General features: G+C 43.0%; 1 protein-coding gene across 4 annotated transcripts; it reads left to right on the forward strand.

The window, feature by feature from the left end:
* Positions 1 to 44,246: 44,246 nt before the first annotated feature.
* RFX4 (regulatory factor X4) lies at positions 44,247 to 210,259 on the forward strand. Of its 4 annotated transcripts, none has more exons than XM_004269419.3 (18): positions 44,247 to 44,710; positions 70,661 to 70,747; positions 101,719 to 101,779; positions 116,779 to 116,902; positions 131,792 to 131,853; positions 135,921 to 136,134; positions 137,598 to 137,675; positions 144,036 to 144,199; positions 163,631 to 163,731; positions 165,746 to 165,804; positions 169,769 to 169,913; positions 174,430 to 174,524; positions 174,945 to 175,062; positions 187,045 to 187,164; positions 187,504 to 187,665; positions 198,309 to 198,471; positions 200,134 to 200,272; positions 208,664 to 210,259. In XM_004269419.3, exons 1-18 carry the CDS (start codon positions 44,668 to 44,670, stop codon positions 208,934 to 208,936), a joined length of 2,208 nt encoding a protein of 735 aa, XP_004269467.1. In that variant the 5' UTR covers positions 44,247 to 44,667; the 3' UTR covers positions 208,937 to 210,259. The 4 variants fall into 4 exon arrangements, with proteins under 4 accessions (XP_004269467.1, XP_033283451.1, XP_049550370.1 ...); XM_033427560.2 differs by having other exon boundaries at positions 187,507 to 187,665; XM_049694413.1 differs by lacking the exon at positions 44,247 to 44,710 and adding an exon at positions 48,066 to 48,095.
* The last annotated feature ends 7,986 nt before the right edge of the window (positions 210,260 to 218,245 follow it).

Here is a 218,245-nt window from a genome sequence, read left to right on the forward strand (position 1 = left end):
TGTTTTTGTCAAAGATGCATGCTGATTCTCATCTTTTACCCAATCAAACCTCAGCTTTGCATCTGCCTGCCATGTGGCAGGGACTGTTCAGCCCCCAGTCTACCCCAAAGCCAAAGACTGCCCTCCCTTTGAATAGTCCTGTGGGAGTAAATGGGGTCATAGCCCTCCTAGCAAGCCAGAGTACTGTCTGCACTTTAAGATGACAGCACTAGGGCTGGGACTCCAGAGCCGGAATCTCAGTAGCAGCAACTGTCTTTCTGAGTTACTGGAAAATTTCCTTCATCGTTACTCTCGGTCTTGCTTGTCCCAAGTAGGTCTACAATCTGTCAGGACCTGAAACATACCAACATCAGTCCAGAAAATGAAACAGGAAGTTGTTAGTGATTCGTTACCTGCTGTACCTGCAGGGAGAGTTACTCTAATTACCTTACTCAGTGTCAGATGTTACCAAAATCTAGGAGTAGATATTTGTAGAGACTGAGGCAGACATGGTTCTGATAGTACAGATGTTGTAGGACCTTTTTCTATTAAATAAAGTCAGGGATGCAAGTACCCATACATGTGCTTCTATTCTGTGTCTGGATCCCTTTGGCAGCTCTCTGATTAATCGTGGCAGTCTACCCTGCTAAACCTGAATTTGGCCTCAGACCCTTGAACACCAGGCTCAGTTAGCCATCACCCACCAGCTGGGAGGCCAGAGCATACCATGGTTGGGAGCTAGGACTCTGCAGTCAGGCTGCCTGCCTTCAAATCCTGGCTCCACCACTGACTAGCTATATAATCTTAGGCAAATTATTTTGCCTCAGTTTCCTCATCTGTAAAAATGGGGTAAGAATACTCAGTTCACGTGACCAACATAATGAGTGCTCAATAAATACAGCTCTCGTTATGATTGATTAGAAGTGACTTCCGTATGGAACCTATTTGCCTTTCCTCTATAATAGCATTTCTTCTCTTTCTGAATTAAGTTCAATTCAGCTGTGTGGTTTGTTACCTTCGCAGGGCAGCCTATCATGCTGATAAAGCGAAGGTTTGATTTTTTTTTTTACATATTTATTGGAGTATAATTGCTTTACAATGCTGTGTTAGTTTCTGCTGTATAACACAGTGAATCAGCTACGTGTATACATACATCCCCATATCCCCTCCCTCTTGTGTGTCCCTCCCACCCTCCTTATCCCACCCCTCTAGGTGGTCACAAAAGCACCAAGCTGATCTCCGTGTGCTATGCAGCTGCTTCCCACTAGCTATTTTACATTAGTATATTACATATATACACATTAGGTAGGGTATATATGTCGATGCTACTTTGTCCCCAGCCTACCCTTACCCCTCCCCGTGTCCTCAAGTGCATTCTCTAGTAGGTCTGCGTGTTCATTCCCGTCTTGCCCCTAGGTTCTTCATGACCATTTTTTTTTCAGATTCCATATATATATGTTAGCATATGGTATTTGTTTTTCTCTTTCTGACTTACTTCACTCTGTATGACAGACTCTAGGTCCATCCACCTCACTACAAATAACTCAATTTCATTTCTTTTTATGACTGAGTAATACTCCATTGTATATATGTGCCACATCTTCTTTATCCATTCATCTGTCGATGGACACTTAGGTTGCTTCCATGTCCTGGCTATTGTAAATAGAGCTTCAATGAACATTGTGGTACATAACTCTTTTGGAATTATGGTTTTCTTAGGGTATATGCCCAGTAGTGGGATTGCTGGGTCATCTGGTAGTTCTATTTTTAGTTTTTTAAGGAACCTCCATACTGTTCTCCATAGTGGCTGTATCAATTTACATTCCCACCAACAGTGTATGAGGGTTCCCTTTTCTCCACACCCTCTCCAGCATTTATTGTTTGTAGATTTTTTTGATGATGGCCATTCTGACCGGTGTGAGATGATATCGCATTGTAGTTTTGATTTGCATTTCTCTAATGATTAATGATGTTGGGCATTCTTTCATGTGTTTTTGGCAATCTGTATATCTTCTTTGGAGAAATGGCCATTTAGGTCTTCCTCCCATTTTTGGATTGGGTTGTTTGTTTTTTGTTTTTTTGATATTGAGCTGCATGAGCTGCTTGTAAATTTTGGAGATTAATCCTTTGTCAGTTGCTTCATTTGCAAATATTTCTCCCATTCTGAGTGTTGTCTTTTCATCTTGTTTATGGCTTCCTTTGCTGTGCAAAAGCTTTTAAGTTTCATTTGGTCCCACTTGTTTATTTTTGTTTTTATTTCCATTTCTCTAGGAGGTGGGTCAAAAAGTATCTTGCTGTGATTTATATCACAGAGTGTTCTGCCTATGTTTTCCTCTAAGAGTTTGATCGTTTCTGGCCTTACATTTAGGTGTTTAATCCATTTTGAGCTTATTTTTGTGTATGGTGTTAAGGAGTGTTCTAATTTCATTCTTTTACATTTAGCTGTCCAGTTTTCCCAGCACCACTTATTGAAGAAGCTGTCTTTTCTCCATTGTATATTCTTGCCTCCTTTATCAAAGATAAGGTGACCATATGTGCATGGGTTTATCTCTGGGCTTTCTATCCTGTTCCATTGATCTATATTTCTGTTTTTGTGCCAGTACCATACTGTCTTGATTACTGTAGCTTTGTAGTATAGTCTGACATCCGGGAGCCTGATTCCTCCAGCTCCGTTTTTCTTTCTCAAGATTGCTTTGGCTGTTTGGGGTCTTTTGTGTTTCCATACAAATTGTGAAATTTTTTGTTCTAGTTCTGTGAGAAATGACAGTGGTAGTTTGATAGAGATTGCATTGAATCTGTAGATTGCTTTGGGTAGTATAGTCATTTTCACAATGTTGATTCTTCCAATCCAGGAACATGTTATTTCTCTCCATCAGTTTGTATCATCTTTAATTTCTTCCATCAGTGTCTTATAATTTTCTGCATACAAGTCTTTTGTCTCCTTAGGTAGGTTTATTCCTAGGTATTTTATTCTTTTTGTTGCAGTGGTAAATGGGAGTGTTTTCTTAATTTCACTTTCAGATTTTTCATCATTAGTGTATAGGAATGCAAGAAGTTTCTGTGTATTAATGTTGTATATTGCTACTTTACCAAATTCATTGATTAGCTCTAGTAGTTTTCTGGTGGCATCTTTAAGATTCTCTATGTATAGTATCATGTCATTTGCAAACAGTGACAGGTTTACTGTTCTTTTCTGATTTGGATTCCTTTTATTTCTTTTTCTTCTCTGATTGCCGTGGCTAAAACTTCCAAAACTATGTTGAATAATAGTGGTGAGAGTGGGCAACCTTGTCTTGTTCCTGATCTTACTGGAAATGGTGTCAGTTTTTCACCATTGAGGATGATGTTGTCTGTGGGTTTGTCATATATGGCCTTTATTATGTTGAGGAAAGTTCCCTCTATGCCTACTTTCTGCAGGGATTTTATCATAAATGGGTGTTGAATTTTGTCGAAAGTTTCTCTGCATCTATTGAGATGATCATACGGTTTTTCTCCTTCAATTTGTTAATATGGTGTATCACATTGAGTGATTTGCGTATATTGAAGAATGCTTGCATTGCATTCCTGGGACAAACCCCACTTGATCATGGTGTATGATCCTTTTAATGTGCTGTTAGATTCTGTTTGCTAGTATTTTGTTGAGGATTTTTACATCTATGTTCATCAGTGATGTTGGCCTGTAGTTTTCTTTCTTTGTGACATCATTGTCTGGTTTTGGTATCAGGGTGATGGTGGCCTCATATATTGAGTTTAGGAGTGTTCCTCCCTCTGCTACATTTTGGAAGAGTTTGAGAAGGATAGATGTTAGCTCTTCTCTAAATGTTTGATAAAATTCGCCTGTGAAGCCATCTAGTCCTGGGCTTTTGTTTGGTGGAAGGTTTTTAATCACAGTTTCAATTTCAGTGCTTGTGGTGGGTCTGTTTATGTTTTCTATTTCTTCCTGGTTCAGTCTAGGAAGGTTGTGCTTTTCTAAGAATTTGTCAATTCCTTCCAGGTTGTCCATTTTATTGACATATAGTTGCTTGTAGTAATCGCTCATGATCCTTTGTATTTCTGCAGTGTCAGTTGTTACTTCTCCTTTTTCATTTCTAATTCTGTTGATTTGAGTCTTCTCCCTTTTTTTCTTGATGAGTCTGGCTAATGGTTTATCAGTTTTGTTTATCTTCTCAAAGAACCAGCTTTTACTTCTATTGATCTTTGCTATCGTTTCCTTCATTTATTTCTGATCTGATCTTTATGATTTCTTTCCTTCTGCTAACTTTGGGGTTTTTTTGTTCTTCTTTCTCTAATTGCTTTAGGTGTAAGGTTAGGTTTTTAATTGGAGACGTTTCTTGTTTCTTGAGGTAGAATTGTATTGCTATAAACTTCCCTCTTAGAACTGCTGCATCCCATAGGTTTTAGGTCATTGTGTTTTCATTGTCATTTATTTCTAGGTATTTTTTGATTTCCTCTTTGATTTCTTCAGTGATCTCTTGATTATTAAGTAGTGTGTATTGTTTAGCCTCCATGTGTTTGTATTTTTACCATTTTTTCCTGTAATTGATATCTAGTCTCATAGCGCTGTGGTCAGAAAAGATACTTGATACAATTTCAGTTTTCTTAAATTTGTCAAGGCTTGATCTGTGACCCAAGATATGGTGTATCCTGGAGAATGTTCCATGAGCACTTGAGAAGAATGTGTATTCTGTTGTTTTTGGATGGAATGTCCTATAAATATCAATTAAGTCGATCTTATTTAATGTGTCATTTAAAGCTTGTGTTTCCTTATTTATTTTCATTTTGGATGATCTGTCCATTGGTGAAAATGGGGTGATAAAGTCCCCTACTATTGTGTTACTGTTGATTTCCCCTTTTATGGCTGTTAGCATTTGCCTTATGTATTGAGGTGCTCCTATGTTAGGTGCATAAATATTTACAATTGTTATATCTTCTCCTTGGATTGCTTCCTTGATCATTGTGTAGTGTCCTTCTTTGTGTCTTGTAATAGTCTATTTTAACGTTTATTTTGTCTGATATGATAATTGCTACTCCAGCTTTCTTTTGATTTCCATTTGCATGGAATATCTTTTTCCATCCCCTCACTTTTCAGTCTGTATGTGTCTCTAGGTTTGAAGTGGGTCTCTTGTAGACAGCATATATATAGGTCTTATTTTTGTATCCACTCAGCCAGTCTTTGTCTTTTGGTTGGAGCATTTAATCCATTTACATTTAAGGTAATTATCAATATGTATGTTCCTATTACCATTTTCTTAATTGTTTTGGGTTTGTTATTGTAGGTCTTTTCCTTCTCTTGTGTTTCCTGCCTAGAGAAGTTCCTTTAGCATTTGTTGTACAGCTGGTTTGGAGGTGCTGAATTCTCTTAACTTTTGCTTGTCTGTAAAGGTTTTACTTTCTCCATCGAATCTGAATAAGATCCTTGCCGGGTAGAGTAATCGTGGTTGCAGGTTTTTTCCTTTCATCACTTTAAAAATGTCCTGCCACTCCCTTCTGGCTTGCAGAGTTTCTGCTGAAAGATCAACTGTTAACCTTATGGGGATTCCCTTGTAAGTTATTTGTTTCTTTTCCCTTGCTGCTTTTAATATTTTTTCTTTGTCTTTAATTTTTGATAGTTTGATTAATATGTGTCTTGGCGTGTTTCTCTTTGGATTTATCCTGTATGGGACTCTCTGTGCTTCCTGGACTTGATTGACTATTTCCTTTCCCATATTAAGGAAGTTTTCAACTATAATCTCTTCAGATATTTTCTCAGTCCTTTTCTTTTTCTCTTCTCCTTCTGGGACCCCTATAATATAATTCAAATGTTGGTGCGTTTAATGTTGTCCTTGAGGTCTCTGAGACTGTACTCAATTCTTTTCATTCTTTTTTCTTTATTCTGCTCTGCGGTAGTTATTTCCACTCTTTTATCTTCCAGGTCACTTATCTGTTCTGTTGCCTCAGTTATTCTGCTACTGATTCCTTCTAGAGAGTTTTTAATTTCATTTATTGTGTTGTTCATCATTGTTTCTTTGCTCTTTAGTTCTTTAGGTCCATGTTAAACGGTTATTGTATTTTCTTCATTCTATTTTCAAGACTTTGGATCACCTTTACTATCATTACTCTGCATTCTTTTTCAGGTAGACTGCCTATCTCCTCTTCATTTGTTTGGTCTGGTGGGTTTTTACTTTGCTTCTTCATCTGCTGCATATTTCTCTGCCTTCTCCTTTTGTTTAACTTACTGTGTTTGGGGTCTCCTTTTCTCAGGCTGCAGGTTCGTAGTTTCTGGTTTTTTTTGGTGTCTGCCCCCCGTGCGTGAGGTTGGTTCAGTGGGTTGTGTAGCCTTCCTGGTGGAAGGGACTGGTGCCTGTGTTTTGGTGGGTGGGCCTGGATCTTGTCTTTCTGATGGGCAGGGCCACATCCGGTGGTGTGTTTTGGGGTGTCTGTGAACTTAGTATGTTTTTAGGCAGCCTCTCTACTAATGGGTGGGGTTGTTTTCCTGTCTTGCTAGTTGTTTGGCATAGGGCATCTAGCACTGGAGTTTGCTGGCCGTTGGGTGGAGCTGGGTCTTAGCGTTGAGACAGAGATCTCTGGGAGAGCTCTCACCGATTGATATTACATGGGGCTGGGATGTCTCTGGTGGTCCAGTGTCCTGAACTCGGCTCTCCCACCTCAGAGGCTCAGGCCTGACACCAGGCCGCAGCACCAAGACCCTGTCAGCCACACAGCTCAGAAGAAAAGGGAGAAAAAAAGAAAGAAAAAAAAAAAAAGGAAAGAAAAAAAGGAAAAAAAAAATTAAAATAAAATAAATAAAGAAGAGAGCAACCAAACCAATAAACAAATCCACCAATGTTAATAAGCGCTGAACACTAAACTAAGATAAACATAAAAATCGGAAACAAATCAGTCACAGACAGTAAACCCCAAGTCTACATTTGCTCCCAAAGTCCACTGCCACAATTTGGGATGATTCGTTGTCTAGTCAGTTATTCCACAGATGCAGGGTACATCGAGTTGATTGTGGAGATTTAATCTGCTGCTCCGAGGCTGCTGGGAGAGATTTCCCTTTCTCTTCTTCGTTTGCGCAGCTCCTGGGGTTCAGCTTTGGATTTGCCCCCCCTCTGCATATAGGTTGCCTGAGGGCATCTGTTCCCTTTTGGGAGGTCTGAGGTCTTCTGCCAGCGTTCAGTAGGTGTTCTGTGAGAGTTGTTCCACATGTAGATGTATTTTTGATGTATTTGTGGGGAGGAAGGTGATCTCCACATCTTACTCCTCCGCCATCTTGACGGTCTCCCAAGGGTTTGATCTTGTTTGGAGCCATAAGTTTAAATGTGCCCCTCACTTTCATTCAGACACTCCCAAATGTGTGCCTTGGTTACAGTGGAGACTGGGTCAAAGTGTGTGGTTGACTGAAAGTGAAGTCATTTCCACTCTTGGAAAACAAACAGCTTCAAGTATTTGCCTAATACTTGGTTACGAGCACAGTCTTCGTGTGTTCAAGAAATTCAGGATGTGCACATGGCATTGTTGGCCTTCCCATCTGGCATCCTGACTCCCTCAGTTACCAGATTTTATATACTTATATTCATATATATATATTCATATTCAGCTGTGTGCATTGAACTCCGCACTAATGTCCCCCATGCAAGAATCTGATGACCTGCGTAAGAAAGAATTTGTGTCTGAAGGAATCTTTGGCTTATGTGCAAAGGAAAATGTCTCCCCTGGAAAAATGCAGGCCTTACACATTTAGCAGACCCTCGTGTCCACAGAAACAGTCATTGGCAATTAGGCGACCACCGAAAGATCAGAGACAGGAGCCTGCACATGAAATAGAGGCGTCGTGCGGAGATCGCCGCATTGTGTCTCTGAGTTATGGGCAGCTGAGGCTGCCTCCCCCCCCAGGCCCAGTCTACTCTGAGCTTTTCCTGCTGTGGACAGAGGCCCTGGGGACTTCGATGCACCCCAGTTTTCATGCAGCTCGCTGATCCCTTTTCACATGAATGAAAACCGCCTTTGATTTTGAATACTCACGTCTGTTTTGTGTAACACTTAGCCGATGTGCCAGAATCATTCTGTACCTTAAAGGGGGTCTCGCACTGGGTTATTAAAATCAGTCCTTCTGTGACGAGTCACTTTGCTCACTTAAAGGATAACCGCCCTGCCTGTCTTAATGATGCTCATCTCGTTAAACCTGGATTAGGGAAAAGAGGGGCAAGCAGACCAGCAGTTGGAACACAGCCAGAGCCTATCGATGGGTTGGTCCAGCTACAGGAGAGGCTTCAAAGCGCTATTACCTGCTGATCAGCTGATCTGGAGCTCCCTAAGCCTTTCAATCCTGTTCCTCTTTGGGAACCCTGCTTCAGAGCTTTAATTGCAGTTAGAATCCTGGGAAGGCAATAGAGACCTTGAACCAGTGGGTCTACTTCATTTGTTCAGATGACATAATGGGCTGTTTGATTATCAGTGGAATTCCCCATCTCTGGAGAGGTCCGAGGTGAAGTTAAACCATTAATCCATTCAACCAACATTCTCTGTTTCTTCTAAGTGGAGGGCTTTCTACTAAGTCCTGGGAAGGTAGCCATGAGTTAGATGCTCAAAATTGGGAGGGAAGACAGAAGCTACAACACAAGGAGGAGAGAGGCTGCCCTGTACACATGTAACTTTGGCAAATTCAACTATATGCTCAGCATTGGAAAAGAGAAGCAAGGGTAGTATTTAAACAAGGCAGACAACTCTGCTCTCATCTCCCCCTTGTCGAGTCTAGATTACATGAAACATGATCTGCTGTCTCCTCTTGGCTCTCACACTGTGAGAGTCTCTGCTCTGGTGTGAGTTTCTAGAATTAAAAAGATTGTGGGTGATTTTTTGTTTTTGTTTTGTACATTATGGGCCCTGAATTTAAGACACCGTCCCATTAGGTGATCAACAAAAGAAATGAGTTTATGTTGTCTTCTAGGGTAATTTTGACTTTATGGGTTTTTTCCTTTAAATGCTGACTGTAGAAGCTAATTCCCCAGTGAGAGCAGGTTCCTCCATCTGATGGCAGAAGGGGAAGCCAGCCTGTGATGTCACAGAGTGGAAGCTCCTGAGCAAGTTTCCCGGAAGAGGGGACTGCCGGAGCTGACTTTTTTTTTTTTTTTTTTGCGGTACGCGGGCCTCTCACTGCTGTGGCCTCTCCTGTTGCGGAGCACAGGCTCCGGACGGGCAGGCTCAGCAGCCATGGCTCACGGGCCCAGCCGCTCCGCGGCATGTGGGATCTTCCCGGACCGGGGCACGAACCCGCGTCCCCTGCATTGGCAGGCGGACTCCCAACCACTGCGCCACCAGGGAAGCCCCGGAGCTTTTGATGAATGAATAGACATTAGCCAACGGAAGGGTAGTCTGGGGTGGGACTGGAGGTGAGGAGGAGGACGGGTGGAGAGAGTAAGGACGTAGAATTGACAGGATGTTGTAGGAGGTGGGAGAGAGAGAAAGGAATCAAGGAGAAACTCGGGAGTAGTGGCTCAGAAAGGCAACTGGGTACTGAGCCACCAAGACGAGGAGCAGCTAGCGGAAAGCCGGTGGTGGGGGCCGCGGGTGATGAGATGTTTCATTGGGAACATACTCAGCTGGGTGCCTATGGGACACCTGAGTCAGCGGCCCTTCAGTGGGTGAGGGGCAGGGCTGCCAAGGCAGGTTTGGAAGTCACTGGGGATCGAGGTTTCCACTGACCATGTACAAAGTTAGGTTCATTTATTTCGTTTGATTTTGGCTTTTCAGAATTTTTAATTTAATTTTGTTTTATATTAAGTCCAACTTCTATCCCTGTCTTCTCCACCTTATTCACTTCCTTCTATAGGTAACCCTTTAAATGTTATGCTTATATTTGTATTTTTTTAAAAAACTACATACATATATCCTCCTCTTTGAAAAACAGAAACATACTGTGTATACTTCTCCACCTTGATTTTTTTCATCCAACATTATATTCATGAGACCCCCTCCGTGGTAGTATATAGAGTAAATGGGTCTCTGTCAGTGGGGTCAGATATTACATACTACTTTGTAGGCTGCCTTTTATCACCTAATACCCCAGATGCCATTTTTCCCTCTTCCCCTCCTGCTTTGGAAATACAATCAGATGCACACCAGCTTTGTGGGAGGGTCCCCATGACAATACATCTCAGGCTTTTGTTTCCATCCATCAGCTAAAGACTACATATATGTAGTCCATCAATTTTAGGTCAAATAATACGTAGAGTTTCAACACATTTGGTAGACAATAAAAACCAATATTTTAAATTATTTCCACTTGTTTTAAATCTGTGAAATGGATGATATTTGCCATTTTTTTACCCAGGTTTTATATGCAGCTTGGTGATGAATGGCTACAGACCTAGGCGAGGGTACCCATCAGTCTTTTCTTATTTTTTTCTCAACTATTAATTTTGACTCAATTAGAAAATCCTAACTCACAAGTCTTCAGTGGTTCTAGTAACTAGTTCTGGATGTTCATTGTGGAAAGTGTTTCTGTTGCTACCTTGAACCACCTCAAAACTTGGCAGCTTAAAACAGTGGTCTGTTTCTCATGATTCTGTGCATCAGGAACGTGTGCAGGGCTTAGCAGGAGGTTCTTCAGCTCCATGCCTTGTTAGCAGAGGTCTCTCAGCTTCATGCAACTGTGGCTGGGCTGAGCTGGGCTTGGGAAGGTCCAAGAAGGCCTCACTCACATGTCTGGGGCCTCAGCTGGCATGCCTGGAATGCCTGACAGTCTCTCTTGCTCGGTCTTCGTGTGGTTCCCCAGCAAGTGTCCAGACAGGTTTACAAAGGCAGCTGGGCTCCAAGGGCGAGCGTTCCAAAAGGACAGCCCCAGGCACTCATCAAGGACAGCTTACCATTTGCTAACGCCCTGTTGGTCAAAACAAGTCATGTAGCCAAGTCCAGAGTCAGTGTGGGAGGGACCACACAGGTGTGTGAACACCAGGAGGCATAACTGGGAGCCACTAAAGTAACAGTCTACACAGGAGACCTTGTTCAAGCCTCCTTTCAGCTCTGTGTTAGACTCTAGCTTCCAAATGTGTCTGCCCAACATTGACAAGAGTCAGTGTTTCAATTTGGGATGCAATGATAAATGCACCCCTTGAGGCAGTCTTAGAATATCACCCTGGAAAATATTTCCTCATTTCCATTGCAGCACTCGGATGTGGTTTTTTAAAAGGTGCCCTGATAATTGATTTATTCTGACAAGTAAAGGAAATAAAGGATTAGGAAAGACTCAAACTGAGCATTTAAATCAGCTGCACCAGTTTGTCCTTCTTAAAAGTCTTGTTACCTGCTCTTCCTAGAAAAACTCGTGGAATACTGGCCCTGAAGTGATAGCCTATGTCTACACAAAATACTTGCTATTTCAGTGAGTTGCTTCCCTTGAGCAAGGCACTTGCAATCGTCGAAATGGTCCTTACTGGCATCATCAACATCATGAAAAGTGTTTTATCTCATCACTTACTTTATTTTTTATTAATTAATTATTTATTTATTTTTAAAAACCACTAATTTTTATTTATTTATTTATTCTTGGCTGGGTTGGGTCTCCGTTGCTGCACACGAGCTCCCCCCAGCTGCGGCGAGTGTGGGCCACTCCCTGCCACGGCGCGTGGGCCTCTCATTGCAGTGGCCTCTCCCGTTGTAGAGCACGGGCCCCAGGCACGCAGGCTCTAGAGCATAAGCTCAGTAGTTGTGGTGCATGGGCTCTAGAGCGCAGGCTCAGTAGCTGTGGTGCACAGACTAAGTTGCTACGCGGCATGTGGGATCTTCCCAGACCAGGGCTCGAACCTGTGTCCCCTGTACTGTCAGATGGACTCCTAACCTCTGCTCCACCAGGGAAGTTCCTCATCCCTCACTTTAAAAACTTATGATAGGGCTTCCCTGGTGGCGCAGTGGTTGAGAGTCCGCCTGCCGATGCAGGGGACACGGGTTCGTGCCCCGGTCCGGGAAGATCCCACATGCCGCGGAGCGTCTGGGCCCTTGAGCCATGGCCACTGGGCCTGCGCGTCCGGAGCCTGTGCTCCGCAATGGGAGCGGCCACAACTGTGAGAGGCCCGCGTACCGCAAAAAAAAAAACAAACAAAAAAAAAACTTATGATAATAGTTACTTCCGGGGCAGGAGGTAGGATCAGGAATAGTTGTCAGGGGTCTTTAGCTTTATCTGTCCTGTTTGGTCCCCTATAATCAGAGTATTCTCAGGTACTATTTATACAATTAAAGATCAAATTAATAGAGAAGAGGCGATTTGCATGAACACTTTCACTTCCACAGCCAGCATACTTCACTGTGGAAAAGCCTGGTCTTAGGCCTATACTTCATTTGGGTCCTGAGATTGGGTGTTATTCACAGTTTTCACTGTTTCCCTCAATGCTGAGTCCATATCTGGAAGCTTATTGTTACCACTGACTGTTCTCTGTGATTCCAGTGCTGTGTGTTGGCTTTTATGGTCAACTCCTTGTTAGAGGGTATTTTTCTTATCTTTTCATCACCCCTAGTCCCAGCACACCTTATCCTGTCCGCGTCATCTCAAATAAGAACTAACCATTAATCAAGTAGGGAAAACGTCTTGTCTCCTGTGTCAGGGTTTTCACTAATAAGAAAACCCACTTTCAATAAGCAATACATGTTTGTCTCACCTGTGTACTGCGATACGCCGTGAGCAGGACCATGGTCTGTTATGTTAGAGGTTTTATCCAGCTGTGCACATGTCCACATGAGAGCAAGGGCTGGTCCACACTGATAATATCCACACCCAGCAGGTCATCGGACAAAGGAAATATGCCAGATGATCACGTCACTCTTTTTCAGAGCATAATCTTAATGGTGCGATTGGTTTCAGGTAGTGTGACTCATACGCTGAGGGCAGCTGTAGGGGAAGTTAGGAGTGAAGCTTCAGGAGGACCTGGGTTTGAAATGCAGCTCTGCCTCTTATTAGCTACATGCATGGACTATTGGATAGGTGACCAAGGTCAACCAGTTGGTAGACCACATTATGAGAACTACTGCCTAAAGCATGATTTAGTGTAAGAGTCCTTGGAACAGCTCATGCTGGTGAGGAGTGAGGCTGAGTCCCAACTTTCATATACTTCTCAAAGGTGTTTGTGACCGTGAAAAATTTTAAACTATTGATGTAATGAAAATATGCTTTCTTTAATCATTCTGACCTGGCTAGCAGGTAGAGAGCCTGAGAAAGCAGATACCAGAGATTATGATTTTTGGTGTAAACAGAAGTTAAAATTGGATATTTTTGGCCCCAAAGGCTGAGAACAATAGAGTGTCCCCATTTCCTACATCAAGGTGCTAGACCCCCGCTGCAGAGCATGATGAGAATATGAAACCAGTTCTGTCAGCATCAGGAATCATCCACCTCTAGCCTACAAAAGGATGGGGGTTGAAGAGGCCAGAGGAAGAGAATTTCTTTGGAGAGAGGAATTGGATTGTCCTGGCATTTTCCCTTCCCCTCACCTATGAAAGACAGCAGGATAGGGGGATTCTTCCCTCCCCTCAACCCAAAAGAGAGGGACTTCAAGGGGACCATTTGGAGGCTCAATAGGGGTGAAATCTGAAGCCTGACACATGCCTAAGAAAGCCAAGAATGAGAGACTGTGGCCATGGGGCTGAGGGAGCAGAGGAGAGGGACAGGCTCTACACTTTCACTGATGACAAGGACAAGGAAATGTGAGTTTTCCCGAAGGGCCGAGTGGACCCACAGGAGGAAGGCTGCCTCGTGATATTGTAACAGGGATGCCAGGGAAGAGGACTGTTTCAAGAGCTGATGCAGCTCCAAGGGAGAGTCAGAGTAGGATTGTATTAGGTAGGATTTGCTTTGCTGCAAGTGAGGAAGAATTAACAGCGGCAATGACTTAAATGAGAAAGAAGTTAATTTCTTTCAAGCAGATGTAAGCAGACCAGGGCTGATATGGTGGTTCCAAAACCATCAGGGGACCAGGATCCTTCTGTCTTGTTGCTCTGCTATACCCAATACATGGCTTGCACCAAAGGACCCAAGGATGGCTATGTTAGCTCCATCCATTACTTCTGCATTGCAGCCAGCTGGAAGGAAGGAGAAAAGCAGCCTTTCTGCATTTGAGGACATTCTCAGAAGTTGCACATATGACTTTCACTTCATTGGATAGAACATGGTTATAGGCCACATCCACCCAGCTACAAGGCAGACTGGAAAATGGCATTATTCCAAGTTGCCATGTGTTCAGTTAATTGGGGATCCTATTTCTGTGGAAGAAGGGTAAAATCAATATTGGGGAACAATTAGTAGTCTCTGTCACATTGGTAGACTGCCCATGATTGAGAATCGAGGTGTAAGAGTCTAGGCATATGAAAGGCATTACCCAAGTCAAAAAATTGCAGGAGGCTCCCATCAGAAGCATTGCCAAACACATTCCCAGAAGCACTCCATGAGAGAAAGGATCAGCACCGATGAGGATCCCAATTGACCTCACCATGTAAGGCTGTGCCTCCTTTTCATCTGCTTGTCTCTCCCCCAAGACCTTAAGTTGGAGGAGTCAGAAATTACGACCCATGAGTGGAAGACAAACCAGTAAAGATAATAAAAGCCCCCTTTGCCCCACTCCAAGCTTTGAGTCCAGCCCAAGGGAAGGACCTATAAATTAGATAAGAGCTTGAATTTTGAAAGTATTATTCTCCACCTGACTTTTAAACCACTAAAGTAAGTCTCTTTTTATACTGCCTTTTTTAAGTGCCTGGAAGACTTTAAGATTCTAAAAATGGCAGTTCTTTAAAAAGTTGAAGGTAGAGTTACCATAGAATACCCAGCGATTCTGCTTACTAGGTATATACCAAAAAGAAATTGCAAACATGACCACACCGAAACTTGTCCATGAATGTTTATAGCAGCATTACTAATAATAACTAAGAACTCTAAACAACACAAATGTGCATCAACTGATGAATGGATAAACAAAACTGGTATATCTATATGATGGAATATTATTCAGCCATAGAAGGAATGCATTTTACTGATATAACTTGGAAACCTTATGTTAAGTGAAAAAAGCCAGATACAGGGCTTCCCTGGTGGCGCAGTGGTTAAGAATCTGCCTGCCAGTGCAGGGGACATGGGTTCGAGCCCTGGTCCGGGAAGATCCCACATGCTGCGGAGCAACTAAGCCCGTGCGCCACAACTATTGAGCCTGCGCTCTAGAGCCCATGAGCCACAACTACTGAGCCCACGTGCCACAACTACTGAAGCCCGCACACCTAGAGCCCGTGCTCCACAACAAGAGAAGTCACCGCAGTGAGAAGCCCGCGCACCACAACGAAGAGTAGCCCCCGCTTGCCGCAACTAGAGAAAGCCCGTGCACATCAGCGAAGACCCAACACAGCCAAAAATAAATAAATAAATTTATTTTAAAAAAAAAAAAGCCAGATACAAAAGGCCGCATATTGTCTGATTCTGTTTACATAAAATGTCTAGAATAGGCAAATCCATAGAGATTGAATGTTAATTAGTGGTTGCCACAGACTAGGGGGAGAAGCTGGAGAGTGACTGCCACTGGCTATGGAGTTTCTTTTTGAAGTGATGAAAATGTTTTGGAATTGGTGGTGATCATTGTAAAACCTTGTGATTATACTAGAAACCATTGAATTGTACACTTTAAGAGGGTGAATCTTATGGCATTTGAATTTTTTTAATTTAATATAATACCGGACAGACAATTATTAATCCTGCTTGAGATTTCATCCAGAGCTGGGGAAAGATCTAGCCCACAGACATATCTAAGGGGACAGTGGGAGAAAAGAGTTGTTTTTTAATCGTACTCGGTAGAGCCCAGTCCCTTCAGTATAATGGTTACATTTGTGAGAGCTCATCTAGGATCCTTCATGTTAAACAGAAGTGATCAAAGTGTTAAAAAGGATTAGGAGACCTCAGGATCAGCTGTCACTTGTAAAGAACTTGGAATCTGTCATTCCCATTCTTACAAGAAAAAAAGGGAATAAACTGAAAATCAACCACTTTTCTCAGACCCAGTAGAGATATGAGTCTGTGGGTGTCTTGGTCCATTCAGGCTGCTGTAACAAAGTACCATAGACTGGGTGGCTTATAAACAACAGAAACTTTTTTCTCACAGTTCTCGAGGCTAGACATCAAGATCAGAGCCAGCATGGTTGGGTTCTGGTGAGAGTCCTTTTCTGGGTTGAAGACTGCTAACTTCTTGTTGTATCCTCACATGGTGGAATTGGGGTGAGGGAGCTCGCTGGGCTCTCTTCTATAAGGTCACTAATTCCATTCATGAGGGCTCCACCCTCATGACTTCATCACCTCCCGAAGGCCCCCACCTCCTAATATCATCACATCGGATGTTAGAATTTCAACATATAATTCTGAAGGTATACAAGCTCAGTCTGTAACAGTAGGGCAAGCTGCCACCCTCAAATCTTTAGAGAAAGGAAAATCCGAGACACATCTGAGATGTACTTACCTGGAGCAGAAGCTGATGGAGACGTAAACTGATAGGAAAATTTAAATAGTAATTTTGATGAATTTTGAGAGGTTAAGCATGGACTAGCCTGAGAGTGAGAAACATCTGAAGCCTTCAGATTTGTTTCGGGGTGGGGCATACATTTTTGTGGGCTCTACCTCCAGTAATCCCCGCAGGTGATCATTGTTAAGATGCCAGAAAAGTCCCCTCACGGCTGTGGCAGGGACAGGGGAAGAGTAATCATTATGAAATATACCCAAAGTGTTCTTCATAATAAGGACCTACTCTCCAGGGAGAAATGTATTCCAGAGCCTTATCCCACCTGGGGGAAGGGCATTCCTCCTGCTCAGTCCCCTCTAACTTACTGACTCACTTAGGGGAGAAATTGATGCCAGTAGAGAATCACTTGTGAAGGTCACAGGCCAGAGGTACAGCTCACCAGAACACTGAGATTTAATCATAAGGTTAGGGAATGCTCTCCCTCCACTCCAACAGGGCTCCAGTACAATAAGCTTGAAGACAGGTCTGTGGCCTGGGGGTTAGGGACCCCTGTTATATAGGATAGAGACTTGCATCCACATAAAGAAAGGAAGAACATTAGATAAGAAATGAAATCTTTTTATTTTTCTTAATTGATCTAAAAATAACTATTTAAGGTAATAATAATAATGATTTATTGGGTGATTATAGCATATGTATAAGTGAAATAAATGAAAGTAATGTCATTAGGGGATGAGTGAGAGGAAGTGGGAATACTCTATTATAATGGACCTGCACTACACATGAAGTAATATAGTGTTATTTGAAGGTGGACTTAGATAGTTAAAAATGTATTTTGGAAACTCTAGGGCAACCAGTAAAAAATGTTTAAGAAGAAACATAATTGATGTCCTAATGGAGGAGATAAAATGGAACCATATAAAATGCTCAATTAAAATCAAAGAAGGCAGAAGAAAAAGAAAGAGAAAAAGAACAACAAATTCAAGGAATAGAATAGAGTTACAAACATAGTAGATATTAATCTAACTATACCAATAGTCACTTTTAATGTGAATTATCTAAATATACCAATTGAAAGAGAGATTTAAAAAAAAAGATCTAACTATGATACTGTCACTGTCTACTCTGTGTTCTTACATACACCTGATATCCTTAAAATAAATTTCCTATTTTTTTATTAAACTATATCCAAGTTTACTTGTAACCCAAAGAGTCCAAACTAATACTCTACAGAAGACTGCAATCAGCATAGATAAGACAATATGTGCACATGCATTATAAAGACATTTAAAAACAATGAATGCATGCATATTGAGAAAGCCTTCCTCAGATTATTTGGGACACACATGGGAAATGTGGCAGAAGGAAGCATAAAAGTTGCCATGTTATAAGCACAGCATCCGGGGGAAAAATTAAAGGGATAGAAGAAGACGTACTACACTATAATACTATCCAGAAGAAATCTGTAGTAGCTATATTAATTTCAGACAAAGCAGACTTCAGAACAAGGAAAATTATCAGGAATAAAAAGAGACATTATATAATGATAAAGGGGTCAATTCTCCAAGAATACAAAATAACCCTTAATGTATACGCACCTAACAAGAAGACATCAAAATACATGAACCAAAAATGGATAGAATTGAATGGAAAAATAGACAAATCCACTGTTGTAGCTGGAGAGTTCAACACCCCTGTTTCAGTAACTGATAGACCAAGCAGACAATCAGTAAGGATATTGAACCTGAATAACACTGTCAGTCACCTCAATCAAATTGACATTTATAGAACACTCCATCCAACAAGAGCAGAATATGCATTCTTCTCAAGCTCACATGAACGTTCACCCAACAAAGACCACTTTCTGGGCCATAAAACGTACTTGAACAAAATAGGTATAGGATCTATATGAAGAAACTGCAATACTCTAATAAAAGAAATCACAGAATAGATATCAATAAATAGATATTCCATGTTCATGAATTGGAAACTCAGTATATTAAGATGTCAAATTTCCCAACTTGATGTATAGATTCAGCATGATCCAAACCCAATGTTATTTTGTGGATATCAACAAAAAGATTCTAACATTTGTATGGAAAGGCAAAAGATCTGGAATAAGCAAAATGGTCTTGAAAAAGAAGAACAAAATTGGTGGTTTCACCTACCCAATTTCAAGACTTACTGTAAACCTAAATAATCAAGACAGGGTGGTATTGGTGAAAGAACAGACATGTTGATTGATGGAACAGAATAGAGAACCCAGAAATAGACTTACACAAATATAGTCTACTTACCTTTGACAATGGAGAAATAATAGTCTTTTCAACAAATGATGCTGGAACAAATGGATGTCCATATGCAAAAAAAAAAAATGAACCTACACCCAGACCTTACATTTTTCACAAATTAACTCAAAATGGATCAGAGACCTAAATATAAAATTCAAAACAAAAACTTCTAGAAGAAAACATAGGAGAAAATCTAGATGACCTTGGGTTTGGTAATGAGGTTTTAGATACCACACTAAAATCATGAGCCATGAAAGAAAACTTGATGTTATTAGACTTTGTTAAAATTAAAAAGTCTGCTCTGTGGAAAACAAGCCACAGACTGGGAGAAAATATTTGCAAAACACATATCTGATTAAGCACTTGTGTTTAAAATATACAAAGAATTCATAAACTTCATTATAGGGAAACAAACAACTCAAAAATGGGCAAAAGATCTGAACAGACACCTCAACAAAGAAGATACACAGATTTCAAATAGCATGTGAAAAGATGCTCAACATCGTTTGTCATTAGGGATTTCAAATTAAAACAATGAGATGCCACCACATACCTATGGAATGGCAAAACTCCAAAAAACCTGACACTACAAATTGCTGATGAGGGTGTGAAGCAACAGGACTTCTCATTCATTGCTGATAGAAATGCAAAATGGACAGCCACTTTGGAAGACAGCTGGACAGTTTCTAACAAAACTAAACATTGTCTTACCATGCAATCTAGCAATCATGTTGCTAAGTATTTATCCAACTGATTGGAAAACTTATGCACACAGGAAAGTCTGCATAGGACTGTTCATAGCAGCTTTATTCATAATCTGCAAAAGAAGGGAAGCAACCAAGATATCCTTCAACAGGTGAATTGATAATCAAACTATGGTACATACATGCAGTGGAATATTATTAAACATTAAAAAAGAGCAATCAAGCCATTAAAATATGGTTGAATCTTAATTGTGTATTGCTAAGTGAAAGAGTCTGGAAAAGGCAAAACTTTTTGATAAAAAAGAGATGGTAAAAACATCAGTGATTGTCAGGTGTTTTGGGGCAATGCAGGAAGTAGAATAGGAGAAGAGGTGAAGCACAGGAGACTTTTTTAGGGTGGATAAATTATTGCATATGACACTGTAATGGTGAATACATAATACTACACATTTGTCAAAACCCATAGAACTTTACAGTACAAAGAGTGAACCTTAATGGATGTAAAGTTAAAGAAAATCATTTAGGAAGTTGGGGGATCCCAGGATGGGATGTAGAATGGGACAAAACAACTTGTGTTATACATGTATGAAGCAACTTCATTGATGGGAGTGGGAGGAAAATGCGCTGACGTAAGTAACCTTGGAAATTAGTAGTCTGTACGATCTAGGCCCTGTACTCTAGTTGATAAAGTTGTTTCCTGTGGGATATGGGTTAACAGTTTTGGTACCACTATACAATACTGGAATTGAACAATTAAGAAAATGATGTAGTAGGGTGAGAGCCAGGTTTCTCACTGTTGGAGAGGGAGGGGCAAGAGGAAACCAAGAGGACCCTAAGGAAACATGATTACTAAAAGTAATATGTATCTCGGATGGGATTCTGAAATAAGAAAAGGACATTTAGGTAAGCAGTATAGAAATCTGGATAAAGGGCCGACTTTAGTTAATCATGAATCAGTGTTGGTTCATTAGTTAGTAAGTATACTATACCAGTGTTAGATGTTAACAAGGGAAAATGGGTGTGGGGTTTATGTGAACTCTCTGTATGATCTTTGCAATTGCTCTGTAAATTTAAACTGTTCTAAAATAAAAAGTTTGGGAAGTTCCCTGGTGGCTTAGTGGTTAGGATTCTGAGCTTTCACTGCCATGGCCCATGTTCAGTCGCTAGTTGGGAAACTGAGATCCTGCAAGCTGCATGGCATGGCCAAAAATAAATAAATAAATAATTTGTTTAGAAAAAAGCATTATAGAAAAGTGAGAGCTCCTCAGAATTGCAATTAGAATGATCTAAACTGATATTTAATCTGTGTATGACAGTAAAAGAATAAATGAAACAATATTGAGTGCTAAAATTTTGAAGAAAGGATTAGAGAAAACCACAATGAGATACCAATAAACCCATTAGAATGAGTAAAATTTTTTAATTTGACAATATTGAGTGATGATGTCGGCAATGATGTGGAGATATTGGAACTCTCATACATTGCTGATGGGATTGTAACATGCTACAACCTCTTTGGAAAACTGTTTTTGACAGTTTTCTCATAAGTTAAAAATTCACTTACCCTATAACCCAACAATTTAATTTCTAGGTGTTTCCCCAAGAGATATAGAAGCATATGCACGCACAAAGACGTGTTCGTGAGTGTTCATACAAGTTTTACTCATACTTGCCCAAAGCTGGTAACCACCCAAACTGGTGACTCACTAAACAAATTTTGGTATTTTTATGTCATGGAATACTACTCAGAATTAAAAGAGAACAAACCTACTGCGAATGCAATGAAATGGATCAATATAAAAGACATTATACTGAGTGAAAGAAGCCAGACAGAAAAAGAGTATAGACCATGTGATTCTGTTTTGATGACGCTCGAGGAAAGACAAATCTAATCTATAGTGATAGCAGATCAATGGTTGCTTGAGGCTGAGCGTGGGAGGTGGAAATTGAGAAGGAACAAAAGGGAACTTTTTAGGATAATGAAAATATTAAATGTCGATTCTAGTGATGGTTATACCTATGTATATGTTTATCAACACTCATCTAACATTGTACACTTAAAATGTGTGCATTTTATTATAAATCATTTCACAATGAAGTTTATTTTTAAAAAAGGAGTAGAGGGGGAAATGACAGATTAGAAGGTGAAGGTGATTAAATTTATGCAAAATTGGCATCCTTGAAGAAGGATACCAAACAAATAGAACAACAGCAACAAAATCTTCAAAGTACAATTCAAGAAAAGTTTCTAGGAAAAAGAAAAGGCTCAAACTAAAGCTTGACAGATTCATCATATCCCAGGAATATTTGATACAGAAAAATCAACACTGAAATCAGAATATTTATTAGGTATCAAAGCAAAATAAAGAATATTTGGGGCTTCCATGTAAAAAATCAGGTTACTGCATATTGTAACAGAAAAAGACTAAAAAATACCAAATGTATCTGTTGCTATCAATAAATCCAAGTGGATAAACTAACTTATTAAAAGGAGAAATATTCTGGCTGGATCACAGTGCAAGACTCAGCTATTTGCAGTAATGAATAGACTCAAAACATGATAACCAAGAAAGTTTAAAATAGAGATATGGGGCAAAATCCTGGCCTATGTAAACAAAAGGAATGCAAAAATGATCACAGTAAAATTCAGGGCAAAAAGTATTAAATGGGGGTAAATAAAGGCAATTTATATTAAGGGGCAAACTGCACAATGAAGACCTTATATTTAAATTTATATACCAATTACAATATCATCCTAATTTATGAAGCAAAAATATAAGGAAATAAAAGAAGAGATAGAAATACAAGTAGGACACTTCATCTCTCTTAGCCTAAGAGATAAAGTTCAGTAAGCTGAGAGAAGACTTAAATAAAATACGTAAGACAAATTTAATGCACTGAACTTTACATAACCAAAACAAATAATCATTATCTTCTCAAGAACCATATAACATAACATACTCCAGTCCCAATGCAAGAAAACTAAAACTCAATGGCAAAACTAGAAGACAAAGAAAAGCAAAAAACCATCACCAACTGCTGAATCAAAGAGAAAATCAAAGCAAAAATTAGAGAATATTTAGAAAATAATGGTAATAAAAACATATTTAAACAGATGAGATATGACTAAAGTAGTCTAGAGAGAGAAAAATCATAGCAAAAGACATAACAGTTATAAATAATAAAAAAGAAAATTAATAATCTAACTCAAGAAATTAGAAAGAGAACAACGGAATAAAGACAAGGAAGCAGAAGGAAAACGAATATAAGAGTAGAACTTAATGCATTAGAAAGTAAAAAAAAGGTATAACTAATAAGTAAAAGGAGTTATTTAGAATAAAAACAAGAACCTAATCAAGAAAAAAGGAGAAAGTACAAAATGTAAAGAACAATGAAAATACTCTGAGAGTAAACTAAAATAATTATGTCTAATTTGTTCAGTTTCAAAATAAGATTTCCAGGGAAATATGAATATCTAATTTTAACCTTAGAAAAGACAGTAAAATCTAAACAGACCATTAGATAGAGAAAAGTTAAGTGTTAAAGATTTAGTAAGCTATCTTCCACCAAAGAAAAGCCCACATGGTTTCCCAGGGGAAATTGAACCAAAATTCTAAGGAACTGAAATGCTTTAAATTTTTTTTTCTTGAAAATTAAAGAATAACGTTCTGTAAGTCTATGCACTGAGGTACTCCCTTTTTCCCCAAAGATAGCAATAATGGACAAAATACTCAAACAGAAAATTAAACAAACATAGCCAGTTTCAAAAAACAAATTCAATATCTCTATGCACTGGGAAACAGGACAGTAACACGAAGTGCAAACCTCAGCTAAAGAACTGGCAAACTGGGTTCAGAACCTGCCATGGCAGCTTTTTCAGGGTCAACTCGGTCATCACCAGAAATCAGAGGCTGTACCAGGACTCCCCAATCTGTGAAAGGAGGCTGAAAAATCATTGCCAACTGCTGCCTTACAAGACTTGCATGAAGCTCTGGTCCTGGGGAGGCACAGTTTATGACCAGGAATTAAATCAAGCTGTCCACTGACAGCTTGGTAGCATATTTGCCATTGCTTCAATATCACCATAGGGCAGGAACCCTACACTGCCAAATAAGACCTGGTTCAGGACCAAGAGGATGGGGTAGAACCACTAGTCTGGCTGGTGGGAGAGTGAAGAAAGAGACATTTTCCAACATACAAAGACTAAAAGTGTTTATTACCCTTCAGCAAGAAGAAAAGAGGAAAGCTGTGGGATTCAAGAAACAGTGGTGAACACAGAAATTAATAAATGTGTGGATAAATTTAATTAGCTGTAGACTAAAAAAGCCATTAACTTTTTGTGTATAGAAAAGTGAAACACATGGAAATCAGTATTAGGTGGGGTTACAGCATGTTCAGATTCTTGTTTTATTTGTGACTTTAGCCTTTTTATAAGAAAATTAGCTACGTATATATGCTGAAAGTTCAAGGGCAACCCTTAGAAGAACAGAAATCCACTCAGCACAGAGGGAGGTAAAAGAATATAGAAAACCTTATTTGTTAAACCATAACAAATTACTGCAAGCTCGGTAACTTAAAACAACTGAAATTTATTCTCTCAGTGTTCTGGAGGCCAGAAGTCCAAAATCAAAGTGTCAGTAGGGCTGTGCTCCCTCTGAAGTGTCTAAGGGAGATCTTTCTCTGCGTCTTCCAGCTTCTGGTGGCTTCAGGAGTTCCTTTGGCTTGTGGCTACATAACTCCACCTCTGCCTCCTTTGCATGGCCTTCTCTTCTCTCTGTGTCTCTCCCCTGTGTGTCTCTTATAAGGACACGTGTCATCAGGTTTAGGGTGCATCTGAATAATCCTGGATGGTCTCATCTCAAGATTCTAAACTTATTTACATCTGCAAAGACCCTTTGTCCAAAAGAGGTTACATTCACAGGCTCTGAGGGTCAGGAAGTGGACATGTCTTTTGGGAGGGCACCATTCAACCCACTATAACGGTTAACTTACCTATTATAACAAGAAAGAGAGACTATCAAATTGGATTTTTATAATATATCTATACACCAATTACAAATGATATGCCTAAAAGTAAATTACATATAATGATTGAAAATCAAGGGAAAAGTATATCTACCAAGGAAGTGCTAATCAAAAAATTATAGCAATGTTAAAGCAGACAGCTTATAACTTGCTGTTGTAGCTTCTCCCGTTGCGGAGCACAGGCTCCGGATGTGCAGGCTCAGCGGCCATGGCTCATGGGCCCAGCCGCTCTGCGGCATGTGGGATCTTCCCAGACCGGGACATGAACCGGCATCCCCTGCATCGGCAGGTGGGCTCTCAACCACTGCGCCACCAGGGAAGCCCTATTTTCACTTTTTGAGTCTTAAGATCTTCTTATCTATCCCCAAATCAGAATAATATTCACCTATATTTTCTATTAAAACTTATAAAGTTTTGCTTTTGACATATAAGTTTGTGATCCACCTGAGTTAATTATTTGTATGGTGTGAGGTGTAGGGATCAATTCCACTTTTTTTCAATATGGATAACAGTTTTTATTTTCAGGTTCACTTACAGAATAATACCTCTTTTCAACACTCATCTGCCCTGACAGATAAGTGAGTCTGTTTCTGGGATCTCTATTCTATCAAGTGTTCAGAATGTTTATCCTATCCCTATACTGTGTTATCTTGGTTACTATAGCTTCATAATAAGTCCTAATAGCTGGTAGGACAAGTCTTTCCTCCCTACTTTTTTCTCTAGAAGGTATTGACTTCTTTGGACCTTTTATTCTTCTATAACAATTAAGAGACAGTAAAGATCTAAATAAAGAAATCTATTATGTTCATGAACAGGAAGATAACAATATAAAGATGCCAGTTCTCCCCAAAATGATCTATGAAATTCCAATCACAGTTTCAACAGGTTGTTCATGGAACTTGATAAGCTGCTTGTTCTCTTTGATCCAGCAATTCTATTTCTAGTAGTATACCCTACATATACTAGCACATATAGGCAAAGTGAATGTACAAAGAAATTCACTGCAGCATTATTGATACTAGAAAAAAGATTAGAAACAATATAATATCAACAAAGATGGAACTGATTAAATTATGGAACATCCATATGAAGAAATATCATAAAAAAATTTTAAAGACAAAGCCAACTCCATATACATGTACTATGTCGTGAACTCCAACATACATTGTTTAATGGAAAAGAAAGGAGCATAGTAATTTAAATTATACTTCTAAATTATTAATTTTGATTTTAATCGTTATCATTAATATCACTAATATTTACTGAGCATTTATTATGAGACAGACACTTTCCTAGGTGACAGAGCATGGCTGAGATGTTTTTACCCTAGTGGAGTTTTGAGAGGCGGCATTGCCAGTCATCTACCATTGCCAGAGAGAAGGGCGGTGCAGTGGAGGCAGCACACACTTATATTTAACTTGAGGATTCAGCCCTGTGTTGAGGAAGAGGGAGGCAAGCTGGAAGACACCGCATCTATCGTGTGGGCCGTCCTATCCACCATTCCACTCAGTGAGCACATGGACAGAGGAGAAGGACCCATAAGGGATATCAACATTGAAATAGTATTAAGACATTGACTGAGTGTCTCAAAGGAGAACTGGGGATGATAAAAGTCTATGACGTAAGAAATTATTTATGTGGGGCCTTTTGGTTTCAAGTAGCAGAAACCAAATTCAAACTGCCTTAAGCAAAAAGGTGAACCTATTGGCTCACATATCTGAAAAGTCCAAAAGAAGATTGAACGTCGGGCATCACTGGATCCACTCAAAAGGCATCACTGGGACTCTCTCTCCCTTCATTTCTTGGCTCAGCTTCCATCTAGGTGGGATTCAGTCTCAGGCAAACTCCCTTCTCAGGTGGCCTTCAGCAGATCCAGAATTTCATCCTTCCAGTTTAAACCCTTGTTTGCAAGAATTCTAACAAAAGCCCTGGCTATGTTTGGACCACATGCCCACATCCTGGCACTGGGAGAGGGGTCAATTCCATATAGTTCAACCACATAGACTGAAGCAGATGGTATCAAAGAAAAAACAGAGCTGTTTTCAATAGAATGAGTGTGAATAGATAGATGCTGAGCAGGCAGAACCTACAGTTGTCTACAACTGGGGCTTAACCTAGTTTGGAGACCCAGGAATGGCTATTTTGGGAATATGGAATTCAAGGTGGGGGTCTAGAAAACTCTAGCAAATATGAAAATGCTTACTGCTCTTCTGAATAAAGCTCCTTGGAGAAGGTGGCTTTTATTGCTTCTACCCTTATGTGATGGTATTTAAGGGTCCCCTAAATTGGGAGGTAATAGAGGAAGAGCCGTGATAGACTTGTCTTTTACTTTTGCCTTTATCTTGAGTCTCTCCCTGAGTTTAGGAGCAACGTCTTATTCATATTATATTCCTAGCACTTAGCCTGGTCTGTAGTGGGGAATAAATAAATATTTGACAATCAAAGGATAAACTAATGAATAAAATATAAGTTCTAAGAGTATCTTTAGTCATTAGATCTTCTAAACCATATTCTTGCAATGAACTGTTTTGCCTTCCCACTTCACCTGCCATTCTTTTTCCTGGTTTCCCTGGCTCTTCTGCCCCTTGATTTTGTATCCTGGTTCCTGATAACCACTTCAGGCTACTCGTGTTTTGATGACTCATTTCAACTCTCTGTTAGAGTCCTCATTCTTCCATAGAAGTTCAACCCTCAGTTTTTATATGGCTACATTGATGCTCAGTTTGAAAATGATAGTTTCAAGCCTCCCTTGTAGCTAAGAATGGTCATGTGACTTAGTTCTGGATGATAGGAGGTAAGCAGAGGCATATGACAACTTCCAGGAAACTTCCGTGGTCGTTAGCCTCCAGAGATGGCCCCCAACAATTCTTCCCCTCCTGTACACACCACTCTTCACATCAAGAGGTGGAGTGTGTCCACTATCACCCCTTCTTTGGGCTTGTCCTGTGACAGCTTTGACCACTAGAATGCAGAGGAAGGACATTCAGGGAAGTCCAAGCTTAGGCTTCAAGAGGATTGGGACTTTCACTTTCTTCCTCTTGGGACACCCATGCTTGGAATGATTTTTTGAATGCACTTCCATGCTATGAGGAGCCCAAGCAGCTGTGAGGAAAAATCCTCATGAAAGAGAACGGAGGCTTCAGGCAATGGCCCCAGCAAGCTCCTAGCTAATAGCCACTGCCAACTTTCCAGCCTTGTGGTTGAGGACATCTTGGACCTATCATTTGTCCCAGAATGCTGGCCAACACCAAGTGAAGCAGAAGAACTGTGCATTCTACTCACAGAATCATGATGTATAATAAATTATTACTGTGTTAAGCCACTAAGTTTTGGGGTGGCTTGTTATGCTTCAGTAGAAAATGAAAACACTTTCCTTAAAATATGGTTATCATACATTCTTCGCCTCTTCTTTTTCCCTTTCTCCTTCATGTATATAGGAATATATACATGATAAATAGAGCTGAAGCAATCATACTGGACTATGAGGTAATCTTAGGAATGTAGGTCATGCAAGAGAAAATAACTTGAAGTATCTCTACTTCATGTAAGAAATATAGCTTCTATCTTGAATAAGCCACTCTTATTTTGGGTCTCTGTTCAAGCTGAACCTAATTCTAACTGTATTGACTCATTCTCAGGCACCATTCAAATGATAACATCTGCACATCCCCTCAGTTTTTTCAGTTTGCTTGTTCTTCCATTTATTTTTTAATTAATTTTTGTTTTATCAAATATATGTGTATACAGTTTTAAAATCCACATAATTTTGGAGTTCCAGTTCCTGACAACATGAAGGGTCAGCTTAATCTCACTAATTCCTTCCTCCAAATCCTACTTCATAAATATCACAAAAGCCAGAAGGAAGTTGTGTGAAACTGACATAAATGCATGAGAAAACTCTGTGCAACAGGAGGTGTTTAGGTCCTGGTGTGGGGGAGAAGTAGAAGCCCAGAGCCAAACACGGCTGAGCCCCATGGATGAAAACCAGGTCAGGTGGGTTGCGGAGACTTTGAGATGTGCCTTTTGCTCTTTAACATTGTCCTGGGCAGACTTTGCTCATCTCCATGCCATGGTGAAGCAGAAAAAACAGCAGCCAGCCATGGACTGTCAGGACTACCGGTGTAACATCAGAGCAGGCACACTAGCCAAGTTGGGTTGTTAAGAGCTGGTTAATAATGGGTGCAAGCAGACTCGCCATCCCCTTAGCATTCCTTGCTTGCCCCACCCTGCGTTATGGTGACTGCTGCTTCACAGACAACGTTTGAAAAATAGCAGGTCCAGGATGGAAGTCTAAACCGTGAAGTCCTGAGGTGTGTTCTCATTCTCTCTCTGCAATCCCTATGTAAACTTACCAGGAAAGGTAGAAAGTAGGGCTTATGCTTTGGTCCTCCTCACCAGCTCAGATGTCAGTACTTCTAGGATTGGACTTCTCAGTCTTGGCTCTATTGAAATTTGGGGCAGATAAATTATTGTTGGTAGAGGACGTCCTGTACACTGTAGGGTTTTTAGGAGCATCCCTGACCTCTACCCACTAAAAGCCAGTAGCAATACTCTATTACTGCCCCTCGCCCAGATTGTGGCAACCCAAAATGTCTCCAGAAACTTCTAAATGTCTCCTGTTGGAGCAAAATCACCCCTGGTTGAGACCTCTATTTTAGGAGAATGGGTATAGGACCCCTGCATTGCAATGTGATAGCCCTGAGTATGAACTCATAGGAAAAAATAATTAGGCTTGTTGGGAGAGCCACTGGGATAAGAGAAAAACAACAAATGGAAAACTCAAGTATATTAAAGATATAAGAAAGGATACTGCTATAATGCCAAAGGCATAAAGGAGACCCAAGAATTTCTGGGTATGAAAAAAAAAAAACTGAAACCAGAAATTCAATAGGTTGACTATTGAATAGTAGATGGAATAGCAGAATAAATGTAGAATAAATAAATGAAGTGGAGGATTAGTTCCAGAAAACATCAGGATGGGTTATATAGTTGAAATATTAAAAGGAAAAGTGAAGGGACACAGTAAATAAAAATATAAGGATCAACATTCAAATAATAGAAGTCCCAGAAGAAGAGGAAAAATAGAGATAGTGGAACATTTAAAGATATAGTAACAGAAGATTTCTCAGGTTAGAGAAAGTTTTAAAACCTCAAAGTACAAATATAGGAACTTAGACAAATATGATCAATGAGGAAAAACATGCCTAGATATATTTTTATATCATTTACGTGCATTGAAGATGAAGGGAAAAGTCTAAGCAGTTCTAGATACAAAGCAAATTGCCTCCAAAGAACAAGAATCAGACCAACATCATATTTTTCAGAAGCAACATCTGCAAGGAGATCGCAGAGCAATACTTCAGGTGTTGAAGTAAAAAAACCTGGGACCTAAATTCCAAATCCAGCTAAACTACCATTTAAATATGATGTCAAAATAATTATTTTTACCATACGAAGACCCCCTTTGAAAACCTTCTGAGAAGAAGTGCTCTAGCAATAAGCAAAAAAACACCAAGGGGACGTGACCAAAACTGGAAAGGTAGATAAATAACTTGGTGAATTTCACTGTTGTAAAACTCAGCAATCATTACAATGAAATAAGCAAACAAAACTTTACATGCATGGCAATCAGTAACTAAAATTGATCAGCTAGACTGAAATTTCTTTTACTTAAAATTATACATTCAATTTTATTCTTCTGGTTGTTGCTCATAACTACTAAAATAAAACTTGGTTTAATTTTACACTTTGTAATGGCAAGTAACAAGGATGACAAAAACAAAAAGAAGATGTGATGAATAGAATACATGAGAAGAAGGCTGATATTATTTTTAAAGAAATTTAAATATAAGAGTAATTGCAATAAGTAGAAATAGATAAAACAGTATAAAATATAAAAACACAGAGAGGATTAATGTGTAATATTATTTACAAGAGAAACACTTAAAGCAAAAGGATACAAAAGGATTAAAAATATAGGGATGAAGAAAGACAAATTAGAGAACTATGAATTTTTTAATATAGCAATTTCATCATCAGAACCAAATGACAAAGAAGGATGCTATATATTTGTAAAACATATTTCAATGGACAGTGATCACATATATATTCACCTAAGAATTCTCTGAAATATATATATTCACCCAAGAATTCTCTGAAATATATATATTCACCTAAGAATCCTCTGAAATATATATACATATATATATATATTTAATGACCATTGAAAGAAATAACTAGGTCAACAAGTATAGTTGGTAGTGTGAGATACACAGGTGTAAGCATTTGTCATACTTATGGAACAGAAAACAAGGTCTGTGCATTTTACTGTATGTAAATTATTCCTTGTCTCAGCTCAGGTCCTCCAAGAAGCAGGAGCCAAAACACGATTAGACACGCAAGACATTTACTGGGGAGAAATGCCCGTAAAGAGTAAAGGGAACAGAATGGAAAAAAATGGGGAGAATCTTCACACTGCAGTGCACATCTGATCCCTGTGAAAGGAGAGGGGAAAGGCAGACTGGGCAGAAAGACTCCCAGACTTTGACATGGTTCTAGAATGTTTCAGCTAGGGGAAGAGGGAGACCTCAAGCCAAAGTCTGCATCCTGCAAAAACAAGCAGCCCTATTCCCCCTGCTGTGCCCAGTGACTGAAGTGTGGCCTCAGCAGGCAAGAAGGCGATGGTGGATTCAACCCTGTCCATCAGCCCTGCTCTCTGCAGCAGGTTCTCTTGAGGGAAATCCGGGTGGCTTATCTCCATGACTGTCACGTGCCTAAATAAGGTTATGAGAAAATAATCCAATAGTGTTCCTCCACACCAGCAATAACCACTTATGAAATGTAACAAACGAGATGTCACGCACAATAGCAAGTCAACCATAAAGTGTCCTGGAATAAATCAAACCAAGGCAAGGACTTTTACCAAGGCACTCAATTAAAGGGCACACAGATTTTTCGAATAAATGGAGAGATTATACTATATTCATATATGGAATGACTAACATGCTGATTCAACTCAAAATGATTTTAATTCAAGTCCAATTAAAATTCCTCAAGGATTTTTAATAAAGCTGACAAATTTATTCTAAAATATATACGGAAAAATTAGTTCATGAGTAGCTAAACCAATTTTGAAAAAGAAGAGAAGGGAGAACTTGCCTACCAGACATAAAGAAATGTTATAAAGCCATAGTAATTAAAATAGAGTAGCACCAGATCAGAAATAGGCAAAGAGATGAAAGGAAAAGACTAGAGAGTACCCGTACAGGAAACTAGAATATGATTGCAATGGTACCAAAAACCAGTGGGGAGAGTATGGATTAACAGTTGGTTGCCGTGGACTGAGTTGTATGCTCTGCACCCCCTACAAATTCATGTGTCATGGCTCTAACCCTCAATGTGACTGTATTTGCAGATAGGGCCTTTAGGAGGAAATTGACATTAAATGAGGTTTTAAGTGTGGGGCCCTAATCCTATAGGATTGGTGGCCTTATAAGAAGAGGAAGAGAGAAAGATCTCTCCATCTCTAGGCACGCACACCAAAGGCCACGTGAGGACACAGAGAGAAGGTGGCCGTCTGCAGGCCAGAAAGACAACTGTCCCATGAAATCAAATAGACCAGAACCTTGATCTTGGACTCATAGCCCCAGAACTGTGACAAAATAAAATTCTGTTGTTTAAACCACCCAGTCTGTGGTATTCTGTTATGGCAGCCTGAGCTGACTAAGACAATAGTTTGGTGGGAAAAAAATGGTTAACTATATTGAAAGAATATATATATATATATATATATATATATATATATATATATATATATATATGTAAAAAAGATGAACTGAAGTTGGATTAAATGTTTAGATGGAATGGTAAAAAGGTTAAAGTAATGAAAGAAAAATAGTAACTTTGTAATTTTGGAGAAAGGAAGCTTTCTTAAATAAGATCCTCAAAGCATAAACCATAGTGTGGAAAAAAAATTGGTAGTGATATCCCATCATTTTTGCCGAATTCTGTTCATTAGAAGTGAGTCAGTAGGTCCAGCTCACACTCAAAGAGAGAGAATTACATGAGTGTCTGAATACCAGAGGTGGGGATTTTAAAGGTTGCTTAACATAGGATAGAAATAAGCAATCCACAAAGGACAAAATGCTACAATCTAATAAAAACAAGAAAAGGTGCTGAACCTTACTAGTTAAAACAGCAATTATTCACCATTTTTACTCCACATTTGGCTAAAAGTTTTAAAAAATAATAACATTTAGCACAAGCAAGGGCACGCATGCACTTTCATATATTGCTGGTGGAAGTGTGAACTGTTAAACTTTTGAGGAAAGCAGTCCATCCATGTCATTCAAATATTAAATGACCCAGCATTCCCCTTCATGGCAATCCATTTGATAGAGATAAAAACACCAGTACTTAAGAACATATGTGCAAGGATGGTCTATTGTAACATTATTCATAATGGGAAAAAAATAACAAAAAAATACCCAGATCTGGAAGCTGCCCTTCCAGAAAACCTTCAATAAAGTAAACATTGGAGAAATTATGGTACAACTACACTGTGAAATATTCTCATCCAGTTAATTTGTTTATGTTTGAGCACGGAGAAAGATGTAGAACCACATACACTAAACTATTAATACATGTTACCACAATAGGATTATAGGGGGAAGGGAGCTTATTCATTTTTAATACATGCTCATATATAATTTGAGATTTTGTAGCAAACATATTACTTTTGTTATTTCGCAAAGGCAAAAATAATTTTTAAAAAGATAAATTTACATTTCCACATGAATTAAAATCACACTGGAATTTCTTTTGGAATTGCATTTGTGTGTAAATTATTTTCTCCCAGTCATTTAAGCATTTTTAAAGCTTCACATAGGGCTTCCCTGGTGGCGCAGTGGTTGAGAGTCTGCCTGCCGATGCAGGGGACATGGGTTCGTGCCCCGGTCAGGGAGGGAAGATCCCACATGCCGCGGAGCGGGCTCGCTGAGCCTATGCTCTGCAATGGGAGAGGTCACAACAGTGAGAGGCCCACGTACTGCAAAAATAAAAAATAAAAAAAAAGCTTCACATAGTCCCTGAGCATGATCTGTCTACTATATGTAGGAGCAGCAGCTACTAAGAGTCAAGCATTTCACTGTGGTTAATCAGTTCTCATGAACAACAACGGGAAGAGAGATTTTTGCAGGACTGGGGACATGGGTCTTCTCTGCACTTGTCAAACCAAACCAAGGAAGCGAGTTTTGAAGATTCCATCTCGAGGAATGGGTGGAGTGCAAAGCTTTGTGCCATTCTCCGTTAATATTTTTTCTCATGAGTGAACTGTTGATGGGAATCAAATGGGAGAGTGTTGGAGGTCATGTGCTCCAGCAAGGCAAGGACCTGGAGCGAAGGTATTCATGGACAAGATGTACGTTTTGTTAGTTGAGCAGAGGGCCCTTCCCACTACACAGCATGAAGTTATGCAAGGCTGATCTTCTTTTAAATGGTATGGCAAACACTACTGACTGCCTACCCATTCCTCTCCTTCTTCCTTGGTAACTGAACACAGATTTGGTTCAGATACCTGGTGTCTGTGTATTTCAGAGGAAGATGGACCCCTTTCCAGCCCCAGGGGAGAGTTTTGGTTCATCTTAGCCTATCATGGTATTTATTTGCCCTTTGTCTATTATTGGTAAACGAATGGACAGGCAAGTCAATTGTTCCATGGGACAGGAAGAAAAATCTTCAAAAAAGCATTTTAGAAAGTTTTCCTACTCTTAAGAAAGGACAAAAGAAGAGAGATATTCTCTTTTCTCCTTCCAGTCTTGGCAAGGGGTTATTTATCTTGTAATTCTCTTAATTGGCAGTTCATTCCTTTCTCCTTTCCTTTCCTTTCCTTTATTTCCTTTCCTCCCTCCTTCCTTCCTTCTTCATTCTGTCTTTCTTTCCCCTCTCTGAACTCCTTTTTGCAAATGCACATTTATTGACTCCCTCATAAGACATCTCCCTAAGACAGTGTTTCTTAAAATGGGTCCAAGAACCTTCTTCATCATATCATGTAGGGCATTAATTTTAAAATAACAATGATGGGACGATAAACAAAAAGTTTTAAAAAAAAGTTACTATAGAGGAAAGAGAATACAGAATAGATACGGATAGAATAGGAAATCTTTATTAATATACCTTGTTTTGCCGATTTGATCTGCATATTTGGCTTTGGAAACATGCAAATGACTTACATGTGTTTTTTAAAAGAAATCAAAGTGGAAAGAAAAATCTAAATGAAACAAATGAATAAACTTCCAGTTTCAGCTCTCATGTAAAGAGCTTGGAAGTCATCAGTCCCATCCTTACAACAAGTAAAGGCTGGACAAACAAAAGTAATGACTTTTTGGACCCATTAGAGAACTGAGGTTGCAGGGCAAAGTACCAGCCCAAACTATGGAGAGAGATGAGGATCTAGAGCATCATAATGAGATCTACTTACCTGGAGCAAAAGCCACTGGAGTCATGAACTGATTGGCATTTAAATGGTAATGTTCATGAATTGTTGGAGACTGAGTGTGGACTAGTATGAGTGACAGCCCCTGGGGATCTCAGTCTTAAGGGAACCCCCAAGCTTCATGGGCTTTATCTTCAATAACCACACCAGGGTCTCAGGATAAAGAGCTGAAAAAACCCTCATAGCTCTGGCAGGGGGAGGGAAAGAATAATAATTGTGAAATATGCCCAGAGTTTATTCCATAACAAATGCCTACTCTCCAGGGCAAAAGACTACCAGCACCTTGTTCCAGAGCCCTGGGAGAAGGGCATTGTTCCCACTCCAGCCCCCTCTAGCTTTCTTGTCTTGTCTAAGGGGAGGAGAGGTAAGAAAGTTATTATAGAAGAATAAACACTTGTGAAAATTACAGTCCAGAGACACAGGCCCACTAAAAGACTGAGATTTATTTGGAATATTAGGGAACGCTCCCCCTCCCTCACACCTTACTACCACAACAACAGGGGTCCAGGATAATAATGGATCCACTGAAAGAGCTGCAAGATGCAGACCATGCATGAGAAGGAGTAGTTAAGGGAATCCTGAAGTTGAAAGGGGGGACAAAAACAAGGACACTGAGGGAAACTGAAGCCTCTGACAACTACAGCTACAGGAAACATCAAATACAGCGCAAATCCTCACCAGATTAATATAAATCCTCACACTAAAGGCTCAGTTCCTATTACCCAATGCAATGTACCCAGTTTTCAACAAAAAATTACAGGACATGCCAAAAGGCAAGAAAAATCAGTCGGAAGAGATCCAGCAGACATCAGAACCAGACTTGGGTATGACGCAGACGTTGGAATTACCAGACATTTAGTTTAAAATAACTGATTAATATGTTAAAGGCTCTAGTGGAAAAGTAAACAACATTAAGAATAAGGTGGGTAATTTAAGCAGAGAGATGGAAATTCAAATAAAGGATCTAAAGGAAATGCTAGAAATCAAAAACAGTGTAATAGAAATGAAGGATACTTTTGATGGCTCATTAATAGACTTGACACAGTTGAGGAGAGAATCAGTGACCTTGAAGACAGGCCAATAGAAACTTCCCAAACTGAAATGCAAAGAGAAAAAAAAAATGAAAAAATGGAACAGAATGTCCAAGAACTGTTGGACAATTTCAAAATATGTAATATACATGTTGTTGGAATATCAGAAGAAGATAGAAGAAAGGAAAAGAAATATCTAAAGTAACAATGGCCAAGAACTTTCCAAAATTAATGACAGACCCAGGAAGCTCAGAAAACACCAAGCAGAATTCAAAACAGAACAAAACAAACAAACAAAATTACCCTACACCTAGGCATATCATACTCAAAATGCAGAAAACCAGAGACAAGGGCAAAGCCTTGAAAAAAGCCAAAGGGAAAAACGCCTTACCTAGAGAGGAACAAGGGTGAGAATTACAATGGACTTCTCATCAGATACCATGCAAATAAGAGAATAGAGTGATATATTTGAAGTTTTTTTCTTTTTTAAAGAACCCCAACTTGGAATTCTGTATCCAACAAAATTATCCTTCAAAGTGAAGAAGAGAGAAAGACATTGTCTAACAAACAAAAACTGAGGAAACATTGCCATCAGACCTTTCTTGCAATAAATGTTAAAGGAAGTTCTTCAGAGAAGGAAAAAAATCAGAAACTCAGGTCTGTGTAAGGAATGTAAGAGCATTGGAGGAGGAAGAAATAAAGGTAAAATAAAATCTTTTATTTTTCTTATTCTTAATTGATCCAATAAGATCAATAAAAAAATAAAAGCTTATTGTTATTTAAAGGAATAATAGTAACAACGTAATGGGTGATTATAGCATATGGATAAGCAAAATAAATGACAGCAATGTCATAAGGGACAGGCAGGAAGAATTGAGACTACTCTGTTGTAAGGTACCTGCACTACATGTGAAGCAGAATAGTGTCATTTGAAGGTGGATTTAGATTAGTTAGAAATGTATATTGAAAACTCTAGGGAAATTACTAAAAAAAAATTTTAAGTATAATTTACTAGGAGAGGAGATGAAGTGCTCAATTAAAACTTAAACCCAAGGAAGGCAGAAAAAGAAGTTTCTGGCAATGAAGAGAAAATGGTTACAAACATATTAATGTTTGGTTGACATTAACCCAAATATATCAATAATCACTTTAAATATGAATATTTAAATATACCAATTAAAAAACAGAGATTGTAACGGTAGATTAAAAACAAAAGACTCAACTATGTGTTGTCTACAAAAACACAATTTAAATATAAACGTTCTGATAGGTTAAAAGTAGAGGGATAGAGAAAGATATATGTCCTGTGCTAACACTAATCAAAAGAAAGCTGGAATAACTCTACTAATTTCAGACAAAGTGGAATTCAGAATTAGGGAAATTATCAGAGGGGCACGACATAATAATAAAAAGATAAATTGTCCAAGAAGCTATAACAAATGAATAAAGTTGATAACTTATCTACACAGATATTTTCCCCATGGGACTTTAAAACAATTATTTGTACGGTCCTTGGAAAATATACCCTAATGACAAAATGCACCAAAAGAAAGAGATCTTAAATGACTTTCAGTAATCACATTGTTAATAATAATATTGATATTCTGAAACTATAACACACACATGCACACAACTGTAAAGAGCTGGGTCCTATCCTTCAGGGACTTAGGGCCAAGTGCAAGAGACAGACATAAAAGCTATTAATTATGGCAACATGATAAGTAATATAATAGGGCTATGAACAAATGCTAGGGTAATAGCCAGGAGGAAACACTTAACTTTGCATAATACGGTCAGGAAAAGCTTCCTAGAGAAAGTAACAATTGAGCCGTTATTTTTCCTTAGGGATTGAAAAACTGTAATGTTTAATTGTCATTCCTTCTGCATATATTAGATGGAATTCTCAATTTAAAAAACTTCCATCAACTATTTTTGTTGCTGTGAGATAGAGTTCATATAGGAAAGGCAGGATAAATGTTTGACTTTCCCCCTTCACTTACTAGTTTTTAAGCTAATAATTCTGTTACCTAGATTCCTCCAAAGGTGAACCTCTTTGGGTATTTTATTGTAGTAGTATTATGACCTCATAGCATTAACACATTTGATGTGCTTCAACCCGTTAAGTTATTATTTCCAATTCTAAAATTGTCACATCTTGAAGCTCCCTTCAAGGGTCTTGAAGTTTTTCACAGCTTCCTTTCTTGTTGGCATGACCAAGTGATCCAGGCACATCTTTTACATTTCTTGCCCCAGGCGTGGAATCAGCCATTTCTCCAAAACTCTGACTCCTTCAATGGGAAATAGTATTTAGAGCATTTGGGAAGCTTTTTAAATGGTGGTCTCCTGTCTCTAGTTTCCCTCTCTTTAAAAACATTCTCTGCCTTTATGCCAGTGTCTGATGATCTTTCTCTAATGCAGATCTGATTATGTCCCTTACTTGATGATAATTGTCCATGCTGCATCATCCTCCACAGGTTCAAGTCTAAGCTCCTTAGATTGGCACACAGGACCCTTTTTTTGCCTACCTTTGTGGTTCACATTTCTATCTACCTTTCTAGCCTACTTTCCTGGGCACATACTGCCCTCCAACCATGTCAAAGCATTTTGTAGCTTTCCAACTGAGCCATGCATTTTGTCTTTATAATTACATGTTTGCGACCATTTTCTATTCATTGCCAGAAACTTCTTTTTCTGCCTTCTTTGGTTTTAACTGAGCATTTTCTGGATATCAGTGACAACTGTAGGCAGAAATCAATTCAGCCTTCGGGTGGTTCCAGAGTGAGCGGGGAGGGGGGGATCCCTTCCTGCCACAGCAGCTCCAGGCACCCTACTTGTACATTACTTATCCAGATGTTTTATAGTTCTTCCTGAGTCACCTTCACTGAAACAAGACAATGTAAGGTAAACACAGTCTTATTGGACGATTTATCCCCACACCTTGCAGAGGTGCATTGAAGGTGCTCCAGCAGAGTTTGTTGAAGTAAATAACTATGTAATTAACAAATGAGTCATTAACAAACATAAGGTTGGACTCATGTCTTTACTATAATAGAAGATCCATGAAGGCAGGAATATTGTTTAACATTTGTTTGTTTATCATCAGCCCTCCCAACAGCATGGAGACTCCAGGAGGTGGAAGGAAGGGAGGGGAGGAAGCTTGTCTATCCTGTTCACCTCTGAACCTCTGCCTAGAACAACACTGATTGTGTCTTCCTCAGCAGAGGTTTCTCTGCTGAAGGTGATCCAGGCCTAGACCCACACATAATGCAACTCTACAGTATAAACCCACAATTGGAGATTTTGATAGAGGACATATTGTCTTCCAGATTTCACTTTTAGAGTTAGTGGCACAGGGCTCTGACTTTCACTTAGAACCAGAGTGTTTCAGTGCTGTGCAAAGTGTGAAACTCGTGTCCGGTGACTTCACTGCATGAGGAAATCCATCATCTTGTGCTCTTGTGGGTCTGTGTCACTTGCTACCAGTCAGACCAGTGGATGGGCCATTCATAGCAGTCAATAAATACTGTCCAGAGACAGGTTGACAGCAGTGAGCAAGAGGGACAAAGTTCCAGCCCTCCTAAGGCTTGTGTTGTGGAGTGGAGAGGCATGCAATGAATAAGGAAACAAAACAGTTTTAGATGGTGGTAAGTTCTGTAGAGAAAATAGAACATCAGACAAGTAAATAATTACAGTAAGGTGAGTGTTAGGATTGGGAAGTACAAGGCACTATGGAGACAACAGCAGGGGTGGGGCAGAGCATTCCGGATGACCTGGGAGGGATTCATCCTGCACCCTCCTCTTCTATGCTGCTCCTTCATCCATTCCAAGGACTTCAGAAGCCACCAAGGTCTACACATCAGTGCCAACTCCATGCTTTCATGGGGCTGCCTTCCAGTCATTGCCACTGGGCTATTGGGAAGTTTTATAAGCACTTCAAGTCGCCTCTGCCTTGCTGCCAGATCTTCCCTCCTCCCCCCATCAGACAGTCTCTGTGAATGGTGTCAATAGCCCAAGTCAGAAACCTGTACATCACTCCACCCTGCCCCTCACTGGGCACATCCAGCTAACACCAAAGCTGATAGATGTGATCTCCTCAGTATCTCCTGAACCCAGTCACTTCTTCCTGCCCCCACTGACATGTCCCTATTTCAGGGAATCCATCAGGATTCCTCCCCCCGACTTCAGTGACCACCACCTCTAGCAACCAACCCCCATCCTGGTGTCACACTGTGGCCACACTGGTATCTCCAAAATACAAATGTAGTCCTGTATTCAAATCCCTTCCAGGATGGGATTAGCATGACCTGATCCTCACCTACCTCCCAAAGAAGTTGCTTGTTACTCCTCCCTCCCGTTCTATGTGCAGCCATGCCAGGCTCCGGACCCCAAACATACCACAGAGGCTCCTATGTCTGTAACACCCCTCAGCCCCCCTGCCTGCTGAATCCAGTTCCTGGGCCTCTTGGGCTCAGCTTCACGTCCCTGCTCTTGGTTCCCACAGTACTCACACTTTCTCCACCGCCCCCTGTGTATTTATTTTGGAGGATAGGAGCTGGGTCACTCACTGTTGTGTCCACAGTGCCTGTGAAGTGCAAGAGTGCTACACTGCACCCTAGTTGTCCTCCTCTCTCAAAGTGGGGACAACAATAATACATGTTAGCTGTATCATGAGGATCAAATGAGATAATGCGTGGAAAACACCTATCACAGTCAATACATAAAGAGTAAATGGTAGCTATTATTACTATATGATGTTGTTCATACTGAATCTAAACAAACATTTTATTGACGTTTGAAATACATTCAGGAAAATACATAAAATCATAAGCATACAGAGCTCAGTGGATTTTCACAAATGAATGCACCCTTGTCACTGACCCCCAGATAACACTGTTTTATTTTATTTTTCTTTATTGAAGTGTAGTTGATTTACAATGCTGTGTTAGTTTCAGGTGTACAGCAAAGTGATTCAGTTTATGTATATAAACATATTCTTTTTCAGATTCTTTTCCATTATATGTTATTACAAAATATTATAGTTCCCTGTGCTATACAGTAGGTCCTTTTTGTTTATCTATTTTATATATAGTAGTGTGTATCTGTTAATCCCAAACTCCTAATTTATCCCTCACCCCCTTTGCCCTTTGGTAACCATAAGTTTGTTTTCTATGTCTGTGAGTCTGTTTCTGTTTTTGATTGGTAAGTAAGTTCATTTGTATCATTTTTTTTAGATTCCACATATAAATGATATCATATGATATTTGTCTGACTTTATTTAGTGTGATAATCTCTAGGTCCATCCATGTTGCTGCAAATGGTATTATTTCATGTTTTTTTATGGCTGGGTAATATTCCACTATATATACGTACCACATTTTCTTTATCCATTCACCAGTCGATGGACATTTAGGTTGCTTCCATGTCTTGGCTATTGTAAATAGTGCTGCTCTAAACATTGGGATGCATGTATCTTTTCGAATTAGAGTTTTCGTCTTTTCTGGATATATGCCTAGGAGTGGGATTGCCGGATCATATGGTAACTCTATTTTTAGTTTTCTAAGGCACCTCCATACTGTTCTCCATAGTGGCTGCACCAATTTACATTCCCACCAACAGCAGATAGCACTATTTTAAAGCTCAGATGTTACCTTCTCAGAGAGGCCCTCCCTTCTGTCCCACCCCCTACATAGCACTCATCATCAGACATCCAAAATAACCTAATTATATATTTTACATATTATCTGTCTCACCTCACTCCAACATAAACTACAGGAGAGCATGATTTTTTTTAGTCTATTTTGTTCACTGCTGTATCCTCAGCTCCTAGAATAGCGCTAAGCACATAGTAGGTATGCAACAAAAATTTATACTAAAGAATGAATGAATAAGTGCTTATATTCATTTCTTTAAGCTCCTGGGTGCTGCAGCACTGTCATGTCTAAGAAACAGTGCCCTCCCAGGTTAGACAGCACAGGGCAGGGACCTAGCCTAGCCTGCGCCCTGAACTGTGCACGGCACGCATCTGCGCGGCCCACCTATGAGTTCTTTCTCCTCTCTCCTCCCTGGCGAGTCTGGCCCACCCCGCCCCAATTTTGCGTGCATAATAATTAAAATAAGAATAATAGCAACAGCCATAACAGTCTCGTCCGCCCTCTGGAGACAACCCGGCCCCTGGCATCCCTCAAGGATTTTCCCAGGGCCTGAAGCACGAGCTTCCCCGCAACCACCGGAAGGCACCTCGTCAAGCTCCCCGCCAAGTCTTCTACCTCCCAATGGGCCCGTGCAGCTGGCTGATGGAGGTTTTTATCATCCGCCCCATTTCGTCCAGGGAAAAACGGAGGCTGCGAAAGGAGAACCCGGCTTCTCTGATCTTCTGACTTGGAATCCCGCGGTCTTTGCCACCACGCACACTACGACCACGTGCGGTGATCACCACCGTCGCCTTTGGTTGGTTTCATACCCCCCTTCCCTTCACCAACCATCGCGGCTGGAAAGAATGTGCCTGGCGCTTCTCTGGGCTCTGAGCAAACGGCTGTGCACGGTGTTGCTGCAGGAACAAACGGGTTATGAACCAGGCACCGGCCGGGGCAAGAGGGGCGCCTCACACAGCGTGGTCAGGCGCACTCCGAGGAGGCGACGCTAGCTGAGATCAGGGTGATGGGAAAGAGCCGGTCACGCGGGCACATGTTGGGGAGAGGTAGATGGTAAGGAGAGTTCCAAGTAGAGAGAACAGCGAATACTCAGCCCCTTTTACATCCACTACCTCGTTTAATTTTACCCCACACTTTGAGAGGGGACACTTTGCCCCATTTTACAGACGAGGAAACTGAGGCCCATAAAGAGTAAGGCATTTACCGAATGGGATTCGAACCCAGCTCTCTGAAATACGCTAAGCCCGGACTCTCCAGCCCGCGTTCCGCGCCGCCTCTTTTCTTCCGCACCGTGACCTTAACTCGGCACGTGCTGGCCCCTCGCCCCCCATCCCAACATTGTCCCACTTAGGAGGGCAGACTGGGGGGCTTTCGGAGGGACCGCGGAAGTCGCGCCCTGCTTGGGGTCCGGGTTAGAGACTCCCTCGCCCTGAGTTAGGGACCCCTCCCGCGCGTCCCGCCCCTTCCGCGGCCGGGCCGGCGCTGCCTCTGTCCATGGTCAAAGCACCCGGGTAATCCGCCTTTCTCTTCCGCCCGCCGAGCCCCATTCATATTCTAATCACAGCGCGGCCGGCCCGCGAACGGCCACTTTATCGGGGCCCGCGGAGACGCAGCCGGCCCCCCCACTTCCACTTCCAGCCCCCCAGCTCCTCGCCCCCCTTTTTCTGCACTCTACACTCAGCCGAGGAGGGGGTCCCTGGGAAAACCGCGTTCCCACTCGCAGGCCCGGGCTTCTCGCAAACTTCGTGGCTGGCTGGGGGCGGGGGCTGGAGGAGGGAGGAAGGGACCGAGACACAGACAGACTGACAGACAGAGTTACGGGAAGAGGCGGGGGCTGCGGGGAGTGTCAGAGAGACCAAGGGGGATAGAGACAGAGAGGGGCAGAGTCCTAGGGAGAGACAAAGAGGTGAGGGGGCAGGGGCTGGACCGAAACGCACGCAGCCCAAACCGGAGACATAGAGGGACACAGAGGACGAGGGAAGGACAGAGGGAGACAGAGACAGGGAGGCAGGCGGAGAGAGAGAGGCAGATACACCCAGAAGATAGAGAAAGTTCTGGAGATGAGTCAGCGCCTCACACCCTCCCTGCCAAGCGGCCTTCTCGCCGCCCGGGGTGGGGGTGGGGTCTTAGGGCTGCAGTTCCCCTTCCCCTCCCCTTTCAGCGCTCTCCACTCCCCCACGCGTGTCCGCGGATCCGCGTGGAAGGGAGTCAAGGCTTACCTCATCCCCAGGGCTCCCACTCAAAATCTAACCCGGGACCAAACTTGGGGGGCCCAAGAGAAGCGGGAAAGGAGTGGGGCCCACTCGTGGCCGCGTAGGCGACTCACCAGGCTCCTCGGAGCCCCCTGCCCACCCCCCAAGCCTGCGCCGCGCCTGGCCGGATCGGGGGAGGGGGGCTGGGGGGAGGGGGCCACATCTAAGCCAATTTTGATTTCGCCTATAATGAGTGCCGGGCGAAGGCTGGAGAAGGCCTCTGGAACTTTAAATAAGAAAAACGTTGCTAATGCTATAATAGAAGGGGGAAGTCGGAGGGCTGGGATTGCGTCGCTCTGAGCCCCCCTTTTCGGAGGCGGCTTTTCTTATTCAAAACAGGCCCACAATGGGCTTCACAGTGCGCCTCGCCACGGCCCCATCTGACGAGCGGCCATTCATCAGGCCGGCTGGCCTATCAATGACATTGCTCCCATCGGGGCTCCTATAAAATGATGCTTTTTCCCATGAAACATCCGCAAACATTTTGACGGGTTTGGCTTTGCCCGGCTGGATTACTGAGTGTCCCCTTGCTCGCTCGCTCTTTCTCTCTCCCCCTTCTCCGAGCTCTCTCCCTTCTCTCTCTCTCTCCTCTTTTCTTCTTTCTCTGTTCGCCTTTCTCTTTCTGCCTTTTCCTTTTCTTCTTTATCCTTCCGTCCTTGCACTCTCTGCGTCTCTTTCTCCTTCTCCCCTCCTTCCTCCCTTCCTCCCTGGGCAGCTCTAGCACAGGGGACCCCCAAACATCAGGACTTTTGGGGGGCGCCTGTGCTGTCCATGGGAAGAGCATGCATTGTGGGTTACTGGAGGAACCCGACATGGATTCCACAGGTTAGTCCTACTGGTGGGGGTTGGGGGGAGACATTGGGAGGGAAAGAAGAGGTAGAAGGGGAACTTCAGCAAGAGTCGCAAAAAGTTCAGAAGGGTCAACTTGACAGCGGAACCCCAGGAAATAACGGAGCCTGCAGAAGTTTTCAATCCCATGCGATGTGCGATGTCTGTAAGCGGATGCGTGGAAGTGTGCGCGTGTGTAAGTGTGTGACTGTATGTGTAAATGTGTGTGTGTGCGCGCGGGCTGAGGAGCGCGCTCTTGCTAGCCGCGGACACAAAGTTATGTAAAGATTCGCTGGCTCGCGGCGAGCTCGAGGTGCCACTTGCAGAAACTTTGCGAGCCGACCGCCCCCTCCCGGGCCCGGCTCCTCCCCCGGTTTGGGGGCCCCGGAATAGCGGTGCGCTCTGGAGCTGGTGGCTAGGGCCAGGAAGCCGAGCGGAACGCCCCAGAGGCGGGGGAGGGCGACGGCTCCGCACAGCGCCTGGGAGGTGGGGACAGAGGCTCCGACTGGTAGAGATGCGCAGCTGGAGGGAGTGGCGGCGGCGAACCCGGTGGTCCTGGGGAATCCGCGCCCGGTCTGGAGGAGGGAGCCCCGGGCCGTCCGAGGCGGGGTGTAGCCTCCTTGCCCGGAAGGGGCACCCGACGATGCGCTCCGCTTGGGGATTGTAATTCTGCTGAAGGGAGGACAAGACGCTGAGCGGCTGGCGAGGCCTGGCGTCTGGGTCTGCAAACTGCTCGGCACTTTGGGGTCTGTTGGCTGTGGGCATCAGGTTTTGGGGTTGCGGCCGTCCGTAACAACAGAGAAAGCAAGCCAAGGAATCTCTTACAACGAAAAAGCCCAGCGTCTCGGTTCTTTCTCCAGTAGAGTCTTCGCCACCTCCCAGTTCTAGCGCCTTTGAAGAGCCGCCAAACTTCTAGATCAGAGTTATGCTCCCTGTGCCCCTTCCAGGTGAAAGAAATTCTCTGGAAGTTCACCTCCTCCCCCAGCCGCAGTCTTCCAACCAGTGCAGTCCTGTCCCGGCTTGGTTGCAGCCTTGGAGTTTCGTGGGGAGAGGCAGAAACAGGGCAGTGAGAGCAGCCTGGGCCGAGGCAGCAGCTTGACGCGATGCTTGAGGGGATGCCTACGAGCATCCGCTGCTGGACTTTGCAGCGCGGAGCAACAAGTGCCTTCCAGTCTCTGCCATCCCCTAACACACGCGCGACTCCTCCCTGAGCAAATAAACACCACAAGATTGTTTCCCCATCTCCACTCCGAAGCAGGCTGGAAATGGATGTGGGGTGGGAGTAGGGGTCATCTGGGCATTGCCCCAGATGGTCTTTCTTCCGTCCTTGCAGATAGATTTCCAGCCTCTCCTGGCTTCTGCTGGGGCCCTGGTGGACAAGACGCCCACCCCCTCTGGCCAGGGGTATATTTGATTTTCCAGGGTAATTGTCTATCTCTGATCTCAAGAGCTAAGTCCTTCTCCACTGCGCTCCCCCGCGTGGGTGTGGGTCCCCTGGGAGTGGGGAAAGGCTGAGCCCCGAAGAACTCCTTACTATGTGCAATGACTAATGAAGGTAAGGAGAGGCGTCGCCTGCCGCCCGCCCGGCTGCGGGTGCGCGGCCAGCCCTGCTGAATCCTCTCCGCTGGCGGTAAAGAGGGCGCCCAGAGAGGGAAAAGAGACCCTCCCTACATACTGCTATGCCAAGTGTTAGTGCCACTACGCACCTCCTGGGCACCCCAACTTTAGAGGTGAATATCCTTGAACAAAATTAAACCCATGTCTGCATGGTTTGTGACCAAGTATTTGCAAGGGGTTCACGTAGGGACTTGGGGTCTCCATGCCCCGCACCAGCCATGGCCCAGCTGGGGGTTTTAGCCACCCCTTCCACACGACTGGAGCTTCTCGGTGCGTTCTGGGGAGAGCTGTGGGGTTGTGGAAACGTTCTGTTTTCTGTCCTCTAGCTAGTGGTCGTGGAGACACCTGGTCATTACTTACAGCAGACACCCGCAACGGGTTCTGAAATCTTTTCTCCCATCCACTCCCCTCCCCTTTTCGAAAATCTGAGACATCCCTAGATCGCCATCCTGAACTCAAAAAGTTCTGGGAAACGGCAGCGTGAAGAAATGACACGAGGCGCACCAGGTGACATTTTCACTCGGGCTTGCAAAACCGACGACAAGGGAAGTGCGGCTCGGCGCGGTCCGGTCCAGGACCTTCCCTCACCTCGCTTCCAGAGAACTTAATCCAATTAGCTTTTCTTTGGAGTTTCCCTTTTTATGTAAAGGTCCTTTCTCCCCGTCTTGCTGAGACCTGCGCTCCTTGGAGCAGTTCGATTCTGCTCCTTTTACGGCAGATTGCGCGCAAATCTTACGGCAGAACCACGAATATTATCGTTATTATTATTTCATTCCGAAAGGGCTGGAACGATCGATTCGCAGCAAGTGCTGGGGCGATGTCCGGAGCGTCCGGGGTCGGAGCGGCCGGCGGGCCAGGCCTCCGTCCCTTCCTCTTAAAAGGAAAATCACCGCAACGTGCCTCGGGCCCGGGAGGACAGTTTTGCAGGGGCCGGGGCTCTAGTGGTCCGCCTGGGGGCCCCTTCAGCGTGGCCTGCGGAAACGCGCCCCTTTGTTCCGCGCACCGAGGCGGTAATATATTCCTCAAGTTTTCCCAAAATACTCAACAAGTGTGAGGGCTGAGACAATGCCCCGTCGGAGAAGGCCGGGGAGCCGGCGCGCGCCTCTGGGCCCTGGCCTAGCCCGCCGCGGAGTGCCACAAAGCAGAGCTCCTCTCACAGGAGGCCCGCAGCGCGACCGGGCTCGGGGAGGCGGCAGAGGCCGCAGGCGCACGCGTGGGGCGGTTGACGCGCCCTCCGCCCGGTGCGCGGTTTGCAGCTGCGTCGCTGCCGGCTCGCGCCTCAGCCCCGCGCCGCGCAGTCTGCGCCGAGCCCCGTGTGGCCCGCCGTCCCCACGCAGGCCGCCGCCGGCGCTTAACGTATTCGTGGCCTGTGGCTCCAATCCCGGCTGCCCCTCCCCGACGAGCGTTGCTCAGTTACTCAAGGTACCTGGAAATTCGAGAACGAGGGGCGGGGTGGGGGGAAAGTAGGTAGAGTTTTAGGCCACAGAGAACTTGTGCAAAGTGGGCCGGGGCCAGGTTGGTCGCCTGCGCAACAGTAAGGGTTGTTTCTTGTTAAACGGGACGGCGCCTTACGGAGGGGCAGTGACGAACCCGACCTGGAAACTTCTGCCTCTACCCGCTTTCCGCCGCGACCTCCAAAACCCAGAGCGGCCAAAGCACCCCTAGAGCCGGATTTGAGCTCCCTGGGCTACAACGGCGGGAAGACACTCTGGTCTACAGGCCTCCGGCTCAGCACAAGGCCCGACCTGGCTCCGAGGGCCCGCAGGTGGGGACCTTCAGTGGCTTTGGCGTGGGGCCGGCGGGGCATAGAGCGCCCGGGTGGGAGGAGGCCCCGGGCCTAGGAAAGCAGCCGTCTTCTCCAGCCCCGGGACTCGGACTGCGAGCTCGGGGAACAAGGGGTCGGAGCTGTGAACTTTGCCCCCGCGCCCAAATCAGACTGTCTCGCCCTCCCCGGCCGTGTGTGTGTGTGTGTGTGTGTGTGTGTGTGTGTGTGGCCGGTAAAGGGGGCATGCTCGCGCCACCCTCGCCACCTGCCAAGTGCCGACGTCTGGGTTTGGCATCAGGGTCAACTAAGAGCCGCGTGGTCCCCAGGTCCCCAGTCCGGGTGGCTGCAGCACTAGCCAGCGCGGACGCGGCGTGCAGGCCGGGCTCGGGGAGCCCCGCACGCGACTTGGTGCGGCGGCCCGGGACAGCGCGCTTTCCCACCCGGCCTGTAGGTCCTGGAGACCCGGAAAACTTTGCAGGGCCCGCCCGGCGACTAGGCCCTGGGATTTCCATAGCTGCGCCCGCCCCCCTCCCCAGCGCGTCGCCATGGAGACTGCTGGAAGTTGGTGGTGGAAAACAGACCCAGCGCAAAGCAAAATATTATGAGTGCAGTTGGGGTGACTTCAGGGGGGGCAGGGGACCGGAGGGCATGAGCGGGAGCCAGAGGCAGAGGCCGACAACAAAAGGCCGAGTACGAGGAGGAGAGAGGAGTTTGCACGGGGCCTCCCCGCCGCTGTGTGAGAGCTGGACCATCCTGCTTCCCAGAGGCGCCGAGGTCTCTAATTTCTCTCCAGCAGCTACACCTTTTCTCAGCCCGCCTGCGCGCCCTCTCTCCCACCCCTCCTCCTCCGGGTTCTCGTCCAGCCTCCCTCCCCATCCCGAAGTTAGGCGCCAGCTGGGCAGTGCGCCCGCCCCCCCCACCACGAGCCACAGGCTCACCAACGTGAAAGGTTCTGGCTTTTCTTCCCCACGACCCGTGGGTCGCCCCAGATGAATTTCTCATCGCCCCCCCCCCCCAAACTGGATCTGAAAGGGCAAGGGGTTAGGATAAGGCGGGAAAGAGAAGAGAAGGAGGTGCCTGGTCAGAAATCTTGGAGGGGTGGGGAGGGTACTGAAGAGAAGATCCTCCCAATTTTTTTCTCCTTTGTACAGTGGGGAAAGCTCGGGGTTATCATTCTGACTCAGCCACTTGTAATGATACTTTAGGTAAATCTTCTAGCCTTTACAAGACTAATTTTAATTGCCTGTAAAATGAAGGGTAAGACAGCTCGCAGATTGGGATTCTCTGACAAGTTAGACGTATCCGTCTTTACTATAGAACCCAGGTTACCACTATCTGAACTATGATCCACTGCGCAATTACTGACTCTCTCCCCAAACGAATAATATACTAAAATATTTTTACAAGTCATTTAGGATTTTAAGAGTCAAGAACCTTGAATAACCCCCTTTTAAGGACCTGTAATTGCCTTTCTCAGTTACATCTGAGGTGCTTTCCTTAAGGCGTTAGATTTTATGGAGCTGTACCCGGCGTCAACACTGAAATGCCTCTGGGTGGTGAAGTCAGCATCACAGACCCCCGCAAATGCTGGATAAGAAGCCACACTGGCCCATGTGGTGAGATGTTGCTATCAAGAGTACACCAGACTTTACCCTCTGTTGCTCAAGCTTTTAGGAAGAGGTGAGGCTCTTCTCACACCTGGCCACCCCTCCTAGTGATATGTTCAGCAGAGGAGTCCTTCCATTCTCCCCAGACTCTGTTGCCTCATCTGTAAATGAACGGATTGGATGTAAAGATTGCCACGGTCTGTCTGAAAGTTTATGACTAATTTACATGCCCGTGTCTGTGATACCTGCCTGGTACTACGTTTATAAAGTAGTTCATCACACATTGATCCTCACAAGTGCTCCACGAGAGAGGTATTATTGTGACCTGCATCAGGCACAGGGTTTCTCTTCTATTTCCAACACTGCAAAATCGTGATTCTAAGTCAAGTTGATGTGTGTGTTTGCCTTGGTGTCTGTGCAAAAAAAAGAAGGCTGGAAAGGTATGGAATGGTGACATCACAAGTTGGACGCCAGACAGTCAGGTCTCCACTTGCATAGACCCCTGAGAGCCTGCCCTGCCTGCTGTACAGGTTACTTGGGACACTCTTCAGCTGCCCTTCCAGGGATGCACTGTTCTGCAGGATGGAAAACGTGGTGGTGGGGGAGAATCTCTGACGTTGCTTCTCCCCACACCCACTCTATTTGAGATGTCTTTGCAATTTTATCAAGGTTAGGGGAGAGAATAACTCAAAGACAGATAATGTGGAGGTGTCAGGTAAAAGTTAAAAAAATTACTTTGGGTGAATTTATCGGAGGTTTTATTCAGTCTCGCTCACTGAGCACCTGTTGGGTGGCAGAGCCTGGGGATGAATAAGGCCACAGTCCCTACTGTCAAGGACTTTAAAACGTTTTGATGAGGGAAGGCATGGACATATTGAGAGTGGTGAGCGCTACAAGAGACAGAAAAATAGTGTCCCCTTGGGGCCTGGAGGAAAGGATGCTCTCTCCTGTTGAACACCCACCATGTGGCAGCCCCATTAACAGGCACTTTACCACACATTAGCCAGTTAAGCCTGACAGCAGTTCTGGGTTGTCCCTTTTTAGGATAAAAGAGGGTCTGGAACTTGCATAGGGTCACAACTTGTACGTAGCAGAGCTGGATCGGAGGCCAGACTGGGAAAGCCCGTTCCCTCGCCCCACCCTGCCTGCTTCAGCTGGACACTGGTAGAGCGCTAGCCTGGCAGGGCTTGGTGATGACGCTGGCCGCCAGGTGGATTTGAATCCCACTTGGTGAGAAGGGAAATGCATGGATGAAAGTGGAGGAGCAAGGAATGTTGTGTCTTTGAGCTCCAGAGAAAACGTCTCTGAAGTTGTCATATGATTCTGGTTTTGAAGAGGATTTTAAACGATGCAGTGGTAGGAGGCAGTGCATCATAAGGGTTGAGTAGAGTATAGACTTTGGGCAAATTATAGCTTGTTTCATCCATCCATTCATTCAAGAATTCTATGTGCCTTCTATGTGCCCTGCATTCTGCTAAATGCTGAGCTTTAAAATGCCATCTCTGCTCCTCTGGAGCATAAATTCTAGACAGAGAAACAGATAAACACAAATATAATCTCAGCTAGTGATACGTACTATGAAGAGAAAACACTATCTAGATTAACGAAGATAGAGTGTGGTGATGGGGAGGTTGCTACCTTTCACAGGGTGCCTTTCTGCCACATGAAGCTGTGTGTCTTTGGTCTGGAAGCTAGATATTGCTGAGCTTCAATTTTCTTACAGAATTGATAGAACCGTCTGATAGGGCTGTTGTGAGTCTGCAATGCGAAAGTGATAATAAATAACATATATTCAATACTTACTATATGTTTTCACTTTGCTAAGCATTTTAATTTAAATGCATTATCTAGGTAATGCTCACAACAACGCTATGAAGAAGGAACTCTTATCATTTGCAGTTTAAAGGAGGAAACCAACAGGCTCAAAACTGAAAAGTTTCTGAGCTCTAGAAGTTGGGCTGTGAGACATACCTTGACTGCATGGGAAGCAAGAGCGATCTTAATTGCGTGTGCCAAACTTTCCTGAGACAGAATGCAAGTAATAAATCTAGGTTTTTGTTTTCATTTTTAAAGCTAATGTTTGTCAAGTGCCTTTCACATGCCAGGCATGTACTAAGCACTTTAAATTCATTATTAGTTGTATTTTAAAATATATGTTAGGGGTACTGTTATTATCCATTCCATATTATGCAATGGGAAATGGAGGCAGATAAAGGATATCCTTGAAGGGGGTAAGTACCCTAACCTGCAGTGATCCACACTCTTAGTCACAAGGCTATACTGTCTTTCTTTTCTTTTTTGTTTTAGCGAGGGAGAGGGTTGTGTTGGAAAGGATGTCCAATGAAAGCGTATATTATTTTAGCAAAAGCATGCTATTTTCTTCCTGTAAGAAAGCATTAGGGTAGTCTTTTATACTGTGAAGACAAAATTGTAAATTATCGTTGGCAAAAATAGGGACATAAAGGGACACATCTTTACTACAGATGTGAAATGCACTGTAGTCTTCTCGGGGATTCATTTGAAGTTCAGTTACCATTCGCTTTGTGTCTGTGAATGTCTAGGCTTCATTCATGCTCACATACAAACATACCTCAGCCAGAATAAACTAATGAGGCAGAAGCCATTAAGTACTGTGATTATATATGTAGCCTTTTGGTAATTTAACAAACCATATATTAGAGCTAGAAGTCATTCACAGATATGTGTTCCCTATGGCCTCAGGTATATGTGGGTGTGCTTTAAGGAAAAGAACATGGGCTTTGCTATCGGATAGACCAAGATTTAAATCCCTGCTTGGTCACTTGCTAGCTGTGTGACCCGGGGCAAATGACCTAAGTGCTCAAGCCTCAACTTCCTTCTTTGTGAAAAATCCACTCTTTACCTTCTAGGGTTCTTAAGAGGATGTACTGGGGAGGAGGAGGTTGTTGGGTGAGATAAGTAGGGGATTAAGAAGTACAAGCTCCGGTTATAAAACAGATAAGTCACAGGGATGTACTGTAACAGCATAGGGAATATAGTCAATAATGCTGTAATAATTTTGTGTGGTGACAGATGGTTACTGGACTTGTCGTGGTGATTGTGTGGTAACGTATTTGTCGGATCACTGTGTTGTACACTTGAAACTAACGTAATATTGTATGTCGACTATACTTCAAGAAGAACAAAAAGAGGATATAGTGAGATTGTGCACTTTAAGTTAAGCCTGGCTCCTAGAAATTGCTCAGTAAATGGCAGACCTTACTATGATTGAAAATAATTATGTGGCCTCCTGTGCCAAATCCTAGGTGTCTAGTTGGGAAAAGGGGATAAGAATGCTGAAAAAATTTTAGATTGTTTCAGCATATCTAGATGTTTTCTGCACTACGTAGACATAGTCTCAATTCTCATGTCAAGATAAATCATTCTCTTCTAAAAGGTTTTAGGCTGAGGGATTCATGTCATATTCATTTCTCTACCTTTCCCATGAACAAGGCATTTTATGTGCTTCTGTTTGCCATGGTTTCACCCTTGCGTTTTCCAGTTTGTTAAAGGAAGTGGAAAATGTGTCTTTGTAGAGGCAACACCTGTTGACTGGGATTTGAATCCTGCAAGAAAGTTAGTTCCATGGAGCTCTCGGAGGAGACGTATGGTGCACACCTCTGATGAAGGCCCCTACACAACCCCTGACACCCTCCCAGTTCTAGAACGTGATGGCCCGCGTTCTTCATCCACTGCCCTCCCCCCACTGCCCAATACGTGTAGGCATCACTGTTTTATTAAAGACTGAACCATTTTACACTTGACTTCCAAGAAGGGGAAACCAGTTTCAAGTGAGTCTTTCTCTGAAACTTGTTTTAGCAGGAAACGCGTTTAGCTCTTTGGCCTTTCTTGCATCTTTTTCTAACGTGAGGAGAAAATGTCCATTTGTTCCGTTTCTGTCTTTATAACTTGATTTTATCTACATTGTGGTTTCTGGGTTTTTGAAATATTAACAGCTTTCTTTAAGAGAGAGAAAGATCATAAAAAGCAGAAAAGAAAGAATGATATTCAGCCCTTCTGTTTTCAGTTGAATAGGATCTGAATTTAGGCAACCAGGGCTGAATTACCTGTGCCAGTAGATTACGTGGTTTCTGTGCTCAGATCTGATCCTCAGAGCAGAATTTCTTTAAAATCGGTATATAGTCTCCACTTTTGTGGTTGGTTAATCCTCAATAAAATGTAAAAGCATAATCTGCCTATGAGCCATCAAGAATTATTAGTAGACAGGTGAACCTTGACGTGTTGGGTTTATATTGTTGTGATTGTTTTGCTTTAACTCAAGGGGATAATAAGAAAGCCTTTGAAAAGACTTCAACCCAGTGAAGGTTAGTCAGGGCTTAGTGCCCTGCGTGTTTTCCGACTACCCAATTGTGCTAAAGGTCAGCATTGTTTAGACGCAGCCTAAGTGAGATTGATGAATATAGCAGATTTTTATTTAACTGGAAGGGAGAATTACTACTTCATAAGCAGTGATCTCCTGAATCCATCATGTTGGAGAAAATGCAGTATCAGTGAACACGAGTGAACTACTCCTGAACTAGATTTTGAACTGTCATTTGAATAATCTAAAGGGTGATTAGTGATTGCTAATTATACCGCCAGCAACCAATTTTTGAGGCACGAACGCATTTCGTGGAGAAACGTATGTTAACATGTTTGTTTTGAATCTTGTGACGGCTCTGAAGTCATTTCAAGCTAATATTAGACTTTTGAAGAAGGAGGCGTTTCTTTGAATGTTACAATTACAGAATTTATAATTTTTTTAAAAAGCAGGGCTGATATTTGAGCTCCACATCATCTTTTTCTGAACGATGAGTCTAAATTTGGGGGTGTTGATACATGTGATGTATTTATAGTTTGTGAACCGGTTCTCAGAGCTCATGGGTAGGTGAAATTCCTCTTGAAGTTGTTGGGGTTTTATAAAGTTCTGGAATTGGGCCCATGGCATAAACGCAGATCTGTTTATGGTGGAATTGATTGATCACTTTAAATATTTCGCCGTGTTTTCTTTGTGGTGTTCAGTTCCACTGCTGATAAGAAATGTAGAGTGGGGGCAGGGGGAGAATTTGGGTGCCTCTATAAGTTCTTTGTTCTACCGAAAAGAAAATCAACTAATTTTGTATCATTCTTATATGGCTATGAAAAAAGCTAAAATTTCTGTTTCTAGGAGTTGTTTTTTTTTTACTTGATGGCTCCTTTTACAAAAACAAAATAGTTTCTCCACAAAGCATTATTAGACATCATAAAAAAAATAAATAACTTTGGCTGAGAAAGCCCTGGGAGTTTACAAGGAAGGAAGATCCCAGAGGGCTTCAGGCCCTCAGTTAAAATGTGAAAACTTTTAAGCATTGGAAAGAAGATTTCTAAAGCGTTGAGCTGTTGTTGTGAGAGGGCCGTTGGTCTCCATGAACTTTTATTTTCAACTCAGTGGGCAGAGTTTTTGAGGTTGCTGTGGTTTGGGTAGGGGACCTTTTCAGAAATGCCAGGCTTTTAGAAAAAAAAAACACAGCTTTTCTTCTAATCAAGGCTCCGTTTTAAAGTTTGAAAACTTTGCTGTGATTAGAAGAATGAATTATTTGCCTGCTTTGTTGGGGTTTCCTCCGGGTGCCCAGGCTGCAGGGCATTCTCCGCCTGGGCTACCTTGCAGGGCGCTGCTGAGGAGGCACTGGGAGCGGGGAGAGCTGCCTGCCTGGACCTGGTCTCACTGGCAACAGGCGTGAGCCTCACTCAGGCTGGTTGAGCCCCGAGCGTAGCAGGGAAAGCGTGCAGGGCAGAGAGGTCCAGAGGGGTCCAGAGAGATCCGAGAGATGAGGAACCTAAAAAAAGGATTCCCTGTGGGTCTGCGTTCTGTTCAGAGTTTTTCTTGGTATTGAGACATACGTAAAAAAGAAGAAGAAAGGAAAAAAACACCAAAGCCGTATGATTGTACATAGTACCTGGAGACTATATATTGATACATAGATTGTTTTTGAGAAGGAAAGAATGAAGGAAAAGGGAATGAAGAGAGACAGAAAGGAAAGAAGGAAGGAAGGAGACAAGGGAGGAAGGAAGGGACAGAGGGAGGATGGGAGAGAAGGAGGGAACTACACGAATTATTTTGGTAATTGACGGCAGGCTGCCTTAATGAATTATTTTCAAAATTATTAGTTGCTTTTTTTAATCAAGTGACTCCCTTTTTGAAATCGGGTAGCAGATTAATCACATTTATAATCTTTTCCAATCACTGTGCTAAATGCTTATGCACGTTAACTCATTTAATTCTCATACCCAACCGAAGGCATTATTTTCCCCATCTTACAGAAGAGGAAACCGAGGTGCAGAGAGCCTAGGTAACATGTCCAGGCCAAATGGCTAGTGTCAAATGAGGATTTGAGCACAGATTATTCTGATTTCAAAGCCAGGCTGCCTCCTTGCCTCCTAAGACCTGGAGTTAGAAGGAGGACCTCAGAGGTGTCCATCCTAGCTCACCTGCTCTACTATGTAACGAAGTTCAGGGTCAAGGTACCCCTGATCCTGGGGGAGATGGCCGCTCATGCTGCAGTTCTCTGGAGCACACTGTCACGGGTGTCGGTGGGCTTCTGGCTGTCAGGGGCACCTGGATGTGACTTTGGTAGCAGACTGCTGACTGAGGACACCCACGGGGGCCCCTTCCTGCGGGGGCACCTTCATGTCAGGTGTTCCTTTCATCTCTAATTGTTCTCAGGGCTTCTGAGTTCAACCTGGCACCACCACTGGGGAGGTATCCCCCGCCTGCCAGTTACTCTGGCAAATCTGACATCTTATATCATCAAAGGCTTCATACCTATTTACTTACAGACATAATTTTCCTTACAATAGGTTAAGCATAAAAACCTTGGGTGTTAAAGTAACAGCCCCTTCCATTGCATAGCATGTCACAGTTTGCAATCACTGTTACAATCATTTTTCAAAATATTTATTTATTCATTCATTTATTTATGGCTATGTTGGGTCTTTGTTGTTGCGCATGGGCTTTCTCTAGTTGCGGCATGCAGGGGCTACTCTTTGTTGCGGTGCGCAGGCTTCTCATTGTGGTGGCTTCTCTTGTTATGGAGCATGGGCTCTAGGTGCACGGGCTTCAGTAGTTGTGGCATGCGGGCTCAATAGTTGTGGCACACGGGCTTAGTTGCTCCGCGGCATGTGGGATCTTCCCAGACCAGGGCTCAAACCCGTGTCCCCTGCATTGGCAGGTGGATTCTTAACCACTGCGCCACCAGGGAAGTCCACTGATCCAATCATTAATAGCAGGGAGTTTGCAATCACTGATACAATCATTAACTGCTCTAGCTATAGAATCCCATAGACTTAGTGAGAACCGGCTTTGCCATGGGCTAGATGTATGAATTCAGCAAGTCACGTGACCTCTCTGAGCCTCAGTTTGCTTGTTAGTAAAGTGGGATCATGCAGAGTACCTATCTTAGAGGGTCTTGTGAGGATTAAATGAACTAATGCATATAAAGGGGTCCACACAGGGCCTTGGCATGTTGTAAAAGCTCAATAAACAGAAGGTGCTTCGAGCACTTGCTTCTCCTTGTGTACCCCTAGTAGCTACCAAGACCTGCCTTCTCCCCATTCCCCTTTCTGCCCCTTCCCCCAGGACTGCATAGAAGAAAACATTTTATACAACACTTCCACTGTGTTCAGTCTTTTCAATACATAACCTCATAAACCTGTGATCTGGGTAGGATCATTCCCATCTTATACTTAGTGAAACTGCCACTCTGTGGGATTCAGTCACTGTACGTGCATCGGTTCGTACAGCGAGAGTATCTGAACTGAGGTTGTTATGGCACCAAAGCTAGTCCTGCTTTCTTTTTAATTTTTTTTCTTTTTAATTTTTATTTGTGGTACGCGGGCCTCTCACTGCTGTGGCCTCTTCCGTTGCAGAGCACAGGCTCCGGACATGCAGGCTCAGTGGCCATGGCTCACCGGCCCAGCCACTCCGTGGCATGTGGGATCTTCCCGGACCGGGGCACGAACCCATGTCCCCTCAACCACTGCGCCACCAGGGAAGCCCGGTCCTGCTTTCTTAAACCAGGCCATCGCCATACCAATTAAAAACATGCAGTTGTAATGAAGGTGTTGGTGGTTTCCCTTCCACACAGAGCTCTGACTGTCTTAACTTTGCCTCACAGTGCTCTTATCCACGTGGGCCTGAAGTGCACATACTTCCAATCCTCGTTTTCATTGTTTACTTGATGCTTCTTCCTTTGTTTCTCAAGATTTCCACCTGTGTCATTATTCTCTGTGCTTAGCACAGTGCAAAGCATCTTCCAGAGTGTCTCACACAAGTCAGTGCTTGATGAGTATTTACTTAAGATATAAATCAATTCCTCCTTCATATTCTGAGGAATGCTGCATCTCTTCCCCTGCTTTCTAGGAAGCCTGGCTCAAGACTCCATGCAAGCAAGTACTTGATAGATTAACTGCAGATGAACTGACACTCTTGAGCCCCTGTGAGCCAGGCATGGTGCTGGTGCCTCATTCATTTCTTTCTTACCCTCTCTCCTCTCAGCCCTTCCTCTTCTCTCCTCATTGATCTGCTCTTCTGTGCCAGGCACCGTCCTAAGTGTGGGGAATAAGGTACAGTCAGCTCTTAAGGAGCTTATATTATTTTTCCTAATCCTCACAGTAACCTCATGGGGTAAGTATTTTTAATATAGGAAGAAAATTGAGGTCCATGAGGTTAAGTAATTTGCCCAGGGTTGCAGAATTTACTTGGTCCCTTGTAAGGGGAGGATTAGAATTAGTGTCCTGCCGGCTCCCAAGGCCATACACCAAGAGATCCAAGAATCAAACAGAAAGAATGATAACAGGAAGGAACTAAAGAGTAATTCCTGGGAGGTGGGCATGATATAAAACTTACAATAGCTAAGACTTATTTAGTGCTTACCATGTAAACATTCTCTGTGCCTTATTCACTTAATTCTCATACAAACCCCATGAGGTGCTATTATTACCACTCCCATTTTGCAGATTAAAAAAAATTGAGGCTCAAGGAGGTTGAGTTGCTCACCCAAGGTCATACTTAAAGGAAGTCAGACTTGAACCTGGCAGTTGAGCTCCACGGTCTGTGTCCTTAACGACTACATTGTTATTCAAACAAACCAAAAAAGTGCCTTAGTCATAAACAGGTGCCTGGGACTCACGGTGGTTCCATGTATTTAGAACGTGCTCTGTGCCAGGCACTGTGCTCTAAGTACTTTCCATGCATTTGTTCACTGCAATCACACCCCACTAAGATGAGGTAGGCACATCATTATTACTCACATTTTACACAAGGGGACACTCAGGTTTAGAGAAGTTGCCTAAAGTCATTTCACTAGTAAGTACTAAGGCTGTAATTCAGACCATTCGTCTGTAGCTAGTTACGAAGCCCACATGCTTACTTTTCCTTCTCCTAGGTGATTCTCAGGAAATGATCCAAATAAAAGAAAACATTACCTGCACCAAGTTGTCCATTAAAACATTGTAAAAAATAGGAACATTAGCTCAGTGGAACACTGGGCACGTATTAAACAATGATGAACGTGAGGACTGTAGCAACAGAGGGGAAATCTCCATGATAGAATGTTGAGAGGAAAAGGAAGAGAAATTGTACATTCCCTGAGATTACAGTTCACATATGTGCACAGGTGCGCATGAGGCTGGGGAGCAATGCAGAAAAAGGACAAGTAGTTCACACATTAGAGGGGTGGGATTGTGGGTCAATATGTTTCTCTTTTCAACATTAAAAAGTATAATTTATTCGATAGATTAACACAGGAAAGAAAAAAGCGCTTTGCTTAAGAGAAGGATATTTTGTTGATTTATCTCAAAAGTGCAGGCTAGTTTGAAGTTTCTTTGGGTCCGGCAGCCAGGAGTGCCTGACTCTTGAGTTTTCGGAGGGGGAATCCACATCCTCTAATACAGGGGGTGAGAAGAAATGCAGAAGAAGTAAACAAACAAAAACCTAGGAAAGACAGTGATGTCAAGAATCAAATAATACCAGATGATGTGCGCAGCGAGTAGCCTTGGCTCCAGTAATCTTTTTCAGATTTTCTGTGTTTTAATAATATTGTAATAATAGCAATAGAAACAAAGAAAAAGTCTGCCAACATTGGGTAAGGGTAGGTATGCCCCCCCCACCCCGAGAAGTGGAGGGGGAATGAAATTTTTACAACCTGGTTATGCAATTATGTACATTAACTCTGGTGTTCCCAGAGATATTTTCAGAGCAGAGATTTCCTTTCACATTGAATTTATATTCGACAGGAGATGGCACTGAACACCTTAGCTTTAATTTTCTCTAGTCTCTGGAGACTGTTGGTGAGTTCATGATCTGTGAAATATCAGCACTGGTGCACCTTCAGGGTTCCCTCGCTAATTCTTGTATATTGCAAACAATGACACCTTAATTAATCTCTTTGCCCACTTTAGAGCTTTCTATATCGAGTTTTCCTGAAGTAAGAAGGAGCAGTAACATTCCTGAGCACATATTGTGTGTTTGGTGTTATTTTAGACACAGCTTAGTGCTCACAATGAGACTTTAAGGCATGTGTAATTGTGGGTATTACAGTATAAGTTAATGGTTAGGTCAGAGTCAGATTCAAACCCTGGCTCAGCTGCTTACTGGCTGTGTGATCTCGGGCAAGTCATTGCTCCCATGATGATGTTGACGAGGATGATGGTACTTCATTGAGAGGCCACGTTCCAGGATATGTCATTAGTGGACTCACTTGCATCATGCAGTGATTGAGACCCCAGCTGATGAAGAAGAGACATGGGGGCACTGGTCCCATGGATCGGCCAGAGGAGTGGATACAGTTAGCTAGAAGGAGGGCAGAGTTCTTATCTTTTCTCATCTCACTCATCTGTTCTGGTTCAAGCATCGAAGACTTAGACTCTTGCAGTGGCCTCCTACTAGGGGGACATTAAGTCCCAGTTTGCCTGGGACAATCCTGGTTTACACATATGGTCCTGGCAAAATTATTACTAACACTGCTTTTCAGTCTCAGAAAGGTCCAGGTTTAAATGATAAATGATATGGTCTCCTGCTTCCCTTTCCCTCCCCACTAAAATTGTGTTTAGTAGCCCCGGATGGAGCTGCCCACAGAGCTGATTTGTTTATGCCACACTCTACCCAAAAACTTTCAGAGGTTCTCAACCATCTACTGAATAGAATCCAGACTCCTTAACCCAGCCCTGAGTACAGAGGCAGGGCTTTTACGTGCACATGCCCCTTAGCATGTTCCAGAGTGCTAGTTATGCAGGATAGTCTCAGTAAACACATGTTGAATTAACACCTGAATGAATGTGTCCATTCACGCTCAGGCTGCCTGTCAATTTCTTGGGTGTGTCATTCTTCTGCCAGCTTCAGGGACTTTGCATATGCCATTCCTTCTGCCAGGAACACTCCTCCCTCTTTTCCCTGGGGTAGTAGCACATGTCTTCTTACTCTTTAGCTGTCAGTTTAATGCTGCCTCCTCTGAGAAGCTTCCTTGACTCTCACAGATTAGGTCAGACCTTTCTTTTTTTTCCTCTCCCCTGGCTTTCTTGGTAATTATGTCTCTATTTGTGTGATTATTGAACAGCTGACTTCTGCACTAAACTCTGACCTTCCATGAAGACAGAAACTGTCTTGTTCCCTGCTATGTCCCTACTGTGTAGCTCAGTGCCTGCAACACGCTACCACATAAATAGTTGATAAACGGACAGTGGGATGAATGAATGTAAGTCCCCTCACAGGCTGCCCTTTCTGACCCAGTGCAGTTCATGTCACCTGGTTAAAGCCTTCCAATCGCGTCTTGGCACACTTGGAATAGATGTGAAGTTCTTACTCCAGCCAGCAAACTTCGGGCCCTTCCTAACTTTCTGACCTCAGTTCGCACTGCCCTCCCCCTTCCTTCCTCTCCTCCACCATACTGGTTTCCTGGCTCTTCCTCACACCCTCCAAGCCCACTCCCACCTTGGGCCTTTGCAGTTGCCTCAACATCACCTCCTCCGAGAGGCCCTCAGTGTCCCTGCCACCTAAAACAGCGCCCCAATCTCTATCCCATTCCAGGGCTTCGTTTCTTTGGAACACTCATCATGCTCTAAGTCATCTTGCTTATTTGTTTTTGTCTGTCTCCACCACAGAATATAAGCTCCCTGAGAGCAGGGACCTTGCCTGCCATGTTCATCACTAGATCCTCAGAGCCTGGCAAACAGTTGGCACTAAATCACGGTTTGGTGGGCGAGGGAAGGAATAAAAGCAGCGGCAGCGTAGGGCTGCCCCTTGGAGGCAGGGCAGGGACCCCTTCCTGGAACCCAGCAGCCCCTAGGGCGGGGCCTGTGGTGTCGCCATGGCAACCCACTGACCTGAGGTACCTCCTGGAGAGGCCACAGCTGCCCGCCTCCTGGGCCCACTTTCCACAGCATCCTGTGTGTCACCACCACGGGGAGTCCCGGGGAGAGAGGAGAAGCAGCATCCTGGTGCATGGGGGGACGGGAGCAGGCCCCAGTGGCGTGGTTCTCCTTATAATGACCAGGGCCTGGGGGAGGGGACACCGGGGTGTGCTCCGGCACCTCCGGAGGGACCTGGGGCCCCGTCCTCCCTTGGTAGCTGCGAGTGTGGCATGTCAGCTCTTTCATGTAGCATTTCTAAAGCTGCAGGTTCCTAAAATAGGCCTCAGCACAGCGCCCCAAAAGACTGTTGATGTAAAGAGGATGAATAACGCCTTCTATTAAAACCCAGTGACACTTTGTAAGTCAGGCGGCGTTTTCTTCAGGTATTGCGTAAGTCAGAACTCCCTGTTCTCATCCAGTTCCTCAGAAACAAAGCTCATCGTGTTACTCCCCCACTGCTTAAAAATCATGGCTGGCTCCCAGCTGCCTGCAGGCTTCTTGGCCTGGTGGGTGAGGCCTTTGCAATCTGCTCCTAATGGACTCTCCCACTTGTCTCCCACCACTCTTTGGGTCACGGGTCAGTGGGCTCTTCACCTTTCTCAGAACCCATTTTGTGCCTTTGTCTGCGACGGTGGCCCTCTTCCCCAGAATGCCCTTCTTTCCTCCTTGGTCTGGCAGATGCCGACTCCTTTAAGGACCAGCTGAAATGCCTCCCCCCCACCCTCTGTGAAGCAGCCAGGCCGAGCTGGAAGCACCTTACTGTAATCTAGACGTACTCCTGGTTACTTGCTGGCTTAGCAAGGCAGGGTGCCGTGGTGACAGCAAACGGCTTTGGGGTCAGACAGACCTGTGGTGGTGACATCACCTACCTTCTCTGAGACTTTCCTCTTCACAGATCAGAGTTGTTCAGGTCTCTGTTTCAGAGCTGCTGGAGGTGAGCAGAGGTGAAGCAGAGTGACCAGCATGGAGAGGACACTCAATAAATGCTAAATGTCACCATTGCCGTCTGTCCCCATCATGGCTGTGAGCACCTGCTGGAGAGAGACCATGCTTTCCTCATCTTCCCACAAAGCCAAGCATGCTAAGTGCCTCACCCGTATCATTTCAGTTAATCTTTGGAGAAACCTGGGAGGCAGGGCTTCAGGAAGGTTCCAGAACCATCTCAGTGTTACATAGCTAGTGAGTTGCAGGTCTGGGATTTGAAATCCAGTTGTCCTAACCCCAGGCCCCACATTCTTCCTGGCCTGTGTCTGTCTTCTCTTTCATCTTGTACTGTCTACCCCATGGCCACTCCACATCAGCCCCCGGGCCTTCTTCCAGTTCCTTAAATAGGTCACACATGACCCCACCTCAGAGCCTTTGCTTTTGTGGTCCCCGCTGTCAGAACTTTTGAAGGGCTTTTTTGCTCCCTCACCACCCTCGGTCTCTGCTCAAATGCTGTTTCTTCCCAGAGGCCTTCCTGGGTAGGATCCCCCGTCCACCATTCCCTGTTCCTTCATTCTGCTTCACTTCATCACAGCCATCACCGCCAGCTCTGTGCCCAACACTGCTCCAGGCTCTTGGGAACTAGGTGCTGAACAAGATACTCAAGGTTGTTAGAACTTACAGTTTTAAGAGTGGGTGAAATCAATAATAAAAAAAGAATACATGAGCAACCAAGATACTTTCAGGTCCTGAGACCCTGGTCCCTCAGAGATATCCTGCTGTACTATATTGGCTTCCTGTTAAATAGCTTTTGTCCATCTCTTCTGTTAGAACTTTGCACTGAAGACACTTGATAACTATATATTTGCAAAATGAATGGATAGAGGGATGAGAGAGAACAACTAGCCTGTGCCCAGTAGGATGCAGCAGGAAGAATAAGCATAGGCTTTGGAGACTGAAGATCTGGGTTTGAATTCTGACTTTAGCACCTTTGAACTGGGTGACCTTGGCCACACCACTGCCAACAAGCCACTGCCATGTTCAGTATCCTTATCTGTAAAGTGGTGTACATTTCTGTCTCATGAGGTAGACTGTGAAGCTCAGATCAGGTTCTCCGTGTCAGTGTGCTCTGTAAACTTCAAGGATTACCTGCCTTTTGACAACTAAGTTGTCTCCTCCTGCCAGGCCAATATATGTTCATGAAGCACTGCTCTGAGTCTTGGACTGCCTTGGATATGCCATGCCTCCGATACAGCTACTTCCTGGTTGTTTTTGCTGCTGGAAAGGGAACCAAGTCTCCTAGGAAACCCAACAACCATTTATGGCTCATTCTATGAACTTGAGAAAGTCACTTCAGATTGGGGTTTCCAAATCTCCGATACGAAGTGGGGAGGAGTGAAGATTTGCCTCTAAGGAATGTGGGTTAAACTCCTTATAAGATGAAAATCTATAAGGCATTATCTGCATCCTCCTTCCTGCCCATGATCCCAGATGAATCAGATGAGGGATGCCTCGCAGCCCAGGAGCCTATGCTCACAGCCGTCAGTAAATCCTGTTGGGCACTTAGAGCAAGCTTGGCCCTTACTAAAAGGTCAGATGGTTTTTATGGATCAAGAATGAGGCAGTTGGGGGGCTTCCCTGGTGGCGCAGTGGTTGGGAGTCCGCCTAACGATGCAGGGGACATGGGTTCGTGCCCCGGTCCGGGAAGATCCCACATGCCGCGGGGCAGCTGGGCCCGTGAGCCATGGCCGCTGAGCCTGCGCGTCCGGAGCCTGTGCTCCACAGTGGGAGAGGCCACAACAGTGAGAGGCCCGCGTACCGCAAAAAAAAAAAAAAAAGAATGAGGCAGTTGGGAGCAGGAAGTTATCCAAGTGTGAACTGAGCTCTCTTTCTCCCGTGTTCCAGAGCACAGCGCCAATACTGCCACACTGATCACAGTATTAGAACTTTTGCTTCAAGCCTCAGTTTTCATATCAGTAAATAGAGATATTAAGACATACCACATTATATTGTTCTGAGGTTTAATTCAGACTGCATGTGTGAAAACTTGCGTAGTATCTGGCACACAGTAGGAACTTACTGTTGTTTTTTGAAGAAAGTAATACATTCAACAAACATGTCTTTACTGCACAATATCTGTGGGGCTAGGCACAGTGCCAGACACTGGGGACAGATGAACAAAGATGACAGGGTGCCTGCACTCATGAGCTGACGGAGTAGCACCTGCCTTGCTTTCTTGACGGCAACTAGAGGGCAGAAACCAGTCTTACGTATGTTTGTATCAGACTCACTTTACTACAGCTTCTTGCATCTAGACAGTACAAAATAAATTTTTGTTCAATTTTCCTTTATTTGGAAAATTGCCTTCGATGTGTTGTCCTTTTTCATGCCTTAGGTGGTAAAAAAGAAAATGATTAGGAAATTCTGTAGATACGTGAATGTACCTCCTTACATGCTGTGCATTCTTTGATGTCATGCGTGTCAATAAAGTAACGTCCATTGAGGCCAGACTATAGGAGAAACTTCATACCAGGCACTAGTGGAGAGTCAAAAGAAATAGAATAAAATGGACAGCATTCTTAAGATGTTTATGTTCTGAACTGAAGAGCCTGTTATGTATAATGAAGCCTTGCAAAGAAATATGTAAGTGAATTTAGCAAAAATTGTAATATGTAAGTTGAGTTTTAGCAAAAATTGTAATGCAAGACAGACTGTGATCAGTGCTGCAGTATTGGCACCATGTTTTGGAGATCATGTGGGACACAGGATAAGGAGAGCTCAGGGTGCACTTGGAGGCAGCGTTGTGGTTATGACCCGAGACTGAATGCTTGTCCTAACCCTACCTCTTACTAGCTGGGTGACTTTGGACAAGTCACCTAATCTTTCTGAGCCTTAGTTTTCTCATCTCTAAAATGTGCATAGTAAAAGAACCTACCTTATAGGGCTGTTATGAGGATTAAGTATGATGGTGTATGGAATGCATTTGCATAATGCTTATAAGTGCTCAGTATATGGTGGGCTTTATTAAGTCACTTAATGTATGTAATGAGTAAGATAGATGAACACAGTGCTTTATTAAAAATTCAGTATACCTGTCATTCTGGTTGAGTAATTCTTGATCTTTGCAAGACAAAAATCCATTATTAGTAGTTTTAAAGTATATAAAGTTTACTTCAGGTGACCCAAATAGAGGCCTTCCAATCCTGTGGAGCAACCTAACTTATGGGACACGAGTTTCAGATGCCACTGTTGAGGGTCCCCCTAGGGAAGAAGACAAACGTCAAAGGGCTCCAAGGCCCATGGCCTGTAGAGATATTTCAGAGTGTTGCATCCATGCAGTCTGGAATGCAAGACCTTTGAATGCACTGGAAACCCCCATGTCCAGAGCAATAGATGTGATGGTTCTGCTGTATTTGGCACTGCTCAGACCCCATCTGAACCCTCAGAGCTCATCCTGAGTGCCACATGTTCAAACAGACATAGAAGACAGCCAGAAATAGATGAACAGGATGGCAAAGAAGTGGGAACAATTTCTCCCAAGAAAGAGCTGAAACAAATGGAGTACTTTGACTAGAAAAATGGAGACAGGGACTTCCCTGGCAGTCCAGTGGTTGGGACTTCGCCATCCGGTGCAGGGGTTGTGGGTTCGATCCCTGGTCGGGGAGCTAGGATCTCACATGCCTCGGGGCCAAGGGACCAAAACATAGAGCAGAAGCAGTGTTGTGACAAATTCAGTAAAGACTTTAAAAATGGTCCACATCAAGGGCTTCCCTGGTTGCACAGTGGTTAAGAATCCGCCTGGTAGTTCAGGGGACACGGGTTTGAGCCCTGGTCCAGGAAGATCCCACATGCCGCGGAGCAGCTAAGCCTGTGAGCCACAACTACTGAGCCTGCGCTCTAGAGCCCGTGAGCCACACCTACTGAGCCCTTGTGCCACAACTACTGAAGCCCGCGCGCCTAGAGCCGGTGCTCCGCCACAAGAGAAGCCACCGCCTGCGCACCGCAACAAAGAGTAGCTCCCGCTCGCCGCAACTAGAGAAAAGCCTGCGCACAGCAACAAAGACCCAACGCAGCCAAAAATAAATAAATTAAAAATAAATAAATAAATAAAAAGGAAAAAGAAAGAAAAATGGAGACATGGTGGCTTCTCCCTATATCTGCCGTCTGCAACAGAGACCAAACTTACTCTGTGTTGCTCCTGGGAGCAGAGCTGGGTAGCAGAGTGGCTACAGGCATAAGCCAGGAGTCAGAGAGCCCTATGTGGGGGCAGTGGGTGGGGGAAGGGAGTACTTGGTGAGATTTCTTCTCTCTACCCTCTTGCCCTTCTGTAACCTTGCTTTCACCTTTCTCCAGGGTTGAGACTGGGCAGTGTGGGGAGAGGTGCAGCCATCAGCAAAATTCTTTGACTTGAACTCTCGTGGGTGGGTGTTGCCTCTCTTGGCCTACATGGTGCTCAGAGCCAGCTCTTCTCTGGAATGTTGCCATGAGTTCTTCAGAGCGTGTGCCCCACCAATCGCTGGGAAGGAATTCTCACCTGCAACAGTAGGCCCTTCCAGGACTCCAGCGATGACAGGCCTGATCTTGGCACTGGCAGATGGGTGAGAGGGAGAGTGTTGCCCTAGTTCCCTGTTTCTGATGAAAGAGGGTGGTGGTGTATGTGTGAATGTTGTGTGCCTACATGCACGTGAGAGTGCGAACGTGTGCATACCTAGCTGGGAAGACCAGGGACTGGCCCAGAACAATAGACATTGCTTTCGGTGGTGTGCTTTGGTGGAGGGAGGCACCGCAGATTTCAGGGGACGCCATCCAAAATCAGCCATGGCTGTTGCCAGGGAAAATGTGCCAGGACTTGAAAGGGTTAGAAGATCTGAGTAGAGACATTCTAGAGAGTTCTGAAAAGAATCCCGGAGATTTGTATCCAGATGTGGTTTTGCATAAGATGTGATGAGAAACACCCATCCTGTGCCATCACAGCTTTGAAAACATTACAGGCCATTTGTTTCTATGTTGTGCATTTGAAATCTGGAAGGGGGTAGCGTTTTAATGTTTTGAATCTCTCTGCAGCTCAGTGTTTCCTTAGAAATACCAGATTTCCATATACTCTTTAACAATCTGGCTCCTGTTCCTCCCCTGATATTTCTCTCCTACTTATTTACAATTTTGGAAGCAGCTTTTAAAAGAGCAGTTTGTTGGGACATAAAATACAAACCAAAACCCTAACATTTCTCCTTGCTGTTGACGTTTGCTTTCCCCTCACTACACAGCTTACTCGCCAGCGTTAGCATGGCTTCCTTTTACAATATGTTACTAAGAGCCAAGGAAAAGTAATGATCTTTTCCTTGGCTCTTTGAATTACGAGGCGTCACATTACTCGATGAAGCTTCAGTTGCTCTCTAGGGAAACTGGAGATGAAAATCCTTACTTCAGAGAATTGTCCAAATTCAATGAGATAACATATGTAAAGGGCCTGGCGTGTTAAAATAGGGGTTCAGTAGATGCTAGCTCCCATATTATAAAGAAGGCAGGGGGAGACAGCACTGTTCAAAGCACACATCCATAGGTATAGTCAGTTCTGCTATAATACCACATATGCATTCCCCCAAATCACCATCATTCTACAAAATTGCGCAATAAAAAGTACAGAGATCACTGGAATAATAAGCTAGGGGCACAACACTCAAAAACTTTGTCAGTGACGCATGGGAAAAAAGATAGGAACCTAATAGAAAGGATAGCACAGTTTTACACATGTTAAATGGTTAAGAGGCGCATAAATACAATAAATATGACACTTCACCTTGGACTTGAAGTTGCTTTTGAAGCGCTACGAATCCTTAATAGTTTTTTTTATAATACGTTTTTTAAAATTTATTTAATTTATTTATTTTTGGCTGTGTTGGGTCTTTGTTGCTGCACGCGGGCTTTCTCTAGTTGCAGCGAGCGGGAGCTACACTTCGTTGCAGTGCACGGGCTTCTCACTGTGGTGGCTTCTCTTGTTGCGGAGCATGGGCTCTAGGTGCGTGGGCTTCAGTAGTTGTGGCTCGTGGGCTCCAGAGCTCAGGCTCAGTAGTTGTGGCTTGTGGGCTCTAGAGCGCAGGCTCAGTAGTTGTGGTGCACGGGCTTAGTTGCTCCGCAGCACGTGGGATCTTCCCGGACCAAGGCTCGAACCCGTGTCCCCTGCATTAGCAGGCGGATTCTTAACCATTCTGCCACTAGGGAAGCCCTGAAGTTTGCTTTTGGAAGTGGACTTCAGAAGGGCTGCAGCTTGTGTGTTATTGTGAAATGTTAGAACGTGGGTTATCTGGGCAGGTGTGGCTCACAACCCACACTGTAAACTCAAGTAGCTGGTAGATGTTTGAGGTGTGAACACGTGTGCATTTTTGCATATTCCTACAGGGCTCAGTTCAGCTATGTGCAGTTTTTCTGCATTCGTTTGATGTTTTTTAAGGAAGAAATCAAGCATAAGCAAACAGAAAGTTTGTGCTAGGCACAAATTGTTCCCTAATGTATCACTTGCATTGAACGCATTGGTGTTTTCAAAACAAGCATTATAGCAGAAATGATGTACTTAGCTGATGCTGTGGAATAAATGAATGAATAGTGGGTGGTCTAGATCAGTGATCCCCAGCCTTTTCGGCACCAGGGACCGGTTTCGTGGAAGACAGTTTTTCCACTGATGGGGGTGGCGGGGGGGTAAGGGCTGGTTTCGGGATGATTCAAGCGCATTACATTTACTGTGCACTTTATTTCTATTATTATTACATTGTAATATATAATGAAATAATTATACAACTCACCATAATGCTGACAGGAGGCAGAGCTCAGGCCGTAATGTGAGTGACGGGGAGCAGCTGTAAATACAGATGAAGCGTCGCTCGCTTGCCCGCCTCTCACCTCCTGCTGTGCAGCCCGGTTCCTAACAGGCCATGGACCGGTACTGGTCCTTCGGCCCAGGGGTTGGGGACCCCTGGTCTAGATGATAGAATAAGCATTATGCTACATTGTGGAAAGTACATTTGTAGCCTTTGGAACTGGATTTTAAAAAATCCATGGTCTTCTGGATTTCAAAAGTAATGGATAACTATTACAGAGCTTTTGATGCCTCCTCCTGCAGTGACCTTCAGTCTATGCTTGGAAGAGCCCCTTCAGGGGTCGCTGGCAAAGGGTGGGAAGCTGCAAGGTTCCCTGCCCTCCGCTTCTTCAACCGGGGCCCTCAGGGTTGTATCTGCTTTTCTTTTTTGTTTTCTTTTGAAGAAAGGGTTCTGCTGCTAGTTTACAAGTCTCCAAACCACCACTAGTGATTCAGTTGACCAAATTTTGTTTTACAAACTAGTTCTCAGGAATGTATCTTCTTTTGAAAAAACATAATCCTCAGTTGGTACTATGAATACTCCAGAATTAGTAGAATTTGACCAAGAAATACTCAAGTGGGGCTTCAAATTACCATTTTGCCTCCAAACTACTCAGCCAAGTCTCATCAGCAATGGTGCACGCGGGGCTTCCTGTCAAATCCAACGCCAGTCTGGGCAGATCTCAGATGAAAGTTGATGGGCATTTAAATCTAGCGCATTGATGATGTTCTCTTCTCTTCACAGACACCAACAACATGATTTTCTTTCTTTTCATTTTTAGAGAGCTGGATTGAAAGATGTCTCAATGAAAGTGAAAACAAACGTTATTCTAGCCACACATCTCTGGGGAATGTTTCTAATGATGAAAGTAAGTGCTTGAAACTCATTCTTCCATGGTGTCCTGGATGCGGACTGTGTCCTGATGAGGAATGGTGCTTCTAGAATGCTAGACTGGGGCAAGTTACCTGAAACAAGAGGCTCTCCAGCCATTTATGAAATACCCCAGGCCCTCCCTGTAATATCCTGCAGTAAGGAGTGCAATGCAGTCAGGTGAACGTGGAAACTGAGGCCACGGCAAAAACTTGCCGTTTACACATTTTTATTGTCTGAGTCCCTAAAGACCCCATCTCAGTGATGCTCCAGTGGGAAAATGTGGACCTTGAATGGGAAAGGCCATTCCACGTAGATGTGGGTTTAAAGCATGTCATGGAACTGTTATTTTAGAGTCACAAATGTCCTTGGTGTTTGAAAGTAACAATTTCTCCTGGATCTTGATCTAGAGAATTGGTATTAATGGAAAGATACAAACTGCTCTGTTTACACCTTTCCCTGTGTTATGTCAGACTGGGGCTGTGGGTGCCTTATATTAAGAGCAGAAGACTACTTGGGACTTGTAATTGCTCCTAAAGCACTGCAAAAAGGGGGCAGCTTATTATAAAAGTCATTTCCAGCAGGGACAGAGTGTTTCTCTTGGTTGGTAAAGGGCATCTCCTTAGTTCAATTTTCTCGAAGATTCAGGGAATCTTCGTGGAAGATTTAGCCATACTGTTGTATGTCACAGTAGTTTTTCTTTTTCATTGCTGTATAGTACTCCACGGTATGCATATATCACAGTATACATATCAGTATAAACGTTGATGGATATTTAAATTGTTTCGAGTTTTTGACTGTTTCTTAAGCATCTCTGAACATTCTTTTTTAAGTGTATTTTATTGTGGTGGAATATACCTAACATAAAATGTATCATTTTAACCATGTTAAGTATATAGTTCAGTGGCATTCAGTACATTCCCCTTGTTTTGCAACCATCACCACCATCCACCTCCAGAACATTTTACATCTCCCAAACTAAAATTCTGTACCCATTAAACAATAACTCTCCATTCCCCTTTCCCCCTAGTCCCTAGCAACTACTCTTCTACTTTCTGCCTCTATGAATTTGACTACTGTAAGAATCTCATATAAGTGGAATCACATAATATTTGTCCTTTTGTGACTGGCTAATTTTATTTAGCTTAATGTCTTCAGGGTTCATCCATGTTGTAGCATGTATCAGAATTTCCTTCCTTTTTAAGGTTGAATGACACACGCTTGTATGTATATACCACATTTTGTTTATCTGTTCATCCACTGATGGACATTTGGGCTGTTTCTACCTTTTGGCTATTGTGAATAATGCTGCTATAAACATGGGTATACAAATATCTGGTCGATTTCTGCTTTCAGTTCTTTTGGATATATAACCAGACATGGAATTGCTGGATCATGTGGTAATTCAATGTTTAATATTTTGAGGAACTGCCATATTTTCATGGTGGCTGCACCATTTTACATTCTCACCAGCAATGTGCTAGAGTTCCAGTTTCTCGACATCCTTGCCAATACTTGTTATTTTCTGTTTTTCTGGGTTTTTTTTGTAATAGTCATTCCAGTGTATAAAGTAGTATCTAATTGTGGTTTTGATTTGTATTTCCCTAATGATTAGTGATGTTGAGCATCTTTTCATGTGCTTATTGACCATTTGTATATACACTTTGGAGAAATGCCTATTCAAGTCTTTTGACCGTTTGTTAATCAGATTGTTTATTTTTGTTGTTGTTGAATTGTAGGTATTTCCCTAATGATTAGTGATGTTGAACATCTTTTCATGTGCTTATTGATTATTTGTATATATTCTTTTTAGAAATGTCTATTCAAGTCTTTTGACTGCTTTTAAATCAGATTGTTTACTTTTTTCTTGGTAAATTGTAGTTCTTTATGTATTTTGCATATTAACCCCTTATCAGATATATGTTGTGCATATATTTTTTTCTCATTCTGTGGGTTGCCTTTTACTCTGTTGATTGTGTTCTTTGATGCACAGAAGTTTTCAATTTTGATGTAGTCTAATTTATTTATTTTTTCTTTTGTTGCCTGTGCTTTGGTGTCATATCCAAGAAATCATTGACAAATCCAATGTCATGAAGGTTTTCCTCTATGTTTTTTTTCAAAAGTTTTATAGTTTTAGCTCTTATGTTTTGTGCTTTGGTGTCATATCCAAGAAATCATTGACAAATCCAATGTCATGAAGGTTTTCCTCTATGTTTTTTTCCAAAAGTTTTATAGTTTTAGCTGTTATGTTTAGTTCTTTGATCCATTTTGAGTTAATTTTTATACATGGTGTAAGGTAAGGATTCACATTCATTCTTTTGTTTCTGGATATCCATTTTTCCCAACACCGTTTGTTGAAAAGACTGTGCTTTCCCCATTGAATGTTGACACCCTTGTCAAAAGTCATTTGACCGTGTATATATCTGGAATCTCTATTCTGTTCATTGGTCTATACGTCTGTCTCTATGCCAGTACCACACTGTTTTAATTACTGTAGCTTTGTACTGAGTTTTGAAATCAGGAAATGTGAGATCTTTAATGTTGTTCTTTTTCAAGATTGTTTTGGCTATTCGGAGTCCCTTGAGATTCCATATGAATTTTAGGATGGATTTTTCTATTTCTGCAAAAAAGTGTTGTTAGGATTTTTATAGGGATTGCATCGAATCTATAGATCTCTTTGGATAGTATTGACATCTTAACAATATTAAGTCTTCCAGTCCATAAACACAGGATGTCTTCACATTTACTGATGTTTTCTTTAATTCTTTCAGCAATGTTTTATAGTTTCAGTGTACAAGCCTTTTGCTTCCTTGGTTAAGTTTATTTCTAAGTATTTTATTCCTTTTGGTGCTATTGTAAATAGAATTGTTTTCTTTCTTTTTTTAAATATTTATTTATTTGGCTGTGTCGGGTCTTTGTTGTGGCACGCAGGCTCTTTGTTGCAGTGCGCAGGCTTCTCTCTACTTGTGGAGTGCGGGTTTTCTCTTCTCTAGTTGTGGCATGGGCTCCAGAGCATGTAGGCTCTGTAGTTTGTGGCACATGGGCTCTCTAGTTGAGGCGCGCGAGCTCAATAGTTGTGGCACTCGGGCTTTGTTGTCCCCCGGCATGTGGGATCTTAGTTCCCCGACCAGGGATCGAACCTGTGTCCCCTGCATTGGAAGGCGGATTCTTTACCACTGGACCACGAGGGAAGTCCTTAGAGTTGTTTTCTTAATTTCCTTTTTGGATTGTTCATTGGTAGTGCAGAAAAATGCAGCAGCCTTTGTATGTTGATTCTGTATCTTGCAACTTTGCTCAATTCATTATTAGTTCTAGCAGTGTGTGTGTGTGTTTGTGTGTGTGTGTTCTTCTTCTGGCAGTATGTTGAATAGAAGTGGCAAAAGTGTTCCTCATCTTAGAGGAAAAGCTTGTAGTCTTTCCACCGAGTATGACATTTGCTGTGGGTTTTTCATATAGGCTTTACTCTGTTAAAATAGTTTTCTTCTCTGCCTATTTCGTTGAGTATTTTTATCATGAAAAGATTTTGAATTTTATCAAATGCTATTTCTGCATCAATTGAGATGATCATGTGGTTGTTCTGTAAATGTGGTTTATTATATGGATTGCTTTTTGTATGTTGAACTATCCTAGCATTCAAGTAATAATCCCACTTGGTCATAGTGTATAATCCTTTTAATACACTGTTGAATTATGTTAACTAGCATTTTCTTGGGGATTTTTGCATCACTGTACATAAAGGATATTGATCTGTAGTTTTCTTATAGTGTCTTCATCTGGTTTTGGTATCAGGGTAATGCTGGGCTTGTAGAATGAGTTTGGAAGTGTTCACTCCTCTTCCATCTTTTGAGTTTGAGGAGGATTGGTGCTCTGAATATTCTTGTGGACATCCTCTTTTGTGAACTACCTGTTCAGGATTTTACTTGTCAGGTTTTGTTGTTGTTGTTGGTTGTTGTTTTTTGATTGTGCTATTTGTCTTTCCCTTAATGATTTGTAAGAGTTGTTTTTATATTTTGAATAGGAGATATTTGTTAGATAAAAGTATTGAAGTTTGTGGCCTGCCTTTTCATTCTTTTAGTGGTATCTTTTGATGAACAGAAGTTCTTCTAATAAAACCCAGTTATCAGTGTTTTTCTTTTATAGTTAGTGCTTTTGTGTCATATTCAGAAAATGTTGCCTACCTAAGGTCATGAAGGTTTTCTTCATTTTATTATCTAGAATTTTTATTATTTTACTTTTTACTTTTCTATCAACAGACATCTGGAACTTTTGTAAATGGTGTGAGGGAGGAGTCAAAATTCTTTTTTTTATTTTTAATTTTGACTGATAGAGCACCGTTTTTTCTGAAAAGAATGCCCTTTACCCACTGGTCATAAATCAGGAGATCATATACATGTGGATCTATGTCTTGATCTTTATTCTGAATCATTGGTCTGATTGTTTTAGAGCCAGTACAATAATCTTTATTACTGTACCTTTTATGGTACATTGTAATACATGGTGGCATAAGACCTCTTTTTCAAGATGGTTTTGGTTAAGTTCTTAATATTTCTATATAGATTTTAGAATCAGCTTATCTATTTTCACATGCACAAAAAAAATCTGCTAGGATTTTGATTGGGATTACATTGTATCCACAGTTAATTTCAGAAGAATAACATCTTGCCGACATCAGATTTCTAATCTGTGTATGTGCTTTAAACCTCCATGTATTAGATGGCCTTTAGTTTCTCTCAACAGTATTTTGCAGATTTCAGTGTAGAGATTTTGCACATCTTTCATTAGATTTATTCCTAGGTAATTGATATTTTTCAGTACTATTGTAAGTAGTATTATTTTTAAATGCTTTCTAATTGTCAGTTGCTAGTATATGAAAATACAATTTATTTTTTAGATAATGACTGTAACCAGGCACTTTGCTAAATTTGCCTATTATTTATGAGTTTACTATGAACATAATCATGTCACCGGATAATGATAGTTTTGCATTTTCTTTTATAGTCTTTATATTTTTATTTCTTTTCTGTGCCTTAGTGCACCTGTTGGGACCTCTACTGCAACGTTGAGTTGAAGTGGTGATAGCAGACATTCTTGCCTTGTTCCTTACCTAGGGGAAAACATTTAATGTTTCACCACTAAGCATGATGGTTGTTATGAACTTCTTGTAGGTATCATTATTGAATCCCTGGTTTGCTGAGAGACTTTTCTTAAATGGGTGTTGAACTTTATCAGATGGTTTACTGAGCTGAACGTATGAGCTGATCATGTTTTTCTCCTTTATTCTGTTAATGTTGTGAATTACATTGATTAAATTTTTGAAGTTAAACCAATCTTGCATTCCTAGAAGACACTGCACTTGGTCAAAAGTTTGATTTTTTGTATTTTTCTAGGTTAGATTGACAACTATTTTGTTAAGAATTTTGACATCTCTTTATTAGATTTATTGACCAATGATTTTCCTTTTATCCTCGTCAGGTTTTGGCATCAAGATTATACAGTCCTTATAAAAAGATGTGGAAACTTTCTTTTTTTTTCTGTTCTTTTGAAAAGTTTGTGTAAGATTGGCTTCATTTATTTCTTAAATATTAGGAAAAACTTAACACTGAAGTCATCTGGGTTTGGAGTTTTCCTTGAGGGAAAGTTTTTAATGATGGATTCAGTTTTTAAAATAGCAATAGAATTATTCATATTTTTCTATTTCTTGTTTTGTTACTTTAAGCAAATTGTTATTTTTAAGGAATTCATTTCATCTAAATTTTCAAATTTATTTACATGATATTGTTTAAACGTTCCTTTTATTACTTTTTGTCGTGCTTTTAGCATCTACAATAATGTCCTCCTTTCATTTCTGATATGTTTTCTCTATTTTTCTTGATCAGTTTTGCCAGAGTTTATCAATTGTATTAGTCTTTTCAGGTATCCAACTTTTGGCTTTTTTTTTTTCCTCAATTTACATCTTTTAAAAATTTCATTTACTTTTGCTCTTTTCTCTAGTTTTTCCTTCCTTATGCTTTCTTTGAGTTTAATTTTTTATCTTTTTCTATTGTGAGATAGACACCTAGATCATTGATTTTCAACCTTTTCTAAGATAGGCATTTAAAGTTATAAAATTTCCTCTAAGTACTACTTAACTGTTTCACATAATTCTTCTGGTGTCATACTTTCATTACCATACAAACTTATTTTCTAATTCCTATTGTGATTTCTTATTTTACCTATGATTCATTTAGAAATCTATTGCTTAACTTCTAAAAAGTTGGGGATTTCCTAGTTGCCTTTCTGTTACTAATTTATATTATAATCCACTGTGGTCAGAGAACATATTCTGTATGACTTCAATATTTAAAATTAGTGAGACTTGTTTTTTTGTCCAAACATATGGTCTATTGGGCAAATGCTCATGTATGCTTGTAAAGAATGTGTATTCTGCTGTTTTTGGATGGAATGTTCTGTAACTATCAATTAGGTCAGGTTGGTTAATCATGTTATTCAGATGTGCCATATCCTTATGGATTTTGTTGTTGTCTATAAGGTACTGAAAGAGGTGTTATATTGTGGTTATCTATCTCTTCAGTTTTGTTAATTGCTGCTTTATGTGTTTTGAAGTGTTAATTTCTTAGAAATTTAGTATTGTTGTATCCTCTTGTTGAAATGATCCTTTTTATCATTATTAGATGTCCCTCCTTATTTCTAGTAATACTTTTTGCCTTCAAGTCTATTTTGTCTGATGTTAATATAACTACACCAGCTTTCTTTCTTTTTTTTTTCTTTTGCGGTACGTGGGCCTCTCACTGTTGTGGCCTCTCCCGCTGTGGAGCACAGGCTCCAGACGCGCAGGCTCAGCGGCCATGGCTCACGGTCCCAGCCGCTCCACGGCATGTGGGATCTTCCCGGACCGGGGCACGAACCCGTGTCCCCTGCATCGGCAGGCGGACTCTCAACCACTGCACCACCAGGGAAGCCCTAGCTTTCTTTTTTATTGGGGTTGTTACGGTGTATTTGTCTTTTAATTTTCAACCTTTCTGAATTCAATATTAAGATTTTTATATAGTTTTTAAAAGCTAGTCAAATAATCTTTACCTTTAATTGGAATATTTAGATCATTTAAATTTAATATAGTTACTTACATTGTTGGGCTTAAAGCAACAAACTTGGTACTGTATTTAGTTTTTATTTCTCCCATCTGACTTTATTTCCTTATTCCTCCCTTGTTCCTTTTTTGGGAAGGATTAATGCAATTAAATATTTTTCATGTTTTTCTCTGCTAGCTTTCCAATTAGATATTCTTTTAGAGTGTTTTCAGGGATTACACTATGTACCCTTCCTTTCACGTCTGCCTCACGTTAATCCTTCCCCCACTTCAAATACAGTGCACGAACGCTCTCATAGTTTAACCTCATTTACCACCTTCCCACCCTCTGTGCTATTGCTTTAATGTATTTTACATCTACGTATGTTATAAGCCCTATAAGACATTATTATTATTATTGTTTTAAATATTAGTCATTCACATATTTTACTATGTGAATATATGTATTCACATATTTGCCCTTTCCAGCGCTCATCATTCTTGTCAGCAAGTCCATGCTTCCATCTGGGATCATCATTTCTTTAACCCAAAGAAACTCCTTTACTATTTCTGGTAGTGCAGTATAGAGTAGTGTAGATCATGAAAAACAGTATTATTTCACCTACATTTTTGAAGGACGTTTTTGCTGGATATAGAATTCTAGTCTGGTAAGATTTTTTTCCTTTCAACCCTTTAAAATTTTTATTGCATTGTCTTCTGGCTTCTAGAAGTTAGTCATCAGACTTATTTTTTTATTTTTATTTTTTATTTTTGTGGTACGCGGGCCTCTCACTGTTGTGGCCTCTCCCGCTGCGGAGCACAGGCTCCGGATGCGCAGGCTCAGTGGCCATGGCTCACGGGCCCAGCCGCTCTGCGGCATGTGGGATCTTCCTGGACCGGGGCACGAACCCATGTCCCCTGCATCAGCAGGCGGACTCTCAACCACTGCGCCACCAGGGAAGCCCCATCAGACTTATTTTTACTCCTTGGAATACAATATCTTTTTGTCTCAGGCAAAAGATTTTTTTCTTTCTCTTTAGTTTACAGCAGTTTGACTGTGATGTACATAAATATGATTTTCTTATATTTTTCCTTCTTGGGGTTCACTGAGCTGCTAGCATCTGTGGGTTGTCATTCATGAAATTTGTAAAATTGTTCACCATTGTCTCTTCAGATATCTTTTCTGCCCCATTCTCCCTTATCTCCTGAATTCCAGTTACATGAATATTAGACATTTGACTGTACCCCATATGTTTCTTAACACTCTGCTCTGGTTTGTCCATTTTTCTCTCTTCATTCTTCAGTTTGGTGTTTCCTGTTGACATCATTTTCAGTTGTCAATTCCCATTTTCTGTCATTTCTAGAGTCTGCTATTAAGCCCATCCAAGTTACCTTTTTTTAATATAGTTTTGAGGTCTATTTTCATTTATTTATTCATTCATTCATTCATTTATTTATCTATTTATTTGGCTGCAATGGGTCTTAGTTGTGGCACACGGGGTCTTCGTTGTGGCATAAGGGATCTTTCTTTAGTTGCAGCGTGCAGGATCTTTTAGTTGCAGCATGAGGGATCTTTAGTTGTGGCATGTGAACTCTTAATTGTGGCACATGGTATCTAGTTCCCTGACCACAGATCAATCCCGGGCCCCCTGCATTAGGAGCTTGGAGTCCTAGCCACTGGACCACCAGGGAAGTCCCCTACCCAAGTTATCTTAATTTCAGATATTGTATTCTTTCTTTTATGGTAGATGCTCAGTTGATTCTTTTTTTTTTTTTCCAAATCTCAGTTGATATTCTACATTTTTTGTCTGTTTTGTCCATCACTTCATCTAGTTTGACTGTCCTTTCCTCTATCTCCTTAATCTTATTAGCCATAGTTATTTTAAAGTCCCTGTCTGATAACTCTAATATCTCAATCATCTCTGGGTCTATTTCTATTATCTGTTTTTTCCTTGGATTTCAGTGTTTTGGTCTTGTTTTTCAATGTACCTTATAGTTTTTGATTCAGTGCTCGACATTATGAATGCAAAGTTGGAGAGGTTTTGGGTGAATGATGTTAATAACATCCTCCACAGAGTGTTAAATTTTGTTCTAGCAGGCAGATAGAGAACCAGCAAGTCTCCTTGATCCTGTCAAGCCTTGGTTAAGTCCAGTCTATTTCAATTTTGTCCATACTACCAGAGTGTGGTCTTTACTCCTACGTCATAGCTTTTCTGGGTCCACAACTGAAAGCCCTGGGTATTTACCAAGTTCCTTCTACCTTGACCCAGCTTGAACTCCAACTTCTGACACCCTAGCTAATCAATGACCAGCTCTTTAGCCTCTAAGCTGATGTTTTCTCTTTGTTTTTTTTGGTTTCTCACTCTCTGCATGTGCAGCATAGGAATGGGCTAAAGACTTGAGGGGAGTTTGAATGCAGGCATGTCTGTCTTCTTCTCTTCTCTCTGGAATGTTGCTCCTTATATCTTAGCCACTCTGTCATCTACAAACTCTGACTTCAGTCTCATCAGCCCAATAGACTACACTCTTTGCTTAGGTTCCAGTGTAGCAATTTAGAAATATCCTCAGGAACAAATCTAGGGTTGATGTGGAGCTCATGTTGGTGCCAGTGCTAGATCTAAAACGTGGGCCACCTGACTTCTGTCAGTCCATATTTTGTTTTTGCTTTCAAAACGCAAAAATACTACATTAAAGAAATATACCCCCTGGCTATATGAGTCATGCATGTATATATTTGAAAAATATAGAGGAAAAGATATGAGGAAGAAAAATAATTGCCTCTATCCTGCTATCCAGAGGTAACCACTCTTGATGTTTTTGTATTTCTTTCTGGTTGTTCTTCTAAGCATATATTGTTAAACAAAGTTGTATATATGTATATATTTATAGTTAATATGTATATATGGCTATCATCTGTTAAGCAATGAGAAGTGCTTTAATTCCAATATCTCTCATTCAATTATCACAGTGGTCCTAGGAGGTAACTTATTCTTATGAGCTTCATTTTATACATAGGAAAACTGAGGCTCAAAGGTGTTATGTAATTTGCCCAAAGTTACACGGCTGGTAAGTGGTAGAGCTAGGATTTCAGCCCAGGTCTGTATGTCTGCCTTTGAACATTAGGCAGTTAGTCTTTGCACTGTTCTGCCTCTCAGAAGGTAATGCTTCAAAGACTTTTGAGGATTTCATACCTTGTCCATAGGGATACCAAGGCCAGAGCTAGGAAGGCCCACCACTCCCGCTCAGTGGCTTATTGGTATGTTAATACTTGTCTGTGCCTTGTCATCTTTCACCTCGACTGAAAGCCCCATGAGGGTGGGAATGTTGTGTGGTTCACTGTTGTAACCCCAGGTCTTGGCACATAGTGGGGGCCTTAGAATATGGCTGAAGTTTCAAAAATTAATTTTTCTCTTAATTTTAGTACTTTAAGAGTGTTTTGGATTGTAAAAGAGAGTAACCTGACAGTGGTTTAAACTGTGTAAATATTTACTATCTTATTTAGCCAAAAGACGAGCGGTAGAAAGTTCCTAGGTTTATTCAAGAGCTCAGCATCATCCGGGACCCAGGCTCTGTATGTATTTCTGCTAAGTCTTCCAAAGTTGTTGGCGTTTTGTCCTCATGTTGGCTTGTGACCTCATGGTCACAAGATTCCTGCTTCAGGTCCAGGATTCAGGTCCACATTTAAAACAGCTTGATGGGGCAAGAGAAGGCACCAGGTAGCTTACCTCTTATGTGTTTTCCTTTTATCAGAAAACAAGAACAGGGACTTCCCTGGTGGTCCAGTGGTTAAGACACTGCATTTCCATTGCAGGGGCATGGGTTCAATCCCTGGTCGGGGAACTGAGATCCCTCATGGAATGCAGAGCAGCCAAATAAACAAACAAACAAACAAATAAATAAATAAAAAGAAGAATAAAACAGCTTTCCCAGAAGCCCTCTGTAGACATTTTTCTTTTACTTTGTTTATGTCCAGAACTTTATCTAATCTGTAGCTGAGAGGGAAAATAGGAGAGTGAATATGTGTCAAAATAATAGAAAAGAGTAGAATTACGATGGTTGGATTGCCACCACTTCAAATCCAGCCTGTCTCTTGTTTTTATACAGCCCATGATCTTAAAATGTTCTTTTGTTTTGTTTTTTCTTTTTCTTTTCTTTTTTAAATTTTCTTTTATTTATTTATTTTTTTATACAGCAGGTTCTTATTAGTTATCCATTTTATACATATTAGTGTATACATGTTAATCCCGATCTCTCAATTCATCACACCACCCCTTCCCCCGCCACTTCCCCCCTTGGTGTCCATACGTTTGTTCTCTACATCTGTGTCTCAGTTTCTGCTCTGCAAACCAGTTCATCTGTACCATTTTTCTAGGTTCCACATACATGCGTTAATATACGATATTTGTTTTTCTGACTTACTTCACTCTGTATGACAGTCTCTAGATCCATCCACGTCTCTACAGATGACCCAATTTCATTCCTTTTTATGGCTGAGTAATATTCCATTGTATATATGTACCACATCTTCTTTATCCATTCATCTGTTGATGGGTATTTAGGTTGCTTCCATGACCTGGCTATTGTAAATAGTGCTGCAGTGAACACTGGGGTACATGTGACTTTTTGAATTATGGTTTTCTTTGGGTATATGCCCAGTAGTGGGATTGCAGGGTCATATGGTAATTCTATTCTTAGTTTTTTAAGGAACCTCCATACTGTTTTCCATAGTGGCTGTATCAATTTACAATCCCACCAACAGTGTAAGAGGGTTCCCTTTTCTCCACACCCTCTCCAGCATTTGTTGTTTATAGATTTCCTGATGATGCCCATTCTAACTGGTGTGAGGTGATAACTCACTGTAGTTTTGATTTGCATTTCTCTAATAATTAGTGATGTTGAGCAGTTTTTCATGTGCTTCTTGGCCATCTGTATGTCTTCTTTGGAGAAATGTCTATTTAGGTCCTCTGCCCATTTTTTGATTGGGTTGTTTGTTTTTTTAATATTGAGCTGCATGAGCTGTTTATATATTTTGGAGATTAATTCTTTCTCTGTTCATTCATTTGCAAATATATTCTCCCATTCTGAGGGTTATCTTTTCATCTTGTTTGTAGTTTCCTTTGCTGTGCAAAAGCTTTTAAGTTTCATTAGGTCCCATTTGTTTATTTTTGTTTTTATTTCCATTACTACAGGAGGTGGATCAAAGATCTTGCTGTGATTTATGTCAAAGAGTGTTCTTCCTATGTTTTCCTCTAAGAGTTTTTTAGTGTCCAGGCTTACATTTAGGTCTCTAGTCCATTTTAAGTTTATTTTTGTGTATGGTGTTAGGGAGTATTCTAAATTCATTCTTTTACATGCCTCTGTCCACCTTTTCCAGCACCACTTATTGAAGAGACTGTAGTTTCTCCATTGTATATCCTTGCCTCCTTCTTATAGATTAGTTGACCATAGGTGTGTGGGTTTATCTCTGTGATTTCTATCCTGTTCCATTGATCTGTATTTCTGTTTTTGTGTCAGTACCATACTGTCTTGATTATGGTAGCTTTGTAGTATAGTGTGAAGTCAGGGAGTCTTATTTCTCCAGCTCTGTTTCTTTCCCTCAAGACTGGTTTGGCTATTCAGGGTCTTTAGTGTCTTCATAAAAATTTTAGGATTTTTTGCTGTAGTTCTGTAAAAAAGGCCATTGGTAATTTGATAGGGATTGCACTGAATCTGTAGATTGCAGTGGGTAGTATAGTCATTTTCACAATGTTGATTCTTCCAATCCAAGAACATGGTATATCTCTCCATCTGTTGGTATCATCTTCAATTTCTTTCATCAGTGTCTTATGGTTTTCTGTATACAGGTCTTTTGTCTCCCTCAGTAGGTTTATTCTTAGGTATTTTATTCTTTTTGTTGCAATGGTAAATGGGAATGTTTCCTTAATATCTCTTGCAGATTTTTCATCATTAGTTTATAGGAATGCAAGAGATTTCTGTGCTTTAATTTTGTATCCTGCAACTTTACCAAATTCATTGATTAGCTCTAGTAGTTTTCTGCTGGCATCTTTAGGATTCTTTACGTATAGTGTCATGTCATCTGCAAACAGTGACAGTTTTGCTTCTTCTTTTCCAATTCGTATTCCATTTATTTCTTTTTCTTTTCTGATTGCCGTAGCTCAGACTTCCAAAACTATGTTGAATAACAGTGGTGAGAGTGGTCATCCTTGTCTTTTTCCTGATCTTAGAGGAAATGCTTTCAGGTTTTCACCATTGAGAATGATGTTTGCTGTGGGTTTGTCATATATGGCCTTTATTATGTTGAAGTAGGTTCCCTCTATGCCCACTTTCTGGAGAGTCGTTTTCATAAATGGGTGTTGAATTTTGTCAAAAGCTTTTTCTGCATCTATTGAGATGATCATATGGTTTTTCTCCTTCAATTTTTTAATATGGTGTATCACATTGATTGATTTGTGTATATTGAAGAATCCTTCCATCCCTGGGATAAATCCCACTTGATCATGGTGTATGATCCTTTTAATGTGTTGTTGGATTCGGTTTGTCAGTATTTTGTTGAGGATTTTTGCATCTATATTCATCAGTGATATTGGTCTGTAATTTTCTTTTTTTTGTAGTATCTTTGTCTGGTTTTGGTATCAGGGTGATGGTGGCCTCATAGAATGAGTTTTGGAGTGTTCCTTCCTCTGCAGTTTTTTGGAAGAGTTTGAGAATGATGGGTGTTAACTCTTCTCTAAATGTTGGATAGAATTCACCTGTGAAGCCATCTGGTCCTGGACTTTTGTTTGTTGGAAGATTTTTAATCACAGTTTCAGTTTCATGCCTTGTGATTGGTCTGTTCATATTTTCTATTTCTTCCTGGTTCAGTCTTGGAAGCTTATACCTTTTTAAGAATTTGTTCATTTCTTCCGGATTGTCCATTTTATTGGCATAGAGTTGCTTGTAGTAGTCTCTTAGGATGCTTTGTATTTCTGCGGTGTCTTTTGTAACTTCTCCTTTTTCATTTCTATTTTTATTGATTTGAATCCTCTCCCTCTTTTTCTTGATGAGTCTGGCCAATGGTTTATCAATTTTGTTTATCTTCTCAAAGAACCAGCTTTTACTTCTATTTATCTTTGCTATTGTTTTCTTTGTTTCTGTTTCATTTATTTCTGCTCTAATCTTTATGATTTCTCTCCTTCTGCTAACCTTGGGCTTTGTTTGTTCTTCTTTCTCCAGTTCATTTATGCGTAAGGTTAGAATGTTTATTTGAGAATTTTCTTGTTTCTTGAGGTAGGCTTGTATAGCTATAAACTTCCCTCTTAGAACTGCTTTTGCTGCATCCCATAGGTTTTTGTTTGTTTGTTTGTTTTGTGGTACGTGGGCCTCTCACTGCTGCAGCCTCTCTCATTGTGGAGCACAGGCTCCGGATGCGCAGCCCCAACGGCCATGGCTCACTGGCCCAGCCATTCTGCGGCATGTATGATCCTCCTGGACCGGGGCACGAACCCGTGTCCCCTGCAGCGGCAGGCGGACTCTCAACCACTGCGCCACCAGGGAAGCCCAATCCCATAGGTTTTGGATTGTCGTGTTTTCATTGTCATTTGTCTCCAGGTATTTTTTGATTTCCTCTTTGATTTCTTCAGTGATCTCTTGGTTATTTGGTAAAGTATTGTTTAGCCTCCATGTGTTTGTGTTTTTTACATTTTTTCCCTGTAATTGATTTCTAGTCTCATAGCATTGTGGTCAGAAAAGATGCTTGATATGATTTCAGTTTTCTTAAATTTACTGAGGCTTGATTTGTGACCCAAGATGTGATCTATCCTGGAGAATGTTCCGTGCACACTTGAGAAGAAAGTGTAATCTGCTATTTTTGAATGGAATGTCCTATAAATATCAATTAAATCTATCTGGTCTGTTGTGTCATTTAAAGTTTGTGTTTCATTATTAATTTTCTGTTTGGATGATCTGTCCATTGGTGTAAGTGAGGTGTTAAAGTCTCCCACTATTATTGTGTTGCTGTCGATGTCCTCTTTTATAGCTGTTAGCATTTGCCTTATGTATTCAGGTGCTCCTATTGTTGGGTGCATATATATTTATAATTGTTACATCTTCTTTTTGGATTGATCCCTTGATCATTATTTAGTGTCCTTCTTTGTCCCTTGTAACATTCTTTATTTTAAAGTCTAGTTTATATGTTATGAGTATTGCTACTCCACCTTTCTTTTGATTTCCATTTGCACAGAATATCTTTTTCCATCCCTTCACTTTCAGTCTGTATGTGTCCCTAGGTCTGAAGTGGGTCTCTTGTAGACAGCATATATATGGGTCTTGTTTTTGTATCCATTCAATGAGCCTTTGTCTTTTGGTTGGATCATTTAATGCATTCACATTTAAGGTAATTATCGATATGTATGTTCCTATTACCATTTTCTTACTTGTAATGGGTTTGTTTTTGTAGGTCCTTTTCTTCTCTTGTTTTTCCCACTTAGAAAAGTTCCTTTAGCATTTGTTGTAGTGCTGGTCTGGTGGTGCTGAATTCCCTTAGCTTTGCTTGTCTGTAAAGCTTTTGATTTCTCTATCAAATCTGAATGAGTTCCTTGCCGGGTAGCATAATCTTGGTTGTAGGTTCTTTCCTTTCATCACTTTATATATGTCATGCAACTCCCTTCTGGCTTGTAGAGTTTCTGCTGAGATATCAGCTCTTAACCTTATGGGAGTTCCCTTGTATGTTATTTGTTGTTTTTCCCTTGTTGCTTTCAATAATTTTTCTTTGTCTTTAATTTTTATCAATTTGATTACTATGTGCCTTGGCATGTTTCTCCTTGGGTTTATCATGCCTGGGACTCTCTGGGCTTCCTGGACTTGGGTGGCTATTTCCATTCCCATGTTTGGGAAGTTTTCGACTATAATCTCTTCAAATATTTTCTTGGGTCATTTCTCTCTCTATTCTCCTTCTGGGACCCCCTATAATGTGAATTTTGTTGCGTTTAATGTTGTCCCAGAGATCTCTTAGGCTGTCTTCATTTCTTTTCATTCTTTTTTCTTTATTCTGTTCTGCGGCAGTGAATTCCACCATTTTGTCTTACAGGTCACTTATCCATTCTTCTGCCTCAGTTATTCTGCTACTGATTCCTTCTGGTGTATTTTTCATTTCAGTTATTGTATTGTTCCTCTCTGTTTGTTTGTTCTTTAATTCTTCTAGGTCTTTGTTAAACATTTCTTGCATCTTCTTGATCTTTGCCTCCATTCTTTTTCCGAGGTCCTGGATCATCTTCACTATGATTATTCTGAATTCTTTTTCTGCAATGTTGCCTATCTCCACTTCATTTAGTTATTTTTCTGGGGTTTTATCTTTTTCCTTCATCTGGTACATAGCCCTCTGCCTTTTCATCTTGTCTATGTTTCTGTGAATGTGGTTTTTGTTCCACAGGCTGCAGGATTGTAGTTCTTCTTGCTTCTGCTGTCTGCCCTCTGGTGGATGAGGCTATCTAAGAGGCTTGTGCAACTTTCCTGATGGGAGGGACTGGTGGTCGGTAGAGCTGGGTGTTACTCTTGTGGGCAGAGCTCAGTAAAACTTTAATCCACTTGTCTGCTGATTGGTGGGACTGAGTTTCCTCCCTGTTGATTGTTTGGCCCGAGGTGACCCAACAGTGGAGCCTACCCAGGCTCTTTGGTGGGCTAATGGCAGACTGTGGGAGGGCTCACGCCAAGGAGTACTTCCCTGAACTTCTGCTGCCAGTGTCCTTGTCCTCATCATGAGCCACAGACACCCCCGCCTCTGTAGGAGACCCTCTAACACTAGTAAGTAGGTCTGGTTCAGTCTCCTGTGGGGTCACCGCTCCTTCCCCCGGGTCTCGATGCGTACACTTTGTCTGTGCCCTCCAAGAGTGGAGTCTCTGTTTCCCTAGTCCTGTCGAAGTCCTGCAATCAAATCCTGCTAGCCTTCAAAGTCTAATTCTCTGGGAATTCCTCCTCCCAATGCTGGACCCCAGGTTAGGAAGCCTGACGTGGGGCTCAGAACCTTCACTCCAGTGGGTGGACTTCTGTGGTATAAGTGTTCTCCAGTTTGTGAGTCACCCACCCTGCAGTTATGGGATTTGATTTTATTGTGATTGCGCTCCTCTTACTGTCTCACTGTGGCTTCTTCTTTGTCTTTGGATTTGGAGTATCTTTTCTGGTGAGTTCCAGTGTCTTCCTGTCAATGATTGTTCAGCAGTTAGTTGTGATTCCGGTGCTCTCGCAAGAGGGAGTGAGAGCACATCCTTCTACTCTGCCATCTTGCTCTCTCTTGTTTTTTATTATTTTTTATTTATTTATTTATTTATTTATTTATTTATTTATTTAGTGGTACGCGGGCCTCTCACTGTTGTGGCCTCTCCCGTTGTGGATCACAGGCTCCGGACGTGCAGGCTCAGCGGCCATGGCTCACGGGCCCAGCCGCTCTGCAGCATGTGGGATCTTCCCGGACCAGGGCATGAACCTGTGTCCCCTGCATCGGCAGGCGGACTCTCTACCACTGCGCCACCAGGGAAGCCCTCTTGTTTTTTAAAGAGTAGAGAAGAAAAGGAGAAGCATATGTGACAGTGACCATATGCCTGCAATATTTACTCTTTGGATCTTTACAGAACTTGTTTGCTGACCCCTGGAAGAGACGAATCATGAGTCCCTCTTAGGCTGTCACGTTAATACCTTGAATAAAACTGGTGTTTGATTAGCAAGCAGAAAAAATGGAATACTAGCTATTGAGTTGCAAGCTAAATGGTGTGCTGTAGAGTTTATCTCTGAGCCACGCCAAGCAGGTAAAAATGCCTTCGCAGGGTGATTTGAGAGAGGTCAAAATTCCAGCTGCTGAAAAATATTTCTTCCACTGGCCTGAGTAAGAGCTGAGCATTAGCACCAGGAGGGTGCTGGTTCTAATGAAGTCGAGTGGGAGGATAATCAGTTTATTAGCCTAGAAGAGACTGTGAGCCTTTATAGATCATGTTAGCCCACTCTCCAGTTTTATGGATGAGGAAACTGAGGCTCAGAGAAGGGAAGTATTTGTCTAAAATCATACTCTTGGATACTGCTAAAATCAAAATTGTAAACCCAGGTCTTCTGATTTCTATCTAATGGTCTTCCTGTTATGTCCCTTTTAGCAGCTCAGAAAAGATCAGTTTAATTGAGTAACTAGAGCTTCAGGGAGCATGAAAAAAATGGGACATGGGACATTTTGATGGAATACAGTTGGGAAGAAAACCTTGGACCAGTGAGGTCAAGCCCTGAATGCCTGATGAGTGGGAGTCTGAACAAGAGTGGATGGGTTATTTACCATAGTTAGGGTCAAATAAATTTTCATTCCCAACCTGAATAAGTTGCAGTTTATCCCTGGCAGATGTCAGCAGGTCTTTATGTTTAGAAACATATGGCATGCCTACCAACAAATAGGGAGACTGTGACTGTAAAATATTATCAGGTTCATGACTGGTTAGAGCATTCTGTCTAGAGAGGAAAGCTTAGCAGTGTGGATTGACAAGAATTGTACAGGTTGGAACAGAAGTTTCTGCAGAAATTGGGCCCAGAAGATTCCCTGCGCACTTACTGCATATAAGACTCTGTGGAAAGCCCAAAGTTATACATGCAAGGAAAGAGCAGGGAGCCAAAATTAAAATCTATTCAGCATCAGGCAGCGTGCTAGGCATAAGCACAGCCACTCTTTCCTCTAATACTCTGGGAGGAAGGGTTTTTTTAATCTCCATTTTACAGATGAGGAAACTGAGAATCAGAGGTTATATAACTTATAGCCTAGCAAGTAAGTGGTAAAGAGTCAAACTTAGAGCTGTCTGATTTTATAGCTGGTTCTCTGTCTACTGTATAAACTCTCTCTTCTGTGGGTCCCTGCTCTCAAAGAATTTTCATTCCAGAAGGGAAGCTAAGGCACATGCTTGAGTATTAATAATGCAAGATCGTATGTGATAAATTCAACTTGAATTATGCAAGGTGTTCTACCTTGCCATACCAGGTATGTTCCTGGACTCCAGCACGACCTCACTGGAACCTTGTTAGACATGCAGAATCTTGGGCCCACTGCAGACCCACTGAGGCACACTCTGCATTGAACAAACTCCCATGTGATCAGATTGCTTGCTAAAGTTTGGGAGCAGTCACAAGGTTGGAAGGTGACCAGGGAAGGCATCTCAGAGAAGGTGGCATTTGCATTGGGCCTCATAGGATCCATGTGGTTCCTTTAAGTAAAGGGCTGGGAGGCAAAAGGCCACAAGGCAGGTTTTGAGCTTGGAGAGTTTTCTACATTGTCTGGAGCAGAGATTGAAGAATCATGGGAAACAGGGCTGAGAAGGGGAGTTTGGGCCATATTGTTGAGGGATTTGGATTCCCACAAGTGGTTTGGAGTTTGATAGTTAAGGTGCCACTCAAGGAGTTGGGTGGAAGAGTGACAGGTCAAAGTGGAGTTTTCAGAAGGCTAGTGTGGAGGTTCTCTGCAGGTGGGTTAAAGCCATGAAGGCACTTAAGGGGCTTCCACCTGGTCCAGGTGAGGAGATGAGGCTGTAGACCAGCATGGTATCAGTGGGATGGAGAGAATTGGAGATACTGGGGTGATAGGATGGGTCCAAAGAGCAGGAACCCCGTGGGATTCCTTGGGATTCCTGTTTCCCTCCTTGGGAAACAGAACAAATTAAATGTAAGCCCAAGCCCGCTAGTCTTCAGGTCATCGTTTCCTTAATATCTAAATCAAATGACTTCAGCCTCTATCTTATATCCTAGGCAGGAGTCCAGAGTTTTCCCTTTATCGTCAAGAGTTATCAGGCTCCGTGTGTGTGTGTGTGTGTGTGTGTGTGTGTGTGTGTGTGTGTGTGTGAGAGAGAGAGAGAGAGAGAGAGAGAGAGAGAGAGAGAGAGAGTGAGTGACAGTCCATACTGAGTCCTGTTCCCTCTGTTCTTTGACAGCTCCTAACAACTGCCTGCCTGCCCCACTGGAATGTCCCTGCTTCCTTTATTGTCCCCAACCCTTCACCAGCTCATCGTGGCACTTACTGATAGACTGGTGGTGACAGAGGATATTTATAACACAGGGACAGGAAAAGTTGGAATTCATCAGCACGGTGGCATAGAACTGGGGTCACAGTGAGTCACAACCTAATGTGACTCATCATTAACATATTAAAATCTCATCACATTTCAGGGCGATATATGTGAAAGTCACATATCTCTCTCACTCCACTGAGCATGTCAGGTTATTATTCCAGTTTGGGATCTTATAACTCCATAAGAAGGGGTTCCAGAGAAATGTGGTTAAACTCATCCATAGTCCCATCAAGTTGTGGACAAAAGCCTCCATCCCCGCCAACAGCAGAAAGGTTCTCAGACAGCTCCTAGAGCAAGGGCAGTGCCTTAGAGTGGGAAGTCTGGGGTGGGGAAGTTCACAGAGAGTCCTCCCATGATGGCTTTTAAAAGCTGAATTGTCCTCGTGGGGCGAACGCTGCAGTTTTAGTCGTGGCTGGGAACTGAGGTAAAACAGTGCTGGAGAGCTCAGGAGGCCCAGTGGTTAGGTTATGATTTAAGACAACCCACCGACTCTTCCCCTTTCTCAGCCTCCATATCTATCACGGGCTGCCCTTCCTGCTCCCTGAGTATCTATCTGTCCCCTCCTTGAGGAGAATTAGGCTCCCTCCTCTGTGTGTGGAGCACACTGCCAGGGCCCTTCTGCACCTCCCCTCCCTCCCTCCACGGGCCCTCAATCCCTGAGGGGAAGGGAGCCTGTCTGATTGACTGTGTCTTGCCAGCACTTAATATGGAAGGCCTGGTACATAGTAGGTGCTCAGTGAGTGTTTATTAAGTAATGGATGTTAGCAAAGCAAAATACTATAAAGCCACGCTAGATTACAAGTAATAGTTGTAATTCACTTTCAGTTTTTGGCACTCCAGGACCATTTAACCATTTGAAGAGGTTCTTCCTTCTGACGTTCCCTCCTTAATAGAGTCTTTTAATTTGTTCAAAATTAGAGTATTTTTGAATGGATAATACGTTCATACAGTCCAAAAATCAAAATGCTGTAAAGGTACTCACTGAGAAGTCTTGCTCTGTCCTTGCCCTGTCGTCCCTCCTGAGCTCCCTAGTGGGAAGCATTTTTATTTGTTTTTTATGCATTCTTTGAGTATTTCCAATGTTTATTGTGTATTCTTCCAGCATTTGACTTTTTTATGCAAATAAAAATTCAAATATATGTTCTTTTTCTGCCACTTTCTTACACAAAAAAAGTAGCACCCTGTATGCATTTTGCTGGGACTTGTTTTTTTCACTTAATAATAAACCCTGGCGTGTTCCATATGAGTAAGAGCAGAGAGAGCATTCTCATGCTTTTCTTGCTTTTAATCTTCTTTTTTCACAGCTGTGTAGTATTCCACTGTGAGCATGTATTGTAATTTAGTTAACTAGCTGAGCGCTGGGCTGTTTCCAACACTTTTGCTGTTACAGCCAAGTTGCAGTGAATAACCTCGTGTGCGGTTGTTTCCCATGTTTCCGGGAGTAGCGGCAGGATCAGTTTGCAGACATGGGACTGCTGGATAAAGGGCATATAGGATTTCAGTAGATTCTGTGAAATGTCTTTCCATGTGGGGAGGCACCATTTTGCACTCCCCCTGCAAGACAGGAGGCACCTGTTTCCCTATGGCAGAAAACTTCAGGGCAGAGTTGTGTCGTTGTGGTTTGGATTTTTGCCAATCCGATACGTGAGAAATGGTATTGTAGTGTAGCTTTCATTTTCATTGATTGAGATTGTCTTTTCACATTTCAGGAACATTTGCATTTTTTCCACCAACTGTGTATCTTGGTCTTTTTCCTTGTGGTTTTATTGTAGCTGTTTCTACAGCGGGGAGGTGAGACCATTGTCTGTGGTTGCAGTTTTCCCAAGCGGGTCATTTTATTTGTACTTACAGTGTGTTTTTTTCCCCCACATAGAAGCTTTAGATTTTTTTATGTAGTAAAATTTCTCAATATTTTCTTGTATGGCTTTGGGTTTTGTATCAAAGTTAGAAAGGCCCCTTCCTACTCCAAGATTATGAAGGAATTCACCCAGAGGAGGTGAAAGGAAGCAGGTGTGGGCCCCCTCAGAGCAATGCTGCCAACATCACAGTTTTGTTTGGGACTTAGCCCTGTTCCCACGGAGAGAAGGGTTTGCTGCCAGGGGCTGATGCACACTGCCAAAGGCCTAGTCCAGGCACCCTGAGCATCAGCTGATGCTCTTTGCAGGGGCTGGAAAGGAGGTAGATAAGGGGAAATGAAATGTTTGGCAGCCCCGTGTTCCCAACAGGTGAGGTCTGGCCAGGTGCAGCCTTGATTAGGATAATTAAAGGAAATAGAATTAGAACTTTGAAGTGAAACTTGAGATTCACATAAATTTGAACCGTTCTTGGGATTTGAAAAGAAGTAATTAATTTAGAAATGTTCTCCGTCAATGTTAAACTCTGCCACATTGGCTCTAGGCAGGAAATATTCTAGAATAGGTTACCAAATATCACGAATTCAATCAGCATAGAGGCAGAAAATAAATGATTAGGTAGATAGTTCCCTAAAAATCTCTAGCTCAGTGCCACAGGTTTAAAGAGAGAATGAGGCTCGTAAGTGTTTGGATTCGGGGAGGTTGAGGTGTCAACTAGCCTGGGTCCCTTTCCTGGCTCCATTGCTAAACTGTGTGACCTCAGACAAATTGCTTTACTTCTCTGAGCCTCAGTTTCTTCCTCTATGAAAGGGGATAATACTCATAATTAAACCTAACATTGATTAAGCACTAAGTATATATCAAGCACCATATTTGATGTTTCACATGCATTAAATTATTCACTGTCTCAGGAAGCTATGAAAATTAAATGCAGTAATGTGAAGAGCTTTGCCCAGTGCCTAGCCACATTATAAGACCCCAATGAACGTTCCCTGATAGTATTGTTATTTTATATGCTTACTGCAATCAGATGGGTAGGCTCAGCATTTGACTGTGGTTTTATCTTAGCCATTCATTCATTCCACAAATACTTTCATGTGTGGGTGCTGGAGACACAATGGCAAATGTGGTCTATGCCCTACAGAGCTTACAAACCAGCAAGGCAGATGCACTGGTCAGCACATAGCGACCACACGCCGTGACGAGGGCTTCGCCAGGGACCAGCCAAGGTGCTGTGGGAGCACAGGAGAGGAGTGGATGACTCTGGCCCAGGTGCAGGACTTGACAAACCCAGGCCTACGGGCAGGACAGGGATCCAGGTACACGACCTCTCTGGAGGAATGATGACTGTTATTGTAGTCGCGAACACTTAGATAGCACATGCCTTGTACCAGGAGTGGTTTAGTTAACCCTCACGATTGGGGCTTGGTACTGTTATTACCCCTATTTTACAAATAAGTGAACTAAGGCACCAACAGTTTGTTTGAGGTCACACAGCCAGCAAGTGAAGGATCCAGGATTTGAGCCTGGAAATGTGGCCCCAAAGTTAATATTAGGAAACAGATCCAGGAAAGGGAGTAGAGATGCTCACCACTGGGAATTGGACCAGGATTCCCTGGGCGGGGGCGTATTAGGAATCATAATTGAAAAGTGGGAGGGAACAGAGCGTCAGGGAGAAGTCCAGGCACTGGGCAGCATCTCGGTGGGAGGAATTTTAAACAGATGCTGCTCTCCGGCTTTGGTAGGACGAGCAGGGTGGGCCTGGAGGATGGATGGCTCAGTGTGTGCCGTGAATGGCTCCAGGAGTCTTGTCAGCCTGGAATTCGGCCTTACAGGATGATTCTTGTTTGGTTTGAGGCATTTCCGCCTGTTAAAATGAAGAGGCATTTGGGAAGGCCAATTCCTAAAGTCTCTGTCAACCATGTCTATTTCCATCTTCCTAACACGTGCCCTCCTGTCCTCTTTGTCTAGCTGGCTTCTGCCTCTCCTTCACATCCCAAGCCTGGGCTCGCACCCCACACTTGGTGCTGCCATAGCATCTTGGGCCTGCCCTTCTCAGCTCTTGCCCAGGACTTGCATTTTATTTGCTGACAATTTGAGCTCAAGAGAGCAGAGACCATGTCTGCTTTTTCTCCCCTATTAGCCCCTGGCATAGGGCTGGAACATACTAGACACTCAATAAATATTTGATGAATGAGTGCATGAGTTACCAGCACTTCTGGTGAATTAGGATGGAGAGCCATCAGACAGGAGGGTCAGGTCTGGGTGTGACACACAGCCTCTTTGGGGAAAAAAGGCTGGGAATGAAGTCACCAGTGTCTGGAGGGAAAGGGGCCTGCAGAGGTGGGAGGCGCCTGTTTGATGACTCAGTGGAGGGTCCCTGTTGGCTCCGGGTAGACCAGTTCTTATCTAAATACTATCAGTAGCTGCCACATGTCCATCACTGAGTGAGGTCCAGCCTCCACACATGGGCCGCATGGCTTCCTGCAGATTTTTTAGCCTCACGCAAAGCTCGATTTCCTTACTTATAAAATAGGGATATAGGAGACTTCCCTGGTGGCTCAGTGGTTAAGAATCTGCCTGCCAATGCAGGGGACACGGGTTCGAGCCCTGGTCCGGGAAGATCCCACATGCTGCAGAGCAACTAAGCCCGTGCGCCACAGCTACTGAAGCCCACATGCCTAGAGCCCGTGCTTCGCAAGAGGAGCCACCACAATGAGAAGACCACGCACCACAACGAAGAGTAGCCCCTGCTCACCGCAACTAGAGAAAGCCCATGCACAGCAACAAAGACCCAGCGCAGCCAAATGAAGTGAAATGAAATGAAAATAAAACTAATTAATAGCACTGTTGGGAGGAATAAAATGAGATGGCATATGAAAAGTGATGCACAGTGCCTGGCTTAAGTACTTGGCCAGTGAAGGCTATTAGTATTGTTCTGGTATTCTTTTTAAATGTATCTAGTTTTTAACATATTTTATGATATTTAATCTTCAAACCATCCTTGTAACATAAGTTATGATTCTCATGTTTTAGGTGAGGGCCCTCCAACTTGGATGTGTCAAGTGACTGCTTAGGTTCCCACAGAGTTAGGGGCAAAGCTGGAATTCAAAGCCAGGTCGGCCTGCCCTCAAAGCTAGTTCTCTTACCAGCGGTTGGCAAGGCCAGCTCAAATGCCACCTCCTGTTTGGAGCCCTGATGTCCCCTGCTGTGTGTTTGCCTTGCAGAGTCCCTGTCGATGCCGTTGTGTTTGCCCCTGTAAACCTTCCCGAGCAGAGAGGCGGCCTCCCTTGCCTGCTTCCCACAGTAGATCCCAGCTGAACAGAGTCGCTCCAAGGCCTCCCAGCCAGAGCAGCCCAGGGCAGCCTTTGCCATGCAGCTCCTGCACTGATGTTTTCCAGCTCTTAGCTCTTAAGTTCATTTCACTCAATCCTCCCGAATATCTTTCCAGGTAGGCATTATTATTACTGTCAGTTTAGAGACCAGAGACTGTCTTAAAGATTGAACGGGATTACTAGATGTCACACAGCACCGCTTCAGTGCCCTTACTCCACTCCACCGCTTGACCAGGACCCCTGCTGCAGCCACCTTGCTTCTGGGAAGGCTGCCTGATCTTTCAGGTCCCCATGGCTTTATCTGTCCCCCACCTTCTCCACCCTACCCCTGACTTCATCCCACCTTCCTTGACACCTGGTTCCCATCTCTGGCCCACTCAGGGCTCATCTTACTTGTGGCTTCTTCTCGGAAGCCTGTCTTGACAGGCGCTGCTTTTTCATGCAGTCTGGGTTGGCAGGATCCTCCTTGCCTACCCACAGGACAGCATTTATCACTTCTTACTGAACTTGGCCTCTCTCTCTACTGTTTGTCTTTCTCCTTCCCCAACCAGACTAAAGGACAAGAGCTTAATTTCTTTATTCTCAGTGTCTAGCTGGCATACATTAGGTATTCAGTGAATTTTTATTGAATTAATTAATATGATCCCTTCAATAGCCCTTTAAAATGACCAGTTTTACAAGTGAAGAAAAATGAAGCTCAGAGGTTGAGGGGTTTTCTCAGTCATGGCCAGTAAGGTTTTAAATTGATTTTAGAATATAGATCTTTTGACATGTAGCCCACGTTGACTGATGTGTTGAAATTTGAAAAAGCAGAGAAAAAAAATACCCTGCCAATTCTGGGGGGGGGGACAAAAATATAAATCATGGGCCAGCATAAGCTGGAAAGAGATATATTTAGGTTGTTTATGTGTTTTTCCTTGTTTAAAAAATGCAATTGATCTTGTTTTTTAACATAGCCTTTCAATTATTTAGTGTAATTCCTAGGAGTTGGGCTTGTTAGGCCAAGTGACTGGATATTGTAGATAGCTCTCAGTATCATTGCAAAATTACTTACCAAACCACTGTAGCAGTTAGCACTACCTTCAGAGAAATGAGAGAATGTCAGTTTTTCCATTTACACACCAGCACTGGAGATGATTATTTAAAATTTTTGTTGTTCTCAGAGGTATAAAGTTGTACCTCATTATTATCTACTTTTTATTTCTTGGTGAACAGCTGAGGTTGAGTATTGTTCTTTGTGTCTGTCTACCTACATTCTTATGGGACTCATGCTCCTTTTCGTGCTTTTATTTTTAAGATTGTTGAAGACAGTTGTGGAAGGCAGACTCAGCTATTAAGTGTGAATGGAAGGCATTGGCTGGAGGGAACACAAAGATGACTAAGATACCATCCCTGCTTTCTTCTTTTTTTTTAAGTTGAGATATAATTGGCATACAAGACACTATATTAGTTTCAGGTGTACAACATAATAATTTGATATTTGTACGTAGAGCAAAATGATCACCACAGTAGTCTAGTTAACATCCATCACCACACATACAGAATTTTTTTTCTGGTGATGAGAACTTGTAAGATCTACTCTCTTAGCAACTTCCAAATATGCGGTTCAGTGTTGTTAACTACAGTCACCATGCTGTCTACAGCATTCCCGTGACTTATTTATTTTATAATTGGAAGTATATACCTTTTGACTCCTTTCATCTGTTTCACCCCCCACTTCCCCACCCCCTGGCAACCACCAGTCTGTATCTGTTCTTTTTATCTATGAGCTTTTTTTTTTGTTCCACATGTAAATGAAATCATATGGTATTTGTATTTCTCTTACTTAATTTCACTTAGCATAATGTCCTGAATATCCATCATTATTGTTGCAAATGGCAAGATTTCATTCTTTTTTATGGCTGAATAATATTCATATATGTATATAAAATATTTTCTTTATTCATCTGTCATTGGATGCTTAGGTTGTTTCCATATCTTGGCTATTGTAAATAGTGCTACAGTGAACATGGGATGAAGATATCTTTTCTTATTAGTGTTTTCATTTTCTTCAAATAAATACCCAGAAGTGGAATTGCTAGATCATGTAGTAGTTCTATTTTGAATTTTTTTTTTTTATTTGCGGTACGCGGGCCTCTCACTATTGTGGCCTCTCCCATTGCGGAGCACAGGCTCCAGACGCGCAGGCTCAGCGTCCATGGCTCACGGGCCCAGCTGCTCCGCGGCATGTGGGATCTTCCCGGACCGGGGCACGAACCCGTGTCCCCTGCATCGACAGGCGGACTCTCAACCACTGCGCCACCAGGGAAGCCCCTCTATTTTGAATTTTTTGATGAACCTCCATGCTGTTTTCCATAGTGGCTGCACCAATTTACGTTCCCACCGATAGTGCGTGCGGGTTCTCTCTTCTCCTCATCCTCACCAGCACTTATTTCTTGTCTTTTTGATAATAGCCATTCTAAAAAGTGTGAGGTGATATCTCATTGTGGTTTTGATTTGCATTTCCCTGATGATTAGTAATGTTGAGCATCTTTTCATGTACCTATTGGCCATCTGTATATCTTCTTTGGAAAAATGTCTGTTCAGATCTTCTGTGCATTTTTCAATTGGATTATTTGGCGGGGGAGGGGGTTTGCTATTGAGTTGTATGAGTTCTTTATATATTTTGAATATTAACCCCTTATCAGATACATGATTTGCGAATATTTTCTCCCATTCAGTAGGTTGCCTTTTTGTTGTTGTCGCTGATTTCCTTTGCTGTGCAGAAGATTTTAAGTTTGATGTAATCCCACATGTTTATTTTTTGCTTTTGTTGCCTTTGCTTTTGGTATCAAATCCAAAAAGTCATCACCAAGATGAATGTCAAGGAGCTTACTGCCTATGTTTTCTTCTAGGACTTTTATGGTTTCAGGTTTTACATTCAAGTCTTTAATTGGTTTTCAGTTAATTTTTGTGTATGGTATAAGATAGTGGTCCAACTTAATTGTTTTGCAAGTTGCTGTCCAGTTTTCCCAACACCATTTATTGAAGAGACTGTCCTTTCCCCATTGCATATTCTTGGCTCCTATGTTATAAATTAGTTGACTGTGTGTGGGGGTTTATTTCTGGGCTCTCTATTTTGTTCCATTGATCTATGTGTCTGTTTTTATGCCAGTATTTTACTCTTTTGATTACTATAGCTTTGTAATATAGTTTGAAAACAGACCTCCTTGCCTTCTTAAGTAGGATCTTCTTAAGTAGGATATGCAAGTCAGAGAGATGGATATGGATATGCATAGAAATAATGATCCAGCTGGCTAAACCATTCGACTGAAAGACAAGTAATGGGGTACAGAAGAACAGAGTTAGGATTAATGATTCCTGACTTGGAGGCTTCGAAGAGGTGGTGTTGTATATTCTAAACTGGAAAGGATGACAAACATTTAGAAGTAACTCCAGGTTGACAAAGCAGCATGAACAGATGTTGAGCCCAATGATGTATTGGGACATTTTGTCCCTGAGAACATTTACTGTTAGTGTCGTACCAGTTAACATGGTTTTGGAGGCAAGGAAGTGAATACCCAATGAAAAGAGGATTTATTAACTCAGAAAATTATATTATCTCATAAAGAGGCAGCAGTTTTTAGGGTTGGTTAATCAGAGGCACATCATGACATTCAGAATCCCCAGGTTTTCCCCCTTTTTCTCTCTGCCTTGCTTGGCATTGACTTTGTCCTCAGGCTGCTCTTTTCCCAGTTGAAAGTTTGCTGCTTCACTCCAATTATCTACTCACAGCTGTGTTCAAAAGCAGAACAGACCAGTGTGTCTCTTCTGTTTCTTCCCCTCCTCCCTGCTCCTTCCTTCCTTCCTTCCTTCCTTCCTTCCTTCCTCCCTCCCTCCCTCCCTCCCTCCCTTCCTTCAGTTTTGGAGGCCAGAAATTCGACATCAAGGCCCCCATTCCTTTTTGTTACGGAAAAATAACTTTCCCAGAAGCACCCAGAGGGCTCCTTCTTAATCTGATAGGCCACATCACCATGTCACATGCCCCACCTAATCCATCAGGGGCTAGATGACATAAAATTACTGTGATAGATTTAAATTAATCAACAGTCATCTCTCTAGGATTTGAGAGGGGATAACCCTCCCTGAACACATGGTCCCCTTTAAATTGGGATTCTATTAATAAGGAAGAAGGTGAGTCTGTACAATTGTTGAATGAGCAACAGCAATATCTTCACAGTTTTTATGAGCAGACATTGTAGTCAGAATTATACCAATACAGATAAGCTTTCATCAAGAAAATATTTTCTGAGGGCAACTTTATTAAGCTACTTCATTGGCAGTATATTTTACTTTCTTCCACTTTCATTTTAGTTTTACTTAAATTATTTTCACAAGTACAGATTCTTTCCCATATAAATCTTATACCACAGATTTATTTCGTTGACTGTTTTACATGTTCTTATTAAATTTTGTTGATTATATTTGTAGGTTTTGATATTATTTTCTTTTGAGACTGTTATTTGTACCAGTTTTCTTGGGTCAGATTTTGTGGGTCAAGAAATTTTATTATTTTTTAATTTATTATTATTTTTTTTTGCTGCACCATGCAGCTTGTAGGATCTTAGTTCCGCTACCAGGAATCAAACCTGCGCCCTTGAAGTGTAAGCGTGGAGTCCTAACCACTGGACCATCAGGGAATTCCCTAGAAATTTAATTTTATGTTGATTATTTCTATCAATAATCTTCATTAAGAATTGGATGCAACTAATTAAATCTATTTCTCAGTTAATTCATGATAAAACTGTGAGCAGTTCTTCTTAAGTATGCAAAGATTGATCTGTTGTTCAGATTGCTGTGTTGCAGAGGTCTGCAAACTAGAACCCCACAGACCAAACCTGGCCTGACACCTGTTTTCGTAGGGATGTAAACTAAGAATGATTTTGTAGATGGATATTTGTAATCTGTTGGATGAAAGGGAATGTGAGCTTTGAACCCCAATTAAGAAAAATGTTACCCGCTCCCCCAAATTAATTTCATTTTTAATTAATAGACCTGTATTACAAAAATTATAATCAACTAGTATTATATTTTGAATTTTGTCAATATGGAAATGGAATTTGTTTTCTCTCTTGTTATATAAATATTACACAATATTTTTGATTTTGCCTCTTGGCTCCCAAATCTTAAAATATTTACTAACTGGCTCTTTACAGGAAAAGTTTGCCAACCCCTGTTCTATTGTATTGCTAACCTGATTCTTCTGAACACTTACACTCTCCCTTCCCTACACTAACTGTCTGTTCCATTGGAGTTACAAGAAACAAATAGTGGCGAAGTCAGTGTGTTCTTAGGGTCAAAATCATCATATCAAATGTCCAGCTTCAGTTGCGAACATAGCATGTTGGGGGAGTGCAGTCATATTGTTCAGTGATGAAGAGAGATAGCTCTTCAAACTGTAACGTATTATGTCAAATAAAAATACAAATTGATATAAGAGTTTTCCATAAAAGTCAGTTTCTCCTTTTTTTTTTTTTATTAAAGTGTGATAAATCTAACATGTTAGAAAAGCCAAAATATCATTACTTTCAAAGCATCAACCTTTGAGGGCAACGTAGAGCTGAAAGGCCTTGTATGTTTTCCTACTGAAGTTCACTCCTTTTTCTTTCGTTTAACAGATGAGGAAAAAGAAAATAATAGAGCATCCAAGCCCCACTCCACTCCTGCTACTCTGCAATGGTAAGTTCCATTCTGAGCAAGTTCTCTCTTGATGGGAAGCTCATATAACTATGTCTTCCTACAGACAGGACAGCATATTACTTGGATATTTTGACATTGTCATAATAACTTGACATCCAATAGCCCATATGCAATCAGTTTAATTTGTAATTATGCATAAAATACTCAACTTAGATATAGACAGGAGATTTGAATTTTCATATTTATTTTATTTGGAAATAGATTTTTTTTCCATCATCAAAACACTGGCAAGGACTGGATTCTACATGGATGTTATTAATTGATTTTAATAGAGTCTATTATTTTAATAAATAATGTTGCAGCCAATTATAGAAACATAGGTCTGTTCACCCCTACCAATGAACTCTTAATAAATTAATAATTTATTGCAACTATACTACATTTATTTTAACATTAATATAAATTATCTACTTGAGTGGCTCTCCCTTTAATATTTGGAATTCCTGGACTTGATGTTATAGTTAATGATGTTGTTTAAGTGTTTGCACCCATGTTTGGTATTTACAGGTAAATTCTCCTCTAAGAGTTTTACTTAGAAATTATGTTGTAGCTTTGAACACCAAAGCTATTCTATACCTGAGACTCACCTCTCAGAAGAACTTGTCAGTTAAGGGCTATTACCACTCTAGTTCAGCCCAGCAAAGCTGAAGGAAGTAAGGAACAAAGGGGAAGGAGAGAGAAGTGGGGAGGGGAAAGGAATGAATCTACTGTGTGCCAGCCTGCATGCTAGGCACTTTGTATACATGCCTCATTTCATTCTCACAATTCTGTGAAGTTGGTATTGTTATGCCCATTTTACAGATGAGGAAAATAAAGCTTAGACAGTTAAATCATTTGCCTGAATATACACATAGCCATGAAGTGGCAGAGGCAGGAACCTGGCTGGGTCACTTTAATTGCAAAGCCTATGCTTTTGAAGAAAGGAAGAGAAAAATCAGGAAGGATGGAGAAGAGAGACTAGATCAGAAGAGGAAGCAGATTGGCTTTAATGAGCAAATCATATTAGATTCTTCTGACTAATCCACCCACAGGTGAGAGGAAAACAACATTGGGAGAAAGCATTCACAAATGTAACTCAATCTTCTCTAACAAGAGTCTCAGTAGTCAACTTGTTTTGCTACAAGGATAGCAGAGGTTGTGTTCAAGAGCTCCATTTCCAGCCTTTTGGCTTGTTTCCATCAGTTTGTCCCTACATTCTTTTTCTCATTGCATTTGCTGCTTTTTGCTTTATTTAAAATTCTACTTTACTTCCCTGATCAAATCTCTCCCTGCACTCCTTACCCCCAAATTATGGTCACACAGATTCTCATAATGCTAGCGCATTGAATGAGGCATCAACATAAAAGAGTTTGGGGGTGAGAGTTTCTAGAAATGCTAGGAATCAACAGACACTCTTGCTTTAATAACCTGAACATGTCATACATTTCAGAATAAAAAATTTGAAAGGGACTAGAAGAAAATCACCTTGTTCATGTCTGTTTTTCTGTGATTCTCTGACATTTGCCTGGCAACAGCAAGGCTGTAGATAGAGTAATCTCTTAAATCACACTGCCAGGAATTAACTCCCAGCTCTGCTTTTCTAGCTGTGTGACCTTGGGCAAGGTCCTTCACCTCTCTGTGCCTCAGTCTACCTGTAAAATAGAGATGGCAGTAGTATTTACCTTATATCAGGGGTCCCCAACACCCGGGCCGTGGACCGGTACTGGTCTGCAGCCTGTTAGGAACCGGGCCGCCAAGCAGGAGGTGAGCGGCAGGTGAAGCTTTTTGTGCCGCTCCCATTGCTCGCGTTACCGCCTGAACCATCCCCCTGCCGCCCGCCCGTCCATGCAAAAATTGTCTTCCATGAAACGGGTCCCTGGTGCCAAAAAGGTTGGGGACCACTGCCTTCTGGGGTAGTCACAAAGAGGAAGTGAGTTCGTATATACAGAGTGCTTGAACAGTGTCTGGTGTAGGGTGGGTGCTAGGTAAATCTTAGCCATGGATTGCTCAGCAGACCTCTTCCTTCTGAGTCCCACAAGGACATCCCAGAATAGGGTTTCCCTCCTTCCTGACATATGCATTGTCAGTTCTCCTTCTACTGTAAGTAATTCTATACAAAATATCGGTTTTTCTAAATAAAAGGTCACATAGATCATTCCGGAAGAAATTTCATCCTCCAATTCACAGAGTTAGGCAGTGGATTTGTTTTGATGAAAAAAATCTGTTTTCAGAGTCAGATCAGGTTTGAAAATGTATAAATTTGAGTATTATTATCAAAAGGCAACAAGTTGTTCAAACATCAAATTGTCCTCTAATTCCTTTTATATTAATTTTTAAGATAGAATTTTAGTTATTAACTCATTTAAGAAATGTTTACTGAGCACCTACTGTTTGCTAGGCCCTATTCTAGGCCCTGGGAATGCAGTAGTGGATAAGACAGACCAAGAGTAGGGGCCGATGAGAGAAAAAGTTGGGTGATAATTTAAAAAATTATTATATTAATGATAAATAAATAAACAAGGAATGTATTAGATACGGATAAGTGCTGTGTGGAGAATTAGAACTGGCTGATGTGATCATATCTCAGAGGCTATTTTAGGTTGAATGGTGAGGGAAAGCTTCCTTTAGGAGGTGATATTTAAGTGAATATTTGTATGACAAGAAACCCTCAGACACCATGACGATGTTAAAATCAGGGAAACGTTCTAGGCAGAGGGAACATTGCAGGTCAAGCTCTCCCAGAGGCAGACTCTGAGCTGTGCCTACAGGTGGCCTATTATGTAAGGCACCCAGTATTGACACCATGAGGGTACGAGGGGATGGGCAGAGGGGGTCTCGGGCTGGGAGGAGGCTACGAGAGGCTTCAGCGATCTCACAGGGAGTTCTGAAGCCAGGGTGGGCCTCAGAGATGAACTGAGGCAATGGATTCAGGTTTTTATTCCCCCATCTTGCTCATCACTGCAGGTAGTTTGCCCCGAGGGAGAGGGGATATAACTTTGGTGTTTTTTTTTTAATTGGAGTATAATTGTTTTACAATGTTGTGTTAGTATCTGCTGTACAGTGAAGTGAATTGGCTATATGTATACCTATATCCCCTCCCTGTTGGACCTCCCTCCCACCCCCCATCCCACCCATCTAGGTCATCACAGAGCACCGAGCTGAGCTCCCCGTGCTACACAGCATGTTCCCACTAGCTATCTGTTTTACACATGGTAGTGCACTTATGTCAAACCTAATCTCCCAGTTCATCCCATCTCCCCTTCCAGCCCTGTGAGGGGGCATAACTTTGGGCGAGGCAGTTCCCATTCTGCTGAGGACAACTCCCCAGGAAGGATTCAGCCTCAGCAATCAACGTCTCAGTGGTGGGGAAGAACGCCTCAGTCCTGAAAGGTAACCTGGGCACAGACCACAGTATCCTCCACTCTCTCCAGGCTGGAAGCAGGCTGGGCTTGTTCAAGGAGCTGCAGAAGGTGGCCCGTGTGGTTGGAGCATAGCCAGCAAGGAAGACAGCAGTACAGATGAGGTGGGGGAAGGAGGCAGGGGAGTATGTAAATAGCAGGGAAGAAAAAGTAGGACATTTCTCTAAACTTAGGGATAGAGCCATGCTTAAAACCATGGTGGAGGACATGTGACATCCTATATCAAGTTCCACATGAGTAAACTTTTTTAGACTAGACTTTCAGTATAAAAACTTTGTCTCTCAACAGGAACTGGATGCACCCTCCACTCTACAAGGGAAAGTGATATAATTTATACCACGTGTCCCCTCTTTGCTCTGGCTGCCAGGGAGTTCAGAGCTACGTCTGATATTTATATACTTTTTTTTGTTTTTGTTTTTGTTTTTGCATTACACGGGCCTCTCACTGTTGTGGCCTCTCCCATTGCGGAGCACAGGCTCCGGACGCGCAGGCTCAGCAGCTATGGCCCATGGGCCCTGCCGCTCCGCGGCATGTGGGATCTTCCTGGACCAGGGCACGAACCTGTGTCCCCTGCATCAGCAGGCAGACTCTCAACCACTGCGCCACCAGGGAAGCCCTATATACTTTTTAATCTCTTTCCTTTGTCTAATTTTCTTCTTTTTGTGTTTATTTTGTTAGCTTTTTAGAAAACGGCAAGGTGCAAATAAATTCAACAAATACACATTTACATTTAAATTTTATTTTATTTACGCAGAATGCATTTCCTTATTTTAAAACGAAAACATTACAGATAAGGTTAAAGTCCACCTCCTCCAGAGCAGCGCTGTTACCAGTGAGAAATATGTATGTGTGTGGGTGTGTATACATGCGTGTGTGTGTGTGTGTGTGTGTATATATATATATATATATATTTTTTTTTACTGTCCCTTGCCTGTGCATTTACATGCATATGTACTGATAGAAGTTTCTGAATTGTGGTTTTTTATTTAGTATTTTCTCCTTTATAAAAAAAATACAGACATAGAACACTAAAAATATTGTTCCACCACCTGTCACACTATCTTGATCCACAGCTTGCTTTCTCCCCTTAGTCGAATACCCTGAAGCTATACCCAGATTAGTCCCCAGAGAACAACCTCATTTTAACTGCTGCACAGAATTTCATGTAAGACAGCGGCAGAATTCAGTTCGCCATTTCCCTCTTTGACCTACATTTAGGTTGTGTCCAAATCTCATCTTTGCCTTTACACATAAAGTCCCAAAGAACATCTTCATATGTCCCCTCACACACCTGCTGAAGTGTTTCTTCTGTCTGGGTATCAGGCAGTGGAAGTGCTGGGCGCACAGAAAATGTTAACAGGATTGCAAAATTGCCCACTCTAATGGCCTTACCATTTTATATTCAGCCGAAGTATACAAAATGCTGCTTTTTAAAAAATGGGAACCTAGCTCCGCAACATGGCATCTCATCCTCCGAGGCGTCTGTATCCTTCATGTTGTCCCCTCTCTCCAGGGGTAGCAGGCAGCCCCAGGAAAGGACCTTGGCCTCACCGCCAAGGTGGTAGCCACTGGCCTGATAGTGCCCAGTTCTCCCGGGACGCTTGGCTTGTTCCTGGAATTGGTTTAGGAGCTATTTGCCTCTCTGCCTTCTCCCACCTTGCTGAGAGCCCCTCCCCATCACCCTAGAGACCATCCCCACTCTAAGAACAAATAATACAACAGCCAAGCAGCTGAAAATAAGCAGGGCCACATGATCTGGAGGCAGTTCCCAGCAGAAAACAGGCAAATATTGTCAAATGCCTTGCGCCAAACACTTTCCAGCATCCTTGGTCATGAGGTTAGTAAGGCCCAACCCACTGGGGATGGTGAGCCCTGCTGGAATCCTGGCCACACAATAACCTCTATTCACAAAGAGGATTTCGGCAGGGAAAGCAGCCTGTCTGCTGTCCTGGCCTACTCGCTGCCAGCACGTGTCCACCTCCACTGCCCCGCCCTCTCACACACCTCTCTTGTTGCCAGTGTCACTCTGAGCTCCTGTGTGCCATCAGGGGGGAGACACTTCCCTGTCTGCAATTTCCAGGGAAAGGGAGGCCCTTCCCCAAAGGAAGAGGATTGAAGACCAAATTGTCACTTTCGTGGGAGACATTTTCCTTTCTTTTGAAAAAATAAAAATGAGGCTTGGGTGATTGCTAGGCTTTCAATATTTCAAATCAATATGAAACAAAATAAATTCGGTGTTTCTCTTTAAAATGTTCTCGGAGGCCAGAGGTAGAAAATTGGGCTGGGTACTGTGCCAAAGAAGTATGGTGACGTTTTAGACCCAGCCACAGCTGCTAGGCCAGACCCATGGGATGTCACCAATACCTGACGTTGTGCACCCATTTCTGATTTAATTCTTTATTCAACGGTGGCATAACCTGATTTGCTTTCATAGTGTGAGTTAGTCCACCTCACTCCAGAAAGGGAGGCTAAACATTTTTAGCTCTGAATGTAACCAGAAGTGACATACAGTGCCAATAGGTGTGACTATGTCCCGCTAGAAGTCCTCAGCCAGAGATGGAGAAAGGTAGCTTAAGCAGGACAACGTGAAGGGTGTAAATGTCTCAGAGAATGAGACGCTATGTTGTAGAGCTAGGTTCTTATTTTTAGAAAATAGTTTGTGCTGTGAGTGAAGGTATAAGATGGTAAAGCCATGTGAATGGGCAATTTTGCATCCCATTAACATTGTAATATGTACATCCACTCCTGGATACTGACATGGAGAAACACTCCCCCAGGTGTGCAGGGGGACACACATGAAGATGTTCTTTGCAGCCCTATTTGTAACGGTGAAGTGGAGATGAGTAGAGGCAGGGAAGAGATGGAAAGGGAAGATTGAAGGGGGTGGTTTATGGTAGAGGATGGTGCCAAAATCCCCTCCACTGCCATTCGGGGCCACCAGCGCTCTGGCTGCCAACCTGTAGCCTAGGCCCCGACAGGTGGGTTAGCAGCAGCACAGAACTTGTGACACTCTGCTACTGTACTGCCTAGTTTTTGTCCAAAAAAAAAAGAAAAAAAAAAAAGAAAAAAAGAAAAGGACTTGATTAATCAAAAAGTGAACAGAGGAATGCCAGAAGCTGGCTAATCCCAGGCCTTTCTGGAGCACCAGTTTGGTAGCTTGTAGGCAAAGCACAAGATTTGGATTAGACTACTGTAGATTCTGGTCCAGTTGAGTCAATACAATGGCAGAAATAAATCCCTGACTCAGTCCATGGCTGAGCAGGGACCAAACTTACAGGTTGGGCCAATACCCCTGGTGTGCCAGGCTTACCCCAGCTGATGTTGCTGGCTGAGCTCACTGGATCTTATGAAAACCGGGTAGAGGAGGCATGATTATTACCCCTATTGGAAGAGGGCAACTCAACACAGCAGATGGTCCCAGTCTCACTCCACCCACGTGGGGGAGATGCCTGACTCCTTATAAGAAGACCCTCAAGCAAGGGGAGGCGGGGCCGGCGAGGTCCCAGGAGAAACACCAGGGACCCACCTGAACTCGTGTTTGTCTACCCAGCAGCAAACTGTGGGCTTAATTGTTGCAGTTTAATAAAATAGATTGGGTGGGTTTTGTTTATTTGTTTTGGCCTTCTGTAGAATCCGAGCCCACAGGAGCCAAATGCCACCATTTTGTACTTATTTATCATCTGGTGGTGGTCTCTCCTTGGTTCCCATCTTCCTCCTGAGAAACCGTCGGCTTCCTAAAGGCGACGGTAGGGATTGCGTCTTCTCGTTCACTGCTGTATTCTGCGGTGCCTGGCGCATAGTAGGTGCTCAATAGGTAATGCTGACTCACTGAGCACATGGATGCCAGTCCCTAGCACAGAGCGAGAGCTTTAGAAGCATCGTCCCGGAGTTCATACTCCAAGGCGGGCTTTTCCCAGCCAAGCAGTTTGGGGCAAGTCACTTAGCCTCCCCAGCTCTCCATTTCTTCCTCCATGTCATGGAGATAAAGTTACCCATTTGTGGGAGTAGTGATAGCAAATATGAACATCTCTGGCACGAGAGTAGGCGCTTGAAAATATAAATCAGATCTGTTAATATAAACAGGCTTTTCCTTTAACCCCCCAGGTGTTAAGATTTTTTTAAACTTTTTTTTGATCTGTGCAAAAGCCTGCTTTCCTTCCTTGCCCCCAGCCCTTGCCACACACACACACACACACACACACCCCGCCTCCTTCCTTCCACACTGTTACTGACCATGTTCAGGTCACAGTGCTAGGAACTATGCTGGCATAAATAGAAGTGGTCCCTGCCTTCAAAGGACTTTCAGTCTAAGATGTGAGGTGTTACCTGAATATTCTGCGCTAATATAGAATGATACCAATAGTTACCCTCCATTGAGTGATGTGCATATGCCAGCTGGAGGGCTGAGGGCTGTGCTTGGATTCTTGTTTAACCCTCACAGCAACCTTGGGAGATGGGTGTTGGGTATTGTTTCCCTCATTTTACAGATGAAGGAAGCAAGAGTCTGAGAGCTCAGGTAACATACCTGAGACTGTAGTGCTTGCAAGTGGTGGAGGAAGATTCAGACTCAGTGATCCCTGACTGTAAAACTGCTGTCTCTCAGTGAAGCTGTTCGGAAGAGCTGTGGAAATCCCCAGGAGGCAGTGAGAGCTCTAGGAGGAGAAGATGTGTCTGCTCAGTCAAGGTGTTTTCCTCTACAGACATAACTCAGCACTCTACATGTTATCAAATGAATGAATATGTGAATTTGTCAAGGAAGAAATGATTAAGGAGTGATCAGCAGTTGGGGCTGGGTGGAAATTAAGCACAGTTTGGTGGAAGAGAAATTTGAGCTGGGTCTTGAAGGGTGAGGCCCAGCAGAGGGGGTCCCCTCCCATGGTGGGAAGGCCAGGGAACGTGTACCGTAGCGGGGAGCGTGGCAAGATATGTTTGAGGAACAACAGACAGTCCCGTCGGCTGGAGAGAAGTGTATGTGTAGGGGAGTGAGGCCAGAGAAGCCTGGAGAAGGAGAAGTAGTCAGGGTCAGAGAGATAGGGGGCCTTGGGTGCCAAGGTAAGGAATTTGAACTTCTGTGAGAGGCAGAGGGGAGCCACTGAAGGGTTTAGACTATTGTCTGGCTCTGATTGTTTGGCCAGTTTTTTTTTTCTCACATATTTTGCAGTCTCAGATCTCTCTGATAACCTCAGTAATAAATTATGATGTTTAGCAAGTAAAAAAAAAAAATCCTGTTTTCTTTTCTTTGGGTAAAATAGAAGAAAAAAGTTTCTGTCCCAGACATGTCTACAAGGACTCGAGAAGTGGAGGCTGGACTGAAAGCCCACGTGAACATATAAGAAAACATAAGTTTAAAATGAGAGCAGAGGGAGAAATTATGCTACGCGCTGAGACATCTGCTCTTCACCGTAAAGCGCTAATACGAAGCTTCCACCATGTGCCCCCGGATGCTGCATGCTGAAACCTTGTGAGGAGATCTTTTAAAAATGTATACTGCAGATAATGACTCATGTTGGCTAGTGGACCGAGGTCATTATCTCTCCATAATAGGATAGGCTCAATTCAAATATGATCAGGTTGTTAAATAGAAGATCAGAAAATGGAAGACGTGGAGAATGTTTTGGTGATCATTAAAAAAAATATATCCAGGTATAATGGAGTATTGTTCACCATGTCAGACTAATGATGTCCTGTAAAAGTGAGGAGGAAAAGGGGAAATTTCATCAGATATGAAGAGAAATAATTAACTGCCTTTCTGCCATGCCTTGGTCAGGAAGCTGGTATTTCAATTAGCAACTTCGGTACATGCACGGACCCTCTGGAGTTTGTAAGAAGGTTTGGGGAAAGGTGTCATGATGCTATTCCTGTAGAAACTCATCAAGCATCAAAGTTGCCCTTGACTCCAATTACGTGTCTTCACTCACAGAGCTTATTAAAATGCTTCATAGTCATAAGCCACCTAGATACCTTGAGGCAAAGAAGCTCCAGTAAGAGAAACAAAACGTGGATAAGAATATAGTTATTTAGAAGGCTCTGGCCTTTGGCAGGTACCTGCTTAATTAGCTCAGCCTGTGTGAACTGTGACTTACACCCGTACGATTCAAACATGGATAGTTTGTTGCCGCTATGGATTCATTTAATGGCATGTATTTTAAACTTGACCTTGTATTTAATCCTGATTTCTTGACCAGATTTAGTGAGCAAACGAACCATACAAACAACAAATAGAAACTGAGGCACAGGGGGCTTAAGTAAAGTAACCAATGAGGGGGGAGCCAGGAATTTATCTGGGAACCCATGCCCTTTAGCACAACATTTGGAAGCATTATTCCTGCCCCTGTAACTCACCTCCTCAGCTTTTCTTAATCGTGGGGATGGAGCCCCTTTGCACCCATTCAACCCAGTTATGAACTTGAGGGCTTCCTTGGTTGCTCCCACCCTCCTCACATCTGGCAGCATGAGACCCACAGCCTAGGTGTTATCTCTGCCCTGACATCCATGCTCCATCATTTCCTGCCCTGACTATTAACGTGGCTCCAAACCGATCTCATTTGTTCGTTCATTCACTCATTCATTCTACAAGTACTACCTAGTCAGCCACTATGTGCCAGTCTTCACTAGTACTCCTTGTCCACTCACCATAGAGGTGCCAAGGTGACCTTTCCAGAGAATAAATTTGATCCTGGCACTCCTATGCTTTAAAAACTTAACTGGCTCCCTATAATTTAAAGGATCATATGCTTTTTTTTTTTTTTTGCGGTACATGGGCCTCTCACTGCTGTGGCCTCTCCCATTGCGGAGCACAGGCTCCGGACGCGCAGGCTCAGCGGCTATGGCTCACGGGCCCAGCCACTCCGCGGCATGTGGGATCTTCCCGGACTGGGGCACGAACCCACGTCCCCTGCATCGGCAGGCGGACTCTCAACCACTGCGCCACCAGGGAAGCCCCATATGCTTTTTATAAGATGAATTCTGAATGGTTTGAAATGCATGTTTGTTGAATGTGTCCATGGATTTTTCTGGCCAAAATCAATTTTAGAAAATCATTAGTAAATATAAGCAAAAAGCACACAGCTGGTTATGCACAAAGTTCCAGCTTCCCAGATTGTTCTTGTATGAATTAAACTGGAAAATATCCCACAACACAGTAGCCTAAAGAGCTGAAGTTAAGCTTTCTAAGGAAATTGCTTAGTGGCACTCTCAGTCATCTAAGAGGAAACCTATGAGACTTGGGGTTTTTTTTGTTTTTGTCTTCTTTAAACGTTCTTTTAGTCTCAATCCATTGCTGGCAAATACAACATATTAAACTTTAAATTAATGCTAGTTACTGTTGTTGATTACATTCTAAAATTGAAGTATAGTTGATTGACAATGTTGTGTTAGTTTCTGGTGTACAACAAAGTGATTCAGTTACATATATATTAGTTTTCACATTTTTTCATTGTAATTTGTTACAGGATATTGAATATAGTTCCCTGTGCTATACAGTAGGACCTTCTTCTTTATCTACTTTATGTATAGTAGTTAGCATCTGCTAATCCCAAACTCCTAATTTATCTGTCCCTCACCCCCTTACCCCTTTGGTTAACCATAAGTTTTCTATGTCTGTGAGTCTGTTTTGTAAATAAGTTAATTTAAATGTTAATAATATTTTAGATTCCACATATAAGTGGTATCATATGGTATTTGTCTTTCTCTTTCTGACTTACTTCACTTAGTATGATAATCTCTAGGTCCATCTATGTTGCTGAAAATGGCATTATTTCATTCCTTCTTATGGCTGTGCAGTATTCTATTGTATTTGATTACATTATTATTATTCCTACAGCATCCTGGAAACACTCGGGTCTTCCTGTCTGAATATTTTTTTCAATCCTGTCTGAGTAACACTCCATTACCTTCTGAAAATAAGACTTTCATAGTAACTCTTCAACTCTGGAGGTTGCTAAACTCTTAGGCCAAGCCATATTCTCTTATGCGGCATGCCCCTCCCCCATGGTTCTTCCCTTTCAGATACTCCATTACAGGCCCTCTTCGCCACTCAGACCAGTGTCTCCATCATCCAAAGCTCGAGCCACATTTGTCTCTTAGCCTTGCTTTTCTCCTTGCCTGGAACCCCCTCTGTCTCCCATGGCAGAATACCACAGTGGTTCACAGTGAGACAAACTCTCCCATTTACCAGCTGCATGACCATGGGCAAATGAATTTCGCTCTCTGTGCCTCAGTTTCCTCATCTAAAATATGGGCATCAAATGGTTATTGTGAGATAATGTATACCCCATGCCTGGCACCTAGTAAGAGCTCAACAGATGCTAGCTGTTGTTGTTGTTACAAAGTTCTAATTCCAGTTCATCATGAAACCTTAATCATCTGTTCCCATCTACACAGTAATCTCTCTGTCTTCCCACATTCCTCTGCACCTGTGGTTGGGAGTTTGTAGTATTTAAATATTCTTATTTCTGTGCATTATTCTCCCCACAATAAACTGCAAAGTGAACTAGGGCATAGATTGTGTCTTATGTCAACACAAGAGCCTACAGGAGGCAGACAAGGAACAGAAAATAGATTGGGTGTAAGAAAAATAGGGAGGAGTGAGGACTCTGGCCAACCCGAGGGCACATGTAACTCTGCCCAATTGTCACGCGGGAATATGGGCCCAGTGTTGCCAGATCTCAGCCTTTTCAAAAGAAGCCAGAAATCCAGATTCTTATGTGAAATGTCCTGAATTTTAGAAGTTGGGCCAACACTGTTCAGGCCAAACAAAGAATGTTTGTGAGACCCCATTTTGTGAAAGCTGCATTTTTCAGGTGACCCCCACGAGTTTGTGCATAAGCTGGTTATTTGGACCTTTGAACTCACTTTTATAGGGAAACAATACTGTGAATGGCATTTAGGGGTCCAGGCTAAACTAGATGGCTGATCCCCATTCACACCAGCCCCGAGGCTTAGGACAGTCCTAAGAAACCTAATCTCTATGTGAAACCATTTTCCCACAGGGAAATACATTTAGAGTTCCAATGTATGATGTTGGGGACACATAGAATGTAAGCCCTTTCAGGACAGGGCCTTTGTTTTGTTCACCACTGTTTCCTTAAAGTCTAGAACACTGCCTGGCACTCAATAAATATTTGTTGAATTGAAGATTACCTGTGTCTTTATCCACCTGTCCACCATTAATCTGTTCTCCATGCGCAAACAAGGGCTATCTTGCACACCATGGTATTCCCAGCACCTGTTGGGTGATAAGAGATCAGTAAATATTTGTTGAATGAATATATGACTGACACAATCTATCCATCAAACATTTACTGAATACCTGCTGTGTGCCACGGAGTCTGTTGGACTTTAAAAATGCAGAAGTGAAGCAGACACCACCCCAGCCTCAAGGAATTAGGCTGCCTAGAAGGGATTGCATAAACTATTTCCTGGCACATTTATAAAAATTGTCAGGCGTTACTCAGTGTTCCCCTTCCCAGAAGAGGGGGGAGTGGGTGCGACTACCTGGGATGGCTCAGCACAGGCATCTTCATTTGTTCGAGCGTTCCTCGGGTTGCTTGGTCCTCCGCGTCATCCGTGGGGTTTGGATATGAAATGATTGAACTGATTTTCTTTCAACCACATGTTGCAATGAGCCGAATGAGCACTGCCCTTTCAAGTGGGCACCTCGGGAGGCCGTGTCCTCATTCCACTTCAGTTACAACAGCGCTGGACCACTTCTTTGGCAAGTGCCCTCAGAGAAAGTTAGAAGCCACTTGAGGACATTCAATTCATTGTTTTAGCATCATGCCTTATTTTTGAACCCCTAGAAAAACAGTTGAGAGAAAAAGGTTATTCCAGTCACTTTAGCCCTCAAACTTGGTTCCAAATGACTTGGGGTTGTTTCCTAATATCCAGTTCACAGTCAGAGGAGAAATATTTTCTATTGGTGAGTTTATTGAACAGTGTGTGCCCCACACTCTGAAGGCAGCGGAGCCCAAAGAGAAGTCCCCAAACTGTCACGTGCCCCAGCAGTTTTGTTGGAAGAGATGTTTAACCTTCCAAAGTGTCCATGACAAAGGAGCCTGATTCTTTTGGACTCCTACATTCTTTTCTTTCTTACTTTTTTTTTTTTTGTGCGGTACGCGGGCCTCTCACTGTTGTGGCCTCTCCCGTTGCGGAGCACAGGCTCCGGACGCGCAGGATCAGCGGCCATGGCTTACGGGCCCAGCCGCTCCGCAGCATGCGGGATCTTCCTGGACCGGGGCACAAACCCGTGTCCCCTGCATCGGCAGGCAGACTCTCAACCACTGTGCTACCAGGGAAGCCCTCTTTTCTTTTTAACAGTGAAAACTTTTATATTTAGAAGTAGCCAGCTGGACTCAGTGTAGATGATCCCAACTTTGTTGGCAACATCCAAAGCCTCATAGTCAGGAGCCAGTCAAACATATGCCTTCTTCTCTCCGTCAGGCCTGATCAGGGCGTTGACCTTAGCCATGTCAATGTCATAGAGCTTCTTCACAGCCTGTTTAATTTGGTGCTTGTTGGCCTTGACAATGAACACCAGTGTGTTGTTTGTTGTCTTCTGTTTTCTTCACGGCTGACATGGTGGTGAGGGGGAACTTGATGATTGGATGCCTACATTCTGGTGTTTGGGTTAAAGGGGGAAAAAAAAAACAAAACTGTATCAAGTTTACTTTTATGTTCCCAGTATCAAGCACAAATTCTAGACATCTTGAGTGCCCAAAAATGTTTTATGGAGCAGAAAAGTGGATGATAATGAGGTCTAACACCTACTAAGCTCTCATCACGTGCCAGGCCCCATGCTGATGCATGTCACACGTTACATGTGATTGTCATGACAACCTTGAGAGGCGGTTACAGTCAGTACCTCCAAAATGAAACTGAGGGCTGAGGTTAAGTAACTTACTTACCCGAGGTCACCAAGCCAGCAAGTAGTAAGGCTGGGATTTGAATCCAGATGGAAAAGTTCCTACCCTGAAACCCTAACCTATAGTCATTAAGAAGATAATGGGTGTAGAATCATATAATCCCAGTACAGCAGGGAAGGTGAGCCTAAAGGAAACAAGCAGTTCAGCTCCCTGCTGTGGTCATATAACCTCCCTCAGCAGTGGGCTAGTGGCCGTCTAGCTGTCCAGCCTGTGCCGGGGCATTTGTTTTCCCAGGCTGTCTCACTCTGCTGCTCTTGTTAGCCAAGAAGCCCCAAGATTTTAACACTTATCAGAAATGGCTACACAGTGGGTAGCTTGGCTAAGGGGGGCACCTGCAATATCCTCTATCATTTTTTGGAGTTTGGGGGAATCTGATTCACCCAGAATGTGGTCAGGCCAATGACAACACAGAGGAAAGGGACTGGGAATTTGGACCGGAAAAGTGACCTGAGGTCATACCCAAAGGGACCAGGGGTCTGATCCTGCTAACCTGCTAACTCCGTTCCTGACCTTAGGCAGACTGTTTTGTCTTTGTGGGCCTTGGTTTCCCCATCTGTAAGAAAAGAGTTATTTCTCAGGTCTGCCCAGCTCTGGAGGAGGACTAGAAAGAACAGATCCTTCTTTCTTGGGTTTATTCACTGGGCTTTTATTTCCCCAGGCTGGAGGAGAACTATGAGATTGCAGAAGGGGTCTGCATCCCTCGCAGTGCCCTCTACATGCATTACCTGGACTTCTGTGAGAAGAATGACACCCAGCCCGTCAACGCTGCCAGCTTTGGAAAGGTGAGTCCAACTTCACCAGACTTTTTCCTTTTCTTCCCTACTTCTAAGTAATTTATGCACAGTTCCTAATCATGTTTTAAATCATTTAATTTTTTTTTTTAGGTTACCAAAGTAAATACGTTGGTTACTTTGCTGTAAAAATTTCCAACAGTTGTTAACAGAGTAATACCAAACCAAATACCCAAACAGAGTAATACCAAAGTATTAAAGATTTCAAACAATTCAGACACGTTGTAAAGTAAAAGTGAATGTCTACCTTGAATTTCCTTGGTACTTAATTTGCAGACAGTAACTTCTTTTCTCTGAGCGGCAAATATTGAACTTGCAAGTGTGTTATGTATATGTCAGTGAGCCTGGGACAGGCAAACTGCTTGGCTTGGTAATGAGAGAGCCTTAGAGAAACTGGGAAGTGGCCTTGTATCCTAGCTTGGAGGTCTGGGAGTCCTCAGCTGGGGGTGGACTGTTTGTAATATCACTGCAGGCCTGACTGTTCTCTATCCACTTATGCTAAAAATACATCCCACACTCAGGGCTCTCTCTACAAAAAAATCATCACCATTGGTCATTCATATTCAGCTGGCCAGGGAAGGCTATTGGAACTCAATTTAAGACTCATCATGTGTTTATTTGATAAAGATCTAGATTTTTTTACACCCCAAAAATATTCAATTCAATTTGAGTCAATACATCTAAACTCTTTCTCCTTTTATTAGCTTCTTTTTCCTGTGTGTAACTATTTTTCCACATCGGCTAATAAAAAATAGGCAAGCTTGTCCTGCACCACTGTTCCTTACCAGTTTTCTGAGTGCAAGCGTCACAAGGACTGAAACGACAGGAAGGGGTCAATGTTTCAGAAATTCACTTTTCAGATCCTCAACAGATAAATCATCAGCAAGAAAAAACAAAGGGCAATGTTAGCCCTGAGCCAACCACCCCGGAGAGTCTGAAACTGAGTGGCTGAGAATTGGCTCCACTCAGTACATGGGAAGATGCTCTGTGGTGACTTAGGAAGGGAAAAATGCTTGTGTGGTGGGTTAATGTTCCTTCTCCAAAGTGAAAAGAATTTTTAAAAAAATCAGTGGCGAAACCACCTTTGTTGTTTCTTTCATTCATCTCTTCAGCCGGGCAGTGTTGGCTGAGACTGGCTGTGTGGCATGCACTGTGTCAGGCAGTGGAGACTCAGAGGGGTCCCGGTATGGGTCCTGCTGTGGAGGTGCTCCCAGCCTAGAGAGGGGCACTGAGAGCCTCTCAGCAGTGGGAGAAGGAAGAGCACAGCAGGAGTGTATCCCTGTCCTGTGTCTGGGATCCTGGAACATTCTCTTGCATCTACCCGCTCCCTCCCAGAGGCCGAAATGGAGAGTCAGGTTGGGTGAACCAAAAGACCAACAATCCTAGCTCTCCTGGACTTATCACTTAACCTCTCTGAGACTCAGTCCTCTCAGCTGTGAAATGGGAATTAACCCCTGCCTTCTTCCTGGGATGTTGCAAGATTCACCCGAGAGGGTGGCAGGCTGATGTAGGGTACTGTGCACTCAGTCATCTGGTCGCTCAGGTATTTAGTAACACCTACCATGTGCCATTACAACTGTTATTATGAATTTTCCATGAGATGCTTGTGCACAGATACAGATAGCCATTTGTTAACTTAGATTCTGAAACAAAAACAAAAACAAAAGACAAAAAAATTCAGCATTTCTAGAAACTGCAATTTGCCTGTGTAAGGACCTTCTATTCCTTTTTCTCTCAAATTCTTTTGTAACTCTGTTGTCAGCTCAGGGTTTCCTTGACCTTGTGATCTAGGTAAAATCGATTTAACTCTTCCTCTCCTCCCAGCATCCCAGTTCCATTCCTATTTCAAGTCTCAAATCTGCCACCAAGATTTCAGCAAGTCCCAGGGTGTTTGCATCCTCAGGGTCACCCTGACTTGGGACCCCTCTTTCTGCATATACCCCCTCTCTCCACACCTGTGCTATCAGTACAGTAGCCTCTGGCCACACCCAGTTGTTTAACTTAAACAAAATTAAAATTCAGTTCCTCAGTCACACTAGCCATATTTCAGATGCTCAGTGGCCACATGGAACTAGAGGCTACCATATTGGACAGTGCAAATAAAACATTTCCATCTCCACAGACAGTTCTAGTGGATAGCCCTGTTCTGTACCATCATGAGCTAGGGATGAAACTCGGGGTCCTCTTTGCTTTGCACAAGGCAGTCCACAGAAAGCATCCATGTAGACTAAAGCGTCCTAGGAGACTGAAGTGTGCAGCGGTAGTTTACATCCCAAACGTGGTCCCATGGAACAGACATCCCCATCCCAAAACGCTCCCTGGCCCTCCTGCCAGTTCCCCACAGCTGGTCCCGCCCTCTCTGCTCTGCTGCCTCTCCTGTCCTCCTCTACCGCCTCCTGCTGCCCCCTGCACTCTCCCTCTCCTTCCTTCTTGGGACAACCTCCACCAAATTTCCTCTATTCTCTAGTCCTCGCTTCCTGCTGGCATCTATGCCCACAAGTCTCATTTAATCCAAATGGCTTTTCAGAGTATTTTCCCAAATAATAAGTTTCCTCTCTAAGAAGAATTACAGTGCCAGGTGCTTCCAAAATAGTCATTTAAAAAGGCATCCAAGGGCTTCCCTGGTGGCGCAGCGGTTGAGAGTCCGACTGCCGATGCAGGGGACACGGGTTCGTGCCCCGGTCCGGGAGGATCCCACATGCCACAGAGCGGCTGGGCCCATAAGCCATGGCCGCTGAGCCTGCACGTCTGGAGCCTGTGCTCTGCAATGGGAGAGGCCACAATAGTGAGAGGCCCGCGTACCGCAAAAAATAAATAAATAAATAAAAGGCATCCAAGGGTAAGCTGGGACGAAGTGAGAGAGTGGCATGGACATATATACACTACCAAACATAAAACAGATAGCTAGTGGGAAGCAGCCTCGTAGCACAGGGAGATCAGCTGGGTGCTTTGTGACCACCTAGAGGGATGGGTTAGGGAGGATGGGAGGGAGACGCAAGAGGGAGGGGCTATGGGGATATATGTATATGTATAGCTGATTCACTTTGTTATAAAGCAGAAATGAACACACCATTGTAAAGCAATTACACTCCAATAAAGATGTTAAAAAAAAAAAAAGCATCCGAACTCTCTCTTATCTCCAGTCCCAAAACAAGGCAATACTCTAACTGAAATTAAAGCACAAATGCAAAAGCTCTCTGCAGCTGCCTTGCCATCAACTTCAAGTACACTGGAAATTGGGGCTGTCCTTCCAGCCACGGAGGACAGAAGGTACCTGCTGAGGGTTTTCGCATTGAGCTTGTTGAATTGAAATCCCAGACACATTTTCCCTTCCTGAGGGCTCCCGGCACACTGCAGCTGCCACCTCCTTGGAGAAAGGGACTAGTTCTGTAAAACCTTGGAGTGTAATCGTGGACAGGCTTCCTTTGAGCCGAGCCGTCCAAACTTATGATTCATCTCTGAACTTTTAGCTTAGAGCAGGCAAAGTTCACTATTTCAGCTTAGGTTTTAGAGAAAAATTAGATTGGTGGTCGTCCTCCCACCTGGCTTGCAAGTGGGCTGAGGTGAAACAGACATCAGTGGTAAAGCTGTCCCCATGTCGTCTGGCTGGGATCCTGTTCTTGGTAAAGTGGATGGCAGCGATTGCTTTGCTGCAAGTAAGGTCTGAAATAAAAATCCCCTCTCCAACACCGTGGGCAAGCTCCAAAAGCACTAGCTTGCAGTAATGTATTGACTTTGGGTCCTGGAATTAATTTCGGAATTGCAGAGCGTCCTGAGGCTGCTAGCTGAACTGACTTCTTGTGCCTGCTTTTGCTGTTGGCTGGGGTGATGAAAGGTCATCCAACTTGGAGTCACTTCACTTTTCTGAGCTCCCGTTTCCTTACCTTTAGATGAGAAGTGTCCCAGATTACTCCAGGGATAAAATGAGACAGTGCTTATGAGAATGTTTTTTAAAACTGTAAAGTTCTCTATCAATGGAAGAAATCACTATTTTCTAAAATTGGCTGCATTCCGTTCTAACTCCTCTATCTTCTTACCATACTTTATTTTTCTTTATAGCACTTACCACTGTCTGAACTACTATATATATATGATGTTACTAATATATATGTATAGTTATCTATATATTGTAGTATTATCTATATATTTTATTACATATAATATATAATTATTAATACATGTAACTAATAAATATGTAACATATATATTTTTTAGTTTGCTTGCGTTTTGTCCATCTCTTTTTCTAGAATAGAAGCTCCATGAGGACCTTTTTGTTCACTATGCATCCCTAGCCCCCAGAATGGTGCCTGGCACATAATAGATCTTCAGATATTTGAAGATTGAATGATTTACATTATTGCTGTTTGCTAAGAACACCAGGAATCGTTTGACATGTGGCAGTTTGCTTAAGCCTTATGGTCACCATACGAAATTGGCATTGTATCCACTTTCCATTAGTCCATTTACTGAGTAGGGATGAACTTGTGAGGTACCAATGGAAACTGGTTGTATTTTCACTTACTTTAAAGAGCTGCCTTCAGAGTCCTCTGTCCGTCATTCCTGCTCTGCCCTCTGACAGCATTGCAGGGCAATCCCACAGCATCAGCCATCATATCAGTCTTGGCTGGATCATTAAAACTCATTCTCAGCTATGAAAAAGCCCAGTTCTGTCCAATTTAAAACTTCCATCTCACATGGAAGGCAGACCTCCCCCAACGATGCCTCCGAATTTGCTCTGTGAAAGGGAAGGGGGGGACTCTTTCTCTCCTCTTTTGACTCCTCCAGGGTCGGGGGAGGGGGACAGAGGGGGAGGGTATCTAGAGGAAAGGCAACAGGAGTCTTTTTGACCAGCTGGTGCTCTCTGAAGGCTCCTCCCAGCTATCAGTGTCCTGTGCTGTGATCGTCATCCATACGCTGGGGGAAAGGGGTACGGTGGTGGGTTTGGGGGGAGACCCGCTGGATCTCTGTCCACACTGGCTGAAGGGCTGTGCTCTCCAGCTGACCTCCCACTGCCCACCGCTCTTGCTTCTCCACTGAGGATTCACCCTATGGCTCTGGCCTTATGCTGGAGGGTTCTGACCAGCTCTCTGAATGCCTCGTGTTACGCTTTTATTCTTAGAGAAGCCCAGAGGAGCCCCCACGAGCGTGACGGGTATGGAACAGGCCCACCTTGGTGATGTGCAAACAGAAAATGGCTTTGCTTTGTTTCTCAACCATGTTACGGCCAAACTCCCTTCCCTGACCCCTGATGGTTTTGTGGCAGGTTTAATAGCTTTTCGGTTATTGATTATAAAAACAAGCCTCAGCAGATGTAGAGAATGGACTTGAGGACACGGGGAGGGGGAAGGGTAAGCTGGGACGAAGTGAGAGAGTGGCATGGACATATATACACTACCAAACGTAAAATAGATAGCTAGTGGGAAGCAGCCACGTAGCACAGGGAGATCAGCTCAGTGCTTTGTGACCACCTAGAGGGGTGGGATAGGGAGGGTGGGGGGGAGACACAAGAGGGAGGAGATATGGGGATATATGTATATGTACAGCTGATTCACTTTGTTATACAGCAGAAATTAACACGCCATTGTAAAGCAGTTATACTCCAATATATTGTAAAGCAGTTTATACTCCAATAAAACAGAAAACAAGCCTCTTTTCAATAATTTAGGTGCTCTTGTAGACACTAAAGTCCAGTGCAGTGCTCTAGTTGAAACCTACAGTCTCTCATCCATTTGAAAACTCCTCCCCTCCCCCCCACCTCAGGACTGACCATGTGTGGCCTGGGGGCCTGCAGTGGGGGAGGGGAGAGTGGTCTGACCTTCTGCTCTTCCCTAACCTTTCCTTCCTGCTACTGGTGCCTCCAGGCTTGTCAGGGTGAGAAAAAACACTTCCAAAATGATACCCCTAGTTCTCCAGCAAAAGCAGTGAAATAAATGTTTAGAGAGCAACACAACTGTAAATTGAAACAAACACAAGGTAATATCAGAATTGACCTACACATGACATCATACTCACATAAATTACCCAAGCTTATTAAAGACAATTCTTTTTAACAGATATTAGAAGTGTCTAGCTATATCTAATTATGAATGCAGCATTCACAGATGTTTAATAAAATTAATAAAAATAGCGAACACTTACATAGTGCTTTCTATTACCTGGCACTGTTCTAAGCACTTGACATATGTCAACCTTGTCTAATCCCCCAAACAACTCTATGAGGTAGAAACTATTATCCCCATTTCATACAAGGGTAAACTGAGTCCCAGAGAAGTTAGGTAATTTGCCCAAGGTCAAACAGCCAGTAAGTAGATGTGTGATTCAGAATGTGACCCTGAGAAGTCTGGCTCTAGAGTCCCTGTACTTAACTGTCTCATTTACACAGAGCAACTTATTTTGGGGGTACGGTCCCTATGTGTAGAGGCAGGTTTTGTGTAAACAGTTGTCCTTTTGACTTTGGTGTTGTCATTAGCAGTCACTTGGGCACCTCCATATGATCAAATTTGGGAGTGAAGTCTCAGCCTGTCTCTCAGGGTCAAGTTCGCTGGTCACTGCAGTTGAGAAATTTCCCCTCAGATCTTCCCCCCAGGGTGTTCCAGGCACTAGGAACCCTCCTGCCAGTATTTCCCATTCTGCTTCCCCCTCAACACTTGGATTCACCCAAGTGAACCTTAGGTATGTATTTATTAGGTATGCATTTATCTCAGGAGATGGGAAATGGAGTCATCTAGGAGAGGAGGCTGCAAACGGACATATGCATGTGAGAAACTGCAAAGCAAGATGGCAGATGTGCCTCCTGAGCTATGAACACCCAGCATCGGAGGGACACAGAGGAGGAAACCGCTGCCTCCTCGGGGTGGGGAGTGAGGGCAGCCTGAGAACCAGGTCAATCCCGGAGTACCTCTAGGTACCTAGTATTGCCTTCTCCTAACCTGCAGACTTGCGGGATCCGTGGAAGCTGAAGCGAGTGTTTCAGTTTCACCAAATGCTTCTTTCTCCTGCTTTTCCACTGGTCTTTTGGAAGCTAAAAACTCCACCTGCCCAGAGATGGAGCATAACTGTGCTTAGCAAGAGCTAAGCTTTTTCGGAAAGAAAAACTGGACCTCAGATTTCTGAGCTAAGAGAATATCTCTTACTAATTGGATTGCTTTCCACGCATTTGTAACAGGCATTCTGGTGGAGGATTAAAGGCAAAAGAATGTCTTCTTCCACAGACTTTTACTGAGGGTCCACCATGTGCAGTAGGCGAGGAGTTTCCAATAACGCCAGGTTTTGGGCCCTGAATTTGAGGATCTGTCACTCTTACTCTTTGTATTACCCTGGACAGGTCCCATTTCCCTGTCTGAACCTCAGTCCCTCCATCTATCACGTGGGGAAGTTAGTCTACAAAGGTGTGAGGGTCTTTACCATATGAACTGGAAACACTTTTCAATGAGAAATCATAATGACAATAACACTGACACTCTTTGCCAGGCACTGGGCCAAGCCCTCTGCACATATTACCTTATTTAATCCTCACACAGCCCTGTGAACTAGATGCCGTTTTCTGTTCCTGTTTAAAGATGAGATAGCTGATTCCAGCGTCCCTGGAACCTTTCCTATGAGGTAAATCCTGGGTGGAAATCAGAAGGTGTATCAGTTAGGAATCGTATTGGGGCTGTGTGTAAGAGATGCCTCTCCTCATTCCCAAACAGTGGCTTAAATAAATTTGTGGCTTTACTTTTCTTCACATAGAATAAGTTTAAAAGAAGGTAACCTATGTTAGTATAACAGCTCTATAAGAGCATCAGGGACCTGGGCTCCTTCTCTCTCTGTGCTCTGCCATTCTTAGCAGATAGCTTCTAATTTCTAGGTCACCTCATGGTCCAAAGTGACTGCTGGACAACAAAGCCTGAATTCCAGGCAAGAAGTAGAAAACAGGGTGTAGGGAGAGAAAGGTCAAAACTCCAGCTGAGTCAGCTGTCTTTAGAAGCGTTCCGAGAGCCCTGCCCAGTGATTTCCCCTTTTGTCTCACTGTCTGCCCTTGGCTGTCAGGGAGGCGGGAGAATGTAGTCCATCGCCTCCTGGAATAAAAAATTAGAGTTTGGTTAGAAAGGGAAAGGGGCAGACAACTAGCCATTTTATCCACTTAAGGGCATTTCAGAAATCCACGTATCCTTTTTCTTTTAAAAAAATGAGATCTAATTGACATCTAACATCGTATTAGTTTTACGTGTACAACGTAGTGATTTGATGTATGTATGTACTGCAAAATGATCAACGCAATAAATTTAGTTAACATCCATCACCACACAGAGTTACACATTTTTTTTTCTTGTGATGAGAACTTTTGAGATCTGTTCTCCTGACAACTTTCAATCATATGGTACAATAATGTTAACTATAGTCAGCATGCTGTACATGATGGTTGTGCATGACAACCCAGGACTTATTTATCTTATAACTGGAAGTTTGTACCTTTTGATCACCTTCACCCATTTCTCTCCATGTGTCCTTTTATGTGTCACGACTATAAAATGGAACCCAGGATCCTAAGAGAGTGCAGGGTGTACTCTCAAATGTGGAGCCCACGGGAGGAAACATAAGTGCACCAAGTGAGTAGCTTAGACTGTGTGGGGTAACATGATTTATGGTCAAAGATTTGTTGAGCTTGTCAGGAAGAGGCTGTTTCATGGATAGGCAACTAGACAGCCGTGACACAGTGCGACTTGAATATGTCGGGAGGCCCTTTAACCTCGCAAATACACCTCCCCCGAAGGCTTGCCGATATCTCAAAATCCTCAGTTCCTTTCGTTTAAGTCTGTGGAGATGCAACTACAAAAGAGCAGGGTAATTCATTAATACTTCCCAGTTACTAACACCTCAATGTAAAGAAGTTTAATCTATTAAGGGAACTTAAAGGTCTATTGGTGAGACCTTCTCATTTTCCAGACAAGGACATTAAAAGTCAAAGAGATTGAGTGGGCTTCCCAAGGTCCGATGTGTAGTGGCAGGGCTGGATCTGAGGGGAAGGGGGGAGACCAGTGGATGCCACCTGCTGGGCAGGGACCCCCCCCCCACCTCCAGTAAGAGGTAGGGAGACAGGAGGAAGGGAATCTGGGGCGGCAGATGTACTTGTATGAATTGAATTTATTTATATCCTGCCTTTTCCCCGTGAGGGCTTGAGGTACTTAGCCATTTGGGCTGTGGGTGTTGCTTCCTTGAATATGTGGCTCCTTCCTCCCCGCCGCCCATGCTTGAGCAATGTAAGAAACAAACAGACAGACAGACAGACAACAGTGTTCTGGGGACCTATGCTTCTTTCAGCCACATATGCCTGGAACAGAGATAAGGCTAGAGGTTCCTCTCGTTTTACATGACTGCCCTCTTCCTCAAGAGCGCTCACAATCTGCCCTGACCCCAGGTTGCTTGCGCACCTGTGGAGGGACACAGAGGGAGATAAAGGTACTCTTGAGGCATCTTTAGGATTCTTCAGGGATGGTCTTTTTTCAATTTGCAAAGGAAAAAAATTAAGCACATGGACAGTTTCCTTCTACTTTAAATTCTTGCATATATTTTTCTTAACCCTTAGTATCTGCTGTGATGTCAGAATGTCTGATTTCACACCAGATTCCGTATTTTGTTATTTCACACGTCTTTACTGATGTGCAGTGTAAAAGCTCAGAAAGCAAATTGTGTGGGTTTGAATCCCAGCTCCACCATTTACCAGCTGTGTGAACTCAGGAGCTTTCTTAATAGCTATGAGCCTCAATTTTCTCCTCTGTAAAATGGGGACATGGCACCAACCACCTGAGGACTGTTGAGATAATGACTGTTAAAAGGGCTGCCTTAGCACAGTGCCTGGTAAGTATAAACACTCAGTGCACTTTAGCTCTAATTATGATTTCAGTTTACCATCACAACATTTCATGACTTTATCATGTTTTTAATATATCATCACTAACATATGAATGTTTCAACCTTCCTAGCTGCTCTTCCTTCTGAACAATTTTGAGAACAATTGTTCTAAAAATTTCCCACATCACACACATGCTACCATCACCACCCTCACCCTCTCGTATTATCATCTTCAGAATTATTCCCTTTTTGACTTAACCTCTATCTTATGTAACTCACCACATTCTAGCTAAATGGGTGTATGATGACTGTCTCTTCTCACACTCACAGACATGACACATCCTCCCAACATCCCAAGGACAATACTGGGCTCACATATAGATTTTTGGACTTCTTGGAATTGTTACCCACGGTACTTGTCGCGGGCAACAGATCGTTACCTCTCTAGCCATGGGTGTTTGCTCGGAATCCTTCATCAATCCGTATACATAATCTGAAATTCCATTTCTGTCTCATTGCTCTAGATGTAAATTTCTTGTAATTTTTAAAAATTTCTTTTGTGGGATTTCCTGTGGAACCTGCAGCCGGGTAGAACCCACCTCACCCTCCAGTGCCTGGCACCCAGTAGGTGTTACTCCTCCCAAAATTGTTAAATGGATAGAGTTATCCCAGCATAGTAAAATGACTCTGGCAAGCACCCATTTCAAGATGGTAGCATCGATGGAAAGTATTTAGGAAAACTTATTCATACTACCAGGCTTAATTATTTTTTCTTCTCTGAAAAAGGCTCAAGGTCTATTGCCAACAAAGAGAGCACCCCACTTTCAGGCTTAGAGTTGTGACAATTAGAATCCCTTTAACCTCTTTCCCTAACCATTTCTCTCTCTTGTTCAAAAAATCGTTGTGTGTGTTTTTTAAGAGAAGGCACAAGTACTTGCCATTGTACTGAATTTATAATTTCTTGCTGCTTGAAAAGCCCCTTTTCTTTTTCCCACACCCAGATGACCTCTGAAATAAGACCGGGAGCTCTTGTTTTAAAACCGTCTTAAGCATACTTGATTCTTTGTATACACGAGTTTGTCTCCCTCGGAGTGGGGGAGAATATCCACTGATTCCATTACACTGGAACTTCTTTTGGATCAGTTCCTGTTGGTGGCAAATCCTTGCCTACTGAGGGTGGATTGAATTTTGGGGAACAACCAAAAGCCTTTTTTCAGAGCGTCCCTGATGACTAAGTTGGGAGATCAAGCTGGATCAAGCAAGACCATAGGACTTGGGGTCAAAGTCAAACAAGGCCTCTCTGTAGAGTAATGAGGCCGAGTGGCTTTGCTCTGTGGCTCTGAAGGTGTCTCTTGAGGTGACACCCACAGAGAATGCTGAGGGTTTCGTGCACAGTCAGTGGACCCTTGCTGGCTCCCTTGGGTGTCGGTGAAAGTGATGAACAGGAGACAGTGGAACTGGATCCCTGCTGCTTCTGCTCGCTGGCGTCTGTGAATCCGAGCAGCCTGTATAACCCTAGACCCCGGTTCCTCATTTGTGAAACGAGGACCATCATATTCTCCTCCAGTGTGGTTTTTAGGATAAATTGAATACCGAGAGTAAAATACTTTGTCTAGTGCATGGTGCCTACTGATGCCCAACGGGTGTCAGTTCCTCTTCTCACTCTTCCCCTTCCTTATCTTAAATGAAGCCTGTGGTTTGAAGATGCCATTTCAGGAACGTTTGCCCCAAACTCACTCATGTTTCTTAAAAAACTACAACCACAAAATTATGTCAGGGTACCCTGCGTGCTGAGTTTCCTTCCACCTGGAGCCATGTGTATAATGGAGAGAAGAACGGACGGAAGAGATGAATAACCTGACCACCACCTAAAAAAGGATGCCAGCAGCCCTGGAGAGACTGGATCGCCAGAGCTTCTCCGCATCCCACCCCTGCCTGGCCCATGGAGACCCCAGCCCCGTCTGCCCAGGCTGAAAGAGCAGAGGGTGGGATTCCTGAGTAATTAAAGGGAATTTGGAAGGCTGGGATGTTGCGGAATGTTAGATCAGTAGCTAGAACAGCATGTGGTGTTCTTTAGGCAGGCTTCATTGAATCCATACAAAAAAAGAAAGAGGGGCTGCCTGCCGTCTGCCCATTTATCAAACAGTGAAGCTCAACTCTCACAGCTCCACAAAAGTGTTTGACTGTTTGCTGAGTCTTGCTCCAGAAATTAAAAGCTGAACAGCCTTAGCAGGGCTGAACCGACCCTGCATTTTGAGACTCAAACTAAATTGTGCTGGGCTTTCAGATTCAGGGACCAGCTGATTATTTGGTGAAAGGAAAGGAGAATAATTTGTAATTTGCAGCCCATAAGAAACACTTAAAAAAAAAGCAAACTCCCTTCCCACAGGTTTTTGTTGCGGCTGGAAGGAGGAGGTGCTGTCTGCGACAGCTTTCTTTGCTCAGAGTGGGAAAAGTCTTGACCTCCAGTTGGGCAGAGAGCGATGTGGTGCAGCAGGGCCTCCACCCATCCCCCACCCCCAACTCCTAACAGGCTTCCTTTCCTCTTCGTGCTTTATTTGAAATGACCTTTCTCTCTTTTTGGAGGAGGAGGAGAGGATTTGGCCATCAAATATTTTTAGAGAAAAAGTATTTTCACAAATGGAATTAAAGATTTTAACCACGCAAATATATTGCTTGGGAGACCATAAGATAACCACAAAAGCCTGGAAACTGGGTTTTCTGAGAATTCTCTGAAGAGCCATCAAAGGATTTGAAGGATACGTCTGTCGATGAAGAGAATGTGCTAGAAAAGGGTGATGCTCCTGGAGGACATCAAGCGGGGGGCAGAGCCTGGACGATAGGTTGAAACAGTGTCGTTATCCCCATTTGATAGATGAAAAAGCCTGATGCTCAAATGGAAGAAAGAGGCACAGGTCATTTTTTGGCTCTCCAATTTAGCACATTTTTAAAAAGTGGTAATACCCTTCAATACTTGATGGGATTGGGAGAGGAAGAGGACGACGAGAGGTGAGCTGGAATGAAGGCAGAACCTGGTGGGTTTGGACTTTGTCTGGAGTCTTCATGAAGGAGTGGTTGAGGTGAGGCATGCCTGGCAGCAGGGGCAGTGAGGCCATTGCAGCAATCCAGGTGTGAGATTATGGCCCTGGGGCCAATGGAGATGGAGATGCGGGGAGAATCAGGATATATTCACAATAGAGGGAGGATGGAACTTGGTCACAGACTGGAAGTAGCAGGTGCACCGGTTTGGAGAAGGAAGAGCTCTTACCTGGTCAGGGGATCAGGAAAGGCTTGGAAGAGGGTGTAAGTGGATCAGTAGAGATTCATCCCCACCTCTGAGAAGGTGCTCATAGTTCGTGCCCTGCCAATGGGAAATCAGCAGCAGCATCTCTTTTTTTTTTTTTTTTTTTTTGCAGTACGCGGGCCTCTCACCGCTGTGGCCTCTCCCGCCGCGGAGCAACAGGCTCCGGACGCGCAGGCTCAGCGGCCATGGCTCACGGGCCCAGCCGCTCCGCGGCATGTGGGATCTTCCCAGACCGGGGCACGAACCGCGTCCCCTGCATCGGCAGGCGGACTCTCAACCACTGCGCCACCAGGGAAGCCTGTGCAGCCGCATCTCTTATGAAGGACAGTGTGCAGGCTCCCTCTGTCTGACCACACCTGCCTGCTCGATGCTGTATTAGAAGAGAAGGGAGTTAGAAGAAATGTGGCTAGACTTAAACATCCCTGGTAATAAAAGGGAATGAATGAGTCATCAGGATAATCACTGGTCATAATGGGCAATGTTTATTGAACCCTTACTAAGTGCCAGGCACTGTTGCTAATTATTTCCATATGTTTACTGTTTAAATTTTCACAAAAATTCTCTGAGGTAGGGGTTGGTATCATTCCCATTTTACAAATGAGGAAGCTGAGTCATTTGAATGTTAAATAACTTGCCCAAGGGCCCCAGAATAACAAATGGCTGAGCTTGGATCTAATCCAGGTAATCTAGCTCCAAAGCCCTTGCACAGAACCCCTCTACGTACTGCCTCTTCACAAACACCATCGCTGTACACACCAAGAAAGAGGCCCATTGGTTGTGTTTTCACCTTGGCAGAAGGCCCCTCCTCCTAGGTTTCTGGCAGATCTATGTGGTTGTCCTGGGAAGCAGCACTTAGCGTCGTCCACTTGTCAAATGAGTAAAGGGTACTCTCCAGGCCAGGGGTCGGGCTTCATGCCTTCATTCGACAAACGTGGACTGAGCTCTTCGCATGTGCCCTGGGCCAGGTCCCTGCTCTCGTGGAGCTTATGTTCAAGTGGGGGGAGATGTGAAATAAGCCCTCAGAGAGCAAGCGAGCGAGACAACTGCGGAGAGTGCCGAGAGGAGGACAGAAAGCAGGGTCGCATGCTGGGGTGCTGCATGTGTTACTCTGCACCCGCTGGTCAGAGAAGGCCCCTGGGCAGAGGGACCTTGCCCAGAGGCCCGAATGTTGTAGGAGAAGGAGCTAATCTTGTGACGATCTGGGTGAAATTGCATTCCTGATGGAGAGAGCTGCAGTACAAAGGCCCCCAGTGTGGGGAGGAAGCCTGGCATGTTTCAGGAACAGGGAAAAACTAAAATAAAAAGCAAGCCAGTGTGGCTGGGATGCAGTGAGGAAGGGCGAGAGTCGGAGGAGAGGAAGGCCAGGAGGCAAGCAGGGACCGGGTTACAGAGGCTGAGGTGGGGGTGAGTACCAGGTGCAGCGGAAGCCTTTGGAGGGCTGTAAACGGGGGTAACAGGTTCTGGATGAAAGCGTACACTGCCTACGTTGTGAGGAGGGGGGTGAAGCCCAGAGCGGCCAAGTGAGACCCCCCTGAGGATCCAGAGCCCCACCGTCACTCAGGTGCTCCCCCCCCAGCGTCCCCAGCACCAGTGGTCTTCTCGGGGTTCCTCTTGGACTCCTAATAAGTCATCCCAACCAAGGGTCTGTGTTTTCCTTCATTCTTTAGATTGCTGTTTGTAAACTCCGGCACTGCGCTCCCAGCTTTTCCCAGCGCGTAACTGATTCTTGTGTTGACTTACAGATCATAAGGCAGCAGTTTCCTCAGTTAACCACCAGAAGACTCGGGACCCGAGGACAGTCAAAGTAAGCACCGACAGCCCTTCCACCTGCAGAGTGCACGTCCACGGGCCTCCAGTCAGATCGGGACCCCAGGCCTTTCATCCTGAGCTCAGTCCACAGGCCTGGGGGGGAAGTCTGTGGCTGGCGGGAGTGGCCCCCTCTCCCAGGAGCCCTGAGAGCAAGGCTGTCCAAAAGGCCAGCTGCTTTAAGGAATCCGACATGGTGCCACCCTGCTTTTAGTTGTTTTCGTGAAAGAGTCTTGGGCATTCTTTAAAAGGAGCGCCTTGTGGTTTCTTGACCAATCTCCAGGTTACTTGGATTGTTTTGGTCAACAAGCTCTCTACTCTGACAGTATCCAGTCTGCCAGAGAAGCAACCCTGTACCAATCCCTGCAAGGGAGATGGGGTGGAAAGCTCCAGCCATGCTGTGGTACCCAGGATGTACTGCTTCCCATTCATCCATTCGGAACCAACCAACCAACCAATGTTTGCTTCACATTTTCTGCATGTCAGATAAATGGTGCTAAGTGCTGGGGACACACGAGCAAACAGGTTTCCGCCCTCCTGGATGGAGCATGTATTCTCCAGGGGAAGACAGACAAAAATGATCATCAGATTGTGAAGAGGGTTGTCCTAGAGAATAACAAAAGGTTGGTCTGGTTTAGAGAGGGTAGCCCTGGAAGGGCTTACTGAGGAGGTGACCCGAGGAGTGAGAGGCTGTGTGGATGCCTGTCTGCCAGGTGAGAGTCAATGGGAAGGGACTCTGCCTTTTAGCCCAGGCTTCACTAAAATCTGGATTTATAGAGACTTGCCTCGAAGGGTGTTTCAAAAAACTGTTGGAAGTGACTAGGTGTTCCAGGAAGAAGGTCTGTTGGCCATGTAAGTTTGGTAAGCACTGAGCTAAACAGGGTCCTTTATGCAGGACTTGTCAGAACCTTTATTATACTACTGTACACCGTGATTCCACTAGAGGGTGCCTTATTATGCAGCATTTCTAAACGTTTTTACCATGCTGAGTCCAGATCAACACATACTGACTTATAAAATAATGAAACTTTTTGTTAAAAAACAACCACCACATAGGACTTGTAAGACTTGTCACTAAAAATGTTTCAAAAGCAGCATGTCCAATACTGCCCCCTGACTCTACCCCTGGCCATCCCCAGGCAGCACATTCCCATCCTCCAAGGGTGGATTTAACTTTGGAGCCAAATTAGGTAAAGAAAATGGAAAGTGGATGATCAAACTGGGGAAAACCCTTTGTAGTAAAGTTCTGAAAATAAACGAGGCTCATTTTTTTCATGTGGCTCAGAAGCTCTGGGGGCCATTTCCAAAGAGACTTACAGAAAATTTTTGAGCAAGGGACATTTTGGAATAAATTTCTAATAATTTTTCAGGGTGACTCCTCTCATGAACAAATCTCATTCATAATGAAAAATTCCAGTATTTGTTTAAAAATGAGCTTTCAGCCCTGGTAAGAGTATAGAGTAGAAAACCCAGATTCTTCCTTATTTGTTTGCTGGTGAGCACAGTGGTTGGCACACAAGGGCAAATCAATCCACAGAGAAGTGGATGGTTGGAAGACTCTTGAATGAATGGAAAGGAATTATTTTTCTCCAGCTTACGGTCTTTTTAGAGTCACTGGCTCCAATACATTGTTGCCATTTCTGAGATAAAAGTGTACAAATAGATAGTAAAGATAGATAGATAGTAAAGACAGGCAGTAAAAGTAGTAAAGATAGAACAGCATGGTTTCCCATCCTGCATAAGTTTGGAGAAAGTTTCCTTCTGTCTACATGTAAGAGCCTGCTTTTGTTTTTTTGTTTTCTTTTTCTTTAACCTAGAGGTTGGCAAATTGGGCAATATCTTCTTTAAAAATTCAGTTTCATTGTATCCTCTCCATAAGGATCCTCCAAGGTTGGTCTCACCTTCAACCAATTGAGAGGTAATAAGAAGCTCTAGTCTCCAGCATGCCATTTGGCCTTTTAGAGAAAATCCCTCAGCAAATTTACTTGGACAGAATAAATTGGGGGGGCAGGGGGCTGATGGAGAGTGTGTTGACGTGCCTTACAGACCTGAAATAGAAACCTGAGAAGTGGTCAGAGCACTAGCTTCGCTGCAGTTGCCAATTCTAGCAACATACAGTCTGAAAAATGAAGAAGCGGTCTGATCTGAACATGTTATTACTAGCTTGGTCTTAAGAAAGTGTAAGGGGGGACTTTGTAAAGTTAGGGAGGCGTGTCATAACTGCCCTCCCGCCTGGAGGGGCTTCCAGAGCAAATGGAACCCGCCCCCACCCCCACTACCAAAGGAGTGCCCTCCAGGTGGAAAGGCAGTTATGACAGTTGGGAAGTAGAAGGCATAGAAGACAGAGATCAGCTCAACACAAAGAGGAACTTTCTGATCACTGCACCAACCTAAAATGAACTGGGCTACCTTCGGAGGGTCTGAGTGCTTCATCCCAGGAGGCATTCAGATAGAGGCGAGATGCCCACTGAGCAGAAGTATCACAGAATGGTATCAGGAGTGAAGGGGGAGCGGGGAAAGGGAAGGTTACCTGTGCTCAGCTCTCCTCTCCCTGGGAAGCCTCTCCCAGAACTCAGACTGCTTTCTCTTTTGTATTATCTCGTGACTGTCACCACCATATCTCCATGAGTAGAAAAGAGTAGTTAATACGTTGTACAGCATTTCTGAAAGTGAGGTCCATGAATTACTTACATTAGTATTGCCATGTGATCGTAAAAATCCACTCTGGATCTGCTAAATCAGAATCTTTGGAAGCAGGGCCTGGGAGTCTGTATTTTAATATGTTTTGTAGGTGATTCTTATTAGTAGTAAAATTTGACAGTCACGGGCTCAGCGCTTAAAAGCACTTTTAGAGGTTCAAATCCTGCCTCTACTGCTTACTCACTATATGATCTTGGGTGTGTTACTTAAATTCTCTGGGTCTTAGTTTCCTAGTCTGTAATATGGGGATAATAATTAGTTCTAGCCTCCCAGGGGTTTTGTGAGATGACATCGGGCAATGTGTGTAAAGCACTTAGTACCTTGTTAGCTGCTGTGTTAGAATAGTAGGTAATGGCGGTCTCATAGAGCCAGGAATGTACTGCAGGGGCCTAACCCAGCAGGCTTGCTGATCTCAAATGGATGTGCCTCAGAATTATCTGTGGTGCTCATTTCAGTGCTGATTCTCGGCCCCTTATTCCCTGTCCTGAATCCTTAGGTCTGGGAAGGGGCCTTGGAATCTGTATTTTTATTACAGTCCATAAGTGGCTCTGACAAACATTAAAGTTTGTAACACCACCATGTGGTGTGTTTTCTTAGTGTAGCACAGTGGCTCTGTAGTCAAACCTGCTTCCTCCCCTAAACAGCTGTATGACCTTGAACAAATTACTTAAGCTTTCTTGCCTCCATTTTCTCATCTGTAGAAAGATTATAATAATCCCCATTTCATAGAATTATTTTACAAATTAATGTATGTAAAGCACTTTCCAAAGTGCCCAGCACATAGCAAGTGTTCAATAGATTGTAGCTAAAACCCAAACAAAATGCAGTCTCCATCCCTCATTAGTCTTAATTGAAAACATTGCTGTTATTAAGCCCATTCAGAGTTAATAAAAGGTCCTGGTCTTTGTCTTACATTCAGTGTCAACTGAGACACTGAGTTTATCCTTTTTAAGATACAGTTCTTTAAGACTGCCATTTATTGATTAAGAAAAACATAGACCAAATGAATTTTTGTTGGTGGTACAGTTAACAGTCATAAACACACTCTTCTTCTTGGGTCCGTGTATATAAGAGATTAAGTACAAATGGAAATTTTTTTATCCCACTTTCTGCTTTGCAAAGTATTTGACTTAACATTTTCTGTAGGAGGCAATTTTGGTTATTTTTACCTGTCTGATTGATGGCTGGCAACATGGAACTTTGGTTTAATTCTAGACTTCCAACATGTTGAGCCTTGCAGAGGAGTTAACTCTTCTAGCTCAGGGAGGATGGGTCCAGCCGTCTTTGGCCTTGGGCTCCCACGGCTCAGGAACCTCCACCTGATGAGGGTGCATGTGGGTCTCTCTCTCTTCCTTTGTGGCCCAGGTATCATTACTACGGCATCGCGGTGAAGGAAAGCTCCCAATATTATGATGTGATGTATTCCAAGAAAGGAGCCGCCTGGGTGAGCGAGACGGGCAAGAAAGAAGTGAGCAAACAGACGGTGGCATATTCACCCCGGTCCAAACTTGGAACATTGCTGCCAGAGTTTCCAAATGTCAAAGATCTAAATCTGCCGGCCAGTCTGCCAGAGGAGAAGGTGACCACGTCTGAAGTGTTGCCGGGAGTGGGTGGTTTCTGTCTCTCTCTCTCTCTCTCTCTCTCTCTCTTTTTCTCTCACACACCACAGCACACACACACACACACACACACACACACACACACACACACACTTTTATTACAAAATGGTGAGTTTAAAAATATAAAGATAGAAATCAGATTCAAGTATGGACTTTAGTTGACAATAACAATGTATCCGTGTTGGTCCATTAGTTGTGACAAATGTTCCATCCTAATGCAAGATGTTAACGGTAGAGGTAACTGGGTTTGAGCTATAAGGGAACTGCCTGAACTATCTTCAAAACTGTACTACAACCCAGTACTATTCTAAAATTAAAAGTTTCTATCTCTCTACCTATCTATCTTACTTACCTTCCTACCCATCTATGATGCTGTACTGTCTCATTTCACAAGGGCCCTCTCCTCTGGATTGCTTTTATATAGGATAAAGTTTATTTTCCCATGTGCTGCAGAGGATGTGGTGAAATTATAGTCCCATAGACAAAGAAGATTTTATAGGTATAGTGAATCAGATAGTTTGGGCCATAGGGTATTGGGAAGAAATAATTGGAAACACAAATTTGGAGACTTTCCCCTGGGTGGTCACATCCTAATGCACCTACCTTGTGCTGCCCAGTGTGCCAGTAGGTGATGAGTTTCTACATATCACACTGGGTTGCAGTGGTGAATGAGACTTGAGTCCTGCTCTCAGGAAGCTTACAGTCGAGCAGGGAGACAGATGCTTGCACAAGCAAACTAAGTTTATATAAAGCATATATCTAGGTTCTAAAACAAAAAGAATACCTGAAAAGAATGCTTTAAATCTAAGAACTAGATAAATCCTTATTTTTTCTCAAATTTGCTTTCTTGCTCAACAAACTGCCTGTACCATTGCTTTAAAATTCTTAGTTAAATGGAGCTGGAGATGCAATTCTTTTGCTAAGCAGATTCTAGAGAATTTCCAAATGTCTTTTTGTGATTTGGGCAAAAGCACCTCTTCTTATGAGTACATGCTGGGTTTTAACTTTTCAGTATCTCAGCTGATGAGAATTTAATTCGGTAGGCCTCTACTATGTGCCAGGTACTGTACTAAATGCTGGATACACGAGCATGAATAATATGCTATTTTTATTTTCCCAGAGTCCACAGTTTCAGGGGGTGGAGATGGGGCAGAGAGAGAAACCCATGCTTTCCATACCACAGGGTGAGTGCTCTGAGGGAGAAACACACTCAGGTGTTATGGGAGCACAGAGGAGGGAGCTGAGAGTCAGCGGGCCCCACCTAGTGAAAATGAGTTTTGTCTGGGTCTTGCAGGATGAGTAGGAATTAGGCGAATTTCATCCCCTCCACATAGAATAAATGACTTGAAATTGAAATTCCAAGGGCAGAAGTAACACGTATTAATGTATGCCTTTATTGTTGATCCCTCCTCACCCCTCACAGGTTTCTACCTTTATTATGATGTACAGAACACACTGTCAGAGAATACTGGACACTGTAATAAGAGCCAACTTTGATGAGGTAGGTCAACAAGTGTTGAGCTATGAATACTCTGCATTAAAATATTATGATAACACGAACTTCTATTTCACGAGCTCCCTGCTAGTTGCCAGGTCTCTGGAAGCCCTTGATGTACATTAGCTCATTTAATCCTCACCGTGATCCTAGGAAGCAGGCATTGTTATTATCCCCATTTTACAGATTCTCTGTGTGAACAGCAGTTGGCATGGCTTTTTGCTTGCTCTGTCTAGTGAACTGCATCCTGCCCAGTTGGCCTCCTGGGAACACAGTTTTGCCAAGGTATCATTACACCCAGACTTATACATTCAGAAAAACTAAAGGAAAGCTGTTCTTTATTTTTGATTTAACCTTTTCCTGAGGCTCATCTGCTTCAGTGCATTTGGAGCTGATTACCCTCCATTCTCAAGGTCTGGTCCCCATGTCCATCTCACACTGCCGGTAGGGCCATCTTTGAATACAAACAATCTAAGAATTTCATTTCATTTTTATTTAAAAATATTACAGTTAAGGAATGGGGAGGAGAAATAAGGGAGGATTGAAGCACTGGTTATATAACCAAAGAGACAATAAAATCTTCTTGCCTAAAATGCCATCCAAAAGAATCTTCCAACAGGATGGCAGGAAACCGCACATTTCACCCCATAAACCTGAGGCCTTTCTGTTGAAAGAAAATGCCTTTCAGGCAGGAAAAAAAAAAAAAAACTAAACTAAACCAAAGACACCACCCTGAGATCAGGTGTGGGCATTCAATTTCAGGGAAGATAACCCAGGCTCTACAGGGGCTATAAAAATCAGTAGTTATTGGTGAAAAAGATGCTGGAGATTCCCTTTTTGTGTGTTTTAGGGGGGCATGTGCTGTTGGAGATGGAGGGGAAGAGGATGAGGTAAGGCAGTGAATGCTTGTTGAGCACTTGCCGGTACTTGCGCACCTTGTTTACTGTTCCCTCAGGAGCCCAGTGTAGCAGCGGTACCACCGTATGTGAGCTGTCGCTTGGTTCTTAGACATGGCTCCAGAAGAGGTGGCAGCGTGTTGGCAGAGAAGGACTATTCTTCCTGCTCTTGACTTTCATCCACTAGATTCTTAAATTCCCCAAATTCCTTGAGTGACCATTTACGTGGAATTATTTTCTTTTTAAAGAAAGCAAACTCACTGCTTTCTCTCGTATTGTAGTTTGGCTATGTCTCACGAATCAAAGACAGTGCACTGAGATCTGGGCAAACCATGACTCATGACTGGTTAAGACAACACTGGCTTCTGTAACAGATAAGCCCCAAGTCTTAACACAGTGAGACAATACATGTCACAATCCAACGTGGACGCCCTTGGTTGGGAGGCTGGTTTCTGGGGGTGGTTCAGGGACCCAGGCTTCTTCTACCTTGTGGCCACACCCTGCCCTAGAGCCTTGGAGTCCCCTGTTCAGCTGATGGATGGGGAAAAGGATTACAGGGACGACATCCCCTTTCTTAACCTTGTCAGCCCAGAAATAAAATGCATCACTTTTGCCCATAGTCTATTGGCAAGAGCTGGTCTCACAGCCCCACCTTGAGGTAAGGGGAGCTGGGAAGTGTGGCCCCTCACTGGGCGGCAGCTTATACTACTAGAGAAGAGGAGCTCTGGTGGATAGCTGTCCCTCTCTGCCACAAAAGTACTAACAACAAAACTGGTGACAGTCCTCCCTTATGTTCATATCTAGCTTTATACATCTCAAAACTTGATCATCATCTCACTTCACTGAATTCCATTCATCAATTCCAACACTTGTTGGGCATCTAATGGTGCCATATGCTGCTCTAGCCCCCAGAAATGGGGTGACAGGACACGGTCTTGAGGGGAAAAAAAGGCACGCACACCAGTAATTAGGATGCAGAATACATGGTCCAGAAACCTTGTGAGGGCTTGAGTGCTCCTGCGGGAAAAGTGCTAGACTCAGAGCTTAGGCTTGGATTCAAGACGTGGCTCAATTCCTCATCCTAGAAACGAAGATAAAAATATCATCCCTGCCTATCCAGTTCACAGGATTACTGGAAGGAGGAGATAAGACAATGCCTGGTAAAAGGTCATACAAATGCTTGCTCTCGTCAGATACGTCAACCAGAGAGTTAAGAGAGGTCGCACAGTAGGTTAGATCTTTGTCACCTAACACTGCTGGTCCAGTATTTCTTTCTACCCCTGGGCAGGGGTATTTGGTGGCCGTTTTTGAGATGGCTGATCGAGATGTTGTTCATTCCACCCAAACACGAAAGAATGAAGGGGGGTATTTTACCTCTGATGGGCATGGCTTTCTCCTACAGCTGAGAAAAGTCATTGGTAAATAAATGGTGGATGCATCTGGTACACTTTGAGGGTGTAGTTTGTTTCAGGTCTTCAAGATCTTTAATATCCATTGAGGTCACAATGTAGACTAGTATTACAATCTTACATTATCTTATTGTTTGCTTGTTCATTGTTTGTCTCCTACCACCACCATGGAAGCCCTTGAGGGCAGGGACCTTGTTTGTCTTGCTTACTACTGTATCCAGGTCAATTATACTCTCAGGCTCTCAGTAAATGTTTCTTGGGTGGGTGAGTGGATGGATGGATGGATGGGTGGATGGGTGGATGGATGGAAAACCGCCACAGACTTATAGCATTGTCAGGCAAGCACAAAGAGTCCAAGTCTGCAGGTAGGGGACTTGCTGCAAAGCCTTCTCCAAACTACATTGCACAGAGAGCTGTAAAATCCAGATAGTCCTGTGTTTGATCCCAAATTCACCACTTTCTAGCCTGTGACCTTGAGCAAGGTATTTAACCTCTCTGAGCCTCAATTTCTTTTTCTGTAAAATGGAGATAATAACTATATCTACCTCACAGTAAAATTGTGATGATTACATGGAAATTGTATAGATAAAGTGTCTGATTTCAAACTCAGAGCATAATACGTGGTAGGTATTTTGGTAGTTATTGTTTTGTCAAGTTCCTTTTAACACTGTAGCAATTAAGTACCCATGACTGGAAGTCATCAGATATGTTTCCACAAGGTGCCAATATATTAGGAATGAACTAAACATAGGCATGGAAAAGAAATAGAAAACTTACTTAGGTATTCTTAAGGAAATCATCTCCTGATACTTCATTGAACAGAGAGAAAAAGGGCTGGGAGTTCAAGGGACTAAAGTAGATAATCCAGGAAACTTGGTTTAAACAATCATTTTCAATCATTTACCCCTGATTCGCCCACCATTTATGCTTGCAAGGAGTGAGGAGAACTTTTCCCTTCTGTCTAATTATGTTTCCATTTGTTAAATGCCTTCATCATGCCAGGCATCTTACAAGTTATCTTATTTCATCCTACTGATAGGAAGACACCATCTCCATTTTGTAAAGGCTGGTAACTCTCATATTTGTATATTCGTTTAGTCCGAGCTCCAGATTCAAATGACTTGCCATCTAACTTACGGTGGTCTAATCAGAGCTCTGATTTTCACTCCCAGATTTGTTCTTCCCAAGTCTTAGATTGCCACTACCACACACAATTGCTCAAACCACAAACCTCGGTTCTTCTTTTCCCCTCACGCTTCATATCTAGTCTATCAGGAGGTCCTGTTGGCTCAGCCTCCTGATATGAACACTGTGTCTGTCCATTTCACCCCTGACTTCCAAGTATCAGCCCTTGAGCTTTACACTGTTCTCCCTCCTTTTTTTTCCTTCTCACTCTGAGGAACTAGTCCACTGGACATTAAATGCTCTTAAATGCAGAGTAGGAAGGGAGGTGAAAACTGGATAATATGCCCTCTACAAAGGCTGCCCTGGTACCAGGACTGATCAGGGCTCCCTGTGCCACTTGAACAGACTTGAAAAAGACAGATGGCTGCTAATGAGAGTGACTTTCTACAGATTTGTTTTAATGTACACAGCAGCTAATGTTTGCCAGAATTTCTGCTGGAAATTGACTACTCATAAAAAAAAAAAAAAAAAAAAGAGTAGGGCTACATGCAAGGAGAGCTTAGAAAGGCAAATGAATTCAGAATCTACCAAATACTAGGAATCAACTGGGCAATGCTTATTCAGAGTTGGAAGGACAGGCAGGGAGGTCCAGGACCTGGCCAGAGGCCAGTGCCCAGGGATGAGATGGGATCCGGAGACAGCAGAGGGTTGTCCGGAGGGTAAGCACCTTGTCTAAGAGATGTGGCCACCTCCAGGCCCAAGGCGACCAGCAGTCAGCCACCAGGTGTCCCAATAAGAACAGGAACCTTGACACGTGAGCAGAGCCACCATGGGGATCCTGGCTGGGTGACGCTCAGAAACGTAGGCAAGGGTGTCTCAAATGTCTTAGGGCAGTGCACTGATTTCTTGGGCCTCATAGTTGTAGTGCCTCCATGATACAAATAATAATAATAGTAATAATAATAGCAGCTAACCTTTATTGAGCATTTACTATGTGCCAACCACTGTAATAAGTACTTTTTAGGAATCTTTACCAAAATCTAGTAAATACTACTTTTATTCCCATTTCACAGGTAAAGAAACTGAGGCATAGAGATATTATACCCCTAGTTGGTAGTGGTGACAGGATTAGAACCCTGGAAGGCAGGCTTCACTCATTTGGATTTTTTTTGTTGGTTTTAATTTTCAATCTCATTGTAAACTTTGCAATATTTTCACTCTCGTGGAATTAACAGAACTGTGACTTTGAGTTTCATAATTTACAAACCTGACCTCCTTTACCACTTTGATCCTGTTTTTGGAAATTACCATTTTCCCTCTAGGAAGTCAGGGGGCATGCTTTTCTCCTCATTCCTCACCCCCAAAGGCTCCCATCCAGTGTTTACGCTGGGAATTCCAGCCTGGCCGTGGGGATCAGGGAATTCTGTCCATCCGAGGCTGAGCTCAGGTCACCAAGCTGGGGTCAGAGGAAGCCTGGTCAAAGGAAAGTAAGACCCTACTTCTAAGAGGGGCTTGAAGGACAACTGCAGGTCCCCAGGCTGGGGCAGAAAGCTGGGATGTGGGCAGCAGTCCAAGAAGAGGCATAGGTCTCAGGAATGGGGTAGAAGCCCACGTGAAGAGCAAACTAGCAACTAGACCGATTTGTGAAAAGACAAATTCATCCATTCCCTGACTTGCTGTCTGGCTTTGGACAAATAAGTTAATGTCTCTACACAAAGGGAGCAGTGATCCTAAGCTGTAGTATTAACTGAGAGAACCTGTGCTAAGTTCCTGACGTATAGTAGCACTCAATAAATACATAACGCTGACACCAGTAACAATACCACCTCCAAAGTGTTAGACTTGGGTACTAAATGACCTCCTGCCTTGGGTCAGGATCGATTTGGGGAACCAGGGATGTGGGAAGTGCTGTACACAAGGGTTCAGGAGTGCCCATCTGTGGAGGAAAGAAAGATACATAGTACAGGAACCAAGTTGAGCTTGTAAGAATTCACAAAACTTCAATTATTTGTTCCCTAACTTTAAGATGAGTCACTCCTCAGTGTTAGCCAAAGTCTAGGTATCTTTAATGTTATTATACGTACCAGATACCCATCTTCTACTGTGTCACTTCCCTTCCCTTATCTTGTCCCACCCCCACCTGCTCTCTCCCTGACCTCCGACTCAGACCCTGGAAGATACAGGGGTAGGGGGCCTGCTCTCCTCGTATTAATAACAATAACTCCATTTTGAGTGCCCGCTAGATTTCTGTCCTGTGCTAGTGGTTGGGCTTGGGTGTCCTCGTACCTTACTGTCCAGATGGCACCGTCTAGCGTCCCATAATGACGCTAGCCAGCCGAGGCTGCACCAAGGGCTCTTTGAGAAAGTGCTCGAATTTGGCCACGAAGAGGCCTTTGCACTTTATCCATTTTGGGGGCGCACAAGATTGTATCAGGAGACTTCTGTCTGTGACACGTACTCTTCTTCCTCCTAGACACAGTCCTCTTACCAGCAACTCGCACAATGTTCCCTTCCTTTCCAGAACACCCTGGGGTCCCCGAGGCACCAACAGGCCCAAAGAATAGTTGTAGTGCTCTGAGCTTTTTAGAAGCAACATCCCACCTTCCCTTTCTTAAACTTTTTACCCAGACCACGCTCAGCATGAAGGGGCAGATGGGTTAACTTGCTACTGCTGTCTCCCAGGGCAGGATAGACCCCAGGCTGCCAGGCCAAGTGCTTCTCTAGCAGGGGGCATGCACCCAGACGGGCAGGGTGAAGACTTGGGACAGGAGGACCTTCCGGGGCCTCGTAAGCCACCCAGGCTGGGACGGCCTCTGCTGCTGCAAGGGGAGAAGAGAATAGCGCTGTGGACTGGGCTGGCCTTGGCTGAGTCCCGGGGCTCTGCTGGGAGGGCCTTGTGTAACCTCAACGGTTCTTCTCTCTGTGGGTTGATACAGGTTCAAAGTTTCCTTCTGCACTTTTGGCAAGGAATGCCGCCCCACATGCTGCCCGTGCTGGGCTCCTCCACGGTGGTGAACATCGTCGGCGTGTGTGACTCCATCCTCTACAAAGCTATCTCCGGAGTGCTGATGCCCACTGTGCTGCAGGCATTACCTGACAGGTGGGCACGCTTCTTCTCATATCCCCTCATGGCTGGTCCTCAGCAGGTATTGTTCCTGCTTCTCATTTATTGAATAGAACCATGTACTGTCTGGGGGCCTCCCTTGTAAAGACCATTAATATTGGACTTTAAAATATTAAATTTTATTTATATTTTTGAATATAAATAAAATTTAGTATTTCCAGTATAAATAAAATTTAACATTTTGAACCTCTTGTATCACTCAAAATTCAAAAAGGATGATATGTTACACAGTGAAAAGTCTCCTAATCTTCTTCCCCACATACCCAGGTCCTCTCCCCAGAGCATCAAATACAGTCATTTTCTTAGGGCCCCGTCCGGATCTGCTATGCACATGTAACCAGTGCATGACATATACTTTTTCTTACTCAAATGATGACATACTACATATGCTGTTCTATACCTTGTTTCAAAAAAACAAGTCTTGGAGATTGTGTTGGGCAGCTTCTGTGCCCCTTCAGATGCAGGCTCCGCTGTGTTCCATGCTGCCTTCTGCCTGGTGAGGGGTAGGTGGGGAGGGTGGACTGCATGGAACTCCTTACGGGGCTCCCTTTCCCTCTGGCTTCCAGCCCTGATCCGCTGGTGGTGGGGAGGGGGTCAGAAGGGACATCAAAGGGAGGGAGGAGAGTGAAGTCAGGAGATTGCCTCCCTACCTCCCTCCCTATGAGGTCACCCCCCGCTGGCCACGTACCTCCACTGGGCTCTGCTGCCTTCCAGGCCGCCTCTCTCCCTCCAGGTTGTCCTTTCGTCATGAGGTGGATGAGAGCCTGCTGACCCTAACCCCTGGTTGCAGCGGTCACCTTTATGGGTTCTCCTATGCCTATCCACGCCTTTATGACTTGTCCCTTATAAACAAACTCTAGTGTTTTGAGTGGCATCTGTTTCCTGTTGGGACTGCTACAGAGAGCATTTTTACATCAGTCTATAAAGAGGTGTTTTTTTTCTTTTTCACACCTGCATATTGTTCCTCTGTGTTGAGTCAAATTAGTTGTCTTGATGTTTCCAATCTTGTCCTATTACAATGCTGTGATGAATGATGTTTTTAGTACATTCTTTTACATGGTGCAGTTTGTTAGTTTCCTAGGGCTGCAATAACCAAGTACCACAAACTGGGTGGCTGAAAACAACAAACGTATTCCCTCACAGTTCTGGAGGCCACAAGTCTAAAATCAAGTGGTTGTCAGGGTTGGTTCTTTGCAGAGACTTTGAGGGAGGATCTGATCTGTGCCTCTCTCACAGCTTCTCATGGGTGCCGTCTATCCTTGGCTTGTAGCTGCATCACTCCAGTCTCTGCCTCCCATCTTCACATTGATTCCCACTCTGTGTCTTGCTGTCTCCCGAAAGGACACTTGTCACTGGATCTGAGGCCCACCCAGTTAATCCAAGGTTTCATCTCAAGCTCCTTAATTTAAGCATATCCACAAAGCCCCTTTTATCATATAAGGTCAACTTCACGGGTTCCAATTGGACGTATTATGGGGGGGAACAACCCTTCATCCTACTACATAGAGTATATGTGCAGGATAAATTCCTAAAGGGCTGAATTCCTGGCCCCTTTTATCATATAAGGTCAACTTCACGGGTTCCAATTGGACGTATTATGGGGGGGAACAACCCTTCATCCTACTACATAGAGTATATGTGCAGGATAAATTCCTAAAGGGCTGAATTCCTGGTTCAAAGGGTCTGTGACTTAAACTTGTCTCAGTGAGGTTTTAATTTGCATTTATCTTATTACGAATGGAGTTGAATATCTCTTCATGTCTTTAAGAGTGATTTCTATTTCTTTCCCATGAACTCTCTGTTCTTATCCTTTGACTATTTTTCTATTTGGTAGTTGATGTTTTTCTCATTGATTTCTTTTTTTAAATTTTATTTAATTTTTTTATACAGCAGGTTCTTATTAGTTATCCACTTTATACATATTAGTGTATATATGTCAATCCCAATCTCCCAATTCATCACACCACCACCACCACCACTTTCCCCACTTGGTGTCCGTACGTTTCTTCTCTGCATCTGTGTCTCAATTTCTGCCCTGCAGACCAGTTCATCTGTACCATTTTTCTAGGTTCCACATATATGCGTTAATATACGATATTTGTTTTTCTCTTTCTGACTTACTTCACTCTGTATGACAGTCTCTAGATCCATCCACGTCTCTACAAATGACCCAATTTCGTTCTTCTTTATGGCTGAGTAACATTCCATTGTATATATGTACCACAACTTCTTTATCCATTCGTCTGTGGATGGGCATTTAGGTTGCTTCCATGACCTGGCTTTTGTAAACAGTGCTGCAATGAACATTGGGGTACATATGTCATTTTGAATTGTGGTTTTCTCTGGGTATAGGCCCAGTAGTGGAATTGCTGGATCATATGGTAATTCTATTTTTAGTTTTTTAAGGAACCTCCATACTGTTCTCCATAGTGGCCGTATCAATTTACATCCCCACCAACAGTGCAAGAAGTTTCCCATTTCTCCCCACCCTCTCCAGCATTTGTTGTTTGTAGATTTCCTGATGATGCCCATTCTAACTGGTGTGAGGTGATACCTCATTGTGGTTTTGATTTGCATTTCTCTAATAATTAGTGATGTTGAGCAGCTTTTCATGTGCTTCTTGGACATTTGTATATCTTCTTTGGAGAAATATCTATTTAGTTCTTCTCCTCACTTTTGGATTGGGTTGTTTGTTTTTTTCATATTGAGCTGCATGAGCTTTTTATATATATTGGAGATTAATCCTTTGTATGTTGATTCGTGTGCAAATATTTTCTCCCATTATGAGGGTTGGTTTTTTTTTGCTTTTTTTTTTTGTGGAATGCGGGCCTCTCACTGTTGTGGCCTCTCCCATTGTGGAGCACAGGCTCCGGACACGCAGGCTCAGCGGCCATGGATCATGGGCCTAGCCACTCCACGGCACGTGGGATCTTCCCGGACCGGGGCATGAACCCGTGTCCCCTGCATCGGCAGGCGGACTCTCAACCACTGCGCCACAAGGGAAACCCAAGGGTTGTTTTTTTGTCTTGTTTGTAGTTTCCTTAGCTGTGCAAAAACTTTTAAGTTTCATTAGGTCCCATTTGTTTATTTTTGTTTTTATTTCCATTACTCTAGGAGGTGGATCAAAAAAAGATCTTTCTGTGATTTATGTCAAAGAGTGTTTGTTCTTCCTATGTTTTCCTCTCAGAGTTTTATAGTATCCGGTCTTACATTTAGGTCTCTAATCCATTTTGAGTTTATTTTTGTGTATGGTGTTAGGGAGTGTTCTAATTTCATTCTTTTACATGTAGCTGTCCAGTTCTCCCAGCACCACTTACTGAAGAGACTGTCTTTTCTCCATTGTATATCCTTGCCACCTTTGTCATAGATTAATTGACCATAGTTGCATGGGTTTATCTCTGGGCTTTCTATTCTATTCCATTGATCTATATTTCTGGTTTTGTGTCAGTACCATACTGTCTTGATTATGGTAGCTTTGTAGTATAGTCTGAAGTCCGGGAGCCTGATTCCTCCAGCTCCGTTTTCTTCCTTCCAGACTGCTTTGGCTATTTGGGGTCTTTTGTGTCTCCATACAAATTTTAAGATCTTTTGTTCTAGTTCTGTAAAAAATGCCATTGGTAATTTGATAGGGATTACATTGAATCTGTAGATTGCTTTGGTAGTATAGTCATTTTCACAGTATTGCTTCTTCCAATCCGAGAACATGGTATATCTCTCCATCTGTTTGTATCATCTTTAATTTATTTCATCACTGTCCTATAGTTTTCTGCATACAGGCCATCTGTCTCCCTAGGTAGGTTTATTCCTAGGTATTTTATTCTTTTTGTTGCAATGGTAAATGGGAGTGTTTCCTTAATATCTCTTTCAGATTTTTTGTCATTAGTGTATAGGAATGCAAGAGGTTTCTGGGCATTAATTTTGTATCCTGCAACTTTACCAGATTCATTGATTAGCTCTAGTAGTTTTCTGCTGGCATCTTTAGGATTCTCTATGTATAGTATCATGTCATCTGCAAACAGTGACAGTTTTACTTCTTCTTTTCCAATTTGTATTCCTTTTATTTCTTTTTCTTCTCTGATTGCCATGGCTAGGACTTCCAAAACTATGTTGAATAATAGTGGTGAGAGTAGACATCCTTGTCCTGTTACTGATCTTAGAGGAAATGCTTTCAGGTTTTCACCATTGAGAATGACATTTGCTGTGGGTTTGTTGTATATGGCCTTTATTATGTTGAGGTAGGTTCCCTCTACGCACACTTTCTGGAGAGTTTTTATCATAAATGGGTGTTGAATTTTGTCAAAAGCTTTTTCTGCATCTATTGAGATGATCATACGGTTTTTATTCTTCAGTTTATTATTATGGTGTATCACATTGATTGATTTGCGTATATTGAAGAATCCTTGCATCCCTGGGATAAATCCCACTTGACCATGGTGCATGATCCTTTTAAGGTGTTGTTGGATTCGGTTTACTAGTATTTTGTTAAGGATTTTTGCATCAATATTCATGAGTGATATTGGTCTGTAATTTTCCTTTTTTGTAGTATCTTTGTCTGGTTTTGGTATCAGGGTGATGGTGGCCTCATAGAATGAGTTTGGGAGTGTTCCTTCCTCCGCAATTGTTTGGAAGATTTTGAGAAGGATGGGTGTTAGCTCTTCCCTAAATGTTGGATAGAATTCACCTGTGAAGCCATCTGGTCCTGGGCTTTTGTTTGTTGGAAGACTTTTAATCACAGTTTCAATTTCATGCCTTGTGATTGGTCTGTTCGTATTTCCTATTTCTTCCTGGTTCAGTCTTAGAAGATTATACCTTTCTAAGAATTTGTCCATTTCTTCCAGGTTGTCCATTTTATTGCCACAGAGTTGCTTATAGTAGTCTCTCAGGATGCTTTGTATTTCTGCGATGTCTGTTGTAACGTCTCCTATTTCACTTCTAGTTTTAATGATTTGAGTCCTCTCCCTCTTTTTCTTGATGAGTTTGGCTAATGGTTTATCAATTTTATCTTCTCAAAGAACCAGCTTTTAGTTTTATTGATCTTTGCTATTGTTTCTATTTCATTTATTTCTGCTCTGATCTTTATGATTGCTTTCCTTCTACTAACTTTGGGTTTTGTTTTTTTTTCTTTCTCTAGTTCTTTTACGTGTAAGGTTAGATTGTTTATTTGAGATGTTTTTTGTTTCTTAGGTAGGATTGTATTGCTGTAAACTTCCCTCTTAGAACTGCTTTTGCTGCATCCCGTAGGTTTTGGATCGTCGTGTTTTCATTGTCATTTGTCTCTAGGTATTTTTTGATTTCCTCTTTGATTTCTTCAGTGATCTCTTGGTTATTTAGTAACGTATTGTGTAGCCTCCATGTGTTTATGTTTTTTACATTTTTTTCCCTGTGATTGATTTCTAATCTCATAGCATTGTGGTCAGAAAAGATGCTTGATATGATTTCAGTTTTCTTAAATTTACTGAGGCTTGATTTGTGACCCAAGGTGTGATCTATCCTGGAGAATGTTCAGTGCACACTTGAGAAGAAAGTGTAATCTGCTGTTTTTGAATGGAATGTCCTATAAATATCAATTAAATCTATCTGGTCTGTTGTGTCATTTAAAGTTTGTGTTTTGTTATTAATTTTCTGTTTGGATGATCTGTCCATTGGTGTAAGTGAGGTGTTAAAGTCCCCCACTATTATTGTGTTACTGTCGATTTCCTCTTTTACAGCTGTTAGCAGTTGCCTTATGTATTGAGGTGCTCCTATGTTGGGTGTATATATAATTGTTATATCTTCTTCTTGGATTGATCCCTTGATCATTATGTAGTGTCCTTCCTTGTCTCTTGTAACATTCTTTATTTTAAAGTCTATTTTATCTGATATGAGTATTGCTACTCCAGCTTTCTTTTGATTTCCATTTGCATGGAATATCTTTTTCCATCCCCTCACTTTCAGTCTGTATGTGTCCCTATGCCTGAAGTGGGTCTCTTGTAGACAGCATATATATGGGTCTTGTTTTTGTATCCATTCAGCAAGCCTGTGTCTCTTGGTTGGAGCATTTAATCCATTCACATTTAAGGTAATTATCGATATGTATGTTCCTCTGACCATTTTCTTAATTGTTCTGTTTTTGTTTTTGTAGGTCCTTTTCTTCTCTTGTGTTTCCCACTTAGAGAAGTTCCTTTAGCATTTGTTGTAGAGCTGGTTTGCTGGTGCTGAATTCTCTTAGCTTTTGCTTGTCTGTAAAGCTTTTGATTTCTCCATCGAATCTGAATGAGATGCCTGCCGGGTAGAGTAATCTTGGTTGTAGTTTCTTCTCTTTCATCACTTTAAGTATGTCATGCCACTCCCTTCTGGCTTGTAGAGTTTCTGCTGAGAAATCAGCTGTTAACTTTATGGGAGTTCCCTTGTATGTTATTTGTCATTTTTCCCTTGCTGCTTTCAAGAATTTTTCTTTGTCTTTAATTTTTGTCAATTTGATTACTATGTGTCTTGGCATGTTTCTCCTTGGGTTTATCCTGTATGGGACTCTCTGGGCTTCCTGGACTTGGGTGGCTATTTCCTTTCCCATATTAAGGAAGTTTTCGACTATAATCTCTTCAAATATTTTATTGGGTTCTTTCTCTCTCTCTTCTCCTTCTGGGACCCCTATAATGCAAATGTTATTGCGTTTAATGTTGTCCCAGAGGTCTCTTAGGCTGTCTTCATTTCTTGTCTTTTTTTTTTCTTTATTCTGTTCTGCAGCAGTGAATTCCACCATTCTGTCTTCCAAGTCACTTATCCGTTCTTCTGCCTCAGTTATTCTGCTATTGATTCCTTCTAGTGTAGTTTTCATTTCACTTATTGGATTGTTCATCTCTGTTTGTTTGTTCTTTAATTCTTCTAGGTCTTTGTTAAACTTTTATTGCATCTTCTCGATCTCTGCCTCCATTGTTTTTCCGAGGTCCTGGATCATCTTCACTCTCATTATTCTGAATTCTTTTTCTGGAAGGTTGCCTACCTCCACTTCATTTAGTTGTTTTTCTGGGGTTTTATCTTGTTCCTTCATCTGGTACATAGCCCTTGCCTTTTCATCTTGTCTTTCTGTGAATGTGGTTTTTGTTCCACAGGCTGTAGGATTGTAGTTCTTCTTGCTTCTGCTGTCTGCCCTCTGGTATATGAGGCTATCTCATTGATTTTTAAGAGCTCTTTATTTTTTAGAAATATTAACCATTTATCTGTAATAAGAGTTGCAAATCTTTTCTCATTTTGTTCCTTTGTTTTTGCCATACAGAAAATATATTTGTGTAGTTGAATTTATCAGTCCTTGTTTTTATGGCTTCTGGATTTTGTTTCATTGTTTTAGAAGTCTTTCCCACTCCGGTTACAAAATAATTTTCCCTTGGTTTATGCTACAAACTTTATGCTTTGATTCTGTACTTTTGAACTTTTATACAATTTGGAATTCATCCTTGTGTAAGATGTAAAGTATGGCTTCATTTTTTCCCCAACAGCTCTCCCTATCCCCATACATATGTTAACTATTCCATTTTTTCGTCACAGATTTGAGGTGCCTCCTATTTAATGTAGTAAATATTATATATATTGGTGCTATTTCTAGACTTGCTAGGCTATACCATAGATATTTGTATATATTCATGTTCCAGGGTCACACTGTCTTTAAGTTTTGCGCTTTTAAACATATTTTAATATTTGATAGGCTAGCTCCTCATACTTACTTCTGTTTGTAGAATTTTCCTATTATTGTCTCTTATTTTTCCATATTAACTACTTTAGCGTCAGTTTGTCTATTTAAGTATTTATATACATATAAAAATCTATATATAAATGTATGTATGTTCATTGGGATTACATTACACTTATAGATTAATTTAGGGAGAATTATATCTTTATGGTATTGAGAATTTCTAGAAAAGAACACTGTTTGCCTTGCCATTTATTCTGGTCTTAAATTTTGTGGCCTTCAGGAATGTTGTAAATATTTTTTCATATAAATCATATATATTTTTAAAATTAAATTCATTCTTACTTTTTTTTGTTGCTATTGTAAATTCAGTCTTTTCTTCCATATCTCTTGACTGGTGGTTGTTTATATATATGAAAGCTATTGGTTTCTGTCTGTTCTCTTTGGACCTGACTGTTTTAAATTTAACTATCTTAATGTTGTATTCCTTTTGGGGGCTTCTCTTAAATTTTCCAGGTTTAGAATTATATTATCTAAAAATGTCTTTCTAATTTATTTATCTTATCTAATTATGTTGGCTTATTCCTCAAGAACATGTTAAAAGCTCTTGACTTTAATGAGAATGCATCTATTGTTTCTCAGTTAAACATGATGCTGGCTTTGGATTAAGAATGCGATATTCTATCATGCTAAGGATTATCTGTATTTTCTTATTTCATTAAACTTTTGATGAAGAATGGTTGTTGCATATTATCCAATGCTTTCCATCATCTATAGAAGTGATCATATTACCCATATCCTAATATTGAACCATTCTTGAATTCCTAGAATATACCCACTTACTCATAGTCTATTATTTTCTTTAATGTGTTTCAGGATTTTATTTTCTATTTTATTTAGGATTTCTGCATCAGGAGTCAGAAGTGAGATTGGCTTGCACTTTTCTTTTTTGTTGAATCTTTGTCAGTTGTTGGTATCAACGTTATTTTTGCTTCATAAAAGGAATCTGGAAGGTTCCCTCTGCCCCTACTTTTTTCCCTAAGGTCTGAAACAGTTTAAATAGCATTGAAATTATTTGCTCTTGAAGATTACACAGAATTAACTTCTCTTTGAAGGCATCTGGGCCAAGTGTTTTGCAGGAGTAAATCTTTGAAATTTTTCTTCTTTTTTTCCTATAGTAATTGGTCAGTTTAGGTTTTCTATCTTCTCTGAGGTAAGTTTTGGTAAATTATATTTTCCTAGAAAATTATCAATTTCTTCCAGATCTTTAAATTTACCTGCTTAGGGTTGAACAAAGTGGGTTTGTAGATTCATTGAGTTCCCTTTGTGTCTGTGATTATTTCTGTTTTACTGCATTTTTGTTTGCATAGTTGTGTTTTCTGCCATTTCTTTGTGAATAGGTTACCTAATTTGTTTAATTTTTTTCAAGGAAAAAGCTCTTGGATGTATTTATTGGTATTATTTCTTTTTCTCTCACATATTAATTTCTACCTTTATTTAATTAATTTATATTTTAATAAATTTATATATTTATTTTGGCTGCATGGGGTCTTTGTTGCTGCGTGCAGCCTTTCTCTAGTTGCAGTGAGCGTGGGCTACTATTCGTTGCAGTGCGCAGGCTTCTCATTGTAGTGGCTTCTCTTGTTGCGGAGCATGGGCTTCAGGCACGGGGCCTCAGTAGTTGCGGCATGCAGGCTCAGTAGTTGTGGCTCACGGGCTCTAGAGTGCAGCCTCAGTAGTTGTGGTGCATGGGCTTAGTTGCTCCGCGGCATGTGGAGTCTTCCTGGACCAGGGATCAAACCCGTGTCCCCTGCATTGGCAGGCGGATTCTCAACCACTGTGCCACCAGGGAAGCCCTGCCTTTATTTTTTTAACTCCTTTTCCTTTCTTAAGTTTACTCTGTTACTCATTTATTCAACATGTATTTATTGAGTGTCTCCTATGTGTCTGACTCAGATCTAGGAAGTTGGGTTATATCAGTGACCAAAAAAATTGACCAAAAAATAGATGTTTGATGTATTTACTTTCTTTTTCTTTCTGAATTTTTTTGCTTTTTTTTTTTTTTTTTTGGCTATATTGGGTCTTCGTTGCTGTGCACGGGCTTTCTCTAGTTGCGGCGAGCTGGGGCTACTCTTCATTGTGGTGCACAGGCTTCTCATCATGGTGGCTTCTCTTGAGGAGCACAGGCTCTAGGTGCGTGGGCTTCAGTAGTTGTAGCACACAGGCTCAGTAGTTGCAGCACGTGGGCTCAGTAGTTGTGGCTCACTGGCTTAATTGCTCCGCAGCTGTGGGATCTTCCTAGACCAGGGCTTGAACCCATGTCCCCTGCATTGGCAGGCGGATTCCTAACCACTGCACCACCAAGGAAGTCTGGCAGGTGGATTCTTAACCACAGCATCCCCAGGGAAGTCCCTATGTACTTTCTTTTAGTTTTGGTTAGTAACATAAGTATTTCAGGCTCGGCTTTTTCCTTTGAGCACTATTTTAGCTTTATCTCATAGGTTTTTTGGGTTTTTTTGTTTGTTTGTTTGTTTTTGTTTGTTTTGCGTTATGCGGGCCTCTCACTGTTGTGGCCTCTCCCGTTGCGGAGCACAGGCTCTGGACGCACAGGCTCAGCGGCCATGGCTCACAGGCCCAGCCGCTCTGCGGCATGTGGGACCTTCCCAGACCGGGACACGAACCCGTGTCCCCTGCATCAGCAGGCAGACTCTCAACCACTGCGCCACCAGGGAAGCCCTATCTCATAGGTTTTGATATGTAATATTTTAATACTGTTATTTTCTAGATATTTTGCAACATTGATTTGGAGTTCCTTCTTGTCCTAAGAATTTAAATAGAGCATTTAAAAATATCCAGTTGTTTGGAGTTATTATTTCCTGGTTATGTTATTCATTTTAACTTTACTGCTTTGTGATTAGACTGTTTTCTGAACTATTTCTTCTTTTGAGACTATGCTTAGATTTTGTTGTCTAATATATGGTCAGTTTTGTTACATCTGAAGAAGCATTCTGTATCTTCATACAGACTTTTTGACATATATGTATTCGGACCAAATTTATTGTTATTTAGTTCTTGTGTTGTCTTAGTGTTTGTCCACTTAGACTGTTATGGACTGAGAAAGGTTAGTAAGTTAAAGACTGATTTCTAATGTGTGCCAACCTATTTCACCTTGTATTTCCTATTATTTTGTTTTTGAATGTTAGTGCTTTGATATTTCTAATTGCTTCGTCTTCAGTGTGAGTTGTAATGCCTTCCTTATGAATTACAACATCTTCATTGTAAATTGTACTCTTAGCATTATAAAGTCTCATTTAATTTTTTTTGGCCCAGAATTCAATTTGTCTGGTATTGAAATCATGACCTCTATTTTCTTTTTGTTTTCATCTGAGGGAATACATTTGCCCACTCTTTTATTTTTAACCTTTATAACTCACTTGTATACAGAACCATTAGAATTTGTTTTATTATCCAATCTGATTTTTCTCTTATAAGGTAAGTCCAGCCCATATACATTTATTGATACAACAGATACTTTTGTTCTTAGTTCTGTCAGTTTATTTTATATTATTATTTATATTTTATAGCTTTTAATTTAATTTTATTTTTTAAATTCAAGTTTATTGAAGTATACCTTATATTCATTAACATTCATCATTTTTAGTGTATACAACAAAATACAAAATAGTTTCATCACTTCAAAAACTTCGCTTATTTTGTCAGTGCCTCTCCCCACTGGCAGCCCCTGGCAATCACTCATTTATTTTCTGTGCTTATACTTTCACCTTTTCCAGAATCTTATATAAATGGAATCACATGGTAAGTAGCCTTTTGAGTATGACTCACTTCACTTAGCATAATCCATGTTGTTGTGTGTAACAGTAATTTGTTCTTTTTTTAAATTGAAGTATAGTTGATTTACAATGTTGTGTTAATTTCTGCTGTACAGCAAAGTGACTCAGTTATACACATATATACATTCTTTTTTTATATTCTTTTCCATTATGGTTTATCCCAGGATATCGAGTATAGTTCCCTGTGCTATACAGTAGGACCTTGTTGTTTATCCATTCTATATGTAATAGTTTGCATCTACTAAGTCCAAACTCCAGTCCATCCCTCTCCTACTCCTCCTCTCCCTTGGCAACTTCTATGTCTGTGAATCTGTTTCTGTTTTGTAGGTAGGTTCATTTGTACCATATTTCAGATTCCACATATACATGATATCATATGGCATTTGTCTTTGTCTGGCTTAATTCACTTAGTATGATAATCTCTAGTTGCATCCATTTTGCTGCAAATGGTATTATTTCAATCTTTTTTTATGGCTGAGTAGTATTCCATTGTGCATATGTACCACATCTTCTTTATCCATTCATCTGTCAATGGACATGTAGGTTGTTTCCATGTCTTGGCTATTGTAAATAGTGCTGCTGTGAACATAGGGGTGCATATATCTTTGCCAATTATAGTTTTGTCTGAATATATGCCCAGGAGTGGGATTGCTGGATCATACGGTAATTCTATTTTTAGTTTTCTGAGGAAACTCCATACTGTTTTCCGTAGTGGCTGCACCAATTTACATTCTCATCAACAGTGTAGGAGGGTTCCCTTTTCTCCACACCTTATCCAGCATTTGTTATCTGTAGGCTTTTTAATGATGGCCATTCTGACTGGTGTGAGGTGGTACCTCACTGTAGTTTTGATTTGAATTTCTCTAATAATTAGCGATGTTGAGCATCTTTTCATGTGCCTATTTGGCCATCTGTATGTCTTCTTTGGAGAAATGTCTGTTTAGGTCTTCTGCCCATTTTTTGATTGGGTTGTTTGTTTTTTTGTTGTTGTTGAGCTATATGAGCTGTTTGTATGTTTTGGAAATCAAGCCCTGTTGGTTGCATCGTTTGCAAATATTTTCTCCCATTCCATAGGTTGTCTTTTCATTTTCTTTATGGTTTCCTTTGCTGTGCAAAAGCTTTTAAGTTTAATTGGGTCCCATTTACTTATTTTTGCTTTTGTTTCCATTACTCTAGGAGACAGATCAAAAGAAATGTTTTGCCATTTATGTCACAGAGTGTTCTGCCTATGTTTTTGTAGTAGTTTTATAGTATCTGTCTTACATTTAGGTCTTTAATCCATTTTGAGTTTATTTTTGTATATGGTGTTAGAGAATGTTCTAATTTCATTACATGTAGCTATCCAGTTTTCCCAGCACCACTTACTGAAGAGACCATCTTTTCTCCAATGTATATTCTTGCCTCCTTTGTTGTAGATTAATTGATCATAAGTGCATAGGTTTATTTCTGGCTTTCTATCCTGTTCTGTTGAACTATGTGTCTGTTTTTGTACCAGTACCATACTGTTTTGATTACTGTAGCTTTGTAGTATAGTCTGAAATCTGGAAGGGTTACACCTCTAGCTTTTTTCTTTTTTCTCAGGTTTACTTTGACAATTCTGGATCTTTTTCAGTTCCATATAAACTTTAGGATTATTTGTTCTAGTTCTGTGAAAAATGTCATGGGTATTTTGATAGGAATTGCATTGAATCTGTAGATTACCTTGGGTAGTATGGCCATGTTAACATTATTAATTCTTCCAGTCCAAGAACACAGTAAATCTTTCCATCTCTTTGTGTCATCTTCAATTTCTTTCATCAGCATCTTATAGTTTTCAGAGTACAGGTTTTTTGCCTCCTTAGGTAGATTTATTCCTAGGTATTTTATTCTTTTTGTTGTGATGGTAAATGGGATTGTTTTCTTTATTTCTCTTCATGCTATTTTGTTGTTAGTGTATAGGAATGCAAGAGACTTCTGTGCATTAATTTTGTATCCTGCAACTTTACCAAATTCATTGATGACCTCTAGGAGTTTTCTGGTGTTGTCTTTAGGATTTTCTATGTATAGTATCATGTCATCTGCAAAATGACAGTTTTACTCTTCCTTTTCAATTTGGATTCCTTTTATTTCTTTTCCTTGTATGATTGCTGTGGCTAGGACTTCCAAAACTGTGTTGAATAGAAGTGGCAAGAATGGGCATCCTTGTCTTGTTCCTGATCTTAGAGGAAATGCTTTCAGCTTTTCACCATTGAGTATGATATTAGCTATGGGTTTGTCATATATGACCTTTATTATGTTGAGGTATGTACCCTCTATGCCCACCTTCCAGAGACTTTTTATCATAAATGGATGTTGCAGAATTCTTTATATATTCTGGGTACAAGTTCTTTTCCAGAGTTGTGTTTTGAAACTATTTTCTTTCAATTTTTGCTTGGCTTTTCATGTTATACACAATTATCACTTGAGGAGCAGAATTTTCAACTTTTGGTGAAGTCCAATTTATCAATATTTTATGATGTGGATTTTGTTTTTGGTGTTATATCTAATAATCATTTGCCAAGAAAGGTCACAGTTTTTTCCTAGATTATGTTCTAGATGTTTTAGGTTTTACAATTTTTACATTTTATAATTTTTTAGACTTTACATTCGTTCATTTTGAGTTTTCCATATGGTGTAAGGTGTAGGGATAAAGGTTCATTTCTGCTTTTTGCAGATGAAAGTCCAAATATTCTAGCACCAATTGTTAAAAAGACTTAACTTTTATTTATTGAATTACATTGAAGTTTTGTGGGAACTTACTTGGCCGTGTGTGTGTGTGTGTGTGTGTGTGTGTGTGTGTGTGTATTTCTGGACTCTCAATTCTGTTCCTTTCCTTTATATGTCCTCCTTTCACCAATATCACACTGTTCTGATGACTGTGGCTTTGTAGTAAGTCTTAAAGTCAGTTAGAATGGGTGCTCCAACTTTGTTCTTCTTTTTCAAAACTGTTCCTTTGCTTCTGCATATTAAGTTCAAAGAATCTGCAAAAAGTTCTGTGAAATTTTGTTTAGGATTATATTGAATCTATAGATAAATTTTGAAAGAATTGACATCCTAACTATATTGTGTCTTCCAATCCATGAATGTGGTATATCTCTCCATCTGTTTAGGTCCTCTTTAATATTCTTCATTGGTGTTTCATAGTTTTGGAGTTTTTAGCAAATAGATTTTGTACATATCTTGCTAGGTTTATATCTAATTATTTTGTGGGTTTTGGTGCTATTGTAAATGCTACTATTTTTTATGTTCAGTTTCCAGTTGTTCATTGATAGTTGAAGAAAAATGATTGATTTTTGTTTGTTGATCTTGTATGAGATCCTATTAAACTCACTGACTAATAGCTTTTTTGTAGATTCTTTGGGATTTTCTATGAGTATAATCATGTACTCTAGGAATAAAGACACTTTTATGTCTTGATTTGCAATATGTATACTCTTTTCTCCCCCTGTCTTATTGCACCTCTCAAATGATGTCCCCATTTAAGTAGGGGTGGCATTTTTGCATTTTCCCTGATCCTAAGGAAAAGCATTCAGTATTCATTATAAAAATGATGCTAGCCATAGGTTTTTTTTATGGATGCACTTTATCAGGTTGGAGAAATTCCTTTCCATTTCTAGTTTGTTGAGAATTTTTATCATGAAAAGATTTTGAATTTTGTTAAAAGCTTTTTTGTACCAAGATCATCATATGGTTTTTCTTCTTTAGTTTGTTAATAAGGTGGGTTACATTGTTTGACTTTCAAATATTGAAACAGGCCTTCATCCCCAGGGTAAACTCACTTGGTCATGATAGTTTCATACATATGTATAATTGCTACAACTGAATGGCTAATATTTTGTTGAGGATTTACATTCATGAGAGTTATTGATCTTTAGTTTTATTTTCTTTTAGTGTCTTCTGGTTTAGGTATCAGGGTAATCCTGGCCTCATAAAATGAGTCCCTCTCTTCCTTTTTCTGTAAGAGTTTGTATAGAATTTTATCTAAAATTTTAAATCCATGAGCTTAAACGTGTTCATAGTATTTCCTTATTATCCTTTGAATATCTGTAGGATCTGTAGTGATGTCCCTTTTTTCATTCCTGATGTGGGTAGTTTATATCATGTTTTCTTTTTCTTGGTCAGTGTCCCGAGAGGTTTATCAATGTTATTAATCTTCTCTAAAAGCCATCATTTAGTTTCTCTGATTTCTTTGGTTTCTTACTGTTTTTCTGTTTTCAATATTATCAATATATGCTTTTATCTTTTGTTCTTGCTTTGAGTTTAATATACTCTTCTTTTTTAATTTTCTTTAAGTGGAAGCTTAGGTCATTGATTATAAATCTTTCTACTTTCCTAATAAAGCATTTAATGCTATAAATTTTCCTCTAATCACTGCTTAGCTGCATCCCACAAATTTTGATGTTATGTTTTCATTTTAATTCAATTAAAATATTTTCCCTTGTGACTTTCTTTTTGACTCATGTTATTTAGAAGTGAGTTGTTTAATTTCCAAATATTTCAGGATTTTCGACATATCTTTCTGTTATTTCTAGTTTAATTTTCTTATAGTCAGGTTACATATGTTGTATTGTATCAGTTCTTTCACATTTTTTTGAGACTTGTCTGGTGGCCCAGAATATGTTGGTGAATATTCCATGTGTACTTGAAAAGACTGTATATTCTGCTCTCATATGGTGGAATGTTCTATAAATGTCAATTAGGTCAAGTTTATTGTTAGCATTTTTTATGTTTTCTATGCCCTTGTTGATTTTCTGTCCATTTGTTCTATTGTTTACCAAGAGAGGAATATAGATGTCTCTAACAATAATTGTGGATTTGTCTATTTCTTTTTTTACTTCTATCAGTTTTTGCTTCGTGTATTTTGAAGCTCTATTAAGTACATACACATTAGGATTGTTGTGACTTCTTGATGAATTGCCTGCTTTTCATAATGTAAAACCTTTCTTTATCACTGGTAATATTTCTTGTTCAGAAGTTTACTTTGATTAGTAAGATAGCTACTCCAGCTTTTTTTTTTTTTTTTTTTTGGCGGTACACGGGCCTCTCACTGTTGTGGCTCCTCCCACCACGGAGCATAGGCTCTGGATGTGCAGGCTCAGCGGCCATGGCTCACGGGCCCAGCTGCTGTGCGGCATGTGGGATCCTCCCGGACCGGGGCACGAACCCGCGTCCCCTGCATTGGCAGGTGGACTCTCAACCTCTGCGCCACCAGGGAAGCCCCTCCAGCTTTTTTTTTTTATTAGTGTTTGCATGGTATATCTTTTTTCCACTCCGTTACTCTATGTCTTCATACTTAAAGTAGATTTCATATTCTCAACATATAATGAGGTGTTGCTTTTTTATCCAATATGACAGTTTCTAATTTTTAGTTGCTATGTCTAGACCTTTATATTTAATGTAATTAATTTACATGGTTGGATTAAAATCTTCTATCTTGCTAGTTGTTTTCTGTTAGTTCCTTCAGCTTTTGTTTCTTTTTTTCCTCCTTTTGTGCCCGGTTTATAGGAAGCACACAGGATAAATGAACAGTTAAGTGTCACTACAAGGAAGAAATCAACCAAATCAGAATGTGGGGCATTCCATGGAACAAATAACATGATGTTGCCAATAAACCAATGGCATGAAATAGAATTTTTTTTAAAGGCTTAAGAAATAGAACAAGGCAATTATATCTTTTATGCAATGTGTGGAACTTGTTTGGATCCTGATTCAGACAAACTAGAAGATGTCTTTGAGAGGAATAGAGAAATTTGAGTACAGACCGAGCATTAGATAATATGAAGGAACTACTATTCATTCTGTTGGGTATAACAATGGCATGGTGGTTTTAAGTGTTTGTGCATGTATGTACATATATAAATACATATTTAAAACTTGTCAGTTAGAAATGCATAACATCTTGAATTCACTTAAAACACTCTAGAAAAGAAAAAGAAGCATGTGATAAATTAAACTGGCAAAATGTTGCTAATTATTGATGCTGGGTCATGGGTATTTGAAGGTTTGAAGTTTTTCTTAATAAAAATGTTAAAAACAAAACTCAACAAAGTAGAGTGCACACTGAAATAGAGACCACAGAAAAGAACCAGGTCTGATGGGGAAATGATGAATTCTGTTTGGACATGTTTAGTTCGATGGACCTTTTGGGGCTTTGAAATGGACGTGTCCTGCATGCAGTTGGTCCAGAGTTCTAGAGATGGTGACTGAAGCTGTGGGCATGGAGAAACTATCCAAGGAAGGAATACAGTGTGATAAGAGAGGGCCCAGGACTAGACTTGGAAGAACTGGACGATGTAATGGCCAGGTAGGGGGGGCTGAGCTTTGTGACTGGGGAGAAGTAGCCAGAAGATGGAGGGGTCACAAATGCCAAGTGAAGTAAACGTTACCAAAAGGAGGAAGGGCTAACGGAGCCCAATGCTGCCAGATGTCAAGCAATGTGAGGACCAAAATGAATCTATGGGTTTGTGTCATGGAAGGAGGTTGCTGCCTGGGTGGGAGCTTTGTAGGCGGAGGTACAGGAGTGAGGTGAGGAGTGAATGGGAGGTGAAGAAGAGGAGACGGAGAGTCTAGACAACTCTGAAGAAGTATGTCTGTGAAGTGGAAGAAAGAGGATAGTAGCTTGAGGAGATAGAGTGAGGAAAGAAGACGGTCTTTTGTTTTTAAGGTGAGACATTTTTGAACATGTTAAAATGACAAGAGGAATGATCAAGAGAGAGGAAAAGGTGAATATGCAGGAGAAGGAGCAGTCAGCAGTGGAAGGTTCCTGAGAAGGCAGGAGGGGAAGAGTTGGGGCTGGCTCCTTGATTCTGTCAGGTAGGCTGACTTCTTTGGGCTGTTTTCCCTGAGAAGTAGGAGGTGATGCCACCTGCTGGTGGAGAGGGGGGAGGTGGGGGTTTGGAAGTGTGAGGAACACGGAGAAGGTTGTAGTAAGTCATGGAAAAGGAAAGAGTGAGTGAGCAGAGGAACACAGTTAGGACTGCTTAGCTAGGGGGAGAATCCGACGGGGACTGAATGAGAGCAGGGTAGGCAGTGTTGGTGGAAGGCAAGGATGGTGTGGGTGGGGAGAGGTCCTTGTGGCAGGCATGACTAAGGAGGACCTCATGGAGGACACCAGACCTATGGTGATGAGCAGATGATTTTGATGGTGAGAGCCTGAAAATGGTGCTTAATGTCTCCTCGACTCCAGATTCCCATCTCATATTGCAACCGACTGCCCCCTCAACCCTTCACCCCTCTAGCCCCACCCCACCCCACCTCCTGCCCCCAAACAGTCCTTGACTTTCCAAATCTGACATGGCTTCCAGGTCTGTGTCAGGGTTGTTTGTCAGTTTAAAAATGTACTCTTGCTTCCCAGTTCCTACCAAGAGGCAAACATTTTAGTAAGCCTGAGTCCCGGCTGTGTGGGCAGGCGTGGAGGTATGCTGCAGATGGGGTTCCTGCCCGCCTGGGGAGCTCCAACAAGACTGAGCAGCATGAGGGGGAGAGGCCAGTTGCAAACGGTGCTCTCAGGTCCACTGTCCACTGTCATTACTCCTCCCACAAGCCTCTTCAAAAACACGAAGGATGGTGTCTTACTCGCAGACAGGGTCCTGGATGATGCCAAGCATTGCAGTGGGCTTTTCCCCACACCTGTGTATGCTGTGTCTCCCTCGTCGACCAGCGTAGGCACCAGAGCACGTTCTGTCCACGCCCTTCTCAGACCCACCAGCTCTCCACAGGGCATGGACTGCTGACCCTGTCCCTGAGGTTGCTGCTTTCAGTGGCGCCTAATGGTTGCAGTCAAAACACCATCAGAGGAAATAAGACTCTGTAGGGGCCTGTGGGGAGGACTGGGCAACACACAAGGCACTTAGCATGTGTCATTTCTCTTTCTAGCTTAACTCAGGTGATCCGAAAGTTTGCCAAACAGCTGGATGAGTGGCTAAAAGTGGCTCTCCATGACCTCCCAGAAAATTTACGAAACATCAAGTTTGAATGTGAGTATGAAGTTTGGGAGCAGAGGGGAAGGGAGGGTAACATTTTAGTGCCTGATATTTTACATAGGTTGTTAATAAAATAATAATAATAGCTAAGAATTTACTGATGCCTACAAAGCACCAACTATCATGCTCAGCACTTTCCATGCGTTAACTTCGTTAATCCTCACAAAATGTTTATTATGGGTGGCACACCTCTCCTTTACAGAAAATGAAACAGATTTAGAGAGGAAGTAAGCAGCAGAGGCAGGATTAGCCCCTAGGTCGGTTTGATGCCAGAGTTTCTGCTGTCACCACCACACTCCTTATCCCATTTAATCCTCACCCATCCCTGCAATGTAGGAAACAGTATCCCTCTTCTACAGGTGAAGCGCCAAGAGGCAAAGAAACTTCGCCAAAGCCGCACAGACACGCAGATGGTAATTAGGGGCCAGGAGTCAAACTCACGCCTATCTGACCCTAAAATGGAGATTTCCCCGAAGCTCCTGTCCACAAAGTGGGGGTAATAGAAGACAGACAAGAGCTTCAGGGCTTCATCTATTTAATTCTCTGCCTAATGAGAAAGCAAAATTAATATTTCTCATGGGGGATTCGGACTGTGAATCTTTTCTCTGCTGAGCATCACCACTCATTCCCCAGCATTCATGTGGCCTGAGAAAACTGGTCCTCTTTCTCTGTGTCGATGTGTCTTTACTTGTGGGAAGTCTCACGTGCTATTAAGCCAAGGTGAGATGATATTAAGCCAAATAAAGTTTTAAGATATGTGTTTCTTAAAACCCCATTTGAATACAGCTGGCCATGCTTGCCCGAAATAAGTACCAGCAAGGAAAATGAAGGAGATCCAATTACCCTCTCTCCACAGGCAAAGGGGGCCCTTTCAGACGTGCTTTGAGGCCGCCTGCCGTGCCCATCACCTATTGATAAAGCCTGCTTTATTTCACGGCTCTCAGCTCTTTTCTTTTCATGAGCACTAAATTCCACATCACAAAGTTAAAGAAAAAGTAATTAAGGAGAAGGATTAACGATTGATCGGCCTGGAAAATTAGAAGTTCATCTGTCCCCCGACTCCACCTGCCCCCCCCTTCCTCCACCCCATGCCCTATTTTTCCAACCAAGCTGGTTCTGAGTACAAATTAGAATAATCCCAGGGAAATTTCTGATTGTTTCTTGACCAGTTCAGAAATTAATGAGAAGAATGCCCCGTGCCCATTTTAATTACGCTGGCAAAGCAAATCTCTTGAAAGTCCGAAGGCAGGAGGTTTGTCGGACCTGCCACCTATGGGAGCCTGGAGGCGCCCGCTCTCCCCAGGGAGCCTTGGGGGTGCACTTCAAGAAGGTGCAAGGAGTGGAGACACACACCTCTCCAAAGGACTCTGTAAGGATGAAGACCTTGGGCTGGCACATGGCTTGTCTGCTTCGAAACCTACAGATATAGGATCACCCCACTTCAAAGCATCAGCCTATTATGTCAGCATAGGACCCAGGATCATCCATACAAATAGGTCGTGGAGACTGTTGGATGAAAACGACAGATGATGGATGCAAAGCCACATTCAAGGTGCCGCCCAAGGTTCTATCCTAGAAGCAACCCTGCTCAATCAAGGTTTCCTAGTAGACATACTACTTTTTAAAGGGCCTTCTTCAAAGCTTCCACTTGATTCCTGCAATTATTTATGGGGAGAAGTGATTGAGCTTGCAATTAGCGAAATGAAAGACAAGTAAATAATTGCTTTTACTCACGGTTGATTGACGCCACAGTTTCTCACACCTGCCAGTGTGGAGTGTGGGCAACTTTGAAATATGTACCCCAAATATCGTCATCTTAGGAAATAGTTGTCCATATGGGAGAACAAAGAAGCAAATGCAGGGTTTCGCCAGTGGGTGCAGAAAACAGGATTGGACAGTGACAAAGTTAGGCAAACAAGGAAGCTACTTTTTGAAATCGGCCTGCGGAAAATCCAAGGTCGGACCATAAAGCATAAACTGTGTCATACTCACTCTTTTCTTCTTGCAGTGTCGAGAAGATTTTCCCAAATTCTGAGACGGCAAACATCACTAAATCACCTTTGCCAGGTAGCTGTCCTGTGTTATGTGTTCTAACTACTGCTAAGTCATTGAAAATGAACGGCAAATCCACAATAACTCTGGAGAGGATCTGTCAGGGTGTGGTTGTTTAATAGTACACTCTCACCATTATCTTAAATTTCTACAGATAAGGAATTGAAACGCTAGCCAATCACTAAATAGTTTCAAGTAACATACAGAATAATTTCTGACATCATTTCCCCATTAACCTTTCATATATTCTAGGTCCACAAGTTTTGTGTTTTGCTTAAGTACATTGGGGTTTCTCAGCCACTGTTGCCTTTTTGGGCTGGGTAATTCTTTGTTGTGGGGAGTTGCTTTGTGTATTGTAGATGCTTAGTGGTATCCCTGGCCTCTACCCACTAGATGCCAGTAAGACCACCCACCCCCAAGTACCACTTTGGTTGCGACAGTCAAGAATGTCTCCAGCCATTGCCACGTGTAGCCTGGGGGGTGCAAAATCACCCCAATTTTGTTTTTTCCCCAGGTTTCTGTTCTTTTTAGCACAAAAGTGACATTTGCTTACTATTAAAAAATTTTTTTTAATTAGTGAAAGTATATACGTACAGTAAAAAATGAAAGATCCCGCTGTAGCTCTGTAGTTCTAACTGATGGCATAAAGTTTTGCATTTCTGTTAATTTTGAACCTCAAGGAAGGGAATCTAAGTCTGTTAAGGCAGGCCATTAACATTCATTAAACTGTTAATGACCTTAAAGCCCAGGGGACAAACTGGTGGCTGCAGGTCAAATCTGGCCCGCAGATGTGTGGGGTTATTTTTGTTTGATTGGCATATGTTCAAAAAATTTTTTTTACTTAGTCACTAACAGTTGAAACTAGGAGATGACAACTAAACACCCACATATCCTGTAGAAAAATTGTAAGAGCTGGCAACCCCAGAGCTAATTTCCCCGGGGCAATAACCAGCTGGATGGGCCGAGCTTTTCTCTAGCAGGCAGCGTCCTCTCATCACCTCCGCTTTCTCTTACACTTGGCCCACCTCACTCATGCACTTCACCTGCCTGCCTTGTTTATGTGTTCGGGTTTGTAACCTCTCCCTTACATTGTTGGTTTTGGGTTGGTGTTGGTTACTCAAGGTCAAAGTGGGAGGGGGAGGGGTCTCTAGTTAGAGTGGCCTGAAGGAAGGCTCCAGGCCAGGAACCAGAAAGTGTAAAACTACCGCCACCCACCCACCGCCCCCCCCCCCCCCCACACCTCACTGTTCCAGCCCTGCCCCTGGCATAAATGGCACAGAGGGAAACCTTCCACATTTGTACTGTTTCAGAGGCCACACCTGGGCACTGTTCTGGGGTAGGGCAGAGCCTCACAGGTTAATGGGATTCAGGAAATAAAATGAATAGTAACAAAATAAAGAAACACTGCCAGGGTTAGTTTTCAAATCCTACCTCTGTCCATCAAAAGGTTTTAGGAGGGACTCAACACAAGCCTGAGGGTTCTATTAATATCACTAAACATATAGTATCTACACATAAAGATCAAAAATTTCTTGTTTAATTTTTTATATTAAATTTCAATTGCATAAATATGTGTATCTTTTTAAAACAAAAACAATAATAATTTTACAATAACAAAAACAGTGATTAGATGGAAGCAAATATTTCCAGACCTTAATGATGGTAAATTCTGGGTCAGGGAAACTCATATTCATCATGGGTATTGGGTCTTGGGAATTGTCATTTTTGTCTTTGTATCTTACACATTTATTAAATATAAAAGATTTTAATGTGTATATAAAATAAATTGATTTGAGATATTCTTTATAAAAAAAAAAGGAAAGACTGCATTGTTTCTGAGGGTGCATGCCGTCTGGTTCTTCTTCCCAGCTTGGAAGAGCCGGTTTTGGGTCATATCAGGGAACTAGATACGGTTTTAGGACATAGTTAAAAGTAGACATTTAGGAAGTTTAGAAAGGCCTTTGACCCTTTAATGTACCATGTAGGTAAAAGCATCCACACCCACGCCTACAACCACCTGCATGCTCATGGGCATGCGCACACACACACTCGCCACTTCTCACATAGACAGTTCGTACTTTAATCAGCAATTGCTACCTTTCCGTCTTCACTGGACAGCTATCAGACACATTTCTGGATCAGCGAAAGGGCTAGGATTAGTGCTGGGAATGAAACACCATGGAGCATCTTAGCTAATATCCCAGCAAGCTTTCCTAAACACACACAAGGCAAGTCAGACTAAACAACATCCAGCCAAAAACTCACCCCCAGATACTTAAACCCAAGAGCCAACTATTCAGGCCCTTTTGGATATACACTGAGCAAGCAACTTGGCATTCATATCTCAGCCATTCATCCCACAAAATCTTTTGAGTGCCTACTGTGTGCCAGACATTTACACTTAGTGGTACTTGCCCAACAAAAAATAGTGAAAAGTGATAAGCGTTATGAAGGAAAGAGAATGGAAATAGAGAATAACGGGGCATTTTAGATCCTATTGAGATAATGTGGTTAGAGGAGCCCTCTCCATGGGTACTGCATTTAATTTTGAGCACGCATGATGGCAGGGTGGCCGGGGCAGGGTGAGAGAAGAACATTTCAGCAGCAGGAGCACCCTGTGCAAAGGTCCTGGGGTGTCAGAGCGATCACAACAAAGAGAGTCGACCTGCATGAGAGGAGCCTCATTTATTGAGCTCTTACTCCCTGAACTGTGCACCTTGCAAGCATTATCCCAAGGAGTCTTCAACAGTGGCCCTCCTGAAGAGATAGGTACTAGTACATCTTCATTCTATAGATCAGGAAACTGAGGTTAATCTGCTTGCCTGCCCCCAATCAATCAGCTGGTCTGTAGCAAGGTCAGGATTTGCACTAAGTATATTTGAATCCAGAATCCTAGACCTTCACATTCAATTATCATTAGAAACCAACCCAACTCACTTTTCATATATTCATATATTCTAGGCCTCTGTGTTGTGCAAAGACTTCTACAATGATTTAAGTAAGATTTTATTTTACCTGTGCTCGGACAGTCTACGTGTAAAAGGGTTGTCAGTATTTACATTTGATTGGAAATTCATAAGCATTAGGCTACTTATAATGTCCATGTGTCTTTGAAATCTTGTTTTGTTTTATTAAAGACATTTTTGAAAACATGCAAGTAAAGGAAATGATTCTGGAAGTGTTTTCCTTTGCTTTTATCAGTATTGTTACAACTTGGTAGTTCCAAGTATTGTTGTTCCGAGTATTGTTCCAGCTTACAAATTTAAGTTCTACTATGAGGGTTGCTGAGGAAGCCACAGATTAAACACACACACACTCACACAGTCACACACTCACAGACACACACACACTCACACACTCTCACATTCACACAGACCACATTAAAAGACCACTGAGTCGTAAGGTATAGTTTCCTTTTCTTCCATCTCAATTGTTCATATTTGTTTTAATTATTATAGTTACATAAAAAGCAAAAGCAGAAAGCTAGACCATAAACTGCTTCAGAATGCACTTAGATGAAAAATACACCTTGTAAAATTTCTGGGGTTGAATCTATCATAGGCCCAAGGGTAGCAGGACCCTTCCTAGATCTGAGCCTGTTGCTTCTCACACGCTAGAGACACGGGTTATTAAACACAGAGCTCTCGCCCACAAGCTCACATCAGGAGGCTGACAGATCTCTGGGCTTCATCCCATTGTTCCACGGGGTCAAGACCAAAGGGGCTGGGAACAGCAGGTTTGGTCTGGCCTAGGCCACCATGGGGTAGTTTCTTATAAAGAGAGATGTGAAGAGAGAGCCACAGAGAAAATGGTATACGGATCTCCTGAGTTATAGACTCATCATCTGAGTTTTCTTGAATTTCAGAGTACTTTGCAAAGTACCATAAACAGATTCATTAAAAAGAACCAAAAGGAAATAAAGGAAGGGGTTTTAACCTAACAACCCATGAGCTAATGAGTTGATTGTATTGGATTCCAGGCATCTCGAACAGTGATCCACAGTGCAGACATCACATTCCAAATGCTGGAAGACTGGAGGAACGTGGACCTCAACAGCATCACCAAGCAAACCCTCTACACCATGGAAGACACTCGAGATGAGCACCGGAAGCTCATAATCCAGTGTAAGATGCTCTACCAGGGCGTGTGTCTTTTTATTTGTTTAAAAAGAAAGAAAGAAAGAAAGAGTATCTTGGTACATAATTAGGTGGCATTCCCACCCTGTCCTTCTCCCTGGGATCCCATCCCCTCTCTTGTCCCTGTTGAATGGGTCGGCCTAGATGGAGGGGCTAGCTGATTTTCAAGGACATGGGTCAACCTTGCTGGAGAAAATGGGTGCTGGGGCATTGGGCAGCACACAGTGTCAGGCAAAAGGCCCCACCCGTGACCCTCGATGCCAGGTGCTGTTCCCTAGGTGGCATCAACAAATGAGGACAAAAGCTTGCTGCCTCTCTCAGTGTATGTCATTATGTCAGCCTGGAGGAAGCTGGAAATCCCGCCTACTTTTCTGTGGAGGGTCACGGGCATCAGCCCACCTATTTACTGGCAGGTGAACCTCTCAATCGTAGTAGATGTTTGAGAAGGGGATGGAAGGTGATTCACTTCTGTGAATACATGTTCATGCCCCTGTGGATAAAGATGGTGAGAGTACCGCTCCAGGTATTATCCTGATGTGGTCGGGTTGCTCTTCTTAGCAGCAGAGGACACGGAAGGCCAGAGAACACCACCATTCTTAGCACATCCGTGCTGTTCCTCAACAGCCCATCACAGCCTCTGCCCAGGGAATCCCCTGGACCAGGGTCTGTTGGCTCCTTCCTTATTTTACTCAGCCGTTGCTTCTTGTGCCTCGGGGGAAGGGAGCGTGAGGACAGAGGGTGAGTCCATCCGCCCCCATCAGCTCTTGGAAAGCTTGGTGCTGAGGCTGTGCTGGGTGTGGGGGATACAGCAGCAGCTGTGCCTTCTGGATGGGGTGAGGCCCAAGGCCCTAATAGTGACATTCAGGAAGCTGCAGAGTGGCTGTCCCCCGCCCCGAGAAGAGGGGCCTAGTCTTCTGAGAGCCCCAAGCCCCTTAGGTTTCTACTATGCCCCCTCAACACTGTTGCCCTGAAGGAAAACTTTCTTCATCCAGCCTAAGCATGTCATGTTTATAAACAGAGTTCTCTAAGATGTTCCTATTAGAGACCTCTTTTCAAAAACAAATGGAGCAGCTGAAGCACTGGATCACGTGGACCTTCCCTGGGGCTTCTTCTTTCCTAGTGACCCCAGAGCTCCTCTCAGGCTCTTATTTCTTCCTGTGCAACAGCCTCCAGCCTGCTTTCCCCTGTTAAGAATTTTAGAGATTGTGACAAATAATAATTCAGCTGATAGAGTGCCTAGTTTATGCCAGGTCCTGTGTCATGATCTCAATCTCCACATCAACCCTTTGGGGAGGATTCACTTATCAGCCCCATATTACAGATGAGAAAACTGAGCCCCAGAGAGGTGGTGAACCTTTCCCAAGTTAGCAGAGCTAGACCTGGAACCCAGGTCTAGTTTTGGTGTCACCGCCATGCACTTGTGCATGCCAGAGGAGAAAAAAATAACGAGATGTGGGCAAGCTTTAGAGGTTCCAGGATCTTTCCAAGTGCTTACAGTCATGCTTCCTGTTGTGTTTTTCCTTCTGGAAGGCAATGGAAAGCATGGCTAAGAGCCCCCTAACAGTGCTAGCTATACTCCTGATGGCCATGTCCCCAGGGCCTCACACAGGGCCAGGGGTAGAGGCGGGGGCCAGCAATGTTTGTAGAGGACCAAATAGATGGGTGGAAGCCCACAATGATCCAACTTCCTGGTTCTGCCAACCACTCCTAGCAGCATTAGACTCAGCTCTCTTCTCCCCTCAGCACCTTTCATGGGGGGAAGAAAATGTGACCCAGACTCATAAGGAAAACTACAATCACCATTGCTTGTTTTAGGGACCAGGCTCTGAGCCTTTGCTGGAGCAGCACGAAGGTCACTGCTGCTTCTCCAAGAAAGAACCTTTTGGGGCTTTCTCTTCTGGCTTTCTTAGGCTGGGGGCAGAATATTGTCCTTTATTTTTTATTTTTGTGGTACGCGGGCCTCTCACTGTTGTGGCCTCTCCCGTTGCGGAGCACAGCCTCCAGACGCGCAGGCTCAGCGGCCATGGATCACGGGCCCAGCCGCTCCGCGGCATGTGGGATCTTCCCGGACTGGGGCACGAACCCGTGTCCCCTGCATCGGCAGGCGGACTCTCAACCACTGCGCCACCAGGGAAGCCAAGAATGTTGTCCTTTAAATCTGTGATTGTATTCTTCTAGAGGAAGGAAGTCATAATGAGGTTCAGTGCAACCCACCTGCCTGTCCTGGGTCTAGCACTGTGTTAATATGCTGAGCAAAGAGCAGTGAATAAGATGGACACTGCCCTTGCCACGTGGAGCTTAGAGCTAATGGCAAATCAGAAGTTGAACAAGTAATTTCCAAATGGTTGCGTTTTACCAAAGAGGACATACTATGTGATGCAGTGCCGGGATGAGGGGGATTGAGGAAGCCTGAAGGCAGGTGGCCTGGCACACGGGTGTCATCCTTGCTCCTTCCAGACAGCTGGGAAGTAAGTCCCTGAACACAATGAGCTGGACCAAAGGTCGGTTTGAATAGGACTAGGGGCACCTGTGTGCTGCACCCTCCTTTCCTTACAACCAGTTGACAAGTCTGCGGATTCTTGCTTTAGGGGGTTACCATCACATCCATGATGTAGATGCTGGCTGGGGATGCCTGACTTACCTTAAATTAAAAAGTACACATTGGGACTTGAGCATGATGATTAGAATGAGCCTTAAGTGGTGCTGTGGTAAGAGCATGTGGTTGGGATGCCCGACAGACCTTGATTCAAACCCTGGTTCTGGTGTGCTGTGACCTCGGCTTCCAAATCTGTAAAATGGGGATAATGCAAAAGGATGCAATGGGACAATGTGTGCCACATACATGGTACACAGCGTAGAGCTAGTGTAGAGAAGAGGTTGGGAGGCAAGCACTTGAGGCAGGCTGTGTTTGCAACTTGCCTCTGCCATTAACCAGCTGCGGAAGTCACTCATCTCTGTGTGCCTCTTCTGCCTCATTTGTCAAAAGGCTGGGTGTGTGTGGGGGGGTAATAATAGTACCTACCTCCGTGGGCCGTTCATCCTTTCAACAAACATTCGAGCAACTACTGTGTACCAGGCACTGTTCTAGGTCCTGGCCTCATGACATTCACATTCTAGGGGTAGTCTAAGGTCAGAGTGTGCCCGTAGAAAACATTTTAGGAGAGTGCCTGGCATGCGGCAAGCACTCAGTAAATGTTGGCAGTTAGCACTTTCATTGCCATCTCGATCATTATCATCACGGATTGAAGCACAGTGGCTCAGACGCACAGGCAGTGCCGTGAAGAGCGAAGGAACACCAGAGGGAAAGTCAGAGACTGGGTTCCAGTTCCTGCTCTGCCACCAACTCACCCTCTGACTCTGAGGGGGTCATCTGATCTCTAAGACATAGCTTCCTCACCTATAAAATGAGACAGATCAACTAAATGGGTTTTGTAAAGTCCTTTCTCATTCTAAAGTATATGTTTTCGGGTCCTGGAAGCTGACCTCTTGCAGCAGTTATCAGTTAAGTAAAATAGAGCAGATTGGCCAGTCCTGGAAAATGGGACAACAAAAGCTGCTCAGACAAATGAAAACTGTAGGAACATGTGAATCCTGAATCGTGGTTTGATTTATTGAGCTTCACATACAAAAACACAAAGAAATGTAGTAAGAGGAGATGTTCCGGATTGGAGATCACCACAGCAATGTTTCTACTTTCTGCAGTGCTTCACTGATTACAGAATCCTTCTATATTCAATGATTTGACTTGTACCTGAAGACAGGTTGTAAAGTGATATGATGATCCTCCTTTGACCAGTATGGAAACTGGAGGGCACAGTGATGGTTTCCTTTACACAAACGTTTATTAAGCGTCTGCTACGTGTCAAGCACTGAGAGGCTGGTTAGGCTGCTTGTCCAGTATGGTTGTGGTTCAGAAACATTTGAATGGTCAAATGTGCCTTACCACGGGGCAGAGAGCAAGAGAGCAGCAGTGCATCTCCCCTGTCATGCAAGCAAGCGCATACTGGATAAGAGCTATAGCACTGGTAATGTGCCAGCTAATAAAGCTATCAGGCAAAGAAGTAGCAGGGGGACACACCCATGCACACCCCTAATATAGCAGTGTTCTTAGTGATACAGTGAAGGTAGAATGCAAATAGTAAAGTGCTGTGAAAGTACAGAGGGAGAGTGATCAGTTCTGCCGGCAAGGGGCATGGGAGGGTAAATAGGATTTCATCGGAGGATCATTTCAGCTGTTTCATGACAGACTAAACAGTCTAAGCAGAGGGAACTGCCTGAGAAAAGCGGGGATGGCCAGTAACCCGGGGTGGCCAGGGCTTAAAGTGTTCACAGGCACGGAAGATGAGCCTGGAAAGGTAAGTTGGGGTGTATTCTCTAAATCCTTGAATGCCCTGCTAAGACTTTGGAGTCTTTTATTTTATTCCGTTGTATTCCTTTGTTCTTTTAACACCTGTGTGTGTTTAAACACAACTGCATGGTGTGTGGGGTCTCCTCTGTTTGACAGTGTATCAGGAGTTCGACCATCTCCTGGAGGAGCAGTCTCCCATCGAGTCCTACATCGAGTGGCTGGACACCATGGTGGACCGGTGTGTTGTGAAGGTTGGTAAGCTGAAGCGGAAGGCGCAGGCCCGGGTATGGCAGCCCATCACTCGCCTTGATGGCGCTTGGGTAATACAGAGCCCCGCAGTGAGCTAGCTGAGTGTTTCCTCGGCAGCCTCGGAGCCCTAGGGATGCAAGGAGAGGCCTGGGCCCCCCTCAGGAGTGGGGGAGGGGTGTGTCACGAGGCAGGACTCTTAGAGTCTCCCTCCCCTGGTTCAACCAGGTCAGCATCTCTCCTAGCGGTTGTACCTGTTGAGTCTCGACATAAGATTTCATTTCTTAAAGTGTATTTTTGCTGTTAAAAATAAAAAGTCTATAACATTGAACTTAGAGACCCGAAGCCTTCCTGTCATTTCAATAAGAGACAGTAATAAATGAAGGTCAAATGAACCACGCATACAGCCGTTCACTCTCTTGTAGGTGGCTGCCAAGAGGCAAGGGTCCTTGAAGAAGGTGGCCCAGCAGTTCCTCTTGATGTGGTCCTGTTTTGGCACAAGGGTGATCCGGGACATGACCTTGCACAGTGCCCCCAGCTTCGGTAAGGCCACCCCAGCCCTCCCCACATCCAAACACGTCTTCTCCGGGCTCCATGTACCAAGTCCATCTCTCCGGAGTCAGGCATGGTCTTGCTGTCTCTGAGACCACAAGGACATCACCCGGAAACATTCTCTATTCTGGGGGGACACGATATTGTTAGGACTTTCAGGGAGAAAGTTGGCATTGCACGCTAAAGGAGAAGTATACATATCTGAAAATGAGAGGCTTGCACACAGATAACATTATTTGAGTTTAAAGAGGAGTAAATAGCAGTGGCTGTGCTCCCCTTTTTCTGGAAGTCCCCAGTCATGGCTGCTTCCACTGGTCTATTTTGCCAAATTTCATAGTGTGGATTTGCCAAGACTGGGCACATGAAGAAGCCTCCGAGTCCAAAATTTGCAAACGGCTTGATTGACAGGCCAGTGGTGGGTAAAGTTTTCTTTGATAACGTGCCCCAGTGTGATCCCCAGTAAACGACTTTCGCATTCATTTTCCCTTTTGTTTCACTGACCCCTTGGGTTTTCATCACCTCCAGGACACATCCCTACCCCAAGTCCTTGTCTCCTGTTTTCCAGTTTAACGGGACTTGAAATCTCTGACCGGAGGTGCTTACGGTAGTCTCTGCGGGCAGGAACCTAATCACCGACTTGGGGTGAATGCCATTTTTCACTGGAAAGAATGGCATACACATTGAGTCCAGGTCATCATTAGCAAAGTGAGGTGGAACTTTAAGGCATTATCCAGACATTTGAAATCTCAAAACACTTTGGCCTCAGTTTTTTAGGCATTTCGGCAAAGGGCTGTTTGTGAATTTTCTGGGTAATTGCTTCAGTTCTCTGTTTTACTTTGCAAGTAGAGATGTGGTTTTGCTTCTCATTATCTCCAATTAAGCCAATCAGCTCTGGGTTTTGCTCTGGGTTTAATTTGACACTTTTCCATCTAGCTTTTTATGGTCTTGTCACTATTTCCCAGTTGTGCTATACAATGTGGTGAATATGTGGTGAAACAAAGAAGGCACTATTTTTTCTAAACAGTTCTGTCCATGAAAGACTGTGTTTACCCAATTGGAGAAGCGTTTTGTTGTGGATTTCTTTAATCTCAGCGTTGGGAAGTTCTCTGAACCTGCCTGCACCATGGCTACAGATGGAAATTCTCTTTGAGCTGTATATGGAAATGCTCTGGTGACTGCTACCTGGGCAGTGCCACCAGGCATGGCATTTTGATGACTTCCAGTTCAGCATAGTTAGTGTTAGCACATGTTACCTGTGGCTCTGGGAAGATCATTTGTGCATAACTGCTTTCAGTTAAGCTGATGGGTGAAAAATATTCGAGATTTTTTTCATTGCTTCAGAAATCAAAGAAGAACGATACCGCACAAATAAGTATATATACATCCACAAAGCAAGCACCCTTTCCTTGTTTTATATCTTATTCTTCAAGTTGCTGATTCTTATACTGACTGTATATTATGAAACACCCTTCATTAGACAGGGAAAGTAGTCTATGTTGTAATAGCCTTTGAAATCCATTTGTATGTACTAAGTTAACAGTCAATGTTATGGAAAGTAGAACAATTAGAATAGGTTGAATTTATTACTAAGAAATATTATTCCTTAAAATGTGTTTATTTCTTTTTGAACCACGCACATTCTAGGATACACTGGAAACTCAGGCAAATGGCAAACATGGTCACAAATCTTTTAGAAAAGGAAAGAAAAAAGATATTAACCCAATTTCACTTTTACAGTATTTTTCAACCCTGAACAGATGGAAATAATACCTGTCTCCAAGTCCATTTAGCAAACTATCTGAAATGGTCCTGCTCATCCGACTCATTGTTGAGTTTTACAGCTTGGGGTGACAGGCAAGTTGAAAGAATTTGCGGCAGACAAAAGCCCAGCTCCCCCTTTCTGCCTGTATATGTCAAAGACACAGTTGGTGGTTGTGTTTGGGTCATGTGTTCCCTGTATAAAAACAGCTAATTAGGAAAAAGAGCCCTCTGTTCCCTGGCCCCTCCCCCAACCACAGGGGCCAGCTCTATATATCTTATAACTCCCACACGATCCTGGTAGCTGTGAATGGTGCGGGGTTTGTATGTCCGAGTAGCAGGCTGACCGTCACAATGATCGTGTGGAATATCACAATGATCCCACGGGGGGGACTCTATCACCTCTTCGCAGAACAGCCTCTTTCAAAGGTAGTTGACTCCTTTCTTCTCCTTAATTCCTTTTCACTCTTTTCTCCCTAATTCCTTTTCACTGAAAGAGCCTATGCGGTGAACTAAAGTAGCCAGACTTTCTTTCTCTGCTGCAGCAGCACTTTCTAGCAAAATTAGTCAGCAAAGGTAGGGTAGCAGGCAATGAACTTTTCATCCTAATGGGGCTGAGGAAATTAGAGGTTCTATTTAAAAAAAGCAACAACAACATATTTTCAGTTGACTGCTCTGATTTTAGTTCGTAGGATACCTGGATCCCAAGTCAGTGCAGGTGCCTTTACCTTTCACTATGGGTTTTTACCAGATGCCCCTGTTTCACTGTTAGGAACATCCGGAAGGCAACAATAGTTCCTGGAAGTGCTTCAGCATGAAATGCTGTGAAAGGCTGCCTCGGGTTTGACGGCCAAGGGGGCAGGGCTACATATCATTTCCCAGGTTTTCACCTTTTTACACGCTTGTTTTCTGGCCTAGCATCAAAGCTCACCCACTCGGGCGGGGCCGGGGAGGCCACATGGGATCAACTCCCAGGCCAACTGGCCATGACGGACGGAGCCTCCAGACTGCTTCTCAATGTTTAGATGTCCTGGCCTGGCTCTCTTACCCAGAACCTGCTAAATTGCAGGATCTTGACATTCAAAATGTCTCTCAGGCCCCCTCCAAGCACCAGGAGGCAGGAATTGCTTTCCCTGTATTCGGGAGAAGAAGCAAGAGACCCAGAGAGGAGAGGGGGCTTGCCCAGGATGCACAGCAAACTAAGCTGAGCTCCCCTGGGGATCTATCCCATGCTAGAGCCACACTGCCAAGGCCTCTTTAACTTCCTCCAGCTGAATAGTAATAAGAAAAGCAAAGTAACATTTATTCAGGGACTAGTGTACACTAGACATAACAGTAGGCACTTTCCCATTTAATTCTCACAACAACTTATGAGGTCCACTATTACTGCCCTCAATATAACAGACAAGGAAGTCGTGATAGAACATGAAGCAAAGGCAGGATAATGCTACTCTTTATAACAAATGTGTAGGAAGCACATAGAACCATTTAATTCTCACATCAACTCTGCAAGGCAGATAATAATAGGTACCTTTTTACTGAGTTGGAGAATTTTCTTGCCCAAAATCAATATGGCAAGTGGCAGAGCCCTGTTTCAAAATCAGATGTGCATGACCACAAAACCCATGCTTTTTCAATTCCCACAACTGAGACAAATATCCTGGGCTCAGATGCATGGCACAAAAAGGCTAGACAAATTTGTTTACCCCTCATTGATGGATTTTCTAAAACCATATTGATAGAGTAAAAAATTTTTTAAGCTATGAGAGAAAAGAACAATAATTAGACAATCATGAGTAATAAGAGATGCCAGGAGACAATGGAATAATATCTTTTAAGTGCTGAGAACAAAGAACTGTCAACCATTATTCAAGAGTGAGGGCAAAGCACAGACATATTCAGTTATACAAAAACTAAGAGAACTATATGGCACCCATAGAACTTCACTTAAATAAAATTAAAGGATGGGGGCTTCCCTGGTGGCGCAGTGGTTGAGAGTCCGCCTGCCAATGCAGGGGACACGGGTTCGTGCCCCGGTCCGGGAAGATCCCACATGCCGCGGAGCGGCTGGGCCCATGAGCCATGGCCGCTGAGCCTGTGCGTCCGGAACCTGTGCTCCGCAACGGGAGAGGCCACAACAGTGAGAGGCCCGCGAAAAAAAAAAAAATTAAAGAATGGATTTCAATAAGAAGAAAAATAAAACCATAGCTAAGGTCTGGGATACAAGAAACAACAATATTCTAGTTATTGTTGTTGTTTAACAAAAGTGTAGTGGTTTAAAACAGTATTATGCTTACAGATTCTATGGGTCAGGAATTTGGGCAGGGTCCAGCGGGGATGGCTTGTCTCTGTTCTATGATGTCTGGGACCTCAGAGGGGAAGACTCAAAAGCTGGAGTTCATCGACGGCTGGAGGCTGGCATCCTCTGGAAGCTTTTTCCCTCACGTGTCTGGTGCCTGAGCTGGGATGACTTGAACACTAGGACTGCCGATTGGAGTGTGTTCAGGTGGCCTCTCCATGTGGCTCAGTTTCCTCACCACACAGTGGCCTCTGGCCAGTTGAACCTCTCACATGGAAGCTTAGGCCCCATGAGTGAGTGTGCCGAGGGGGGAGCCGCATTGCCTTTATGACCCAATCTCAGAAGTGAAAGTTTCACTCCCCCTTACTCTGTTGATCAAAGCAGTCACAAACCTACCAAGATTGAAGGAAGTGCATAGACACCCCCCCACAATTTTCCCAGGAAGGAGTGTCAAAGAATTTGGGAGCCCTGTTTTAAGATGAGAGAAATTTTAAAATATATAAGCAAATTTAATTAACTTTTGGTTGTAATTTAAAAACTAATTTGTGTGTGTTTCAAGAAAGTAAAACCAAATTCCAGGAAACAATAAAACACAGGGTAGCTGGGAGAGAATCTTTAAGGAATAGTTAACGCATGCTAAGGTCTTTGTCTTGAAATACTAAATAACTGTAGACTTTGTTGAAAAAAATTTATAGTTTGGATTTAATAGATGTTTGGATATATGATCATCACTAAAAGAATAGAATCATAAGTTACCAAAGAAAAATGGAAAAATGTGAAAACTTAAATGGCAAGAATTGAGAAGATAAAAGAAGCTTAGAAAAAGGATCGTAAACTCAAAATATGAAACAGGATGCTAGAAATAAGATCAAATAATAACCACAGTAAATGAAAAGTTCTCTTCCCTCAAAAAACATCAGGCATAAATTGCAACGTTTACTAAACTTTTAAGAAGCATAAAATCCTTAGTTTATGAAAATGAACATGAAAACAAAAGAAGGAAAGCTGTACAGTTAATTTTATGAAGCTAATATAATCTCAGTTTCAAAATCTTGGAAGAGCTGTAGAAGAAAAGAATATTATGACTCAACCACACATAAATATAGATGAAAACATTCTAAATAAAATACTAGCAGATCAAATCCAGGGCAAATTTTTTTTTAAATCATGGTTAATGAGGCCTATGCCAAGAATTCAAGTAGGATTCAAAGTCAGAAAATTACTATTTAACATACTGCATTAACAAATTAAAAGAGAAAAGTCATATGTTCATCTCTATAGATACAAAGGAAAAAATGTATTTGATACAGTTCAGCTTTCAAGTATAATTTTTAAAAACTCTTGGCAAACTAGGAATAGAAGGGAATTTATTTAATACGTTAAAGAGCATTCAAAAATCTGCAGAAAACAATATACCAAATGGTGAAACTTTAGAAGTTTTCCCATTCCCGTCATGAATAAGACACAAATGCCTTCTAATGCTGTTTCTGATAGATACGTACTGGAGGTCCTAGCCAATGCAATAAGAAAAGGAAATGAAATATAAGAATTGAAAAGGAAAACACAAAATTGTCTTTATTTCTAGACATGTCATGATGGCTGACAAGAAAAAGAGAATCTACAAACTAATAGAACAAATAAGAATTCAGGCAGGTTACTGAATTCAGTTTTTTAAAAATCATTGACATTCTTACCATTAACTAGAAAATATCTGTCTCTGTGTATCTATATATCTATATCTATATATCCCATTCACAATAGCAATAGAAATGTGCCCAGAAAAAAATTCTAACAAAAATTATTTTAAGACCTTCAAGGAAAAAAATTTTTAAATATTACTGAAATATACCCTGTTCATATCTGGAAAAGGATATGCCCTTCAAATATATAAATCAATTGGAATTTCCATCTGGTTCTTAACTTTTTCTTCCTTTGATTTTGAAAATCTGATGTTAAAATTCATATAGAAAAGCAAAAGCCTGAGAATAGTAAAGGCATTTTGAAAGTAATAAAGAACAGGTATAGGGACTTGCTTACCTGACGTTCAGGTTTATTAAGGAGTAAGACAATGTGGTCATCTAACAGTGCTAGACAAAGAGTAGTGAAACAGCAGAGGTGCCCAAGACAGGCTGACATGAAACTTGTCTTTGCCTCATCAAATTCTTGCCTTTCTGTCTCAACAAGAGGACTGTACAGATGATCTGTGTGACAGAGATATGGCATTAAAAATCAGTGGACAAAGGTTCTGGGACACGCATTTTAGGATAAATAAAATAAAATTAGACCCCTTCCCTAGAAACAATTTTCCCCTTCTGAAAAGAAACATCTAAATGAAAAAAAAACAACCAAAACTTAAAACCTTTTAGAAGAAAATATGGATGATAAGTTTATGACTTTGTAATAGGAAATTATTTCTTTAAAAAAGTACCAAAAAGGATAAATCATAAGGAAAATATTGGCAAAGTTGACTGCACTCGGATTTTAAATTTCTGTTTAATAAGCACAACATAGACGAAATTAAAAGATAAAAGCCACAGAGGGAATTCCCTGGCGGTCCAGTGGTTAGGACTCCACACTTTCACTGCCGAGGGCCTGGGTTCGATCCCTGGTCAGGGAACTAAGATCCCACAAGTCGCATGGTGTGGCCAAAAAAAAAAAGCCACAGAAAGGGGGAAGATATTTTGCAATGCATATAACGAACAAAGTATTAATATCCAGAATATATGATAAATCCCTCTAAATACATTTTTAAAAGACAAATACCCCAGTAGAAAAATGGGCAAAGAATATGAATAGACAGTTCACAGAAGAGGAAATTCAAATGGGCAATATCATATGAAAAGAGGTGGACCTTTCTAGTAATTAGGGTACTGCAACTTATAAAGACAATAACATTTCATACCCTTCAGATGGCAAATACTGTATTTCCTATGCTACCAGTAAGGATGTAGAAGATTTTGGTGAGCAGTGTGGCACTATCTCGTTAAGACTTAAGATGCAGGTGCTCTTGGACCCATTGATTCCACCTCTGGTCCTAGAGCCAGGTATTTTTTGTACCTAGGCAACAGGTACAAAAAATATTCATTAGAGCCAGTTTCCAATAGTGAAAACTGTAAATAACCTAAATTTCATCGACAGGAGAATGGACAAATAAATCGTGGCATAGTCACACAATGGCCATTAAACAAGACCTACATGTGTCAGTGTGGATAGACCTAAAAACACCCAAAGTATCAAGTGCAGGTTGTAGAATACTCTGTAAAGTATGGTACCATTTCTATCAAGTTTGAAAATAAAAAACAATATCATGTGTTTTTATGGATATATAAATATAGGCAGTAAGAGTATTGAAATGCATGTAAACAGTAAATACCAGATTCGAGGCAGTGATTACATCAGGGCATGAACACAGGAAGCAGAGAAGTAGGATTAAGGAAGGGAACACAGGGGGTTCATTTTTATCTTCAATTTAAAAATATGATTCAAATATGGTAAAATGTTAAAATATTATAAAGCTTGGTGTTGAGTACACTGGCGTTCATTTTAAAATTCTTTTTTTTTTTTGGCCGTGCTGTGCAGCACGCGGGATCTTAGTTCCCCAACCAGGGATCAAACCCCTGCCCCCTGCATTGGAAGTACAGAGTCCTAACCCCTGACCACCAGGGAATTCCCTTAAAATTCTTTATACTTTTCCATATGTTTGAAACTTTTCATAAGAAAAAAGAAATGCTTTGATTCTATAAGGTGCCATTAACTATGTTACCATATAACAACAACAATCTCCTTTTGTCTCTATCCTAGTACCTTTTTCCATAACGGGCTCTGTTGCTCAATAGCTCTGTAACTTTAGGCAAGTGGTTTAAAATCCTCTGAGACTTCATTTCCCCCATGTGTTAACTGAAGATAATAATACCTCCTTGGGACTTCCCTGGTGGCGCAATGGTTAAGAATCTGCCTGCCAGTGCAGGGGACATGGGTTCGAGCCCTGGTTCAGGGAGATCCCACATGCTGCAGAGCAACTAAGCCCGCAAGCCACAACTACTGAGCCTGCGTGCCACCACTCCTGAAGCCCACGCACCTAGATCCCGTGCTCCACGACAAGAGAAGCCACCGCAATGAGAAGCCCGCGCACTGCAACGAAGAGTATCCCCCGGTCGCCCCAACTAGAGAAAGCCCACACACAGCAACAAAGACCCAATGCAGCCAAAATATAAATAAATAAAAATAAATAAATTAAAAAAAAACCCTTCATAGTGTTGTTGGAAAATTAAAAGGGCTTAGCACAGAGCATATGGTAAGTGGTCAGTGCTTGCTCATTTGATTCATTCATCCAACAAATAACCATTGAGCCTCTACTGTGCCTGGCACTGTTCTAGACACTGGGTATAGAACAGTGGGGAAAAAAAAAAAGATAAAAATCCCTGCATTTATGGAGCTTACAATCTAGTGTAGGGAGGCACATGATAAAGATAATTTCAATATATAGTATAGCAGGTGGTGTTAAGTGCTAAGGGAAGAAATAAAGCAGGAATGTTAGCTATAATTGCCTCTATCCTGTCTGTCTTTGATGTTTCTCTTTTCCTCTCCCTCTTTCCCTCCCCTGCCTCCTTCCCCTCTCCCTCTCATCAGTCTTTGTGTACCCTGGCACTGAACTGTTTGTTACCTAATAATCTTAAGGATTGATTTTTGCTAAGGACACTGTAGCTTTTGTGGAGTCAGTGACTGAACTTTAAGTTTCCTTTGTACTAAGAGCACTTTGCACAATAGTAATAAGCAAGAAGCAGTAGCTCTACAAACTCTCCTTGTTTGAAAGATGATTGAAAATTATCAGACCAATTGGGTAAATGATGAGAGTCATTAGGAAGAGAGCTTGAAACCCCAAATCAACACTTCCCCTGGAGTACTGGCCTCCAAACCCAGCTCTGATGTTTTCTAACAGTGTGGTCTTAGGCAAGTGTCTTCACCTCAGATCTTGTTTCTTTATCTATTAGACAGGGGTGCTGTATAGATGATCCAAGGTGCCTGCCTGTGCTAAAACTACTAAAGCCATTTTTATTATCTAGGGTTTTCCATTCTAATTCGGTTTCATAGTGTCTGTCTCTCTTTCTATCCTTATTGACTTAGAGCCACATCTCAGCAAATACTTCTTCATTTTGGAGACCTTTTCCTTTTAGGTATTTGATGCTATCTTTTGACTTCTTTGACTCTATGAACAAAACAGTCACATCACAGGGTGTTAGAACGTTAATAGCAAAAGGGACCTTAGTTACTATTTATTAAGCATCTAGTATATACTTTTCCTCATTATGGTACTTCTGTAAAATAGGTTTGACTGTTTCCCTTTTAGAGAGCCATATTGCACGATTGAAGAACAACTTCAGAATCAGACAGTCTTGGATTCAAATCCCATGTCTGCCACTTAATAATTGTGTGACATTGGACAGTTACTTTACTCCTCTAAGTCTCAGTTTCCTCCTTTGCAGAAGGAGGGTATCGCTCATTTCAAATGGTTGTGATGAGAATTAAATGCAATAATAAATCTGCAGCAGTTAACCCAGTGGCTGCCACAGCGCAAGGGCTCAGTAAACGGCTGGTTTTATTTTTAACATTTTCGAGGAGCAGCTCATCCAAGGTCCCAGTTACTAAGTGGCAGAGTTGGAGCTCAACCTGGGCAGTTTGATCCAGACCCATGCAGTTACCCACAATGCTGTACCTCCTCAGCGGTTCACAGGACTCATTTTGGGGAAGTAGATGGAAAGTTTAGTCTTGGAAGTCTGCATTTCACCATGACTCAAAAAAACCCTGAACCTTGCTGAATTCCAAGTGGGGTCAAAAAACAGACACAGCACCCTGGAGATGGAGGAAAAATGTGAAGAAAGTGCAGGACAGGGGACGTGGACGTGGAGCTCTGTGGGCACAAGGATCATAGGTGGTGGCAGGCTCCGGAGAGACGGGGTATTGGTGTAGATGTGCATGACCTGCAGGGCATCCAGTGGCCTCAGAGTTAAGCCGGGGATTTTCTTCTGTAACATTTCTGGAGCAAAAGAATCAATCTATCTGAAATGAATGTGTGTGTGTGTGTGTGTGTGTGTGTGTGTGTGCGCGCGCACACATGCGCGCGCGCATGTACAAAGAAGCCAGGTGCAACTAAAAAGGAGAAAATAAATTCCACCAAAGAGGAGTCATCCGAAAGCCCCCAACTGGCCCTCATCACCTTATTTCTGAGACCTGAAAAGGCATAGAGCCCAACTCAAATGGCCCTTCTGGGGACCATGTTCTTTATTTTCCCCATCTGTGCTATGAGGAGACTGGACCAGATGATCTGTAGGGGAAATGGGAACGGATTTTCGGAGCCAGAGCAAACTGAGGCCAATCCCTACTTAATTCCAATGAAGAGACTCATTTCCTTGTGTGTAAGAGGATAATACCACCTATCTCACAGTTTGGTGAAAGGATGAGACCTGTGTTAAGTGCTCAGCAGAGTTCTTGGCACATAGTAAGCATTCAATAAATGGGAGGTGCGATGACAATGATGATGATGACAGTAATAGTGGTGTTGATGATGATGCTAGGATCACAAGATAATAAATAATGCCAGAGTCTCATAAGGCTTCTAAAAAAAGCAAACTCAAGGGAAATAGGAAGAGGAGGGCAGCTTGTAAATAGTCGGTGAGACGTTTTGGACACTTCATGGGACAGCAGGATGTCCATGTGGAGATGTCCCTTGAGAGGTGGAAACATGGGACTAGAGATGAAGGCTTGGCCTCTCTGACGCTGGCATCCGTGAGGTCTTCATGACAGCAGACATGAAGGCCCCTTCCGTATGTGGATCTTCCACTGTCCATGCAGCATGACGTGCAAGAAAAGATGGTTTGGGGGACTTCCCTGGTGGTCCAGTGGCTAAGACTGCACTCCCAATGCAGGGGGCCCGGGTTCGATCCCTGGTCAGGCAACTAGATCCCACATGCCTTAAGAGTTTGCCTGCCACAACTAAAGATCCCGCATGCCACAACGAAGATCCCGCAGGCTGCAACTAAGACCCGGAACAGCCAAATAAATAAATAAATATTTTTAAAAAAGATGGTTTTGAAGTAATGTACTGTGTTATCTTGCACAAGTACTTGACTTTGCAAAACAGGAGTAAGAGCACCTGCCTCACAAGGTGGTGGTAGATATTAAATTAGAGAATATAATACTTTGAGCACAAAGGCTGGCACATGGGAAAAATCTTTTAAAATGATTGTTCACATCCCTTTTTATGAAGTAATCTACTCTAAATTTAAAATGAAGAATACTGCTTGAGGATACCAAATCTTTTCCATTATAATACCTTTTGTAACAACCATGTGCTAAACGGAAGTCTCAGAAACATTTAAGGAAATAATTCCGTTGTTGCTAATGTAAAGTGTCAGTTATGCTCCTGGAATTATGTTGTGTACATTGGTAGACACCAGTGAGTTAGAAGGCAAAGTCCCTGCCGTGAATATCCTTAAGTCCAGTCGGGGAAATAAGATAAACTTGTGGAAGAGAGAAAAATGCAAGGCACTATGTCAAGCAATGCTGAACAAAGTGAGGGGTGCCCAGACGAGGATGACGCCAGTGCGAATGTGAGAGCTCAGGCGCGTTTTGACAGATGGCTCAATAGGTGTCATTTTTGATGATGTCCTATTAATAAATCGAGCAAGGAAAAGACTCGCTTGCCGCAGTGTTAATGACACTTACCTTATGCTAAACACCAGGCTAGGTGAGGAGACGACAAAGGAGAGCATCCTCTGACCGCAAGGTGATCCGTAACTGAGAGGGAATGAGGGTCCAGGACAGAGGGTCAGAGCACCGTGTGACGTGTTATCGACCAGGCTGAGGGGCACACCCGAGCCGACATGACTTACCTTTCTGTTTGGATCTTCTCTCACCAGGGTCTTTTCACCTAATTCACTTGATGTTTGATGACTATGTGCTCTACCTGTTAGAATCCCTGCACTGCCAGGAGCGCGCCAGTGAGCTCATGCGAGCCATGAAGGGAGAAGGAAGCACCGGTAAGCCGGCATTTCACTGGGAATCGTCCTCCTTGTCAATCTGATTTGTATCTTTACTTCTGTGCTCTGTGTTTCTTTAGCTCCGCACCCCAAAGAATTTAGTTATGGTGAACAAGTCAAATGGTGGGAAACCAATAATGTCTTTTTCTTCTTGAGAGCGGGCATGTGTGTACGTGGGAATTCCCTTGCATGCCACCACGGTGATGGGAAACCATCAGAGGTTTTAAGCAGAGGAGTGACGTGACACAGATTAGAAAGGATATTTGCTTTTTAAAAGTCCCTGAAAGACAACTTGCCTTGACCTTTGGCTCTAAGAACCCACCCTTTCTCTACCCATAGCAGAAGTCCGAGAGGAGATTATCTTGACGGAGGCTGCCCCACCAACCCCTTCACCAGTGCCATCGTTTTCTCCAGCAAAATCTGCCACGTCCGTGGAAGTGCCACCTCCCTCCTCCCCTGTCAGCAACCCATCCCCTGAGTACACTGGCCTCAGCACTACAGGTAATGAACAGCCCCTCAAAGGCTCTGAGTGGGGAGTTGATGTTTAAAGCCAGAGCTATCTGGAAAAACATTCTCCCTCCAGCCCCCTCCCAAAACAATGCCAAAATCTGAGTATCCTCCTGGATTTATGGATGACTTGCAGTTATCCATTTATTAGTTTGTATGTATTCCTTATGCTTCTGTTTTCAAGTTGGCAGATCAAGTCCATGAAAAAATCTCTACCCACTGCCCCCCCACAAAAAGATAAGTCACTAAAATGATATAAAACACAGCCATTCTTGAAAAGAAGAAAGGGAGCCCTCCATGAGCCAGAAACTGAGAGGCATCTCTGGAAAGTGGGGAGACAGGAAGTCATATGCTAAGCCATGGTAGCCAGAATCAAGGCAGGGGCAATAATGGAGGTTCAAGCTAATGCTGCAGGGTCCCCAAGGAAGGGGAGAGTCCATCTGGTTGGAGACCTCACAAAAGAGGGGATTTGAGCTGAAACTTGATTTTAACTGACAAAGGTATTACAGAAGGGCCTCTGGGGAGAGGACAGTGTGTGCAAACACACGGGGCAGGAAGTATGGGGCCTTTTCGGGGAATGGTAAAGTGGTTAAAATGTAGGTGGTCATGAAGAAGTGTTACAAGCCTGGAAAGGTAAGTTGGAGTCACATCCTGCAGGATCTTTCATGCCAAGACAAGGTTTGAAAATGGAAGAAATGTTACAAGGGTAATAATAGCTAGTTACTAGTGTCTAAATGTTGCTTTACCATGCACAAAGGACCCTTGCATAATTGTCTCACTTGATATTCACAGTAACACTGCAAGGTAATTATTGTTCCATTTTATGGAGGAGGAAAAGTAAAGGGTGGAGAAGGGTTAAACTCCTGGTCCCAGGCACCACAGTCAGCAGTTACCATAAACAAACTGATTCATTCAGTCATTCAGCAAATGTCCTTGCTCTCAAGACTTGTGGAAATGATACACTGGATGTGGAATCTGCAGTAAGTGTTAGCTAATATAAATAGAGTGCGTGTGTGCACACGTGTGTGTGTGTGCACCTCCACGTTTTTACACGTGGTTGCTGTGGGGATTAGATGAGGTAAGAAAAGCCAAAGTGCTTTGTTAACAGTGCACTGCTATCCAGATAGAAGGGGTTACTGTTAGGAGTGCCTACAAGATGAGGGCTGCAGCCAAGAGGGGTATAGGAGTTCAGGGAGGAGCAGACCCTGTCCATCCCACCGGAACCTGGGCAGGCGGAGGAGAGTCTTCAGGAGAGAGGTGAGTCTCAAAGGCAGGCTTAAAAGACGAGAAGGACTCAGCTAACAGAGGAGTGAGCACACAGGAACCAAAGGCAGAAACAACCTTCTGCTAGATGGCCCTGGGTGAGGGTGGGGCAGGTGAACAGACCAGAGTGGAGTGGAGAGCTTGGTTAAGACTGTGCTAATTAAATTCATTATCTTCTACTCCCTCATTTACCCAAGTACCAAATCCGGAAATCAGCTCTCCTCTCCCTCAGCTCTTCCTGTATTAGCTAGGATAGGCTAAGTTGCTGTAACAGATAGACCCAAACATGGATGGCGTTAACACAGTGGAAATCTATTTCATGCAGGGTGTTTCACTCAGAGAGGAGGCTCTCTTTAATGCAACCATTTAGAGACACGTGTTCCTTCAATATGAGGCTTCACCGTACCCCAGGGCAGTGGTTCTCAAAGTGTGGTCCATGGACCGGAAGTATCAGCATCACCTGAGAACTTGTTGGAAATGCTCATTACCAGAGCCCACTGCAGGCCTACTGAATCAGAAACTGTAGGGTGGGGCCCAGCCATTTGCTCAAGAAGCCTCCAGGTGATTCTGAGGCTGACTAGTTTGAGGACCACTGACTTAGGGCTTTGTCAAGTCTGCAACCAGCTAATGGAAATGGAGAGTGGGTCTGGAGGAGGAAGACCGACTCGGAAACGCCCTGGCCTGAAGCTGGCGGATGTCACTTCCACTTAGATTCCATCAGCGAGGACTTAGTCACATGGCCTCATGTAACTGTAAAGAGAGGCGGGGAAGGGGAAACAGATATGGGAGAGACAGCTGGCATTCTCCTCCACACCTCCCAAGGCCAGTTGTTCTAACACAAATCTTGACCCACCCTTTCCTTCCCAGCCCACTGCTGCCATCTGGTTCAGGCCTTCCCCACCTCTCATGGACATCCACAGTGACTCTCAAGCTGGGTATCCTCCCGGTTAGAATCTTCCTCCAGCCCCTCATAGCGTGGGCTTAGTTATATCCCAGTTCTAACTAGAATACGCTGGGAACTAAATTATGTATTTTTGAAGATCAAATAGGATGAGATTGTCGTATTTAGGTGCTATCTTTTATCTGCTCGTTCACTCACACGTCCATCCATTTATTCATTTATCTAATAAATATTTCTCAAGTGGTTTCTGTGAGCTAAACACTTCAAAAGCTGGTGATACAAACAAGTGAGTCGTGGTCCCTGCCCCTGGGAGTTTATTGTGAGAGGTTAGGGTTCTGATGAGCAAGACAGCAGTTACAATATAATGTCACGAGTGCTGAGTTGGGAGAAAGGTCAGAGTGTTAGGGAGCACAAAGCAGGGCTTCCAGCCTCTATTTGGATGGTCTGGTCGGGGGCCAAATAATAGAGAAAAGGTATTCCAAGCAGAGGAAGTAAGTAGTACAGAGGCCTGGAGGCAAGAGAGCATGTCATTTTCCAGGATTCTTTTGATTAATTCTTTCACTAAAGTTTCCAGAACCAGAGCTACTCAGAGAGGGAATGAACAGATGCTTAAGAGCCTTTAAGGTGCCTGCCCTCTTTTGCACGTTGCCAGGGGCAGAAACGTGCCAACAAACCCAGTGGCCCTTTGTCAGAGACAGCTCAGGAGACTGGGTTCTTCAGAGCAGTGATGAAAAAAAGCAGGGTTGTCAACAACTGGCATTAGATGGAGTGATGATTTCACTTTGGGTCCACAGCTGGAGAGTCTTCCTCTTCTGTGGAAATTCAGATGTGAGCATCCCTGCATTTGTTTACATAGATGCACTTCAAGTCGCATTTAGTTTTCTACTTGGAGCAGAAAGAACTTGACCGCCTCCCACCTCCCTCCCATGTTCTCTCCCTAGTGGGTTGTTGTAGTTCCTGTTTAGAAGGCTCCAGAAGAAAAGTACAGAACGATGTTATTCGCTGAAAATAAAAAGGGAAAAGAACTTAAGCACTGTTCACAGCTCCGCAGCTGCTCAGGGGTCCATCGGAGACTGGAGTTGGGGGTCTCCTGCCTCAGTAAGGAAGGAAGAGCAGTGAGAGCATCTAGGAGCCACTTACCTGAATAATCCTGCCCACGTACTCCCACCACCGCCCAGCAGACACACATGTCAGTCAGTGAGTGATAACATCCTTACTTCTAAAATAAACAGGGAAAATATGCAAATGAAACAGTTCTGCATTATGAAGCAGAAACAATTTGAGTGGAACCTTTCTTCCAGTGTAGCAACAGATCAAACAAGAGGACAATAAGGAAATAAGGGGAAGGAGGAGTGCGAAGGAAAGATTTCTAGGATCTCGTGATCATTCTCAGCCAGCTAGTGAGTCTGCTGCTGGCTTTCTTTGTAGCAATTTGGAGGCCTCACGCTATGGCAGGTGTGATAGTCAGAGGCACAGGAATATCATAAATGTGTACAGAGATTTCTGTGCAGTGTGTTCAGGAGTCGTAAAAGTAGCTTCTTAGAAATACAAATGTGAAACAGGTTCTCTTCAGATGAGTGTAGCCTTTGAAGATTTTGGCACATTCCAGCTTTGTTCTCAGATATCTCCAGGGGGCATTAAAAATGTTATCCTGTATAAAACTATCTGTAATATTTTTCTCAAGTACCACTTTTGAAATACTCCATTGCTAAATTGGACTGGACCTTGGCATGCATTGTGGGTCATGGTCTTGGAGGGAACATAAACATAATTTCCTAACAACATGTATGGTTTTATAGCTATTACAATATAAAGCACAAATTATCCATGATATACACCTAAATCTTAGGAAATCTATTATAGTAGGCTTCTTAAGTTTGGGAATTTGTACAGTTTTTTATTGAATAATGTTGTAAATTGGAGAACAATTATTATAAATTTTATAAAATGCATTTGCCATGTTTTTTTTAAGTTAACTCAGCATATGGTTTTCATGACCAGCTAATTTTTATTTCCATCTTTAAATTACTGCTTGATTTGTATACCATTACTTTCCAAGAAGTATCTAAAGTGGTTAACAATTAAAAAAAAAAAAAAGCAAAACCAATTTTTTTAAAAGGACCCAGGCCAGGAAGCAAGAAATGAAGAAGTAGTAGAGAAAATTAAACAAAACAAAACAACTCTTGGCTGAAACAGCTTATTAACGCCTTAAATGAAATTTTATGTGATCTAGTGACTTTGTTGGGCTTCTAGGACTCTGAATATCATTGCTCAGATGATATACGTGTCATCAAGTTTAGCTCATTGAGAGTCAGGGCCAATCAGGTATCTGCAGCTCTTCCACATAGCAGTGTCTCACTGTTGATGGACACTTCCCCATTTTTCAGCTGTGAAAAAGAGAACAGTATTATGTCTGTCTGGTGAGCACAAAGAGAAAATTAATTCATTGCACATAACCTTTTGGGAACCTTTGACACAAGGACTAGTGAATACAAAGTAGTGTGAGAATGAGTTATGACTCACTAGGAAAACAGCCACCCATCTATATCTGTATCTAGTTCTCTGTCCATACCTGTATGTATTTCTAAATATGTTTTAGGATGGTATTTATTAATTGTTTTGAAAAGTCAGAGGGAAAAGGAAAGGCATATCAAGCACCCCAAACCACCTGATGCATGGCCAGTTTTGGTTGGGTATGTCAGAGTCTGTGGCAATGCCATGAGAAGAGACTGGGTAAAAGGTTCCATTTCAACAGATTTCCACAAGGTAGAATCTGGCCCATTTATCCTTTTTTTTTCTAATGTTGTGGGCTTGCCACCTTCCTCCTGGCCCAGCAAGTTCAGAAACCTTAGCTTTCTTTTTTTAAATTGTTTTTATTTTTATTTTTTTGCGGTACACGGGCCTCTCACTGCCGTGGCCTCTCCCGTTGCGGAGCACAGGCTCCGGACACGCAGGCTCAGCGGCCACGGCTCACGGGCCCTGCCGCTCCGTGGCTTGTGGGATCTTCCCAGACCGGGGCACGAACCCGTGTCCCCTGCATCGGCAGGCGGACTCTCAATCACTGCGCCACCAGGGAAGCCCCTTAGCTTTCTTTAAGGAAAACGGGTGCTCCTCCTCTTCAGGAGCATGGCAGGTGGTTCCAAACGGAGCAACCCACTTCACAGGACACTGGGCTGCAATTCTTTAATGTCTTTTAAAGCAAAACGTTAAGATCCTGCTCTGTGCAAGTCAGGCCCCCGAAGGGTTCTAAGACCTCGTTTATGATGTCATTTTAAGTATTCCCTCCTTCAGCAATGACAATAAAAGTTAACTATTAAACTTATGTTTTCAACTTCCCACCATGGGTTCCCTGCAACACAAAACCAGCAAATTAAATCATTGAGATGCTAGGATGCCTAAAGAAATATAAAGGCAAATTCCTCATAAATAGCCCTAACTGTAGAACATCTGGCCTGCCCAGCTGCGTTTTCTCTGCATCAGTTGAGGATGTAACAAAGATAACTGGTGGCTAGTCTTTCCAAGTAACAAAAGCTCAGTTATTCTGAGGGCAGCTGAAGTGAGTGGGAGTTGGTGGACACTGCGGCCCCGCCACAGAGCCGCAGTGACTCACTCACAGAGCCCCAGAGTTGTCCCTGCCAGTGAATTCCTCCTCGTCCATCCCTGCTGCCTCCTTTTCTCCAAAGGAATGAAATTAGGCAATAAAAGCTGGGGTTGAAAATAGATTGTTTAATCTGCCCCTGACTTCACACCACCAGGGGTTTGGCTTCATGTTGGAACCTCTGGATTTGTTCATTCATTCCACAAAAAGTAATTCCACGTCTAATCTGTGCCATGCCCTGGGGTACACAAGCGAGAAAAACAGGCGCAGTTGCTGTCCTCATGATCCTTACATTCTAGTGGGTAAGAGAGTCAATACAGAAGTAAAGCACCAGGTAAATATATAATTTTGAATGGTCATAAGTGCTATGGGGACCCATCATAGATGGTGGTCAGAGGAGGCCTCTCTGAGGACGTGACATTTATCTGAGACCTGGAGTATGACAAGGGGCCAGCCACATAAAGCCTGGGGAGAAGAAAAGATCATTTTAGGTAGTGGGGATCAGCATGTGTACAGGCTTGAGGCAGAAAAGAGCCTGGCATAGTGAGGACTTGACTGATGTATATCAACAAGGGAGAGGGTGCAGGAGAGGAAGCTGCAGAGGTGGACAGGGGCCAGGTCATGCCATATCAGCTTATCTCTCTGAGAACCTGATGCATTTGCTGCCCCTGGTCAGTTTTGTCAGTCAGATTTTGGCCATGGAACTGTTGGTAAAGTGTAACTCAAACAGATGAGGTTTTCAGCTTCAGCAAATATTCTCCTTAAGCACAGCCACCTTTAGGATAGATGATAGCCAGTGGGTGTGGAGATAGATATAAAATCTTCTTTCTCTTCTCAGTTTTGAAGGTTACAGGAAATGTTTGTTTAGTAACAAATACTCCGAAACAAAGCTGTTCAAATGGAACTTTCTGTGACGATGGAAACGTTTTTATGTTTTTTTGTGAATCTGAGCTGTCCAAAACAGTAGATACCAGCCACTTGAGGCTACTGAGTACTTGAAATGGGGTTAGTGTGACTAAGGAGCTGAATTTTTAATTGTATTTAACTTTAGTTAATTTAAATTTATACTGGCTAATGTATAGGGAAAGACAGCTCTAGAATCTAGACGTACTTAAAGGAGCTTATTTCTCAGGAAGGTACTAAGAAAGGCTTAGGCTGGCCCAAAACCTGAGCAACATCTGTGATGGTCCATAGAATCCTAGTGGGGAAAAGGTTCAAATGATTTAGTTCAAAATCTGACAGAAGGGTATGGCCAGGTAGGCTAGGAAGCAGTTTAAATGTTCACAAGTCCGTACCAGAGTCTCACAGCTTGTGATCTGTAATGGCCCTGAACATACACGATGCACGATAGGAGGCAGTGTTTCCTAGAGGCTTGCTACTCAAAGCGTACTCCATGGACCAACAGCATCGTCATCATTTAGAAGCTTGTTATACATGCAGAATCGCTGGCTCAACTCCCAATCTCCCACTGAATCAGATCTGCATTTTAACAAAATCCCCAGCGATGCAAATGCACATGCAAGTGTGAGAAGCAACTGTTATTGTGGAAAGATTATGGAGTTGGGCAGATCTGGGTTCAAATCCCAACTCTGCCACTTACCTGACCAAGTTTTGGGCCTCAATTTTCTCACCTGAAAAAGGAGGTAATACTACTTACCTCAAAAGGATTATTGCGAAGATCCAATGCGTCAATATATAAAAAGAAACTAGTATGAGAACTGGTTTATGTTGGATGATCATTCGTTCATTCACTTGTTTAACAAATCATTATTGATTGCCTCTTATATTCTAAGCATCCTCCCTGTCCTGAGGCACCACTTTCAAGAAAAGAAGAAAAATAAACACCACCAACAACAAAAACTCAGGGAAGAAGAATGTTTTACTGGGGATGGGAAGGAAAGAAAATATTCCTCTCTAGCAGTTTCAATACTATAACATGGACAACAACTTTATAGGATTCTCAAATCCTATAGGATCTTTAGAGGATTCTCAGAGATCAGGGACTCTCACCACTATTCTCAGACTTTTAATTAGACGTGGGGGAATGGGGAGGGGAGAATAAGAGAAAGATGGGAATTAGACAAACATGGAAGGTTTGTTATTGTTTTCGCAACAAATAAAAAGCATTAGAGCTGTCTTAAAAATTAAGCACAAACTATTAACTGCACAGATTTTCTTTTATTAGTTTCCTTAAAAACGAAGAAGCAGCAGTCCTCACTGGAGGTCCCACCGGTAGGAAAGGGAATGCAAGGGGTGTTCTTTTCTGCTCCCCAGGGAGAGAGCGTTTCTCACCCAAGCCAGTAGGTGTTAATCTGCTTAAGCCTGCCTGAGTGGATCTGTTAGGTTGCTGGCACATGGCCATTTAGGGGTTTTGTTTCCCAGACCACAGGAGCCCATTTTTCCGAGAGTTCCACTAGCTTTTTGTTTGATAACGTCTATTTCTAGCAGCATTTACTCCTTCAACAACAAATTCAATGGAACAAAAATTTACTGAACACCTACTATTTGGCAGACCCTCTGTTGGGGATACAGAGATGAATAAGGAACCGTTGCTGTGCTCCAGGAACTCACACAAAAGTAACTTGTGCTGCATTCTCTCAGGTGATGGCTATTCTCACTGTGTCTTCCTACTGCTTGCGGAGCTGGGGGAAGAAAATCCTTTGGCTTCCCCGACTGCCCCTTTTAAAATACCCACTGACCTCGCTGTGCTCTCCTGAGGTCCCAGGGCCTTGAAGGGTTAATTACTTGCTTGCTGTGGCTGGTTCATTGTTTTCCCAAACTTCCCACCCCCTCCAATTCCATTTCTAATTGTGAAATTTGTTTAATACATTTTAATAATGTTTTTCTTTTCACAGAGGCAATACACATTCTTTACATAAAAATACAGATAAGCAAAATGAAAAAAATGTTAAAACCATCCTCAGCAATAACCTGTTTTAATAAAAAAGGGTATTTTTAAAAATTACAACAGTTATGTAATTTCATATGAAGTTCAAAATATAGAGGAGAGCAGTCAGGCATAATCCAGTCCTCTGAGACATGATCATTTTGGGTTTTTTTTTTTCCTTCTAGTCTTCTTGCATTTATTATAAATGACACCTAGCACACAGCCTGCTAAAGTCATTATCTTTGGGGGGAAAATAATGGTGTGGATATCCAAACCAAGAAGGGGTGCTTTTAGCCATACTGCTGGATAAGGATATTTGTGATTTTGCAGAAGAACATGGGTGTAGAAGTTTGCTGTAATTAGTTAAATCACTGTTGCTATTCAAACGTTTCACCCCTGGTGACAGAATCTGACCCAAGAAACTTGTCTTTTCTTCCTTGGAATCTGAAATGGGAAATAAAGAAATTTCTACTTTAAGAAAGTCTGATGTAAGAATACCTGAATTCATAATGAAGAGTGCTTGAACATCATTAAAAGCCTACCACGTGCCAGGCTTTTTGACATATATTATCTCAGTTAATCCTCACAACAGTCATACAAGGTATGACTTACATGACTTATATGACTTACATGATATAATAGGCATAATTATCCCTATTTTACAGATTATGAAAGAAAGGCAGATAAAATTTAAGAGGCTGGCTCAAGATCTTACAGCCAGTGCATGGCAGAATTAGGACCCAGAGCAAAGAGACACTATGGTAGAGTTCCACTTTTAAATGAAAACCTTTCCTTTATCTTCCCACAAGAATTTCAAGATTAAACATGGTCTGCGTAGAAGGTATAGGATTGGAGGACCAAAGTTTTCTCTTTTAGCTCACCTTAAAAATGACCTCCCTTGACCAGTTCTTCAGTCTTCCATGTGCCTACAAGGAGGTGCTGAATCCTATTCCCGCTACCTTTTAAAATAGGTTTAATCCTTTCCATTATATCAACATTCTAAATTTATCAGAAATTAAGTTGATGACTTTATTATCACTATTAGTGATTTCTTAAATCACCATTTTTTATTCTATCTCAGAAAGCTCCTAAGCCTCTTGAAGGTTCTAAATTTTGTCAGTTTCTTTTCCCAGTCCCTAGCACTTTCAAGGTATCCAATTAAAAAGCAAATTAATGGAATTAATAATATGTATGGAATAGGTCACCGTTAAGGTCACTGTCTAATAATCTTCAAAAAGACCTGGGCAGGCAGAGTGCAATAATCTACTTATCTTTGCTTAAAGCAATTTGTTGGATCCCTAACACCTGTTCAGTTGAGTGCTGAGAAGTTATTTGGGGAGCCCGTCTGAGCTACATCGCCCTGAGCTTGCTTTTGTCCTCTCTCCTTCCCTCCCTCTTTTTCTTTCTTCCTGTCTTCCCTTTCCCTTTTCTTCCTTTTAAAATTTTGATTGAAAATCTTTTGGCCACCAGTCTCTGCACTAAGCACCAGGGACCTCATGGTGGGCAAAATAGACAAGACTCCTACCCTCACGGAACTTACAGTCTGGTGTGGGGAATTAGGCATTAATTCTATCACATTCATGAATGGGTGTAAGATTACAAACTGTGGTGGGCACCACCATGCAGTAAGGGATCTGACTTAGTCTGGGGTTAGGAGACAGCTTCTTTGCATTGAGATATGAAGAACGAGTGGGTACTAAGGGAAAACTGAGGATTCCAGGCAGCAGAAACAGCATGTGCCAAGGCCCTGTGTTGCCGGGAATCATGGTACGCTGGAAAACATGAAAGAAAGCTATTGTGGCTGGATCAGATAGCACAAAGGCAGAGGGTAGGGGATGCTTCTTGTGAGATCAGCAAGGACCAAGACACATGCTTTATAAAGATTTTGGCTTTCAGCTGAAGAGCAATGGGAAGCCACTAGCATTCTAAGGAAGAACTGGAGGTGTGAGAACTGTTACTGACTGATGCACCTTCGTTTGTCTCTGCAGGAGCGATGCAGTCATACACGTGGTCTCTAACATACACAGTGACAACGGCGGCAGGATCTCCAGCTGAAAACTCCCAACAGCTGCCCTGTATGAGGAGTACACACGTACCTTCCTCCTCGGTCACACACAGGATCCCAGTTTATCCCCACAGAGACGAGCACGGGTAGGTGACTTTCCCGGGATGTTGCCTTGCTTTTACGTTTGATTTGAAAGGGGAGGGTTTACTCGGTAGTGGTTTTCTGAGGACGGGAAGGTTGCGCCCTCTGTTGAGTTCTCAGCGTGCTCTTGCCCCTGTACAACTGTCTCATGCAGTCCCCACAATGACCAGGGGAGGTAGGCGGGTCACCCCCGCTTGACAGATGAGGAAGTTGAGGCTGCACCGAGTCCAGTTCCCCAAGGCCACACAGCTGGCGAGGGTCAGGCTGACTGAGCCTGTGTCTGCCTCCTTTAGGAAGGAAAACTGAATACTCCCTCTCCGCAGCTCCCCTGGATGGTCCTCGTGCACTTTGTAGCCTTATAACACAGCTTCATGGTGGGTCCAAGTCTTTTATGACTCGACAGGAGGAGGGCTTCCTCACCCGAGGCTGGAGGTCCCTGGAGGGCAGCAGTCATTCATGGGGTTCAGAGAATCCCCCTGGGTTCCAGTGGCGCTTTGGAGCCTGAATAAATCAATCATTGATTTTGCCCATATTTTTTCCCCTAATCTGTAGTGATGTTACTGTGATGAATAAGCTACAGATCCATTTAAAAGGGTAACAGCTTTTTGCCACTTTGCATTGTCTTTATTAAAAGACATTCCTCACACAGTGTCTAATGTGCAGTTATCTGAAAAACACTTATGATGTTAAAAAGGGCCCTTCTTGTCACGAGACTCTGCCATGTAGGCACAGTAAGCCTCACAAGCCAGGTTCCAACAGACCAGCTCTGGGGGACACAGGAGGGGACGGAGGAGGACCGCTCAGGTCCCTTCCACGTGGTAGCCTGAGGCCTGGCTGTGGGCATACTTGAAGTTAATTCCATAGGCTCAGGTGCCCCTGACCCATCAGTGGGGCAGCCACCATTTCCTCACGGGGCCTCCTAGAGTAGTTCCCCACACATTTAAAATCGACTTCGAAATTGTTTCAGAGAGCTTCCGACTCTGCAGAAATGGCACAACAGACACCCGCATGGTCATATGTCAGCGTCTTTGCTGTAAAGATGTTATTAAGAATAGTGGTAATAGTATCCTATGTTTCCACAAGACTATTTTGTAATAGAAAGTGACCCTCGGGGTCATGTGCAGCATTTTTAGTACAGATGTGAGAAACAAGGGTGCGAGTAGCCCAAGGTCCCACAGCTGGGAAGTGGTGGAGCCAGGCTTAGAACCGGAGGCTGACGCCTGGTTGGCCGTGGTGTTTCCCCCCTGCACCAGAGACATGGGAAAGCAAAGGCCTGAACAATACAAAAACAGAAGTCCCAAAGTAATTGCTTCTTTTTTTCCTATTTGACTTCAGGCTATAATATGGGGCTTTTTACCACAACAGGAGAAGAGGTTTCCATCACTAATGATGTTTTGCTCAGGGCTAGTTTTCATTCCCTGCGCATCCGCCGGGTGGTGAGGGAGGTATGCTGAGGGGAGGAGGAAAACCCACCTGGGAGTTTAAAACTATCACAGCAAAGCCGCAGAGTGGAGATGGTAGGAAACAGAAAGAAGAAAAATGGAAAACAAAAAGGAAGAAAAGAACAAAAAGGAACAAAAGTAGATGAGGTTGATTTTTAAAGGTGTCAAACTGATTTGCTCTCCCTGCTGTTACTCACAATATTCAATGTGCCTAATGCGTTTTAGGTACACGGGAAGCTATAACTACGGGAGCTATGGCAACCAGCATCCTCCCCCAATGCAGAGCCAGTACCCGGCCCTCCCGCACGACACAGCCATCTCGGGACCGCTCCACTACTCCCCGTACCACAGGAGCTCTGCACAGGTGAGTCGGTGGCCCCACTTGTTGTCCAGGCCTTGGTGTGCATGGTGCCAGGTCTAGTCAATTCAACACAATTAATAAGCACTTTCTGCATACTGTGTGTCTCCAAGGAAAGGACGGTCTTTTCCTCAGTGCCATCTCTTCCCTCCAGTGGCTGCCCACAGTGGGTGCTCAGCCAGAGTTCACCCCTACTTGCTTTCACGTACATGGGTGCCGACCACATGTCTTTAGTTCTGTCCTCCCTCTGACCTCTCTCCCAGGAGCCAAGCAGCCGCAATGTCTGTTGTCCTTTTTTTCGGGCAGCCACTTTCAGACTGAATCTTTTGTGTCCTCTCCCACCACCCACTCCTGGTGCAGTCAGACCCTCATGGAGTCCTGTCAGGACTGTCATGCCAGCATCATCCTGACTGGTCTCTTGGTTTCACATCTGTTCCTTTTCAGTCCAACCCACACACACAGCCTTACCAGAAGAGTCCTCCTGAAATGGACCCTTATCAGATCATTCTCAGGCCTTTGGCCCTTCACTGTCTAACAAACCACATTGCTCCTCTGTGGCCTTGGTGAGGGGGGATAGTGGCTGCACCTGTCGCACCAGTGTTGGGTGCTCCACTTGTCTCAGATGTGTTCCTGTGCACTGGGCCCCAAACACAACTGGTCACCAGTTCCATCCTATTCTGCATCCTCGTTGTCTCTGCACGCTCCCTGTCCTTGCCTCAGATCAGGTCTTTATCCAACCTGGATGATGACAAAAGCCTTCCCATCTGTTGCCATGCCACTGAACTTGCCCCATCCCTGGTGCATCCCCAATACTGCAGCTGGAGGAATCTTTTGGGAAAAAAAAGCCAACTGGCCATAACACCCTCCCTCTTTTGCATGTCATCGCTTTCAAAGTCAAGTTCAAGTCCTTAGCACGTCTCTCAAGACTCATGATCATCTGGGCTCTGCCTGCCTTTCTGGCCTACAAGCCATACCCCACCTTTGCCCCAGCCATGCCAGCCCACGTGCAGTTCCCCCAGGTCTTCGCAGATACTGTTGCCTCGGGCTGGGATTCTCTTCCTCAACCTCTTCTGCTTGTTGTTCAGGACAAGCATCCCACTGTCTGTGCGGCACTTGCTGACACCGCCCTCGTCCTTCCTCCAGGACCGTATTTGGTGCCACTCCTCTGTACTCACATGGTGCGTTGGGCTTTGTTCTGTTGGCATACTTCTCATCACTGACTTTCCTGACACCCACAGGAGACCCCAGAGCTCCTTGAAGGCAGAAATTAAGTCTAGGATCTCCGGGTCACAGCACCCATCAAAAAGAACATCTAGCTTTTACTGAATGCTGTCCCGTGCCAAGCATAGTGCCGAGCGCTTTCCACACCTCCACGGTAACCCTTGCAGAAAGGAAGCGAGAATAACTTGCCCGAGGACTTGAACCCAGGCAGTGTGACCCTGGCTGCCCAGGCTCTTAAGCACCAGCTTCCGTCACCTCTCATAGAGGGCATCCACTGTTTATTGAACAGAGGAGTGAACAGGAGGTGGGGCAGCATAAACAACTGTGGTGTGCGGCACGCAGGGCGGCAGGTTTGGGAAGCAAGATGAGAGCTATGCTTAGGAAAGAGCTCCTGCAGCAAGGGCCAAAGGACGATGAAGCAGAGAGGAAGGGGCCTGGCAGAACAGGGAGCGCTGCCAGGAAGCACTTGCAGGAGTCCAGAACAGAGGTGGCAGGACGTGAGCTGGGATGCAGGCTGCAGTTACATCAGCTGTCAGCACAGACCTGCCTCCGGGGGCGGGCACCGAGCAGAGTGTACCCACGGTCCACGGGCACTCGGGGCAAACAGGCGTCTGTTTTGATTTCCATCGGCAGTACCAGGGGGAGCCCTGGTATAATCCCCGGACAAGCCAAGAAGTGGATTCCTCTAAATCATCACCTGGGGCATTCAGTATAGGTCCCAACTGTGTCACACAGAGAGGCCTTTTCCCTAGGGACTGCTTCTCTTGGGAGCAGAGTCTGTGCTCCCCCACGGTGATCCCCTAAGGGACTTAGAGCTGCTGCCCTAGACTGGGTCACACACAGTCTAAGCAGCCCACTCATTCATTCATTCAGTCGCTCTCCCACGACTGTCGAGTGCCCACTATGCGGCAAGCACTGCTTAGCCTCTGAGAATACGGGGAGAATGAGACGGAAGCGTGCCTGCTTTGGGAGAGCTTCGGCTCCGGTAAGGAGACACTGGCAAGATCAAGCGAAAATCCCAGCCACAGCTCCTGGCATTACCTTCCCTCTTTCTTCACTCCCTCATTCCTCCTCATGAAATTTCTGGAGCTGGTTTTTCTGGGCTGTTATTTTTAAAGCCTTTAGCTACAAAAAGAAGCCAAAGGCTCCTAAAGGCCCGTGCGGTCCCTGGTGATCAAAGACAGGTCGAAGCATCCACCCTGGAAACCACAACGGTCCCCAGCTGGAGCATCATCATTTAATCGCTGGTCCTAATCGAAGGGCTGAGGACTAAACGAACGCCTGTGGAGGAGCCCGCTGAACCCAGACTAGGTGTGGGAGGTGAAAGGGTCCTGCCGCGTCGTCACCACTGTGTCCTGTGGCTCTCAGGCAAGGTCCTTTCACGACCTCTGACCCCCACCACCCGCTCATGCCCTCCACTTGGTGCTTAATGCCTTTGTCTCCATTTGTAAAGTGGGGTGGGGAGCCGTTAGTTATATAACATCTCTGCCCAGGTCGATGGGTTAGGGTTAGGGTTAGAAGGGTGAGATCAGCACTTCTCCTGGGGAGGGTACTGTCTAAAGACAAAGAATCCTTCGTTTTGTTTTTCATTAACATTTATGGGTCAAGCACTGTTTTAGGCACTTTCAAATACAGAGGCTCACTTAATTCTCAGAGCAACCTCAGGAAGAAGGCATTTTCTCCAGGTGTTAAAGACGAGGAAAACCTCAGAATGTAATTTGCCCCAGGTCATGCATCCAGTAAGTGACAAAGGGGACTCAAAGGCAAATTCTCCAAATCTCAACCCCAGGCCGGTGGCACTGAACACTACATGGTGTGTGTTTTGGAGGGTGGGAGGTAAATTGGAGAGGTTACTGCAGCTGTTCTTAATAAGTTTCAAGTTCCCAAAGAGAAGAATCACACACCCAAGATACTGTGTTTCTTTCCTTTCCTGGTACTTTGGTTTAAGGTTGAGCACATAGGGGAAAATCCACTGCAGGGCTAATTAGTTTTAGCTTTCCAGAGCAGAGGTCAAGCTGTTCTACTCCTGAATACTGAATATCACACTTCATTACATCAGACTCAGTGGGGAAAAGATTAGTCTGAATGGAAGAAGAATCACAACCATAGAATATGGTTGAAGAATGCAGTTGGTCATTAGCACAAGAAACTAACTTCTGCAAGTAAATGCCTACCAGGTTTGCCTTAAAGAATGGATACAACACCTCTGTGAAGTTCAGTAATCGCAGATGTCCCAGCATTTATATACACAAAATAACGTGAAGTCATTTGTTTTTTGAAATAGGGCATTGTGTGCCCTTGTTTATACTACTCATTTATACAAGACATGCTTTCTTCATGGGTACTACAAAGGTAAACCTCCAGTCCTGTTTGAATCCTCGTAATTTCTCAGTGAGTCCAGATGAATCAGGTTGCACAGGGTAAGGTTTGAATTATTTCAGAAAAACACCCTTCTTTCAGCTATACTGCACTTGTCCACACCAAAATAAGTGAACAAGGGATGGTATCAGCTGCCCTTTCCCAGGTTCCCCATTCTCATGCCCAACCAGAGGGAGAAAACAAACCAAACACATGGCCACAAAGTATTTCTGAGCCTCATTCAACAGACATTCATGGAACCTCTACCCTGTCAGCAGCCATGAATGTGAAGTGGGCCCTTGAGCTTAAAAGCCATTTGATCAACCAGAAGCAAACTGGCTAGAAAGACACTTAGGGTGGACCAGAAAGTTGTTGCGCATTTCTCGTCTGTATGGCCAAGGCCCAGCCTTGCCAGCCGGTCACACAGCTCTCACGGCAACTCCAGTGGACCAGCCCAGGGCCAGTGGGTCCTCGATCTCAGTGGCCCAGTGACTGCTACAACGTTTGCTTAGCGTGCTCCACTTTGGGATAGCATCTTGGGCCGAAGGGAATAAAAGAAGCCCACCATAGCGGTATAAAATCTCTGACTGTAGAGCCAGGCTTCCTGAGTTCAAATCTCAGCTCTGCCTCTGATTAGCTCTGTGCCTCAGTCTCCTCATCTGAAAAATGGAGATAATTCTAGTACCTATTTCATAGGGTTGTTGTGAGGTTTGAGTGAGTTAATAAAGGTTAGAACAGGGCCTAGCTCTTAGTTAACACTCTGTGTGGATATTTTCATCATTATCCTTTGTAACACCACTGTTATTATATTTTCATAATTATAGAATTAATTTCTGTCTTCCTCAACTCTACTAGCTCTGTGAAGGCAGGGACCAGGTCCTTTTTTCCTGACCATTTTATTCCCAAGACCCAGAACAGACCTGGCCCTTGGTGGGTCCTCAGGACATACTCATCAATGAATGAAGGGATGAATGGATCCTTACTCTGGTAGTAAGTTGCTGTGTGACCTCACGTAGATCATTTCGCCTCTCTTGCCCTCAGTTCCCTCATCTGTAAAGTGAGAGGTAGGACCAGGTGGTCAGTCACTAAGGCTCTTCCTTTCATTAGTGGACCACGATGCTGTGACCTGAAGAAGACGAATATCCATAATAGTTACCACGTTTTGAAAACTTACTGTGTGGAAGCTCGAAGTGTTTCACATGTATTAACTCAATTAATCCTGACCCGCAGAGCTCAGCATATGTGGACCGTCTGGCACAGTCTTGGGGGAGCTATGTCCTGGGTGGGGGGTGCCTGTTGAAAGAACTTTGGTCAGTGAGAGCCGCCTTTCATAGGAAAACAGTTTGTGCGCCCGATGGGGGCCACCTTTCACCCGTGCTCAAGTAGCGGTCCATTTGGCGAGGGTCAGGGATAAAGGGCTCATTCTTCCCTCTCCAAGTGCAGGAAAGTCAGCCCTCGGTGTGAGTAGTCACTTCTCAAAATAGCACTTCCTAAAATGGTTCCAGAGAGGCCCGGGGTCAGTCTCAGCTGAGATGGACTCATGTCACGGCCCCTTGAGGGAACCTTTGCCCACTTGTGCACACACACGTGCACCTACACGTGCCCACAGACACCCCTCACACACCTCTCACGGGGTGGGGACTGGTGACTCATCTCCATTTTCACATCAGTAGCAACAGTGTGGGATTTGACCTAGAAAAGGCTAACTTCTGGTTAGGGGCCCTCAACAAAAAGTGCCTTTATCCTGAGCAGAGCTCTCGGGACCTAAGGGTTTGTGCCCAGTGGGCCCGAGGAGCCCGCGTGAACCCGGATGTGAAGTGTGAAAGGTGAGGCGGGTGCTCCCGCCAGACTAAAGAGAGGCCTCACTGGCGGCTTTAATGGCCAGGCCGGGCAGCGGCACTCCAGCCTCTCAGCTCTCAATGGTCTCTTCACCACGGGGAAGACGAGTCACTGACTCATTTGCAATTAGCTGACCTAACGGGACAGAATTTTCCAGGCCGGATTCTGTGGTAACAGAATTTTATTGTCACATTGGAGATATTTTGAGCCAGTCTCATTTCCAGGCAATTACTCTTTTGAGCCTGTGACACAACCCCTGGGCACAGCTGCATCTAGGGTCCTTGCTTCGGCACAAAAGACACGCTCTCTTGGGTTCTGTGGGGAGGAGCCTCCAAGTCCACACGGTGACATGGTACCTACACAAGCCAGGCAAGTAGGACTCTGTCAGAAGCATCAAGCTGAGGCCTGGTCAGGGTTGTAAGACCCTGTGGTCTGTTGGGGAGGGGGGAGCTTAAAGGAAGAGTGACAGCGAGATTCGAGTTTAATGGGCTGTGTTCCAGGAAAGGAGTGTCTTCCTCTCTGAATTCTCTGCAGTTCAGTTGTGGTGGGTCATGCCTCGTTTGGGCCAGTCAGATTGATGTGGAGGAAAGTCACCAGCTCAGGACCGGGCCTTTCTGCCAGCTCTCCCACTAGCTTGCCATGTGGCGCCTCACTTTATGGATCCTAGTTTTCTGTACAACATCTGTACAACGTGGGGTTGGATTATATGATCCCTAACGTTCTTTCTAGCGGTAACGTCCTGGTGTTCATTCACCAGATAAGTTATGTAGCACCTGCTAGGTGCCAGGCATCATTTCAGATGTTGGGCATATGGTAGAGAACATGACAAAGCCCCACCAGGAGCTTAGGAATATAAGCCAGTGGAAGGAGACAGCTGACAAGCAGGATGCTAAGATCCCGACCTGAGAGATGGGGGGTGAGGCACTTAGCTTGGAGAGAGAGGATGTCCAGAAACGTCTCTCTGAAGAGGTGACATTTGAGCTGAGGTCTGAAGAATGATGAAAAGGCAAGCATGGAAGGAGCTTGGGGGTAGCGGTGGGGAAGAAGTGTTCTAGGCAGAGGCAACAGGTGGGACAAAATTCTCTGAGGTGGGAACCAGCTGGGCAGGCCAGAGGACCAGAGAGGAGGCCTCTGTGCCAGGGAAGGGACATGCATCCGGGGAGCTTACCTGAGAGACTGTCAGGAGGGGGAAGCCACCTTTTGGAAAAAATTAGAGACCATTTTGTAATAATACTTCTTAATATTACCTGTTTAACACCCGGGATCTTGATATCTTGGGCAGGGCCCAATCTCAGTACGGTCTCTTTGGGGTTTAGAATGGGTCCTAGGCTAGAATCCCACCGCCCAGGCCTGAGGGTCCACCGTGGCTGCCGTACACGCAGCTGATTTGGGGATTATGAAAGGCTCCGTGCGCTCTCCCTGGTCTCCTTGGCAACACCCCTGGGTGCCTCGTCCCCCCAGATCCCAGATACCAGCTACGCCCTTCTCCCTCTTGCCTACCTGTTCTTCTGACTGCGGAAGGCGTGGTGTCTGTCCTAGGTAGGACAAAACCCTCACTACTAGAACTTGGCGCCCTCCTCCTTGACCTGTGCATAGCTGGTTCTCTTTGCATGCTTTGGGCCTAACAGCCTTCCCCTGCTGCCCCTCGGGCTGCCACTCAAAGAGGCAGAACAGTTCCCCTCTGGCCCGCTCGACTACAGGGGGCACCACTGTTGTCATAACCCCTTCTCCTGGCTGTCTAGGCTTCAGCCTGTCTGTCTCCCTCACAGGGGGCAGCTTCCCACCGAATCCCTCGGGGCTCCACTCTCCAACTGTCAGGGAAGACAGATGGGGAGCAGAAGAATTCCGACATTAGCACATATAGGCGCTCTCCCTACTCGTTGCCCTTGCCACCCTTGTTGACTGGCTCCTGCTCTTGTTGGGGTGGCCCTTAGCACAGCAAGGAAATCTTTGTGCTGCCTGGCCTGCAGACCCCGGAGCTCGCAAAGGGAGCCCAGAGCTCCTCCCCTTCCTCCCCTCTGATTGTCCTAGAAGCGGCTTATTTGCATAGCTGTCTCGGTAACTGAAAAGAATGTAAAAGAAGCAGCACTTCAGGGGCCCTCCTCTTATTCCCGATTCTTTCCAGAACAGCTTCCCCTCTTCTTGTAGCTATTAACACCTGTTTTCCTGGCCTGCACAAAAGCACCTCCCCTCCCATTTGGCTTATCTTGACTCCTTCTTCCACATTCACACCAAGCCCAATAATTTACCATTTCCTGCTTGTATATCTTCTAGGACTTCAGTGAATGTGAACCAAAAAGAGAGATGTTCTCTGAATGATAGGCACTAATAATAACCTTTGAAGCTGTTGACTTGCTTCCTCTTCAAAAGCCTGCTTTTAGGTTGCAGTTCATAATTGAATTCAACTGTAAAATGCTATTTTTAATGATGTCATTGCGTTTTTCTTGGCAGTATTGTTCTCTTGGGTTGATGGAGTGGGACCTATCACATCTCCTAAAATGATAAAGCTCAAAACCATCCATCCATATATCCGTATCTATTTGGACATGCTGTTCCTCCTGTACACACACACACACACACACACACACACGCTCTCTCTCTCTCTCTCTCTCTCTCTCTCTTTCTCTCTCTCTCTCTCTCTCTCTCTCTCCCTCTCCCCCTCTCTCCTGTATTCCCAGTGGGGTTATTCCTTCTTTTGGGTTTGACTTCCCCAAATATTGCAGATTAAGAGCACAAAAAGTCAGTATTTTTGGCTGAGTGGCTATCAGCCTAGCTCTGGCTGTGAAATCCTTTGCATTTCTCCTGTTATATACTTCCTAGACCAAGAGTCAGTCTTTCAGAATTTCACTGATTACTTCCCATCAACTTTCATTAACAGCGTCTTAAGAAATTTAACTTAAACTGTGAACATGACTGATATTGTGTATGTGCAACTTCAAGCTAATTTTAACTTTGTGGAATTTCTTTCCCCTCAACAAGTACCCGTTTAATAGCCCCACTTCCCGGATGGAACCTTGTTTGATGAGCAGTACTCCCAGACTGCATCCTACCCCAGTCACCCCCCGATGGCCAGAGGTGCCCACAGCCAACACGTGCTACACAAGCCCGTCTGTGCATTCCACGAGGTATGGAAACTCTAGTGACATGTACACACCCCTGACCACGCGCAGGAATTCTGAGTATGAGCACATGCAACACTTTCCTGGCTTTGCTTACATCAACGGAGAGGCCTCCACAGGATGGGCTAAGTGACTGCTTTCATAGAAATCCATATTTAATATTAATAATAATTAATAATAATAATAATAAACTCAACACCCACCCCCCAGAAGAATTTTATCTCAGTACATCATAACTCCTGGACTATTCCTAGGCGTCCATCTTCCTAATGAATATGAGGCTGGGATTCAGTGTGGGATGATAAACTTTAGTTCAGAAATGGGACTCACTAAAAGTCAGTGAGGTTGGGTTCCTGTAGCCAAGCCAGACTTGACTGTTTGTATAGAGCACTATCTCGGGCAGGCCGACCTGTCCCTTTTCCCTCTGTCCCATGCCTTCACTTTATGTTGGCAACCATTGCCAGTAAATTACCTATTTTCCTGTTGACAGAAGCTCTTTAGTCTTGAAGGGTGGATACTAGAGACGGAATCTGGTTTGTGCTTTTGGATGGGCACATAATTTAACCAAGAGCATTCACCTTTCCATCTGGCTGTCATCTTACTGTACAACAGACAGCCCCCTCAGATATGTCCTAAGCATCCCTTCTTCCTGGTGGTGTCGTCACTGCTTCCTGGAGCACCAGGGCTAAGTGGAGGTATCTGGAAACTCTAGATTCCCTGTTACACTTATGTCTGTCACAGTACCTGCATTGCCTTGGAATGTAAGCACTGTTTAGGGGGAAGGAAGAGGCCTGTTCTGTATGCCTTAAGTTGAGTGAGGTTTGTAGGGGACCGGTTCTTCTACATGCAAGTATTTGTCCTAAGTTTGCACAATGGCTAGTGTCAGCAAAAGGCAGGAAAGGGGTTTTTAAAGTTCTGAGAGAATGTGGATTTATGGCATTGAGTATCATACTCAGCTCTGCTATATTAACTCTGTGAAACTGAATGGACCAAACTTTTAACTTACCAAGCACCAAGTGTGAAAATGACTTTCATGGTTCCTTCATAAGACTATAATAATTTCCGACACTTTGATAGAAAAAAATCAAAGCTGTGCCTTTGAACCTATACTATACTGTGTATGTGTGGAAATAAAAATGTATTGTACTTTTGGAAAATCTTTTCGTAGGCATTTTTCTGTTAGATTTGTAGCAATTTGTGAGGTTTGTTAGAGATTAACATAGGTTTTCTTTCTGTATTATAAAAAACACCAAGAAATTATGGTGGACCTATTACCCTATGGGTAAGAAATAAATGGAAACATGACATCGGATGTTTTAGCAGTTGTTCTGTAAATAAAACATTTGATCACACCACTCAGTGTGATAATCATGTCTACAGCTAAAATGGACATAGTTTTATCTGTACAGTTGTGCAAGATATGAATGGTTTCACACTCAAATAAAAAGTATTGGAATGACCTGCTTTCTTCATTTTCATTTTGTATTTGATAATGATCTGTGTGTGTGTGTAATATAAATGACATTCTGAATACTTAGGGTATAAGTAGGCGAAACAAAACTAAGTGGTCTTCTGTGGTTGTGCTTATCCAGCTCCCTGTGATCTTGTCATCATTAAAATGTGGATAGGCCACACATGCAGTCCTTAAACGACGATTTAGCACCCACAGCCTGATGTAGGGAACCAGTTCTACATACAAGGATTTACCTGAAGTTTTCATGATGGCTAGCGTCAGCAAAGGGCAGGAGCCTTTCAGCTCTTGCAGGGAATATTATTCTTCAATACCAGCATCATTAAGAGGTCCCCTGGTACTTAGTTCATTATGCTTTAATGATCACTGGTTGTAAAGATATTTCAAGCACAGTGCTTTAAATGCCAATAAACTTGTGGAAAAGAACAGTAACAGTACTAAATACTTAGTAAGTACCAACAAATTCTTCTCCAAAACTGCATTTTGATTCTAGGGTTGGGAAGTGAGGACACAAGAGGGAAAATGATTAAATGTTTTGCCCAAATGTTAAGAGCCTAGGATCTATGAGAAATTCAGAGCCACAGATTTCCAGAAATGGCAGTAGTGACTATTTTAACTAAAAGGCATGAGAATTTGACAACTCAATTTGCATTTTGAAAGATTTATTTTTAAAGCCAAGCTCTTACTTGCTATTACATAACATACTTATACCTGAAATTTTAATTTTAGGATTAAAATTATACATTTTACATAGCATCCCCTTTAAAAAAAATTAGCTATGTTGTTCTACCAAAAGGAAGCAGATGTTGGATTTCACTCTCTGATGGTAAATTAGTTTGCTCTTTCAGCCAAGGTCCATTAGTTGGTTTTATATGAGGCAAATAAGGGAGAGGACGAATACAATTTCATATTTAGTCACTGAAAATAAGCCTGAGAATAACCAGACCTATTGCTCTCCTGCAATCCAAAGCTCGTGCTCCACAAACGAATGGGTGTAGTAAGTCTGACTTTCGACCTACTAAGCACAAAAAAACTAAGCAATTGCCAGATTCTCTAGCCAGGTAGCAGCAGCGCAGAATAAACAACACCCATGTACAAGTAACAACCACAAGCTCTTTAAATGCACAGATGTTTAGGCAAAAATAGTCACAATCAACAAGAGCCTGAATCCCAGAAAATAGAGCGGTTGCTCGAGGAACTCTGCAGAGGAGAGAACAAGGGCCTCCTCGTCACAGCACAGCGGAGAACCGGGAGTCATCGGCGCCGTAGGAGGAAGGAGGCAGCTTCAGATGAGGCGAGTGGCCACTGGACGCTCTCTCCAGAGCACAAGGTCCCCATGTCTTGGGAGTTTAGCATACTGCTTATGTTCCCAATTGTTCTAAAGCTTCCACTTCAGAACACAGAGGGATCTGATTAGAAGAAGACAACAGCTGCTGTGAGCTCATGACTCAGCTGCATCTTCTCTCCCTCTGGTGGCCCCTAGCCAGCCACCAGGAAGGGAATGGGCAAGGCCGGCAGCTGGGAGCAGGGCCAGCCGCTTGTCAGAGGGTGCACAGAGGAGTCTTGGCAATAAAGGGACCCTGCCCTCTTCAGGACTCTCTCTGAAAAGGACTTGGCCAGCTTGAAGCTGGCTGAAGTCATGAACAGCAGCCAGGATGGCTCGCCCACGTCACAGGCCTGTGGCGTCCTAGGCACCCATCCTGCTGTGTCCTTGTCAGGCCTCTAGTGTAGCCCAGGTCTGGAAAGAAAGGGGATCTGTGGCCCCTCGGAGACAGCAACCCAGTTACAGACCAATCAAAACTGTCTGCCATCGAGTGAGCCCAACCTCACTGAGGAGAGGGGCCGAAATCATGGAAAGAGAACTGAAAGGGAGCCGTGGCTTTGCCACCATGTGACCTTGGAGGGGTCACCTCCCCACTGGACCTCGAGCGGACCTCCTCTATGACTGTGACATCCTGAATTATAGTCTGTGTGCTGATGGACCAGGGCGGGCAGATCTGGGTGAGGAGGGTGGACAGCTTAGGGAAAACAAAGAACAGACTGGCAGCTGGGCAGTGATTCAGGAAGGCAGCAATGAGAGAGAAGGCGACGGCTCCACCAGCTGGTGCTAAAGAAACGGACTGCGGTTCATGCCCAGGAGCTGAGTCCCATATACCTGCACCACCATCACCAAGCAACACCTCTTCCTCGTATCCAACCCCAGCCTCTCTTACACGACTCCACTGGGGATGGCAGTCTCCTGCTATTTCCCCCTCCCTCCAGACTTGTCCTGAATATTTGCTTTAAAGTGACATCAATCAAAATGTCTGAAGTGAATCTGGAGAAGGAAAGAGCAAAAACAAACAGGCTATTTGTCCCAGCTTCTCATACCCCTTAAAGGCAGAATCGAAAGATTTTTTAAAAAATCATGGGAAGGGGCTAGTCTCCCTTTATTACAGGGGAAAGAGTGTGGGGAGGGGCAGCTGTAGATCTCTTGAAGCTCAGAGTTCAGACTTAGTCAAGAGTCTGAAGTATGCACATCATCATCATAGGAAGCTTAAAAGAAAAAAGGTGGATGTACTTACTGGCTTCAAAGTGAGGTAGAACTGAGATTAAATCTTGGTTCCACCAGAGATGTTATAGAAGGGACATTCCTGCTCTAAGTAGGACTGGACTTCAGCAGTTCTCAACCCTGGCTGCCCGTCAGAGTTATTCTGTCAACTTTATAAAAATACTGATAGGTAGGACCCACCCACAGTCAATACTTGACCTGGAATGTGATGAGGAATCAGTAGCCTTTTAAGCTCCCCGGATGATTCTAATATGCAGCCAGGGTTGAGAAACACCACCGCTTCCACCTTGAAGTTCTAAGATCCAGGGACTGCTCTTCCCCGAATAGGCACCCCAAGTTTCTTTTTTACAGACTGGCAGATGCCAGTCATCCACACTGTTCACAGTGTCCCCACAGCTGACAAACCTTTCCCTGACTGTACTGTTTTGTTTGTCCTTCAGCCCAGCCCACCTCCCTACCACTCTGCCGCCTGCCCTCCTAACCTGGCCCTTCTCTGCTTCAGTTCCTTGGCAGCCTCCCAAGCTAAGCCAGCCCTTGTGGTTTCCTCTTCTTCCAAGGAGGTCAGAACCTTTTGTGCTTCATCAGCCTCCTCCCTGAAGCTCTTCCCCCATTCCTCCTCCTGCACCTCGACCACCCCCCACTCCAGCCTTCTCACCCCCATATTTTGCTGCTACTGGTGTAGGTGGGACGGAAGACGTAGGCCCAAGAGTTGAGAAAAGAGCTGTTGCTAGGAAAAGAGTGTGGGTGAAGAGAGAGGGTGGGTGGGAGAAATAGGGCTCCCCAGTTTTATTCCTCCGTTTGTCATCATAAATGCCTCCAGAGCTAAAAACCAGTTGTTTTAAGAGCTATTACGAAAAATAACGAGGTCTGACCGAGACAGCAGGGGTGAGAGCATCAGCCTCAGAAGCAGCTGCAGTGCTGATCCTTGATATTTAAAATAGTCTCCTGATAGAAGGGAAAGCCACTGAAAGAAGTTCAGAAGAGTGAATTCTCAAAGAACTGCCAAACGATGCCCCCACCAGAGATGGAATCCGAAATGTCTTGGCCCGGGCTACACCTCTCGGAAACAAACTGCAAGATGTCTTCTTAAGAACTGAAATGTAATCAAGACAGAAGGACAAGCTTTAAATGAGACACGCTTTCCTCATCTCACACTGAGTGACATATGGTCCATTCCTGAAACAGCTCTGTCTCACTCCATAGAGGTTTCCGTTTCTGGGGGTCTGCTGCATGCCAGGCCCGTCAGAGGCATCATTTCCACTTCTCAAAACCTCCTTGAGAAGTGTCAGTGGTATAATCATTTCTCTTTACAGGTGGAGAGACAGAGGCTCTGAGCAGTTTAGTGCCCTGCCAGAGTCATACACAGTAAATGGCAGAGCTGGGATGTGGAAACTACGTTGCCCCACTCCCAGAGCCTGTGCTCTTTCTGCTATAGCGCCTTGCCTTCTTCCTCCTTCCTACTTTTGTTCCCGCCCCACCCCACCCCCATTCCTCTCTCCTAAGCGGCTTTGCAGTTTTTAAATCAACCTTGACCGTGGTAAGAGAATCTGCTGGGGTTGACGAGAGTTTCAGAAGTTCTGGGAAAGTTTTGTGTGTTAAATGAAGGCAGATTGTAAGCTGCACCTGAGGTGGCATCCACTCACTGTAAGTTAACAGCAGACCAGTTTTCCCTCCATCACTTCCCAGGGTACATACAAACCAATACGTTATCAAGGACCAAGACTTGGTCATTCTATAGAGAAACAGGAACAAAAGAAGATAATAATGAAAAAAAAAATACCAGGTCACAGGAGGATTTTTATTACTAGGTCAAAAAAAAGCTCTGCAGGGGAGGTGCAATGAGCCAAGTATTCACTAGAATGAAGTCACTGGAGGGGGTGGAGGGGGGCGCTGGCTCCCTCTTGCTGTTCAGGTCACTACCCTTTGACAGCAGTGGCCTCTGACCTCGACAACCCTACAATTCTGTTTTGACTGACCCTGAAACCCATGAAAGTCAGATGCAGGCACTGCCCAAAAGTTGCGATAGAGCTGACTAATATGGGAAAAGCTCCCGGTATGTGCCCCCAGCTGAAAGGAGCCGGCAGTTCTTTGGCGGGAGATGCAATTTATTCTGTCCTCCTCCTTTCAGGGAAATGCTAATCCTTCATAGGCAACTGGAGGGGAAGACTAAAGTGTGTTGATGATGAATGACAATAATCCTTTGTCCACTGCCACCTCCTCCTAGGGTTGAACCTTAAGAGTTTAGTCAAATGTTGGTAAGTAAATTAACGCTTTACTGCATACAGAGCTAAAAAGGAGGTGACTGGAAGAAGGGCTGTGAGAATATATTTCCTCTGACATGTGAATCTCAAAAGCTTAATTGCAAAGACATTGATATGGGGTGTGTGTGTGTGTGTGTGTGTGTGTGTGTGTGTGTGTGTAGTGTTTTAGGCTCCTTACTTACCTACACACATATATGACAGTCACTATCCCCAAACTGTCTTATGTCAAAGTGTGTCAGTGTTAAAGACATTAACTACAAGGTTTAAAGATCAAAGCAGTGTGTTGGAATTACTTTTGTGTTCTTAAAAACAACATCAGCAACAACAAAACTCAAGCATTTGTGCATCGATAGGAATAACATGACCTTTGTCCCCACATCTTCCAACATCATTGTGAGGGAGGTTGCATTTTGTATTCCAGTTCAGCTAACATTTGAGTGGCTATTCCATGCCAGGTCTGCTGTGCTGGCCACTCTGACAGCCATCTCCTTTAACCCTAAAGACATCCTGCAAAGTAGATATTATTATGTTCATCACAGTTGAGAAAATCAATGCTCAAAGAGGGCAAGTAGAGTCCTTTGGCTTTCAAGTCTTCCTCTGAGATACAAAAAACTGGTTGCCAGAAGGGTTTTAAGGAATTTGACAAATGATGGGCTTCTGAGACTCACACAGTGAGTTTGGACTAAAAACCAGGTTTTCCAATTCCCAGTCCAACTTCTTTCGCCACATTACAGCATTGCCACCCAAAGCGCTGGGTTTTCCCAAGAGGTGTTTGGATGGGATTCCAAGCCAGCGAGATGCAAATAGGTCTGACCCACATTCCAGCTCTTGGATAAATAAAAACTCCTAAAGGGCAGCGCCCATTTTGTGTGCTTAATTTGAGAGCCCCACTGTGGATAGTCAATCAGTATTGAACAACTATAGGTAATTTGCCAAGGACTAACAGCATGGGCTCAATTTTAGCAATTAGAATACTGGGAATACTGTGGAGGAACCTCATAAAGGTGCTGAAAGCCTGGATCAAGTAGTCATAAATTTCTAAGAGTTAAAAAAAAAAGCTCTTAAGTCATCTAATTAAACTCTAATTTTATAAATAAGATCCTGAGAAATTAAAATAACGTGCACAAGGGTTTGACACCAGTCGGCAACAGACCCTTTTCTGTCTCCCAGTTCTATTTGTGTCGTATGGTATTGTGAGATAGTTTTTAGGAATGTAACACGTTGTAAGCTCAAGTTGGATTGGCTGGTTATAGAGTCAAAAGTGATAATAAAATGTCTCTCAGATTTAATTTTTCCTTATCCTGCTGACCAACTGACCTCTAAGGAAATCTCCCTTGCTGGCTTTCAAATTCAACCAAGTTGATTATTATTTCTCAACAAGTGTTTCATTAGTTTTGGCCTCCTGAACTTCTCTCCTGGCATTTCTCCCTATCTGCTAACCCTCGAAGCTCTCTGTACTATTCTCTATATAGTTCTCCTCCTCCAAGAAGGCTTCTCTGATTACTCTTCTTCCATCAATGTTTATCTTACTTTGATTTGCATAATATTTACATTTAATTTGTTCCTACTTATCAGTAGAAACGATTTGCTGATTGCCTGGATGTTTTTTGTATCCCCAAAGAACAGGATCAATTGATTTTACTGTTTTTCTTTTTTATGGTACCTAAGACAATGCTGTGCTCCAATGAGCACCAAATATTTGTTAAAGGTACAAATCATGTTAATTAACTTTGCTACAAAAGGGAGACTTCATTCTTGATAGAAAATGAAATTAAGATAACTTTTACCTTGCTATATTTTTCTGATTTCTCAAAGACTAATTAGTGAGTCACGTGCACCTAAGTTTGGTAGTCTAGCAAAAAATTAGTTTAGTGGTGGATATTCTACCAGAATATTAGTCCAGTGGTTCTCAACCCTGGCTGTTCATTTGAATCAACCGGGAAGCTTTTAAAACTACCAATACCCAGGCCTCACCACAGATCAACTGAATCAGAATCCTTGCAGGTATGCCCAAGCAATGATTTGCATGTATCATATTGATATTTTGATTTGCACACATTGATATGTACAACCTCACTCTCATTAACAGATTTGTCTAAAGAATGAGCGTGTTCAAATGTGGTTTTGTTGTTGTCCTTAGAATCACAAAATTTTAGAACTGAGAGAGAACCAAGATTCTATCTGGATCAGTCCCTTTATTTTACAGCTGAGGACACCATGGCTTAAGAGAGATTGAGAGAGTAGCCTCACATAGTGGCACAGTGGTTGTTGAGTGACAGTTTGTATCTTGAATTAGCAAAATTCTCTGAACTCCAGTTCTGGAGCTGTAGCGACTAGACCAAGCTGTTTAGTTTTTTAATTTCTGCTTTCTTCTAAAGAAAATGTATAAAAAGTATTACATGTGAAAGATTTGGATTCTAAAAGCTGTTAGCACCAGGTGCTCCTTTAAGACCCTCAATTTGGCACATTCCAACTAGTCCATTGTCACGGCAGAGGAAATGCCACCGCAGGATATATCAAAGTCGAAAATAAATGACTAGTAACTATTTGCAGGGTTTTTTCATTGGCCCTGACCTATAAGTTCATAACATTTTATGCTATCAGAGCCCAGTGTTTCTAGCCCTTAACCATACCACTTACTAGCACACTTATTGCTTATGAGCAAGCTAATCAACACACTGAACTTCCCTTTTCTTTATAAAAAGGAAGATAGTGCCTGTCCTACTGACCTTGCATTTTTCAGCTATTACAAGGATTAAATCAGATGATCTACGTGGAGATATTTTGAGAACAGTAAAGCACTATTCATATATATGTACAGAATTATATTGCTACATCTCAGAGCAGTGACTTGTGAATAAATATTTGTTGCTTTGATTACCCAGGCTCTAAATCCTAATTCCTTGGCACCAAGCCATGCAAGAATCAACAGGAACTGGAGTTACAGCTGGACCAGAGACTCTAGTCACTGAAAGTATCACATAACTAAATATTCAGGGAGGTAAAGTGATGTAGTGACCCAGGATTTAGCTAGTCTAGGCTCTAGTCCCGGAGTCTGCTTTTAACTATTGATTTTGGACAAGTCATTTAATTTTTCTGGGACCAGAGTCTCGTCAGTGGTCAAAGGATGACTTGAATTAGAGTCAAAGATCCTTTTGA

Source organism: Orcinus orca, chromosome 11 (assembly GCF_937001465.1).
Source record: "Orcinus orca chromosome 11, mOrcOrc1.1, whole genome shotgun sequence".
Lineage (NCBI taxonomy): Eukaryota > Metazoa > Chordata > Mammalia > Artiodactyla > Delphinidae > Orcinus > Orcinus orca.

Bases quoted from the DNA above. Each gene is read 5' to 3' on its own strand.
- RFX4 (XM_004269419.3), top strand. From the start codon at position 44,668: ATGCATTGTGGGTTACTGGAGGAACCCGACATGGATTCCACAG. The intron at 169,914-174,429 runs GTAAGATGCTCT...TCTGTTTGACAG, and splicing joins CCGGAAGCTCATAATCCAGT to TGTATCAGGAGTTCGACCAT. The intron at 187,666-198,308 runs GTAATGAACAGC...TTGTCTCTGCAG, and splicing joins CACTGGCCTCAGCACTACAG to GAGCGATGCAGTCATACACG.